This window comes from Tamandua tetradactyla, chromosome 3 (assembly GCF_023851605.1).
Source record: "Tamandua tetradactyla isolate mTamTet1 chromosome 3, mTamTet1.pri, whole genome shotgun sequence".
In the NCBI taxonomy this organism is placed as follows: Eukaryota; Metazoa; Chordata; class Mammalia; order Pilosa; family Myrmecophagidae; genus Tamandua; species Tamandua tetradactyla.
This window is the reverse complement of record NC_135329.1, coordinates 165,788,453-166,076,810: the sequence shown is the minus strand read 5'-3', so window position 1 is coordinate 166,076,810 and position 288,358 is coordinate 165,788,453. Positions and strand designations below refer to the sequence as shown.

The window sequence follows — 288,358 nt, the reverse complement described above, 5'->3', positions numbered from 1 at the left end:
AAGCCAATCAGGTCAGGATTAAGATAACTCAGAATACAGGGGTAAGGAAGACATTGTCTATATTTTAGAACCTCATCTACTCTGTGAGAGCAAAGGTTGAAAGGTTTATTTTGCCCATAACCTATATTTTCTGTAGCACATAATCTAACTCAATCTGGATAGATGATTTAAACAATCCAAACATCAGAAACCCAGAATAAGAATGAGGGCCTTTAATCCTGTAGCGTTTAATGTGATGCCTGGGTACATCCCAAGTATATTAAGCAGATAATCAAAGACTATTGGCAAAGTCCCTTGAGTGATGGGAGAAAAAAATATGGAACTATTAAATTTTCTACCGGGGAAACCCCTGACACTGTGTTGAACATTAGGGACACCCAAATCAATAGGCTAAATAGGATATTTGGCATTTTTGCTTTGACAGTGGGGAATGGACCCTGTCTCATAAATTGGGTGCTACTCTAAACACGTGAAGGGGTTTGGGTGCTGGGTGACCAAAAAGAATGACAAATGTCCATTACACTTATTGAAGTCAAAGTAAAATGCCATCCTTTGGCTTCACACAGGAGGAGCAACATATTCTGGATGGACTAACTTGAGGAAAACCTTGGTGTTTATTAAGATAGGAGTATAGACAAATTAATCCAGAAATATAGAAAGGAGAAAGGTGAAAAAAATAGTTCAAACCCTTGATCTTGAGGCTTGCTCTTGTGAAGTTTGTATATGTAGCAGAGAAGCTTAGTCTAGCTACAGGTATGCCAATGAGTTACTACCAGAAGACATCTTTTGTTGCTCAGATGTGGCCTCACTCTCTCTAAGCCCAACTCTGCAACTGAAATGATTGCTTCCCCCCTACATGGGACATGGCATCCAAGGGTGAAAGCTTCCCTGGAAGCGTGGGAGATGATGCCCAGGGATGAATCTGGCCCTGGCACCATGGGAGCAAGAATGCCACCCTGAGTAAATGGGGGAAAGAATTGTAACAAATAAGGTATCAGTGGCTGAAGGAGTTCAAGTAGAGTCAAGAGGCTACTCTGGAGGTCACTCTTATGCAAACTTCAGTTAGACATTGCTACTTATCATAATTTATCAAACCCCAACCAAAACCATTACTACCAATCCTAAAGAACACCTAGGGTGATATATAAGATTCCACAAAGATTCTGTGCACTAAGGTAATTTTCCAGAAACTTACAACCTCCAGATGGGTCCCTGGACCAGATAAGTCCTGAGAGGGGCCAGCCTCTCTATCATATCAACTAGTCCTATCCCCCTATCCTATATTATCGATAGCCCCTTTCAACAAGAAAAATTAAAATGGGCATAGCCCAAATACCCCTAAAGAGTAAGAGAAAGATCAAAGGTGCTGGTGGAGTTATGCAGAGAAGATAGGATTTAACAAATAAGTATGATTGCTTAATCATTATAGTGATATTTCTTTTAGTCTCCAGTATCTTACAGCAGCTAGAAATGAAAATCTAAAGTTGTGGAATTATAACCCATGCCAAACTCTGAAATCTGTTCTACAACTGATTGTTGTAACGTGCTTAGAAATGTATTGCTTTTTTGCATATATGCTATTTTTCACAAAAAAGAAAAAAAAAGTCAATTCTGATGACTTATAAATATATATATATTTCCTTCTAGTCTCCAGTGTCCTGGAGCAGCTAGAAAGAAAAATCTGAGATGATGGAATGGTAGCTCATGACAAACTCTGGGATCTGTTCCATAACTACATGTCGAAGAGTACTATGAAAATTATTTCTTTTCTCTTTCTTTGCTTTGTTTATATGTTATATTATACAATAAAAAAAGTTTTAAAAAAATTATCCAGGTGGGACTGCCCCTCATGTATGAGAACATTTCATTAGTCCATAGAAAAATGGAATTTATTGAACTACTGAATATACAGATATATCACTTTGGGGAAAACTGATATTTACAATTACAGAAACTTTCAGCCATGTTATATTAAATATAAAACTTGGATTAATTACTTTTAGACCATAAGTTCTGCAATTAATGTTTTGCTTATCATCTTATTATGATAGAAAATTTTCGAGTGCTTACGTAAGATCCTGTTATTCTTTTACTGTATCAAGACAAAGACCCAGCTTCTACAATTTCCAGTAACCCTACAGGAATGGAGATATAAAGATGGCACAATAAATTTGGGGGTGAATGTAGTAGAAATTTTAATTGACAAGAGTATTGTAAACAAGAGTTTAATTGATGGACAAGAAGTTTCCCTTTTTTCCAGCAACTCTGTTTCCAATGTTGATATCAATGCCTGGTTGATGGCTCAGAATGTTTTTGTTGAATGCATGTTGAACAGTGAATTTATAATTGATGTGTAGATCTTCCTGTCTTTATGCCTCAGTCTATGTTCACCTTAGTAATAACACATATGCCAACATTTGAAAAGACTAACATTGCTAATTGGCAAAGCCTTATTCCCTTTACACCCTCTCTTCTTCCTGTATGTGGGCATTGTCTTTGGCTGCATAGCTTCCTAGTCTTGTTCTCCAGACCTCCTAGGGTTTCTCAAAGCTGCCCAATAATCTTTCTGCAAATGCCTTTTCTGCTTAAATTTGTCAGAGATTATTTCTGTTGTTTAAAAATAAGTATCATGTCAGGTAGAGGATTTCTGTGCTCCTTGGAGCCCAGAGAAAGGAAGTTTTATAGCAAGAATACACTCTGGACTTAACAGTTGGACTCTACTTCTTCTTTATTGGAACTTTCTTCCCTCAAGGCAGAGGAAAGAATTCTGGGAGAGAATTGGGATGAATTGTGAATCTGATGCTAATAATACTTTGTACTTTCCTTGCAACTTTTGTCCCCCACCGAGCTCAAAACATTTTTACAAACTTAGCATTCTGTTCTTTGGCTATTATTCCCAAGGATATTGCACTTGAGAAGAATATGTATTTCTAGAAAAATTGCCAATGCATTGTTACATGTGAATAGAAATCGAAGAAAACCTTGCTTCTGATCCACAGCTAAAAAAAATTCTTATGCTAGCATATTAATAATCATGAGAGTGAGAATTTTTATACTGCATGCATGTATTGCAGGGAAAAATTTCTAGAATGAGTCCTTTGATTATTTCAAGTTCTCCATCAAGGAGTTTACATTCTGGTGATTTCTACAAAGTATTCAGGACAGATGGGAAATGAAGTCCTTAGCTAGTAACAAGATCATTACCTCAGTGGCAACATATTACTTCATAAGACAAAAGCATGTATTTATATTTTATTGAAGTCTGCTTCTTATGAATGGAGCTCATTATTTCTAGCTCTTCCCACTAAGAGACACACTATGCATCTGCACTGTCTATTATATGACAGCCCTTCAAATATCTGAAGTTTCACTACTATAGTTCCTTGTGGTCTCTTCCTTTTTTTTAACCAGAAGACTTCAGTAATTTCGTATGTGTTTTTTAAAATCCAAATTTATGAAATTTAAAGAACAGTAGTTGCACTAGGCTTAGCAAGATTTCTGCATTTGCACATTTGTGCTCTATAATAAAGTCTAACACATCATAACATATTACATTATTAAGTTGCTCCCCTAGTACACATTAATATGGCATGAGCTATACATATAGTATCTGCTTTTAAATGTTTCATTGGTGGGAAATGGAATTTTCAGATGATCTGCATTTTAATGTAGTGCATGCCTCCAAAGATGCTTTGTCTTGGCTTTGTTTTAATGGACATAAGGTTAAAGTGGATTTCTTGCAACGCTGCCTTGTGATGATGCTGTTTGAAATCTAGAACAGATGACCCAATAGAGTGAGAAGAACTCATTTCATGCACCATGACAACCAAGTTGTAAGTATATAGGATCAGTAAAAAGCTGCTCATGCATATGCTTTGTCAAATGTAATGTTTTGTACCCTGAGGATAGAAAAACATATTCGGTATATACAGTGGAAAATGATGGGTAACAGAAGAGGTCGAGAGGATGCCAGGAATAAAAAAGGATACTTGTATTTTAAAACATATTTTTCATTTTGAATAGGATCCCTGTTTTGATGGCTGGATTCTTTGATAAGGAAGTAAAACCTTGAATATTTGGAAGACATTGTCAGAAAAAAAAGTGATCAGTTTTCTTCAAAATGCAAAGCATCTCCAACTGCATCATCTTGGAGCTTTCCATTGTCTGTCAGTGACTCACTATATCCAACTGTAGCTTTGCATTTTCTCCAAATTTAAGACAGTATGTGACTCATTGACAGACAATAGCAAACGCTCCTCCAGATAGCAGGGGAAGAAGAAACAAACATCTGGGAACTAAGTTGTAAAGAACTAATTTAAGAGTTATATGCCACTGCCCACCTACATCTGTCTCTTGTTTTCCTGCCGAAAGATCTTTATTTACTCTTCCTAAGACAGAGGGAAAAAATATATTGTGCCACAATAGAAATGACAGGCTGGACTTTGGAGCAGCTTTCTCAACCATATATCTCCCAGTTAATATAGTTCCTTGTAACAGGCAACTTTCATTTTTTGCACTTAAAAATAAAAAAGCTGATTTAGCACCAGCTATGTTATAGACACTTATTGCTGCAGTTATTGACATGAATATTGTGTGGGGTTGGTCCTCAGAGAGCTCTCCTTTTCCCTGGAGAGAAGGGAGATCTCCTCAAACTACAGATTTATATTTTGGAAGAATTATCTTCTAAATCTACATTTCCAAACCAGGATATATTCATTTCCTTTGATTATTTATCATGCAAATGGTTTTCACCTTATCGTCTTTATGTTCTTCCTCCAGATTTGCTCCATTTACTCAAGGTTTTCCTTAAAATCCTACACTCAGGTTTTATGGTTTGATTGATTCATACTTCCCATTTATGGCTATTCTGTGAATCATATATTTCTATTTCTCGCTTGTAAGAAGAAATCTCCTTCCTCTATTTCAAGTATATTCACAATAGTAATATGTCTATTTTCTTTCTTCATCTTTCCCAGGTTGTCGAGGCATAAATCAGACAATATCTGCAAAATATAAAGGGATAGCTGCAGCATATAGAATAGTCTATCTAAATGAAAGTTAACTTACACCTCAATATTGACAAAATAGAGTTAGACTTAAAATTAACTCATCAGCTCATTTTAGGTACTTTGAGGATATTCTGCATCAATACTATTTCTCTAATTCTAAATAGCTTGGAGCTTTTCAATTAAACTTTTCAGTTATACAAAGGCAGAAAATAGCTTGATACCTAAAGGTTCATTGCTTCCAGGTAAAACTTTTAAAAGTAAAAATGTTATTAAAATATTAAATGCCCATAAGAGCTTTGTAGACAGTGGCTATGTAGGGCATTGACTGTGTATTTTAAAATTAATTTTAATTCAATTTTCTTCGAGGTATACATCAATGTCTTCATTTTAACATTCTCCTTTCCAGGCCAAGACGACTCAGTGTGGCACACTTTTTTTCTGGTCAATGGCTGGAGCTATACTTATTATATCTCCTTCTGGATTTTTAAAATCAATTTCTTAGTAAGGAATATTGGAGTGACTACTGACTAGATAATTAGCCAAGATAATGGCTTTCTCTAGATATATCTGCACTCCTTAGGCTAGTGAAAAAATGTAACTGTTATGTTTCAACATCTCACTTCCCATGAGCAGCTGATACTTTCAGGGACAAAATAAAATTGCTATGCTCATACATAATCATCACTGAACTAATAATACGATTATCTCTAAGTCTTTGTTGATAAAGATGCCTGCAGTAATATAGCAATGTAGTTTTTGTCTTTGATTTTGGCTGCAATAAAGGCACAGAGGTTTTCATTTCAAAGGAACAATTAGAGAAATGCATGGAATCTTAATTTCTCAATGTCTGAATAGCAAAGGATGACATCTGGCTGTAAGCAGACCAACACGCAATCAAATTAACATTATGAGAATACCACTGGTGATTCCATTTTCTTCCTGACATGAACTATTTTTGAATTCTTTGTCGTTTAAAATATGATCATTTTATTTGGATTCTCTGCCAATGAATTTCATTTCCAAAGGGCATTAAAGCCATAATTGTTTTGAAAAGTGACTCTTTTTATTTCTCTCAACAAGTCTCAGTAGGAATGGCCTAGTGATATTGAGAGTTTCCTATGCTGAGGCTTGTACAACGTTGCCTTCGTCTCCAATTCCCCAGAGGGACTACAGCTTGCCCATCTTTAAGAAGGTAAGAGGCAAGACTATCCTTTCAAAAGGCATAGTGATACTTCCTGCCCCCTGTTAGTCTTTGTGGTATCCTACTATGGTCCTGACATGGACTGCCTCAGCACAGGTCTTGACAGCTGCTTTGACAATAATAGCTAATCAGGAGTATAATCAATTTTAGAAACAGATCTATACAGTCTCACTGCAAAAAGATTGGTATAATTTTCTAATTTATAAGAATTTATGTCCCTGATCAGACTTTTGAGTAACTCTGATATATATGAAATCATGTTACTTTATAAACAACAATCAATATGTTAGCCAATATTTGAATTATAATACAAATATATATGTCAAGAAATTCCAGAAAACCAGTAGACCCTTCAGCAAACAAATAGGTTTGATGGCTATCTTGGCAGTTTTGCCATTTCTCAATACATAAATCTGCATTTCATTCAACATGCTGTTAAGTAATTTTCGTCATTCATTCCTCAAAAGCAAAAGCAAATTGCCTGCCTATCATAATTGCCAAACTACTTCATTGATGTGATGAAAAGTATGCACTGATAAATCTCTTCCCAGCCTAAACTCTAAGTTCCCTGCTCAGAAGAGTAAAACTCTTAATAGCTTCTTAAATTATTCTGTTTTTCTTCTACAAGTTGTCTCTGCAGTTTTAATGTATAGTATGATTGCTTTATGTTTTCTAATTTTAATTATTCATAATATATTTAACATTTTTAAAATGTTTTACTTTTATTGTTAATATGATGGAAAAAACTAGATCGATACAATGGAAATTAATAAAATTAGCTTAGGAAAGTTTTGTTTTCCTAAAACATTGTTGGATGCAGCTCCGATGTGTAAAATAAACATTATGATCAGATATAAGAGAAAGGGAGAACAAAAGAACATGAATTTCATTTTGATAGATATTGTTCTTAATGATATAAGAAACGGAAGAGACCAACTTCAGAAAACAATATTTTCATGAAATGCCCCATGTTTATCTGACACATAGAAAAAATAAAGATTTGAATACTTCAAACCTAAATCTGAATGCTAGAATATTAACTTTCCTTTTAAATATAAGCCTTTTTGTGTGTTACTCTAAATTATATATAGATATTGAGAAGAAACACTGTTCAGTATTTTCATGAAATTCTATGCTTTGTTATGTATGTACGCAATATATAAATAGCCAACATAAAAATGACAATCCTTAGTTTAGAAAATTGAGTATTAGGACACTCAAACTCAAAATGAATAGTCCATCTTGAGGGCATTTGTTCTACAAGTAAACAGGAATAGCAAAAACCACTCTCCATAGAACTCTACCATTTCTCAGGAAAAAAAATGAGTAGTTCTGAAAATGTATTTGGAATTCATATTATTACAAAGAATGAGTTTTATGTATAGATGTGACTATATGTAGAAATAGTCTTCTATTTTTTCATTTCACTTGTTAGAGAGAAAATCCCTAATAACAATCACAGGAAAAGAAGCATAACAAGGAAACTCAGTGAACATAGGTATGTCTAGAACTGAAGATCAGAGAGATTCAAAGTGGAAAAGAGAGGTAAGAGAGAAAGGTAACTGAAATAAAATGCCTTTCTTCCTTGGCAACGCTCAAGCAATATTAGAAAATAAGCAGTGACTGTACAGTGTTAACCTAATGTCTAAATGATGACAACCTAGTCTTCCAATGTCCTCTTCCAACTGCTCCTTAATCCCCCTACTACCCGAAAGAGCAACTGGTTTTCTCTGATGTAGTATCTTCTTTGCCTCTAAACAATTTAAAAATAATAAACTGCCTCAGAAAAATATAAATTATTTTGACTCTAGCCCTTAAAGCCTCTGTTTTAGACTGAAACTATTCTTAAAAGAACTAATCGAAAATTTGATAACAATATCATATTAATATGGTTATATAATTCATTAGTAGTAAAAATTTCAGGCACTGAGACAACCACTGGAAGAGAAAGCGACACTATAATTTTTCTCTAATAATACCTATGGCATGAACCCCATTTATTTTTAGTCTATTAAGCATGTCACAGGAAGGAGGAATGTTAAAAATGTCAATCAGCTTTCATTCATATTCAAAAGGGTGAATAAGCATCAGAAAAATTAAATAATTAAAGAATTGTTAATACTAGCAATGGAAAAATTCAAGTTTAAATGTGTAAATATTCAGGGAATTGAAGCAGAATGAAAATATGAAGTAATAAGTTGAAGATTGTGATACCAGTAAAGGAGAAAATTAATTATGTCAGTGGTTATAAGTAAGAAAAGGTGGGTATTATATTACATTTAACATTATCTTTTCTCTTCTTCATTGTATTAGAAATAAACTTTTCAGGTAATAGAAATAAATTTTTATGAAGTTGTATATCAAATGAAACTGAGAGCTGTTGTGAATAGTGGAACTATGGAATAAAATGAAGAGGAAAGTTCTTTGCTAGGTTGGGGACATTTTTGAAGTACTAAAAAATTGAGAGCCAGATTGGTAAAAAGAGAGAGCCAAGTAAAATGAAATAACAGGATATTATGAGATAAGAAAGTGTTATAAGGAAGAGAAAGCATGACATTCTACAAAATAAAAAGGGCGATTTAACAAAACTTCACATGAATTTGCAGTTCTGCTCCTTGAAAATCTGATATAACTGCATAGAATAGGCAATCAGTGTGTATCAATAATATCCAAATTTCAAAATACCGATGGAAATAATGACTTCTCATATTTTCCCATTCTTCGCTAATGAGATAATTACTTACATTTGGAATATGCATACATAAAACTTTTATTTGGAATGAACTGCATACATGAAAATGCATTTCACTTAGATTGTACTTCAACTTGTCCTGATAGTACTGATTTAAAAAGGCAATTTTAGTACATCTGTTTGTCACCCGTTTCCCTGTTCATTTAAATGAAGATCGACTTGATAGATATTAGTCTGAATATATTTGCTGTTTAGCAATAAATCTTTTAAACTAAACAATCAAGAAAGTTCTCTTGATGTTTAGTGCCCTCATAAAACATGCAGAATATGTAATAACTATTTTCAATATACCAAAGAAGTAGAAAAACTAAAAACAACTTAGCTTTTGATGGTTATAATACATTGCTAATTTTCTTTTAAAGACCATATTTAAGATATTTTGTGAAAGGCGAGTCATAGTAGAAAAAGGTTAATTTAGAAGTGACCACTTAGGGTGCACATTCAATATATGACAAGTGCTGTAAACATTTATTGAGCTTTTTGTGTAAAGGTGGATGGCTGTTAAATTGCTGATGATAGTTGTAATTCTTAGTTGAAATAAATGAAAAAATCCACACCTGCAAGCTTAAATGAAGAATATGAGGGCATTGTTTGGTTACAGGGCCTCTAGAAAATAGCTCAGCAATCTTCTGTCTTTTTCTGAAACAAAATATTAAGGAAAATAGCCTATTAGCTAAAGAACTTGGTAAATTTAAATTAGGAATTCTTCATGGGATTAAAAAGGAGAAAGCAAAATACATAGGTTTAATAAATAACTTATTTAAAACATTTTCAACTGGACAGGCCTCTGTCGATTTGGTAGAGTGGTCAAGAAAAATTAAACAAATGCATATTTTCATTGCAATTAACTATAAATAATAATCGCAATTTGTAATTTGTTCATGGTCATACAGCTAAGAGGCAGAGCCTGTATTTTCGTCCAAAATCCATCCCTCTTTCACCATATATGTTGACTAAAGTACTATTAATTTGATAATTATATAATAACTGCACATATGAGAAACATTCCCCAATCCGGGTCCATCATTTTTTATAAATTTCAGTGTATTTTCTTTCTGAATAATATGAATTGTGCTAAATATAGATCCTTACTCTTTTAGAAATGTAATAATACCTCTTTTATAGGAATCTGTTTTAATGTCTGGTTGAATAATGCATTTAATCCAGTAGAAAAACTACAATAGAAGTTTCATCTGTCTGAACTCCATATAAAATATGTCAAATAGATTCATTCTTGTCAAAATAATATATGTTGCTATTCATAATAATCTAATATTGACTGTTAATGAGTGCTATTACCGAAGAGAATAGTTCATAAGGAGAACACTAAATGGAAAGAAAATGGTTACCCATCTCAATTTTGTATGGTAAAGTACTTGTTTCACTACAAAATTTATGGATTCAGTGTTTACATTTACAATTCCAGGTTCCTTTGGAGAAAATGATGACCATCTCAAAAATGTGAAAACTTATTCATTAAAAGACAATAATGCTAAGAAAACTAGTAAGTCTAAATGTAACTATAAATATAATGGATCTTGAAACAAAAACAATTATAACAATTGTACTCAAATACATGAAAATTATCAGCATTTCTGAGCTTGAAGTGAAAATTACTTGAGAAATTGTGAAATTAAAACACTTTGAACTGATATTATAGAAGACATGCCTTGACAACACACAACATGTTGAAAAGATAAACTCATTTTTAAGCACTATTTGTTAGTGTGAGCCAGTGGTCGTCAAGTGTAAGCCAATGAACATGTCACAATTAAGAGTTTAATTTACAAATATAAAGAAAAGCTCAACAATAACATCAGTTGTTCCATAGAGAACTACAAATTACGTGAGAATTTGTTAGTTATTTAACCGCATCCTTATAGAAGGAGGAAAAAAACAAAACTACAAAGCAGTATTTAGGGAGATTATTTTGTACTCACATGCAAAGCTCCCTTCCTATGCTTGTACCCAGTTCTCCAAATTCTGTAATCTTTCCCAGCCGACATGAAAAAGTTATTTGAGTCTAGCTAATGACCATTCTATTTAAAAGCTTCAGACTATTAATGATTTTACTACCTTTCTTATGACTGTAAAAAAATACAAGTGATATCTGCTTGTGAAACAGTAGGAAAGCTTGAAGATAACTGATGAAACAATAATTTGATGCATATAAATAGAACCATAAAGTCAGAGCAGCATATAGGAAAGGCACACATTTATATACCATGTCAAATCATTTTTCAAAGCTTGACTTGAAAGGGACAACAGCAATAAGCAAGGGAAATGCAGCAAATCTGGTGTTGTAATCTATTTGCTAGAGCTTTCAAAGGAACAAAACAGGGAAACGTTACAGCATGGCAACCGAACCATATGCAGCTAATCTCAGTCATTTACCTTTTAAAAGGGCAAAAAAATAAGGAGAAAAAAAATATCAAGTGAAAAGTAAATACTTGAAAGACTGCTTTACCTCCCCATCTACAAATATCACTGAAGTGGAGTCTAAATGCCTGGCGTTTCTGTTCATACTTGACTCCACTCCAATGTAGCGCATTAAGGGAACGCAGAACAGGCACAGTTCAGATTATGTAAAACAACAGGGCATGCGTGGCAGCCAAGCCTAGTTGTTGAGCACTGTGTGCCGTTCACTTGGCTTATAAAGAGGCAGTCTATGAAAATGACTGTGAGGCTCATCAACTTAAAAGGAATGCAGAGAATATAGCCAGAGTTCAGGAGAGAATGACAACAGTAATGGAGACCGCGGAGGAAACATTAAATAGAGTCATTAGCCTGGAGAAATTTGAGACGCTGCATATTTATCGATCTTTAAACAAATTATGGCTTATCCCTCAAAGGAAAGTAGTCTGTACTATTTACTCTATTGGGCAGCACATAAAGGAAATGAATTTAAATTGCACCATGAGATATTTAAGTTAGACATAAAGAGATATTTCCAGGTAGAGAGAGTGGTTTAAAGATTAACTTTCTCCGGAGGTCATTAAATGTATGCCTTCTTAATTGGGTTATGCATAATATTGTCTCTGATTTTCTATCACATGCTTCCTTCAATGCTGTTACGTTACAGTCCCTGTTATGTTGGTATCATGACAAATTATATTTGTATTATGAGGGAATCTATTTCTTTGACCAAATGCTTTTCATTCTCGCCTTCTAAAATGTGTAAAATATACAAGAAATGAAATCGAAATTCATTGTGCCAGAACAGTGCCTTTTTCTTTGTTCTTTTCTGTAAAGATATTTAGGAAATATTAATATCTCCACATTGATTTTTCACTTTTAGAAATGCTTAAGACAACTTAACTGCTTCTGGGAAGACTGTAATATGGAAGAGCATGCAACAATATTCCAAGCCCTCATTAAACCAGTTTTACAAAGAGTTTAAATCCATTTCACTAGCACCCCACTTCTCCCCATGAATGGTATTGAAAGTGAGTTTGGAGAAGGCTCACTCCACTATGCTTTCCTCCAAGAGAGGTCTGACTGTGGTTTTTCTGCTCATTCTACTCAGGAGGAACATTTATAGCAAGCCAAGATGCCTGGACAGAGTCAAAGCTGGAATCCTTTAACTTGAAGAATACTTTGGGGTGGGGGGTGAGGGTATAGGAAAAAAAACTTAAGTTTAAGAGCTTAATTTTTATGTGCAGGAAACTTTATCCTAGCCATACCATTACTGGGTCCAATCAGATTCCTCAAGGAGAAATTAGAAGACCTTAAACTTTTCAAAGAATCTAGTGAGATCTGTTCCCTAAACACTTCTAGTTCCTATGTTCTAGCTCAAGCTCTCCCCTTCATTTAATTACTCCTCATATAAGAGTCAAGAGGGAAATTTTTTAAATGCAAAAAAACAAATAATTGATTGCACTTGACTTAGATCTTTAAAACCGAATCATTTGTCAAAATGACAATTACTAAAAAGACTAGTTTATCAAATTATAAATATCTAGATCTTCATTGTCCAATATGATAGCCACTAGCTTCATGTGACTAAAGAAAACTAAAATTAAATAAAGTTTAAAAGATACTCTTTTAGTCACACTGGCCATACTTCAAGTGTTACATAGTAACATGTGCTCAGTGGCTACCAGTAGGACAGAACATATATGGAATATTTTCACCATCACAGAAAGTTCCACAGGACAGTGTTGACCTAGACTATAGACAGAAAAGTGTTTCATTGGAGTAGTTCTGACCGGATAAAATATTACCGCTTTGTCTTTGTTTTATTCCTTATAGTATCACCTAATTCTCTGTAATTTGGGTCACAGTTTGTTATTAAAATATGATCCTCAGCACAGTGCTAAATAATTTGTATCCATGTTAATTGAATTCTGCTCTGGTCACTGTCATTGACAAGCAATCTTGGGCAAGCCGTCACTTAATTAGTTCGTTCATTCAGATATTAAACAAGTATTTCTTGGTCATCTGCTATATTGAAGACGCTGTACTGAGCACTGGATAGAAGAGAACCTAAACAAGCCCCTAAACTTGTGGAATTTAAATACCAATAAGCAAAGAAAATAGCATGAGAAAACAATATGTACTATAATAGCACAAAGTATTAACTGCATAATAAAAATAATACAGGGTAAGGGGTAAATAATGAAGTTCTCATTTGAGAAAGCCCTTAATAAAGTAAGGAGTGGGCGGATCATGGTGGCTCAGCAGGCAAGAATGCTCACCTGCCATGCCAGAGGACCCAGGTTCGATTCCTGGTGTCTGCCCATGTAAAAAAATAAATAAATAAAGTAAGGAGTAAGTCATATTCATAACTATATCATGCCCTCTCATGTAACCCTTTAGAAACCTTTAGCCTCTTCTGTCCCTGGGGCTTTTGGACACTTATTCCTCTGAACTACTCTTATTTCAACCAATCCTGGCATGGACTCCATCTACCTTCCCATAGACACAACACTGCCCTAGCACCACTCAAACACCTCTTGCATCCTGCTTTGGAAAGCATCTTCCCTGCTGCACAAGACACTGCCTGAACTCATGGGTACCAAGGGATGGACAACTCCATAGCAGTCTTACTGCACCTCCCTCAATTTCCCATCCTGTTCAGAGTCTTTTCCCTCTCTCTTGCACTGGTACTGCACTCCTTAATTACAGCGTAACACCTAAGGCTTGCCAGAGACATTGCTTTGTGGGGAACCCAGGAAAAGTTACTGGGAAAAGAGCCCTCTCAGCAGAGGGAATAAGGAATTCAAAGTCCTTGAGTTAGGAGCACACTCAGATTGTTGAGAAACAGCTAAATTCTTGGGTACTGGTTTTCATATCTATAAAACATGTGATTGAGCAAATTATTACTTATAAAAATCTGAGGCTGTCATATGTATTTACACATATGTATCCTATATGTATTTACAAGCTTCCATCCAATGTTTCCTCATTTTCTTTATTTGCAATTTTGTAATTTTATATGAGCACATCTTAGGAGTCTTATGTTGTTCTTTGCACATAATGATTGCATTAAAAGCCTTGATGAACTGGCCTACTGCTCTTATAAAACTGCTTTTGAAATTTAAATGAGATTTGATTTCCTCTTTCAGTGATCCAATAACAGGTCAGCATTTTCCAAGCTTTTGTGAACATATGTATCTACTGGGAACCTTATCTAACCATTTTACCCCACAAGCAGTTTCACTTGGTCTGGGTGAAACCCCCATCATCTGTATTTTGAACCAGCACCCCAGACAATTGTGAAGAGTTGCTCCAGTGACCACAATTTGAGCAATGCTGTATTGTGTGCAGTACGAAGAGTAAATTCTATAAGCACACGTGGAATTGTGGCACTCTAGTGGTTTAGAAAGCATGGCTATAAACTATTCCTTTCCATAGGGGATTCCACTTCTGTGGCACAGGCAGGTATAACATAAATAGCTATATACTTTACACTTTAAATATTATTAGTTGATAAAACAATTCACAGAATTCATAAAAAACAACCTGCATTTGACATGTCAAGAGTGAAAATATTTTAGCAATTAATTGCATAGAGCTGTCTCTACTAAAGTTACCCTGGATATTACTATTTAACAATTTTTCACCATGGTAAATGGTAAATCCATTAAAATAATGATTTTTAAAGATGGATGAAGCAGACTGAAAACAGCGGAACTATTATTCTAGTGCAGTTGACATTCACTCTACTCAAGAGATGAACATTTCCTTGTACATTTATAGAAGCACTAAGTTTTAGCAGAGGTTGTGAGATCTGAAAATTATTGCTGAAATATCTAATTATTATTAAAGATATTCAAGATACATGGGGTATTTGGGATATTATATTACCACATCACTTTCTTGTTCAAAACTCTTCAAATAACCCTTCCAACTTGCCTGCAAATTAGGTCCAATTTTCTCAGTTGTCACTCTGTGATCTGATTGTGATTTACTCTTTCTGTTTTATCTCATAGCATCTCCTAACAATGGACACATGCATTCTATACTTGTTTCCAGTAGAGTAATATTTCCCACAGGATATCTCTAAGAACACTAATTTTAGAATATTAATAGGTGATATATTTTAATAAAAATATCTCCAAGGTCAAATGCATTTGGGAAATGCTATAAGCAGAGTTAATCAGGTTTCTTTCCACTTCTCAGAAACTTTAGTAGGCAGTGTGAATTAAGAATAGCTAGGGAGTGGAAGGTGTGTGAAATATTTCTCAAATGAATTTTTTCATGAAACATCTTTCTTTCATGGGGTATCTATTAAGAACAGTGTTCTGAAGGACTCATTTTGGGAAAAATCGAACCTTGGGGTCAAATCCTAATCTTAACATTTCCGACTGATGATTCACCCTGGACAGGTTCAGAATTTTTTTCTTACCTGCAAAATGTAGAGGATTATGTTTAACTTAGAAGACAAATATTAAACACCTAATAGTGATCTCTGTTATATATCAGATGCTCAGTAAATATTAGTTTTGTTACTTTTCCTAAACTTCTGCTAGCTTTTTACAGTTTCTTGGAATATATGTAGCTCTTTACTTTTGGAGGTCAGAAAACTTTGAGACTCTGTTATTTCTATATGCCCCATTCCTTAAAAAAGACTGTTAATACCCATGTACATGCTCTTTATAATTCACATAATTTTTGGCTTCTCTTTCTCTGCTGCAATCCTCAATTCTTCAAATTCCACCCTCCAAATGAAGCTTTCTTTTTATCTTCTCAATTCAAACTAATATCTCCCATTCTTATATTCCCATGGACATATTTCTTGCACCTCTATTTCATATCTTTTTTCCTCTACTAAGTCGCATGTTCTATATGTTCAGATATCAGTTATTATTTACCTAGTATAAACACTATGACTAAAATAAATGTGTAAATTTAAAAATAGAGAAATATTTTATTTTCTGGGAAACTACAAGCTCCAAGATATAGCAACAAAATACAAAAAAACTGATCATCAAGTTCAACAAACTCTCTATGACCTGCTTTTTAAATTAATGTTTTATTTTCTATTACTTTCAGTGTTTATGAGATGATGAAGAAACTTGGTTTATTTATGCCTACTTTTCATCTTTCCATCTCTGTAGGCCCAATATTCTCCTCTGAAATGTTTGTCAGCTTTTCTGGAAAAATTTTTTTCCTTCAGCTTTTCTGGAAAAATCTAAGCTGTATATTTCCCTGGATTCAATATAATATTCATATAGTTGCATTCAAAGCCTGAAAATTATCGTAAAATTAAAATTCCTCCTCTAGATTGCTGCTTAAATCTCAATGTCGAAAAGCAGTATGACAGATTGGAAGAAAGTGTGGATTTATTTGTAGTCAAACACTCTTGGATTAATACCTTTATTTCACCACTTATTTACATGTATGAGCTTGCAATTGAAAGTTTAACCATGTTTCCCAATTTTTTTATCCTGAGGTGAGAATAATATTATTTACTACTATTATTATAAATAGTTAATGAAATAGAACTTAAAGATATAAGTTCTTTATTGGGAGATGAAACTATTTTAAATATCTTATGCATAAATGTAGTTTTATTATTTTAAAAACTCACTTTGTTATTTTAGTACTATTCCGTGTTATTTTCAAATTCCCTATTTGTTTCAATATCATTCAAAGAACGAAAATGTTGATGGTTTCACATGTAGATTAAGTGTGCCTGGGGTTCCAAGGTATCCCTCAGGCTTCATCCCTAGATTTCAGCCCCAAACTCTTTGTAACAACCTCCTCCCTAGCAGCAATTATACATTAAAGTAATTTTTTTTTAAACTTATATTTTCTCTGGAAATAAATTATATCAGTTTGTTCCTATTTAGTTGTTTTAATATAAAGTCCAATTAATCAAAAGAGAAAGCAAGAAGAAATATATACTACTTTTACAAGAGAGAAAGTTATAAGGACATGAATAACTGTTAGGACTCAAAGTGAAAATTGCTTTAATAAATGGCGCATGTTGTACTGACACATCAATGCCCTTTGAGGCCATCACTGCAAATGCATGAATATTAGTGAAACACAGATTTAATACAAGGACAGAGGCAAACTCAAACTCTTACCTCATTGTTACACTAAGAGGCCGGTTTTGATGAACGCATTCTAAACCTAGGTTACCTCTTGTTCCATAAATCAAAAAAGGGCCCACATTTCCTGCTAACGGAAACCATCTTCCGGTTTTAATAAGTGCTTCAATTTGGCTTCAGTTAGAAGATATATGGTCAGAAGAGAGAGAAGCAGAACACTATTTCAGAGGAAGAATGAAGAGGGTGCCATTTAGCCAAAGGATTAGTCCTAAAAGACTAAAAGACAATTCATTTTGGATATAGAAAACAGGTTTTTCCCAGGAGACAGTTTGTAGTGAAGATAATTTGAGGCTATTTCCATTACTGTCCTACTCCTGTCTCAACGTAATATGTTTTTGTCGTATACATCAGAAGTCATAGTTCTTAGAAAATACTAAATGGGGTCAAAATTAAAGTGAAATAATAATAATGACAATTTATAAATGTATATTTTAAATTAATCTAAAGATACAAATTTGTACCTGATATTTTAAGTTCCTGTGGTATCTAGGGAAAGAAAAATATTGTTTCTGTGTAAATAATTTTCCCCCATGAAGAGTGAAGTATTCTGTTTATTTTATCAAGTCTATGTTCTTTCTGTCTCACTAGAATTACCAAAACGACCACTGCTTTCTGCCTGATGCCTGTAGTAATTTTAAGGCCTTTTCACTCTTGGCACAGGTCCCTAAATTGTATACTCTTTTCCTCTCCCTTGAACTGAGAAGGGCATATTTTTACAAGCACCCCAGCTCTTTCACTTTAGAGCAATTGTGTATTCCCAGGTTATACTAATCCTGGTCTCTTCAGAAAACAAGTGTACGTGTATTTTGCAGGTGTCATATCATTTATGACAAAGGAAAAGTGCAACTCCACAGAAACCTCTAAAGACAGAGAGAGATTGGAAATGTTCCCTGAAGTGGAAAAGTGCAGAGGGAATAAAAACAACAGCGTCTCCAGAGGAAATGACCTTGCTTGATTGGATTTGTATTCGTGTTCCCCTCCAAACTAACCCACTCACTTCTCCTAAGCGCTTTGCGCACCTGCACTCCCCATGCTTGTGCTCTTGTTGTTTCCCAAAGTTTCTGTTATTGCCCAGCTGGATTACAGCCAGCTCCGGCTCTCTGAAAATGTTTTACTTGTTCAGAAACTGGGCTTGAACTTTTCTTTTCTTTTTTCTTCTTTCCTCTGAATAAGCATATTATCTATCTTGATTGGTAGTTATTTTCCTTTCTCCCTAGGAAAGTATGCCTTCCCTGCTAGTGAAATCTTCCTTGCTTTCTATTCAGTCCTGTAGTTCAAGTTGGACCTGGCTGCTTCTTACACATCCCATAGCCAACATGGAGTGGCCAGCTGGCATCTGAACAGCACAAGCCGACCCTGTTATCAAGCTTCAGTGGTTAGCCAATTTGAGAACTTCTTGCTGCTTGGTTTGTTTGTGTTTGTGTTTTGTTTTTAACTTGGTATAAAAAATAAAGTGATTCTTTGTCCACATCTTATAACAAATCTGAAAAATGTAACCTTAGGACCTCCCATGGCTAGTGGCCAATCTGAGAAAATAAAACTGGCATGCAGGGAGGAACATGAGAGAGAGAGAGAGTAAGAAAGGAGATTGAGAATCACGGAACGGAGAGTTTGTAATCTTGATTTTAATCATCTATGAGATCCAGCTTTACCCTTGCACCCTTGGGGTTTATGTTAGCTAAAGATGTGCTTATGGATCTAAATTAGTTCAAAATAGATATCTGTACTACAAATTAAGGCTTAGCAACCTAATATCCCAATATCACTCTTTAAAGATATTGCCCTTATATATACAAGAATATTCAAATTCCTTGAGAGCAATGACTATGTCTTATATTTCTTTGCATCCTCTGTGGCATGAGCACAGCAAATGGTTGAGCTAAGAAGATAGAATTCTAAGATTGTTTCCAGCTTTTTGAAGTTGTGTTTTGCTCTCTAATCAAATTCTGGCAAAGGATATAATAAGCAGCTATGGTAGAAAACACCATAGTTGACCTTGTTGGCATTAAAAGTAATGTAGTTGATATTGGGACAGAACATTACCTTTATGTACAGAAATTATTTAGCTCAATTCTCTCGTCTTCCAGATAAGGAAACTGAGGTCTAGAAAGATTAAGTAACTTGTTCAGATGCATGCATATGGAATCAGAATAATGATTAAACACCCAGTCATGTAAGCCTGTATTTGTGTGAAACTTCCCTTAATATTTAAAATGAACTATTAAAGTGAATAATTTGAGAGTAGTATCAACACTGATTTTTCAGATGTGTCTTCATTGGCAACATAAAATTAGATTGGTCAAATGCATTACAGTAAATCATATAAAAGAAGCTAGTGGGTTTTTGTAAGTTTTTTTCATTTCCTACACAAAAAATAAATTTGTTGACTATATATCAGAATGCCTTACTCAACTTTATTTTAAAAAGAGGCAAGAATTAAATGAAACAGGGAAATAGAAAGCTTACCTTTCCTCCCACAGAATAAAATAGGAAATGGGGTATCAAAAGGGATGGAGGGAACATCAAAGATGGTAATAGAGGCAGAAAAAAAAGTAAGAAAAGATCCAGATCCATTCTCTTAAGTCTTTACAACTGTGATTACTTTGGAATAAAGTCATATAGATAAGTTCATTTCCATCAAGTCAAAGTACTAAGTCACGTAGGTTACTCCTACTAGGATAAAAACCTATCTTTTGTTGCACACCTGGCCTTGACAGTTCAAATGATCTTTGTTACGGCAGCTCAGAATATATGAACTATACATAAAATTGGCTGCTTGATTTTTTCATTTGCATATCAAAACTAGGATACATTGTCATCTGCTTCCTTGATGGCAATTGTGTTATCTGAGATCAGGGATTAAACAGTAAGGTTTAGGAATGATTTTGATAGTCTCAATTCTTCTCCCTCATATGAGTAATAAAAAGTTGGAAAGAACTAGAAATATAAAACTTTTGTTTTCAAGTTTAAAATAGAGAAATCAACAAAGCACTCAAGTCACTCGGTAGATAAGTGTCTGTTCTATTATGTATTTCACCATCGGGAGGTCAATTGCTGTTGGCTGGGTTTCCTCACAGGTGAGTTTTCAATTTCTTTAGGAAATATTTCCCTATCTGAATTTTGCTTTTTCTTCCCAGTGTCCCATTTTGACATACTTAAGAGTATGGGTACTTAATAGTTTCTTCCTCATTATTTGAAATTGATATTGAAACCAGCATCGAGGCTGCATGTTGACTTATCCATCAATGTGGAGAGATACATAGATAGATAAGTATATGAATATTCATGATAATTACCATGCCTTTTCAAAGTGTACATGAAACTTCTTTAGATGTATTGTTATCTCAAGTTACAGAAGAACATAGGTGGGGTTTTCTGCCATTCTTATACATCTCACAATTGCATCAAACCTGTTTTCCAGTCATTCGTACTACAATTATCTAACAATCACCTCATTCCTGAGCAAACCTAATAGAAACAATGCATATAATGGATTCAGTAAATAAATAAATACATAAATAATAAAAATGAAACACCTAGTTGGGCCAGATTATGTAGGGTGGATTGTAAATAGAATTGGACTTAGCAGCTAAGTATATGCATATAAATCAAGGCTTTCTCCTGACTATTTGATATCCCTTATTAATTTTTTGGACAAAAGAACTGTGAAAAGATGTCAGTACATTCATTCATTCATACAGCAAATATTTATTGAGTAGCTTATTTATCACAGGCCCTATTACAGAGAGAGATATTTTTTTCCTAGAACTTATGTTAACAGAGAGAGGGCAACAAAAATGAAATTGATTTAAAAAATCAAGTGATATTAAGTATTAAATAGACAATCAAACTGGTGTTCAGTGTTAGGGACTTGGCAGTGGTTTGGATATTTCAGGCTTTTCTGAAGGTGGCTCTTCAGCCAAAGACTAGATAACAAAAGTAAAGTCATTCATGTGATGATCAAAGGAAAGAGCACTCCAGACAGAAAGAACAAGTAGTTAAAGGGCCTTAGGGTGAAAAAGGAAAAGAGCAGTGTGGCTAGGACATAGTGAACTAAATGAAGAATAGTTTGATTGAGATTGAAAAGGTAAGACCAGAAAAATTCTACATTTTGTGGAATATCATAGGTTTCGTAAACCAAGATAAGGTAAGTGGTTTGGGTTTATTTAAACTAAAATAGAAAATCATAAAAGCGTTTTCAATAAGGAATAACAACTTACGTTTTACATAGATGACTCTTGGATTTTTAATGGGTCGAGAGTAGAAGCAGGGATATCAATTGCAAGTATATTGCAAATATCAACACAGGAGAGACGATGGTAGCTTGTCTGAGGGAGTTATTAAAGGTACTCAAGGGTTTGTTTGGGAAATAGAATCAGCATGACATAGTGATAGATGGATGATTAAATCATGAGACAAACTCATAAATTAAGGAAATTTGGTACATTTTTGGCAAAAGCAACCAGATGTATCCGATGCTTTTTTACCAGGTGACAAAGAGTTGGGTAATAGTACGTTTGGAATAGAATTCTATTTTGACAATGTAAAATTTGAAAAGACTATTAGATTTCCATTTTGAATTGCAGATAGATTGTTAGGTATATAATTCGAGATTTGGGGGAAAATCAGGGATGAATGGAGACACATGGGACTTGAAAATGTTACATAACAATATTGTGGATAGAAAGGTTCCTATGGCTCCCAAACTTTTAAAATTTGAATAAAATAGATTGAGGCAGTAAATGAAACTGAGAAGAACCAACCAATGGTGTAGAAGAAAACTCAGACACATTATAGATAATCAGTATTCTCTTTCCTCCCTAAATAATTGCTTTAATTTTTTTTCCATCAGAGTACACTGTAAAAATTTCAAAGTAATACCATCAATCACTTGTTCTTATATTTTTCTAAAATTCCTTATTATAAAAAGCATCTAAGTAAATTTATCACATACTCTTGGACTTTATTGTAGGAAAGTATGACTATCAGTTAGTTATATGGGAGGAATGTGTAGAAGGCAAGCTATAAGCATCATTAACAATTAAGAATACTTATTTAAGGGCATATCATATAATTTTAATACTTATAAACCTACCCAAGATAACAGGACAGTAGATTTGGAGCCACTAGATTTAAACGCCAGCTCTAGCACTTCAAACACTGTGACTTTTCATAACATCGTTTACATAAAGTATGAATTTGGGGAAATAATATGGTGACCACACAGCTCTACCACAGGACCTAAAGCAGGTAAGCCTTTGCTCTAGGATGCCCAATCAATTATTTCTTATTCAACTTTCATTGTCCCATACTGCTTTTGAATGGAAGGGGAATTCTGGGTGGGAGGGTGAACCAAAGAGGAGTTTCCTAGGTCAGTCTTTCCCAGACAGAAGGAGGTCAGGGACCACAAAGGGTGTGCCAACAGAAACACACTGCCCTCAGATGGGGCGATATAAGGGCCAGCAACAGTGTCAAGAAATTTTCCTATGGCTCTTTGAGACTGAGTTTTCTTAATTTGGCAGTTGCCCCATAAACGCAGCACTTTCATTTCCTGAAGTTTTGAGGAAGGGTTCTCTCTAAGAGTCCTCTGTTGCTTTAACCTGAGTCAAGTTGGAAAAACGGCCACCCTCAGAACCTGGCCCCAAGTGATCTGTAGTAGCTGATCAAAAGCAGAGGTCAGAGATCAGACTGTACCCTCGCCCAACCCCCCAGATCTTGGGGAACTGGGTCTTTAGATACTGCCCTGGTAACAGCAAGCTGCACCAGGAACTCACAGCATTGAGGTTCTCACCACTGACTGCCACAAGGCTGGGGGATGGGGGATGTAGTTACTGCACAGAGAATGAAATTCACCGGTATCTTAGTTTCCTAGGCTACTCAAGTAAATGCCATGAAACAATTGGAATTAAACAATGAAAATTTATTCACTCAAACTTTTGAGGCTGGGAAAATGTTCAAATCAAGTCATCATCAAGATGATGCTTTCTTCACAAAAACTGGTGTTCTGGGGCTGACTGCCAGGGACCCTTAACTCCTTTGTCACACGGCAAGGCACATGGCATTATCTCCTGGTCTTTCCTTTCTCTTCCATGTTTCATTGATTTCAGTTTCTGGCTGATTCTTCTGCGGCTTTCTCCATTCTGTCTGAATTTCATTTCACTTATAAAAGGCTCCAGTAAGAGAATTAAGACCCATCCTGAATAAGACCCATCCTGGACACAACTTACGTAAAGAAACCTCAAGAAAAGGTCCTACTTACAATGGATTCATACCCACAGGAATGGATTAAATTTAAGAGCATGTTTTTCTGGGGTATATACAGCTTTAAACCACCACAACTGGTATTTCCTGCAATTTGCCAGCCTCTTTCTCCTGCTCTTCCCTGATGCCACTCAGTGTTCTCATAGACCCCAGTGTTTCCAAATAGTTGAATCAGACAGGACCGGACAGTTTAATAGGTGTTCTGCCAGAGGATCTGATCCCTGGAGCATTTCACCCCACCACCTTCCCACAGTCCTCTTTTCTGCTTCTTTGCTATGTAGTATTTTTTATTGGATGCCAAATATGTTTTATATAGTGCTAGATTTTTTGATATTCTTATAAGTATTGAACTTTTTTCTGGCAGATAGTCAAGTTTCTTGCAGGTTAGTGTGATTGTTCGATCCTTGCTTCTAAATTATTTAATGGCAAATGTAGAGTAGCCTTTATTCTCAGGCTCATTAAGCCCATGTCTAAGATGTGTCCCTTCTAGGATGTCCGCTGAATGTTCATGTATTTATCAAAGGGGGAAATAACAAAAAAGCACCCCTGGTGATTTTTATCTTTATAGCTCACAAGAATGTTTCTTACCTCAGAAGTTCTGCTTCTCTGTACTCATATAATTTTACCCTATGCATGTGCAGATTGGTATTCAGCAAAACACTCAGGGAAACCCTACTGCAGATATCTGCAGTGCTCTCTATTGTTCCCTCTCTTTCTCTGCATTTTCCTCTTCTCAGGTATTCTACTCTGGAAATTCTAGCTTCCATGCACTTCAATCTCCCCTCCTCAACTAGTTCAAGTGTTTAAGTACTGCCAAATTCTAGCATAGAATTTCTTTGTATGGATTAAAGAAGAGATTTCAATAGTAGATATTTGAACTATATACAGGTTGCCTTACTTTAATGCCAATATTTAAAATTGGATACAATTGAGTACATTAATTTTAAAATAATAGTTACATAAAAGCTATTAATGTTTGGAATAAATAATTTTTAAATGTCCTGGAGTAAAGTTAGGTCTGCTATTCCAAGAATAAGACAGAGTAGGAGAGAGTATTTTAAGAAAAACTGTGGGTCTGAGGACATTTAAGAAATAGTATTTTTCTTATCTATGAATATGATTTATACAGTAAATAAATATTTTAGTCAGATACCAATAGTAGAATAATATATTTCTAAATTGATGGTATACTTAAGTTTTTCCTACACTAAACTCCAAAATCATTTGGGAATTAAAATATAGCTTTAGAGATCTGATGGTCATTACAAACCCATAATTACCATATTCAGATTTCATGTCACTACATATCATCTACATGTACAGCTATTCTCTCCATCTAGTTGAGGTCCCTAAACTTTCTATTTAATATCTGTCTTAGTTTGTCAGGGCTGCTGTGACATAGGCTGGTTGGGCTTAAAAAGCAGGAAGTTGGCGGGCCGCGGTGGCTCAGCGGGCAAGAGTGCTTGCCTGCCGTGCCGGAGGACCCCGGTTCGATTCCCGGCCCCAGCCCATGTAAAAAACAAACAAACAAACAAAATATAATAAAACAAGAAAATGTTTAAAAATGTTTCCCTTTCTTCCTCACTTCCTTCCTTCCATCCTTCCTTCTTTCTCTGTCTTTCCTTCCCTTCCTCCCTCTTTCTTTAAAAAAAAAAAAAAAAAAAAAAAGCAGGAAGTTATTGTCGCACAGCTTTGGAAGCTAGAAGTCCAAAATCAAGGTACCAGTACAGCCATGCTTTCTCTAAGTCTGTACTGTTCTGGTTGGGCCTTGCAGATAGTCCATAACTCATTCTCCATCACATGGCCATCTCTCTCCTGTCTCCTCCTACTGTGTTCAGATTTTCTGTTTAAGGACTCCAATCATATTGAATCAGGTCCCACCCTGATTCAGTCTGACCTTACCTTAAGAACATCATCAAATATCCTATTTACAATTTGATTAACATCCACAGTTATAAAGAGTAGACATTATTCCAGACATTGTATTAAACAATAGGAATATGAAGGGGAATCCACAATTGAAGAGTTCACTGTTCTGATTAAGATAAAGTAAATAGGTATAGAATTGAGCATCTTGCTCTCAAGACACACTGAAGAGCGCAAACTAAGGTGGCTTTGCTGAGATGGTTAGAGGCCACGCTTCTTAGAATTCATATTCAGCCAGGTTTTGAAGACTGATTTGAAGTTTTGTGTGTGTGTGTGTGTGTGTGTGTGTGTGTGTGTGTGTGTGTGTGTGTGAAAATGCTTATTGGACACCTCTGGATAAAGTGACAGTAGAAATAAGTGAGAATCCTTTAGGATACAGGGCTTCACCACTATGCTCTGCTGACTTCAAACTCCATTTACTAACTAGGATGATTGTTCTGCCTATTGCAACATTTTCATAGTCCCAATAAAGAATCTACTGTTTTCATGAATATGAGAACTGAAATTAAAAATGTTTTTACCAAAATATTTGAGTCAGTGACAACTTTGAAACAGCTTTTAGACATGATATGCCTTATTAAGGGCAAGTCAAGTTTTATTTTCCTGACTGAATTATCAAAAAGGAAATGTAAAATTGTGTCAATAAATCTGGGTACGCAGTAAAGACTATAAAGTACTAAAGAACTCAAGGTGGTAAAATAAGAAGAATAACAAAACCAATTGACACAAGACATTTTCAAGTATTTCATATTTTTTTAGAAGCTTGCTTTCTGGAATTAAGAGGTACACATGACCTGTTAGCTCACAGGGTATGAAAGTTTTAATGTCTTTATTCAGAAAGCACAATAAAATTCATTGTCCAGTGTGCTTAAACCTTGGCATGTATGAATAGCTTTATTCTGTTTTCATGCAATGGATGAATTGTAGTTTATATAATTAACATAAGTAGAGTGTCAGATTCAATTAATTTAGCTGTGTATTGGGAAAAAATACAACAACAAAGGGTTCAAATCCACTGAGAACTTTTATTAGATATCAAAAAAACAAATCATCTTGGCATTCAGGAATCTCATTTTGGTTTTGTCACTCAACCTACCTGGAAATGTGCTGCCTCTTCTGAAAACCAAGAACTTAGGCTACATGAGCTCTATGTTTCCTTTGGGCTCTAAAATTCTATGAGGCTATAACTTTTATTGCTTGATGAGTGAATATATGATCATTGCTCATAAAACTGCTGTGCAAGATAACACTGAACATTTTTTCATGTCTAATTAATGCCCTAAATATCTTGAGATATACTGAGAAATACTCTCTGAGTATAAGGGTATAAAATTGTTTTTGGGCAAATGAGAACCCAAGAGATTCTAAGTTATATCACACCTAAGACATTCTGAGACTTAATTATAATGATTTACCCAGCAAGGAGGGGAATACAGAAATCTTTTACAATCCACAGGTCAATAGCAAGACAGAAATCTACAAATACTTATCAATAAATGTAATTGTATAGTTAACAACATATAATCTTTACTCTTTCTTAAGAAAGTAGGAGATAACTAATAATTAATTCAGGCTTAATTCCAAAATAGTTTTTTTCAGATACCCTTCTTGTTACTGATGCCAGCTTTCAGCAATTAAGAATTTCGTTGAAAAGACATATGCAAATAAAAGAGGGAAAGGCCTTAACTAAAAAAAGGATTTCTATTAACTGCTTCCTAAAAAAAAAAATACAACAAAGGCCTAGATACTGAATCTGCAGCTGCAGTTAACACTCCATCATTGAGCTATGATGGACAATACTGGTACTGTACAAATCCAGGCTAAATTAATGCTGTTGGTTTTGTTTCTAAAGACAAAAAAAGTGTGTGATACTACTTCAGTTCTCACTAAGTTGAATCGAGATTCCATCTGTTCAGATTTCATGCTTTAATAAAGAAAAAAAACTCAAAAATAAACCTCCTTCATTCTAATACTGTTACAGGGATTCAGCAGAAAAATCGGATAAAATCGTTCGACTTTTATCCATCTTGAGAAAGTGTAAATGAAGCCACCATTGTTTTGCAATATCTGGGGGAACCTGATCTTCTCTGGAAGCCTGTAATTGAAGCACTGAGCTAGACCTATACAGAGTGATGTCGCCTCTGTTTCATGGCAAGAACTGGGTGGTGAACTATACAATTAAAGGATTTGAACTGAGAATTCTGTTGAATTCTTCTATTTTCCTAAAGGCAAATAGGTGTCTTTCTGAAACCATAAGATAAAAACACCACTTTGAATGTTCTCTTTTTAGTTTTAAGTGACATTTAAAAGGGTAGCTAAATGGGTGCTTCGGTGGTTCAGAAGTAGAATGCTTGCCTTCCATGCAGGAGACCTGGGTTTGATTCCTGGACCATGCACCTCCACCCCCCCCACACACACACACAAAACAAAGGGCAAATAAATGTCCATCCCTTCCCTCCAAAAAAAAAAAAGAACAACAATTTTTAACTGTTTCTCCTGGCTGTGAGGAGAAAAACAAATTTTGATACAAACCCAAAAAAGCGCCTAATGAAATGCTTACTAAAGAATAACTAATTGGTTTTAAATAGTTTAATTATAGCCCTATTTAAATTTTCAGTCCTTGCTTGTATTGGCTTCCTGCATGCAATAAATACTGGATTCCTTTAGGTTTTTTGATGTTTGTGAATAATCTGGATACAATAAGTATTGGATTTTTTTAGGTTTTTTGATGTTTGTGAATAATCTGCTCCATAATTTAAAACACAGTCAAGGAAATATTGTTCAATCTTAGAAAAAACTTTATATTCTTACTCTTTCTCAGAACTAAGATGTATTTTATCATTATTGATTATGATAATTTTACATGTTCCAGTAAGGCTTCAAAATAAATGATATATTGTTGTTTTTAACCTTTATTAAATAAAATTAATTGTATGATAGACTCCTTGATTAATTTGGATGTAAGAACTTGTCATCTTAACGTCCAAATTATCTTGATTTAGATATTTTTTTCCACCACAAATGAAAATATAGAAAGGAGACTAAAGACCTAAAGTCCCATACTGGATACCAAAAATTGGGTAAAGGCAGAATCAGGAAATGTCTGTAACTGAGTAGCACAGCCTCTGCAAATTCACTTAAAAAATGTGCTGAATACAATTGATATTTCATTGTTCATGCCAGTAAATTGAACAGCCGTGACATTCAATAATATCAGTGAAGGAAGAATTTTTCTCTTTTATGATGGTTCAATGCCTTTATCATTTAATTTTCTGTTTAAGTAAGAAGAGCAAACATTTTAGTAAGTGCTTATTATGTCCCAAACAGCAGATGAAGTTTTTAACAGTTGTCGATTATATAATATAGAATGTAATTATCTTAACAACTCTCTTATTATACTCATTTCTACAGATGAGAAATCAAAGACACAGAGAGATTAAGTAACTTGTCCAAAATCACATAGCATCTAAGGGATAGAACAAGGAATCAAACCAATGCTATATTGAATTTGAGGATGTACAAGGATAATAGAGAAGCTAGAGTTTTTTGTTGTTGCTGTTTTCCTAAAGGTTTCTAATCAGACAAAGAAAACTTATCAAGAACACTTAAATACATTATATGTTATGTATTCCTTATTCACTGTCAACTGGTATTCAGACCACATAAAAATTGAAATAGATGATCTTGATAATTGTCCCAATTGAAAAAAAACGGAAAACTCTGTTTTTCTACAGTTGTACCTGGTAGGTTTCACCAACTATAAAGGATCAATGAGAAACTGAAAACTGGAGTGAGTTCTAAGATAGTTATTATAGCAGAACTCTGTTTGGGGAAAATGTACATAATTCTACCACTCATAAATTTGTTACTCATCAAATATTTATTTTTCTTGAAAACAATTTAATATGCAATAGATATAAGCAGGGAAAAAAGCTATGTACTCATGTTATACATTATAATCCTCAAATTAACACATAAGGTTGTTTGTAAAAGAGCAAAAATAAATAATTCAGAAAAAAAAACAAATAGAAGAAATTGAATTTACAATTGCCATAGATATTACCTATAGCAATGATTTAGGGGAGTAACTTGATCTTCAACTTGGGATATTTACAATTTTGCTGCTTCATATTTGCAGCATTGTGTGTGCGTTCAATAAGCTAAATGCAAATACATCAGGTCTGAACCTTTCTTCAGAATTTAGAGAGGGCTTTTGCATTTGTGATCTCATTTGATGCAGTATAACAATAACAATGCTTTTTTATTATCTGGTAAGTAGCTATCAGATGGAGTTTTTAAAAACAGACCTTGAGTAGATTCTTTATTATAAGGTCTTTTTCAGCAGCTAGGGTCTTTAGGAGCAATCTCCTCCTGATGTTGAGGACTCATTTGATAGAGGTTGTTTTTATGGAAAGTTAATAGGATATTAGCATATAGATGAAGTGTTGAGAATGTAGTTAAGAAAATATTTAGGAAAATGGGATGGGGGGACAGAAATGACAGGAAGAGCTTTAAACTTGTTGAGATTAATAATTTTTCATCCATATCAAAATTTACAAATTGGATAGATGTAAATACTAGTGGTCAGTGAGAGGGAAGGGTAAGGTGTATGTTATGTATGGTCTTTTTCTTTTTTCTTTTTCTGGAGTGATCAAATGTTCTAAAAGATGATCATGATTATAAATACCCAACTATGTGATGATATTATGAGCCATTGATTGTGCATAGAAAGTATAGAAAGTATGTGTGTGGAGATTTTTCTCAATAAAAAAAAATTCTTTTAATTACAAATGGTCAATAAAAATTCAAATTTTTATTTGAACAAATAAAGATGAAATCATAGATACAGACTTAAGAATCACTCATTCAGTGGGAATAATTTAATCACAAAGAGGAAGAGAACGGCAAAGGACACATGGAAGGTAGAAGAGACAGCATCAGGGTCTAAACCTTGGAGAATGCCCATACTTAGGGGATAGGAGAAGAACACTGGGCCAAGACATGAAAAGAAGGGGGAAAAAAAGAGAAAAAGAATAATATTGCCACAGATTTGGGGAAACATGGGAATTTCAGAAGGTTTGTCAACAATGTTAAATGCTTCAGAGTATTGAGGAAAAGTAAAGTTCCATGTTACTAGGACAAAGTGATCACATGGTATGGTTTTTCTTTATTTTCTCTACCACTTTTCCTTTGAATCATATTTTCCCTGGTCATGTAAAAGATCAAGAAGGAAGGATCCATGCCAAACACAATTATTTTATTATTTGTCCAGGTAAAACAATCTATAATAACTTTAATTATTGATTTGGTATGTGTCTGTTGATAAATACTTCAATAAATAAGCAATCTTCTCATTTTTGTTGTCTTTAAGAAAAGAAGATAACATTTTCCCATTATCACTTACATTCTATAGCCCATTTGTAACTGCTCACCTTATAATTTTGATAGTTTTTAAATAGAGTAGCTTACTTTATTTGTATATTTGTAATATTTGAACAGTACTCTTTACCAAACAGTAATATCCTGAAAAGCCATAACAGAGATGTAGTCTTTGCTCCTCTCTATTCTCACTCAACCCCATTAAGATTTGCCTCTTTGCAGATAAATTCTCATAACATCTCTGACCTAATTCAACTTCCTTGGTATCTCCAGCTAGGGTTCCCTATCCTGAGATCTACCTTTAAACTTCAGTTTTGTTATTTCTTTATTGAGTTAAAACCTCAAAATCCCACCTTGGTACATTGGAAAATGACAGCATTGTGGCAAATATATATAGGATGGTGGAAATTGGTGTGTGAAGGACTTGGTATGGAATTGCACCAAAGTTGGTTCAATAAAAATTATCCTTTATGCATTCCCTTACCAAAAAAATGGATGTTAAACTGTTTTGGCCATGGAAAGCAACTTGGAATAAAGGGCAAAGATACGTCCATGGAGAGGATACAGGAGCTTAGACGTGTTTTCCTGAGAGATAAAAGGACAAGAAGGGCCACCATACCAACAGAAAGAACTAGACATAACAACCTAAATGTTTGTCCCAGACTCTGCCACTAATAGGAAGGCAGGTAATGTGACCTCTTTGAGCTTAGATTTCACTTTTAGATAAAAATATTAGGTTAAATTATCTTTGTGAAGCTTTCTATTTGCCTCTAATGATCTATAATTTTTCTACACAGCAGTTAGAGTGTTTATCTTATGTCAGGTTGAAAAATACAGTCTATATAAACAGCTGTCACCGAAATTTATTTTCAGAAGGGAACTGTATGGCTTGTAAAAAATACATTGATAAATGTTTGATGGTAGAAGATAAAATTCTAAGAGTTATAAGTATGGGTAGAATGGTGGAATAATTCTAAATGAAACAAGGAGAATGCATTGCTGTATCTCCAGGAAAAAAGGAAGAAGAGAAAATAAGACAGAACAAGGGAAAGGGCAACCCAGCCACTCATGAGATGAGTCATTTCCTGTGACCTGCTAAAGCCATTTTAAAGGCTAAAGCAGCAAGAAATATTTAATGTATAGATTTCTTATGGAATGGATGGCATTCAGTTGTAACCCAATTCCATGAGGGAAAAGCAGAATCAGAGGAGCATAAGCTTGCAAGCTCTGGAGATTTTCAGAAACTGGGGTAAACTTTGAATTCTATCAAAGATGGCAGAGTTAAAACTCTAAAAAAGGCACACAATAGCTTCAAGGGCAAGGAATCTTTGGATGGCATCTGTCTTACAATTCCAAGATGGTGGTTTCATCATTCCCTTGCTTGAAACCTCTTCATTTCTCCACTGTCCTAGAAATTATTTTGAAAATCATTAACATAAATTACAGGACCATACTCCATTTTGTCCCTGTCTACCAAACAATATCATTACTTATCTTTTCCTGGCCATTAAATTTCTTCAGTGAGCCATACTTTGTGTAAATTCTGTCCCTGATATTTTACCTTTTCTCTACCATTTAAACATGTGATAATTAATTTTATGCATCAACTTGGCTGTTTATGGCATCCAAGTTGTTTGGTCAAGTACTGGCCTAGTCATTCCTGTGGAGGTATATTGTATACAGGATTAACATCTACATCAGTTGACCTAAAGTAAAGGAGATTACCCTCCATAACTTGGGTGGGCCTTATCCAATCAGTTGGAGATCTTTAACAACAAGAATTTAGATTCCAAGAAACAGAAGGAATTGTGCCTCAACACTGCATTCTCCCCTTCTTGCTTAAGGAATCTGAACTCAAGAATTCAACATCATTTTCACTGAAATTTCCAGCCTCCCACCTAACCTATGAATCTGGGCTTGCAGCTCCTACAATCACATGTACCAATTCCTTTATAAGTCTCTTATACATATATGTACACATTTTATACATAGATCCTGTTTGTCTTGTTCTGTTTTTTTGGAGAACCTAGACTGATACAAGCTGCTACCCATGCCCCCTCTCCCCACCCATCTCCATCTGACCTGTATAACAAGATCTAGGCTTCGATTTTCTTTCTCCAGATTTCCTAACCCCCTAGATTAGGTTTGATTTCCTTGTTTTACGCTGTCCCCAAGCACTGTCTAGTTCTTATCCTTTCAACCAACTCCATATGCTTTATTTTAGTTTCAGCTTTATCTTTTCCTCTCAACCTTGATGGCAGAAACCATGTCTGACTTGCTTTCCAGTCCATCCCCAAGACCATAGCATAGTTACTGAAATAAGGTAGAAGCTAAAAAAGTAAATGCAGAATTAATGGTTGATGGAAAGAATTAATAATCCTAAATTCTAGGGGAGCTTCAAAATTGTCCAACAGGTTCAGGATTATTATGTGGCAACTCTTCTTCAATCACAGGATAGTCATATTTTTTAAATGATAAAAGCAGTGGAAATTACACCACCAGTAAATATCAGTAATCTAGAAAGTACAGATGTCACTTTCTATCATTTATTATATGCACTGTAACATCCTTGATCTGGTCCTTACCAAAAATTAATTCAAACATCCAACTTCCTTAACACCCATTCTCTGGGTTTTGGGTCAAGATTGCTTGCACAATTACTTCAATTATTTTTCCATCAGGAAAACTGAAGATATCTCACACTGGCCTTCATGTTCTCTTATAATCTATTTTATACCCAGAAATCGCAGTGACCATTTTAAAGCAAAGCCAATCTGATCAGGCTCTCTTAAATCCTTGAGTGGCTTCCCATTACACTTAGAAAGCAGCAAGACAAAACCCTTAATGTGATTTACAAGACCTTGCATTATGTACACAATTAGCTCCACTTACCCTCTAGAACTCGTATCATTTATTTATTTAACAACTATTTATAAGTGCAATATGTGCTAGCAATTGCTCTAGTTGATAGGGATGCAGGATACCTTTCTTCATAGAGCTTGTCTTCTTTGTCAGATGAAGTTATGCCATATTTCTTCACACACATTCCCCATCCCATCTTCACTCTAGATCCCATCCCATTAGCACTACCATTGCTAAATCATCAGTGAACATTACATTGAACAAGCAAGTGGCTCATGTTCAACTCTTACTTGATCCATAAAAAGCCTATGACAAGTTGTCCACTCATTTCTTCTGTACAATCTTGTTTCATGATTTTCCATTGCATAAATAATGACTCCTCTTAATCTGCTAAACTTGTCTCTACCTAAGCAGATGAGAAAATGATGGCATTCAGATAGAAACCCTGAGAAATGCCAATATTTAAATGAATTGATGAAGAAAAGAATGAATAACCACTGAAGTCCCTAGTATAGGTTAATTCATTATATACCCTTATGAACACTGAATATAAATTTCCCTCTTCCATGGAAATTTTTGCAATCGTAAGTACTTATTTTTATAATCATTCAATGGTTGTATTTCCACTAAATCCATTTCTCTACAAAACCCTTAAGACTCATGTTTCCTCCTGCAACTTCAAAGAATACTTAAGTATCTAATACATAGTAGGCACTCAATATTGTGAATAAATGAACGTACAACTCCTCTACATGTTTGTGCATTCATCTGCAGATCTCTCAGTGTGTAGCTATATGCCTGTATGATACCCAGATAACGAGAACGGTAGATAAATTAATGCCCTTAAATTACTAATAAGAAATCAATACTGTGACAAAAAAGTATTCATAAATTATAGTTAATACCACAGCAACACTGCCTTCCCTATTTATATCAAAAACCATTGATATAAGAGAGTTCAGTATTACTGATTGTTCTAATAATGACTTCTTCCTAAATAAAGTCCAGGAAATAAAAGCACCAATACAGTGACTAAAATGCTGCAGCACAAGAATATACAGAAGAGAAGTGAAGTTGAAACTTGAGAAACTTAAATTAAGACTCAGATATAAAGATCAAAATTTTATTCTCATCTGCCTAATATTTTAAAAAGTATTTCTTTACTTGTTTTATTCTAACATAAATTCACTGGGTGATTTTGTAATGACTAATGTGCATCAAAAAGTTTTGCAGAGTGATATACTAAGCAACAACTGGGGTGGACTTTTGCACTGTCTGTATACTTGTCAGTAGTAATCATCTTATGCTAGACTCTTTACATTTAATTCAAGGATGTTCACAAAAAATATCTTCAATGTCACCATAATTTTAAAAATAGTCTATATGTTTCTTTTTGTAACATTGATTGTTTTTTCCTGCTAAAGAACATGGGCATTGATGCATATGACAACAATATTGTAACATAAGTTTATGAGCATCCTTCTGGGTAGAAGTGCCTTAGCTTTCATTTGAGAAGTACCTCAAAGTATTACGATCCCCTAAAAATTTAAGTACCAACAATACATAGAAAAGGGCTTAAAATCTACAATGAAATAGGTAATGAAATTAATGAGAATAGGAAATCAGCTTTGCATACAAGGCTGTCATGATAATGCTGAAATGGGGGGTGGGGCTCCATTTAAATTTATTTTATCCATTTTACACTATTTAGACTTTCACGTGCAAAGAACTCATGTGTACAATTTCAGAGACATTGCAATTACTAATCAACTGCCTTAAATTTGTGTTGGATCTTCTCTGAAAGAAAATGAAATAAATGAATAAGATTGATGTATGATCTTAAACGTCATATGGTGGAGATTTATGTCACCATGTAAATAGTTTAATATTTCTCAAATTTACAATTTTATGAACTCTAACTTTCTACAAAATACAAATGCTCTCAATGTGTTTTTATATAATACATGTATATATGTATATATATATATTTGTACAAGACAAGGGCATTTTGTTGCTATGTCAATAAAAGCAGCAGCATCTAACCCTTTACTTTTCAATCAGTTGACATTGAAAAGACAATATTTTATTAGAGAAGTAGAAATTGTTAGAGACAGCTTATTGTTATGGAATGTAAGCTATCAATGCTGCGAATTTATCTTCACATATGTCATGTAAGATGCATTATCATCCATTAGATGCAGGTATAAGCAAAACATTAATGGAGCTATTGTTGATATCTTTTTCACCACAATATCCTCCCAATCATGGGTGCAATGTCTCTGAACAAAGCTCTTTCTTCTAAACGGGAGACCACTCTAAATGTTACGCAATTAAGAAATGTGCTATTCTTTTGCATTAAAGCACAAGCCAAATGTAAGTTATTAACATCCATTTCCAGTAAACTTTGCAAGTGAGAAAATGTGTGCAACAAGGAAGTGATCAATTACCTTATAAGAATAACAGTTTAAGGAAATGATATTAGAGAAACTTGCTTTCAGCTCTTTGTCATCATATATTTAGTCAACTCAATATAGTGAATTCACTCTTATACAACACTGAGTATTTGGTTAATCAAGTCTTTGGGTAATCTTTTCATATTAATCTCCATAACCTTAAAATGGAAATAAAATTATATGTGTTTTAAGGATAATGGCAAACATATTAAATAGTTTTGTAAAATACAACAGCTATATAAATATTAGTAGTAGTAAAACTTAAAAATTAACCTACTAAAACTGTACTTTGTCATAACAATAATGTTGTATTTTTCCACATTCGCCAATGCCATTGTGCTTCTCTTTTCACCTATTCACTGCATCATATATCACAAATATCTTAAGGCAATTATAAAATCCTTACAAAAAAGCTAAAATAATTGTTTTATTTGCTTAAAGGGAAATACTTTTATGGTTACAAAATTGTGAAGAAAAGCCATGCTTTCTACTTTAGATGATGTCCCTTGGCTGTTTTGAAAGTATGCAAGTCTTATCTTCTGTTTTCTGGTTTTCTGGACTTTATTAGTCCACATATATAAAAATTTACAAAGTGACTTACAATATGCTTATAAGACTAACGTAGATCCACCTATTTTATTTTTTTATATCTACCTTTCTCTGCAATTAAAAGTAATTTCTTAATCCAGAGTGTTGGGGTGGGTTTGGAGGAAAAAGTGTCATCAGTAATTGTCATGGCTTCTGATTCAAACTTCAGCTACAAAGATCATATCACATATACAAACTTTCTTTGCTAGTACACACTTTAGGAAATAGCAAATAATATCTTTCCTGTACGAAGTCTTTGAGATGGCAAATCCTCATATTGAAACTTTTCTTCTCTCTTTCTGTCTGTATGTCTCTCTCTCTCTCTCTCTCTCTCTGCCCTCCCATCCCCGCTAGCTGTTTCTCTGTGTGTGTGTGTGTGTATACACATGCACACAACAATACATACATGCAAGCACATACCACCCTGAAGCTCAGTGAGACAAGGGCCACACAGTTCCTATAGTCAGAGCCAGAACATGAAACCATATTTTCCAATTCAAGTTTAGCGTTCTGACCATTATTACCCCAAAGCTGACCATGTGCTTGTTTATCCATAGCCAGTTGCACATGTGGAGATGAAATGGTCATTTTCAATAATACTTCAAAAGTTTTCTCTAATTCTGAAAAAGTAGAGAAAGTTCTAGTTTTACAAGAGACAAAGAGCTAATTCAACCTGTCTACGTGGTCTGTCATGTTAAATGCCATCCTTTGTATACCTAATAGACGCATTTATCTTTGTACTTTTAGCACATTATAATTAAACTCTCTTGGAAAGAGTTCAACACTAATCCACATTATATTGAATTCATACTATGGAAACTAATATTACATTAGACTTTAAGAATAGATACAAATATCATTATGTATAATGGTGGTAAATGGACAAAACATTAGAGCTAATAAGAAATGATGTTTCAACTGCAACATTTGTGTATAAGGACGTATGAATTAAATTTGAAAGATATTTCTAATATATCCAATATTGTACTCAGGTTAAAAACATTTCCCATTGATAATAATTAAGGGCCAAAATGTAAGGCTTTGTTTTGCTGATTACCCCAGCATTATCCCCTAAAAGCATAGTTATACTGTCATTGTGGCCTTTAGTATTTTGGGAAGGGTGAGTGAGGTGGACATCCTCATTACAAAGAAGGTGTATCATAGATCACTGCTGCATTATGTTTATTAGCAAATAAAATAAAATAGAATTAAAGTCCAGAAATGGGGGCTGAATAAAATATAGTGCATCTAATGAATTCTATCCAGCCAAATGAAGTAAAGCTGCTTGTGTTTATTATGTGAGAAAAGCAAGCAGAACAATGTACGTGGTAAGAACCCATTTGTATATCGAAAGTATACATATGCAATGAATATTCATAGACAAATCTGGAGGATTCTCAGATACTAGTGACAAGTTACTTCTATGTAGTGAGACCTGGAAGCTAGAATGGCAGGATGATTCTTTATATATTTTCTTTATATATATTCTTTATATATTTTCAAACCATATATGGTTTGAATTAGCAAGTGGATGTATATACATTCACACACATTATTATAATATATATATATTACAGAAGTGTGTCTGCACACATATGGGTATACATATATATGTATATTTATAAATATATTTATAGTGCATACATACACACATACACCACAGCTGTTGTTACAGTTGAAGACTTATTTGGGGAATGAGTCACTTTCTTTGACTTTTAATCACAAATGGAAACTGGGTTGTGGACTACAGAAAGAGTTCATCACTTTGATTCCTAAACATCTAGAACCACCATAAACTGTTCTCAGCATCTTCCATTTGCAAGTATAAAAAAAAAAGTCATTTTCCTTTGCTTGAATCAAAAGCATGCTCACTGGATTGTTCTAATCCTGATGCTAAATCCAAGAATTTGCAGTGGATTTGGTCAAGCCCCAAATATCACCTGCCTCCTACCTTCCTGTTTCTGTTCATATCTCTTGAAAACCTCAAACTTCACATCAAGATTATTTTATTTCTTTTATGGTCTGAGGAAGTGGGCAGTTGATCTCTGGACAGCAAGCAAAGCGAAATACAAAAATAACAAAGAGTAAATGCACAATTTACATTCTGAGAACATTAATAAAATACTCCCCACACAGGCTCATGAGGCCAGTGACCAGCCCTTAGGCATCACTTAGGCTTACGGAGTAAGGAGCTAAAACTCCAAGTTAAAAAGGGGCCCACAGCCCCTTGCTGAAATGCCCCCTTCATTGCCTTTGAACAAATGCCAGCCTTTTTTTTCTGAAATAGAGCTTGCCTAATAAAAGAAGGTCTAAATAGAACTTTCAAGTATTACAAAGGTGAGTCTACTATTATTCCCGGTGGTGAATAAGTACATTCTTCATGGATTGCATTGACTGATGCACACAACATTAACTTTTCAATTTAATTTAGCATCCTCTGTTAAGTGCCAATGATGCAATGATGTACAAAGTGTTTTGCTATGTATTGTGCGGTACACATAGACAGATGAATGGTATCCCTGCACCAAAATTAAAAATCTTTTAAATTAAGTATTATTTGACTACTTACGTAAATAAAAAGCAAATATTATATATGAATACTGGGATTTACAAAATGTAAATTGGAGAATTTACATAAACTAAAAAATAAATGAATTCTATAGTTTGTTAAGGAAATCACCATAGAAGCATCTCTGATGTGTTACTAGATGAATGAAAATTTTAACTTCTTGCACTTTTGCAATTATATACAATAGACATTTAAAGATACAAATGCCGCTAAATGAAATTTATAAATACTCACATCTGAGATGGAGATGTAAGCATTGCATAGAAAACTGGTCTAGAAGGAGAAAGAAGAATGGAAATAGTTTTTTTTTTTTTTTAAGTACAAGGAAGAGAAGATGTTACCCCAGAAAGATGAAAAGAGTGGCTGCCTTAACTGATGACTCTACTTTCAGTCCTTCCTGAAATCTGATTCCTTTTTACCCTAGAGCTCCACAATATATTCTCTGTCTTCTTACTCTACGCTCAGATTCTTTGTTAATCAAGTAATAAAAAGAACCGTGGCTAAGGCAAGAAACTAAAGCTCAGCAAGACCAAAAAACATGCTCGAAAGTATCAAGGGAAAGATTCCAACTCAGGTGTGCCCAGCTACCTGACCCCAGTCATGTGGCCCTGCGTTATCATCACAACAGAAGCTCAAATACTAGCCAGCAAGTGACCACGTGTCGAGAATTATGTTGTCAGGCAAAGAGAAATCAATTCAATTATTTTTAAAATCTTGTGGAATTTTCTATTTAAACATTTTTAGCATGTTCAATATGAGACAGCTTTTCAGAAAGTAGTGTTATCAGACACAAATCTATATCTGATCTTATGTTATAATCACTGCAAAGGAAATCATAGTATCTAATTTAGAGCTTATATAAAATAAAACTGAGAAAAACATGTAAAGTCTGAACGGTTGCAGGATAGAGGAAAAACTGATATTTTAATTTTATTCCCAAAATACTAATGATAGTAGGGAACATAGCAGTCCTAGAGTGAGTTGTGGAGTACTCACACTAGTAATGTAGAAAACTAAAATCTGATTGTGAGCTGCTTACTGCTGTTTCTGCAGAGAATAGTCAGAGGGAATGACCAGGGTTTTCAGCTAGAATCAGAAACAATTAAAAAAATGAAATAAGTGGCTCATTCCTTGAAACTATTTTTTCTCGGGGTATAATAAATAAAACTCCTTTTCCATCGTTTATTATGGTTGTTTCTTGTTAAGAAAAGGGAATATATGATCAAATAATAATGGAAAATCTGAGCTCAATAAAGTTAAACAGTTGTCTAGTTTTATTTGATTAGCTTTGGCTTAATTTTTATTTTACTGCAGGGCTCCTCAGAGCTTTAACATGCAAATGTGCATTATGAAGCTACAAATGAGCAGCATTTATATCTATTGTTTTCCAAATTTATTTTATGACACCAGTGCCCTCACCACTCAAACCCAGAGTCCCTCAACCCCATCTCTCTCTCTCAAACATTTTTTTTTTTTTAAGAGAAACTCTTAGGTTGAAAGAGCAGAAAAGTGGCTGAGAGCATTAGGGCTTGAGCAATCAAATCTGCTAGGAACAAATAACTTGGGAAGAGTGGAAAATCAACCTTACAGATAGTAGAGCATGAAATGATCAAGATTTGTCTTGAGAAATAAATAAATAAGTTGTTAGGACACAAAAGATTGGATGGTTCCCGGTGCCTGCCCATGTAAAAAAAAAAAAAAGATTGGATGGTACTACTAACAAATATTAGAAAGAACTACTTATACTATTTCTTTTTACAACACCAGTTTAGTCCAAAAGAACCAAGAGGAATAACCAAAGACAGAGATGAAAAACAGTTTGATCCCAAACTGAATCAAGCTCCTGATTCTCACTACAAAAATATGTTTCATAATGAATTTGGAGAAAAGCCTGAGATAAGGCTATGATTAAATTAAATAGCAATTGAAAACTGTTCGAATCTGTAAATAAAAAGAGGTCAAATTGTACTGAGGTGCCTACTGCTTTTTAATCTAAATCTCATTTAAATAATAGATCTTTTCAAATGTGACAAATATAACCTGTTTCATATTGCTTTGATTAGATATTTTAATCAGAGAGCACCTTTTATGAGATGTGTGCTTAAAAAGTTTTAAGTGCAAAATACTCTTTCCTCTTGAAACTTGGATATTTGAATAATGAGAAAATACCCCATAGCAACTCGTTTACTTTCCCTAGGACAGTGGCTCTTAACCAAGGCTATGCAATAGAATCACCAGGGAAGCTTAAAAAAAAAAAAAAAAAACAGAAACAAAGCCCCCAGTGCCTCTGCTTGACCCCCAAAGATTCCAAGCCACCAGGTATGGATTTTTTTAATTCTCTAAGTGAATGCCCCATGAAATCATGATTAATACCTACTTCCTAAGAGGAATTTATCCAGCTCTGAAATTGGGACCTAAGCATAAACTATCAAAAATAATTACAAGTAGAGAATTCAATAGACATAGGGAAACTTTATTTTATAAAATTATTTAAATCACAGCTCTGTATTTATACATCAGTAACTAATTGTAAGAGAAGGTAGAAAACAAATATACTTAATTTACTCTTAGCTTTAAAAACCAACCAGGAATGAAGATGATTTATCTGAAACATTGACAATAACATTGGATCTATAAATTAACAGTTAAACTTTTAGTGTTATTATATACTAATATAATAATACCTTATTGTATTAATAACGTACAAAGAAGAACTATGGAAATAAGGATTTGAGACATTTTATCTATGTATTCATCTGAGGTTGATTAAAGATTAAAGCATGAAATAAGGTATTAGTTTAGACATGAAAATGATACTATACTTCATTATCAACAATCCGCTTATTGTGTACTTCAATATCACACACATGCAATCTGTGTTTCCTTAATCATTTCGATTACATATAAATTAATAGCTAAATACATACACGCTCACACATACACATTTGCAGTTTCTTCCCCAAAGATCATTAAATCATTTATTATATCTCCCTCAGTATTCACTGAGAACTAGGTAATTCCTAGTTCTGAATATTAAAATATAGACTCCTAGGTCCAATTTAAAACTCTGAGTCAGCATCCTTTATAGTGGGACCTGTAACTTGCCCCCTCCACACCCCCCCTTCTTTGTTTCTTTAAATTTTTGAGTTAGGTTATAAGATCATTTAGGTATGAGAACTACTGATTCTCCATGCTCATGGTTAGGATTTAATGAGTTTGGGACTTACTAGTGTTCCATAAAAGGGTCAGACAAAGAGGCAGCACAGTCAGGGCTGACGTATTCACGTCACAGTTTTCCTTTATTTGGTGAATGAATAAAAAATTAAAAGGGGGGTGCAGGGACAAATTACAGGTCCCACTAGAAAGGATGCTGACTCAGAGTTTTCAGTTGGACCTAGGAGCCTATATTTTAATATCCAACCTTGTTTGAGAACTAAGGAATTACCTACACCTATTCTCAGAGGCTAAGGAACAAAACTAAGAGCTGAAAATGGTGACTTGGGTCTAGGATTCTGGAGTCCCAAATATGCTACCAACTGTTTAATGGTTGCAAAGTAGGGACAACGATATTTTCTGCACCATAAGGATTTTGTGGAGGTAAAATAAAGATTACATTTTTCCTCTCACCTGGTACTGTAACCGAGAAATCAGGACTTAACGATGATTTGACTACTGAATCATTATATAGATATTCCTTTTTTGCTTTCTGGTATATTGGAGTAGACAGAGAAGAAATTCCTGAAATCTCTACATTGTAATCCAGCTGCCTTGATCTCTGATAATGATTGTATAGCCCTTATCTTCTGCCCCTGTGATTGTAAAGAACTTGTGACTAACCTTCATTTGTATGAGTTATCCAGTTTCTCAAATTCAGAGCCTTGTACTGGCTAAATACAGCCTCTAATATTTCTTAATGAAGGGTTCTTGGGTCAGCTCAGATCTAACCCACCCCAAATCTAAAGTTATCTTGATGACCGAGATTTTATCTAACCAAAGGCCCGCCTGACATGAGCAGTAGCTTAGACTTTAACCTACAAGTCACCTACACCCCATTCTGCCATTTTCTTTCATGCATTTTGTGACTAAGTGTGTAATCAATCTGTACATGATCAATAATCAGATCATCTCTAACTATTTCATTTGGGTCCACTGTGCTCATTATCCTAAACTCTGCCTATTTTTTCTCTAATAACACGATCTGAATTTTTACAGTTAAGGGCGACAGATTTGGGGCTGCTAAGCCATCTGCTCTCCTACTGTGCACCTAGTAATAAACATTTTCTCTCTTTGAAACCGTGATATCTCAGGAATTGGTTACTGAATGGGACAGGCAAAAGAATCCATGGCCTTTGTCCAGTAACAGTACAATGTCTGACACCTTACCATTACTGAAATACCAGAAAGTATCTGAGATCAGGATGGAGACATAGTTCTGATTGGCAGTTTCTTCTTTTCTCAGGTTCATTTATTTATGTTGTTATTCTTGTTTCAGAATATTTTCTTCTTGTTTGCTTCCTCCTTCCCTCCCCTCACCTACCCCTTAAGCTCTGAGAAGATTGTCCCTTCTAAACAATGCCCTTTCCATATGGGAAAAAAAATTAAATTTTTATATCTGGAAAAAAATCTCTCTGCAATTTCTACTTAAAAAAAAAAATGACAACTTGGCTCTCCCAATCCGAGTCAATTCTAGAGTTGTTTGTCACAAATAACACTGTTTCAGCTCAGGAATATTGAAAACAAATACTGTGTAGTATTTCAAAATAAGAAAATGTGCAAAGACAACAAAATTGGGTCATATTACTATCAATCATATTTTATACAATGCAGAGTACAATTTGTAAACCTGGCTTTAAATTTAGTTCTAATAAGTAAACTGACTGGACTCTTTTGGGGAAAAGCTAAAGCACCAATCCAATCACTAATCCAGTCTTCACTGCCATAAAGTTTAATGCCTGTCTACTTCCTTGGTGCCTAATGATGAGGCTAAATAATGTACATATTTTTATTTATGTATCCAATAATACAATTCTCTGTTCAGTGAATGATGTTCTTCTGCCACTTGGTGGTGCTTGCCAGTTTCAGAATTTGTTTCTTGGTGGCAGTATAACACTAAGTACAAAGTAAGAACAAAATCACAGCATTCCTGTTGGAAAAGCTTTGCTTCAAACTGTTTAATAATTTAAAGAACCTCTGTGGAAACAAGTGCATTTGTTAACCAGTCACAACCAGTAATTAACTCCTTTGGAGTTTTAAGTTACTTAGGGCAAAATGTCTTAGGAAGAGTACATATTATTAGAAAGCACGCCAAAAATTTATTTAGTAGAGCATTCAGTAGCAGTTTTACTCTGCTAAGAAGCTCTGTAAAATTCTACTTATATAGTCAAGGTACATAAGTTCTAGTGAGTTGGTTACATTATCATAATTACTGCATATACACTTTGAAGACTTTGTCTTTTAGTTTCAAGCATGACTTATTTTCACAAGCCTGATTAGTTACCACACGAGGCTTGCTACGGAAAATAGCATGGTCTCAGTAGTGAGGAATTAAATCTTGATCTACTCTAAGCTTATATTTATGTTGCCATCTCCTCTGTAAGGCTGCAGTACAAGACATCTCTGATTCTTTGTTTTTGCAGTATCGGTTGGCAGCTCTACCTAACGCACATTCCTGAAGAATTTAACTGCTCTGCCTAGAAGCCGATTTTCTGATACCTTTAATGTCTGGTCGAATTGATCTATTTTAATGGAGTCTTCTTCGGTGAGGAGCGAGATACCACGGACCAGAATGCTGAGATCTGCTGCTTAATTAATTGCCAGAGTGAGAGACGCTGAGATTCAGAAATCTTTGGGGGTGGGGTGGAGGTGGGTGTGGAGAAGTGTAGTTTTGGGGCGGAGGCGGCGATGTAAGATAAAGGGATGGGTATCACACAGGGAAAAAAAAATGGGATTTCTTTGAGGCGCTGAGGTGCTGCATAATCGCCTCTCAGGAGAGAAGTTAAAAAGCAAAGAAGTGGGAGGAGGTTGGAGGTTAAGGTACTTAAAAACATAGCTCAGGCACAATTTGTTTTTCTGGTGGTGCTTGCAAAGGCTACAGTCCCTGCTTGCAAAGTATACTGCTGCTTCTTTTAAGCGATTAAGAATGGATGCTGGCTGCTTGTGAGATAGTGTCAAACACCGTTCCTCTAAATTCAGGGGCAGAGGAAAAGGGAAAGGGAGAGATTTGAGGAAAGCGAAAAAGGGAGGAGACGAAGACTCTTCGAAAGAAAGAGGAAGGGAGACTGCAAGAAGGAGGGGGTTAGGAAAGAGTTGAGGGGAGAGGAAGAAGACGGGGAGGGGTAGGAGAGAAAGCAGTAACGAGTGTACGAAGGAGATGGTGAGCGAATAAAAACGAAAACACCGAGCCATTAAAGCACACAAAAGGAAAACTCTTCTTTGTAAGGCACCCAAAATACTGTGAGGGAAATATCGACCCGGGTCACGAGAGAAAGATGACTCTCTCCATCCGTGTTTCGGAAAGCTCTCGGCCCTGTTACTGACGACCAAAGTGCCATTAGGCTAAAGAGCGTGTCTGCGTGAAGAATGCAGCAGGAGAAAGCAGGGTCCGGCTGCGCAGTTTGCCGAGCGCCTGCTGGAGCGAAAGGGAAAACCGTGCAGGGCGTGAGACTACTGCGGAGTTAAACCTCCTCGCCCCGCCGGGTCACTGACGATCTAGCACAGACGTGCGTACAGCGCCCAGGGCTGCCACCCGCGCTGCGGGACAGGGTGAGACTGCACTTTCCCGACGCCGCTTCACCGCGAATGCGCCCGCCAACCCACCCGTTGCTTACGCAGAGGGGCCCTTCCTCTCCTTTCACAAACCACTTGTCCCAACCAAATCTGACCTTCGAAACATGTTTGCCGGCACCCTCCAGGCGGCCGCACAAATGGGCTCCGGGTTGGACAGGAGCTTGTGAAGGGGAGAGAGGGCTCCGGATGCTCAGGGCGGGCGAGGGCTCAGGGGTGCCGGAAGGGGAGACTGGAAGAGAGGGAGAGAAGGAAGAGAGTCTGAAAGACTGGCTGAGCCGGCCTGGGGACAGCCGCAGGCATGTAGGCTTCTGAGGGAAACGCTGCTGCCTCCAGGCCGGTCAGAGCTCTTCTCATACCACGGGCTCTCATTCTCTCCGTTTCCCTTGCTGTTCCCGAGGAGTCTCACAGCTCTCCTCGCTGCGACATCACCAGCGGGTATCCCCTTACCAGCCCAGGCAGCGCGCTCCCTCACGCTAGAGCGCCGGGCGCCAGCAGGACGGCCCTCGCCTCTCTGCCCGGCTGCTGCGCTCCTCCGCCACCGCCCCCACCTTCTCCAGCTCGGATACGCCACCCCGCAGCGACAGGCGCTCACACGCGGAGGTCGCGCACCAAAGAGGGGCGCTAGCCGTAGAACAGCGCTCGGTAGGGGGCGTCCTGGGACTGAAAGTGAAAAAGCTGGTGGTGGAGAAGGGCGCGGGGGTCGCCCACCCAGAAGCTACTCACTTGAGCCAAACCCCCTAGCCCCAGTCGGGCCACCGCCTGGCGAGCAAGTCCATCTGTGGCATCCGCCGCCGCCTCCTCCTTGCACCTCCTCGCCGACCCCTCCCTCCGGGGACCTGCATCCCGCTCCGCCAATCAGCGTCCGACTGTCTCTTCCCACGTGACCCCGGGCGGGCTAAGGACCTGCTGCTTCCCAAACGCCAGAGGGATGCGGGCGGTAGAGCGCAAGAGGCGGCTGCTGGGCAGAGGGGCGCCTTGACTCCCTCATCGGCTCCTCTCCTTAGCCCCCGGACTCTCCGTCTCATCTTGCTTTCCCCGGGTTCCCGGAACCCCTTCTCTATGGCAGCAACCTCTCACGTCTCCGGTACTGCTTCTCAGCGGACGACCCTCTTGCTCCCGGTGCTGTGCGGGGTCACTGGATGTTGCTGAAACTCTCAAGATCATGCGCGGGTTTGGCTGCTTCTTCCCCGCCAGGTGCCACTGCCACCGCCGTCGCCACTGCTGCCGCCGTCCGCGGGATGCTCAGTAGCCAGCTGCCTGGCCCCCGAGATCGTGTGTTCTTCGGAAGCCGTTTACTGCTGCAGAGTTGCGCGAACTAGTCATGGTGCTGTGGGATTCCCCGCGGCAGTGCAGCAGCTGGACACTTTGCGAGGGTTTTTGCTGGCTGCTGCTGCTGCCGGTGATGCTGCTTATCGTAGCCCGACCAGTGAAACTCGCGGCTTTCCCTACCTCCTTAAGTGACTGCCAAACGCCCACCGGCTGGAACTGCTCTGGTAAGCCCAGGACCCCAGCCCCCGACCCCTTAACAACTCAAAGGAAAGCGCGTCTCCAGCGCCAACGAGTCTATATTGGTGGGTCTCCCCAGTCCTTCGCCTCCCATCTCCCCAAATTGTGAGACCGTTCCCCCTCCCCCCTACTCTCTTCCCTGAAGAGCACTGCTCAGGAAGGGATTAAGGGACAGAAAGTGTAGGTGTCAGAATCTCTGCAGCTTTGCACTTAAATTGGAGCTGGGAGGATTTTGAGAAATATTAAATGGGATGGTTTCGTGACTTCGCTGGCAACAGAGCACCAATCCGTAGGGAAACAGTAAAACAGAACCTTTCTCATCATTAAGGGAAAAAAAGTCTGGCTAGAATGAGAGAGAAATAACTATGCGAAAGAATGAAAGAGAAAGAAAACCTTTAAATCAAACGGTGATTGCTGAGGAAATGCTGATTTCTGGCTAAAGTGCTGTGAGGATGCACTGATCTCCGTTCAAGACCAGGTCACACAGACTCAGAAAAGAGCTTGGGTTTTGAGAGAATCAATGTGTGTGTGTGTGTGTGTTTCTCTCTCTCTCTCTCTCTCTCTCTCTCACACACACACACACACTCACACACGCGTGCGCCTTCCTCACTTTGACTGAGAAAGATGTGTTTGCAGCCCAGACATGTCGCTCTCTTTCGTCCCCGAGCTCCTAACGTAGGTGTTGCAGGGAAGTTGAGAAAAGAACCCTTCGCCGGTATTCTGGCGGCTGGGCTCACGCGCAGTCTGGCGGAGGGAGGAACCCACCCGTTGGGCGCTGACTCCTGCATTTATGGGCGGGTTTCGATGGAGTGGGTCAGGCTCTCTTCTTGCTCGCTCGCGGCCCTTCCGTGTCTCAAAAGGAGTGGCATGCTTCGGTCTGCTAATTAAATAGGGCCCAAGGATGGGAGTTGCTGCACTCTGAGCTATTTCGCATATCAGTACCGCAGCCTGTGGTATATACCAGGCTGGATTGTGGTGTGATTTCATTGCATTTGAAACTCCATAAACATAGCTGGGTATTGCTGCCTAGGTCTGATCTCTTCTAGTTTTAGTAACTGTGTATGCAGTTTTTCATCTCTGTAAGTATAACTCTGCTGTATTTAAATATGAGCCTGAATAAAGTGGTTTTCAGAGATATATGTGAGCTGAAGTGTCTGTAACTTTAGAGAGGAGGGGTTGACCAACTGGAATTAGCAGAATGAAAAATTATATAGCTCCAGGAAGTCACTGATGTAACTTCCAAGAGGAAAATTATTATGCATCATGGTAGTGTATCCTTTAAAAAAAAACAAGTTGAGATTTACAACCCTGTTAGATTTCAGTCAATAGATTACCTCTCTCCTGTTTTTGGCAATTTCTAAATTGAGCATTTTTATAACATTCAACATTTTCTTAACTTAATTTTTGTTCATGCATGCATGTATGTGATTCTGGAAATAATAATTTCCACTTTGCAAATGTCTTATCACTTTTTAGGTGCCTTATTACTGAAACACTGAATGACCTACAAAATCAGTTGTTTGAAATATTGATGGCTCTAGAGTCCAACATAATTGGTTTGCTTCATTCCTAACTATAGCACTGTTTTAAGAAAACAACCAACTTAAATGTGTCATTGGGATTGGCAGTTGAGAAATTCATCATTAGCCAGATATCTTAAGGGGATCTGCAGAAACTAAAGAGAAGGGACTGGTTTTCCAGGCACATTGTCAAGTCCCTGGCACACACACCCCCTTAACTTAGAGGTGATCAATCTTCATTTGAGCCAGACAGGCCATCACACAAAACACTGTGCCTGTTTATCTTTATTATTGGGGCTTTGTTTCCTCTTTGTCTGGAGACATTCCAAATAAAGGGTTGTTTTAGACCTTAAAGCAAAAGAACAATTAAAGGTGGAGAAGTGGTAAAAATGACATTCACAGACCATCATCTGCTGTATTCTAAGATACGGAGTTTGGGTAATAAAATATAGTCCCAAAATGAGAAAAAAAAAATCAGGAAGCAAGAGTAAAGCTTCTTTCATCACTGTCCATATTAGTCCATACTAAAATAAAATAATACTATCAAAAGGGATATTAAAAGGGAACTGGTTAGAAAAGAATTGTGAAATATAAAATGAATATTGATCACTAGATTTTGAGGTTATCAGTAGAGAATGACCTTGCACTACAGCTGTGGTTATAAGAATTGAAATATAGGACAATTCTTCTAAAGCTTTAAGTTGTTTTTGTTTTTGTTGTTGTTGCTGAAATCTATAGCATTTTATGACTGGAGTGCTGTTCTCTTTAAATTTGAGGTTATGATGACAGAGAAAATGATCTCTTCCTCTGTGACACCAACACCTGTAAATTTGATGGGGAATGTTTAAGAATTGGAGACACTGTGACTTGCGTCTGTCAGTTCAAGGTAAGAAGTCTGAGATTTGCATCTTCTAATTTATTAACAAGACTACAAAGGAGGAATCTCCCTTTACAACCCATCACTTGGCAATTTATAGCTGTGCAAGCTAAGAGGAGAGCTGGCACCAAGCAAAAGTACTGGCAAGAGAGCCAACTGGTGTCAAGAAGACATATGCCTCTTGGAGAAATGTATATGCCAGAGTTATAAATGCCACTAGAGGTAGAATATTCAGGTTGTGCTTTGGGGTTGTCAAAGGAAAATTATGTTTCTGTATACCTTCTAGCATGCATTTTATAAGTCAGCTGACTGGAACAAAAAGTCAAAATAGTAAGAGGGGAAAAAGTATGAATTTCTACTTTTGTTCTTTCTGTTTGGAACTATCGTCTTTTGAACTTATTGCTCTCTGTTTTAATGACCTTGAGTTTAATTATCCTGGCAATCTGGTTAACTTTAAAATTAATTCCTCATTAATATGCTTTTCTAACTACTGGGCTAGTAAAGAAATCTTGGAACTTAAATATGTCAACTTTTTCATGGGTACCACACTCAATACAACTGAATCTCCCAGGAATCCAAAAGAGTATGCATAACCATAAGTCATTTTATGAACATGAGAACGACTTTGTCTAGAGTTAAAAAAAAAAAAAAAAGAAAGAAAGTAAAACAAAGAGGTTGCAGCATGGGTATTATCAAAACTAGGTTATTGATATTTACTAAAGATAGGACTTTTAATATCATTATTAGTCCTGCTCTGACAAATGCTTTTTGCCATGCAAATTATAAAACGTTTCCTCTCAAGATGTTCATATAATCAGTTTTAAGTTCAAATAACATAGACACTGGACCAATCTTCTGTATTCAACTTTCAGGGTTTTCAAATGACTTTTTTTTTTCAAATGACTTTTTTAAAATAGTCTTGAAATATAACGTAAGATTCAACTTTAAAATGTACATATAAACAAATCGATGCATGTGAGAATCAGGGAAGGATTTCCAAAACTGCAAACCAAACCAAAAAAAAAAGATATTGAACAAAAGAAAACATTAAACTCCAATTCATTGGCCTAAATATTTGGTTTAGTATGTAATACTTAAAAGTATTGATAGAATTTAAATATGTTAAATTTAATTTAACCTACAGGTGAGGGAGTTCACATTTAAATATAGTTTTAGTGGTTTTAGAAAACAAAAAGCTTCTGAGACATTATTTTCTTTCTAAGGATGTATAATAGACCATTGTTATTTGCGAAGTACACCACCTCCTGGCAGGTCAGTACTGCTGTGGCCATCCTACAAGTCTTTTAAAACATACTAGAGTTTGAGAAACATATACAAGAATATTTAATACGCATGTGGCACCAATTTCTAAAGTCTCCACCCGCACTAAACAATGTAATTATGTTCTTTCAATGAACTACATGAGAGAGATGCTGCACGAGAACTCTGCAATTCATAGTTCCCCCAAAAGTTATAAACTAAAGTGGAGGGATAAAACAGTTGAATAATCAGTAAGAGTCCACAGGATTTTGTGGATTATTTTTTTCTCTTTTAATTTGTGTGATTTTGGATACTAAGGAAGGCTTACAAAGTGAACTCATAAGTAGTAAAAATGAAGTAGGAAGAGCATTTCTCAAACAGAAAGCTGGCATTCTAAGAAAATTTCACCAGAAGAAGAAAGGAGTTGGTAGAACTCTAAGTGGGTGAATGTGACCAAAATGAAATGTATACTATTTCTCTACTAAAGGAAGTTTATTGGGTTTTCACTTGATACAAAGGATTTTAGTAAAACTTGACAGAGATATTTGTGGTTTTCAAATATTGGTCAACCAAATACAGTTGTCATTGCCTTAAATTATTTCTGAGTAAAACAATTTTTTTTTTCAGGGCAGATGCATGCATGCAAATTTGAATAAGGAATTAAACTATAAATTTGCTCTTCCTAATGCTTATAGCATTTTAAATTTATTGCTAGATGACTACTGCTGTTAGTTTGTGCGTTGCAGTAGTTGTCAGTCTGACAGGAGAAAATAAATATTTCCCTAGTGAGAAATTTAGATTCTCAACATACCGATGATGTACAGTGGGTTATTTAAGTGGAAGAGCAAATAAGAAATACGTGTTGTATAGAGAATAATAGGGTATTTTAGGTTAAGAGTGTCTTGAGTCAGTTCTTTTACTAACACTGTACTACCACAAGACTCCTTATGAATTTAAGGGACTTTTTGTTGTCGTTGCTGTTGTTATTGTTTCTGATAAAAAGAAGAGCTCCTGAAAATGTTTTTTTTTCCTATTATTCTAAACTTCTAGCTACGTTCATCTACTCTATTTCTTCTGCATCAAGATACAAGTACAAATTCTTCCATTCAAAACAGGATGTTAAACTACAGTCTAGAGAAATAGGTATATGTAATCTCTAATGCTGTCCAACTAGGGGTATTATTGGATCAATAAAGTTAGCACTTATTGACCTTCATCTCTCTTAACAATTTAAAATAAATTAATGCCTACTCATTAAATATATCAACTTGTTTATTTCTTATAACTGAGTGATACAATTATGTTATCCTCCTTTTAAAGATGAAGAAATTAGGGCCCAAAAAGATAAAGCAACTTACTTATCCTATAGATAAAATCTAGATCCTTTGACAAAATCCAATGTGCTTTTTTAGAAGGTGTTATATATGCAATTGATATATCATTAAGAACAACTAATGTATTGTAGACAGCTCTTAATATCAAATGTGATACAACTAATTCTTATGTGATGACATGAATTTGGGAAATGACCGCAACCCCATTCATTCTGTGAGTGCTGGTCAACCTGGCAAGAGAAATCAAGGGTGGAGCTGAAAATTTAGAAACAGTAGATGGATGGATGGAAAAAAGGAATACAGACACAACTGTAGTTATTCATAGATCGTTTTGGTCATACAATAAACAATGATCCGTTTATAATTAAAAATATGTTTTATAGGTTTCATTTAATCCAGCTATTAAATATTTTTATTTAATAAGCCATGTTTTAGCTCTACAATTATTCCCCATCCTAGGGCTACATTTCAAATTAACCAGAACTCAGTGGCTTAAAATAATGAACATTTATTTTGTTCATGAGCCTGCAATTTGGACAGGGCTTAATGGAAATAACTCATCTCTAATCCACAGCACTGGGTAAGGGGCAGGGATTGGGAGGGGTAAGTCTTAAAGGCTTGGTGCTTAACTCATCTGAAGGCGGTCCCTCACACGTCTAACTGCCAGCTGGCAAGATCAGTTCTTCTCCATGTGCCTCTCCATGTGGGCTAATGTGGGCTACTTTGTAGTACAGTGACTGGGTTCAAGGGTGAGTGGCCATACAGAGCAAGCTAGTCAGAAGCTGTATGTTTTAATGATGTAGTCTCAGAAATCATAGACTTTTCAACTTTCCATCACAGGTTCACTCAATCTATAAAAATCAAAACATTTTGATGTTTAAGAAAATGTAAAATCTAATCACAGAAGAGTAAAAGTTACTAGTGGAATGGTCATAGAATTGGGACATATGCAAGTTTTTATCCATTTTTTAAAGAGAAATGTACCATATTCCAAGGCATTCTTCCTAAACCTTTGACAACTGGGAGCACAACAGAATTCACTTAACATCTGTTGAACACCTTCTATATGCCAGATTCTGTGCAAGGTGCTGACAATATAGAAAACATAAGTTTTGCATCATTCCTAGATGCCAAAATCTCAACTAAAAAATCTTTATTAACCAAACAAGCAATAAATCATGTGGAAAACCTCTTTTCCTCAGGTAAAGTTTTTGTTCATTTGTAGCCAACTGAATTCTATATATTTTAGGGTGTCAATTTGTTGAATACACTAGTATGGTATGTAACTGGCTGCTTGAGCATTGCAGAAATCTTAAAACAAAATCCTTCTACTTCAAAACACATATTGGGAGAATAAACTTAAGACTTTAAAACCATCTTAAGAAAAATAGAATTGTTTTTTACCCTGGAAGGAAGTTTATACAACACATGGACCTAACCTTCTGAGCTTCAGATTTGATATTTCTTTTACCAGCCAGCTGTAGAGGCTTTAACAAGTTACTCAACATCTGATTCTGGCCCTTCATATGAAATTGAGCAGTATCATAATAACCATTAAAAATATTTCTAATAATTTGGCATCTCTTAATGCAGTAGTTAGCCTAGTTTCACGTTTAGAGTTATCCTATTTATTTTTCTAATTTTAGAAATGTCATGTTTTGGTGTTAATGTTAGCTGTGACTCTGTTAGTTTTATATAGTGTCATGAAAGGCAAATAATTTACATTTCTTTTTATAAGTGAGTATTCCAAACTATTTTAAAAGCATGAGTCTGTTAATTCCCCAAATACCCAGTTAACCATTTCAAATGGGGAAACTGAGCTATAAACTTGTTAAGTATTTAATTGCTGAGTAATATACACAAGGTTCTACACCAAGACAGTGAGAGAAATGAGAGACCCAAGGGCCAAACTCCCACTCCTGAGCTTTCCTGATTTAGAGAGTGCTTCTTCTTTGTGTTATTCGTATTGATGAGTGCAAGTCATGGTACTAAGGGCCAAAAATATGGTGCTGATAATCTACAGTTAAGCTCTTTTCAGCTCCATACAAATCTCCCTTTTGGCTTGAGCAGAACTTGGCAGCTCTGTTTTTAGCACTGCTCACATTTGGCTTACTGCATCCGTCAGAAGTGGCATATGAACACTTTATCGGTTTATTCGGTATTTTAAGATGTGTATCAGCATTGTGTACTAGCACTTGGACAGAGATAATAAATACTTCCCACCCCCACTCCCCATCACTGACTTTACATCTGAGTAGTCTGCAGAAGTGAATGAAAAAGATAGAGAGATTCTAGAGATTGGAAAAGAGAAAATGTAAAGTATTGGAACCAGGATTGTATATGGAGATTAAAAGGTAACTAGAGGCAGGAATTCTAGGAGCCCACCATGTGTCGCTAACTAGTCCAGTAGTCCATACTAATCATGACTCTCTTCTGCCTACTGGAAAGGTCAACGAGTCTATTGACTATAATGTTACCAGCTGCTCCCCTCTTTCTGGTCTCACCTCCATAGCTCAGATATTATTGTAATGGGTCCCCATAAATCCTACCTACATTCTCTTGTTGCCAGTCCTGAACAATGCACATTTATCAAGCACCTCGCCATCCACTTACCCCTCCCTGGTCATGGCCAGCCCTTCTCACCCCAACTCCCCAGTCACAATGCTCTGCCTTGGCACCAGCCCCATTTATTTGGTGTCTCCCCAGTAGAAGTCTTTGGAAATTCCAGCTTCCCTGATCTTTTCTATTGCCTTCCTAACTGAGTAGTGGCTGAAATGCTCAGTCTTATGATATGTCAGCTTCCAAATGTAAGTTAAGAAAAATGTTTGGAAAGCTTATGGAAGGCAGCCTACGTGTAGATATCGCCTGACTAAAAGTGAATTGCCTATTGATTTTAAAATCCCTTATTAGTGAAAAGCTATAATCAAATTAGTTTTATTATAAATGCATAAGTGTTATATATTTATATAAATATTTTTATATATTATATATTTATAAATATTATAAAAATATATAATCAAGAAATAGATGAATCTGTGAGCCAATAGTACACTCTTTGAAATGAATTATTTTAGAGGCTTTCGGTATGTCTATATTGTAAATTGTAGAATAACGATGAAGATTCTAAAATCTGTTTTGAATCATCTTGTTAGCAAGTTTAGTCTTCAGCATATGATTGTGGTACAATTTGAATTTACTGTTTGGAGAAAAGTGGATCACTATTAGTAAAATCATTTATAAAAGTTTTTCAGTAGTAGATAAAAAATAAGACAAAACAAGATTTTCATTTAAGAGAATGTTGGCTTACTACCATTTATAATTTGTAAGGATGCTTAAACCATTAATATGTAAAGGCTAAGAGTAAGAGTTAAATCATTGACTGGGAAAGTACAGAAATTATTTACATTTGTAATAAATGTAAAAACAAATAAACCTTAGGTTGTTATCACTCAGATTATCAACTTATCAGGAATTTAACTTCTTTTTTTGTAAACCCTTGCATTGAAGTTTACTTATGAGAGAGTTTCAGATTTATTTTCATACACATTAAAACTTTCCTACCCATTTCCCTAGATCATTGGCTTATTTGTATGTATTATGAATTTACAGGACATCAAAAATCCAAATATTTTAATAAAAAAGGAAAACAGAAACATTTCCTCATAGGCATGTATATGTATGATTTATCTTACTTAGTTTCTGGCAGAGGTGAACATTTATAATCATCTTGATCATTACATGTGTTGTAATTAAACAATGAAGCGCATCAGTAGTAGTGATCACGAGATAATCACATCCCTGGCGTAATTAGCAGGTATAGGACACAGCCAAGTATCTCTAATGCCTTAGAGTGTGATTGTATTACAATGACTATACCCTGTAGCTTGCCTGATTTCCCCTGTAAAAATCTGTACTTTTTTGTTATGCGGTTGATTTAGAAATGAACTTTTCCCTTCATTCTTTGGAATAGACAATAAAGTTTACATAGAGTTCAATGGTTGTTGAGCTTTTTCCTATCCTGTAGACATTGTTTCTCCCTAGCCTGTGTCTGTATCAGTGTCCAATGCCATCAAAATACATACGAAAACTTATTTAATAAACCAAATGTCCTGTCTGAATATGTAGAAATTTGTTGAGAATTTAAATTAAAAATGGAAGCTTTCAACTGTATTCTTCTCCAAGCGTAGACAGATGTTATATGTTTTTTAATAGCTTGAATATTTAGCATGTTATTAGGTCCTCCTCCCAAATGGAAAATACATCAGTAAAGGATAGTATTAAATAATATGGATGCATTTGTTGTTGTAGTCTTTTGTTCCTTGTCCAATCTCTTCATTGAAAATATCTGTCAATTTAGATGGTATCTAAATCAAATGACTGGTTGGCTGACTTGACATTGCCTTTTTGTATATTTGAATGATGTCCTACAAGGTAAAAAAAAAAACTTATTGGATACGATGGGGTCAGTGAAAATGAAAAATCATGGTTTCTTTTGTAAATGATAATTTCTGTGAAGGATGACAGAGGGAGACAGACCCTAATATTAACCAAAGGCTTATGTCTGTGTGTTCCCCAGTGCAACAGTGACTACGTGCCTGTGTGTGGCTCCAATGGAGAGAGTTATCAGAATGAATGTTACTTAAGGCAGGCTGCGTGCAAACAGCAGAGTGAAATACTTGCGGTGTCAGAGGGATCATGTGCCACAGGTATGTATGTGATCCTGCAGACTGCCTGAAACCTTCTGAATAGATCCTTAGTCATAACATCATGTCTTGTTTTTCTTATTATGTTAAAACCAAATAAATAATTATGCCTATATATTGGCTAAACAAGCCTCGTATCCTTTTGTAAAAAACATGCATTATTCCAATTCTTTGTCTTTTTTACATTTCAAATCACTTCTGGATGAAAAATGAAATCTACCATAGAGTGGTTGGGAATTTTGATACACACGTCATTTAATCTCATGCAGACAGTTGAATAGTAGTCAAATATAGTTTGAAATCTGGGACTGACCACCCAGGTGCCAGATATATTGATAAAACTGTTATTTACCTATTTGAATAATGGCAGTTTCTTATGGAAGGAAGATTTTGCAAGTTTAGATTCTGAAGTTAAGTTTCAGCTAGACTAAGCAGGTCTACAAAATGCTAGTCTTCCCATTTGGCACGTTATATTTAAAGGGAGTATTGGTGATGTACATGATTTCTAATGATGTCTGTCAGTTCTGATAGTTTCCTGATTCATTGTTGTATTGTACCAAAACACGATAAAGAAGTGTGGCTGGATATGCTCATCAGCTTTTCAGTTTTTTGCTTTGTGTACAGTGGATGTTAGAGTTCGACAACATTATAAGTGGAAAAGGTGAGCTGATTAAAGCCCAGCTTGATAAAATACTTTAAAATGAAGCTGTTTCTAAGTTAGTCTTCGGACAATAAAATCACATACATTAAAGAAACTTTAGTGTCCCTTGAAAGTTATTACCAATAAAAAATTAACACCTTTTTGGAAAGTCATGGTTTCTGAGAAATTGAATGATATAAGCATGTCCAGAAAAAAAAAAAGCAGTAATGATGTAAAATATACTCTTCCTCCAAAAACGGAAATAGAAAAGCATACTGCCAGCGAAAGTCTATTAAAGAAAAGAGCCCCTCTTAGATAACAAGTATTTCTGCATTCTGTATTATGTTAAAGTTATGTGTATGATGGCTGAAGCAGGCAGGGAAGTAAGCAAGGAGAAAAGTCTCATAGGTTTTAAAGGATTGTCTTAAGCCTAGTGATTGTCAGTAATCAGTAATATTCTAACTTGTATTAACAGCCACCAAAGTTTCTAGAGTTAGCAGAAGAGAATAGTATCATTCATCATGGACAATGGTCTAGGTTGGTTTGTATATATTTTAAGGAGTTTTTTTCTCCTGAATGATTCTTTGCTGAAGGAGGTGAATGTCTCACGTGGAAAAATGGTTGGGAGGCAAGCTGGACCATGCTCCACTTGCTTTTCATTTGCTAGAGCAAACTGGCCATTGTTGCTCAGCATGCAGAGTGAGCAATAATGAATAAAAGTGACAGCAAAATGTGAGTCACTGGACTGGTTTCCCCAGTAGGAAATAGGAAGACCAACATGCTACTCTCATAGCAAGGATGTGGAAAATACAAAGATGAAGAGGAAACTAATTATGGAAAGCTAATCTACTTTCCATAAGGAATAAAAATGAAATAAAATGAAACTTTAGGACAGATGGAATAGAAAGCATGGAACACCCAACTCCCAGAGCCAGGAAGGATGTAGGCAAATATTAAGGAGTTTGTTGAGGAAAGGATTTGCTTACTTGAGATCATGTAGGACAGTAGCAAAATGAAAATCAGTAGACAATGATCATGATAAACAGGCCTGAAGTTAGCTAATCACTGATGATGTTTGGTAGCAAAAGCTCTTTCTTATTTATCAACCTCCAAATTCTTGTCAGCACATACAATCACATTTTCCTGATTCATTCAAGTCTTTCCATTCTAGCTGCTAATGTGCTAGTTACAGTATGAAAATAAATTCTTAGCCAAGTAGAAAATTTAATCACAATTGAGTAATCCGTTCTTAGCTCATTCACATACTTAGATTTCTACAGGATTTAATTAGTAAGCCAGTCTTGCTGAATGTATCTTCTATTGACTTGTAAATCTAAAAGGTTTTAGATCTGAATAATGATAGAGGGACCAAAGCAATTTTGATTAACCAGGTCTGACTGTAACTAAATTGAAGTTCTGAGTTTTGATCTATAAAAGGGGTTATAATTCTTTTCCTCATAGGTTTTCCATTTATGTTTTAATGTTGTTTGACACTGAGTAGAGGTTACAAGTTATGATCTCTAGGAATAAAAGGCAGTAGAAGGTATAACTTTATATTTATTATATTTCATTGAACTTAAAAATTGCTTTATCCATAAAAGGGCTTCCTATTAGGCAGTTTGTTCAATGATCTCACTGCCAGTTTCATTGTTTGCTTTGTAAGAAAGGCATTAACTAGAAGCCCAGATTCAGGTCCAGTGGCATGACTTCTTTTCTTTTGTGCTTCTATCTGACTCAGAAATCTTTCCTAGGCTACTTATCTCTAGTTTGCCAAGATGATTCATCTTTTAATAGGGAAGCCATTTAAGTTTCCCATCACATTTCATGATGCCATGGTCCTAAGTGACCATTTCTCCAATCTATTTCTCCTTTTTTCTCTAGTTTCTTAACTTGGGTCAAATCAAACAAAAAATTGCCATAAGGACCATAGCCCATAATTTTTAGAAACATCCATAGAAAATACAAGCAAAATACTACTGCCATTTTATGTTGATTTTCCCCAACCATATGTGCTTATTATGAAACATAAACATAAATAAGCAATATATTTTCCCAACATTTTAATTGTTATATTCGAGACACAGAGCTATGTATTCAAAATATGCTATTGTGTGGTAAATCTCAAAATAGTCCAGTGAGGTAGGCATTACTATACCCATTTTGTAGAAGAGAGATAAAGCTTAGGAAGTTGAATCATGTTCCCTGTATCATCCAATGAGTAAGACTTTGGAAATGGAAATTCATAGCATTTGTGGATTTCCTCTTATGTGTGATATAAGAATAGAAAAATGAACAACATATGGTCCTTGACTTAAAGAAGTTTATTGTCTTAGTGGCAAAGGAAAAAAGATAACTATGTACATCCAACTATAATATAGGAAGAGAGAATTATATTATAATAATAAACTTATTATTAGCCCCTGATGACTATAAAAAGTAACCTGAATTAGCCTTGTAAAGTAACGTGTCAATTAAAATTTTTGCAGGGGAAGTATACAAAAAAAGGGGAATTGAAAAACATTGTCCTTTCAAGCACCTATGATTATCAGTTCATTTAACAGGAATATTCTCCTTTTCAGGAGATGAATGTGTTAGCCTTTTTTGATCTGTTATCATGAAACAATCAAGGCATATAATAAAAATACTTACTTGATTCTACATTCACGACAAAAGGTTTACATTGTAAGTTGTTTTAACAATCAATCAGTTTTCCAATTAAGGAAAGGATATGCTGGCCCAAAGACATATGCCCCAGTTATAATTAATTAATGAGTTGACATTATTATTTACTACAGTGTCAGAGTCTGTAAATTTAGTTAATGTGAGTCTCTATGAAGTCTGACAATGAAAACTATTGTTCCCTCATGGTAGAGATAATACCATAACATGATAACATGGGGAACTATTTGGGAGGCATCTCTTCTTTACTACGTTAGCTTTCTGTAAATTTTCATCCGCCATGTCTCTTTCCAGGCATACCTCTGAAAAACAGGCCAAATGGTATTTGATCTAGATATTGAATTCTGGTTGAGATTTCAATGTGAAATAGTGATGTATCAGCCAGAATACCAAAATTAGTCTAATTTCACAGTATTAACTTTGAAATTACATGATCAAAATGAAATTTGAATAGAAAGAAGTGGGGAGACAGAGGAAGATGATTTTCTCCTCTTAACAGGTAGAATCAGTCTTGACTCTAGTTGAAATAAGATAGAATTTGAGTTAAAGACCAAGTTAGAGAAAATTATGGCCACTCTCCCAACCTACTACAATATCTTGACCAGGTGAGGGGAGAAAGATGATGTTTCTGAACCGAGTTATCAGAAATAGACAGCGTTGACCAGTTATTATGTGGGAGTGAGGGAGAGACCTGTAGAAAGAGAAAACAGAAAGGGAGATTTATTTTTTCTCCCAGCCTCACTCCAAGAATATCCAACTTTAAGTACAAAAACAAAAGCTAAGCTTACTCTTCCACTGATTTCAAAAACGAAGGATGATTTTAGTCTCTTTAGCAGATCAAATCATCCATAATTCTGGTATTTGGAAACGTATTAGCAATTTTATAAAAAGACTAATTTTTAAGCTGTGCTTCTCTTTGTGCATGTGCAATTTACAAGAATATAAGCCTCGATTATGAATTTATTTGCCATGTCTTAACTTTAATTTGTAAAACTCACTGATTGTTATGTGTCCCTATTTCGATTTTTTTTAATGATATAAAATTTAGGCTGATTAAAATAAAATATGAAGAGGGTGCATGGGTGGGTCAGTGGTAGAATGCTTGCCTTCCATGCAAGAGACCCAAGTTTGATTCCTGGTCCATGCAGGAGACTCAGGTTTGATTCCTAGTCCATGCACCCTATTTTTAAGTTATACTAATAGAAACCAAATTAAATGGATGTCAATATACATTATTGGATTAAATGTTGATAATTTTATCAAATAATGATATTATGGTCTTAATTTAATAAAGTCAGCTTAACCTAAAAAAAAGAATCATAGATATTCTTTTGATTGTGTTGTTTCAAGTAGGTACAAATTGTTTCTTTCCTATTTTATTTCTAGATGCAGGATCAGGATCTGGAGATGGAGGTAGGAGTTACTTTTTATATATGAGGAGACTTGCAATGAATATTATTTATGGATATTTACTTATATGATTTCCATTATAGATATCTTAGACAACTTAACATTTTGTATTTAAGAAAAAGGGAAAACATAAAAATGGCATTCTCTATTAAGTAAAGGTATGTACCAAAAATTCTTTGGTATGTTTGTGAATAGTTCTAGAGCTCTTTCTCCTTCTACCATTTCCATTCATTCACTTGTATTCGAGTTATTTTGGGAAAGATTGCAAAATATAAAAACTTCCTAAAAAGGCTTCCAAATATATATGGCAAAAACAGAAAGAATTTGTGAGGAAATCATTTGAATATTGGATTTAAAATATATGTAATACTACCCTCAATTATCAAGTACTAATGTTAACACACATACATTACCATTTTAGCCAGGTCCTAATTACCAAATTTATCATTTGAAATTGAAGGATATTTAGTTTGTAGAAGAAAAGTGAGAAGGAAACAAAATTTAAACCAGTGAAACTAAGATGTCTTTACCTCTCTGATTACCTTAACCTATAGTTAATTTCACTAAAATAAGATAAAAATGTTTTCATTATTAAAGTATGTATTTAAAGATATATACGAGATGAGAGATGAAAAAACTTTAAATTTTGATCAGACGTACTTAAAAAGATTTTATTTATAGTTTGATTCTTCATTGTAAATGTCCAAGATAATTTTTCAAATGAAATCCAAACAAGATTTGTATACACAAATGAAATCCAGACAAGATTCAACCTTTATATGCACAAAGAAATTTATGTATAATTTCAACAAGAATCATCAAAAGAGATAAGGAAAACCCATGCATAAAAACTCTCTCAAGGTCTTGCTTGAGTTCTGAAAAATAAGTAAAGATGTGATTCCAAGTTAATTTTAGTTTTTAATGCAGTATTTGATAGAAGGTTAGTAAAAGAAGACCTTGAGTTCAGGAAAGTCAGATCTGTAATTCAGACATTACCAAGTTGAGGCAATACTTGAAACATTTATCAAGTTGCCTTATGTAGTGAAGGGCTTAACCGGCAAAAAAGCAGTAGTCAGTGAGCACAGTTAGAGCGGCATATTGGAATACTGCTGTTTTCCATAAAGACTAAAACCCAACAGGAGTCAAGATTGAGTCCCACGAGAGCATGAAATGAATCTTAACATCAAATGACTTTGGACAGACATTTGACATTAGGACAGTTTCACTACTTCTAAGTAATTAATTTTTATTGTTGTTGTTGTTGTTTTTTATCCTTACCTGATTTATGTAGTTCTCCTAAGAAAGCTTCCCTAGAGGTTTTGAAAAGAAGAGCTTAGAAGAACAAATTAAATCTTAAAGAAAGAGAAAAAGAAAGAAAAACAAATTTCCTTAAGTAGATATTTCACCATTGAAATATTCAGAAATTAATCAATTTAAAAGTGTTCCTTTCGGGAAGAAGTAGCTGATTTACAAAATTCTGCTTATTTCCCAGCTGTTTACTTTTATGTATAGATTACCTAATTTGACAAATAGGGTATTGAATTCAAACTGTTCCAGCTCGTATTCACACGAGTCTTTTTAATTTTCTAACATCTCCAAAAACAAAACAAAGTACTCTAGAGAACACAGAGTATCTTCATTGCTCTTTCTGTTACAATATAGATTTTTTTATTGAGTCCTCTACTATATCATACTTCATTTCTTCCTTTTTTTAATAAAGGAGGTGCTTTACATTTCAGACATTTTTTTCTGGTTTTCATTGGTTCTGATTAAGACATGCAGGTGAAAGTGAAGTCAAGCTCACTCTTCTTTGTTGTCCTTTATTTTGAAATATTTGATTCATTAATGTTTTCTTGTGATGCAAATAATTTTTTTTTCTCAGAAATAATTTCAGTCTCATGAATATGAAGTTTATAACTTAAGTTTCATAGAATTGTGTTGAATATATCGGTTAGATACCACTTCTTTTCCCTATTCTTTTTTTCTTTTTATACTTCCTTTTAATTATATGTGCTATATAATAACTTGAAGAAAAAGCAAAGCAACTTATTAAGAGATACTTGTATTTGAAAAAAAAGATCATATAATCCATTAAATTCTCAATTGTATTTTTTGTTTTTAAATAATTATTTTGAAAGTTATGGTAATGAGGATTTACCGTTAGCTGAGTAAATTTTTGTGTGTCCAGGAATAAAATGAAAAAGTTTTTTTGTGTGGTTAGCTTGGTTCAGTTTTTTGTTCATTCGTTTGTTCTGTTGGTAGTTTTTTTACTGAATTACTTCTTCCCTGATGTATGTTACTTTGTTGTAAAATACTATTGTTTTTCATTTCTTTAAATTTTTTGTTCTATTGCAAGATGCCAAAAAAGCTTAATAACCGGAATGTGAGTTAAAAGCCTAACTCACATGTCCATTGGATTGCACAAAAAATATTTGACCTGCCACCTCTACTGTACTAAATTCAGACTTGCCTCTGTATTCTGATAGAGTTCTTATTACCAAAGTATCCCACCGGCAAGAATCACTGTCTTTGAATTAACCAGAAGTGACTGAATTAAACATAACTAGTGATTGCTCTCACTTATCTCTATGGCATGTATTCCCAACAATGTGTATTTAGTTAATAACTGAGGCATCTTCGCTAGCACTTTTTATGGTTAATGGTTAATTTCTTATTTTTAATAAAAGTTAATATATTCCCAAATAGAAAGCATTGATCTGAAGAGTGAAGTGAAGAAATTTACTTGCAAAACATTTATGTGTGATTGTCATAAATGATAACCCTAACCCTCCAATTCTAAAATCATTTTAAAAATACATCAATTTTCCTTTTTTCGGATTGTCCTAGATTGTTAAAATGGATGAACATTACATTAGTAATGAAGATTAGACATGATTAGTTTTTAAAATAATTTAAGTTTAACCCATTTGCACAAGGGTGTATCATCATTTACTTCATTTGAAGTGACATTTTTACTATTATATAAAAGGGATATAACGATTTCATTAAATTTATATTAATTTGTTAGTATGCATTTCAGAGGAAGCTTTAAAGTCTTTAACTATTGATCTGTTTATGTGAGTAAAACAATTCAAATAGCTACCTTTATTTAGGTAAAGCATGTTTACATTATCTCTGACATGATTCACAAATGGGCATTTGTACTTAATGGTATTTTGTAGCCTAATAGCAAACGAACACTATACAAATTTTACACATTGGCTTTTCCCATTTCTGTGACAGTATCCTCTTCTTTCCGGGTTTTAGAGAACTGATTAAGATGAAGACTATCTTGGTATTATTAGTTTTCAGCATAAAATTTGCTCCTTACTGAACTGTGTTTTCAAACAAAAATGATTGTTGGAAAGCTTATCTACGTCAAATAGCCTGCTTTGGAGAGACTCACACTTGAAAAAAAATTCACAGTAAACTATAATTAACTGTACAATGTGTTATAGGAAAGTCATGAGTGGATGAAATTCTGAAGAATCTCAGAAACTGGTTGAAAGAAAAGGGTTGGTGTTTCAAATACTTATATATATGGAGATTTAATGTCGTAAATAAGAAAACGGGTATGCGTAGGAGGGATAATAACGTCTTATCCACCCACAGACTTCCTTAAGCTACCAATACTGCAGTAAGAGAAAGTATTAAGGAGACTCCTTTCAAAATCCAGGGATGTGTGGGTGGTTGACAGATCATTTTTAACCCCTACTTTTCTCCCTAAGTTTCTCAGTCATATTAAAACAAGGCTATAAATGTTTTCCATTACACTCTTTTTAAAAACATTTATGGACTGCTCAGATTTTTGCTAGATTCCTAAAAATAAAATTCGTCCAGTAAAATGAAAAACCATGCTTTAACTTAAAATTATTGTTAAATCTTAGTTAATGTTTATCCTGCCATATGTCTGGCAAAATCTGCAATTAAATTTTCATTAGCATCTTATGGGAACGTCTAAAGAAATAAAATGTATCTGAGATGTAGGGCATAGTTACAGTCAGTACGTTTTCATTTTATGAAATAAAACAGAGCTCTGAGCCTATTTCCACAATATATATAATTGTTTATATAGTTTTAAGATAATTTTAAGTATATTAATGTCGATATGTACAGCAACTAATCAAATAAAACAAGTCTGTTATTTGAATAAAGAAAACCTCTTTTTATCTGAATTATCTGGATAATTGTGATTATAATAACTTTAGAATAGAAAACCAGTTTGCAATATGCTATTAATTAATGCAAATTGTGCCATGAAAATTACCTTTATGTAAAATTATTAAAGATGCCCATAACTTATACTACCATTTCATATATTATTATTAGAAGAGGGTCCACATTGCAATAAATTGTAAATTGTAAGCCACTGTTTCTGATTATGTGGATTTCTAATATTGAGAAAGAGTGTTGTAAGAAGTTTGAGAACTTGAAAATCTCTTTTTTTAATCCTTATCTTTCTAATGTAGATTTAATAATATTCAGGAATTCAGTTGAATTGAACAAGCCCAATATAATCTAGGTAGTTGTAGTAAAATTTCTGAGGTTATAACAATGAATATGACACTTGACACTTTCTTTACACTCAAGTAGATTACATGAAAATTCTCTTCTCAGCACACAATAGGAAAAAATATAATTCTAATTATGAAAAGGAAAATAATCCTCTGCGGAAATAAAATGTTAAATATACTGTGAATAGCAAGGAACTGAATATTGTTCCATAAAATATGCTTACAAGAGACTAAGTATGTTTTCTTCCAAGTTGCTATACTCATTCCCTGTACTGACCCACATTTACGTCCCCTTCTTTCTGACTCGGTAGGCTCTGACAAACACAATATGCCTCCCTACCATGTTTCTTTTCCTTTTCTTTTCTATTGGATCCACATTACAGACAGTCTGACAGGAATCAATTGTAAGCAGCCTCAGCTGAAATACTGATTCAATAAGAAAATTCTACCAAGCATGCAATGTCTGCAATTCTTCTAGGGCAAAACATCTGAATAGAAAGCAGAAGTTACCCCGTTTTTGCTTCTTGCACCTGGGAACTGCTGTTCTGCCTGGACAGGAGCTTATGACCATCTGAACCCCAATTGAAATCTCATCTCAGTTTTTCATACGCAGCATCCATCTTACTTTCTCTCCATCGCAAAGAGAAACAGTATTACAATGGAGTAATGAAATAAAGGTAGAATGAATGAGGCACAACAAGAGAAAATGAAATAGGAAAATACACACACACACACACACACACACACACACACACACAAAAGGAGAGAAACAGGATGTGACTGATGGAAAATAGAGAAGAGAGAAGACCTTGTTATCAACATGGCGAATGGCTAATAGTTTGTTTTCACACATAATACCTTCTTGAAAAAAAACACCATTTTGTTTTTTCCTTACAGTAGAGCAGTAATAGTTGCATGAATTTCTAGAAAAGATTTACTGGGAGTGTGAAATAAATGCTAGAAACTTTTGTCTGAGTCATTCGTATGAGTTTGTGTAAAAACACAATCTAGAAAAAGAAAAGTAATCCTTGTGTTTTGTGTGATAGAAATGCCTTTGGATTACAAATGAGAAGATTTGTATTCTAAATTCTTAATTGACTCTAAGGGTATCTACTTGATTTGCACTCTCAGACTCCTTGGAGCATCATTTATTTTATCAGTAAAACAGAATAACATCTACTTATAAGAAGGATAATCATAACAAATTAATGCAAAGAACTTTGAGCATTGAGTAATTGAAAAATATTTATATTTATATATATAAATGAATAATAAAATAATTTTAATTTAAATTCCTACTACCTTTACTCTTTATTCCAATTTACTCTAAGAAGATAATTGCTCTGGAATGTTTACTATGAATTTGAGTCTTATAATTAGTGATTTTAAGTCCATGGTTTAAAATACTGATGCTAGTTTGATGACAAAGACTCTACAACTCCAATCATAGTTTTCATTATTTAGAGGTGATAGCTGCAACTTGAAGGGAACTGAGATCACAACTTTGGAAGAGAAATTCATCTAGAGGAACTGTGGTTATACCAAGATAGATTAGAAATAAGGAACGATGTTAAAATTTCAAAACGAAATGATTATCCTTAAAACTATAGCTACAGGCATATCTCCTCCATAGAAAACCAAAAGAAAAGAAATGGGAGAAATTCACGATATGGGGCATTCATTATACTTATAAGGAAAAATTTCCATCAGGTCTGTAAGCATTGCAAAGATATTCTAAGAATGTTTGTAAAGCTTTTTAGAAAGAGATTCCTTTAAAATAGATACTAGAGATGAATTAGATAAATCTTTAAGGATGTCTATACTTATGCATAATTATTTGTAAAAAAAATCATTGATTTATGACAATATTCACATAACTTTAATTTATTTCATCACAACAGACTTTATTGTGTAGATGATCAGAAGGGTTTAACATTTACCTGCGATCACAATAACAATGTGTGATAACTCAGTCCTTGAACTTCAAGAGGGAAACTGTAGTCCACAAAGTTACCCGGCCTCTAGTAGAAGCTGTTTGCAGCAATTACATCATACTCTGTCATTTTGTAAATCATAAATCCCTTTTCCATGAACCCATGAGATTTTATTATCCCTTTTTCTTGTAACTTTTCCGCCTTTGCTTTTCCTTTTGAAATCATTGCTCTATCCAATGTAGTGTTCAACCTCCTATGAGATTTTGTTGTTGTCTGTTACCCACATGTTAATTATGCTACTTGGGTCATAGCATATAATGGTTTTCATATATTCTGTTCCATTACTTTTACCCTCTATCCTCCACCCCAATCTGTTCATTTTCTTCTATGAGTATACACTCCAAGGTATTTGATACACTTTAAAATGTTGAAGATATATATGTAGTATGTTTGTATGAGTGGTAGTAAACTATGGTTAAAGGCATAAACTCTAGAGCTAGACTTAAGGTTTGACCTTGGCACCACCACTTACAAACACTGTGACCATAGACAAGTTACTTAATCTCTCTGTTTTGACTTTCTTCATCTGTGACCCTGGTAGAGTCTCTTGAAAGTAGACTTTGAGATTGAGACTTGTTCACAGGGAGTTTACTGAGTAGTGTTCTCAACATTAGCATTCGTGGAAGGTAAGAAAGTAGTATTGGGCAAAGGAAGAAATTGAGCTGAATCAATTTAAAGCAAAGCTGCATCAGAGCTCATGGGGAGCTTTCAAGATGGGATGGACCTTATGAACTGCCATGAATTGGGTCTAAGGGGCTGGGCCCTTACACCCCCATTATTGGTCAGTCATTCAACATGGGTGACACCAAGCAAGATATTTTACCCTGGACAAGTTGAAGTAGGCTCTCTTTAGCTAAAGAGTAGACTTGCAGAGAAACTCAGCTAGGCGTTGTCTGCTTACAACACGCCCAACAGCTGAGGAGTGAGTTTTTGGTCCTGGATAGAAAAAATGTGAACTTGGCCCATGGCATCCACTACAACCTGTAAAATATATCACAAAGAACAAAGCAGGCAAAATTCCTGTCATTCCAGAGCTTATTTCTTATGAAGAGACCCAAACAGTGAACAAACTGTAGATGGTTATGTATGTAGGGGATTAAAGTGCTATAAGGGAATTTGGGGAGGTTGCTCACTTGTTTGGGGTGGTCAAGGAGGGCCTGAACAAAGACAAGAGAAAGTGAAGGAACAGGACTTCACTGGGAAGGACACTGCAGGCCGAGTGAAATGCAACTGAAGAAGGTACGTAACTGGGTCATTCAAAGAAGGTCAGGGACATTACTTGGGAATGAAAAACGAGAGAAAGTTTTGCAGGAAATGCTAGAAGAGTGGTGGGAGTGTCTCTATAGGCAATCATACAAGGTTTGGCTATTCCTTTGAGTGAGCGGGAGACATCAGAAGGTCTGGAACAGATCATGTGATCTGACTATTTTAAAAGATCCTTTTGGCTGCTGTGCTGAGAATAGACTGTTGAAGTATGGGAGGAAGCAGGGACAACACTTCTGTAATGAAAAGGAAAAAGGTAAGATTTCTTCTCTTAGGTGGTTGGTTTTCAGGAGTCTGTGTTATATTCTCTAGAGTGCTTTTTTTCTTGTCTGTCCTAGACATACCAGTCTGCAACCCATTTGAGAGAAATTGTCATGGTCCTTTATTGAATAGATGTACCCTCAGTTTCGCTACAGTAGAATCTATTCTCTTTCTCTCTTTCTCTTCCTGGATTTTTTTTTCATATTGGGACTTTTATTTAAGATATCCTTCTCTTGCTTTGATATTTTTAAGCAAGCAGAAAATTCCATTTGATACCAAGACAGTATTTAATGCATAGGAATCTCTCTGCATGCTGCAGTGCATGCGAAATTGCACTGAATTGTTTCAAAGTTGGATTTGAAAATATAGCTTTTTTACTGTACTAAATGTACAATACATTTTGTAGCATATGATTTTCCATGTGTTTACAAAGAACAGTTTAATTTTCTCTGGTAAATTACACCCTGGTTAGAACTTTGGGATTAAAAAAAATCAGGAATAAATAGAAAACAATGTGTTTAAATAATGTTAGCATCCTGGCTCAATGAGTTAAACCGAAAGAATTATTCCAGTGCCTGTCACTTAGTAAACGGGTTCTGAAAAATTTCTTAGTTTCTTATTCTTTACTTAGATTTCCCTCTCTCTCTCTCTCTCTCTCTCTCTCTCTCTCTCTCTCTCTCTCTCTCTCTCTCTCTCTCTATCTATCTCTCTATCTCTTCCTCTCAGAACAAAAGGGGAGTTGGCTGGATTTTAAATAAGATTGTCTTGGTATTTCTAAGAATCTACTGTGCAAACGGATCATTCAAATTGGATCCATCTCTCATTAAATAATTATTCTCATGCTCTTACTCTTTTCACCGCCTCTCACTTTCCAGCTAGGTTTGCATTCCTTATCCTCTAGTTTAGCTGATTGGGTAGCTTTTCTGACATTTTTTTCATTTGGTGAAGAATCTTATGAATGACATCAGTTAGAATGGGAACCCATATTCTATTATAAAGAGAAGATGGTATACTCTTCTCATAGTCAGTCCTGGCTAAATTGGGAAATTATGCATGATCTTGTAAGATAGGGTGACAGCAATTCCACATACACTGACAATCCTCCCCAGAGACCTTAGCACTAACAGAAAAATATGACCTTTGCCAAGTAGAATTTCTGACACATTGATTTCAGTGGTAGAGATAGAAACTTGATGAAAAGATGTGTTGAGTTACAGTGCCAACTTTTCTCTCCCTTTTGAGCTGTGTGATGTAGCTTGAGAGCTATTCCTCAAGGGCTGGAGAGCTTTACAATGTTGAGGATTTTATTCAGTTACTCAAAAGACAACCATAATAGCAGCCTGAATGTGGTTATCTTTGAAAATAGGTGTTATTTTTAAATATAATTAAAGAGAAACACAGCTGGCAGTTTAAAGGAAAAAAGGGGATGAGTGGTAGAATTATTATACTGCATCTTAAATAGCAGCATGCTATTCGACAGTTATATTCTGGAACCTTTTGCTCTCACTGTCTTTGAGGTCCAACACTGTCCAACCACGTTCAGCAGTGATTGAACCGCCTTGGCCTTTCCCTATAATGGAGCTCCCATATGCCAGACTCTTGCTTTGAAATAGAATATGGCAGAGTTAGAAAGCAAGTCTACTCCAGTAAATCAACACATTCTGAGGATTTTCTATCATGAATAGTTTTCAGATCTACTTCTTTATCTTCAGACCCTCCACTAATCCCCTGTATCGGTCCCTAGTCATCTCTTGTCTGTAATACTCAAAAAAGACTCCTAACAGGTTTTCCTGATTTCAGTCTGGTCATCCTAATTTTTTCTTACTTTCCCAATCAGAATGATCTCTATAAAATACTCACCATATCATTCCACTCTCCTCCTTACAACCTGACATTAACTATACATTGTCCTTAGATCAAAGGCTGGTTTTCCCAGTAGTGAATACAAGACCTTCAGAACTGGTTCGATATTTACCTATCCAGCTGCATCATTTAGCATCACCTCCAGGCTTGGCATTCTAGTATACCCTTTCATTGAGAGTAGTCAATTGGAATGCACAGTTGATTGATTTCATGCTTCTCTAATATTCTTTCCTCTTCCTGATACTCTCCGTACTTTTTCCCAAGTATCCTAAGACTAAATTGGGCATTGTCTTCTATAAGAAGGTTTCCCTCAACCCCCTAATTGGATTCAATGTTCCTTATATATGCCACAGCAATTTTACTTTGTGTCACTAATCTGGTTCATTATAATTATCTGTATATATATATCTTGGTTAATTATTATTGATAGCCCATGTGCAAAACATAGGGCCTTGTGCTTAGTAGGATTTCAGTAAATATTTGCTCAGCTGAACTAAAGTTCTATCACTCCCTAACAAAAAAGAAAATTCATTTAAATTTCTTAATGTTTCTGTTTATATGTGCATGGTACAGTTTAAATTATTTGAAATTTTGAAGGAAAAAAGTTGAGCTTGAAGTGTTTAGTTTACTAAAATAACTGTAGAATTATTTAACTTCATAGAAGAGGACCAGAAAAAATAGCATTATCATCCCACCAATAATAAGACAAGATGATATTTACAAATTTAAACCAGCCTCAAAATTAAGTACTGGCTTATACATCCAGGGCCTAGAGAAAATCAAAGGACTCTGAGGGTAGCCTAGTAAAAATAAGCCTTGTAAGCTTAACCCCGAAAACTTTCCCTTTGTTTTGCCTTAATTTTTGAAGTGCATGGCATCTGATACTGATTATCAACTTTTTCACTTGTAATTTACCTTATTCTCCTAAAAATGCTATGCAGAAAGAGAAAAAAAAAGTTATTTTAAGATTGTACTTAGTTTCTAGGTAATTGAGGTAATTTTACCCTATGTGAATACTTTATTCCACATCTAAATTACTTATTAAAATACCAAATGGCTTTGGCCACAGAATAGAATCATTTGGAAATCCATTTGATGACTTCTTTTCATCTAACAATGAACCAGTGAAAAGAAGCATGTCTTTTCTGAGTTTTCAAGGAATTAGAATCATTACACTCCATAATAGGTGCTTTACCTGTCAAAGAATATTACTTGGAAAATAAAATACTGAATATTAGTCCCTCCCACCTAGAAAGTCTGTTAGTTTAATGAAAAGGAGAGTAGAATTGTGTGAGTTCGAGTTTTTAAGTGATAAAATATGCAAAGGTATATGGGGTAGGAAAATGGAGCCAGCCTCCAAATGATGTGGTGGATATTCCAGAGCAAGTGATCTTAGAGTAACATATTGCTATCAACATACAAAAAGTAAAGAAGCAGCCAGCAGCATTCCCTAGAACTGTGCCTAACATGTAGTCAATAAATATTTGTTAAATGAACAGGTAGATGAATGAACTGACAGAGCCATGATATCAACTGCTCTTATGGAAATTAACTGATACGCGATGTGTGAACATGGAGGCCACTCATCTACTTTCCAATAACCGCTAATTATGGTCCTTGACTTACTTAGAGTTGGCTTTGGAAATGTCATAATAGGCGTCCTTTAAGAAATCTGCAAAATAATTCTAGTTTCTCCACCAAGTTCGGGTCAGAACTTTTACCCCAACCCCCATGCCCTTCTGTTCCATCTGTTTTACCTCACATATGAAACTGGAGCCATGGTAAAGTCAGATGTAGAAGAAGATGTTTGTGGGGGGATAAAAAAAAAGAGAATATCTAAAAACAAAAAATGAGAACAATCTGGTGAAAGAGTAAAAGACTTTTCAATGCAATGTGTCAAAATAAGAAAGGAGAAGGTAGTGAGATTCAACATTTTGTAGAAGAGTTTTGGAATTTAAATAAGGGACAATAAAGGTGAAATTTTTAAATGCTTTAAACTCACATAGGCTGTATTGTTTTCTATAAATTACAATCTATAATATTTCTTTACATATTAATACACACAACATTTACTCATTTAGTGCATTTTCCCACTCAATTATTTCTCTACCTCTAGCACGTATGTTTTAAGTGGAAGATGAAAATGTGTTCCTTTCGTAGACCTTCTTTCTAACTCCACCAGCACATACATTTTTTTCACCAATCTAAATTACCATTAATGCTGCCAGAGGAGATTTTATTGGGAAAAATAGGTTTCATTCTTCCCAGACAAGACCGTGGTTGAATCAATATTTCAGATCGCTGAGTAAGTAATCTAGACAACATCTCTTTAGGCCAGCACTTCTGAAAATATGTTTTCTGAAACTTAAATGACTCCAGGTGCTAGTCTACTAAAGGATTTTCTATTTAAGTGAAGTTGAGAAATGCAGCATGTTTTGACTGACTCTTTGGTAGAGTCACATATGGGGTTATTAGCTTGTCCCAGTTTGCACTGAAATTCCTAAATCCCTGGAAACCCTCAATCCTGCATAAATTGCAGGTTCATCGCCCTAGTCACACGTAAAAGACTCTGAGAAGTCTTGAAGCAAATAAGCTTGCTAAATTCTGCCTAAAACACCCTTTTCCAAACCTACCTTACCATGAAACATTTTTTAGACAAAGATATTAAAAATCAAATTATTTGTTGGTTCTATGGTATATGCATTGGGGAACTGCTCCATTTTTGTTCTGGTCCATGCAGTCTAACAGTTTTTCTCTTTCCCTGCATTGCATTGGAAAAGAAGGTTTATGGGGACTTAGATGGAGTAGCCATTGTAATTGCTTTGGTCTCCTCTTCAACCTTGGACTGAAGGGATTTAAGCCCCAGGCTTAAAACTTTAAAAGAATTTTTACTGACATATATGCTCATCACTTCCAATTTATCATTCTTTCTCAGTCCCTTTCGCAAATATTTATCTGTCTTATGGGACTTGCACATTTTGGAATTTTTGCCCATCTTTTGGGATTTTCTTGGGGAAGGAATTATAAGGAAAATCTTTAAAACGTCTGGATTTCAAGTTCTTTTGTTAGTACTTATCAGATAATTCTGGGTGATTCTTGAATACATGTTGCTGTAATATGCATTTTTTTTAAGTATCGAATGTTTTGGTCTGCCATTACATCGCATTGGCACTCACAAACTTTCCTCTGATTCCTCTCTCTGGAGGAACAAAAGCGCAAAGGGGAGAGAAAGAACAATGTAAGGCATAAGCCAGACAAAATGGAATACAAACATTTTCAGTGTTTGGAATGGGAAGAAGCCTTCAGATTCGAGCTGCTGGGCTCCACTCCCCCATTTTTTTTCTAAACCAACAGAGGCTCGACCTGGCTGAGGGCATCCTATAACTTCCGGCTGCAGCACAGCCCAGAGACAGGTGCCTCTTCTTCCTTCATCTGCAAAATGATGGTAGGAGGCAAAGCCTCAGTGAACTTCAAAAGGCTGGCCAAATGACTTTATGAAATGGGATTTTGTAACATTGAATTAATGTTAAAAAAAATCTATTTGTTTCAACCATGACTTTTTCTTAAGTTCAGAGATTTTTAAATAACTAGTATTCAGCTCCAAATATCTGAGAACTAAAAAAGATTATTTCTGACATTTCTAGCACGAAGTATTTAGTGACAATGCTGAGGGATAATTCCTTTAAACAAAGTTTCTAATTTGTGAACCTTGCTCTAATCTTTTATCTCTGTTTTCTAAGGAAGGAAAAAAGAGACACAAAGATTAAGTTACTTGTCCAAGATCATGTATTATTAGTGGCATCACCAAAACTTGAACACTGGGGCTCGAAAGATTCCCTTTAGACCGCTGTTTCATGTGTAGTCTACCATATATCTTAAAATCAGGAATTTAAAATTTTAGAAATTATGATCTTCTGTATTAAAAATGATTTTGATTAAAACAAGATGTTACTATTAAGTAGAAATGCACTAATTACTGAAATATCTATGTATTTTTGTTTTGTGTGATATAACTTTGGCTAACTAGTTACCCCTTGCATGTACACATATGCACATGAACATTAACACACACACATCCTATTTTTAAACTTTTAAAAATTTAGAACATTCATTCCACTAGTATGTATTAATCTTCATCATTATTTCTCTGTTATACTATACTATATACTAATATGCTATACTGTGCACTTAATATTTAAAATATAGTATAATAAAACTATACTATTTGCCAGCCATATTTTAGATGCTAGGGCAACTGAATAGGTAGGTGTCTGCAAGGGGCTTAATTCTATAGGGATGAATCATATGCAAGCAAGCAAATAAACAACATTTCAGAGTGCTATAATTGTTCATCAGAAAATAAAACACAAAATGAGTGAGGACTTTTTATGGGCTGCATGGAGAGGCTTCTTAGACTAGAGTGAGATTTGAACTGAACTTGTGAATGATATGCTGGAAAGAGGCAGACCGTGATCCAGAGGAAGGACATTGGAGCAAAGGGAGCAGCAAGTTCTAAAGTCTCGAGGCTGGGAAGACCATAGTAAAATCTAGAAACAGAAAGAAGTTACCGTAGTGTTTGAATGCAAAAAAAAAAATGGTAGAAAAGGAGGGTGGAGAAGTGGTATTTGGATTTTATATTGTAAGGGCAAACCTTTGAAAGAAATTAATACGATCTGATTTATATTTTTTAAATGTTGCTCCAGTTGCTATGTGGAAAACAAATTGTAGGGAGCCAAGAATAGAGGCAAGAGGACAGTGAAAAGGGGGTTACTGTAGTTGAACAGGTAAAGGTGATTGTGGCCCAGTTAAAAGGGTCATTACCAAGATGGCAAGAAGGCAGCAAACACACTATTGGCCCATGTCTGTGCAAATAAGTTTATGTTCCTTACTGTTTTGATTATTGGTGTGCATAAAACTGCCACATGTCAGTGTAACGAAGGGTATAGAAATTGGGAGGTAAAAAGTTCACAGCCTTTCACCTCATTCTGCATTTCCTGAATTCTCCATACACATGCGGAATGAATGGATGCATGGGTTAACTTTTAAGACACGAAAATCTTTCATAAAGAGCATCATTTAAAAAAACAACAACTATGTAATGAGTCTGTTATATTCATCTAAGGTAATTTTCTCGTTCTTTCGCGAGGGAAGCAGATTGATGTACTTTTGGGATTTTCAGTTACTGGCTTTTCAGCGAAGTCTGCATATATTTGTTTTTATTTTTCTTTAACGTTTTAAATTTGTACAATTTAAGCATCATCACGGTATGGCAGTAAAAGGTAAAATATAAAAATAGACAGCTTTATAATTTGGCCTTTAAATGGCTTTATATATTTATATTTTATGTAGGATATGTAACAGATTGTGATAACAGAATAAGATGTAATCAAATTGCAGTCTTCAAATGTAGCAAATATCATAAAATAGCTTCCTTCTGCTGACTCAAAGAGTGGGAGTTCCATTTCTTTCATTATATCGTTTGTCTGTGACAGCTTATCACGAGCCACACCTTTATAGTAGCTCTCCTGCTTTGTCTGTGTGAATGTCCCTATGCTCTTTACCTGTATTTGCCATTGATCCTGTCACACTGGATCTTCTCGTCTGGAGACAACTAGGTTGAGTGGCTTGAAACATAGAACCTATTCCCTTCACCTTCAGTTTCTCAGTTCATCTAACAGTGCAGGGGAAATCACTTTCAAATGCAGAAAAACTAAGTGTCCTCAAGTAGACTTTGGCCAGCCTCCATGATCCTACTTTATTTCTGCAAAGCCCACAGCTCTTCAGATGGTGGTGTTGGCAAGAGAGGAAGACCAACTATCAAAATATGAGCATGGGTACAATCAAGCTCTGCTTGTTGCTACATCTGAGCCTAAGTGAGGATACCAGAACATCTTTGAGTGACAGCCATTTAGTTTACTTTGCCTCTCCAGTCTTGGGCAGGGACATAAGAGATGTCAAATGTTTGTAAATGTGAGATTCGCATTTTTCTTTAAGAGTGATTATTTTAGAGTGAGCACAATTGTTTTGTTTATTTTTTTTAACTTGTTTAGTTTTTTTCCTCCTCTTTAACACTAAATTGCAATTCTGTTTTACCCTATGACACAAAAAAAATAGGCTTTACTGGGTTCATGAAGTGGGAATAGTATTGGACCAGTAGGGGGAGCTCATATCATGCCTATCTTGTGGTTATAGAAAAGCTTATCTCTTTAGGTTTGTTTCATTTGAGAGGCACTATTTCAATTTTAAAGCCAACAAAGATTGTGGGTTGGAATAAGAATTATTTCCTTCTATTTAAAAGTTAAAATGTGTTAACGATGTAAATCTTACTATACAAAGAGTTTAGGGGGCTTTAGTTAATGCATCTGTACACTGTGGTAATTTTCACAATGTGGATACTTTAAATATGTTAAGGGGCTTCTTTCCTGGTCCGTGTTATCAGAATACTTTCATTTGTAAATAATGGGCACAGCACCTGATTTAAAGTAATGTTATTTCTGTTAGTTTTTTTTAATTCTCCGGTCTCCGGCATGTTAGGGGAGAAGTCTGCCGCTGAGCCACCACTGCACTGCCCTAATGTAATGTTTTTCTATGATGTACATTGATATAAACATGGCTAGTGTGGCTGTGAGTGGCAGTGGACACAGGGTTGGATGAATAGCGTTTGTAGTCTTAAAACTTGCTTTTCTCAAAAATGTCTTTTAAGTCAGTTTGCTGTTGGGCCCATTGCCTCGTTCTCATTATATTGGTATCCCATGCGGTCTACAGGAAGAGCACCATGATTTGTTTTCTCCAGAAGCAGTAATGAATCAGACCCTGAATCATCTTTCTTCCATTCCTGTTTTTTTTTTTTATTTCTTTTTTCTAAGTGCCGTTTCAGTTGATTTATTGACACCATTCAAAATGCTGTGTATAATTTGGGAATCTCTTACATGGTGGACTACAAACAACTCATATTGCTGAATGCAGTTTCCCCCCAACAGTCAGTGTGCACACAAGAAGAAACAGGACTTCCTTTTTTCGCTCATTTCCTTCACTTTGTTGAGCACCTGTCTAATATCAAGCATTGAGTGCAAGACCAGAGATTTAAAAATAAAGGTTAAGTGGTAGAATGATTGCCTTCCATGCAGGAGACCCAGGTTCGATTCCCTGACCATGCACCATAAATAAAAAAATAAATGAATAAATGATAAATAAAAGGTGAATAAGGTTGGTCGCTGTCCATTACAAACTCATGGTCTAGTCAATTCACTATTTAGTGTGTTTGGAAAAGAATGGTTCCAAAGCCTATGCTTTCTCCAAAGAACAAAAGGACATAGTTGTCTCCGAACTGGACTGGGGAGGTTTGACCTTTCAAATCATTCTTGACTCAAGCCAGTTGATAGAATGCTTCCGTCACGTAAATGTCTTTGAATTTGAGATTTCACAATGCCTGTATTTTGGATGAACTTTTCCTACGGAATCACTTCAATCATGTCATTTTTATACAAATGAATGCACTATTTCATAAGTTGAATCTGTGTGGATACCCTGGTGTGGAAATGGGGAGAGTGTGGGGAGACAAATGTCAGGTAAAGTGGGAAGACAAGACGGGAGGATGGTAAAATGTTCCCATGCATTTGCTCCTTTTCCTCAGCGTGAGCTCCATAATTGTCTAGCAATAAAATAGCTGTCCTGAGGTTGATAAACCTTTATCATGACAGAATGATGACCCTAGACTGGATTCTCAAGTTTAAATAGCTCTTCAGTTCTCACAAGGCAAAGCTCTTTTCCCCTCTCTTCCTTCAGTTCAGACTTTCTTCTCTGCTGCCAACATTTCTGGGGCTCACTCCTCCCACTTCGGTGTTTAAATACCCTACACCACTGCTGCTGCAATGGCCTCTTTCCCTTATGCTTCCCAAATGTCTTTTTCTGTCTGACTTCTTCTTTCTTGGATTTAAATGAATAGCTGTTTTGTAAACATCCTTGGTCTTACATGAGCATACTGACCATAGCACTGTGCCGTCTGGCTTATGGTGGACTGGCTATAGCTTCAACTTCAAGAACTCTCATTTGGCACATAGTCTTTCCAAACCTCTAAATGTTTCTGTACATTCAGAATGTATTAATTTTGCTAAATAAAATCCCTTACATTGTATAAGCCTCAGGCTTCACCGATGAGATTGAATATTCAGATCCTTGGCCTACTTTTCAATTGTTTTATTGTGGTGATGATGGTGTTTTGCTGCTCTAAGGTAGGTGGTTACAGTGCTGTTTCTTTACTTAATAAGGATTTTTAATTTCCTTTTTTTTCTCTCAAGCAGCTTCTTAGGCCAGCATTGTGCCAGAACCAGGTCTTCCAATTCAGCTTAAAGGGTTTCTCAGAATGTCCTATATAGTACATATATCTAAACTTTTATCATCAGAGTGGATATTATAAAATAGACATTACAAAAGTGTGTTTAACAAAGTGCACAGCATTTAAGCCAAACCAAATGGTGATATACACCATTAATGTGATTCACCCAGTGAATTGTATTTTAGGTTTGACAGTCAGTGACTTTGAAGCAAGATTGTGAAATCCATGTGGTACTCACTCAATCCTGCCAGCTTGACCTCCTCTTGCCCTCTACACACAGAAGTTTTTGCTCCACCTCAGAGGCCTAAGGTTCTCAAAATTTTAGAAAGCAGTTCAAACAAGATGCCTTTTTCTTAGCAGTAGTATCATAATGGAAAATATTCCTGAAATGCTAAGCCTCTGGCAAACATAAAGTCTGTCTAAGCTCTTGCTATGGGAGATGGTGACCCAGTAATTCTCACTGGACCTATCTCTGGCCCCATCTACCTTCATTAGAAAATTTCCCCAAATCCTACACACCTTCTTAACATTTTCTCCTTAGCCCCAGTCTCAGAGAAAGCTGGAGTTTAAGTCCTTCTTGGTTCAGATTTCCAGGTTTCCAAAGAACTGATGTGGCAATTGACTCATTCATCCATTCAAAACATTTCTTGTCAATATATCAGGCACTTGTTCACTTTCTAGGGACATATACATTAACAAAGCAGAAAACATTGACTCCAAATGGCAGCGCGGGTTGCTGAAGCAGGCAATGGAGTGGGAGATGTGGAGGGGTAGAGAAAGTCTGTACTTATCTAGAGCATTTCCTTGAAATAGATACATGAGCTTTCAATACCAGCAGTTAGAGTTAGTTATTGCTCAAAGGGTTTGTTCTGACAGTTCTTTGTATTACCAAGTATTATTAGATTTTGGGTCCATACAAAGGTTGAGCTATACAATGGCAGTGAACTGACTATGAAGTCATTAAAAATTGTTTTATGTTATTCTTTTGGGTGTCATGAGAGTAGCAAACCCAGCACATTCAGTTCCCAGAATCACAGCTTCTTCATAAGGATGAGTCATGGTGAGCTAAAAGGACGATGTTTTAATGAACCAATCTGGTTACGGTAACTCATGTAAGCTCAACAGCAGACCGTCTGGGGAACAGAAAACAATCTACTTTTCAAATGAAGAATTAGTCCCCAGTGCTATCCTTCTGTCTTACTTCCCCTTCACCACTATCTGCTCTGTTCCTTATAGTATGCAGTCTTGCCCAGGGATTTCCCTTAACTCCAAATAATAGTAACATAAAACAATCTTGATTATTGAAATTGCAATTCCCCACTTAGCATTTGTTAAAAAATGAGAACCACAAAATAATAAATACATCTACTACGTTTACAGCACAATGGGGTTAGAAAGAATGTTTATAAACATCATCTTTTGCCCTTAAGGAGGAGCTAATAATCCTTTAGGAGAATGAAAACATACACACAAAATAATTCAGACCAAAGACAGTGTGTAGTCATTCACGAAAGAATGATCTGTCATATGATAGATGGTCAATGAGGAAAACCTTGGAAAGAAGCTGGAACATGAATTAAACCTTGAAGGGTAGTTTAGATTTGGAATAATGCGGATTGTTTTATCATTTGCCGATTTACTTTCTCTTCTTTTTTAAAATTTTTGCAAAACAGTCCATTCTAATAGAAAGAGTTGTTATTGATTAGTGTTATTATTCTAAAAATATTTTTTAAAGCACCAAGTAATGTACTTCACCAATGGCTAAAATGCTTGCGTAGTATTTAAAAACTAGATCTGTCTAGTTTTCACATTAAAAATAAACTTCTTGACACGCAATCTCTTAAGTGGTGCAGTCTCCGAAACAAATATTGTCCTTCGAATTTGACAATCTTCTGTGAGGCTAAAATCACAGTTGAACAAGAATGCCATCATTCAATACATTTTTTTAAGTCTGTATTTCAGTCTTTCTTACAGAGTCTGTGAACAACAAGACAAATAAATTTCATTACAGTATAGTGAAATTCATATCTAAACAAAAATGGTATTGTTCAGCTTGGTCATTCGCCTCAGTCGTTCTTGTAACAAATGCTCACCTGGTACTCAAACTCCACACTGTGCCTGCTATAGAGGCTGAGGTCAATTGCACATAGACCCTGCCTCTGAGTAATTCACCACTAGAAAAAAGAACAGGTAAAAGCTTGGCAAATGAACAAGAAGAAAAGGGCATTTGAAACAGAGGAAATGGCATGTAAAAGCATGGAAGATTGGAACAGCATGGCATTTTGGGGGACAGCAGATGGTTTAGCATGACTAGAATGTAGAATGTAAGGAGAGGAAGGGTACAGATGATGCTAAAAAGGTTATGTTAAGTCAGACAATGAAAGGTTTTTCTTAATTTTCAAAAAGATTTTCTACACATAGAAAATTTCATCTGTTCTTTCTATGTTATAGTATGAGAGAAAGTTCTAATAGGCTGTTTGGTGGCACTTTCAATAAAATTTGAGAGAGTAGTAAAAGGAAGAATGAGCGGTATAGATAGTTCTAGAAGTGAAATCCAGTGTTGAGCTAATTATTTACCTTTGTTGTGTGTGTTTTTTATTGTTTCAATATTTCAATACACTAAGTACTTAAAGACATTATACAACAACTTAAGGAGGAGGTATTATCTCCCTATTTTATAGATAGGGAAAATGAGGCTCAAAAGAAAAAAAAAAAGTTGCCAAAGATCTCTGGGCTAATAAGAGACAGAGTCAAGATTCAAAGGTAGATCTGCTTGAGATTAGGTTAATGATTTATACTGAGCTGCATCTTTCCGTTAGTCAAGCTTGGTCTGTACCATAGTTTGATGTGAATACCCTCTGCTATGAAGAAAAATTAAATCCTTTATTAAACTACCTCTAGGGTCAGGTAGGAATAGTTCATGTTGATTTCCCTAAATCACATATCATATTGAACATTCTAGAGATTACCAGGGAAATAATTTCATAGCAATATTATCTACAGCTATATACAAACTGCATCTTGGTCCATTAATTCTCAAATTAGTGGAATGGGACTACTACAAAGTCTTTGGGTGAGACAAGGTCCTCCAGCGTGACCTTAGGTAGATATGTTAACCTTTCTGGACCTCAGTTCATCTCTTAAATGAAGGGTCCCTCTACTTGGTTTCAGAATACAGTATACTTCAAAATAAAAGGCATTTAATTCTATGGAAATGGTATATATTGACTTAGAGGTGAGAGAACACTTTAAGTGTGATTATCTTATAACTGTCAAATTCAGAATAAAATTTGAGAACTGTGATTTTGTGTTTATTTTTAAGAACTCTCATGCCCTGCATATTTCTGGCATATGTAAAATTTTGTTACTGGTGATATACCTGGTTTATAAACAGCAAATTGTTCTCTAAAAACAAGGTGCCAAATATATTTAATTTTTAAACCAATAGAAACAAAATAATCAGTAATATCTACAATAAAAGTTACATAATGCAGCCCCCCCAAAAAGATTCATGTCTACCCAGAATCCTAGAATGTAACCTTATTTGGAAATAGGGTTCTTTGTAGGTCTACTTAAGGTAAGGATGGAGATAAGATCATATGAGATTACAGTTGGCCCTGAATCCAAAAAGTGTCCTTATAAGAGACAGAAAAAGACACAAAGAGACACAGAGAAGGAGGTCATATGAAGACAGAGGCAAAGATTGGAGTGATGTGTCTACAAGCCAAGGAACTCCAAGCATTGCCAGCAGTCACCAGAAGCTAGAGGAGAGACATGGGACAATTTCTCCCTCAGAAACTAGAGAAGGAACCAACCCTTGATTTCAGACTTCTGGCCTCCTGAACTATGAGACTAACTATTGTTTTAAACCACCCAGTTTGCAGCAATTTGTCATGACAACCCTAGAAAACTAGTACACTTACTCATTGCTCCATGGAGAGAGGTAGTAGGGTGTTGGGGTTAAGGATTGGACTCTGGGACCAGGCTGCCAGGGTTTGCATCTTGTTACTGCTACTTCGTAACTGTGGGACTTTAGGCAGGCAAGTTCCATTATTAATGCTTTAATCTCATTTATAAAATAGTTCCTACCTCACAGGATTGTTGTGAGGATTGAATATGTAATATATGCAAAGTACCTAGAACAGTGTCTGGTACAAATGAACATTCACCAACTGTTGCCTGCTATTAAAGCATTTGGATGATAGATCTTTATATGAATTAAAGAAACTACAAAATTAATGACTGAAATAAAATAATTAAACTAACATAAGCTCAATGAGGGCAGGAGTTTTGCCTCTTTTTGTCAAATCTGTACCCCCTGCACCAGACTAAGTGTCTGGCTCAGATTAGGTGTTCAATAAATATGAGCTGAATAAAAGATTGGTCAAGAGGAAATAGTATTATAGGGTCTATTATTTGGCTTATTCTCAACCTACCCATGAATTTTAATGTTCCTTACGTTAAAGAGCATTAAGCAAAATGCTCTAAATCATACGGTGATTACTAACGGCTTTGGTCTCTTGCCTCCTGTTCCACTTCCTCTGTGGTATTTCAAGCACAAATATCAGAAAACCTTAGATAATTTCTTATAGAAATACTTGGGTTTTTATAACAAGTAAAAAAAAAGCCTGAGACCTGTACTCATTTAGACATTTCCTGGCCTTGGCAGCTCTCTTTGTTGTAGCAGTAGTTGTATTTATCCAGCTGTTGCAGTTGCTACTTGGGCAGCTGCTGGGCGGCGTTGCCAGCTACCTCAGATGGTTTTTCACTGATTTCAGAGAGAAAAGCAATCCAGTAAATCCAGAAATACTGTTATGCCTCATTCTCCCTTTCCTAATTAGGAGTGATGCTCCAGAATCATTGATTCCAAATTCAGAAATCCCACCATTCTGGAATCCAAAAAATGCCTATCTCGGTAGCCTACATTTGATAAAAGCTCATACTCAGTCTTAGTTTATTAATAATGCTTCTGAGTTATAGTTATGTAAGCAGAGTGTTTTATGAGGGTTTTCACAATCTTTATCTTATTTTATTAAAAAAAAAAAACTATACTTTCTCCTCCACTCTCTCCCACAAATACTATTGCCATGTCACTGGTGATTTGCTAGAGTGACAAGAACAGCCACTTTGGTCAATGGAGTTAAATTATCCCTCCCTATAAGCTGTAAATAAGAGATAATAATTGTAAGTGCCTCCTAGCTTTACACTATTTTGAATTTCTTATTCATAATGATGATTGTCTATAATGATGGTTTTGGAAACAGAGGCTCTGTAAACAAACAAAACATATAGTACAACCCCACAGCCTAATGACTGTCGCTCACTGGATGACAATGAGGGATGAAGTCACTTCGTGTTTCAGGAAGAAAAATTGACATCCCACTAAAAGTTCCTGGGAAGAGTATGAAGTTTATTCGTAAAAATCTCAGGGGCTTTCTGGGAGGAAAAACAGTTCCATCCAGATGCTTTCTCCCCAAGATTCAATGTTACAGCAACATGTAAGATGGAGGAAGAAGATGTTTTCCCAAAGACCAGTGATAAGGAAGGGGAAGGAGACCTTCAAAAGTAGCTGCTTTCAGATGGTGGCTGTAATGGGCTCAGCATCAGGAAGGTTCACCTGTGTTTCACATCCACCATGGCGGCGGAATCCAAGCAGAATTAATCCCCTGGAGACTGCCTGAAAAAGAGGGATTTCTAGGAAGGAGGAAAGTACATAATAGCTGTACGCAATCGGATGGTCCAATGATTTATCTGGATTACTAAAAAGAGATGCTACTTTATTTTGTTCTTCAAATACATGAAAAAAATCATAAAATGATATAATTCATTAAGGTTTTTACAGAGTTGTTTGTGGGGCCCTCATGGGGGACACAGGCATCAATGTAGTTTCTAAACAGAAACTTTCCAATATTCTTGGTCTTTAGAATTTGAGGAATGAATACCATTCATATTTGTCATAAATTTAAAGCATGCTTGTTGCACTAATGTACAGAGTAAGAGTACATGTTATCATCTTGTCTTCACTTAAGACATACCTTTAATCAGAAATGATTTCCCTTACAAAAAGCCCCTAACTAACCCTTCACTATCCTTTGTTGATCATTTTCCTTTGTGTTACATACTGTTTCATCCCCCCCTACCATTTCTGAGTGAAGAGGAAATTCATAAGCCTTTGTTTTAAATACAAATTAGGTTCTTTTCCCTTAAACTCTTTGATTCTTCTTATCAAAGAAACCAAAGAAATCCATCGGGAACACAAAGATAATTTCTTCCATTTTCAAAAGCAACCAAGTTCCTCATCAAAAATTAGTTAATAGAGGGCGGGCCACAGTGGCTTAGCAGGTAAGAGTGCTTACCTGCCATGCCCGAGGACCTGGGTTCGATTCCCAGTGCCTGCCCATGTAAAACAAAAATTAGTTAATAGAATTAGCACTGTATTTCATTTCCTCTGCCTTCAAATATATGATGCAAGTACTCCTCTGACCATGTAAAAATATAAACTGGTTTTGATAAACTTGTTTCTATTTTATATGTATTTACTGATTGAAACTGTGCCAACATTTCTGGTTCATTCCCGAGTAGGCACCAGCTATCTCATGCATATTTGTGTAGCATCAGCACTTTCGCCCCATTTGAGTCTATAGTATTCAAGCATTAGAATGTATGTAGGCATCCGTGGCAAATCAGCGTCTTTCAGAACAGAAAACAAACATTGCAGACAGTCTACAGTATGCATTTTTTTCATACCACAGGTGTTGATTTCTTCCCCAGGAAATACACAAGTGGTAAATAAATAGATATTAGCCATCATGAGTTATGGTCCCTCTTCTGTGTGTTGATTTAAAATTGCCTAATTAGATTATCACATGGTTGACAAAATACATGATGGTCAGCCTGCTCAATGGTTGCTGGTCTTGTATAGACAGGGTTAAGTTGACACTGGCACTTGATCACTGGCCCGCATTAGTGAGTATGCACAGAAATGATGATGCATCAGCAAATATGTATGGGAGAATTGACTTTGCATCAATAAATTGACAGGTAAAAAAATGGATATATACCAGGCAAAAAATGCAGTAGGAAACTGGATGCTTCTGTGGAAATAGTATTAATTTCATATTATTTTTTTAAAAAAATAATACTATTATTCAGAAATATCATGCCATATAAAATGTATTCAAATTATTTTAAATTTACAAATGCTATCATTAACAATTGTATGAATAGCTATAATTTGCTTTAGACCCAATCCTTTTCTCGTACCTGAAATACGTTATTTATAAAGTCTTAACATATACCTAGAAAAAAATAAACTAATTCTTAGACTTATATTTTCTTGAGTAATAATTCAAATATTTAATGTAAGCTCTTTACTATTAAAAGAATTTCTTAAAATTAACACTGTCAATAAACTTAAGTGAGACACCGAATTAAATAATATCTTCATGCTTAAGATTCTAAATTTTAGGGTTCAAATGGAGACTAATATATGACTAGTTTATTCTTATGATGCATGATAACTGCACTCTGAATATAGTTATTTTTGCTTTTAATAATAGTGAATAAACAGTTTTTGACTTTTTTCAATTTTTTTAAATTAATGACCAGCAGATTATTCCAGTGTAGTTCTTTGCACATAGTAGACAATTACAATTGCTAGTTGAAACAAACTGGATATCAATACCAGATCAAATGACTCTGTGTTAATTAAATAATTTTCTTTTGTTAAAGCAAAATTTTATTTTAGCATTATAAATATATATATTTATGTACTCTGTATTTTCTGCATGATTTTTTGTAAACCTACAACTTCTCTAATAAAAAAATAAGTTTAATATATGAATAAATATATAATGACTATCTACCATGTATAGATACCATAGTAGTTATCTTCCTAGGCATCATCTTTTGCCGTGCTCACACACCCCTGTATAACAAGTTTTGCAATTGATGAATGTGCCTCTGCTTCCTTTCGGCTCTTCATTACTGTTACAGCAGCATAAATGTATTTTTTGTAGTGTATGCTGATTTAGTCTCTTGCTTAACTACCTTCCATGTGGCTAGAGATAATTTCAACAACAATGATACTGATAACATGGTATATATAAAACAAGATGGAGGGAAATCACTGATTCTAGTGCCTAGTTTAATCCTTTGCAAATGGCATAAAGTTGGGAATAAGAACCTGTGACTGATTTTCCTATTTCAAGTATTACTTGCATTTAGTATGTAACAATAGAAAAGACAACTTTCATAGTCACTCCAGTGTCATCCTGAGCCGGAAAGTGTAGATTACTGAGTACTGCGTGAAATAAAAATTGGTAGCCATCCCATGCATTCAGTTTTTGATTATGCATAAATGCATTATTCTTTTGTGGGCAACACATGTTTCTCTGGACTACCACCTCCTAATTGCCATTGTGGGACATCCAGCCTGCTTCATCCCCGAGCAAATCTTTCCTAACTAATCTGTAAGACTCTAAGAACATGACTCACAAGGTCTGTGACCAATCATCCTACCATTTTTCTTCTTCTCTTGCCCTACTCTGTTTGTTCACATTGCTAAGGAAGCCAGGTGCATGCTTGCTAGTTATGCGGCTTCAACCACCAGAGCTGCCTCCTCTTAATGCTCTTTTTAAGGTCAGACTCTGTCAGACTCATCACTAAAACCCTTTGGCAGAAATGAAAAGAATCCCTTCTTTCCCTCAGTGTCAGACCTTCTCATGATGGTCCCTGTTTTTGTTTCCTAGGCTACTCAAAGCAAATATCATGAAATGAATTGGCTTTAAACAGTGGGAATTTATTAGCTTACAGTTTGAGACTATAAGAATGTCCAAATCAAGCCATCACCAAGACAGTTCTTTCTTCTTGAAGACTATCTGCCCATGATCCTTAGCTCTTCTGCTACATGGCAAAGACACAGAGATATCTGCTGATCGCTCCCTTCCAGGTTTCTCTCTCTCTCTCTCTCTCTCTCGCTCTCTCTCTCTCTCTCTCTCACCATTCTGTTTATAAAGGACTCCAGTTAAAAGATTAAGGCCTATCCTGAATGAGGTGGATCTCATCTTAACCGAAGCAGCCTGTTCCAGTTTGCTAGCTGCTGGAATGCAATATACGGGAAACGGAATGGCTTTTAAAAAGGGGAATTTAATAAGATGCTAGTTTACAATTCTAAGGCTGAGAAAATGTCCCGATTACAACAAGTCCATAGAAATGTCCAATCTAAGGCATCTAGGGAAAGATACCTTGGTTCAAGAAGGCCACTGATGTTCAGGATTTCTCTCTCAAGTGATGGCAAACACAGTCACAGTTTCTCTCTCATCTGGAAAGGCACATGATAAACACAATTAGGGTTCCTCTCTCACCTGGAAGGGCACATGGCGAACACAGTGTCATCTGCTAGCTTCTTCTCCTGGCTTCCTGTTTCATGAAGCTCCCTGGGAGGCAATTTCCTTCTTTGTCTCTAAAGGTCGCTGGCTGATGGGCTCCACTTCTCATGGCTGCGTCATTCTTTGCTCTCTCAGAATCTCTCTTTCTCCAAAACGTTTTGTCTTTTATAGGACTTCAGAAACTAATCAAGACTCACCCAAATGGGTAGAGACATGCCTCCAGCTAATGCAGTTTAACAACCACTCTTGATTAAATCACATCTCCGGGGAGATGATTGAATTACAGTTTCAAACATTCAATACTGAATAGGGATTAGAAGAAATGCCTACTTTTACAAAATGGGATTAGGATTAAAACATGGCTTTCCTAGGGTACATATATTATTTCAAACCAACATACAGCCTCATCAAAAGACCCTACTTACAAGGAGTTCATGCTGACAGGAATAGTTTAGCTTTAAGAACATGATTTTCTGGGGTACATACAGTTCCAAATTTAGGAACCACAGTCCCTAAGGATGACACTTTCAAGATGTCAGAGAAGTTTGTGTGAGAAAAATGTATTCTTTCAGTTTCTGGTTACATCCCTTTTTCCTTACAATTCAAGTGTAGAAAAATGCTTCCTGAAGTCTTAGATACCATTGATTGTAAGATGTCCAACATCAAAGTTGTTATAATATGAAAAAATGAGTTAAAATTGATGGAATATAATCTTGGAAATTAACCAGAAAACTCTATCTTTTCTTTGATTTTCACTAGTTAAATTAAAAAATATCTCATTTCTCCCAATTTTCCCCTAGAGTTCTTCAATCAGCCTATTTTTTCACCCTCAGACATCTTAAAATGAAGATGGTGCAGATAGAACTCTTCATTTTTATAAACAATTCTGCATACAGTGGAACCATGACAATCATCTTAAAATGCCAATTTGAACTGTGGTCCTCAAATGTTCCTGGCCAACACAATCACCTGGAGAGCTTTCAAAAAATACCAGATGCCCAAATTTCACTCTAGAACAATTAAATCAGAATCTCTGGGGAAGGTTGGGGTATTAATATATTAAAACAACAACAACAACAAAAACTGGTTATTCCAATCCAACTTTCAGAACAAGTTATTTAGATCATTTATTCCTTGTTTTAGATCCACTGAACTTCAGATAAAGCTATAGGCTTTCTGTGGTCTATAGGCTCAGCTAACATGGCTCCCGTCCACTGCTCCTACCTCATTCTCCATGTCCTAGCCACACTGGCCCCCTTCACACCAGGAGCTTTCTTGCCTTTGAGCAAAACTTTCTGTTAATTATCACACCTATTCATAAGGACTAACAATTGACCGGAACAAAAGAAGTAAAAATTAAATCATTAATTTAATGATTTAGGAGGCATGGCTAAGAGAGAAATCCTGTCCACATTTAGGAGGTATCGCTAAGAGGGAAAGTGTAAGTCAACAGCTAACTCAGTTGTACCTTGTGGAGAGTTGGAGATTCTCTTTTATGCCTAAGTTTCCTTACCTGCATAATGAGTCATCTCTAGGGGAGAAAGTCTCAAACGAAATAAAATTGTGTAATCCATCTCATCCTCATTTTCTGAAGAAAATGAAAATGTAAACTCAACAGGCTAAATTCAGCATTTTCTCCAATGCTATGGAATAGTGTGCAGGGCTTGTGACTGTAGACAAAGAAAGGCTAGGTAAGAGAAGCGTGCTAAGTAGAAGAGTCTACTCCCACCCCCCATACTTGATCCCTAGGAAATAATAATAAATAAATAATAATAAATAATATTTTAAATGAAAAAGCAAAATGTCTTCTGTTTGAACCATGGAGTATGTGTTCAGCGAGCACTTTTGATGCCTGTGAAAGAGACACTGGGAAAAAGACCCAAATCGGGAAGAAAGAACTTGGGATACACTGAAAGGACCTGAAGATGCCTATTTTGAGTATTATTCTGGAAGAAGTATGTGGGATAAACCAAATGCACCTTGTGGGTGATAATGTTAGTTTCTGTTACTTCCTAACTTTCTGTTACTTTGATTAAATGTTGTAAAGAGACGTCAAGTGGACAACATCAGATTGAGCAAGTGAATGTTTTTCCATGAGGCTGGATCAGGCTTAAGTTTGAATGAACTGTGAAAGTCCCACACTGGTTAGTATTGGGAGGTGCGTGACTCACATGGCAGGGGGTAAGGAGTTTCCATTTATCCTTCTGTCAACATAGTCCCAAGTTTTATTGTCAATAATAACAACTCCTCTGCATCACTATCCTTATTTGAATATTTTTAAAGATAAAATTTGATAACTGAGTTTCTATTGAGAGAAAAAAATGCAGATTTTAAAAAATCAAAATGGTAGTATGGGGCAGTACGAAGGTGGCTCAGTGGCGGAATTCTTTCCTGCCATGCAGAAGACCCAGTTTTGACTCCTGGTCTCTGCCCGTACCAAAAAATAAAGAAGAAGAATGATACTGTGTTTATTATTATTATTAGCTCATTAAATAATTCATCTAACCATTCATACATAAATAAGGTTTGTCTCAAAAGTCGGAAGGTGAATGTATTAATATAAACTAGAAATAGCATTTATCAACAAAACATTGGTTAACAGGGTTTGCATGGAATTAGTTTATTATCATAAGTCAATATGAACTTTCTCAACCAGTGAACACCAGGTAGAAGTTGTACTTAATAAAGATACTAAAATATTAACTTACTGAGGTTGAAATTAGCCTTTAAGGTGTATAATATTTTGCTCTCATTGGATAATGTGTTTAATAATCTTGAGTTCAACCACTTCACCAAGAATTTTATGAAAGCATGTAAATGACAACTTTAAGATATACTTATTATGGGGAGGGCAAGGTGGCTCAATGGCAGAATTCTTGCCTGCCATGCCAGAGACCTGAGTTCGATTCCTGGTGCCTACTTATGCCAAAAAAAAAGATATACTTATTATGACATCCTTCTCTCTGAAATGTGTGATTAGTACAGATTTCACCACAGGTTATTTACTGTTCTTAATGGGGTATTGGTGTAACCATTGCTTTCATTACCATTAGCAACAATTTTGAGTCCAATTGCATGGTGCAAATGTAGAAAGAAAACTTCACAAACTAGGCTCTTACCCTGAACTTCCCATCCAAGGCAGTTTTTAGATTATATGTGCATCAATATTTCTTCCTCATCTTCTTACTTCAAAGCTTCATTTCTTCAATCATTAAAAATCTCCCAGAAGAGCCTAATGAGCACTGCTCTCTAATACAGAGAGGATGCATTCGGAGCTTGAAAGAACAAGCATGATTTGCTCTTTTTCTTCAACTCCTCCTTCCTCTCCCCTCACTATGCTTGTCTCTCTCACTCTCGTATGCACACCCACTCATACATATTTTTGGAGGCAGAAGAGCACTGCTTGCTTTTTGTGCAAATTAAATTGCAAAACAAAAAATATGTATGTTGGTACAAAGCGAAACCTACTTAGACATCAGACTAACAGGTGCTTCTGGAGGAGGCCTTCACTAAACGTCAGCGAGGGTGGCACAGCACCCTTTTTCTCCAGGCTCTACACATACACCTTGGGACCTCCCAATCCATCCAAATCTAGCTAACAATGAACAGGATTTGAAGGCAAAATTAAAGTCCTGAGAACTGTAGTCACAAACTCATTGGTGGGTTGTAGTCTCAGGAAATGGGGAAAAAAGAAATCCATTCTTCTTTTCTTTCTCTCCTCTCTTTGTGGTTTTCTTTGTCATTATAAAACAAATCTGGAGATGCTCCGGGCCTTAGGGACCTCCTGGACAAAAAAGATAGTCTAAAGCTACATTTGCTCACAATTTTTGAAACACTACCTATTCTAGAATTTGTCTTCTTTTGAAGTAATCTGTTATATGAGGTGTTCTAGTTTGCTAGCTGCCGGAATGCAACACACCAGAGACGGATTGGCTTTTAATAAAAGGGGATTTATTTTGTTGGTTCTTCAGAGGAAAGGCAGCTAACTTTCCACTGAGGTTCTTTCTTACGTGGAAGGCACAGGATGGTCTCTGCTGGTCTTCTCTCCAGGCCCCTGGGTTCCAACAACTTTCCCCTGGGTGACTTCTTTCTGCATCTCCAAGGGCCTGGGCTGAGCTGCGAGTGCTGAGATGAGGAATGCCGAGCTGCTTAAACTGTGCTACATTGCCTTCTCTCATTTAAGCACAAGCCAATTAAGTCAAATGTCATTCATTGCAGCAGACACGCCTCCTAGCCGACTGCAGATGTAATTAGCAACAGATGAGATTCACCTACCATTGGCTCCTGTCCACAGCAACAGAACTAGGTGCCTTCACCTGGCCAAGTTGACAACTGAATCTAACTACCACATGAGGCTACTATATTTTGACTTTCAGCAGTAACGACTAGTTATGCCAAAATGGATTGTAAGGAAAAAGCCTAAACAAATGCAGAGTTTTATTCCAGAGGCTGCCAACAGATGTTTTGTGTAATCTGCATACTATTGCTGGCCAGATTAATTTTGCACCATGTTTTTGCTTTGTAATGACTTGGAATGAAAATTTCAAAATGTGTCCTGCGGCCCCTTGAAATTATTCAGATCATTCACCATGGCATTCGTCAATATGAACAAAGAATAAACTGTCTTTTTAAAGGCCTTCTGATAGTCCATGACTTACCACACAGCCAAGGAGATCATAAGCAGAGTAATAAGTACTCAGGAGATGTTCTCCAATTGTCAGAATTCAGTAACATGTCAAGTGTGGCAGAAGGACAAGGAAAAGAAATGAAAAACTAAGGGAACAGAAATCTCAAGCTTCTCCATGGACCGTCAATCAAACATATGATTATAATTTCTGATAACCTTGTCTTCCCCATTTGTGGCTTTCATATCATAATGAAAATATGAAACTTTTCAGTTCTAGCAATTTCTCAGAAACATGGTGTATTTGAATAGACAACCACTTGCTATTTTTACAAAATGGAATAGTTATTGGATCTTAAAAAATCAGACCTTTTTTTTCATTTTGTATGCACCTACATATCGCTGCTGAAGAAAAGCAGGAAGGTCGGTGGAGCTTCTCCCTGAAATGTAGCCCAAATTGATACTCCATGCAACCTAAATGAAAGCATTAGCTTCAGTGATTGCAGGAAAATAGCCGCAATGATTGTGGGAAACATGCCTGAGTTTTCCACTCATTACAAGCAATTTTAAGTTCGATAGACAGACTTTCCTTAATTGAGGAACAGGCATTACCAATGCATTTTTATGAGTTTATTCATTCTAGAGTTTTTCATAATAAGGCAGTCAGTTTATTATATTAAAAATGTATATCACAACTGCAGCAGATTTGTAAAACAGGCATTAATACAGTACTGTATATATTTATTTGTACCTTGGGGAAGTAAGACAAAAAAAAAAAGAAAAACTGTTTACTGCTTGAAAAATCGTAGTTGTCTACTAGCTAATAGCTGTGGTGTTGGAAATTAGGGAAATGTTTCCATGGACCACAGTCAAGTGTTTGGGTTGTTTATAATGAGATGGAAGGCTTCCTTGAAAGTGAATCCAGATGTAACATACTGGGTACTAATTCCCCTATAGTTGGTTGAAAAGAAAACATGCAGGAAGATTGCTGAAATTTGTCATAATAAGCCTGGTAAACTACTGTGTGCTACTTCTAGCCCACAGTGCCCACCTAAATATATGCATACCCACTCTAATTTAGTCTTTACCTTAAACATTGGATTTCAGTACATATTTTTAATACATCTGCAAGTTTTCTTGCTTTTTTCTATGATTGCTGACACCAATAATGCTGAAAAATATTAAAAGCTGTTTGAAAGATGAAGGATACTCTCAAAAAGCAGCAGTCTAAAGCAGAGTCCAATTGCTATCTCTATATATAGTCAGAATACCCTTGGAGTATTTTAATGATGCTTCTTAATGTCTTACTCTTGCTAATAATAAAAATTGCATGTAAGGTCTTGAAAATTAAAAATGAAAATGCTAATGATTTCCTTATTGTAATTACAGTTATTCCTTTGAACTTTCCAAGCAAAAAATTCCCATGCACCTCATAGGGTTAGTTTTCACTCCCACATGAATGGTAAAAGTAGCTTAAGGGTAGTCATCGAGCCATTAAAATGGCCATGGGTGCTCTTATGCAAGTTTCCCTAGCTAGTACTTTTAAATACAGTTCGTTGGAAGGTTTCTATATTTTGTTAAATTTAAAAGAATTGTTAGAAAATGTGCAATTGAAAAACAATTTACATACACACAGGCACACATACGCACACAAATTACAGGCTGTCTCTGTGGGCCTCTACAAAGCTTACAAATTCAGAAAATAGGATATTCGCATTCTCTCAATGAATCAGAAATGTAGCAGTCCACATGACTAAGCTGATGACTAAGCAGACACTTGGGAAAAGAGCTTGCAAATCAGGCTTTAGGGAAAATGCTATCATTAGACTACAAAAAAATATAAAATAATTATCACTTCAAGAAAGTCAGTGTGGAAAATTAATTAAACTGTTTTTCAGACCATTAATTTTTCTAGTTCTCAGATAACCTCCTCCCTTCCATACCCATCTTCTGTCATATATAATCTCGACAGATGCCAAAAGTATATCAAATGTCAGAGGAACTCTTCAGAAACCAGATCTAACGTTCCTGACTGTTTATTTTTTACAATATTTTTATTGTCCAGTCGCCTATCTTCTTTTGAGCATTATCTATTTTCCTAACTAGAAAGATGTAAAAAAGATTATTATAGTTGCCATAGGGATGGTGCATTGCATGATGGCAGGATTACAGTTATTTTGCCTTGTGTGATTTTTACGTTTATGTGAAACTTCTTTATGGTCTTATTTTAATATCCTGTCTTTATGAGCACATTCTCCTGGGTGCTTTATCGTGATGGTAAATACAGAAATCAACACACTATATTTCATTGATCTGCTGTCATTTGTTTGTGGGGCCCATGATTGCTTTTTAGGTTTTTCTTCTCTTTTCAAAAGGACTCCATCTTCTATATATGCCCTAATTGACAATTAAGGCATATAAACCAATTTATATGGAGTTTACCATAAACTGTTCACTATTCTAAGTCCCATAAGTAAAATAAAACATTTAATCACTGTGACAACCCTAAAACATATAGGTGAACACTAAGAAACAAAGAGGTTAGAAAATTTTTCCAAGGTTGCACATCTGGTAAGTGGCCAAGTCAGATTTGAAATCAAACGATCTGTTTCTAGAATCTATAACCTTAGCCACTACTCTGTTCTCCAAAAATAGAAACTTACTAAAGTTTTATCAATTATACAAAAGAGACATCTCAAAAAGGTTATATAAATTGAGTGTTTTGTCCTTTTTTACTACTTGATAGACATACTACTTTAAAAATGTTGCATTCATATTAATTGAAATAACTCTGATTGCTAGCATAATACAAATTTTTAAAAATGATACCTCAAAGTCATATAAAAAAGAATATCTTATTTGAAATGAAAATCAACTTAAAACTTGGCACTGTTTGTTACCATATTCTTCTTTGTTGCTTTTTCTTTTCAGTTTAGCATTTTACAGCAAAAGAAATGCATATATATTTAAATGTTCATATATACAATGATCATAGATGCCATTTATGAGATAATTTATAGAATATATATTCCAAAGCATAGATTCATAAATATGTATTTTATAGTGGAAAGTATTCGTTCAGATTAAAATACATTGTTGACTTTCAAAAAAATCTAAATCAAATTCCTTAATTATATAATCTGCAGTTTATAGTCAATGTTCCCTGTGTTGTGACTAGCACTTCATAAAAGACACTTTTACATTCTTAGAAATATGGATTTTATTTCAAAAAAAGTTTTCCAATTTTTCCAAATAAGGGAGACTGTTTCAGAAAATAATTATCCATTTATTTCAAGTATTTTCAAGCATAATGATTACTCAAATATTTTGTTGCATAATTTATTAAAACCTCCCAAATTGGTAGTTTTTTAAATTTTTAGGAAACTCCCAAATCTTAAATTAAGTTTCCTTAGTATTTGGCCCTTAATTACTTTAATCATGCCATCAGAAGAGTAATGTCTACAAAGTCAAATGAGGAGTGATCCCCGAAATGAATATGATATTTAATTGAGAAATTACAGATGTTAAGCCACTTATTCTAAGCATGTGCAGGAGCAATATTTTCAGTTTGAGCAAAGTAAAATGAAAACATGAATAAAACAAAACAATTCTGCTTTTGTCCTTATTACACTGAAATAAGTTATTTAACCTTTTGCCATTGGTTTCCTTTCACTCTGGAATAAGATTCAGAGTGCTTACTGTCTAATCAACCAGGAAACACATGCACACAATCTAAACACGCATACACACGTATTTGCTTTAACCAATCCTATGGTTGTCCACACAAAAAAAGATAAGACTCAGTTAAAAGAAGTTTGTGAATTAATTCAGTTAAAATATTGTTGGAGGAATGGGTAAACTAAAAAAACTAAAAGAGGCTTCCACCTCAGTTTGACCTTTTTTTAAACAAAGGGGGTGTGAGACTTTCAGAGAAGACAGAAGATAGGATGGGAATAGAAGGGTGGAAAGGTGTAGAATCAAAATTTTTAATGCCTCAGAGAAATCCACTTACTTCTCCAATTTCAGTCCCCTAATATTTAGAAAACATAATTTTTTCATACTGATCTTTCTTAAAAATGGAAAAAGGAAGAAAACTTTCCCCAGTGACGTGTAGTTCATGTAATCGGAAAATGAGATGAATGATGATGGTGGTGACAATTTGAGGAAGAGAGTTCTCCTTACTGTACTTGAACACTAATTGGCACAATGTTTTTGTCATTAAAATTCTCAGAAAACAAGAATTGTATTTTTTTTTACCGAATAACTCAGATTTATGATTTTGTAAGTGCTTTGATATCAACCAAGACTTAAAAATACTTATGATTTCTTAATGTAACCCCTTTTGTAAACATATAATCAATAATTATTTAAATGGAATACAGACTGGTCTCACAAAGAATAAGGCATTAGAAAGTAAAAAGTCATGGGAGAAAAGCAGTTGAGATGTGCACAAGATGTTTCATTCGGAATGAAAGGTAACTATTGAGGAATGCCACCAAGAAGAGACTTTAGGTCTTGCATTTTTCATAGAAATGACTTGATAAATGCAGCTAATGCTTCAGGAAGGTGCCTCTGCTACACAGGAATTAACAGAAATATACAATCATCCAAATAATACTTAAATTACAAAAGTAAATGAGGAAATGATAAATGTAATTACTTTTTTTGAAGTTAAACTGATGCAAGGTAAAAGCATATCTATTATGTAATTGTCTAGCCATCCTTGCTATTTTAAAAATGATTAAATACAAAATTTGCAATATATGTAAATTAGACAAATTTTGCTATTGAATTCCAAAGAAAATACAATAAAAATATAGTGACCGATGAATTAAATTTTCTCATATGGTCTTGCACAAATACATACACAGATTTGAAAATAGAAGGCTGACTTCCATTACTTTTGCGCTTTTGAATAGGAACAAAATAAATCAAAGTATATGTTATAGCGCTGGAAGTAATCTGGTGTGTGAAAATTGCTGTACACCTTCAGGGTGGAATTTGGATGACTTTCAAATGCCCACCTTTGCTGCTGACTCTAGATTATAGACACTTTTGCCTACAGAATCAAGGCAGATCATACAAGTAACCATATGGGTGTTAAAAAATGAGTGAACAACATAATAGGGGCTGGTAGAGTTAATGGTAAACTGAAGAGCTCATGCCTTGTTTAAATGAGAAGGAGCAAGGCAATTTCTCTAATTGTTGTCCTGAGGGAATTCGCACTCATGTGCTAGATCTGATTTTTCAAGATAAGTTGGACGTCTACATTTTCATACAAAACCACCTAATTTTTAAACATAGGCAAGTAATAGAGAACATTCAAAGCATCTAGTGGGCCAGAAAACAAACAAACCAAAAAAACAGAAAAACTGCTGGTACCTAATTAGTGATCTTCTTATAGATACTCAGGAAAGATTGCTCTTCAAAACTAGTCTAAAAGTTGATCAGTTGATTAGCATCTAGGAATCTAGTTGGAATCTTGTTACATTCCTTCATCATGATTTTATGAATATGAAACAGTCTACTGTGTGATCAAGTGGTGGCTTTTAATAAATGATAATCCCTTCAATCTCAAAGTCTAAATCTAGCTTTCTTAAAGCTGCAGATTAATAAATACTTTCTATCAATTCTCTCATTCCAGACCTTGGGAGTTATTTTACTAAACAGTTTGTTCATGGTTAATGGAAGTAAAATAGTTTTCAAACAGAGAATTTACTAACTGCTATTCCCATCATTTGCCAATTTTTAGGCAAAACTTTACTCCTAGTAGTTTATGTAACACAAATTTTTATATACCCATTTCTTCATAACTTTAGAATAATGGGAAAAAAGGTGGAATACTAAGTGTAGTAAAATATATACGATCTTCTAAATAAAAGACAACATCCACATGTAGTCTACAGAGAAGAAAAGTAGTTTAGTCAACAGGGTTATCTCTGTATATCAGATTGAGTTTATAGCTTCTAAAAGAGTCTGTCTTTCCAATCTATGTGCAACAATCACACAATGCCTAACATTTATATAATACTTAAAATTTACAAATTACACTCTCATATAAGATCTCATTTTAGTTCCATGAAATAATGAAAGCAAAAGTGAGGCTATTCCATTTGCCATATGACTCCCCAAAGAAGGTCTCTGAAAATTGTCCTAATGGACAACTTTATCTTTCCTGTAAAGACTCCATTGCCTGACATTTACAGATATGCATGTTCTATTATCATAGTATGAATACCATATATTTGATGATTCTCTACCATATTTTTTCGGTTGTATTTGATCGCATAAATCTGTGAGGATTAAGGGGGATGTTATATGTGAAGGACCTCACCTGGTGCTCGAAAATACAGATGATATTCAATAAATACAAATATCCCTAGTTACCTATTCTGGTCATCTTCTTTTCAATTGCCCCTGCTTTATCTAATGCATCTGCTTAAGCCAGAGTACTCTTCTTATACGTAATTCTAGTTATGTCAGCTCCACACTCAGATATGTGCTGTGGACCATTCCTGCCCGTAGAAGCTAACACATAACTTTCAAAGCTCTCTCTGATCATGTTTTCAAGATCTTTCTCTTTTCTATTATATATTAGCCAAACCGAACAATTTTCTGTTGAGTTTCTCTCCAGCTTAATACGATTTGCTATGATTTTCACATCTGTTTGGGATTATTTTACTACCTCTTTCCCTCACCAATTATATTCTATTAAAAATCTCACATATCCTTGGAGGCCCAGTTCAGTGAAATATTTTTACACCTTCAAGTCGTTTCTCTTCTGGGCTGTCAGAGTCCTGTGTGCTTCTTCCAGCACTTATAGATAAGAATTACGGTCTTAAAATTACTGGAATACAAACTCAGCTCCATTACAAGGTAACAGGTGTGTTTAGGATACAGACTTTATCCCATTAATTTTTGTAACCCTGTAAAAGGGGGAGGCTGCCGTCCACATAGTAAATGTTCAATATGTATTTATTGAGTTGAATTAACAGAAACCCTAGCAGCCTAATTAGGACCAGGTTCTGACCAAAACCAGACATCCTCTCCGTATCTTCTCTGTTACCCTCCCTCTGCTTGGAGCATAAAGAATATCATTACTTTGTGACACAATGTTTTCCTTTGTTGGAAAATTTAAATTATTCAAAAGCTTTTCTTGTTTGAGCTGAAATGTTCTTTTCACATTCCTCCTAGCTCTGTACCATGAAATTTAAATATTAATCCTCTTCTACTTGACAACCCTTCAGATACCAAGATAATGCTTGCCATAGGCATTCTCTTCTCAGGTAACCCCACCTCCATCCTCATATTCCTTCTGTTTTCCTAATGTGATACCACTTGGGTTGCCCTCCCTTTAAATGTTGCTTATTTTGTAAGTTTACTTCTTTCAGTGTAGAACCTGCAACTGGGTAAAAATGCTCAGTGGATGATCTGAGCAGTCCAGGATGCAGTGGAAATATTACCTCCTTCCCTGTGGACACCACACTCCTACAACTGAGCCTACAACTTTAGCAGTCACATCATGTGGTTTACTCATAGTGAATGTTAACAAATCACTGCTCAGCGAGTACCTACTACATGCCAGACACTATAAGGCCCTTCCTCCATTGTTGTCTCAGTAAATTTCACAATTAAGTCACCCAAATCTTTATCATTTGAGCTGCTATTAAAAAGATCATCTGTACTTTTATAATTGCTATCTCAACACAAATATAGGGTTTTCATTTATCCTGGTTAATTTTCATTGTCTGGGCTTTGTCTGATGTGTTTAGTCGAAAATCATTTTAATCCTGTTTCTCTCATAAAAGGTGGTATTTTTCCTAGTTTTTGAGTCAAGTTTATATTCAGTAAGGACACCATCTAGTTTTTCTGCTAGGATATTGATTAAAACATTGAAATGAAGGGAAGCCACCACTCTAGAGGCTTTCCTACTGATTCATAGCTTGAATTCCTAGGGTATGCCTTCTATAGCCAAAGATTCACCTATCTATCCGGCAGTTATTCCATATTCTTTATCATAGCTACAGAAGAATCTTGAAATTTCTTTAAGTATCTTAATTAGATCATGGTAGAAATCCCATAAAATATGAAATTGGCTTGACTCGGTAGGCCACCTCCTTAGTGCAGCACTTGCTTTTGTTGTTTTATTTACTTATTTGACATGCCAACACTTAGTAGAGGTTCTAAACCAGTAGTTTGGTGAGCTTTTTTGAAATTTTGCTGGGGTTAATAAAGGTCTCAAGTTTGTGAATTCCGTAATTTGGCTTTTATACATTTTTTAAAAGTGGGTCATTTGTTTATTTCTAATTTTATCTAATTCCGTATTTTCACTGTGATTTCCCAGTGATTACGAAGAATGATATCTTTCACAACCATTCAGATGTACTTAGTGTGTGTATTGACTTGTACATCCATTTAAAGATACTAAATGTTCTCGTAATCTTTGCTTTCATTTTGTATTTCAGTTCCATCTTGACAGTGTTTATCTATCCTTTCAGTGGGAAGATAATTCCCCCAGTGGAGAGAAATGGAAGCAAGCCACCATTTTGTCATATTTAATAGTTTATCATTTCTCCCAAATAGTGATCAAATCCATCACTCCTTTCCTTTTAACTCTGAATGTCATACCTGTGTCATATATACACATTTTATGCATGCTATAAATGGATTTTTACTGTTCCTAATATAGGTAAGAAATATCAGGTATTTCAACTTTCTTGGTCCTACTCTTAAAGATTGCTGCTTCCCTTTTGTATCCACCTTTGGTTATTGTTCTTTCCTTCATATTTTGTATACACTTCATATAAATTGGAACTCATCAGAGAGCCTTAAGCAACCACACTTGTTTCCTTGGATGCCAATTTTTTATTTTCCTCATCAGTATCATTTGTGGTTGTATTGTCAGATTTGCAATTTTTATTTTCCCACTTCCTTTAAATTTGGGGGAGCCCCATGAAACCCCCAGGGGATTGAGATAGATGCCACCTCTAACATTTTTGTTTCAATATAATTTCCTGAAACCTAAGATATACTTTAGTATCCTTTTTGCTACTAAACTGTCATAGATGCTTTCACTGAAAGTGTTTATTATTTCAGATTCTAGAATAAACTTCCATTTCTTCATCAGAATTAAATCAGGAATGGAAGTCTCCTTCATTATTTTCATGTTACACATGAGGAATGCTGTTTCAGCAAGACAGCGTATTTTTTCAGGCACACACTATTAAGAGAAAGGACTTTCTAGTAAATGCCCAGGTCATAAAAAATTCCCATAAGTTGCCTCTGTATGTGATGCAGCATCAACATTACATGGGAACATTTTCGAAATGAAAATTCAGGGACCCAGCCCAGACCTACAGGCGGGATCAGAACCTCAGATGACAGGTCCCAGAAATCTGTTCTAGCAAACCAAGTAATTCTCATGCCCACTAAGGTTTGAGAATCACTATTGTAAACCATCACTCATCCTTCTGACAGGGTAGCAATGAAGAGTGCTGTCCCTTAGGCTTTTCAGCTCAGATACTTTCTGTTACCATCACAGTTTTGTAAAGCAATTGTACATCTTCTTTCTAAGGAGTAGAATGTTTCTGTCTTTTCTATTGGATTCTTTCTTTGAATAGAGTCTTCTACATCCAAGACATAGTTGCATTGAAACAAACATTGTGTTACCTATGAAGATAATTCAACATCTGGTGTTAAATTCCCAATGTCTAAAATATGTATTACCCATCATGCTTGGTATAGTTCAATGTAAATTTGTTTCCTAAGGTTGCCTTAACAAATTACTACTTGGTGGCTTAAAACAACAGAAATTTATTCTTTCCCAGCTCTGGAAGCTAACGTCCAAATTCAAGATGTTGTCAGGGTTAGTTCCTTCTGAAGTTTCTAACAAAGAATCTGTTCCATGCCTCTCTTCTAGTTTCTGATGGTGGCCAGCAATCCTTGACTCATGGCTCCTTGATTTGTTTCCATTTACTTTTGGTATCCTCCTTTCGTATTGTGTTTGCCTCTGTGTGCAAATTTTCCTCTTCTTATAAGAAACAAGTAAAAATGGATTCATGGCCCACTTTAATCCAGTTGACTTCATCTTAAATGGACTCTGTCTGCAAAGACATAGGTGGAAGTAGGTTGTTATGGGGAATGGGGGCACCCCAGTATAGTGTATAAATATCTGAGGGTTTGCATGTAGTCTGACTCATTCATGATTATTTCCTTCTTTCAATTATTGGTCTTGCCAAGACCATAACAACTACTTCATACCTCTCTCCTTGCTCCCAGATTCTTCTCACTCTGATTCATTCTACACACCATTACTAGATGAATCCATTTAAAACACAGCCATAGCTATGTAGTTTCCCTGTTGAAAACCCTTCATTAATTTTGAACTCTTCATCTGGCATTTTAGGCCCTCCATAATATTGCTTTGACCTTTCTCTTCAGACTTTCATTTTATGACCCACTTCTTCGTACTCCCTACTCAAATTTAGTAAGTCTTCCCTGGAATTAGTAATTCCTTCCCTGGAATTCCCTGCCCCCAGACCTTTGTTCATACTCCTCCATTGGCCAAGTATGCAATTTACCTTCACTCTCCCTGTTGAAAATCTTCACATCACATCTCTGAGACATTTGGCCTCATGAATCCTTTTTATATTACCTGGTTAGATGCCACCTGTACTCCTCTCCCACTAGTGAGTGCCAATAAAACATATAATGCTATAACTGATATCCCTGATCCCACACTACTTTGTATGATATATGATTGTGGATTTATACTTTCATTAAGAAGGGACTTCTGATGCCTGCTACATCTTTAACATTATATTTGAATTTAAGTAAATATTATGCTGTAACAATTAATTTTATCATTTTTTCAAGATATTCTTTCTAATTCCCTCATGAAATTTTCTCAAATTATATAATCAATTTCAACATGCCTAAACAGAGAATCAAGGACTTTGCTTCCAAATGATTGGAATTTAGTAAAGTAACATAAATGATATATTAACCTTTTTGATGAAAGACCACTTGAGTCTAATGTTCTTTTGATAATTTTAAATTTAAATGCTCACCGTTGGATGATTTCTTCTTAAATAAAAACAAGTGAGAAATACTAAATTTAAAATTTGGATGTTAAAAATGACATAATAAATGTGTGTCTATATATGCAAGTATGTGTGTGTGTGTGTGTGAGAGAGAGAGAGAGAAAGACAAGAGACAGAATGAGAAAAGAAAGAATGATAAAACTACTTATGTTTTGGCCATAAAGGGTTTCAATTCTTTCTTTCCTTATACATGACACCATCACACACTCAAATTAAGTGAAAACATCACAAAATTAATATAGGGATAGCATTATTTTATTCAACACTTGCATACGGAAGTGTCAGCTTAACATAAATTATTTTTAAAATGATACTATACATTGCAGAGTATGTTGGTAGAATTGAGTGGTTTTATGAATCATAGAAAAGCAAAAGAAAAGGAGATGGATTTTCTGAAAATAGGACAAAATCTACAATTAACCTCGGGATGAAGTATTTTTCTTTTCTTACCATGATCAGCTCATATTTAAGCTTTAAATGAAAAGTGACTTGTATTTAACCTTTATAATTCAGAGAGCTATTTAATTGTAATTATAGCTAATCCAATTAAAGATGGGTTATAATAACTGCTGAATTAATAGGTCATGAAATACTGACTTTAATTAAGAGTCTTGCTTATTTGGGAAAAAAAGAAGAAACATGCTACTCTTGAACTAATTGAAAACTCTTTAAAGTTTAATCTGAACTTAAAATTTTAGAGATTTTATTATTAAAAAAATGAAGCCAAAGAAGGAAGGCATAGTGTGAAATTAGGGAGAAAAATATGAGTTCCCAAATTATTTTTATTGAATTTAAATTATTTTATATGATCAATCTTGAAAGAAAAATAGCAATTTTTTACTTCCCTCTTTCCCTGAACTTTTGAAGATTTTAAAATAACAAGGCAATCTAAATTGCCTATAAACATTTTCTTTCTCTGTTGTATTTTTAAGAAAAATAACTCAGTTGCAGATAAATTGGTGTCAGATATAGTATTTTAATATTAGTGATTTTTTGTGAAAACAATTATGAATAAAGGAGTTTTTTTAATTAATGACTTTTTGACATAGCAAATATTTACAGAACAAAAAGTGAAGAACTGTTTTATTATGTGCATAACGTAGGTGATACAGCGTGGTGTGCCTCAACCTTTATAGCTGTTTCTACACGTATATATAATGGGCTATATTCCAGTAGATGTATACGCTTAGGTTAAGTCCTCAGATTGCTAATTCTGGAACTCTACAAGCAATCCCCTAACCTTAAGTACAATATTTCCTTAATTCTATGATGCACTATTTTCATATTTTACTATTTCTGAAATCATGATACATTTTAAAATTGAAATGTAAGAATAATTATGAGATCTTCAAACTCTTGTCCCACTGCATGGGGTATTGTTAGGGTAATATAAATTAAAGTGCTACATTGCTTTCCTCTAGAAGTGTCCTTTTTCCTTGGATGTCCTTTATACTGTCATAGCCAAAAGACATTACTCCATAGATACTACCATTTCTTTATTTTTTATAGCATGCTTACAAAAAAAATCATGAAATTGCCCTTTCTTATAACTTACCCACTGGGTGATAGGTTCATGATGACTAAAATCAGCATAATGAGAAAATTGTTAGACATCCAAAAAAAACAGTAAGTGAAATTTGCTCAAGAATCAATTTAGTAAATTCTTAGGGAACCAGTTCTAAGGACTGCATGAGGTTCCCAGGATTCTAAGCAGTTTTTTCAGCCTTGGGCCCATCTAAATACACAGAAATATAAACTGGCACCAGAGCTAAAACACCAAGTTTAGGAGCCCATGGGCCAGGACAGGTTAAGATTACTCAATGCTCACACAAGGGGCACCTGGGGATATCCCAAAGGAAATATGTGTCTGTTGAAGAATACACTATGGCGATACGTACCAAGCACGCAAATCACCAAAAATGCCCCATCCAGGCCACCCACTGTGGAGTTCCACTGCCTCCTGGGGGTTCCTGAGACATGCTGCTGAGCACTCAGAATGAAAATGTGTTTTCTCTGAGCTGCAACTCCTCTGGAGAAATTGCTTTCTTCTTTAGCAATCGGAAGCTGCTGAGCAACCCATAATCAAAGTTTTCTTAATGTTGTTTTAAACAGGCCCATTATCTGAGTCGCATCTCTCTGAAAGCTTCAGACTTCATTACACTATTAGAAAAAATTAACATATTGTACCTGATAAGCTGCTGGCATATTCAAAATCCTGCAGCTTTACTAATGCTGACTACACTAGCATTTTCTCCCTTATTAAAAATGAGTTGCACATGAATTAAAATATGTGCTGTTTGTCTACTTTTTCCCTTAAGATAAGAAGGCAGCAGTTAACTTGTTCTTAAGTTAATTTCCATCTGTAAATTCAATAATTTATTTTTAGCATATACCTTCTTTTCTCAGAAAGCATATCTGATTGTGTAAGAATTTATAAAGGAAAACCAATATGGGCATGTTTAGAATGCACATCATTGCAAGTAAATTTGAAGGTTAGAAAAATGTATTAGAATATTTTATGTATCACTAATCTAAAAACTAAAAATAATATTATATTATGCTAATACTGAGTTGGTAGTTCATCTGTCAGTTCTTAAGTACTTTTAAAGTTAGAGATTTGGAATAAAGTGAAAACAAATGTATGTATAGACATTGAATAATAATAAAACTTTTAGCTTTTATAAAAATGGGCTCTATCTGTAAGGCTTTATCTGTATGACATTTTAAAGAACAGCTGTGACAGAGGCAATTTATTTGGACTTGAGTTTAATTGGTAAAATGCTAAAGTTATTAAAAAACTGAAAATTATAAAGATCTGTAATCTAAGGTTGCAGCGGTAAATCAGGAAATATGAATCGCATTACTGTTTAGCACAGTGGACTTGTGTAACTTAGTGTTAAGACATGCTGTAAAACAGCCCAGTCCTATCTATCCCCAAACTTTAAATTAAATGAGTTGCCAAATAGCACCACCAAAATTAAAATTAAGATTAGAAAAATGTAAAAGTATAAGTTCTATTAAGTAGAAAACTTTTAGGAATCCTAAGGAATTCTGCTAAGTTTAGTTAGACCATTCATAGAAAGAATAAGAGCAAACATATTAAAAAAGATTTTACTTGAAATACCCGAGAATTATTGAACTAGTATAATTAAGACTTGAGTTTAAAAGATTGTGCTTTTCTATTAATATGAAAGAAACGTGAAACTACAAATTGTGTTATGGCCTGATTTTTACTTTAGACACAGTCAACTCTGTTCTTAACGTGCCTTAACACAATGCTTCAACGTTTGCCCCAGATAATTGCTCCAAACAAGCCACTGATTTCTCCAAAATAAATCAACAGACTTCTAATCCAGTTTAAACAAAAAATAACTGCACTGTCTATTTCTTGAGGTTCCCCTCTTGCAATAATTTTGTTTTGTTTATTAAAGAAGCTTTGTTGAAAACAGCCATGTACCAAGAATTCAACTAGGCACCTTGAAACATAGTAAGGAAGAAACTTATTGTGTGTCCCCTTATTTATGTATGTATCCAGCCATTAAACTGTACTCTCAGGCCCTTGTTTGACATCATTTTTCCCTCTGGTGCAATTTCCAAGGGGCACACAATTCCTCTGGGTGCCTTCCACAGGGCATGGCAACCTGTCACAGACCTTTCACTTTTTTTTAATTGTGAAAAATAACACATATACAAAAAAGCAATAAATGTCAAAGCACACCGCAACAGTTGGTTATAGAACAGATTTCAGAGTTTGGAATGGGCCCTCTTGCAATAATTTTTGTATTTTGTATTTAGGAGGGAGGTAGGACAGAAGGCAGAAAGAGCTGTACTTAAAGACAGTAGGGAAAATATTCTGACACCATTCAAGAATTCGCACACATGACAGCGGTGAATTACGTGGCCTATGTTATTTAATGAATCCTGTGTAATTTGCCCTATTGTTAGTCAACCTGTGGCCCTCTTAAAGAATTTACAAATGTATAACTTGATGAACAGTAAGATCTGATAAAATTTTCTTCTTCTTGACTGATAAAGAATTATTTGGAAATGGTCAGAGGCAGTTGGGATGACATTAATGCATTGATTCCCCTGTGGCTGCTGAAATTGCACCAGATCTTCGTTTGTCAGAAAGCCTGGTGGAGCGAAGGGTTGCCTGATGCTAATGATTTCATTCTTACCATTATATCTGTCAGAGTAAGAATGCCCATTTGACCCAAGACATAATTAAAATTAGTAGTTTAAAATTATTTAATAAAAACCACAAAATTCTAAATTCAAAAGCAATAACTGATTCCAATATTTATACATAAAAATAACTAAGTACTAAAAATGGAAAGGAAGGAGGAAGAAAAGAAGAAAGAAAGGAAGGGAAAGAGGGGAGAGAACCTAAAGTAGGAAGAGGGAACATTCTTTCAAAGCAACCAAAGCACCTTCTCCATGCGGTTGTAAGGCTCCATGCAGTAAAAACAGACACTTTTGGAGACTAACCAAAGTATGTTCTAATTTCAGCTCCCATCACTTACTACTTCAGCATAGTTTCCTGGCCTTTTTGAGCCTCAGTTTCCATAAAATGACTGCAAAGAGAAGGCACTGAAATCATGCATGAAACACTCAAATAATTTAATGTTAGTCCTTTTCCCTTCACTGAAGTTGCAAACATTTCTTCCTTCATTCCAGGTGTAATTAACATGCTAGTATCTACAGTACATCAAGTTATGACATAAAACCTGGAAAATATTGTTTATATCTTCAGTTTTGAGCCTGGCAGTTTTAGTTGCCACCTTCCATTTTTCTTCACACAAATCCTGATAACTTTTATTTCTGAAATATATAATGCAATCTCTTTATACAAATATGCTAATGTATTTGAGATACCTAAATAATTTGTAGAATTTTCTCTATTACTCAGCCTGTCATCATATAGACTTCACAAATGTATTCACAATTGGAAGCATTTCCATAGAGAAGAAATGGATAGGTTATTCATATTATACTTTCCTCCATCATCACTTTAATTAGCACAGCATATTAACAACCTCTATTGTATATAAGGTAATATTCAACTAAATATAATGAGCACAGATAAAGTATTTCAAACCATGCAAATACACAATATATATAATTTTAACCACTGAGATTACAAATGCCTTACCCCCCTTTTTTTTGGAGGGAGAGTATTGCTTCTTTCTCAAATATCTGAAAACGTGACTGAATTTTTAAATTTATGTTTGGATTCTGTGATAGACATGCCCATGTTTATTGGCATTTTTTAAAAGCAAATTTTTATTAAACTTACTCTCTCTAAAATATACCACTGCTGCCTTAAGTGACATTAATAAAGCTTAGCAAACTTTAAATTTAAGGATATTCTTGATGAGTTTAAAAATTCATCCCTTAAAATGATGTCTAAATTGAAACACCTAGTACAAAATATCATTGATTTTAATAAGATCTTTATATTTCTGTATCTGCTCTAAAAAGTTATGAAGCAGTGTACTTTAATAAAGTTATGCTGAATGATATTTTAACTCTTAGACTTTCATTATATGATAGCTTGAGAATAATTTTAGCAGTTTTACTTGTTTGACTACCTCCTCTCTGCAAGAAGTGTTTTAAAACCTGACTTCTAGCTTACAGAAATATTCAATTAGACCTAAGAAAAAGAGGGAAATTTCACAAACCATTGAGACACACTGGCTTCCACATACTCTCCTTTAAATGAGAATCTTTTATAAAATTAGTCTGTGCTATGAGATTTCATACGTGCGGTGATGTTTGTGATCAGGAATGGTAATGGATATTTTGTGGCATGCTTTCTCAAATAATGAATGCCTCTTTTATGAGAAGTTTGACAATAACAGTTGAGGCAGTTAAACATGAGAGAGCTCTTCAAAGAATGTAAGTCTCTACTAGCCAATAGAGAAGAGTTAATTCTGAGTATACACTAGATAGGAAATTAAAAGACACAAATGAAAGAGACAGAATACTTTCTTCAAAAGGAATACACATGGGGAGCAATGAGGACAGATGATGGGAAATGAGGTACCCATGACAGAATATCTGTCTTTCCTCTGGGTTTTATGATCAATATGAATTATTCATCTGTCCTTACATATTTAAACTCCATTTGCCAGGTGTCAGCCAAAAACCCATTCTCTTGCTGCTTGTTTGTGTTTTGTGTCATCTGTAAAGTTTTACAAGTGTGCAGTTTCTTTCACTGAAGCTGGCCACATAAATTTAAAATGCTTGCAGATCTTATCAGTCCAGAAGGTACTGGCAGATTCACAACTGTATAGGGAATCCAGATAATATTCTCAGAAGTCCTAATTTGACCCAGAGACTGGGCAAAGCATCCAGATCCACAGAAGAAAGAGTGAAGCATCCATCATTTCTGCCAGCTCTTTGTCAGGTGACCCTTAGAGCCCCGTTAGCATGTCTTCAACAAGGAAAAGCTTGACTGCATTCTCAGGTTAAGGAAAGGTGATGAAGTTTGTTCTGCTGAGACAGGGGAGATGAGGAAGAGAGGGATAACTCAGTTCAAATGAAGCCATAAATAGAAAAGAGCATGCATGTTCACCCCTGTGGTCTATATGGTGCCTCCCACACCCTCCCGTTTGCAGACTAGACATTCATTTTCATAATGATTGCATTCATGTATGTTTATCCTAAAGTGGTGGAAGTCAGGTAATTAAATTCAAATGCTGGATGAGATTTATTACCAAGCAGCATTGCAGGCTCAGACGGCTTTAGTTAGGAAAGAGTGAAAGGTGCATTTAGAGGAACAGCTGATAGGTTCTTGGCAGGCAGAGTACTGCTGAAGTAACAATTTGCAGTAGTTTTAGACTCCTGTCAGTGCCAGTTGGCAAACTAATGGATATGACGGAATGAAAGAAGAAAATGTCACAACAGAAAGGAGTGAATTGAAAATTCAAAGATTTTCTTTTTTCTCATAATCTTACTGAATCAAAATTAAATCAGTCTACAAATGAACTAACTTGATATTGAATAAAAGGCAGCTATCTACACAATTTTTTTCCAAGTAGGGAAACCAGTGAAAATTCTTGTGGCCGTTAGCTTATTCAAAACATCCTCATGATTTGTAATAACTCAGAGAACTAGTTATAAATAACAATATTTATTTAAAGAGGATAAGTTTTAGTTGAGAATAGCAATTGATACGGACATTGAAACCTTACATTAAAGATTCCCTTGTTATGGTGCAGGAGAAAACCAGTGCTAAGGTAGCAGGACCAATTTTAATTTCTTATTTTGTTAATAGAAGAAATAATGCATTGCCTAGATTTCCTCCTAATACCTACTATATGATCTTAGCCTTTCATTTTAGACTACAAAATGAAAAACAATTCCATGTACACATTACAAGTCATGTTATTTACTTCAAAAATTTAATGTATTGTTGACTTCCATGATTAACTTAACTTTAAGTGTCTGAGTAACTTAAAGAAATTTCCTCAAGTTTTGATTCTAGAAAAAAGTTAATTTATTTAGCAAAACAAATAAAAGAAAATCTAATTAGTATACCACACGATAAGTGCAGCACACAGTAACTCTTTGTGAAGTGCAGATACTGCCAAATATCACCTCACCAAATACTCTAGAGAAAAACTCTTCCCTTTAGGGAAACTACAAATCAGCAGCCGTTAGCACATCAAGAATGGACTACATAGGGAATTTCTGCAGAAGACGGGAACTACTCACTCCTCCTCTAAAAGCAGGCAGTGGACAAGCAGGAACTGTCTAAAACAGTGTTTGGGGCTCCAGATGCCAGGGAACACTGTACAGCATCCAGGGAAGAGCAGGACAAATAGACTGAGAAATTGAGGGTAAAGAAGAGTGAGTAACTCTCAAAGTAGGCTTCGTGGAGTTTGGCCCCTAGCAGGCTGCTGAGGATGAAAAGGGATATGGAAGCCCTCTTCCTCAAAAGAGGGAGATGCATGCATAAGTACTGATCATGACTTGATCTGTGAATTTGGATCACTGGGACCCATCTCCAACCTTCTATTTTAGCCTGCCCCAGAAAGAGGCAGTAATGGATATTGTTTCAATTTTGTCCCCAAAAGGGCCAGGGTAAGTGAAGGTTTAAGGAAACAGTATCTCCTTGGGGCTATGGAAAACAGTTTGCTGAAGGGCGCTGTCTGCTGGAAAGGTCAGGAAAGCCATGGAGCCATCCAAAAGGCATTTTCACATCTTTCTTGACCCTTTCCCAAAGGTTCTTTGGAGCTGGTTTGCATCTCCTTTATGGGTCCCTGGCCCTGTGGTAGTTGGGAAATACTGACTAGGGAAAGTCCTTTCCAGCATGACCCTTCCCCAGAATTTGCCCTCCAGGCAAAAGCAGCTAGAGGCAGTAAAAGGAGTGTAGAAGATCTATAGAGGCCAAATCACAAACAAAACAGATCAAAATTCCAAGAGAAAGAATATAGGCAAGGAAACTTTCTCATGATGGGGAAACAACTGCAAATTGGGCAATCTTAAAAATTGTACCACATGTCCAGGGTGATAATCAAATGAATACTAGCAGAAAGAATCTGCCCATCTGAACATGGGCAATTCTAAATGTCTAGAATAAGATGAACCAAGTGTCAAAGAAGAGACTTAACACAAAGCCAATCAACAATAAAACCCTAGGCAAAAGAAAGAAACTGACCTTTAGAGTAAACACATCAAAATAACCAGATACCTAGACATCAGCAAAAAGTTACAAGCCATACTAAAAAACAAGAAGATAAATCCCAGTCAAAGAAACAAATTAAAACTTTGGAGGAGACACAGAATTTGGGTCAATTAATCAACGATGCTCAAACTAATCTAAATCACTTCAAGGAAATAAAGGAAAATATGGCTAAAGGGATAAAAGATATTAAAAAGACACTGAGTAAGCATGAAGAGAAATTTGAATTTGAAAGCATGAAAAGAAGCATAACAAATTATAGGAATGAAAGGCATAATAGAACAGATTTAAAATAACCTGGAGACACACACCAGCATATTTTAACAGACAGAAGAAAGACTCAGTGAACTGGAAGACAGGAAAATAAAAATCTTACAGACAGAAGAACAGATAAAGGAAAAAAAATGGAAAAAAAATGAGCAATGTCCCTGGAATTTTAATGACAGCACAAAGCACACAAACATATACATCATGGTCTCAGGAGAAGAGAAGGGGAAAAGGACAGAAAGAATATTTGAGGAAATAATGGATAAAAATTTCTCAACTTCTATGAGAGTTTCATATATTATATATATACCCATGAAGCACAATGCACTTCAAGAGAGTAAATCCTAATAGACTCACTATTGAGTCTATTACATGCTAATAGAGTTTGTATTGAGGTTGACTGCATGCTAATCAAAATGTCAACTGCCAAGATAAAGCGGGAATCCTGAAAGCAGTAAGAGAAAAGCAACTTGTCACATACAAAGGATCTTCAATAAGACTGAGTGCATATCTCTTATCAGAAAACATGGAGGTGAGAAGGCAGTGGTATGATATATTTAAGTTGCTGAAAAAGAAAAACTGCCAGCCAAGAATTCTTTATAAGGAAAAACTGTCTTTCAAAATGAGAGTTGTAAATATTCACATATAAACAGAAACTGAGAGAGTTCATCAACAAGAGATCTACCCTACAAGAAATACTAAAGGGAGTTTTGCAGACTTAAAGGAAAAGATATGAGAGAGAGACTCAAAGTAGAGTGTAGAAATGAATGTTATTATATGAGATTAACTAAAGGATAAAAGGAAAACAACTGGAATGATATATAAAAACCAAAGGATAAAGTGGTTGAAGTACTGCTTTTACAGTAATAACACTGACTGTTAATGGATTAAACTCCCCAGTTATAAGAGGTAGATTGGGAGAATGGATAAGTATGATCCATCTATATGATTTCTGCAAGAAGCTAACCTCAGACTCAAAGACACAAATAGATTGAAAGTAAAAGGTTAAGAAAAGAAGTACTATGCAAACAGTAACTAAAATACACCAGGGATAGCTATACTATTATCAGACAAAATAGATTTTAAAAGCAAAACTGTTATAAGAAACAAAGAAGACACTATATATTAGTGAAAGAGGAAATCCACTAAGAAGAAATATTTTTAAAATATTTATACACCTAGTTATGGAGCCCCAATATGCGTGAGGCAAACACTGGCAATACTGAAAAAATGGACATCTCTATAATATTAGTTGGAAACTTCAATATATCACTCTCACTAATAGATAGAACATCCAGACATAGAATCAATGAAGAAACAGTGAATTTGAATAATATGGTAAAGGAACTAGGCCTAACAAACATATACAGATAACTGAGTCAGATAAACATTCTTCTCAAGTGCTCATGGGTCATTCTCCAGTGTACAACACATATTAAGTCACAAAACAAATCTCAATAAATTTAAAAATAATAAAATTACACAAAATACTTTCTCTGACCACAATGGAATGAGCTGGTAATAACAAGCAGAGAACTGGAAAATGCATAAATATATGGAAGTTAACACATTCCTAAAAAATCAATGGGTAAAGGAAGAAATTGCAAGAAAAATCAGTAAATATCTCAAGATGAATTAAAATAAGAATGCAACATATAAAAAACTGGATTTTGCAGTGAAGGCAGTGTAGAGAGGAAAATTCATAACACTAAATGCTTACATTAAAAAAGAAGAAAGCTAAAATAAAAGATTTATCTACATACCTGGAGGAACTAGAAAACAGCAAACTAATCCCAAAACAAGAAGAAGGAAAGAAATGCCAAAGATTAGAGGAGAAATAAATGAAATTGAGAGTAAAAAGCAATAGAGGATTAACAAGGTAAACATTGGCTTTTTGAGACGATCAATAAAATTGATATACTCTTAGCTAGATTTTAAAAGGACAAAAAGAGAGACGATGCAAATAAATAAAAATTCAAAATGAGAGGGGGAACATTAATACTGACTCCACAGAATCAAAAAGGCTCATAAAGGATACTGTGAGCAGCTGATTTCCAACAAATTAAATGAAATGAATAAATTCCTAAAAATACATGAACAACCTACACTGATTCTAGAAGAAATAGGAAACCCCAACAGACCAATTATGAGATTTAATCAATCATCAAAAACCTCCCAATAAAGAAAAGCCCAGGATCAGATCGCTTCACAGGTGAATTCTACCAATCATTCCAAGAAGAATTACTAGCAATCCTGCTCAAACTCTTCCAAAACATTTAAGAACGAACACTGCCTAACTAATTCTATGAAGCCAACATTACCCTAATACGAAAGCCAGATAAAAATACTACAAGAAGAGGAAATTGCAAACTAATTTCTGTAATGAATATAGGTATAAAAATCCTCAACAGAATATTTCCAAATAGAATCCAACAGCGCATTTAAAAATAGTACACCATAATTAAGTGAATTTATCCCAGGTAGGCAAGGGTGGTTTAACCAAGAAAATTAATCAATGTAATACCACATCAACAAATTAAGGGGGGAAAATATATCATCTCGATTGATACAGAAAAAGCATTTGCCAAAGGCAGAGGCTCAGCAGGCAGTATTCTTGGCTCAGCAGGCAGTATTCTTGCCTGCCATCCCAGAGAGCTGGGTTCAATTCCCAGTGCCTGTCCATGAAAAAAAAAAAAAAAATTAGAAGGCATTTGCCAAAATCCAGAATCCTTTCTTGATAAAACACTTCAAAAGATAGAAATAGAAAGAAACTTCCTCTATGTAAAGGGCATATTTGAAAAACCAGTTGCTAACATTATTCTCAATGGAAAAAAACTGAAGTCTTCCCTCTAAGATCTGGAACAAGACTAGGAAGTCCACTGTCACCACTATTATTCGGCACTGTGGTAGAGCAATAGCTACAGCAATTAGGCAAGAAAAGGATTTAAAAGTTATCTAAATTGAAAAGGAAGAAGTAAAACTTTCACTACTTGTAGATGATATGATCCTGTAAAGGCAATGACTAAGCTACTAGAATTATTGAAGGATTTCAACAAAATGGGGTAATACAAGATCAACACACAAAAGACAGTAGTGTTTCTATACACTAGTAATGAACAATCTAAGCTGAAAATCAGGGAAAAGATCCATTTACCATAGGCACCAATAGAATCAAATGTCTAGGAGTAAATTTAGCCAAGGAAGTCAAGGGCATGTTCACAAAAAAAACTTAAAAAAAACATTGCTAAAAGAAATCAAAGAACTAAATAAATGGTAGGACATTCAGTTTTTAAGGATTGTGGTAGTTAGATTTAGTTGTCAACTTGGCCAGGTGAATGTGCCTAGTCCTCTTGCTGTGGACATGAGCCAATGGTATGTGAACCTCATCTGTTGCTGATTTTATCTGCAGTCATCTAGGAGGCATGCCTGCTGCAATGAATGACGTTTGACTTAATTGGCTGGTGCTTAAATGAGAGAGTGCAACGATGTAGCACAGCCGAAGCAGCTTGGCATACCTCACCTCAGCACTTGCAGCTCAGCCCAGGCCTTTGGAAATGCAGAAAGGAATCACCCCAGGGAAAGTTGCTGGAACCCAGAGGCGTGGAGAGAAGAGCAGCAGAGATTAGCCTGAGCCTTCCCACTTAAGAAAGAACCTCAGTTGAAAGTTAGCTGCCTTTCCTCTGAAGAACTAACAAAATAAATCCCCTTTTATTAAAAGGCAATCCATCTCTGGTGTGTTGCATTCTGACAGCTAGCAAACTAGAACAAGGATCAAGAAACCAAATATTGCTAAGATGCCAGTTCTACACAAAATGACTAACAGACTCAATGCAACCTCAATATGGAAAAGCTAATTATCAAATTTATTTGGTAAAGTAAGGGGCCTCAAATAGCCAAGAACATTTTGAAAAAAGAAAGAAGTTGGAACATTCACAATTCCTGACTTTAACCATATTACAAAGTGACAGTAGTCAAGGCAGCGTTGTACTGGCATGAAAATAGGTATATTGACCAATGGAATCAAATTGAGATTTCAAAAACAGAATTTCACAATTATGGGCAATTAATATTTGACAAGGCTACAAATTGACACAAATGCAGAATAGTCTCTTCAACACATGGTGCTGGGAGGAATGGATATCCACGTGCAAAAGAATGAAAGATGATCTATTTTTTACACCTTATGCAAAAATTAACTCAAAAATTAGATCAAAGACCTAAATTTAAGAGCCAAGACCATAAAACTCCCAAAAGGAAATGTACAGAATACTCTTCGAGATCTTGTGTTAGGCAATGGTTTCTTAGATTTTATACCCAAAGTACAACAATGAAGGAAAAAATCAATAAAATCAAACCTCTTTGAGATTAAATACTTTTATGAATCAAAGGACTTCATCAAAAAAGTAAAAAGTCATCCTACTCAATGGGTGACAATATTTGGAAACCAGATATCCAATAAGGGTTTAATATCCAGAACAGAAAAAGAAACCCTACAACTCAACAATAAAAGGGCAAACAACCCAATTAAAAATGGGCAGAAGATTGGATTAGACATTTTTACAAAGAGGAAATTCAAGTGGCTAAAAAGCACATGAAAAGATGCTCACATCACTAGCTGTTAGGAAAACATAAATCAAAACCACAGTGAGGTATCATTTCTCACCTACCAGAATGATTACTACTAAACAAAGAAAACTACAAGTGTTGGAGAGGATGTGGGGAAATGGGAACACTCATTCACTGATTGGAATGTCAAATGGTGCAGCTGCTGTGGAAGACAGTTTGGCAGTCCTCAGGAAGCTAAATATAGAATTGCCATATGATCCAGCAATCCCACTCCTAGTTATAGACCCAAAGGAACTGAAAGCAGGAACTTGAACAGATATTTTCACACTGATATTCACAGCGGCATATTCACAATTGCCAAAAGATGGGAGCAACCCAAGTGTACATTAACTGATGAATGGATAAGCAAAATGTGGTACATAACATTGGAGTATTATTCCTTTGTAAGAAGGAATGAAGTCCTAATGCTTGTGACAACATGCATGAACCTTGAGGACATCATGTTGAGTGAAATAAGATGGATACAAAAGTATGGATGTTGTATGATTTCACTGATATGAACTAATTATAATAAGCAAATTCATAGAATTAAAATCCAGAATATAGGCTACCAGGAAATAGAATGGGAGTAGGGAATGAGTCAGGAGTTGGTGCTGACTTTGTGCATAATTTCTATTTAGGTTGATTGTATATATTTGGAAATGAATAATGGTTATGGCAGCACATTATTGTGAGTTTAATTAACAACACTGACTTATTTTTGTGAATGTGGTTGAAAGTGGAAGTTTTGGGTCATGTATGTTACAAGAAGGAAGGTTAGAAGATATGAGATTGTATAACACACTGTGCCAGTTTGAAGCTATTATGTACCCCAGAAAAACCATGTCCTTCAATCCTCATTCCATATTGCTGGGTGGGAACTTTTTTATTGTTTCCGTGGAGATGTGATTAACCCAATTGTGGGTGGTAACTATTGATTCAGTGGTTTCCATGGAGATGTGTCCCCACCCATTCAAGGTGGAGTTTGTTACTGGAGCCCTTTAAGAAGGAATAATTTTGGAAAAAGTTTTTAGAGCCAGGAGAGCCCTCACAGCCAACGAAGTGTCCTTTGGAGATGAAAGAAAATGCCCCCTCCCCCCCCCCCCCCAGGAAACCATTGAAGAAGCCAGGAGAGAAAGCTAGCACACTTCTCCACATGCCTTTCCGACTGACAGAGGTGCTCTGGACCCATCAGCCTTTATTGAGTCAAGATATCTTTTCCTGGATACCTTAGCTTGGACATTTTCATGGTCTTAGAACTGTAAACTTGCCATTTAATAAATTCTCCTTTTAAAAGCCATTCCATTTCTGGTATATTGCATTCCAGCAGTTTTTAAAAATGAAAACACACAGTGAACCCTGTTGTGGACAACAATTATGGTTAATAATAATTCTCAAATATGAGAATGCTCCTTCATAAATTTTGACAAATGTTCATCACTATTGCAAGATGTTAATAATAGGGTGGTATATGGGAAAAATACACTAAATGTAAACTAGGAATTACAGTTAATAGCAATATTTTAATATTTGTCCTCAATTAAAACAAAGGTGTGACACCAATGTAGTGTTAACAATAGATGAGGATATAGAAATGTTCTATTTTTATGACTTTTCTATAAATTTACAACTTTTTTAATTAAAAAAAATATAATTTTAAAAATTAAGTGAAAGAAACCAGACACAAAATCAGCGTATTGTATGATTCTATTTGTTCAAAATGTGAATATAAATGAATCCATAAAGACAGAATTTGATAAGTGGTTATGTAGGGCTGGGGAAAGATAGAGTGATTGAGAGGTGACTGTTGAAGGGATTTTTCTTTTTGGAGTAATGATAATGTTCTGGAATTGATTGTGGTGATGAATGCACATCTCTGTGATTATACTAAAAGCCACTGATTGTATACTTTGGATGGACAGTATTGTATTGAATAAATCTCAATAAGACTCCTTTTAAAAAGAAAAAGAATGAGCTACAAGTTATTTTCCCAAAGTTGAAAGGTAATTCTCCTACATATGACTTTAGAGTGTAGAGATGCAGTGGTTTATTAATTTTTCTACCATTGGATATATTGGAGGATTAATTTTAATATTCACACAGAAAACTGATAAATCACTATTATTGCATGGCTGCCCTAAAGCTCAGAGCCCGAGTAGTGTTCCCTGTTTCTATACATACTTCTTAAAATAGTATATATTCCTTGATTTCATTTCTGGCTCCACTCTGATTCTTATACCCCCATGGCCCTGTAGGAAACTGTGTGGACCCCAGAAAAGCCTTGTTCTTTCATCCTCATTCAGAATTGTTGGGTGAGATATTTTTAATTAAGTTGTTTCCATGGAGATGTGACCCACCCAGTTGTGGGTGGGACTTCTTGATTAGGTGGTTTCCATGGAGATGAGTAGGTTGCTTAGCGGAGTTCTTGAAAAGGGAACCATTTTGAAAATAGCCTACATGAGACCCAGACTTTTGAAGATGAAGGAAGAAAAGGCCCCCAGGGAAGCTGTTTGAAACGAGAAATGAAAGACCCCAGCAGATACCAGCCACGTGCCTTCCCAGCTGATAGCACTTAAAATATATTTATATACTTATAAAATATATAAAAATATAAAATTAAGTGTATTCTTAATTCTATGAAGTGTTTATATGCATATTCACACTGTAAAAGTAATTATCTGATCTTACTATTCTATGCTAAATTAATCTCTAGATCAAGTTGATGTAAACAGTTAATTTCATAAACAAACTTAATATAACATGGTCTATTTCACTGCTTGTTGATGACCATTGAAGTCATATAATGCAGGACCATGCACTAGAATTTAAAAGGCCCTTAAAATTCATGCAATTCTTTGTCAAAACTAAGCCTATCTAAAAGGAGAAATGCCTACACCCTTCTTAAGGAATGAAATTCTGCATAACTTATCATCTGAATATTTTCTGGAACCTTAAAATAAAGCTTCAGTGTTGGCAGAATCTAAATTCCTCTGACATCAGTTTTAGCAGAGTGGAGGTTAGCTATTATGCAACAAAATATTTCTCTTGTCAATTTCCTGTTGGAATAAGTCTTATTAGTAAGTACTTCTCTTGTGCTAAGGAAATCGAATTCTGATTTTGCTTTTTTTCACTGGAAAGTAGAGGGGTTGTGGTGGCTGGTGCATGGCTGTTTGGTGACTGTTTTTCAGAGAACATAGGTATTCGCTCTCTCTATCCAGTGAATTGGCATTATTTCATATTCACATGTTGAATGTCTTTTTTAAAAAAATCTTGTCATCACTATCACTGCTTACTTTAGTCCCTCCTGAACAAATTTCTCTCAACAACTCTCCTCTAGCCTCCTATTTTGCTACATGCTTTATCACTGTAATTCCAAAATTTTTTGGTACGTCTTTGCTTAAAAATGCCAACAGCATCTAATTCCCTACCAGACAAGACTAAAATCCTTAGAGTAAGAGTAAACTTTTGCTGCTCCGGCGTGTTCCTCTGCTCAGCAGCATCAGCATCGTGTGAGACCTTCTTAGAAATGCATAATGGTAGACCCCACCCCAGGCCAACAGAATCAGAATCTGCATTTTTAATAAGATACTCCAGATGATTAGATTTAGTTTATCCGTTAAGTTTGAGTAGTCCTTGTTCAGAAGGTCAAGCAGTCAGTTTATTTCTATCTTCCTCTACAGCTACATGCTTCCATCATTTCTTATCCCACCTTCCACTTTGCTTCCCAATGGCTCTCCTTTCTCCAGGCTCTCATTTCTGCACACATGGGATGATCTTCTCTTGCCTCCATATCTCTATATGCAGAGTAGTCTCTTTGGAATTGCCTTTCCTGACGTCTCCACCTAAGGAATTCCTACGTACACTAATGAACCAGACCAAATATCTACTCAAATGACAGCATCTAACAAATTAAAATTACTTGGTTTCTTCTCTTTGTTTCCATAGTATGTTCTACATATTTCTCTTTAGCAACTTACTATAATATAAAAGAATTAGATATTTGACATGTCACTTTCCCCACTAGACTGTGTTTTCTTCTTCCCTGATTCCTAGTAGAGTTCAGATAACATCCCTTGACTAATGTTTCTTCAATAAAAATAATGGATACTATAATGGTTTACGACATATTTCTCACAACAAATTAAACAAGAGATATTTACTACAAGACAATTTAAATGATTGCCTTTGGCATCCTCTAGAATAGGAGTCCACAAACTACAGCCCCAAAGCCAAACCCAGCCCTTAACCATTATGATCTAACATGGAATGGGTTTAGAAATTAGCTTTGGTTATGGACTTGACAATGTTTCTTAAGAAATGAATTCAACCTAAAATAACAGAGCAAACATCACTTATATGCAAAACTTACATTGCTATAAAATAATTGAGGACAACTAATGTTGGTTGAATCACAAGTAATGTCAAGTTATTTTATGCACTCCTGGTGCTGTCAACATTTAAAACAAGTAAATGTTGTTCTCCGCCAGTGTGCAACTGATATATTATCTGAACTGAAACTACAATTCGGGCAGCATTTTTCAGGCCCCAGTGCAAGTATGAAGGAAATCTCCATATTTCAAAATGCATTTAAGTGTGCAATTGAGGAGCTTCCACCTAACTTTCAATTGGAAGTCATTAATCTACAACGTAATGACATGCTAAAAGGCAGATATCAAGAGATGAATCTAATAGAGTTCTATAAATTACTTCTGTCATAGTTAGATTCATGTGTTAACTTGACACAACACTAGGCTATCTGTTGCTCTGAGGACATTTTGTGTACTTAAAGCGTGAACACTTTAGTTATATCCATGGCTGATTACATTGGCAGTAGGCTAAGGAAAGCATCTTCTGCGATGAGTAATGCTTAATCTAATCACATGAAGGCTTTTTTAAGGAGGATTCAGAAGAGAGAATCTCTCTCTTTCTCTCTCTACTTCAACCATACAGTGTCTCCTGGGCCATTCCTTGAGGGCTTTTATAGAAGCTGCCAGCCCTACAGATTTCAACTCTTCATCCCCACGGTTGTGTGAGACCCCTTTATAAATCTCATATTTGCAGATATTCCTTTTGGTTCTCTTTTTCTTGAGGACCCTAATTAATACACCTTCCAAGCAGTGTATATGCTCAATTAAAAATTATATCGGTATTTGACACTACCTTTCTGAGTGCAGGGACATTTTCAAAGCCGTCATTCCAGATCGGCATCAACAGAAGAATGTTTGTAATTGACATTGATGACAGGAAATACTAACTTTGACCTTCAAATAAGCAAAGTGTTATTCCCCCAAAGAATTCCATTGTTCTCACTAGCAGACCTGTATTGCATAAAACTATACTCAATTTTTGCTGTTACATTATGAATTTTACAATAAAAACTTTGTGGATATTTGTTTTCTCTTTGTCATATAAGTACCTACATAAAGTCTTCAATTTTGCCTCTGGGCCCACAAAGTCTAAAATATTTGCTATTGGCCTCCTTGCAGAAAGCATTTGCTAAACCCTTCTCTAGAACCAAAGGCAGAGAGAGAAACATTCCAAAGGGGTAACGTGTCAGTTCAGCGTGAGAGCTAATTTTCACCAATTTAGGAGTTATCACTGAATATGCTTACATACTTCTTAAGTAATCTTGATAAAATATGTAACTATAAAAATTGATATATTTTAAAAGATATGTTTGAATTAATTTTGGATAACTGGTCATGAAAGATGTATAGGAACCCAAAATGAAAATCTATGTAAAGAATTTTCATATTTGAACAGCTCAGGTCTAGATCAGATTTACTTCATAAACATTTTTAACCTACTAGATAAAGAAATCTTGTCTCCAGGGAAATTTATCTTTTTCAGGCGGTAAATTGCTATAATTTTTTAAAAGCTGTAAACAGCCTTCTTGTTTAGGTGTGCTGAATAAGCTCTCAGTCCCTGAAACATCTTATATAATTAAACTCAGCAAGTATCTCTTCACTGTTTACCATGTGCCTTGTCATACAGAGTCATTTCTGAACACACACCAAAGACTCTTCAAAGTTAGAGAAAGAGGAAAGGTGTTTTGTTTCTCTGTGCCTTGTACAGATCCTTTAAAGACAAACCAATTTTCTGTGTTGAAATTTTGATTCTCTTAGAGCTATTATGGTGGAGTAGTTATATCATTCCTGAAATGTTCACTGCAGAGTGGTTTCCTGTTAAAACAAAAGAGTTTGTTCAAAAACTGGCAGTAGCCCTAGGTAGCCAAATGAAGATCAAATGCATCTGTTGTCACATACATCTTGTATGAAATGGTCTCTAGTCTAAAATTCTTGGTACAGAACCCTTTTTTATTTAGAACGTCATTGGGAAGCTTACATGGTTGAAACAATGTTTATAAGCTCTAAAGAATAAATCATTAAGGAATAATACAAACTTATTCTCTAGTGGATTTATTCCAATTCTATGCTTTATCATAGAAACCAATAACTTACCTACATTTCACTCTTGACTATACTTTTTGTTCTTTCTCCTAATATTCTATTTGGATACCTGGCTTTCTTTAAATAAATTGCCATTTTCCCCTACTTCAAAAAACATTCACTTCTACTAAGTACCATTATCAGCATTTTTTATTTTCTGATAACAAGTTTACATGAATACATATATAGTATACATCAGTTGATGTCAAATAATTTTTAGGTGTACTTGTTCTTGAGATGATTATAGATCTCTGAAATAAATTGTATTATCATATATAGTTTTTGGAAATTCTCTAAATGTAACTTAACTATTCATGGCTTTGAGAGAGCACTGGACTTTTTTAAGATTTCCAAAAGCAAATAATCTTTTTACCACCTCTGATTACAGTTATTTGCTGATATACTCCCCCTATTGTTAACACACAAATTCTCATTTACCAAAAAGTAGTTTGTTAATATCTTTACAAATATCAGGTTAAGAAAAAGAATGACTTTTTTTTGACAAAATGTCTATTGGGAAAATATATGGCACTTATTGAAATGATGCTGCTAGATGATAATGAAAGTTAGAAAAAATTGCTTGTCTTTCAATGAAGATAATGATAGAAATACAATACTATTGCTTGGAATTACTAATTCTTAAAGGTTTGCACACCTTTTTACATGTAAAAAAATGGTTTACATGTAAACCTTTTTAGCAGTCATAATTTACTACACTGAGATTTAACATTTTTAAGAATCCTCCTCTCCAAGTGAAAACTGACTCCTTCATTTTGTACAACATGGTGCTGGTGGTAGCCTGAATTAATATCAGCTGATTCCTAAAATCTTACAAATTCAGACCAACTCAGAAAATATTTTCATAAATATGAATAGTTCTATTTTGAATAAAATCACCTTTAACTGCTTTGTCAATCTGTTCAGATTTGTGAACATCAAGAACAAAAACCACAAAACTATTTCCTTTATAATTATACCCAATAACTAATATCAACATATAATATTTGTGCTGGTTTGAATCTGTTATGTGTCCCAGAAAAGACTATCTTCTTTAATCCAGTCTTGTGGGGGCAGACTTATTGTTGGGTGGGACCTTTTGATTAGGTTATTTCCATGGAGATGTGACTCAGTTTATTCAAGGTGGGTCACAATTGCTTGCTGGGTCCTCTATGAGAGGATAAAATAACACCGGGAGATAGAGTTTAGATGAAGAAAATGTCCCAGTAGAAGCTAAGAGAGAAATGAAACACCCCAGGAAAAGCAAGAAGGACCCACAAAAACTGAAAGAGCCATTTTGAAACCAGAGCCCAGGAGAGAAGGACCCGCAGACATTGCCGTATGCCTTCCCTTGTGACAGAGGAAGCCTGGATGCCAGCAGCCTTTCCTCAAGGAAGGTATCTCCCTCTTGATGCCTTAATTCAGACATGTTCATGACCTTAGAACTATAAATTTGTAACCTGATAAATCTCCTTTGAAAAAGCCAACCTATTTCTGGTATATTGTATACCAACAGCTTGAGCAAACTGAAACAATATTCTTTTAATAAAATGTAATAGCTTAATTGTATAGTTATTGAATTGGTTTGTTCATGTATCTTTCTGTGCTTATTGAATATCATTCAGAAATCTATCAGGCAAGCCTTATGATTTTTTATCTTACTGAGCATATTAATTTAAGATAATACATACCATTGCATTTTCATTCTATATACTCCAAATACATTTTCAGAATTCAAGATTAAATATTATACTAATAAAGAACAAAAATGACATGATCTTCTACAAGAACAGGTAATATCTGAATTGTACCATTATATAATTTATTATAATTCCTTTGGGTCAAGGCCTGTCCTCCACATTCTGAGCTTTTATTTGATATTTGATTTGGGTTTTTTTGTTTTTTAGCAAAATATACTCCAAACAATATTAGTTAAGGACTATAACACATAGACACAAACACATACACACAACAATTTCCATGTTTGTTGCAATATTGTTCTCAGGGAAAGGAGTAAATCTAAATGGAAGTCCCATCTCAGTTTTGGTTGTGAATGTCAATGTATAAGAGTTAAAAGTCACCCTTTAAATTAAGGCAGATCTAGGTTTGAATATCTGCTTTACCGCCTAAAAGTTTTGCATCTTCTGAGTTTCAGTTGCCATCAGTACAATGAGGATAATAGTAGCACTGACTGCATAAGGAGGTTGTAAATAGGCACAAAATGAAGTGCCCAGTAAATACTAAATAATCAGCAACTGTTAACCTCTATTAACGTCACCAGCTTTTGAGAACTGCCCATGTTAAAATCACTAATTGAGAATTTGGTTTTATGTTCTTTTTATAAGATTTGGTATTTATTGAAAAATTTCTTCAATTTTTCCTACTGTTTTTAGGAGTGATAATTATATTTACCAGAATATATAAGCAAAACAATATAGAAAGCTTATTAAAATTGATTTATTATGATTAATGCCATATTTATTTCATATATTATATCTATTAATAGAAATAATATTTCTTAGTGAAGAAATATCCAAAACAAAAGTCTCTTCTATAATCTATGCAATCATTTACTTTTCATAATCATATGATAGTATTAATTCATGTAAATTAGTTTTCTTGTTTTGTGTTAGTGTGACATGTGACAACTGACTCAAAAATATATGAAAAAGATTCATCTTTTCTATAAATCATTGTATTTTACATGGAAAAAATTACAAGATGCATACTGCTTTGTCTGATCAACCACCCCCAATTACTCACCTTTTAATTATTAGCGGTTACTGATAGAAATAAAAGATAAGAGACCTGAAAAAATATATTTTCTAATATTTGTTATAGTGCCAATAGTTTTCAATAGTGCACAAGACTAAACATTTTTAAAGCAATAAATATCTTTAATATTTAATAGCTATCATTGGTACCCTATAAAGAATGGTATGAACTTAGATGTTCCACAATTTAGGATTGCCATAAGGAAATTGTTGCAATGTATTCACACTAAAAAATAATTTTAAAAAAGAGTTTATAAAACATAGTACAATGAAACAGAAAATGTTTTTGTCTATAGAAGGATGTGAAATGACACCACTCATTTTTATTATAAAAGGATGTATGTATAAATGAAATTCTGCCTTTCATATAAGATTATACTAACAATCTATATTAGTATGGCATGCAATTCAAATTGTTGTTATGATAACAAAAACTGCACTAATTTAGTCACTTATTTGTTGTTGTTGTCCAAGTCTCGGTGTAACCAAAAGTACTAATTTTGAACTTGCTGTTTAGATTAGTAATGTGTCTGTGAAATTGAGCAGACATAATTGCCTGCTAGAGAAGGCAGTTTATGGGGTTGGCTTATTTGAACTTAGCTAAGGTAATTGATCACATGTAATGGATGGCTGGATAACAAGCTTCTTCCTTTCTTCATTCAATGCCAGAACAATATAACAGATAGTCACTGTGCCATTATTAAACAGAAATCATCTATTTTAATTATTTCCATATGTTTCTATCTTTTGCGGGCAATTAGAAAGAGATTTAAAGTCAGAAAGAGGATGAACAAGATGACCTCTTAATTTCCCTTTTTGCCTTGTGATTCATTGACAACCCAACACTACTAATATATTGAGGTAATTTTATTGGGATATAGAAATGTTAAATTTTACTGTGGCTTATTTACTCACACTGACATATGTAAAGAAGTCACTCACTTGAATTATTATATTGGGGAAATTAGAAGAGACCTCACCGTTTTATAAACACTGTATGAATATCTTTTGAATATATGCTCATTTTTCAAGTCCACAAAAATCCTTTCTCCTTAATTTGATAGACATTTCTGAGCATAAGATGTGTGTACATTCAGCAGTTTGTATTAGAAAAGCTATGTTTTCTGAATTATAGCTTTTTAACTTCCCACAGATGATTTTATCTAGAATAAATATGTGCACTGATATTCATGGTAAGATTTAAATAAGTATAAAACATCCTATTAAGTAGGTTTAAAAATGTTTAGGAAAAAAAATCTCAAGTAAAAGAGAACAGAAAATGTCCTAGATATTATATATGGAGGAAAGATTATTCTCATGTGTACTAAAGCCTTCAATACACAGTTTTGTTGATCTGTATATGAATTAACAGTACCTTAATCCTAATTCGTTTACCTTTTATATTTTTCATTCTTTAACTTAGATGATGGCATCCCCATACTTAAAAGCTTTGAATGGCTTCCTACTAAATAGAGATTAAAGTCCAAACACCTCAGCCTTTTATTCAAAACATTTGGAACTTGTTTCAACTCCCTTTCCAGTCTTATTTTTCATTATTTACTTATCACATACTCAAAGTATGAATCAATTCACTCTACTTTACTGCCTGCCAGTGTTCCGCATGTAATTCCCATCCATCAGAAAGGCTTAGCTCCTTGGTATACCTATTAAATCTTACTCATTCTTTAAGTCCAGTTTCAAGGTCAAATATTGTCATTTCCTTTAAGCTTTTACTGGTCTCCTGAATGGAAAATAGTATCCATTTCCTACCTACCATAAGACTTTTACCACTATTGGCATACTTCTTACATTTTGTCTGGAATTGTAGTTAAATTTTACATGCCTTATTTCTTCTTATGTCTGTGAGCGCCTTTGGGGTCCAATATTCTTCATCTTGGAGTTTCTCAAAGCATCAAGAAAAGTGCCATGCAGGAAGGGAATACTCTGGGGAAAAAAAAGCTTTATTTTGAATTGAATAGAATTCACATTCTCAAGTGTAGATTACAAGGGCTTCTTTTAGGAAGCATAATATTCATTCTCCACTAGGAAAAACAATTTACAAGGAAATGAGTTAAGTCATGGACCTCATGGAAATGATGTAAACTAAGTTGGGTCAGAGTTTCAGGGTAGGTAGAACATGGGACGGTGACTTTCTTAAAATAGTTTTTGGTTTTATTATCAAGGTATGTTTATTATAGAAAGCAATGAGAAATATAAGTATCCACAAAAATAAAAAATACTTCTATTTCCACTACCTAAAGATAATATCCATGTATGCCAAGATATATTTTTAGCCCTCCAAAGGGTTTATATATTTTTCTGCAATTTGTCTTTTCCTAATAACAAATATGTCACGACCTTATTTCTATGTCAATAAGTATAGTCTTTGAACATTATTGTTTATGGATACCTAGTATTCCTTTCTTTTCTGTATGACTTTGATTCTTGGTCATTTAGAATATCCTAATTTTTCATTATATGTAAAGTATCTGACTTTTATACATGTGCTTAAATCTTCGTACTCATCGTTGGGGTAAATTCCTAGAAGTAGAATTGTTCTGTTCCAGACACATGTACATTGTTAAATCTGTTGCTGTACATTAATGACTTGCTTTTCAATTTCTTTTTTGCCTGTTTCTATTGGTGGCAGCATTGTTTTAGAGTCCCTAATTTTGACTTTCTTAACTATCCAATTTTTGACTCAAACTGTAATCTATAAAGTTTTCCTCAAAATTCGGATATGTCACAATTTTATCTGCTTGAAATACATTAGGTAAAGTTTTTGCTAAAGAAAAAATAATCAGATTAAAGATGTAGTAAAAGGTTCTTTTTTATATACTTTGTGAATATCTGAAAATACATATTTTGAACTTAGTTATATTGTGACACATTAGTGTCATATTGTATATGATGACTCAATGTTGCAAATTCAGAAATGCCAACGGAATTAAAGAAGCATGCCATTATCTTTTTGCATTCCAATTCTGGAGTTATACTGTCTAGGCTCAAACTGTTCCCTGCCAGATGCCTTTGCATGACCTCATATCCATCACCTAACAGCTCTTAGCTACTGTTTCTTTATACACAAAGTTGAAATAATAGCTGTAACTTCTTTTAAGAGTTTGCATAGATATGATACTATGCTAGATATGATAGTACATATACCACGTGCTGTCCAGTGTCTGCAAAATAGTAGCTGTTACTCTTTCTACCTACAAGATTTGGAAAATAGCTGCCTAAAATTCAGGTTCTTACTTGATAGAAATGATCGAAGTTTTATTTATTGCAGAATTAGTATACTAGTTAAGGAAGAAAACAGGCAAAGCAATAAGCTTTATGCTAACTTTAGTAATACTCTATGAAACACATATCTACAGCCAACCTCTGTATCTCAAGAACTTTGGAATAATTTAGAAATAAATTGTGTCATTTTGAGTAGGTCAAATGAAAAGACTGTTGCTCCACATTACTACATCAATTAGACTTTATATGAATATTTAAAGGATTCTGGTAATAATTCATGTGGTAAAATCCAAAAGCAGCCTTTCAACAAATGAAAAGTTTCCAGGTCAAATCTCTTCACAATATTCATACATATTTCCTTGTCCTGAATTAAAATGAGATAACAGTCAGGGTTGCAAATAAGACAGGTAGAAAGAAAGAACTGCCTTTCATAACACAAATACAGAATTAAATTGTCAAGAGTTGAAATGTTCAGTAAACTATACATACAGTAAGATTTTTAAAATTCAAATAATTGTCTTTGAATATGGTAGGACATGAATGTATTAGCCAGAAAATAGTGACAATTAATTGCAGAATGGCTGAGTTTTAATGAAAGGCTTTAAGAAAAAAATGATTAAATGAATGTGCTATTTGCTTTTAAATCATTTACTATTGAATAATTTATGTTATCTTTCCTTCATCCAGTTAAATTATCTAAGGTGAATACAATATTAATAGACAAGGTTTAAAATTGTCAGATTTTTGCATTAAAATGTTTGCCAATAACAAGTTTCCGTTTTTATTCCTATATTAACAGTTCCATATATTGCCATACAAGTTAGAAGACTAATCTAAAGTACACAATTTAATGAGTTTGCAGGGTTATTAATATTTGAGCTTCATCTTCAGACATTAAAAGAAAAATCTCATATATGTAGGTAATATGCTCACTCAAAGAAAACTAATCTAAGTGAAAATTATCCTGAATTCTCCCCCTAAACTTTGATCCACTTCATTTCTCCCATTTTCGTGAGTATCTAAAACCATCATACAGTTGTTCATGCCAAAAACTCTGGAGTCACCCTCAACTTCTTTTATGTCAAACTCCCCATCTGACCTATCAGAAGCTACTTTACTTGTAGCTTTTTTTGTCAGAAGCTGCTTATTTATGTCCAGTGTCTGATACTTCTCACAAACGTCCACTGCCAACACCCTTACCCACGTCACAATCTCTCTCTCCATTTGGATTACTGAAATAATTTCTTAGCAATTTGCCCTGTTTTGATGGTTGTTCTCTTAAAGTCTCTTTCCAATACAGCCACCAGTTTGTTTCTTTATAAATGAGAGTCAGAATGTGTCTCCCCTCTACTCAAAACTGCCAATGACTTTCCATTTCACTCAAAGTAGAAGACAAAAGTTCTATGACAAACTACACAGGAATACAGTGATCAAGACCCCTGCTACTTCTCTGATTTCATCTCTTGCCACTCTCTTTTCCCCTTTGTTCCTTTCTGAAACACAACTGTGCTCGTTTAAAAGTGTTGTGTGCCCCAGAAAAGCTATGTATTTTAATCTTGATTCAATATTGTAGGGTTGAATCTTTGATTGGATTGTTTCCATGGAGACTGACATGCTCAACTGTGGATGTAACCTTTTAATTAGATTACCTCCATTAAGATGTGATGTACCCAATTACAGGTGAGACCTTTTGATTACATGGAGATGTGACTCCACCCATTTGAGGTGGGTCTTAATTAGTTTACTGAGTCCTTTAAAAGAGGAAACATTATGGAGGAAGCCCAGACACTTGAAGAACAGTTGCTTCAGAGCCCACAGAGACATAGACATTTGGAGACTTGGAGTGCCAACAGAGACCAGAGGCCTAGACACAGATGTTTGGAGATGCAGAGCCTAGCACACATTGCCATGTGGTTTCCCATGAGATGCTAAGCAAGCCGGAACCCAGATCTGTATTCCAGAGGAGCTAAGTGAAGGCCCACAGATGCTTGGAAAGCAAACCACTGGCATTAGAAGCTGGAAGCAAAGGAATCGTAAACAAAGGCCAACAGATGCCAGCCATGTGCCTTCCCCTGTGATAGACACTGGCCTTTCTTAAGTCAAGGCGTCTTTCTCTGGATGCCTTAGTTTGGACATTTTTACTAGCCTTGCAACTGGAAACTTGAAGCTTAATAAATTCCCTTTTTAAAAGCCGTTCCATTTGTGGTATGTTGCATTCCAGCAGCATTTAACAAACCAAAGCAACACCTCATGACTACAGCAGCTCTGCGTATAATAAAAGCATACAGTTTATCCTTTTCCTATTCCTTCTACTATTAGCACCACTATTATTTTTGATTCTTGCTAAGAGAACCCTGGAACCTTACTCTAATTGCTAAGATGGGCTGACTGACTCAAAACATACAATAATTTACTAATTGATTTGTGATCTATAAATCTAGTTATAAATCTAGTCTGCTATGTGTTTTACCTGCAGAGATGAAAATAAAACTAGCTCCTTAAAAACTTTGATACCATTGAGAATTCAGTACTGAATCATAACTAGGGTTTAGTTAATACATGATTGGCAGAAGAAGCAGACAACCAGGAAGGTTAGCTCCAAGTCCTCCTGAAACTACAAGGTAGATGGTTGCTGCAGTTCTGAAATACAAAGCAAAAACCAAGTATTCTAACAAATATATGAGGAGACGTGTATGAAGATAAATTCAAAATTGGAAGGGCTATATCAAAGCCGAACCAAGCAGGGTCGGTAAGGCTATGGGAGGAAATCTAATAATCATATAACTGATGAAGATACTTATCAGTAATCAGTTAGTGCTGGGAGAGGTGCATAGGGAAAGGAAATACACCATAGCAATTGTACTGGTTTTAGATTATTAATATTCAGACAAAAGACAACACTTGGAATCAAGAGTATCCATGAGGAAACATGGTTCGGGGAAGAAACAGGAGATAAAGGAAAAATATATACCCTTAGAAATTGAATTATAGGGCATGGACATGGTTACAAGGAGAGGAAAAATTTAAATACTGAGTCTGGGCAACCAGAGCCACCCAATTTTGAGTCATTGAGAAGTCACTGTATTCTCACTGCTGAAGTCCAAAAGTCATCCTGAGATTTGAGAAAAAATCATGTAGATCTATCTGTAAGATTCCACAGACTGGTCCTAGAGAAACAAACCAGCTTCAGTTTAGGAATAATCAGAGGGAGAATTTTCCAGAGTGGTCAAGAAAGGCCTTATTGGAAGGATGCATTAAAATAAAGACAAAGGAAGTGAGGGAGAGAAAGTCACGAAGGAATCTAGGGGAAGAGACGCAGGTGTACAGAACAAACAAAAGGCCCTGATTGAAGAATCACAAGAAGGAATGGTGTAGCTGGAACAGAGTGAGGAGAGAAAGAAACATAGGAAACAAATTTGCAGTGGGGTCACATTGTATGGGACCTTATATGTCATCACGGTGAGGAATTTTCCTTTTACTCTGAGATGGGGAAAAGTGGATGTTTTTAACAGAATATTGCATTATCTATATACTGCTGATAAGCTTGTAAGCATGACCTTCATTCCTGGACTATTGCATGTAATTATCCAATTAAGAACTTGAAAGAGAAGTGAATGGAGATTCTGATTGTGTTTGCTTGTTTCAGGCTTTATATGTGATAATAGTCTCTTGCTATATGTGCTTTAATAATTTGTGCATGCTGTGTTTTATATACCTTTCCCAGATATACTGCTATTTAATATTCCAATCCCTTCCACATTTTTAGCCTAGTTGCCCTGTAATTAAATTAAATGACATTTATTGAGCCTATGAACCAAGCACTATTATGCAATCTGAATTATATGCAGAATCTCATTTTTTTCCTCAGCAAATCATAGCATCGTCTCCATTTTGCAGCTGAGGAACCTGAACACAGAACTTGGGGATTCTAGAATTTGTGACTTGGTGTGGGTCAACATCATACTTGTTTTTGTAGGCCTGAGTTCCCTCTTTAGAAACTCTTTTTAGGCTGGCTAATATTTAGTTAGGAGACAGTACATTCTATGGTTTGGACTAGACTTCTAAGTAAGAAGATACAGTCCACATCATCGACCTTCCTTACGGTCTTGAGTACTGCGTGGGAGATGGTATAGTTGAGTGATTCAGCATGTGTGAGCGTACATCAGAGCACAGGGGTTCTTCTCCCAGCTCATCCGTTTACCGGCTGTGCAGCTTGAGGCAACAATTCCCAGTGTCTCATTTTTGTTTTTCTGTAAGGTAATGGTGCCCAGGGTCAGATCCAGGGCTATAAAACTTTGAAGTCTTGTTTTAAAAGAAAGCATATAAAATTAGGCACAAAAGTGGATATCTACTTAGATGGAGAATCGAAAACTTAGAAAATATAAATTAAAGCAGCGTATGAGTACCACAAACATGCAAACTTCAGAAACAATAAAAATATTATTCTTTCAGGGCCATGGTGGCTCAGCAGGCAGAGTTCTCACCTGCCATGCCAGAGACCTGGGCTCATTTCCCTGTGCCTGCCCATGTAAAAAATAAATAGATAAATAAATAATGGGAGGGATGCATGTTTAAAAATAAATAAATAAAATTAAAATTAAAAGCTCTTGTTTCATTCCTAAAATAATTCCATGATATTTTTCCACTCATTTTTAGGTATATATGCTTTAATCTCCTCTTGACATGACTTCAATTTCGTAATTTTCATATTCTAAAGAGATCGTGGGAAGTTATCTCCAGCAGAGTGAATCAAAATTGGTGTTTAATTATTGAAAGTAAAGATGTATAAACATGCAACTCTAAGAAAGATGCACTGATTTTATAGTAGCTACAGGTCAATGCCTTGTAATCATAAGCATTCTGACAAATTCTATCTTGTGACATTTTCAAAAGGAAGCAAGGGAGGAAAGGAGGGACTGCCATGGAAATCCCATTTATATAGCCCTAACCTTCATGTAATACAGAGTGGTCTTGCTCTGAACTATGGTCTACAGTGAGTAAGGTGGGTTGTTTATAGAGTTGGTGCAATTTTTTTCTATCCACAGAAAGCTAAGAGGTTTCATAAGTTTTCATAAAGAAGTGGTAGAAGTTTGTAGAAGTAAGTTTCAAATTCAAAAGGAACCCATATAAAGAAACTTATTAGTGATGGTATCGGTTCCTGAATATTTAATATTTTAATCACTTTGAACTCTAAATTGTCACCTGCATTCTACGTTTCTCTGGACATTTCAAAAGAATTCCATTTAGAAAAGATTATCAACATGGTATAGAATGTCAGATTATTTTACATTTATAAATGTTACCATCTTGATTTGGAGGAAATCCAAAAAGTTTTACACAGCTTTGTTTTCCTGGCTATCTCTGTAAGTGACTGGTTTCTTTTTTTACCCTTTAGGATATTATTGCGCTTAGCTAAAACTAGCTATTTTTACCTTACGTATCGCAAGAGGTCATCCTTTACAAAGCATCACAATAATAGTCAGCAGTGAAAGTCATCCTACCCAAATAGCTTTTGTCTAGTAAGGTTAAGTGCAGCTGCCAGAATAAGGTATAGAAGAAATGCTTTGAGAATTCATGTTAGAGCAGCATCTGTCAAAATGACATGGTTGCAGATTGTTGGAAAATAATATCTGGAGTCACACTTTCTTGGCAGCCCTCTATCAGGGGTTAGGCAGTTTTTTCTGGCCAAAAGTTTCCAGCAGGCCACCATTCTGACAAAACAACATGCACAAAATCAGTTTTTAATCATCCAATCCAGACAAAGAATTACCTTGAAATGTAAAATCTATCATCTGTAGACACTCGTTGTTTGTTTAATTGAATTAAATTTAAATTAAACTGGGTAAGGCTCATTCCTTGGTATAAAATATGGAAAGGCTTACTGAATTTCAAAAATATTCTTATGGCTATTTTAAGGCAATTACTAACTTTGACAATAAAAGTTTGAACAGCACAATAATTCATGATTAAGATAACATGTCTTACTTACTGTGGGCATTTGTCAATAACTTTTCAAGCTATGACATAGAGTTGTGAATGTATTTGTAATACACTTGAGTAATACATTTATAAGTAGTCAAAAAAACTGAAGACTGTCTCCTTTTTTTACCATTGATCAATTTGTCAGAACATATGTTCATTCGGAACCATAATTGAACCAAAATATAGTATCACTCTTAAGGTAGAATAAAGTAATCTAATTGTTATCCAGCAGTGTGGAAATGTAAAACCCTGGAAGCAAGATCCTTGCTTCTTATCCAAGCTTGATTTATATTTGGCAATGTGATTGTGAGCAATTCATTAAAAAATTGTGTGACTCATATTCCTTGATAAGGAATCCCAATGGGATTAAGTTTTCCTAAAGAACTTGAGAAAAATAAATCTCAAAAAAAATTTCATGTCTGTGTGCTTTAGCATACAAATCTGCATTGTATGAGGAATATGATGCAATTCTACATGCCGAACAAAAATTGGATAAAAAGCCCTCTCAAACAGCCTTTGATGCTGTCAATAATTAATTTGATATAGTTGTTAAATGATTGTAGCCAACATCTCTGAGTTATGGAGCTCTGTACATAGACCATCTGAGAATACTGAGCAATTCAAATATGTATATAATTGTGAATAAGGAAACTCATTTTTGGTCTAAGTTCAAGGGCTTAGAGCAATTAAGCTTTGCTAGCCTAATTTGCATGTTTGAAATGCAATAGTAAGAAATCTACATGCAAAACTTTGCAGTTTGAATAAAAAACATAGATCTGAAAGCATCCAAGATTTCTTAACATCCCAAAACCTCTCAAAGAATTAAGAATCAGATCATGGACTTACCAGGAGGGAGCGAAACCTAACCGGTTATTACTCAGGTGCTCAACATAAGTTAATTTTACAAATTAAATAACAACAGGCTTGTTGACTACTAAAGAATGAAATTTAGATATAAAGGCTGATAGTTCCTGTTTCTAGTGAGAAGAAAAAAAACAGGGCGGGCCACAATGGCTCAGCAGGTAAGAATGCTTGCCTGCCATGCCCGAGGACCTGGGTTCAATTCCCGGTGCCTGCCCATGTGAAAAAAAAAGAAAAAAAATAGCCTTTGGTTTTTATTAATAATGATAACTGGAAAAATGGAAGAAGGTGAGGAGAAATAGAAAATATCCATATCAATTCTCCCCAACTTCTCTTCCCCATACTCTGTGGCTGGTACCTATCTGTCTTTGGAGAGTATTAGCCAAGTGCTACCATAGTTTTGGGAAATGCATCTTGTTGGGAATTGCAAAACTATAATACCTCTGGCTAAAAAAAGTAAAAACGAAACATAACTTTATGCTTGCTTTTCATGAATGAAATATTTTGAAACAATAAATTCCTTTTGTAATAACTGAAGAATATTTACTACAGTCTTTCTCAATACTTATCCTGAACACATTTGTAATGTTCATTCAGATACAATAATTAATTATGATGATCAGCTGGTGGAAGACATGCTTTTAGAGATTCTGCTGCCCCTTCATAGAATTGCCATTTACCCTGAAGAAAAAATCTTCAAGACTTGAAGCTTAATTGAACTACCAATTTAGCTAATTTGTATTTATTTTTCAAACTTGACTTTTATCATCTAATTGAGAGAAGAGCAGCAGATTGTTTCTGCTTTTAGCTCAGCTGCCCTGCCTGTTAAAAACTAAATTGGAAAATGTGGCTGTGCCTTGGTTTTCACTTGTTCATAAAACTCTCCTGTTCTACAGAGAAATCTACAGGGAAACCCAAAGTGTTTCCTTCAAAGATTTGATTGCTTAACACTTTGCCTAGTCTAACTTTAGCAGCTTGCCTTGTCAGATAACTGGAAGAACTTTTTGATTCAAATTATCGTAATTCTGAATGACAGACAAATCAATTACTTTGAAAACGCTGATTTTATATTGAACAGTAAGTTAAAATATTACACATCAATAAATTTAAAAAGTCAATTTTTTGTAAAGGGAGGCCAAAGTTCCATTCAAATAAGATTTGAACTGAGAATGTTTTGCTTGGTAGAATGTGACCTTGTGTTAGATACTACTCAGTTGGTGGAAAGTCTCTTCTAACAGATAAATAAATTGTGTTTTATTTCTCCCTGATATTGTAATAAAATACAAATTTGAGATTATGAATTTTTAGATTGCTTCCTAGGCTCAAGCATTATCCACTGATAATATACATATACATACTTGTAACTGGCAAACACAAAATTTATACATTTCATCCCAGTATTTGGTTAATTGTGGTAAATTTAATTGTCATTAGACAAATGCTTATGAACTTTCTTCTCTTCATCTTTCCTTTTCTCTAATTTGCTGTTCAATCAGAGAGATGATCATTTCTACTGAACGATGTTGTGGTGTAATGTAAATGACAAAGAATATACAATGTACTTAGAATCCTAACCCTGCACCTTCTTCACTTCATTTAGAAGATTTTTAAGCCAACGTGATCTTTGAATATGAACATATTTCTTCAGTGATGGATTTGCATAATCCATCAAGGATCTTAAGAGATACTAATAATAAAGGTTAAAGAGCCCATAGTGAAGTACAATTGAGACATGGTAACCTGTAATTGCCTTATTCTTTCTGCTGTACAACAAGGACAAGAGATAGTACTTAAAATTATAATGAGGATGTATTCCATTTTGGACAGATTAAAAATGAGCAGACCAATGCTTATTTCTCTGAGAAAACGAATCTATGTAGGTAAATTGAATGTATCTATTGTATCTTAAAATCTATTTCAAACGTTTGAATGAATTACTGTCTACAATGACAGGTGATTGCTTTCCAAACTAACAATATAATTCTGTTAGCCTAGCTCAGAAGGGACTATGTTAAAGAATCTATGCTCTTTGTAAGCTTTGGCTGAGTAAATAAGATGATATGAAACTTGAATTAGGAAACAGATAAACTGGAATTACAACTAAATTCATATAATTCTATTGTGAAATCTCCTTACTTGCAATGCTTTGACAAGCATGATGTGCACAGTGTGTTAAGGGTACCTGCAATAAACTATTAAGGCAGCTCTGACATGAAGAAATCACAGACAATTTTTTTAAATCATCTCGATTAATACCTATAGGTAATCTAGCATGATTTCCCTAAACTGTGTGTACTTAAAATGATTTCCTTAAAATATGCATGTATATACTATTACATCTGCAAAATTTGCAGTATAAACAGAAATGCAATAATTCCACTGTTTATCAAACATTTTATATACGTATATATGTATATATATGTGATTATTAGAAAATAGTGCTAAAATACTTACAAATGTATTTGCAGTTTAGATCACATTTAAAAACTCAAATTTAATTATACATTCAAATTTAAAGATAATTTCATTTATAAAATAACTTTTGAGGCGTGGAAGGTTAATTTGTAAGAAACCAGTCATGCAAGAAATATTCTCTTATATGCAGAATTATTTATATATTTGTTTGTTTGTTTATTTATTTATTTGGGGGGATGTATGGTCTGGGAATCGAACCCAGGTTTCCCACATGGAAGGCAAGCATTCTACACTGAACCTCCCATGCACCCTCTTATATGTAGAATTAGTATTTAATTTCTAAATAACTTTAAGAAAAACTTTTATGACAATATTCCTAATACTATTAACAATTAATTTATCTTATAAGTAGTCACATCTGTTATTCTATATTGATTCCTTGTCCACATTTGTGTGTATAAACTTCTTAACTTTGATTGAAAATTTCTTCATGTAAAAAGTCCCAGCTGTCCTATGGAATAAATAAGCCCTAATGAATAGCCCATTGATTTCATTCTGTTGTTAATGGATGACCAAGTCACATCTTAAGCAGAAGAAAAAGGTTAATATCAACTGCTTCATCTTTTTCAAAGGAATAAAACCCCCTTCCACATTCTATATTCCTACTAGTAAATGTTCTGTGGAGTGATATCACCAAATCCCACAGCACCACTTCTCATTGTGAAAACCTCTTCTCATTCTACAGGATGATAACAGAAGACTAAGCCACACAAATGTCCAAAGCAGCCCTTTAATTACTCATATGATCACTGAACAGAACTTGACTTCAAATTACAGATTATATCAAAAGCTATGCAGCGTATTTGTCTTATATGCATTTTATTTGCTATTTGAAGTTTCTAAATATTTTGATAGTTGATTATTCTGTATGTATTTTATGTTTAAAGAAAATTACAAAAGAGTACAAAAACCACTAGACTTGAATTAGAGGTCCTAAATTGAATATCTCTAATAATCTCTAGCTTTGCCATAGTTTACTCAGTATCATTTTTGGAAGGTCCTTTGGTCCTTGAGATTCATTTGCCTGTAAAATAAATTAGGCACAAGATTTTCCATATCACAAGAATTTGTGTTGTGGTTCCTTGTCTTTGTTTTTGTTTTAAAGAATTGTTTGCTTTATTTCTTTTGCTGCAAGAAAAATGTGGAGCTTATTGTGTCTCACCGTAATTTTATAACTTTAATATTGTGAGTAATACTCTTGAAATTAAAATTAGAATGTTATTTTATTTATCATTAAAAAGCTCACATTTAGAATTCATTTTCAGTGTGAGACGACAACCATAGATTTCCCCTATTGAATTCTCTGATGCTGCTATTTCAAAACTTCCTTCAGGACTCAGTGCCATATCATACATAAGATAATACACCAATAAGTATGCAGAGTAAAGCATCTGACTATAGGATAGATTTGCATTCATATCTCTCCTTCATCAAGATCAATTTTTACTTCTATTTTATGTGCAATAATCTTTGCTGTTCTCCATTAAATATGGTAATGAATTAAAATAAATAATATCTTTCCTTAACCAATAAATATGATACTAAAATAAATTTAATTTGATTCTCCCTCAAATTATTATTTAACAGTTTTAGCAGATCATTGAGAATTTCGATTCACTAGCAAAACATATTTTCTGGACCTAAATAGTAAACTATACACTATTAATTAATAGTAAACTATTCTAGTGTCCTCTAGAATTTTAGTTGCCAACGTATTTTCAGGTCAGAAATCAAGCCTCAAAGGATGGACCTCATTTATGGCATTGACAGAGTCCCTTCCTTCAAGTTGCCTTCCAAGTTCCTGCCTTTGGAAAGTCTGAAGGTACAAGCCTAAAAGAATTCTCTGTCAACATGGGGTAAAAAAACTAGCAGTGAACAACTCAGAACTTTCTGGCAAAGAATGTTAGATGGAGGGAGAGTTAAAAAAAATTACAAACTACTCAGGACATAATAGAGGGAGGAAAGGAATAATTGAGGAAGATAACTGAATGTGGAAGATTATCGGTGGTTGTAGAGAACTATGCGTATTTGAGGAAAGTTCAACACTGATGTCTGACATTAGCTCCTTGTGATCATATGTTGTGCTTGCATAAATGTGAAAACTCTACCTTACTTAAATGAATTTACCAGTTGAGCTCTTAGGATTTGAAGAGCAGTGTAGAAGCAATTTTGAAATAGACATAAGCAGTTAATCTGGTAAAACTCAAATATGCTGACACATTTTTTTAAGAGGGTCATTATGTTTGGACAGTTATTGAGTTCTAGACGAAATTCATCTATGCCTGCTGCTGGTAGGATATTAAAATATACATTTTCAAAAAATCTTTATTCAAGGTAAAAAGATACTACTAGTGGCAGTATGAAACTTAGTTGATAGCAGCTCAATTTCCCCCTGTCCGATATACGTGTTAACTAATGCCAACCTGATGTCAACAAATTATGAACAGGCAAGAAAAAACTAATTTTTCCGCATTTTACAGTTATTATAGAAAAATCATGTCTTTTGAAAACCAGTTTAGAAATAGAAAGTGTAGTAATTCTTAAGGGTGAATTTAACAGTTTCTAGTGGGAGGAAGGAAGTTTCCAAATACTTCCTTTATCAAATATTAAAATCACAGGGTATCTTCAAAGGGCTTCATTTTCTACATTATCTCTATTCTAATATACACTCTGATTTAAGAAAAGATTTCTCTTTCTAAGTATGGAAATTGTTTCTTCTTTCTATCAGAGCAGCATCCTCGTTAGCCACAAATAACTCAAAGGCCAAGTGAAAACTGAGATGGTTGTATTGACCACACACTAAAAGATTACTAAGAACATTTTGCCCCTTGGCAATGTAGTTGGATTTTATTTCAAATATATGTTCATATAACACCTGGAATACATTTGGGTCAATGTCTTTGAAATTTAACCCTAGGTTACCTTAAGTGAAACACTGATAGATTGAGAGAATGCATTACACATCAAAATAAGACCCAAAAATAAATACAAAAAGTAATATAATGAAAGTTCCTTATTATACACTTTTATCTGTATCCTGAGTTCCCCTTCTACCCTGATCCTCTCACTCTTTGCAGACAGCCTCATGAACCTCAACCAGTATAAAATCTGTCAGCTTCCCTTACCTTCAAACGTTTATTTATATAAAATGAGTAAGCCACATTCAAGGAAAATTAATATGTACCTTCAAAAGTAACTGCTTAGAATATTAAACATCAAGACTTTTAAATGTGGCCATATAGAGAATTAACTTGACCTACTGCTCATATCATGAATCCAAAGAAAATTCAAAGGCTTGGGAAACAAATGAACAAGTAAAAAACTAGCCCTGGACATAGCAGGATGTATCTTTTTGTCTGTGAAACCAGCCACAACATATACAAAAACTCAGCAATTTTCTTTCATTTTTACCTGATTATCCCCTCTAATTTAGAGTTCTCTAGGTTCAAATGTATTCTCAAAGGTTTGCACCTTGATTTCATTTCTAGAATCACTGTAGTTGATCTAGAAGTGGTAGGAAGATCTAACTGGGCCTGGTACAATTCGGGGGTGGGTGGGGTGGGGGGCGTCTGGATCAGGTTCTCTTGTCTGGTTCCCAGACAGCCAATGTTGAGGAAGAGGTTATAATTACTTTATAGAACTATTTTGTGCTGTAGGGATTGAGATATTGAATTCATATTTGGCACATGCCTCCAAATGTATTCTTGCCTATATCCAAATATGGCTAGTCCTTAGAGGTGAACACCTAACCTTCTAGTATTTGAGGAGCAGTAAGATGTTATTTAGGAACAAGAAAGATAATTTGGGGGGTACCAAATGAACCCCTCTTTATGGACAGAGAATTGATAATACCATAGGCACAGAATTTGAGATGTATTCCAAAAAATGAGTAATAAACCAGTTTAAGTACTCCCTCCAAAATTAATAAATAGTACCAAATCATCACTCCTCATCTCCTTGTCCTGATTTATTTTTCTAACCATATACTGTATGGTATACTTGTTAGTCCATTTATATAGCGTCTATCTTTTTCCAGTAAAATGTGAGCTCCATGAGAGCAGGGTTAAACAGTGCAGGAAGAGCACTGGCTTAAACATGATCTCTCATCTATGAGCATAGCTGCAGAAGAACAGCTAACCAAACACCAGTGATGTGCATCTGTCCAACAATAGGTAGCTGGAGAAAATTTCAAGAGATGCTTTCCCAAGTAATCCCTTCATATTTGGGTTCGTGATCATTTCATATTGTCACTGTAACCAATTTCCACAAGTTTACTGGTTTGAAAGCCTCGCAAATTTATTGTCTTGTAGTTCTGCAGGTTGGAAATCCAAAATGAATCTTGGGGGACTGATATTAAGGTGTCAGAAAGATTTATTTATGGAGATTCTAGTGGACAAACCATTTCCTTGTGTTTTTCCAGGTTCTGGAGGCCACCTTATACCTTGGCTTATGGTCTTGCATTTCATTGCCTTTGCCATTTCTTTCTCTGTTTCTGTTTTTGTCACATCACATTCTACTCAGTTGACCTCCTGCCTCCCTCTTATAATGACTCTTGTGATTACATTGGATCTATTTGAATAATACAGGATAACCTTCCCATTTCAAATTCTTTAACCTGCTTTCCAGCCAATCCCCAATTAATGACAAAAATGGTGGCCTTAGGAAATTCTGAAGACTTTTCTTGAAGATGGAGCATTCTGTCCATGCCAATTTACATAATCTAAAAATTTAGTTTTAAAACTTTCAGTAACTCATCAAGTATCTTCAAATATCACAAATTTGGTAAATGTAAATTACTACATGGTAATAGAAAAGAATCCTACATATTTGAAAATAAATATACAGGGCCCTGCATATTTGAACATGAATGGAAGAAAGTAGTGAAAAAGTTACTGAATAACAAAGTAAAACATGATGCTTGTTATTCCATTTTGTTTATACTAACTCAATCAGAAAAAGGAGAAAGCATCACTTAGAATACAACAGGAATTATCATTTGCAGTCAGCCAGTCTTCCATGAATATTATTTCTTGTAGTTGAGCTTTAATAAGAAATAATAACTTGAGAGTTGAAATTTCAAACTCTAGACAGGTACCTGAACTGCAGATCTATGTTTCTGATGAAGAAAGTAAGCCATGTATTTTCAAACTTTGTAAGACAGAGCAGTAGCATTATCTCATTAAAAATAAATCATCTTGAAGAGATAGAAATACACGTCTGCTAGAAGAAGACAGGGTTTCAGGATCAGGAGGTGACTGATTTGACTTTAGGAATTTTATTCCCATCTTATTTTTGGATGCCTTGGCATGACGTGCACACAGTCAGTTATGGTTTTTAATGGCTTGGAGAATTACATTGAAATTCAGTACTGTGATAATATTCTCCAAATTAATTTTGCATTAGATAAATTGCATTTGATGAAAAATCTAATCTTATTTCCCATAAAGTGGCATAATAAAAACAGAATGCCAAATCTAACATTTAAAACTCACCAAGCAAATGTTACAGACAGTCCACTTTCCAATTGTTTGCTCTTTTGTGTATTGTTACTAAACTAAGGGTTTGATTTAAAATGCATGAATAAGCTTCTTACTTGATTGCCACCAAGAAAAGAGTGATTTTTTTTTCTCTTTTGGAGAGCTAGTGTGTTATTATTATTATTTTTTTTCATGTAATTAAAATGAAGTAAGTGAACTGGGGAGATGAAGGACTGGGGTCGAGAAAGAGGGTATTGGGCATAACTGTTCCACTGTCTTCATGCTCCCTGATGTTTCCCTGATGTTTCTTCTGCTGTGTGACTCTTGCTTAGGTTGGGATTTATAACCGTCATTCAGGCATAGGTGTTTGCGAGGAACCATTAAACAGCCATCAAAGCAATAAACAGCTGCACACACGGGAATTTACCACAAGTACCTCCATCAGTTGGCTGCAGAGAATCTCTAAACCTTGCAGCAGGTGTAATACTACTTAGAGTAAGAGTCTTGGGAGCAGAGACTTGACAATAGTGTCCAAAGAACTTAAGGCAAAAGTGCACACATCTTGGAGTATGTGAGACAGATGCTGTTTCCCTACTGCCTTCAACATCTCCCAGGTGCAATATTTCCAACACATTAATGGAGCCTTAGAGTCCATGGCATGCTTAGTGACAGGAATAGAATCATGAAATTGGTAATGTCTTGCCATTTTAAAAATGTAGATGAATAACTTCTTGTCAGAGCAATGAAGTCTTTCTTAGCTTATAAAAAAATTAATGTATAACTAATGAGACACTTGGGCCATCATATCTGCTCTACTCAATTCCTTACACTAGTTTGTCTGTTCAACTACTATGGCACTTAGAGCTAGGTATTTTCAGAATTGAGTAACACTGTAATAGATGAATATACAAATTCCCACACCTAAATACATCCTGAATAATGGGCAAATTTGATATGTTGCCATGTTTAAACTAGTTCTAGTGTTCCTACATCAATTATCAGCCTTTCTTGATTCTTCTTTATATAGAAAACATGTAAATTAGCTTATGTCAGTCATTGTGGAAGGAGAGCCTAGGGATGGCAAGGCATCAGAGAACTGCCATTTTGAATGATGGTATTCCTGGCAACTTATTATGATAATAAATTGCTTTTTATTTCATCACTGCATTTGACTGTGATGATATTTAACTACAGAAGATTAAAGACATGTCATGATGCTGAGGAACTTTATGAATGGGCTAGTGTGTTTTTGCCATACTAAAAACTAACAAGCAGAACAGTAACATGCAATTCTGGGAAAACAGAGTTACTTCATTAAAGAATGTGCGGTTTTTGTCTTTTTTAGCATTTCCTATCATTTTTGTGTCAATAAATGTTTATTGTTTACTTTTTATGTGATACATTAAGCTTGGCACCATGTAGAGCACTTGACCATTTTCTTTGGCCTGTCCTCAAAGATATGACAGTTAAGTTTATCACACATAAGACAACTTGAAAGAATACGAGCTAATACATGTAGGTATTAATTTAAATGCTACAAAAATAAAAATAAGTGATATTTAAAGAAAGGAGAGACATATTCATTAGGGATAGGATTATCTAGAATAATTTCACAGAAAACTGGTGGATGACCAGAATTTTGTTAAGAAAAAAGGGAAAGAAAGGCATCTTTGATAAGGAGATCTAATGCATGGAAGAAGGTATGAATATGATCATGCAGGAATTATTGAGACCATTTCTTAAGCCTAGCAGAGGCCATGTACATGGCATTGTGTCAACAGATTTACATGCCTTTTCTTATCTAGTCCTCTTAGCAATTCTATAAAATAGACATCATCATCCCCATTTTACAGATGATGAAGCAAGGACAGAAAGAGGTTGCATAATTCATACCACTTGGAAGATGGATGCTAACTGCATGACTTAAGCAGAAACTGAGAGGATAGTCTGTTCTCTTAGATCCCCCAGTCTGTAGAGTTACCAAGGAATTTAAAGAGCAGGATTCTTTTCTACCCAGAGAACAATATTCAGCCATCCTCCTGATGGGAGGACTAAATATTCAGACTGTTGGTCCCTAGACTGTTTACAAATTCTTCTATCAAAGTAACTAGCTCAAGCAGAAGGAAGAAATGATGGGTGGGGGTGGAGAGAGGGCCTGACCTGAGCCTAGAGGTATTTAAAAAGAAAAGGAAAGGAGGTTAGGAAAGACTGTGCTGAGATTCAAGTTGTAGGGACTTTGTCTAGATACCCCAAATTCAGTGACAAATTAGAACAGTTAGCTGATTCAATTCCCAAATGTCACTTTTGCTTTAATTTTTAATAAGCTTGTTCCTTAACACAAATCTACTAACTGCTTGCTATGGATAGAACTATACCTTAGACACAGATCTTATCCTTAAAAAGTTCATTGAGAATTATGAACCTACATACCCTAAACAAAGGCAGTTGTGATTCACAATCCAAGTGAAGGACAGATAGTGTGCTCACAAGTTTAGGGAAGAAAGTTTTACTCCAGGAAGTAAGGGTAAAGGTAATGGAAGATTAAGAAATAAAGATATTTTAAATGTGTATTACAGTTTTGGCTTGGGCATCCATAGATGGCAGAAGAGAGGCAACCAATTTTAGCAAAAGAAATAGCATGAGTTAAAAGACCAAAAAGTGGGAAAGTATGAAGGATGGTGAAGGAACGAAGTACTTGGGTTTGCCTAGAGAGTAAATGAATATTTCAAAAAAATATCAGGATAATTCATTCAAGTCTGTACATTATTCTGCACGTCTGTCATTCCATTTGAAGCATTCTATGCTGACTCCACAAATTGTAGTGGCATCAGTAATATTATCAGGTTCAATTTACCCTGACCCAGTTGTCACTCACTGGTCTGCCAATTGGTGGGGTGAGACCCCTCTCTCAATATAGATTTTGCAGCCAGTGATGGTTTGGAGAAATGCAGGGGCTTTATCAGTTAAAAATACGTTTACCACATATGAAAGGCTATCGGACCAAGAGGCTCTGTAAACTGTCAGTGTTAGCCGTGGTATGAGCCTCCCTTCCCACTTCCCCTTAGACTTCCAGGTCCCTTCACGGACTCAGTCCCTTCTTATCTATGGGCACAATTTGGCCTCTTCAGATTCATTGGAAACAAAATCTTACATGCTTTATGCTGAGGAAAAGATTCTGGACTTGATGAAATTGAAGTTCCAACACCCATATCACCTCCCAGAACTCCCACAAGAGAAGCCAGATGTTTTCTCATCGTTGAGCCACAGACAAATAAAAACCAACATGGAAACACTGCAGTTCCTTAGCAAATCAAGTAACCAGAAATGAACCTCACTGGAAGTAGTTTTATTTTCCTAAATGAGTGTTTCGCTCAAGGTAAGGAAAAAGGGTTAATTGTAGTGAACATTGCCTCCCCAGCATTTGCTTCATTGTATATAAGTTCTGTTTTGTTTTGATAAGTATGCTTTCTCCTCTTTTGTATTTAAATTTACAGCTCAAATGCAAGGTCTAGACAAATGATGAATATTTTAAAATACAGTAGTATTAATAAGGATATTAACTGAGAAGGTCAACAGACATAACACAAGAGATCTGAATCAGTCAGATATGGTATAAGGTTTACTCAAAAGTGTTATTTGCCAATATCAGACAAACTACATTAACATAGAAAAGCTTCTAATATAATCTTTAGTCGCCTTCATTGCATCTAGTTATAATGGATCCACTCCCTTTTTTGTTTCTTCTTTAATTTCATTGTGGTAGCATGCTTGAATGAACACAGACATGGCACTTTTAACCAATTTGGCACTATGCCTCAGGTATATTAAACAAACAAAGGTTTGACGGGCTATCTCTAAACTCTAGCCCCACAGGTAATTCCTGCCCCAAAGGTGACTTTTGGAATTTGACTACTGCCTCTGGAATTCAGGACACTGTATAAAAATGGAATACAGACCCATTAGGACCCATGTTTATTCCTATTTCTCTTTTCTTTTTAACTTGGATATTATTTTCTCCCCACCTTACAATTTCCCAAACCCTCACACTTTATTAAACCAAATGATGGGATATTTTCTTTCTAGGTATCACATACATTTCCTTTGAGCCATCAGAGCTGGTGATTAATTATTTAATACAGTTAGGAAATGAATGAATTACTATATAGTCTTTTTCCAGTGAACGGGCAAAATCCTTCTTAGTGATTATCAATCAGCTAATATTTTCTCCCTGGAGTTGCTGCCCAAAGTAGACTATAAGTATCCATCTTTCAGCTTCCAGATTGAGAAGTTAGTTTATGTCTAACATGAATTTTTCTTCAATATTAAAAAGTCCAATCTATCAAATTATACCTAATTTTTGTCATACCTGCATCATCTTAAAAGAGAAATGGGTTTTTAATATGTATTTTATGCCATGTATGACAGGTAGACAACAAATTGCATTTCTATATCCTGTCAAATATATTTCAAGGCAGTGTCTTCAGAGGTTGCATTTAGGCTAAAAGCAATGGAAAGCATAATCTAAAAGGAATAAAAGGCATGTGAGTTTAGGATTGTCCCTTGGGTAAGAGATTTGTCTCATCCTCTACTAGTTTGGCACCTACCACAATACAATCACATGTTAAATTTGATCATTACTATGAACACGTTTTTATAACTCAAATATATAACCCATGAACACCACCTCATCTTTCAGCTAACAGTCATTTTCCCTTTCTGGAGTGTTATCAGGGTGATGCATACAGCAGAGCAGGTACAATTGAAGAGATGAGAATTGCAGTAAGAATTTTTCATGGACATTCAGATTATAAACAATTTCCATAATTTATTATTTGAAATAAGTCTATATAAACCTTGACTTAATGTGAAACCTTATCAGAAAACTTTTTCCAAAAGAAACCAGAATAAATTATAGGGTAAATGGAGTGGTTTTTTTTCCTTATGTGATTTTTGAAGGGAAAAAAAAAATAATGTACTTTTCATATAGCTTTCATGGTGGGTCACTGATATTACATATTAATTATGGAAACAAAAACAAATGACTGAGTGTACCAAAAGCTTGAGTGCACTTACTCGTGGATAGATGTCAATGAATTCTATAGCCAACTGTTCATTAAGTAGTCCCATTTGTTCCTGATATCATTGATGATTTAAATTGGCCCACTGCATGGATTTAATCAAAATAAGAAATTTCATTTGTCCTCGGTTAATTCCTTTGATCTTTACAATGGTTCATGGAATTCAATAGGGTCTGTTTTCCTAACGAGAGAACTGACACACAGCAAGATGGAACAACCTAACCAAAGATCACAGCAGCCATTTTTAAGTAGCTCTGCATTGCATTTGGGAAATGGATGCTGTCCAAATGAATGAATCTATGAAATGCGGAGCTCCCTGGAGGACTCGTTGCATGATAAGTGAATGCTGTGGGATGATGATAAAAGTCATCTCTTAAGAGCTTTCTGATCAGATTTGTACATTAGACTGCTCTGATCCAAATTTTTTACTGATTTCTGAAGCTACCTTTACTGCTTTCCTCCCTGCTGCTATGAATTTACCTTCTCTCTATCTCCATAGATATGGATTTCCCTTCATATTACTCTTGATATGGGTATTACATATAAATTGTTCCAGATTCTGCCGTTCAGAGAGATGGAACTAAGAACACAGTCTCTGGGGTGGCCTCTTCTACTTTACCTCCGCATATGACTGGCTGAGATGGGATTACACCTCATCATCTTTAGGAGCAAAGCTTTTTAACTGCTGTCAGTTTCGTTTAAAGAATCTGCAATGAGTGATGCCTGACTATGAGGTGATGTTTATGCGTGGAAAATCCTGGGGTGTGTAAAGAAAGTAAAGCCCTGCTGCCTTGTTTATCTCATTTTGGCCTCATTGAGTTGGTTTTCAGTGAAGCACTGCCTTTCCCTAGTATTCCATCTCAATTTACTGAGCAACTGTGGGCTCAAGTAACTATCCAAAGTCACACATGACTGGCTTACCAGAATTCATAGCCCAGAACTGTCATGGTTCCTAAATCCTTTATTATGAGCATTATACCATACTATCTTCCAGGTCTCAGTATTAACATCATGTAAATTTATTCTCCAGCATGATTCATTAAAATAAAAATGGGCCATTTTCTCTGATTCTCCAAGCACTTCAGAAGAAGCGTTACATCCTGAATACAGATTTATTTCTGAGAGGGAGACAAGAAAAGAAGTTAAACCTTTACTCATATTGGAAGCTGGTTCAACTTAAAAGGACTTTTATTCTAGTTTTTGGTTTTTTGGTTTAAAATATTTAAAAGGAAACCAAGGAGTATTAAAGTTAGAAAGAGCTGCAACTGCATTTTTTTAACAGAAGTTAAAGCAAGGAAACCTAAAAGTACCTGCAATTCCGTGACAGAAACCTTATGAATACCCTCCAGATAAAAAGTTAATTTAAAACTGATAAAAAAGAAAACGCTTAACCTGTGGTCACCACCCACTCACACATTTTTAAATCCTTTCTGTTATCATAAAATACATAAGCATCAATTCCCTTTTTGGTTGCATTTCATTCTCTGTTTAAATAGAAAATCAAAATAATAGGGTGACAATTTATATATACCCCCAGTACAAAATAATTTAACAGGAAATGCAATCTTAATATATAAGTGTTTCTAAAATTGTGGTCAAGAGGAAGAAAGTTGAATATAAAGATAGAGAAATTATAAAATGCATTTTTCTTTTTTCTTCTCTTTCAATGAAGGTCTTGCTTTGAATCCATTCATTTTCTTTACAATATGAAGAACATTAAATTATGTTTCACATGAAAGCTAATCTTCCTCAGCAGAAATCATTTAATTAACACCCACTATGTACAAAGCACCAGAACTGGCACTATTAGCATCATAAGAAATATAATATAATGCAAAATAGCATAAAAGAAATGCCAAGTAAGTTACACAGAAGGTACATAATACAAGTGTTTAGGTGAGAAATCCACAAGGTAGAGCCACAGAGAACCTGCCTAATCAGAGCAGAGTCACAACAGAGAGTGAGAGATCCTGGAAAGAGCTTGACTTTAAGAATCAAATCACCTGTGTCCAAACCTCATCTCTACCACTATTAGCTGCATGATGTTAAATGAGAATTTTAACTTGTCTGATTCTGCATGCATAAAGGGGAACTATAATAACTCCTCCATATGGCTATTTTGAGTATTAAATTAGTAAAAGTCCATAACTACCTTCTCCAGGGTTTGGCTCATAGGAGGCACAGTTCAGTGGTACGAATGGTTCTAGTGGTGGCAGTAATAAAAAGTTTTGAAACTCCTAGTGCCAAAATATGGCACAGAAAAAGCACTTCATGAATTGCAATTCCCTTTCCTAAACCCTCCCTTTACCTTCACAACATCTAACTCTTTAATTGCTTGAGTTAAACCTTAGGTCAAAATATATGTTAGTAGTTTAGTAAAGGAGACAGATACTTCAGCTGTGAAATAAGGAATGAAACCATATGTGACAAGAAGATTTGTCCCTATAGGGTGCTGAATTTAGATGATTGTCCCAACCTTCAAATTAGGGAGTAGGCAGACTGAAGACAGACCAGGACTGGGAAAGTGATTTTAACAACAAGATATAAAAAAAAAAAAACTGAAAATGTCACATTGGTCAGTAATCCTTTTATGCCTTTCTCAACGTTACCACCAAATTTATCCTCCTTCACTCATACCTCTCAGCTGGACTTTTACAACCTTTTTTGTTTCCCCTTATGAGGGGCTGTACATCATCATTTTAATTACTTGTATGTATAAATATGGGGATTCAGCATGTAATATATTTACTAGAGCATTGTATGTCGCTGAAGAAAATGCCCAAGGTGGAAAGAGCTTCAACAATATTGTAGAAGCATGAAAAGAAAGTGGTTAATGGACTGTATTAAAAAAAAAAATCAATTTTCTAAGAATCTTGCTAGTATAGACACCTTCCAAAATGCAAAAACATAACTGATCAAATAAGTAGAGGAAGGTCATTCCTCTACTGATAACCTAGTAAATAGATTGATAAAGCAGTTTTAATAAGAATTCATTCCAGAATAAATGTCATTAGTAGACATACATATAGGAGAATGTTTATCCTCACATGTAGTCCACGGAAGACAAGAATGCTAAACTTACGATAAAAGTGTTAAGAAGTGGAAAAAAAAAAAAGATGAAAATCTGGAAAACGTTGACAACATTGTGATGAGGTTACTGTATTCATGGTTTTGGTACTATTGAAAATTGGGTGATTTTGTTTTAGAAAATCATCCTTCTCCTAACTCTGATTTTTTGATTAGTAGTGCTGTTTGTAACATTATGCTCCTAAGAATTCCAAGGCCACATGTGGTCTCAATAAAGAAGCACACTAGACATGAATAATTCTGCCAGGTAAGGGAACAGCAGTAAGGGAAAAGAAATTCTCTAATTATTTGACCACGTAGCTTAACTCGCATGGACAAAGTTCAAATAAAAGAAAAAATATATGTATTTATGAAGCTATCTGTTATGGGATTAACCATGTTGGCAAAAAACTCGGCAATGTCAAAAACGAGTGAAATAGGGTAATAAATTGTGGGCCTTCAGCACCATAGAATTTTAACCATTAAAATTATACTTTTATGGTAGGTGAAAGGGTAGTTCAGTGGTAGAATTCTTGCCTGCCATACAGGAGACCCAGGCTTGATTCCTGGTCCATGCACTTCCCCAAAAAGCAAACAAGCAAAATAAACAAACAAACAAAATTCAACAAATTGTGCTGCAATAATGGGATAATGAAATGTGACCCCAAAAAATAGCTGAATTGATTAAAAAGAACTGGAAGTTTTCTGTCACTGAGATCATGTTTGCATCATTCCCTGTTCCTTCTGTCTTTTGTGGTAATAATCATGGTTCCCTGATTTTTTGGAAAGAAAAGCCTGATATTTTAGCATAGTTAATTCAGAATAAATAAAATTGCAGGTATATGATTTGAGTAAATTGGCCTGTAATCAGGCAGATTGTTTTATCTTTCTTGAATTAGAATTAATATGCCTAGAAAAAAATGACTTACTCTTCCACCTTGCTTCTTTTTAAAATGAAGTTTGCTAATTTAAAAAAAACTCAGACTACCTAAAAGTGAAACATATTTTCATGCCCTGAATTTCCATGCTTAATTTTAAATCTTTGCAAAGAAATTTTTCAGAGATAGCTTTTAGACTAAATTAGAAAGCACACTGTGTTTTCTGAAGATTTTGTGGTAACACAATAAGCCATGCACCAAGATGCTGCTAGAAAAACACAAAGTATCACTTTACTCTTATAGCTATTCATTTATGCTTTGGATAAGCCCTGGTACTGCACCTGAAAATTCCTATCAGAAAATATTCTTTCTTTCATTCTTCAATCTCCCATAGCAAAATCAATTCTGTTCTTATAACATTACATACCATCTTCCCAAATACCATTGCAATAAATACCAATTTAAAAAAATGTTTTATTCATCTATCAAAAAATAAAATTGCAAAGGTAGTTTTCTTTCTAAAATTAGCATTTAAATTTCAACCCTAATTGATTAAGTATTTCACAAAAAAATGTGTTTAGCTGGACGCAGGATGAGATTTTGTCAAACAAGTAAGGTTTGGGGTATAAAAAATCAGTAGCCTAAATGAGCTCATTTTCTGAGTTTCGCAGAGATTATATCATTCAAGCCTATGGTAGCCAAACAAGAAATTCATAGTACATCAGAGTTGGACATTTAAATTGATATGTACAAATTCAGTGTCATTCCAGTGTATCTGAATATAACAAACTGACTACGTTTTGCATCTCAATACAAGGTTCAAAAAGATGTCCAAGAACATATGCTGCGTCAGTGTCCAAATGGTGGACTGTAGTCAGGCTATGTGATACTGAAGGATTTTGTCATAATTGAAGCGAGTTACGCTCTAGAATACAATCAGTGTTTTAACCATTTGTAAAATGTTCTTGGTTTCCCCACCCTCAAATCCATCCCACACACACTGTCACCACCATCACCATCACTACAACTTTATTTAAAGTAAGGGCTAATTTTTAAAAATACTAAGTTGTTTTGGATTAAGAAAATAGTCTTTATACTTATCATGGTATCTCAGGTTTTTATACTTTTTTATCTTCCTAGGCAGTCTTTGTGCAACATGATATACAAGTACAAGTACAAACTTGCAGTACAAATACTTCAGATCTTTAAAAAGCTAATAAAGAAGTGAGGAATAACCTATACCTTTAAAAAGCTAATAATCAAATGAAGATCATTTTTAGAAAGCTGCCCAAAGCTCATATGAAAAAATGACTGTAAGGGAAAACCATTCTAATCTTTAATCTTATTTATTCATGCCTATATTAGTTAGGATCCATCACTGTAATAACACGGCACAATAATATAAGGACTCAAAAGATAAAGAAATTTCTCTTTCACATGACAGTTCAGAGCACAGGAAGAATAAGCTATTTTGTCCCACATGGTCCTTCAGAGATCCAGGGTTTTTTCCAACTTGTTGGTCTGTGATTCTCTAAGGAGGGGTCAGATAACATTTTCAGTGAAGGACCAGATAATAAATATTTTAGACTCAGTGGGCCATTATATTTTTCTTTTATTTTTTTATCAACCTGTTAAAAATGTAAAAAACAGCCTTAGTTTTCAATCATATGAAAATACGCCACAGGCCTGATTTGGCCTGTGCACCACAGTCTGCAGATCCTTGCAATACCTTCATCTGCATGTTAGAAGCTGGATCAAACTTACATCAGTGTGCCAACTTTTAGGAAGGAGAACACATAGGAAGTGCAAGGCAGCAATTTCCCTCTAAAAACGATGCAGAAGTCATACATATATTACCTCCAGTCACATTTCATTGCTAAGAATTTGGTAATATGGTGTATCTAGTTGCAAGATCAGCTGATAAACATAGCTTCTAACTGGCTTGTCCCATATCCAGCTAAAACTCTATTACTATATTTGTCAGCTGAATTGTCTGGGAAGTAGACACTGAGATAAATTTAGAAATGCCAAAAGTGTAATGCAGAAGTAAAAGATAAAATGGAGAGAAGAAAGAATTGGTCAGGGAATAATAATGTATTTATTGAATGTCCTGAATGCCAAGATCTCTGCCTGTTTTGTGTCTACTCTTGGGACAACCCAGATATAGATACTATTATCCCCTTTTGCAGATGACAAAGCTAAGGCTGAGACAGTTTAAGTGATTGCAGAGGCATATCACTAGCAATGATTTAATCTGGTATTAAACTCAGATCCCTGTGATTCCAGCACTCATTCATTTTCCATAATGTCATTATTCTTCTAAAAGTGAATGATCTTTTGGTATAATTCTTTCTACTTCTTAAGACTATTTTCATTTAGTCATTTTTGGGGGAATTATTGCTTTTCCTAAAGGCCTTTAATCCAGGGCAAGCTAAAGTGGGGCAACTTAACTTGAGATTTTTCCTTCTTGCCACTGTTAGTTTTCTGGATCTTGCACGCAGGGGACCAGAATTCAGTTTAAGAATTAAAAAGAAAAATCCTTAAATCACATTATAAAAGAAACAAGTTTTGCTGTGTCTTCTTCTGATAAGAAATCAGAAAGCTGTATTTAAAATGTATACATGGTTGTAGTCAAACTTGAAAACATAAGGCTAAGCATCCATGATACCTATGAATCCTCTCAGACGTCATCATAAAATTAATGTTCCTCAATCCTGACCTAATTTGTACCTGATCTAATGATCAGAAAGTTGAAGAAAGACATTTTTGGAAGAGTAATAAGCCATCCAGAAAATTAGATTAGCATGATCAAACATTAATGATTATTGTTTCTTATTATAGTAGATCACCTGAAAAGTTTGAATAAGAAAAAACAAATTGGCATCATAGAGCAATTATCCTTGTAGTTTTCCACAGTAGATTTAAAAATGATCACCAGTTATGAACTAAAACCAGGGATTTTAAAAAATAAATTATTCTACCATTATTATAGTAATCAAAGCCCGTTTATTTGATCATCACCATAATGGAGTACTTGAGGCATTCTGTCCATTACTAATTGACAGTTGGTCAGTTAAGAGGTGCTTTTCACAAAATCTTACATAACCCTAAGGATTTGAATTAACTTGTAATAAATGCCTGAGCAGCTACTCCAGGTTCTTAAGTGCATTTGCTAAAACTCCCAACTGCTATTTTCCACCTTTTGGTCAGGAAATGCCTTTGATCTGCTATCCAGCTGCCTTGCTCAAATATATCTATCCATCTTAAGCATTGTAACCATACCCATCAGCGCAATGACACGTTGTCATTTTGATATCATTTTTTGAAGCCTGGTTTTTGTGAAAAAAAGAAATGAAATGCATAGATTGGAGAAAGGGTCAAACCAAAGCTCTCATTGCATTATTTGGAGAATTTAAGGAGATGGCATGTGGTCCCAAGCCGGAATCTCGGACTTGATTCTCACTCTCATCTTAATTACACACCACGTACTTCCTAGTGGACTTTTGGCTGACTGTCTATTCCCTACTTGTCCTCATGCCACTTCACCATCTGTGGGGGGACTTCTAAAACCCAGTCTCCACAATATCAACATCCAGTTAAGTCACATTTCTTTCCTCAATTTCACTTTCCCCTCACTTCATACTATGGTGGTAGTGGAGGGAGGGAGTGAATTGGACTAAATGAATAAATGAACTTGTTGATTTTTAAAAAAGAAAGTGTGCAGATTATTAAAACACAAAGTATTAAGACAGATTAAAAATACTTCCTCACAATAATATAATCTCCATAAGGATAAGACCTATATTTAGTGCACAGCTATATCCCCCTTGCTAGCAGAAAGAATGTTGGTAAAATGAATGAATATTCTAGAGAGATCTGCTATCCAGCTGCCTTGCTCAAATATATCTGTCCATCTTAAGCATTGTAACCATACCCATCAGCGCAATGACATGCTGTCATTTTGATATCATTTTTTGAAGCCTGATTTTTGTGAAAAAAAGAAATGAAATGCATAGATTGGAGAAAGGGTCAAACCAAAGCATTAATCCATATCATTGAATTAAAAATTCAAAATCTAGTTTTATCTTGATGCCTTAATTGCATTATATTTTTAAGTAAAGAAACATTTAGAAAAAATATTTTTGAACCACAAACTCCCATATATTAGAAATGTGATTGATGATTCTAAAACCTTTGCTGATATTTAAAAAAAAGCATAGAATTGAAGGAGAGATGGAAGGAAAGGAGGGACAGAGGCACAGTGAAGCATACTGGCTTTTCAAAAATCATAATGCAATATTTGAGTAAAGAATGTCCATAACTATAAATATACATCTCAAAATGTAGGTTCAAAAATCTAAAAATTGACTCTTTTTTTAACTCTGCCAAAATTTAGTCATCTGATTCTTTCTTTTATTCAATAAATATCTCCTAAATGCTCACGGTGTGCCAAGTTCTATGTGGACACTTCAGCACAGAGCAAAGTAAGATAATTCTTCCCCACAGAGATATCATAGAGGTACTTCCTTCCTATGTTCCTTCTCTCTCTCTCTCCTTCTGTCCCCATATACAGAACACAAAGTCAAAAATATACAGAATAATTGACAACTTTGGTGTCTCCACGCTACTTGAAGTAATCTGGAAAAGTGAGCAATTGAAAATATCCTTTCATCACCTGAGGTTAGTTTTCTCAGTGTATGTTCTAGTATTCAAACTAAATATTTTCCAATTAAGGTGAAATATATTAGTGGCAGCTGCAGAAGCTGAAGGCATCTATTTATTCAGGCACCCCTTTATCTCCAAAATATCAAGGTAAATGCAGATCCCCAGCATACCTCTGCTTCTAGATGTGGATACAAAATTAAATCTTTATATACCTTTATATGCCTTTAATCTCCCTCCTGGAACTGCTAATAATGAGAGATCTGCTGATGTCTGTAGGAAAGTTCACCCACCAAAAATGAAATTGTGCTTGTTACGAGTAATGTATCACTCAAGGCTCCCATATGATCTTAGTTTAAACTCACATGACTAGGTTTATGCATGGAAGAATTAGGACCCCATGAAAAGGAAATACTTTTGCAACAATGTACACAGTGTATACATAATGGTGCTGTATTCTAGGCGCGATAATTAATCTCAATGTATGAGATAAGCATATTAAGCCAAACTAGAAGTATAATTACAAGTGTTAGTGTCCAGAACTTTGGAACAATATATTTATTATAGCACAGCCATTCGTCTGTGCCAAGTTCTTTTCATCTAATCTGTCAAGCCACAATGACACTGGTGCTCCTTATCAAGGTGTTTGGAAGATAGCTATGTTTTGAGCATCTGAGATAAAACCAGAATATAAATTTTATTAATGAGATGTTAACAAAATATCCACTTTGTTTCTTCATTAGTCAAGCAACAATATACATAAATGTAATACATATAATCATACCCACACACATATGTATCATAGTAAGTTATGGCAATTATGCCATCCCTTATTTTATACAGATCAAAAAACCCGAAAATAAAAATATGGAATTGGAAGGATTAGATTCATGAATGCTGTTATTTGTTGTATTTCAAATAAACACTTTCTAGAGCTGTGTTGTCTAACAGAACTTTATATCTGCCCTATTTAATACTATGCAGCCACTAGCAACATATGACTATCAAGCACTTGAAATGTAACTAGGGCAATTGAGAAACTGTATTTCTAAATGTATTTGATTTTAATTAATGGAAATTGAAACAGCTACTGGTGGGCACTGGCTACCACACTGACAGCACATCCAATCATTCCATTTCTAGTCCATAGAAATATGGTAGTAATTTTTAAGAAAATTAAAATTTTTAATTTCAAGAAAAAAAATAACCAAAAAGATGCCTGAAATACATATAGTTTAATCAACATTAAGTAAATATTTATAGAATGTTTTAAGATCACAGCACCAAAGTGAATTTTCTACATTGCAGTAAAATTCCTCCGAGAAATTTAGAGACAAAACTCTGTATATTTCCAGCTATGCCAATACCCACCTTTCTGTTTAACATATCAAGCTTTGGGGATATATGGTTTCAAAGGTTAAAACAAAATATAGTCATTAAGGTAAATTAAAAGTTCTCAGAACTAACGGTAACATCATATGGTAGGTTGATACACAATATTTGGTACACAACATTTCAAATGATGTATTAACTTCTCTACTGACTTAGAAGGAAGATTTGATTTCTGAAAGCAAAGACTTGAGATTACAATAGGCTCCCCCTCTTTTAGCCAGCCAACCGTTTGATTTATTTGATGAGTGATTTCAGATGACCCTCTCAGGCACTGAACCATCAGAGAGTTATGTTGCTGAGTGATAAGAAACCATCAGAGATACCTAAATCTTCTTTTACCATTGGAAGTTTCATCTGTTCTGGAATAAACAACATTTTTATGTATGATGTAGATAGCTATAAGAATGTTCACAAAAAATTCAGACCCTAAATCAAATCTATATTGGCAAGAACCTTAAAACCTTACATTATTTTGCAAGAATATGTTAGAAAACACATTATGTTTTTATTTAATTTTTATTTTTTATGGTTTCCCAAAGGTTGATGAGATGGTTAATGTATTATACATTAAGAAGTCGATTATTCTTTTGATTAGCATTTGATTTCCTGTATTTTCCCTAGAGACAAACCAACACATGAGAAATGTTCTTAATTTCAACTCTGGACTAATCATTGAAATGAATACCATATCATTCAACAGATATGCTAAACAGACTACTAGATTTTTAAAATGTACATTTCTACCCACCAAAAAAGCATCTGGCTTCTTAATTTCACTGAACTTCTTGGATCAAATTTTATTCCTAGTAGATCAGTCTGTAGATCATATATAGTCTTGGTTTTTTTAATAAGAGTTCATCCAAGTAATTTGTCTGCCAGATGTAGCTGATATAAAATAGAAACTGTCTTTAAAACACATCTTCCACATTCAGAAATTCTTCACCTGAATATTTTTCCATTCCTTTGAATTAAAACAGCTGTACACAAACAAATCACTAACTCAACATCTGACCCTCTAAATGTAAAACTAAGGTACTTACTGTTTGGGTATCCCTTTTTAAGCATTAGGAATACAGTTAACAGCCTTTCATTGTGACCTCCTTGTCAGGAAGTATGGAAGTTGTTCTAGTTTGCTAGCTACCAGATGCAATATACCAGAAACGGAATGGCTTTTAAAAGGGGTAATTTAATGAGTTGCTATTTTACAGTTCTAAGGCCGAGAAAATGTCCCAATTAAAACAAGTCTATAGAAATGTCTAATCAAAGGCATCCAAGGAAAGACACCTTGGTTCAAGAAGGCCAATGAAGTTCATGGTTCCTCTTTCATCTGGAAGGGCACATGGTGAACACAGTCAGAATTTACCTCTCATCTGGAAAGGCATATGGTGAACATGATTAGTTTTACATTTAGAAGGTTAGATGGTTCCAGTTCTCTCTCATCTGGAAGGGCACATGGTGAACACAGCGTCATCTGCTAGCTTCTTCTCCTTGTTTCCTGTTTCATGAAGCTCCTCGGGAGGCATTTTTTCTCTTCATCTCCAATAGTCACTGTCTGGTGAACTCTGCTTCTCGTGGCCATGTCATTCTGTTCTGCTCTCTCTGAATCTCCTCTTCATTCTCCAAAATGTTTCCTCTTTTATAGGACTCCAGGAACTTATCAAGACCCACCCAAATGGGTGGAGACATGTTGTCACTTAATTCAACTTAACAACCACTCTTGATTAAATCAAATCTTCAGGGAAATGCTCTGATTACAGTTTCAAGCATACAGTGTTGAATAGGGATTATTCTGCCTTTACAAATGGGATTTTGATTAAAACATGGCTTTTCTAGGGGACACACATCTTTTCAAACTAGCACAGAAACTGAGAGTTATTAAAAGTATTGTAAATGAAAGACAGCCCATATTTCTGCTGCAGAATTTAACAATCCATGCAGGAGCCTCTTCATTTTTAATACCTGTATTGAGTTGGTGAAAAGTGTTTCTATATGGAAGTGATTTTCCTGAAAAATGGTTATAATGCTGTAAAGATATGTTATTCCTTATGTACTAGCTCATAATTTGGCATATTTTTGAAAGAGATAGTGCTTAGTACATTAAATTGATACTTCTCTCCCTTCTTCTCCATTTGTAAATGCTGTCGATCCCAATGCTTGTACATCTACATAACTTCATAAGGATGGTACTTCAGATATACAAAGAAAAGCAATTGAGTATAGAAACCAAATTAGTCGCTGCATATCTAGATCCCACAAGGCTTTAAGCATCTCATTTCATTAACATTTTCTTTGAACCACACTATATATTTTATCATGAAAAGCATCTTCTACTCATTTTATCTGATATAAAAATACAATTATGCATGAAGTCTAAACAGCATTGGGAAAAAAATGAAAACCACAGTACATAATGTGTAGGTTTGAATTTGGAGAGGAAACAGAAGGTGGTTTGAGATAGGAAAAAAATGTCTTTTCATTTGAGGATACCCCTAATCAGCCACAAGCTGACCTTTATGTCAAAGGCTTTAAGAGGTTAGAAGCATGGAAGTGAGCATAGTTCTTAAAATACTTATAATCGTTAGGAAATATTTCCTGTATGCTCAGGGAAAGGAAAATTAGGTCTTGTTAAGGATACAAAAACAGTATATTCTTACACCTTTTTGGTAGTAATTATCTATTTTATCTCTATTATGGAATAAGGTTAAACTGTCACAAATGTTCCAACAGTTACCCAAATCTTCTTCCTGATGAAAGTACAACATCCTTACAAACGTTATCTACTTCTATTCCCCTTTTTCACAAGGAGAAAGTCATGTATTTCTTGCTTCTTACTGCCATTTCCAGACTGCTATCAATGCAATCTGGCACCATCACTCAATAAAATGCTACTAATTTAAAGTTCACGTTATTTGCTTATATCATTCATTCTTTTCCCTTACTTTGTTATAAGCTGCTGAATTCCACATTACTGTCGTTTTTCTCCATCAATCAGTACTTGACTCACTTTCATATAATCTATTCCAGGTTAACCACTAGGAACTAGGTTATGGAGAGTTGCTGGTGAAAATGATGAGACCAAAGACATTCCATCCACAACTCTCAGGCTTGTCCCCTGACATTTTCAGGTTATGCCAGCATATACAGTGGTAACAAATATCCCCCACCCCACCCCACCACCCAGAGTTAGTAGCTTAAAAGGACAAAGGTTCATTTCTAAATCTCACTACATGTTGACTGCAGGTTAGCTAGCAAGGTGTTAGGTAATGGAGGCTGGGTCTGCCCATGCCAGTCAGTCAGGGATTCAGACAGACAGAATAACATCTTGAACATTGGCTTCATACTTGGTCCAATCCATCAGTAAATCCTCTCTGTTCTTGCTCCAGCTGATACGCCAGACCTGACTATTTTTACAATCTCTTTGCCACAGCCTCTTAACTTGGCTTCCTCTCTTGCCCTTCTCATGTACCCTACACATAATAAACAAAGAGTGCTCTGGAGGGTTTCTAGCTAACAATTGGATGTTCTAGCCTGAAGTGACCTGTGCCATTTCCACTCAACAATTCATTAGTCAGAACCAGCTGCATGGCCCATCCAGCCGCACGGGACCAGGAGATGCAATCCTACTCCATGCCTGCACATTTTTAATATGTGATATCGATAACTACTGGAGGGTCTATCTGACCTTTCTTCTGGCCAGGTAATTTCTCAGACACCTTAACTTTTGTTAGTCACCTGGCACTGTGATCACATCTTTTTCCGTGTGTTTTGTACATAGACTGTTATAATCCAAAGATCTCAAACTCTTAAATCCCTCTCTCTGATCACTCTTTCCTATCATTTCCCAAGCCCTATGCTTAAACTGTATACAATTACGAATGTGATATACTGCTTGGCCCAGAATAATTCCCAGGGTATTGGGAGAATCAGACTAGTAATCCAACCTCCACAGTGTGATAAGAACCAATGAAGTGTCGGGCACAGGGTAGAGGCTCTACAAAGCCCTGGAATGAAGGAGAAGAGAAGAAGGTGAGGGTGTCTTTCTTTTTTAACATGGGCAGGCACCAGGAATCGAACCCAGGTCCTCTGGCATGGCAGGCAAGTGTTCTTGCCTGCTGAGCCACCATGGCCCGCCCAAGGGGGTCTTTCTTAAATGCTCAAGTTAGAATTAGCCATGGAGCTGGAGAGGCGACACACTGTTATATACTGTGAAAATGGCATGCGTAAAACTACAAGTACAGCTTTGGCATATGGAACATGTCAGTGGGTCCAGCGATGAAGGTTGAGTAGTAGGTCAAGGATAAATCATGAAAGACTTTGAATACAATGATAAGGACTGTGTATTTTAATCCTGAAGGCAATAGGAGGCCTCTGAACTAAAGAGGGTTTATCATAATCAGATTTAAATTTGTTTATTGCCCAATATTTCACAGTCATTAGAAATACCTCATTGACTGTTAAACCGAGTCCCCAATCTTAAATTAACGGAGCACCAGTAAGGCTCTACAAAAATACAAGATTTTAAAAATTTGTGTTACTAATTACATCGATGTAACCCACGATTTTATAATAAATAAATGCTTTGAAGTCTTAAAATGTTTCCTTCTTGGGTTTATTATATTTACTAATCTGTTTTTATTTGTTCACAAAGCTAAATGATATTTTATAGCTGAAAATTTCATCACATATGTACAGCAATATTATCATTTGTCAAACAACCACTGAACAGAAGTAATAAGCTACAGTCCTTGCTAAACTTTAGTCCTCATGGTTTAGGCCAACAGAAGTTTTCACAAAAACTTGAAGATAAATACTTTTTTCCAAATCCAGAAAATAAAAAAAAAAAAGGAAATTGGTTCAGTACCAATTAACTTGCATGTGAGGTGTAAGAGGTTTAATAATAAAAGGTTCATGAATCTTCATGAAGCTATGAATGAGAGTTGTTAGAGTTTGTTTAAAAACCTAAAGTTTTGAAAATTGATCTCATTATGAAACTCCAAGTAGAAATGGTTAACTTTTAACAAATGTTATCCCTTTCCTTTATCTCTGGATAGCCTTGGCATTCTAATAGACATAAAACTTTTCTCTAAAACCCATTCATTTTTGCTTGAGATCTAAATGTCTTCTTCCACAATTATTCATTCTTTCCATTTTACAGTTGTCAGCTGAACTAATGGTTCTGTAAGTAGACATATTGATTAGTGTAAAGTCAATTTCTAACCTATCCTAGCATCTCAACTTTCTTAGATGGTTTTATGCTGTTTTCTTTTTTCCATTTTGTGGAAGATGTTCATAATGTCTTCTTTCACACCTTGCATCAAATAACTCTGACCTTTCTATCCAAAAACTTTTAAGAAGACAGTTTTTCTTCTTGTTTTTTTTTTGTTTGTGTGTTGATTTGTGATCATTTATGTGAAAGCACTTAGTCTGAGAGGAAGTGAAACTTAGGATAGTGGGGTCTGCCTTTCTTGACTGCTAGTGGGGGCAGATTCCAAGATGAGGTATCAAAAAAGGGAACTTCAGGCATCCTAAGGCTTAGACAATAAATGAAAGATTTGACACAGAGTTTGAGGGACAGTTGTAAATTGGGGAAGAGAATAAAATCACAACCACATTCCGCCAAGTAGAGCCAAATGACAAAAGTTGTTGAGATGAAACAAGGCCTTTCAAAATGGACCAAGCAGGTTTGGAGAAAGGTTATAGTTAGTTTTAGCACAAGACAAACTAATGTCACTTAATTCTAACCTGACATGCTTCCTATTGTTTTGGCTATTGTGATTACAAAAAAACCAGGGGCAAAATAAGACTGGAACATATTTCAGGCAATTCAGGAAAATTATTGCTGTAATCCACCAATTTTATGAAATTTTATGAAAAGCTGTGACCTCTTAAAATTCATAGCAAGATTGTTATTGCTGTTCTCTTATTTCATTAGTCCATTATATCAATAAGTTATGTATTTAAACAGGACTTGCTGTTTATAAATTTCATTTTTTTTAATCTAACTTGGACTGGAAGACAGACTTAAATGAAGTATGTTTTTCAAGCTTGTATTGAAAAACCAACACTCTACCTTGTCCGTAGCAGGAAGTTAAATAAATAAATAAATAAATAAACCTTTATTTTATTCTCATCCTTATCAAGAAGAGAAGAGAAAAATATCTCCTTAGTGTTGTTCTCTGTTCCAAGGTCCGGTGTACTACAACAAAGTATAAAGGTATGAACAATTTCTGAGGATATCTGAGACTTCTTACCTATTCGTTTCCTCAATCCTTCCATTCCTTAATATAAGAAACCAATTAGGATATTTTGAGGGAAATGTTTCCTCTATAAGCTCCTCAATATTCTTAGTTCTCTATTTCAAATTTTAATTTTAAAAAAGTAAAAAAAAATTAAATAGAAAAAAATTGTGATTTTTTATTTCCCTGCTCCCACAAAAACTTCTACTTCAGTATCATTAGGCCACTTGTAAGGACCAAAAATTCATGTTTGTGATGTTCAGCCTTGGCTCCCCCTAAGAAACTTCTTACTTCAAATGAGAGAATGACTTTACTTCACCTTCAACACTTTCTTAATTATTGCACCTTTGGTTGGCATAACAAATTAGAGTACGCAAAGAGCTTTCACATATCATCCTGTTGAATCTTCACCACTGCCTGTGAGTCAAGCAGGGCAGGCATGTTGTTTTACAAATAAGAAATTCAGGGATTAAGAAAGAATCCGGACAACCTGAATCCAGCTCTGCCTGTCATTTCCAACCAAGAGATATGCATTTCGGTAAAATATATGGGAGGTGTACTTAAGAGCCATGTTTGCAAGTATGGAGATGTGCTAGTTAGAAGGTAACTATAAAGTTTAGATAAGGTATGATGAAGATCTGAACAACGCAGTGGTGATAACAATGGAATGGAAGAATGTTTAAGAAACAAACGACAGGTAAATTCTTTCCAGATTGTGAACCTCCTCCATCAAAACAAACACTGAGGAAGTTAAAGTTAACTTTGCTGGAAATTAGTCTTTATTCAGTGATTCAAAGGAAACTTTCTACATCACAAAATGCCTTTATGTCATTGTGCTGGTTTGAAAGGATATATGCCCCCTAAGAAAAGCCATGTTTTGATATAAATCCCATTTCATAAAGGTAAAATAATCTCTATTCAATACTGTATGTTTGAAACTGTAATGAGATTATCTCCCTGATTGATGAGATTTAGTTAAGAATGATTGTTAAACTGGATTAGGGGATGACATGTCTCCACCCATTTGAGTGGGTCTTGATTAGTTTCTGAAGTCCTATAAAAGAGGAAACATTTTGGAGAATGAGAGATTCAGAGAGAGCAACACTACAAAGCAGAGAGTCCACCAGTCAGTGACCTTTGGAGGTGAAGAAGGAAAACACCTCCCGGGGAGCTTCACGAAACAGGAAGCCAGGAGACAAAGCTAGCAGATGACACCGTATTCGCCATGTGCCCCTCCAGCCAAGAGAGAAGCCCTGACTGTGTTCGTCATGTGCCATCTCACTTGAGAGAGAGACCCTGAACTTCATCAGCCTTCTTGAACCAAGGTATCTTTCCCTGGATGACATTTCTATAGACTTGTTTTGATTGGGACATTTTATCGACCTTAGAACTGTAAACTTGCAACTCATTAAAATACCCCTTTTAAAAGCCATTCCGTTTTGGTATATTGCATTCCAGCAGCTAGCAAACCAGAACAGTCATCAACACCAAATGTCATTGTATTAAAGACATACAAAAGGGCATGTTAATAAAGATATATCCTTATTACATCAATGAGTTAGAAAAACTAAGTACAAAGGTGGCAAGCAGCAAATAGTATAAGAAAGACCTTGAAATACTTCGCTACACTATTTTCTCTTCTCCCTTTCTCACATTCTTTCTCACGTATAAATCCAATAGATACAGCAAATACAATCAGAGAAGATCTCCATCTTTACCCCCCAGTATCACCACCTCACTACATCTGTACCCACGCACACTGCCATCTCTCCTGGTAGACCAGAAAGCCTGTTCCCACTTCTACGACCAACCACTATGCCCATGTCTAAACCCCAACCTTTCTCAAGGACTTTGATTCTATAATTATCCACTTTCTCTCCTACGTCATTGTTTGTTCCTTTTGCTTGATCATTCCCTTCAGTGGACATGATACCTCAACACTACCTATGCATAAAAATTCGTCTCCTAACCCTACATTCTTCTTAAACTAATGCCTCATTCTCTTTACCTTCACTAGCAAATTGTGCAGAAGTGTTTTCTACAGTCACTGTTTCAAAATTTACTAATCTTTCAATCTCCTTATTCTGTTCCAATTGGGCTTTGGTACCCACTGTACCCTACAGTAACATGTTTAGCTCAGGCCAATATTCAGAACTTAACCAATAAAAAATAAATTTCCCATCTTTCAGGCATTCAATATGGAAAAATATTTTCAAATAGGAATATACATAAATAACATTATTTAAATTGATTATCCTGGGGGTAATAGAGCTATTTTTGCTTATGATTATAACTGATATGACAAAGTTTCAAAAAGTCCTGTATAGTGACATGTTCAAAGTGAATTTTACCAGGCATTATATTAAATGAATGAGGTTTTTTTTCCCTTTCCTTCTTTCACTTTTTTTCTTATCTTCCTCCTTCTTTTCTCTCTTCTTCCTTCTTTCTTTCCATTTCCCTTGCTCTCTCCCTGCCTTGCTTTCTTTATTTCTTCTTTCCTTCCTTTCTCTCTTCTTCTTATTATTTTTACTCAACTGAGTATCTTTAGTTTTAATCAAACAGAACTGAGTGAAAACAGTCAGGCTGAAATTTTCACAATAGAATTGTGTCTCAACATATTGCCTTTGTATTTATCATTTAAGTTATTCTTAGTTGTTCGAGAGATAAATTATATGTGATTTCTAGAGAAGCATTGTCAAACTCTATCAAAGTATCTTCATTAGAAGAATTAAATTTCGGTAATGATCTCTTCTTTTGAAGTGTTTAAATGAAATGATATTGCTCAGTTATAAATTTGGTCGTTAGGTTTTCAAGTGTTTTTTATAATTTTAAACCATTGCGTATAAATATAATTTTAGTTCCTTTAGTTTTTTATAAAATCAATGAAAATTTTTAAATTATCAGTGGAGTTGTACTTCTTTAAGTTAAGAGAAAGTAAAGATAATGAATTTCCTTTCTAAAATCTGGACACATCTTACTACATCATGACATTGACACATGTACAGCATTAATCTGTATTAGTTTTGTAAATTACAGACCAAAATGTCACTTCTTCTGTTTTAAACATTTCAATAATTTGATGTAACCATATAATTATAATTCAAATGCCAAATATCCTCACATTACAATATGAAAAAAAGGAAAGTATCGTCTTGCTCATATTTCTCTTAAAAGTCATATTAGAGTTTCTTAAGAAAAGTTGGGAAAAGCTAAAGAGAACATGAATATGACTCATAAACAATAGCTTAGAACTATCTGGGCTTCTAAGGACTTTCAACAGCTTTCATCATTTAAATTAAACTTATTTGCTTGAGAGAGTGAAGTACAAGGGGTAAAATGGCACAAAGTGGGGAAATAGATATGTACAAATTAAAGAGTGGAGTAAATAGTTCTGATTTTAAAAATTGTATTTTTTAAGTGGACTTCGCCCTTCATTGAAAGTTAATCTCATAGTTCAGCTTCTGGTGATAATAAGATAGTAAGTTATGCATGATAATCATTTTTTTTTGTAATTGGATAAACAAAGTGATGTTTATTACAACAGATACACTAAATGTTGTCATTGACCAGTCTTTTTTCTAAGTAACTAAAGTAACTAAAGGGAATAAAATTAAAACTCTACCAATAATTACTTTCTCCTCCTCCCTATTTAAGGAAAAAAAAAAGTGACCAGTAAATTGGTATTGACCCTAAAAGAGAAGAAAAAAAATGCATTCTAAACTTTGAAAAAAGAGTCAGATTAAGATCTGCATCGTTTGGGCAAAATGTTTTATAAGTCTATCTTCTCAGCTTCATAATAACTGAATGCAATCATTGAATGTATTGACTAATACATTTGGTAATGGTGTCAGTAGTTTAACTGAATGTAGAAATAGTAAGTATCGGTCATATTTTAAAATTGGAAATCTCTTTCTTTTGGTTGATACAATCTGATTGCTTCAGGGACCACTTATTTTATTTCAGACTTGATACACATGTAGTTTTCTATTTTTACATATTTATAGTATGTTTTTACAAATGGGATTTCTTGTATGTCTAAGAGAGAGAGGTATTCTAGAACTACGTGGAGAGGAAAATGTAGCCATGAGTAGAATTGGAAAAGGGGTGCTATACTGGGAGAAAAGAAAAAATATAAGGAAAGAAACATGCCTTAACTATTATAGAATATATGCTAGATTACAAAGGAAATAATACAGTTTGGAGACAAAATTGGAGAGAATTAAAAGCATATCCAGGGTTGGGCATGTAAGTAATGCCACCAAAATCCAAGGTGTGAAAAACAATGAAAAAATATTTGTTCCCTCAGAATTTATTAATAACATTAATAAATTTTGAGTTAGTCAGCTTTCACAAGCTACGTTACAGTTAAAAATGACCTTAAAATCTCAGAGGCCTGAAGCATCAATGGTGTATTTTTTGCTCTGATGACTGCAGTCAGCTCTGGCTCTACTCTGTATGTCTTCTTTGGGGACTGGTTGAAAGAACATCCCCTATTCTAGAATATGCCTTTTTTTTTTTTTTGATGCAGAGGGAATGAGCAAAAAAGCACAAATCCACATGGTCACTTTAATAAACCTTTTATTCAGAGCTCTCAATTCCACTGACATTTCAATGGCAAAAGCAAGTCACAAGGCCCAACCCTGATATCAATGGAGCTGCAAGTCAAAAGGCTATTGAGAGGAACATGTAGTTCTCTTATGGGAAAGAAAGGATGAAATAATTAAGGAAAATAATGCAATCCATCATATATGTATAATCCATTATACAATAGAGTGTCTTCTCTTGGGGAGTGTGGGATTATGGGTAGGTATTGAAAAGTTAAAGCTAATATGGGTCAGAGGACATATATTCATTTGACATTGACAGAGAGGGGTGTCCCATTAGTACTGAACCTCTGGCTTTTTACCTTTTTGAAGTTAAAGAATAGGATGACTGTTTAAGGTAAAAATAATTTTTAAAAAGAACATGAATTTTATAACACAGGTAGAATTAAAATTTCTGACAATAAGAATATAGAGTTTGGACTTTAGAAATTAGAAATGTATTATAAGCATAAAGTTCTTAAATCATTTCTGAAGTAATAGATTATATTTTCAACATAAATTAGGATAATCTAAAGATGTATATTATAATCTTTAAAGCAACCACCAAAATAGAAACACAAAGAGGCACAACCAAAAAGTCATTAGAAGAGATAAGATAATATGAATGTCATAGAATTTTACATTTATCTTTCAAATACAGAAAAGGAAAACACAAGAACACAGATTGAACACATAGAAATCAACACCAAGTTAGTAGACTTACAACCATATCAATTTCCTCTAAAAGAAATGGGGGGAGGGGGCAGTGCAAGGGTTGTTCAGTGGTAGAATTCTCACCTGCCATGCCGGAGACCTGAGTTTGATTCCTGGTCCATGCACTTCCTGAAAAACAAACAAGCAAAACAAACGAAAACCAAAACCAAAAAAAAAATCAACAAAGGGTGCTGCAATAACAGGATACTCACATGGAAAAATAATGAAATGTGACCCCACCATAAGGCATACAAAAAAAAAAAAAAAGTAACAGACTGTTCTGTATCTGTTGAAGTATACTTTGAAAATCATTGCTTTTTTTCTTTTCTTTGTATATATGCTATATTTACCAGTAAAAAAAAAAGTTTAAAAAAAGAAATAATGGACTGTGTATTCCTACTAAATAAGAAAGCATGATCCAACTAATGTGTTGTTTACAACAAACATAAAGAAACGAGGAGTTTGAAAGTAAAATAATGGAACCAAAGAACAAAAGAAAACTGGTGTGGCTATATGAATATCTGAACACGATGGAGTTCAGGATGAGTATTCTCACCAGAGATTCAAGCAGGTCATTTTACAATGGTAGGAAGGCATAAGTCTACTCACCAGCTATACATCTGATAGCAAGGCCCCAAATACCTGAAGCAAAACTTGACAGAACAGAACTAGAAACAACCAACTACCACAGGCAGAGACTTTAACACTTCTTTCTCAGTAACAGAAAGAAGTAAGCAAAAAATCAGTACAGATGTGGATGATTCTAACGACCTTAACAATCAATTCTATAAATCAAGATTTATAGAAAAAATCATGCCCAACAAGAACAGGTTGCATCTTCTGAAGTGCACATGGAATATTCAACAAGCTGAACACAATTTCTGGTCATAAAACATGTCTCGATAAATTCGAAAGGATTTAAATAAGCAATTTGCTCTGAAACTATGGAGTATAAATTAAAGATCAATAAATATAAAAAAAATTTAGCATAAAGGGGAAATAATATAAATAAGAGCAGAAATCAGTAAAAGACAAAATCTAAATAGCCTTGTATATGATGAGAAAATTGAATTTGTAATTAAACAATTTCCAAAAAAATAAGACTCAAGAACCAGATAGTTTTCCTGGTGAATTTTAACAAACATATGAGAAAAAAATAATTTTAATCCTATACAAACCATTTCATAAAATAGAGGCAGCTGGACTACTTCTCAACTCATTTTGTAAGTCCATTTTACCCTTATACCAAAAAACAGACCATGATAATGTGAGAAAATTACAGACAATATCTCTCATGAGCTAGATACAAAATTTCTGAATAAAATTTTAGCAAATTAAATCCAGTAATATGTCAAGCGAGTTATATGCCATGATCAAGTTTAGTTTATCCCAGGAATGCAAGGTTAGCTTAACATATGAAAATCAATCAATATAATTTATCACATTTACAGATTAATGTAGAAAAATCATATCCATATGGTAGAAAACAAATAGAAGAACCTCCATTGCTACTTCACCGTACTTCACACAATACATTTCACACCATATACTTCACAGCAAAACCCAATTTGAAATGTCTCTTAAACCCAAACTTAAAATTTTAAAAATTAAAATAAAATAGAGACTTGAAGAAAGCATATGAGAATATTTTCACTGGCCTTGGAGCAGGAGATTTCTTAGAAATGACTCAGAAAGCATAAATCATAAAATAATAAAGTGGATAAACTAAAGATTCATCAAAATAAAAACTTTTCACCAATAAAAACACCATCAAAGCAATAAACAGAGAGAAAATATTTGTAACACATATGCTTAACAAAAGACCTTGTATTCAAAATATATTAAAAGTAGCTGCAGGGCGGTGCGCCAGTGGCTCAGTGACAGAATTCTCACCTGCTATGCTGGAAATCTGCTTTGATTCCGGGAGCCTACCCATGCCAAAAAAATTTTTTTAATTAAAAAAAAAAGTAAAATGACTGCCACTCAAGAATAAGCAATTAAACAACAGTAACAAAAATTTTTACCCTAAAACCCAATAATCACACTTTCAGATACTTGTCCCAGAGAAATAAAAACATATGTCCAGAAAAAGTTTTTCATAGAATATTTATAGCAGTTTTATTAATATATATCTATTAATAGCAGTTTTATTAATAAATATCTAGTTATTATTTTAATTGATAATAGGTAACAACCCAGATGTCCTTAAACTAGAGGAGTGGTGAACAAACGATCTATTCATCTTGTGGAATACTACTTAGCAACACAAAGAATAAAATACTGATACACACAACAACTTGGAGTATTCTCAGAAGCTATTGCGCTGAGTGAAAGAAACCTGCATACAAAAATTACGTATTTATGATATCATTTATATGGTATACTACAAGAGGTGAAACCAACCTGAGGCAATAGGGTTCAGATCAGCAGTTGCTACTGTAGACAGTGTGGTGGGAAAATAATGGGAAGGGACACAAGGAAACTTTCTGGAATGTTGGAAATGCTCTGCATCTTGATGTGCATACCTCTAACTTATTGAAAAGTACAATTAAAATGTGAGTTTTTCTTTGAATGTGAATTCTAACTCAATTTTTTTTAATGAATGACTTTGGAAAGCTATCTTTGACTGTTATATTGTACCAAATTTTCAAAAATAGTATGAAACAGATTAGGAATATTATAAAAGGCACAGGAATATAGTGCAGTGAATTAGGGAGAGGACAAATTTGATCAGTGCATCACTGTACAGGAAAGCCAGTGAGGCGACCTGAACTGAGTGACAACAGGGTGGTGAGGAAGGAGCTTCGCTAATCTCCCGATGAAACCACCAGGGCAGCGAGATTTGAGAGAGAGGTTATTGGGTCATTTTTCACAATCCCTTAGTCCCTATTCTCCTTAAAAAGGTTAAATCAGTTTTAACTGATTAGCAGCATGTTAGGTATGATGTGCTTCAGTAGCATGATTTCCCTCTTCGCTCACATTTCCTCAATCACTTGCTAAAAGCTAAGTTTCTTTGGACTAAAGGAAAATAATTATTTTACCTCACAACTAAAAATAAAAGCCTTAAAATATAAGTAACTACTTACAATAGAGTGGTGCAATGGTGGCTCAGTGGCAGAATTCTTGCCTGCCATGCCACAGACTTGGGTTCAATTCCTGGTGCCTGCTCATGCAAAAAAAAAAAATATATATATATATATATATATATATTTATTTATTTATTTATTTACAATAATACTTTAGGACAAATGAATTTTATTTTTATCTAATCATTATATGAAGGCAAGTAAGTGCTGACCCTTCCTTTTTCTAATAAGGTAGAAAGAGAAGAAGAAAGGAATAGTCCAATGAAACACACATTTACTGAGCACCTATGATGTGCTAATCCAGTGCCTTTCAAGATTTTGTGACTGTGACTTTTAGTAAAAGCTACGATTTATATTGCAACCCAGTGTACAATGTGTGTTTGTATTTTTTTACATATCATATATCATTTCCATGTATATTTTATGACATTTATATACTTATATGCTAACTATGAGGCACTCTAATGCTCTAATGTTTTCTATTCTAATATTTTCTGCTGTGTGTTTACAAAAATACTGCAACAGTTGGCTTAAACAATGGAAGTTTGTTGGCTCCCAATTTTGAATCTAGAAGTTCAAATCAAGGTATCATCAAGGCAATGCTTTCTTCCCAAAGACCCGCGGTCTGAGGCTGGCTGCCAGTCATTCTTGGTCCTGGGCTCCTCTGTCACACAGCAGCACACAGGCAGCCTCTCCTGGCTTCTCCCTGCTCTTCTGGCTTCTGTTGACTTTCAGCCCCCAGTTCCTCCCTCCGTGGCTTTTTTGCATTCTGACGTTCCCCATAGGGCCTGTGAGAAGGCCTGTGCTAAAGAATGCATGATGGGAAGCTCACAATAGAGAAGTAGTCTTAGTGCTGTTTAGGGCAGAGATTCCTAGGCAACTATGTTCTTTTTAAAATGTTTATGTCTGTGTACAGAAAATTCATATCCATGCCCCAAGCAGATTACTAATTCAGTGACTCCAAGGATATCCCAGGGCATTTATGTTAAAAAACAAAGAAACAAACAAAATCTTCCAGAGCCCAATCCTACCTAAGAACCACTGGTCTTCAAAGTTAAATAAAGCTGTACACTGATTACACATATGTGCCTGTGTATGTGTGTATATACATATAGACATACGTGTATACATCTGTATGTATATGTCCATTCACAGTGGGCCAAACCTGTGCTTCAGGTGAAGTAGAAAGATTCTATTTTATTTTTCATGGTGGATGACTTCATATAAAGTCATCTATTCTCAAAGAATTTACAGATGATTGCTATTGCTACTATTCAATTTGCTTCTCCTTGGGGAAGAATTTCCAAACATCCAGATTCTACCAACAACCATCTTTTTATTAAAATGTAATGCAACTTATAGTAGAAATATTATTATTAGTTCTGCTGAGTTAGCAAGTTCATCCTCTGGATTACTTCCAGCAGATCCCTAACCAAGGATCTCTACTGCTGAAGAAAATGGGGCTGCCCCTAAGTGGCTCTCGCTGTTCATTAAGGACCTTCCAATGCGTTAGTATGTTTCCTGAGTGATGGGAAGTTTTAGTCTGGCAGTTGCTAATCTTGCTAACACTAAAAGGTTCCCTCCCATTAGCAGCTTCTGTGTTGCATTAATAATAAGAAAGTAATAAAGAGACTGACCTCAGATGTTCAGTCTCCCCAGAGGTGAAGCCCCAGTTTCCCTCTTATCCTCTCTGGTCCACTCTAATGGTCTTGCCTATATTCTACTAATAGAGTGGATAATAAGATAAGTGCTGCCTCTTTTATCAGAATCTGACATTCCTTCTTTTCAGGAAAAACAACTATTTTTTAGACTTCCAAATTTAGAAGTATACTATCAAAATTTTGCAATTGAAGTGGATCTGTTTAATCTGTATTTTTTTCTTTATGTATGTACAAATCATCAAGGCCAGAGGAAAAAAAACTTGCTTTAGAAAAAATAAATCTGTCTTTCCTGAAAGAACGATGAAACAGAGAACTCTTATAGGGATGATTTTTTTGTCTTTTTTTTTTCAGTCAAATCACTCCCAGCAATATAAATAAAAGAAAGTCAAGGTACAAAGACCTTTGTTTTTATAAATCTTAAAAACTATTAGCAAACAAAGATGAGATGAGGAGAAAATGCCATATAAAAACAAAATAAGTAAGGTTGGATTTGATGGTTCAGGATGAAATGTTAATAAGCTGTGCCTTGTTAAAATTGTGGCCTTAGGGTTCATAAAAACTGGAGCCAGTACTACACTTACGTTCTTTTTCTACCAAAGACACTTAACTTTTTAAAGAATCTTTAAATTTTTAAACATCTGTTGTTAAGTATATGGTCCGTCCATGGAATACAATTATCTGTGCAGTAGTTAGGTTGTTGCAATTTTTCATTCCTAAACAGTACTATTTTTGCTTTCAGCTATCTATTTTTTAATTAAGCAAATAGTAATCCATCACTGCAAAGTATGGCTCAGATTTTCATTCCTTGCATTCAAAATAGTACAAATTTTTATTGGATTTACACTATTACACCTTGATTTTGAAAGGCTATGTTGTAATTAGGTTATTTGTATTGCCACTTTTTTGTGCCTGTAATTTAGGAACAAAGAAGTACCAATATGTTTTTAATAATCGCCACCAGTGATTTAACATATTATATTCATAATATGTTTCCCTCACAGGAAATCACCAGGATTGGTTTTGTGCAATATTCACATGCATCCTATTTATATGACAATGAAATACAAGAAATTGCAATACCAACCAAGTAAAAGCTGTCCTCTAACAACATATAATCAGCATATTTTTCTTCATAGCTATTTAACATCTTGAAAGAGAAGAGATAAATTGTATCTAATAATTCAGGGCTGCCCATGTAAATTTTTTAAATTATATCTGAAAACCCTTTTTTACTATAGAAAGAGTCTATAATTTAGGAATGAGAAAATGCCAAGTATGTTTTTACAAAGTAAAGGTTAGATTTTTCCTCTAGGCAGTTAACAATCTAAACCCCTTTTAATTACATAACACTTTCATATGGTTCACTTATTAGCAAAGCAATTTTAATAAATCCTGTAAAAATTTTATTGTATTATTTTGTAAAGTGCAGAATTGTTCACTGCATACCAGTGGATGACGTATTATTGTTAGAGCTGTGCTTAAATTTAGGGGAGAGTTAAACGTGACTTCCTTATGAAGACCTGATAGCAAACAAGTCCATTGGGACGTAGCACTTCCGTACTGAATAGCCTTCGCGTTGCCGGTGTTATGCGCGCTGAGTTCCTCATATTTACTTTTCTTCTGCACTACAGTCCATGAGGGCTCAGGAGAAACCAGTCAAAAGGAGACATCCACTTGCGACATTTGCCAGTTCGGCGCAGAATGTGACGAAGATGCCGAGGATGTCTGGTAACATTCTATTTTTATTATTTTAAACAAAATAATAGTAGTGATAATTTCTGTTTATTTCATCAACCATTCTGCAAAATAAGGCATTGTCAGCATTTTTTTTTTCTTATCCAGTTCTCGGAGGGGTGGGGGGCGGGGGGCGGGGGGAGAACGGCTATAGTAACAGTGAAGAATTTCTGGACTTGGCTTAAGGGGTGAGTCAGCCAGGCAGTTGCCCAGGGCAGCACTTGATAAGATACACTAAGATATCACTGAGACCCCCAAATCATGTCAGTGTTAAGAGATAGAGAGAAAAAATCATTTTAACCAGAACGTCTCTCAAAAAGTATAGTGGAGAAACAAGAAATGGTTGCTAATCTGTTTGCTAAAATGGTGGCTCTGAGTAGCTGCTGAGATTTTATTTAGGGATATGCATGTGTAGTACCATGAGTGACTTGGGGAAGAGAGTAAACCAAAGAATGATTTCTGGGTCAATCTGATGTCCACTTCTAAGCATTTCTCAGCTTCTCCTCTAAAGCTATGTTGAACAAATTATGAGTGATATTCATTATTTTGAATGAGTGTAGAGATCTTAGTAAACTAGGGGTATCCACGCATATTGGCCCAGCCCTGATCATATCCCAAAATGAGCAACCCAATGTCTGGAGCAAGGTATTTGTGATACGGTAATACAAAGAGATAGTCTCTTGGTCTTTTTCTGTCTCTCTGTATCTCTCCCTCTGTTTCTCTCTCCTCTATCTCTCTATCTCTCACACACATACAGACTCATACACACACACACACACTCACACACACACGTATTTCTTTCAGAAAAGGAACCTAGTACCCTTTTTCTTCAATTTGCGAACTGTTTGCTTTGTGCAGATAGCAATCAGTTTAATCAAACTTTTGTGGGCAGAAAGGGGTATTCATTGAAGGGACAAGAAACAAAAAGAAGACAAGATAATTTGGAGCAAAGTGAAACAATCTGCATTTAAAATAGTTTTGGATACAGATTAAGTTGAGGATTCCAATGGAGCAAACAGTGTTTATTAGGGCCATTAAATAGATACTTACAGGTTAATGCTGCCATTGGGTAGTTAGAAGAAATAACTGCCTATTAGTAAAAGCATATATCAGTAGACTTCCCATTTTTATCGAACACTTCTAGACCTTGAAAAACTGAGAACCAAGTCAGGGAGTCATTTTGAGATAAACAAATGTGTTTTCTTAAGAACATCCTGGACAGCATCTTAATGACTGTCAAATGTATGATTCCTAAACCTGGCTGATTGTCAGATTTACTTTGGGAGTTTTTCACATATACCGGTTCTATAGTTCCATGCCCAAATCACTGAATCAGAATTTCAAGGGTGTCAGCATAACAATTTAACTAAAGGTGAAAGTGAACAATATTTTTCTGTCATATCTGGAATAATGAGCTGGACCAGATTGCAGGCAGCTTAAGTCCAGTGACTCTCAAGACCTGCAGGGCTAGACCTGGTGACTAGGGAGCTGCCTGCAGCTGGCAATGGGAAAACAGTCAGGCAAGCAGAGTGTCCGTCCTGGCAGTTAAGCAAAAGGTAAGGTCCAATATGCAAAGGCAGACAGTACAAGGAAATATGGGCAAGGCTGATGGCATCAGATTCATCAGTAGGCCGTAGGGTCCAGCCAGGACAACTGGTATTCAGAAGAAACAGTTTATGTACAAGGACACATAAGGAGAAGAACAAGGAAAGACCTCATTCATGGAGGAATTGGGTGTCAATCTGGAGAAAAGAAACAGAAACTGACATGGGAATAGATATCCACTTAATGGAACTAGTGTACAAAGTCAAGTCTTGGTTACAATGGACTGGCCAAGCCCCTAGGTCTTGAAAATAAATTGCAAAGCCAAAATGAAATCAGCAGCAAGATTGACCGATGTTGAATCAGTTAACTTTTGGCCAAGACTTCTTGTACACCCCCAGCCTAAAGACAAGATTAGTTCCAAAAGGCGGAATAAAGCTGAATCTCCAGATGGGGGCTAAGTGGCCATAGCTGTGAAGATTAGAGGGATGCAGGGCAGGAAGCCAAGAAGATCATTATACTTCCCAGGCAAGAATGAAAAGTTGTTAGCATTTAAAAAATGCACTTAAAATGTCCAATGGAAGCAATAAGGACTGGTACTGAAATGATGAACAAATTGATTTTTATTTACATAAATACCTTTGTATGTTAACATAATATATTTAGTTATGGCCATGAAGGACAGATTAGAAACTGTCAAAGGATACAAGAATAAAGTAATAAATAAATTAAATAGACATGGAATCAAAGAGGCCATAAAGTGAGACAGAAAGCGATAAGGGAGTGATCGGCCTCCAGTACTTGTCAACAGAACTTGGACTGATCCAGAGGAGTTTTGATGCACTACTGATTTTGGATGAGACCATGGCCAGGTCCTCTTGCAAACGTAGAACACCGCATATGCTATGTGACTACAAAAAAGGGTAACTGGATGTTTTGTTTTGTTCTTTGACTCTAATTAAGCTACAAGTTTATTCATAACTACTTCCTCAAACTTGCACTATGAAGTAACAACAAGATGTGACTAAATACTACCAAAAAAAAATATTATTGTATCTGCAACATTGAAACAAAGATGAAAAATTAATTCCTCAACTTTCTTTAATCCTGGTCTAAGAAATGAATATTTTACATTTTGTCGTGAGGGCAAAGTCTAGTTATTCATAAATGCTTAGGTACTTCTAAGATGAAGATACATCTTTCTTAGATTTAAGAAGCCAGTAACAGACAATTGATCCTGTTTACTTAATTAGATGAGTTTTGAAGTAAGTCAGTCACTGTGTAAATGAGGACAAAGAGATATGTAAAATGGAAAGGAAGGAAGAACGTAAAATAAGATGAGAAAAAGATAAATTATGGCATTGATAAATCTTGATACTCATCACACAGCATTCGAATGCTTTTATTGTGTTAACACCAATGGCTTATAAGCTAATATAAGACCCATGTTTATTTTCTTTGATTTCATTTAGAGGTTTCTATCTTGCATTTTTTTCTTGCTATAGAGAACACCAAGATTGCAGAGATCAGAATATGGTCAGGCTTTCTCAATAGGAAAGAAAGACCATTACTACGAAAGACTCTTCAATTATTTACCTAAAAGTTGGAAAGGATTACACTTTCTAAGGAGAGAAAAATCAACATGATAGGCGGTCCACAACAATTACGGCCACTCTCATCTTGGAAGCAGGTTTTATCTAGATTGGCCCTCAGTGATAGTTCCAACACCTTTGCAAAGGGATTTGCATGTCTGTTTATGCGGAAGAGGTTAAGAGAGAGAGAAAAGAAGGGTTTAAAAGATTGTTTCTCTTTATGTCTAGACTGAAAGAAAGTCAAAACTAATGCATTTATACATCGAAGAGACTCAACAGATACATCTTTCTAAATATATTTTATAAAGAAAGAGAATGGCTTATAAGTAAGTCAAACATAATGAAATTGACTCATCGCAAAGGAGTAAAGCCTCATCTGATAGCACTGGGAATATGACTTATGATTTGAACAAATATTTCTGATACTTGGTTGGTTCTAAAACAGTTTTATATTCCTTTAATTATCTTGCTTGATAAATTATCTCACTGAGTCCAAAGTAGGTCAGTAGTAACTGCTCTGGGAGCTATTCCTATGAAGTCTTCAGCCTAGCACTTTCTGTTGGTCCTGTCAATCAGAATTTCAGAGCCCTGAGGTTGATACTTGATTTAGTATAAGAAAAAGTAAGTTGGAAGGGCTGTGTATGGAATTGGCTATATGCCTAACATTCCCAGGGTGTCAGAATAGATCAAGGAAGGGAGCACAGGTGTAAGAGCAGATGCAGCCGGGTGACAAATGATTAAAAGGTACAACTTGTTTGCTTCATATATATGCTTTATAACTCCTTATTTCCATTTTAACTTTGCTTTTGCATTATTCTCTACATGCCACTCAGAATCCATAAGCAAAATCATACTGGCTTCAATGCTATTAATTTCTTGATTTGTTTTGTTTCTGAAAGCATTAATAATGTTTTCCAGTTTTAGTATATAACATCCTTGTGTTTGACTGCAATAGTAAGAAAGGATATAAAGCAAAGTAGTTGCAGTGAAATGAGTTCCAAAGAAAGAGTGGATGAGGATTTATTTTGTCTGTCTTTCATTGATGTTCCATAACAGAAACAAGGTGTGGGATTTGAAACTCCTTTTGTGAGCATCTCTTACAAAGATGGTTTAGTTTGAAGTCTTTAACATCTTACTCCTTTGATCTGAGAAGGCTCCTTGTCACCAGGAACACTGTGTGTTGTTGGCATCATTTCCACCTTTAATGCATTTTGGACTGCAGAGACTCATGAATATTTGAAGCAGGGCAATAGCCGTGGATGCTCCTTGGCATTGGATTACACCACACATATAAGTAAATTAGACATTAGTTCCTGCTGATTTTAGTACATTTGGGTTCTGAGTTTGATAAGGAAATTTCAGACTCCTCTGAGGAAGACACAAAATTTCTTTTAAAACTATTACTGGTCAACAGTTGAACAAAAGATTGTGCTGCAAGTGGAAAGTTTCCAACTGTTTTCTACGAAGGCAAAAGATGATTGGTTAGGGTTGTGTCCAGTATATGCAAGGAAGAGGATATTGATTAGTCACAAAATTTTAGGAGTTCATACAGCCTTCCCCCTTCTCTTTTATTGATTTCCTTTGCTCTCTGGCCTCAGAATGGTAAATATGATAACCAAAATGAAAACTGGCTTCTAACATGAATTTATTCATTAAAACAATGAGGGGGAAAAGGCAATAACAGAAATCAGGTCTGGTCTAGGGATGTAAGATTTTTATTAGATGGATTTATGAGGAGTCCTTGTCAGTTCCAAGATTCCTATTCTTAGCATACTGATGTCCTCCAATTGCCTTTTACCCAACACCATGAGGACAATGGCTGTCACCTCTGAAAATTACCATAGCATTGTTTTCTGTCATGCAGATGGGTGGGACTGAAGAGTGAAGACACCACTTTGTTTTCTTCAATGCTTCCATTTACCCAGAAAATTCTTCTAAGAGGAGAGTGAGGTAGTCTGCTTCTGATTTGGGGAAAGTTACACTTCTCCATTCCCATATTTTCAGAGGGAAACGCTGACACTTTTTAGCAAATGTATGCCAAGCATAAATTTTGAGTTTGATTTTATTTCCTCCTTTTGGGTATTTCCCTATCTGTCCTAAGGAAAAAAAAATTTATATTTTTAAAAATTTTACCCATTAAAATTTAGAAGTGCAATTATAGTTAGATAGAACTAGTGCTTGTAATATGTCTGTGCAATGGTGTGTGCAGGGTATTGAACAAGGCTGTGTGCTAACAGATGCCTGATCTCTGACCTAAAATTCCCTCTGCAGTAGCTGTCTGTCAATAGACAAATCTGAAAATTGAAGTGCAAAGCTTTGAGTGTTACTTAGAAAGATAAGTTAAAATGTTGATAGTCCAAGAAAGCAGCAGGCAGTTCCAAAAGAAAATCTAACACACTTTCCAAAATAGAAGACTTACACTTTATGAAAAATAAAAAATAAAATAAAATTGAAATATGGAAATAAACCATGCTCTTGATAAGAGAGGGTTGTCTCAGATCTTCTGTGATACTTCTTCTACTTCAAAAGGAATTGGATTTTCAGCTAAGTTCTTCAGAGCCTTTTGAATTTTTCTCAGGGACTATGCCTCAATTCTACTAGCTATCATATAATAATTAATGAAATTTAATGAGAATACAGTAGATATAAACCTAGATCTGGCATAGAGTACCAGTATTCTAAATTTAACATATGTTTCATGTGCTTTTAAACTTTTTATTTAGATCATGCAGTATAAATCATGTTAACATCTCTTTTATTAAAAAAAAAAAAACAGTGAAACCCTACATGAAGGCAGAACAAAAGAGAAAAAACTCCTAAGTGAGGATTATGTTTTTACTACAAACTTAAACTGTTTTTATCACTTATTTCCTTTTTTACTTTCCTTTTTAAAATCTTATGGTAGACTATACATTGCTAATGGGGTATTGCCTCACCTTTTGATGCTAGCACAGTTTGTCTCAACTTCCTCCTGAATTTTCTGGGTTTCAGTCTCTAGCATATTCTAAGTAAGGGATTCCTGTCCCTTAGTACCAGGGAATGCTTAATCCATGTTCAAGAGTCTGTAACATCCTGGTCTCAGAGATGAAAATATGAATTCCACTGTGCTGTCAAAATAGGATAGCACTTTTAAAGGCACATGTTTTCTGTGTGTCAGGTATCATCCCAAACAAATGTTTACATTTATAGGGCTGTTTAAGCATCCACCACAGTCTTACAAAGTTAGATATATTAATAATCCCCACCTTACAAAAAAAAAGTCAAAGCACAGAAGGGTTAAGCAGATTGTGCAAAGCCGAACAGCAAGTGGTAGAACCAGGATTCAGACCCAACCAGACTGACTCCAGAGTCCATGCTCCTAACCACTGCTCATTGTCGTCTCATGTGTTTTAATGACATGAATTGTTTGGGGCCTGAAGGCCGGTGGGGATGGTGTATCTAGTACATTTTGTATGAGGGGGACATGTATATATATGCCATACACACACACACACACACACATATACACACACATATACACTGAATATATATATATGTGTGTGTGTGTGTGTTTCATATATTCAGTATAGAATTTCATTTTTTTCTTAACATAGAATGTAAAAACAAAGACTCTAAGTAGCGTTTTCTGATGAAGTTCACCACCGCTAGGTCCGAATTGTCTGTGATGCCCTTGAAATATTTTCTTTCCCAGTAGGCATATATGCTTTCTTTCTATGCAGTTCCCCTCATGCTTGTGAAGTGTTAATTTGTTTATTCTTCATAATGGTACTGGATTATGAAAAATATTCTTATTATGCTTATATGTGTGACTGGCCTTGAGATTGCAGAGAAGAGACATATCTTCATCAAAATCTGAATAATTTGAAGTGGCAATGGCCACAATGAAGTATGGATCGAGGTGAAGATATATTGATGAGTTATAGCTGGTGATAGCTTTCAGATCATTTTGCTTGTAAAGAGAACTATAACACAGCCTATAGAGACTGGCCATTATAATTTGTCCCCTTCTTTTAAGGCTGTAGTGCCTTCATTAACAGTATTTTAAAGGCTATGCAAAAGGCAGAGCAGAGAATCTCCTGTAAGAGTGTGGCAAAGGCACTGCTCAGTCAGCCATTTACTGAGCAAAATGGAACCTGGTCTCATTCCCTAGTAACCTTGGGAATAGCTGATGGGCTACTTGGCTCCTTCCAAGTAGCAAAAGCAGGTTTGTTAAAAGTGCCTATTCTCTTTGGATGAATAGAAATTGTTGGAGATGAAAAATAGAGAAAAGAGAGGAATCATCAAAGTAAATGGCAAGTAAATATAAATATGCCAGGAGGGTTTAATACCTATCCTGGCGGCAGTGCCATGTCACATCTTTTTTTGGCACTTAAAATTATGTCAAGCCTCATTTTCCAATCTAACATATCTTTTGGATGGTTTCATTAAAACAGGATTTGCTGGTTTCATTTTTCTAGCTGTAAAAGTAATATATGTTTATCATAGAAAAAACTATAGAAAAATATAATGCCACTATTATTATTTATAGAGGTTGTATATAGATAACCACTATAAATTTGGGGAGATATATTTTCCTCCTAAGTGTGTGTGTGTATTGTGTATTTTTAATAACAGTCTAATCATACTTTGTGGATCAACAAAACCATCTCTTGAAAGTTTTTGCTTGACTTTGAGGCTGAGTATGGGCATTGTTAGGAATAATGGGCAAATTTAAGACTAATGTATTTAAATTTGAACATAATTTCCATTGCCCAAGTTCTAATTATTATTTCAAAAATTTCAGCATTTTTCAAGAAGCACTTCCTATTATTTCTGATCTAAAAAGAAGATTTTCCAAAGCTTAAAGCCCCTCTAAATCTGTGTAGGACATTTTTCTTGGTTAGCTTCAATACACTAGACAGAAAGTATACTGAAAACGTTTCCATTGTCTGTAAGCAGAGTGTTCATAATAAATAGCTTTCTGAGGTATGGGCATTATTTACTGAGAAACTGTCCTCCCAAAGGTGTTTTAAATTGGGTAGAAACTGTTGCCGGTCTTCAGTGGTTTACTTCCAAAGAGTAATATATTATATGTGCTGGTTCATTTAAGCAACAAATCAGCAAGCTGTCTTCAGAAGTTCACATCGGTCTGCTCCAGACACATCTCCCTGCAAAGATGTGCAATACCTAGTAAGTGATTGAGCAAATTGTAGAATTATATGCAATTCCCAATCAAAAGATGGAGACTGCTGAAGCTCTCAGTGTTTATAATAGTAAAAACTAGAAAATAAGTAATGGAAATGAATATCTGATTTTTCTAGTCCTCCAATGCAAAGTAAAATAAGTCAGGAGTAGGTCCGTTCATCCTTTCATCATTGAGCTATGAATGAAACTAAAGAAATCAGGGTGATGGCCTTGGGGTAGATGATCTTCTAAAGATTGTTTACTAGAGCTTTTTTTATTCCTATAAACCTTGCAGACTCTGACGTGGTAATTCAGTCTGAGATGAATGATTTTCTGAGATCATCCTAAAATGAACTTTCTTAAATCAAAATTTGCATTGTCTAGGGAAATAAAAGAAATGTTAGTTGCCAACTAGACATGCATGCTTATTATCAGCAGTTATTAAGAGATGTATATCAGGAAGAAATGCACAATTGGGAAAAAATAATAATTGGAATAAAATGTGGGCTTCATATTAGCAGAAACTAGCGATTATTTCTATAACATCAATATCTGTATAAATGTGATAGTTTAAGTCATTCAAATATAACATCAAATTGTCAATTATAGCAAAAAATGAAAATTATATTTTTGATTGTAGTATGCAGTTTATTTTTAATTGGCAATGTTTTTTCTTCTCTATAAAACTTGTTTCTTCAGGGAAAAAGAAAATGCAGCAGATCTGTTCACATTATAGCAATGCTGGATAGTCATACTTGAAAGAAACCCTGCATTAATCTACCTGCATCTACCATTGTTGTATAAAGTTACTACATGCTTAGGGGAGATGTTACAGCATGTTTTATACCTGAATTCATGAGTCTTGTAGCAATTGTCTTTTTGAAGTTGTGTTGGAGAAAGTGTCTTCCTTTGAGGTATGCATAGCATAAAGGGGCAGCCAGAGGAAGAGAAAAATCTTCTAACATTTTCAAAACCTTAAAACACAACATTTTCAGAATATTTTCCCCAATCTCATGTTTCTTTGACCAATATGAAGTAGATAGGGCAAGTAATGTTATCTTTATTTGACAGTTAAACATATTAACTCCCCAGAAGTTTAAAGATCACCAATAATGTGGTAAAGAGGAGGGATCCGAAACAGTTCTGCTGAGCCATTACCTCACCAAAGTTATTACCAAAGCGAGATTACAAAAAGAGTTTAAAAGGAGATGGTGTGATACAGTGGAAAGAGCAGTGAAACAAATCTTGCCTTGGGTAAAATGAAATCTCATATCCATTAGGCAGTCCTTTTCCGTTTCCTCTGAAATCCCTGCCCCACCTCATCTCATCCCTAAACAGTTAATAATCTACTACTAATCTGTGTCTGTAGATTTTTCTGACCTGGGACTTTCCTGTAAGTGGAATCACATAATATATGGTCCTGGATGGCTGACTCCTTTCACTTAGCTTAACTTTTCAAGGTTCATTCATGTGGTAGAATGTATCAGTGCTTCCTTCCTTTTGATTGATGAATAATACCCCATTGTGTAGATATAAGACATTTTGCTTATCCATCAATTGAGGGACAATATTTTATTTGTTTCCAATTTTGACATATACAAGTTTTTGTGTGGACTTACATTTTTATTTCTCTTGGGTATATACCTAGGAGTAGAACTGCTGGGTCATATGGTACTCCATGTATAGCTTCTCCAGAATGGCCAAACTGCTTTGCAAAGTGACTATACAATTTTACATTCCCCCCAGTAATTTAGAGAGTTTCAGTTTTTTCACATCCTTACCCATACTTGTTATTATATATCTTTTTGATTAAAATAGTTCTAGTGGGTATGAAGGGCTATCTGCTTGTGGTTTTGATTTGCTTTTCCTTGATGGCTGTGAAACTGTTGTGTACCCCAGAAATGCTTTCTTTTAATCCTGATCCAATATTGTGGGGTGGGATCTTTGGATAGGTGTTCCCATGGAGATGCAACACACCCAATTGTGGGTGTGACCCTTTTGATTAGATTAAGTTCTGCAAGGATGCGGGCCCACACATTCAAAGTGGATCTTATTAGTTTACTGGAGTCCTTTAAAAGGGGAAACATTTCAGAGAAAGCTCAGAAGCAGACATTTAAAGAGATGCTCGGAGAGCAGATACAGACAACCAACACAGACACAGACATTTGGAGATGCAGGTGAAAATGCCAGAAGAATCCACAAGACCTGCAAGAGCTGTTTGAGGCCAGAAACTGGGAGAGAATTGCCATGTGCCTTCTGAGCAAGCCAGAACCCAAACTTTTACTCAGGAGCAGCTATGTGAGAGCCCACAGATGCTCAGAGAGGAAGCCACTGGAATCAGAAGCACAAAGGAACAAAACCTTAGCAAGGACCTCAGGTGTCAGCTACGTGCCTTCCCAGCCAACAGAGAAAGCCCAGACACTATTCAGCCTTTCTTCGACATCAAGGTATCTTTTACTAAATGCCTCAGTTTGAACATTTTTAATTCCTAGAACTGCAAGCTTGTAACTTAATAAATCTCCTTTATAAAAGCCATTCCATTTCTAGCATGTTGCATTCTGGCAGCATTAGCAAACTAAATAATGGCCAATGATGTTTAGCCTCTTTTCATATGCTTATTGGCCATGTGTGTATCTTCTACAAAGTAGTCTAGCCAGATTCTTTGGCCGTTTTTAATTGGATTATTGGTCTGTTTATTATTTTTATTATTATTGCTTAACCCTTTTTTATTAGAGGAATTATGGGCATATGGAACAATCATGTGTAAAATACAGGATACTCACATACTACCCTCTTATTAACATCATGCATTGTTTTGGTACATTTGTCACAATTGATGAAAGCACATTTTTATAATTGTACTATTTAGCATAATCCATGGTTTAACTTAGGGTTCGATGTTTGTGTAAAGCAGTTTCATAGATTTTTAAAAATGGTATTCTATTGCCATATATACTATGGTTAAAAGGGAAATTTGTATCTTTGTATTTTGAGTTATAAGAACTTTTTATATATTCAAAATATAAATCCCTTACCAGATAGATGATTTGTAAATATTTTCTCCAATCTATGGATCATCTTTTCACTCTTGGTGGTATCCTTCAAAACATAAAAGTGTTCATTTTAATGATATCCAAATTATCTTTTTTTTTTGAGGCTTGTGGTGCCATAGCCACTGCAGATTTATTCCTAAATTTTCTTCTAAGAATTTCATTGCTTTTAGGCCTCTGATCTATTTCATAGCAATTTTTGTGAACGGAATGAAGAAGGGGTCTGACTTAATTGTTTTGTCTGTGGATATCCAGCTGTTCTGGCACCATTCATTGGAAAGCCTTTTCTTATCCCACACTCAAATGTCTTGGCACCCTTGTTGAAAACAGTTGAATATAAATATGAGCATTTTTTTCTGGACTCTCCTTCTATTTCCTTAGTCCATGTGTCTCTTGTTATGGCTATTCAGACCTCCATTTTCTTATATGTAAAATGAGAACATTGACTTAACTGATTCCACGGATCCTTTGAGCTCAAGCACCATCTGAAATAGGAGTAGACCTACTATGAACTGTAAAGACATACTCTCAAGCATTCCCAGTGGTTCTCGTGGTATTGTTTCTATTTTCTTTTGGCCTAAAATTTGCAAGTCCTTGATAAATTAAAAAGAAGGTAGCACTTTTCACTGTGTTTTTTGTTGTTGTTTTTTTATTGGTATGCTGTATGGCAGAGGTCACATTTCATTCTTTTTCCATGTGAGCCACCCTTTATTGCTGCACCATTGAATTTTTATTTGTTTTTTTATTTCTTTGCTTGCTTATTTGTTTTTGGGAAGTACACGGGCCTGGATTCAAATCTGAGTCTCCCACATAGCTGGCGAGAATTCTGCCACTGAACTACTCTTGCACCCCCCCCCCCTTCACTGTGTATTTTAACCCTTATACATTAGAAGGAATAAGTTTTTCATATTAGCTAGTCATCTCTTTAGAAAGTCCAGAAAACTGTAGACTCTCCAAAGGATTTGAAGCATTATGGTAAAGGTAAGCATACAAGGAAGCTATTTAAATAAGAGGAAAAATTGAAAGTTGGATAATAAAACAGTATTTGGGAGAAAGAAGAATGCAAACAGTAGGCTGAAAAGAATAATTTTAAAGAAAAAGCAAGGCTAAGAGAAGTTGCTAAAATGGATCAAAACCTTACCTCTGAGTATTAGCATTCAAAGTAATGAAGAAAAGGAACAACTCTTAGCATGTAATCAAGGGATACTTTTACCAGTTCTGAACACCACAACAATTTTTGCTTGTGTGCCTTTAATGAGAGATTTTGAATGAAATAAAGGACATCGTCTTTGATAATTAGTTTATCAATCATATACAGTTATTAAATTGGATATCAATATAATGTATTAATGATAAAGTCCTAAAGTTATAATATTGACTTGACTCTGTAGAGGTGATTTTCTGGAAGACCTGAGAAATGAGGTCAAGATATGTCACTTTTATAGTACTGGCTTGGAACAGGGTTAAAACAAGAGGAATAAATGACTAATGGAATCCTTAGTATCCTTCTTTGAATTGTCAGTTATTTCAGCCAAAGATTAGACAGAATCCCTATATATATTAGTCTTTTGGCTTATAATTCTTTTAATTTCCATTGTACATATCTCAAGACTGAGCAGTTAGTGAGGGAAAAATAATTTGCTCATGTAAGGAATAGTGGCAAGGGTCCTGAGGTGGGCCTAGGACAGTATTTCAATTAAGAATGACTTAGAAATTAGATGATTTGTTTGTGACCAAATATCCTATATAGAATTTTCTGCAAATATTTTGTTTTACCGTTAATTAAGAATAAAAGACCTGGATATTATACAAGTTTCTGTGAAATGGAAAAAATATTGATTAGATTTTGTGACAAATATCCTGGCCTTAATTATAATTAGTTAATTGATTAAGAAATAGAAATGAGAAGCAAAGATAAAAATATGCAAGCAATAGCAATATGTCCTAATACAGGCCTAACAATGATGATTATGGATTTAGAACACAAAAAGTGACTTTGAGATATATTTACTTATAAGAACTTCCTGCTAATAATTTGACATTCTTTTCATATTCATATACTTGATTTTCTATCATACTCATATACTTGTAGTTTGTTAAATATTTTTTACTACGCTTTTCCTAAAAATCCACAGAATCTGATTTGTAGTGATTTACTTATGTAATCAAGCTGCTAAGAACTTTAACCCAGTTATTCACCTATTATGTCTATATCCCCCAATTTTTGTTTGTCCCAAACCAAGATACATTGTCAAATTAAAATCCACTATAGTGCTAAGCTATAGATGGAAAATCTTTGCATTAGAGACCAAACACATACATAAAGTAGAATTCATGAAAGCAGTTTGCCTGCATTTTAAAATATAATTTAGTGTCATTCTAGTTTTGCTTTGGAGGGAAGGGTTGGTACAGAGCCCTATGAATATGGAAAACTATAACCTGCAAAGTTACTAGTCAGGAAGACTTTCTTCTTAACAAGAAAAAGACACTATAACACCAAAAATATCTTTAGGTATAGAGAAAAGCATTTTCAGCATGTACTGGGTTAGTTAGAGAAATTTTTAAAGTATAATTTAAAATAACAATTTACTGTTATTATAGAGTGCTTACTTTGTGCCAGGAACTTCGCCAAAGACTTTGCATTTATTAACTCATTTAGTCCACACAAAAACCCTACAAATTAGATATTTTTACGACCCAGTTTTAAGAATGAAAAAAAAATGAGACAAAAAGATGTTAAGTAACTTACCTAATTTTACTTAGAGATTACGAGCCAAAGTCAAGTCTTGAAGCCAGAGATTACACTCTTGCCTATTTTATTTTTTGATTGTTTTGTTTTGTTCTTTTCTTATCATATTGTAAACCACTTTTCCAATAATGTTCCAGAAAACCTGTGGCACAGGGTAGAACTTGCAAGACTCAATGGGGATTTTCAGGAGGCAAGAAGTTTCTATGGGGAGACAAAGAGAGAAAATTATGCTTAATAAGTACACATGTACTCATGTGTACCATCTCATTTAATCCCTTACAACAACGTGGTGAGTTAAGTATTATTTTCTTACAATTGTACGAAGGGGGAAACTAAGGTTCCCGAAGATAAATAGCATCGAAATGTACACTTCTAGGTAAGGGCATATTTCTAATTCAAACCCCAAGGACCATGCCCTTTTCACTGCATAATGCTGGAGGGACCCTGAGGACCATGCCCTTTTCCAAGGAAAGAGAATGTGAGAATGTGGGTATTGCCTACAGAGTAGGAAACATAGGTGCATCCAAATGATGGAAACCTTCGATTGTCAAGAATATATGTTAGGCTAAGTAACACTAAATGCTATAAGAGATAAGCCCCAGAACTCAGTGTTATGACACAAACCTACAGGCACACGCAGTTGTCTGTTTGCTTGTTTTTTCTCTTGTTCCCAGGATATTTCAAGACAAGTGTTCCTAATTAGGCAAACTTGCACATGGTTTTTCAGGGGCCCCAAATCTTTCTGTATCATGAGCCTGCTCTTCTCTAAACCGTTAAAGTCTTCTTTATTCATGTAATAGAAAGCAAAAGAGAAGAAAGGAACTCTCAGGGAATATTTTTATGAGCCAGTCCTGGAAGTGGCATTCCTTGTTTCCACCTACGTTTTGGTACATAATGAAGTTGTATGGAGGAGAAAGAACCAGTTAATGAGGTTTGGTGATAGTCTCTGAAAGGGAAAGGAACCAGAGATAGGGAAGCTAGTACAGTGCCATTTCCCAGCCAAATAGCAAGGAACAGCTGGTTGTGCAAAGACGTGTGGAAACAGTGTTCTGGTCCAAAGGTACAAGAGTAGGGACAGGCTTGGTGTGCTGAAGTAACTGACCCAAGGTCAGTGGGACTAGAGGCCAGAAAATAAGGGAGAGTGTCTCAGATGCGGTTGGGACATGATCATGAAAGTCCTAGCAGGCCTCAGTGAACAGTGTTGGTTTTATTCTAAGTATGCTATACAACCTTCAGATGTTTTATTCTGAAAGTAAACTGATTGATCATCTCCACTCTCACTTCCTCCTGAAGCCTTACCAGACCAGTCTAGAACATCATCATTTCCTTCATATCCCATAGCATTTCCCTTGTTTCAGTCCAATCAGCACTTAGTTATTTGGATGTCTAGATATGTGATCTCAATTGGAATATAACCTTCTGGGGAGCAAAGGGTTATATTTAATTTGTACCTCCTTCAGTGACAAGCACAGTTCTGAGAAAACACTTTCAGTCTTGAGTCAGTCCATGAATACATGAATGATGTATAAATAAATGAATTAGTAAAGATTGTTGAAGGAATAGAGAAGAATATGCCCAAATATATTTAGCATTTGCAACATGCTTTCACTTTTATTGTGTCATTTGACACACACTAGCACAATAGGTTCATGGGGAGTCCAGTTTTGCTTACTGTACAAATATGAGAAGCAAGAGATTAGAAACAGAGTCAAACACAAGTGAAGATTTTGAGGTTGAGTGCTGGGGAGAATAGTGGAACAACTCTTAGAAATAGAGGATGAGAAGGTAGAGTTAATTTTGTGTAAGGGAAAGAGGTGGTGAAGAAAAGTTTTCCTCTGATTCAGCTGATAAAAGGCAGAACCAAGTGGAATGCCCAGTAGGCAAATAATTAAAGGTTAAGTTGCATGGTGCAGACACTAAGAGGAGCTGCAGGAGTTCGAAGAAATCTAATAAAGAAAATGGATTTGAGGCTGAGGAATGAGAATAGACACTGGGGTTGCAAAAAGTTAGACTGTTGTGTAAAACAACACAAAGTATTTATTGAAAATAATGTAAAGAAAGAAAGGAAAAATTAATTAACAGGAAATAAAAAGATTATCAGGATACTTCAATTAAGAAGCAAAAAATTAAAAGTAGACCAAAAAAGGAAAAAGAAAATCTAAGAAACTCCTCTCTTCCAAGATTTTTAAAGGAAAGATAAAATGAAAGTGAGCTTTGTTGCTCGTTGTTTCTACTCCCACCTCCAGAATAGAAGAAGGACTTCATTGCAGGAATGTATTTCCTGACTCCCTGGAGGTTGCAGAAAGTTGTGTGTCTAGCTAAGGATAGCGACCTGTGGTTGAGCAGTAGATTTCCAATGAGGGACTCTGCAAAATTATACTTCACCTCTCTCTGATATAATATACAACGGTGTTCCAATTGGTGATTCATCATTCTTGGGGCCTTGCATGACATATAGTATGAAACTTGTATGACGTGGAATGAATAAGAAATAGATCTTTGTTGTTCTAAACCACTGAGACCTATTTGTTGCTGCAACATAACATATCTTAATCTGACTGACAAATGTGATGGTGACATCAGTAACAAGGGAGAAAGGATAGATGTGGAGTGAAATTGACTACTGAGATAAGTAAGTGGAGATTTAAGAATCATTAAGGCTTAGTCGGTATCACGATACGATCATGATACTAACTAAGAATCTAGCATGTTTGTATCCAAAAGCCTTGGCGTGGGGTGACCTGGAAACTTAACTGCACTCGTAGTCACCTATCCAGCCATGTGAAATCTAGGGTAGGCTGTCTACCTTCTTCAGGAAAACTGGTGAACCCTTCAGATTGTCTGACTGGGCTATAATCCCTGTCTCCTCTTCAACTGCAAATATAAATTAGATTGACTTGTTTCAGGATCAGAAAGTTGAAATAAGTACAGTTAGTTATGCTTTCAGATCTCCAGAGCAACAACCTTATGACAGAGGAGAAAACAAAAACAAAAACACAAAAAAATGAGAATAATTGTTATCAAAAGCATAAAGTAGGACAACAGTTATTAAACAGGGACTAGCAAAATGCTCGATTGGGTTTTGACAAGAAAATAAAACAAAGTTTATAAGAATAAAGCAGAAATTGATTTTTTGTATGGGAGCTACAAACATAGAGATTAATAAAAAAGAAAAAAGAGCATAAAGAGAGGTAAATTCATTTTTGTTCCTACAATATGCAACATATTAGTGACTTTTTCTCCCATTAATGGGTGATGAGGGGAGTGAAAGAGAAAGCAAATGATTTTCTTCTTTAGCTCAATCTTTTGACAACATGTGGTAACCTAATTTTAAATTTGAAGACTTAAAACTATATTTGAAAGAGAGTATTTAATTTTTAAAAAATGGGATTCTAAGATTGTGTGAATTTAAGTAGAAAACATTCCTCAGTTTATATCGATGTATTTATTTGTAAAACAAAATCCAGTTTTTATAAAAGAATTTTTTTTTCTTTTAAAAAAAAATGTGGAACAAACTAATGAAACTTATTCTGTTAGGAAATTTCCCTCACAGGAAAAGAATACTCATTAACTAATAAAAGGGTCCCACCAGCATAGATACTCACTCAGTCATCGTTAGTGTAGGTAGTTTACTGTGGGATTTAATAAGCCTTGTAAATTTAAAGGTAACATTATATGTTCAATTGAAGATTGTGTTGTACCAACGTCACAGGTGGGTGGTGTTGACATTATGCCAAAGTCTAAGTCTAAGAAATCTGCCTCACTTGACTTTGAACCAAGAGTTCGAGTCCTTCTGGTTCTATTCTAATAGAGAAAGAATATTTGGATGGATGAATGGATGGGTGGATGGACGGATGAATGGATAGATAGATGGAAGGAAGGATGGTTGGATGGATGGATTTATATCATGAGGCAATGTGGTATCATGAAAGAGCACAGACGTTGTGCAAAAAAAACCTGCACAAAGGAAGCATTCTAATTAAGAACTCAGATGCTAAAAATCACGCTCTCTGAGTCAAAGTCTTTGTGCTGCGCTTACGGCTGTGTGGCGTTAGGCATGCCCTTAACCTTCCTGAGTCTGACTGTTCACATATATATTAAAAGAATATGAACACCTACGGCATGAAACTGTAAGTTTAGATAAAAGCTATTATCATTAACCTCAGTTTTATTTGAGGTCTTATTTATTTTAAAAATTATGTCTCAAAAGTGTTTTTCTTTGTCTATATCATAATTTATTGTTGAGGTTGTGATTTGGAGGGATGTCATTCATTCTTTCAGTGTTGGTGACTTATATGATGGTATCCTAGCTTATCATAGATAGTCTTCATTAGTCTCCAATGCAGGCAGTTAAATAGCCTTTGAATATTAGAATTTCTTCTACTTGGGGATGGAAAGTGTGTGTGAAAGCAATCAAACCAATTGTTTGGAATTGTATACATAAAATTAATGCTATGACACTTTTTTACACTCTGAATAATAGTATAGTTGCTAAACAGGTTAAAACTTGGAATTGAACGTAATAAAAAGTATACTCTTGAACTAAAGTTATTTTTTGTTAAAGAAAAATATTTACATTTACCATATAATTCCAGATAGCACTAAATGAGCCCTTACTATGTGCTAAAGCCAATCCTATATATTTTCAAAAGATGATTGTGTTTAGTCCTCAAAGAAAATATGAAGGTTTACTACCCTCACTCTGCAGATGAGGAAAGAGTTAAGTACCTTACTGCATATCATATAGCTAATAAATGGAGAGGGCCAGGATCTGAAGGTAGCCAGGCTAATTCCAGGCTCCTTACTACTGCATTAAATTGCCTCTCAGATAATCATAGTGTGTGAAATCTGGCTGGATGGGACCTTGGAGATCATATAATCCTGTCTCTTTGTATTACCGCTTGTAAATGTAAAACAGAGAGATGTTAAACGACCTGCCCAAGGTTATACACTTCCGTCTTTTCCTCACCGTAATAACCCTCTCATTGAAACTGTGTCTAGGATTTATGCAAATTAATGGACAAGTCATGACATTTTTAATTGAATGCCCAATAAAAGAATCATGTTCATCTTGTTTTTCCATCTTATGTCCATAAATGAAATGTAAAAACATGTTGCAAAACCAAAAAGAATCCTTACCTTCACTAATTGCCTTTTTTTCATAGAGGAAAACCATCCTTAGGCTCAGTCTATTTCAGATGAAATAAGTGTGTGGTGATTTTTTGTGTGTGTGAAGAGCATCTCAGGCGTTACAGAAAAGATGTCATGACTGACCTTCTAGGTCCTGTAAGTTTAACTTACAGCAAATGTATTACTGGAAGTGAAATAGAATCTTTCCTTCTCTGCCAGCATTATATATTTTATAAGCTCCTCCAGGTCACTTTACTATAGTCCCAGGTAGAAAATCAATGGGGCTAAAGGTGCTTTACCTTTTCAATAGACCAATTAATTTTATTTTTAAATGTTAAAGATTTTATTTTTTACTCTTGCTTGTGTTCAGACCTTAGAGGAGATGCTTACAAGCGCCTACAGTTAGCTGAATGATCTGATTTCAAAGTCAGAAAGTGTGGTTTTTCTCTTTTTAAGTTAAGAGTCAACCTCCTAAGGTTGGTGGGCATTAGTATACTTTATGTATTTTGTGTGGCTGATTAGGGAAAAAAATTTTAGGTGGTCACTTTTTACCACTTATAAACCCTAAAATCAAGAAAAATTCTGAATCATTATTTCCTGAAAACTACATATCATGAATGCAATGTAAAGTCACATCCATTAGGGAAAATCTTTGTCTAATGATTTTCTTTTTTTGTTTGTTTTTCACTTTTAACTACCTTATAGATATTTCTCTCGTTAATCCTTACAATAACTATATGAATAAAGAACTGTCTGTAACCCTATTAATGACTTTTTAATTAGAGAAAGTCTTTAATGTAAAAGCCCAGCTCTCTCATTCACTAGCTTTGTGATATTAGTCAAGTTACATAACCTCTCTGAGCCTCCTTATATCCCTGTAAAATAAAAGAAGCAGTACCTATCCATGGGATTTTTTATGAGTTAAATGCTAAAATGTATATAAAATGTTTAGGTCGGTCCCGGCACTCAGTAAGTATCTGGCACTACTTTTGTGAGTCCAGCATCAATTATGTAGCCTGAATCCAGACCTGAGGCTTCGGTTTTTACTTTCAGGCATATAATAGCAAATACTTTGCAACACTGATTCTTATGCTTTAAGCATCCCATTTATGCGAATTTAACACATATTTATTGAGTATCTACCAAGTGCCAGGCATTGTTCTGGGCACCTTAGTTGCAGAGGGGAACAAAATAGATGAAAGATTCCCTTATTAAGCTTATTTCTTATCGAAAAAACATAAGAAATAAGTAAATGTAAATGTAAGTGATAAGGGATAGTTTTAGGGAGAAAAGTAGAGCTTAGGCATGGCTAGGAAGTCCAATAGAAATTATTGGACAAGGGTATTGAGAGAGTGTCAAAGGGGGGTGAATATTGCAATTTAGATAGGGTGACCAGGGAAGGCTTTCCTAAGGAGGCAATATTTTAGAAAAAAAATTGAACTGAGATGAGGAAGCAAACTCTATAGATACCAGTTCAATTCTGTTCTATACCCAACAAACATTTATTGAGCACCAACAAAGTGCCATGTATTTGTGATATCTTCTTCACTCCATGTGTCCAAAATTAATCCATCATTTTCCTTTCCAAACCTCTTATACCCGCATATCTCTGGCACCCCTTTCTAATCACTTAGACAGCCAATTAACTGGGTCATCGCTGATGTTTCCTTTCCATTCCCCAGACCACACATGCCAGTGTCCATTTACTCAGCTGCTAAGTTGTACAAATTTTACCCCTACAATTCTATCACATCTAGTCTAATATTTTGCTTTGTTTTTTTTTTGCTGATGCCAATGTAGTTCAAGCCCACATTACCTTTACCTGGCCTGGTTTAATAACAGCCTCCTGGTGCCTGAATGTCCAGTCCAGGCAGTCTGCTCAATCTTCACAGATATTAATGGGCCTGTCAGTTCACAGTTCAAAAATCTTCAGTGATTCTCTGAGTCAAAATAACTTAAACACTAAAAAAGGTCAGGCTTGTTCTAGGTTTGTTGATTTAATGGCTTAACAATATCCAGGCTTTTGGTCAGCTCACTCACATTCCCTTGACCTTCTAATCATTGAAACAGCACAGTGACAGCAAGCTCAAGCTTCATGTTGATAAAGCAACATCCAAAGGCAGAAAGGAGCAAGCCTATGTCTCAGTGCTTCACACACTACCATCACCACCTGCAATACTAGACTTCTTTTCATCACCATGGTTGTGTCAAATATCTTTTAAGGTTAGGCTAATCAAATTCACCCCCCTTTAACACATAAGCTTCTTTCCGATACCTAGACAGAACCAAGGATTCTTTAGCAAGGAAGAAGATAAGCAGGAATCACTTTTGGGTAGACAGCTAATAATGTCAGCAACTCCTTCACACACAGAAAAAGATTGGGTATGGGGCAGGTGATGGTGGCACAGTGGCAGAGTTCTCACCTGCTGTGCCAGAGACTCGGGTTCAATTCCCGATGCCTGCCCAAGCAAAACAACAAAAAAAAGACTAGGTATGATATGTGAGCCTGAGATCTACATTCTCCCTTCCTCATGATTTAGATTAGTTGCTCTCAATGTGTGGTCCAAGGACCAAGCTATTATTTGCTTTCTTCATTCTTATTCTCTCACAAATGTGCAGTGAAGTTTTCCCAAGGTTACATGATATGTGTTATTCAACAGGTTCAGTACAGAAGCAGATATTAGACCCAGCTCTCTTCTATTAAGCCAGACATTAAAGAAAGCTTCAAAATATATGGAATGCCATTCTCTTCACTAAATATACTTTTGTAAAATATATTTACTTATATAAAAATTATTTTTACATATAATAGATTCATTGTTTTTAAATGTAATAAATACAAATTCTTGAATGTCTCAATTTTAGTTTCAACTATAATAAATATCAGAAGATATAATGTGCATAAATAAAAGCCTTTCGGGTTCTCAATAATTTTTAAATACTGTAAAGGTGTCCTGAGATCAAAAGGTTTGAGAACTATTGCCCTAGCCTAGATCACACTGTCTGTCCTACCTGCAATACCATTTCCTCCATCACTAAATGCTTGTCCTAAAGACTTAAGTCCTTGGAAGTAAGCTTTTATTCTCTTGAACCCCAGTGCATTAGTTTTCTATAGGTGCGTAACATTACTCCAAAACTCAGCAGTTTAAACAACGATATTTCTTCTCTCACAGCTTCTGTGGGTCAGGAACCTGGGTGGGCTTAGCTGTATGCTTTGGACTCAGGGTCCCTGGTAAGTCTCATCAAGATCTCAGCCAGGGCTGCCGGAATCTCCATCTCAACTGGGGGGAAGAGCTCCTTCCAAGATCACCCACTGGTTGCTGGTAGGTCTCAGGTCCTTCTTGGCTGTTGGCTAGAGAAAAGTTTCTTGCCACATGGCCTCCCCAGAGATTTTTTCACAAAATAGAAGCTTGCTTCCCCACCACAAAGAAAGAGGTCAGAGAAGGAAGAAGGGAGGAAAGAAGAGAGAGAGGAGCCAAATATTTTTATAATTTATTTTTGAAACTGACATACTATCATCATGCCTTGCTACATAATTTGTAGGGCCCAGTACAAAATGAAAATGTGAAGTCCTTAGTTAAAAAGGCAGGGAAAAAAAGTGCCTTTGAAAACTAAAACAGGGTGGTGTGACAGTGGCTCAGTAGCAGAGTTCTTGCCTGCCATGCTGAAGACCCGGGTTCGATTCCCGGTGCCTGTCCATGCAAAAAAAAAAAAAGCTAACACAAACTTCTATTTTCTTCTCTTCGTCTCTCCTTCTCATCATGGTGCTTTTATTTACTATGTCATTCCAAGTAGAGAAAGTTAAAATTTCAAATTATTAGCCTGAATTTTACCTTTGTCTTTATATTATACAATGCCAAGCTTAAATGCAAACATAAGGCATTTAATTTGTACACAGAATCACCAAACTTACACAATTTCTTATTTTGTAGCTCATACACACCTGTGCATTTTTTTTCTTACCAGAACAGTGGATACTTCCACACAAAATTGTATGAAGTGTTTTTGTTTTAATTCTTGATACTCGCACATTCTACCAATGCCCCCATCTTCAGCTTCATGAACAGAAAGGACTGAAAGGAAAAGGAACTACATGTGGCCTTTCCTTTCTTTTTCTTTCCTTGTCATAATTTAAGTGATCGCCTAAGACAGGGAAGTACCATTAAAAAAAAAATTTGTGATAAGGTTCTGTGGTCGTTTATGTTTCTTCGAATGTCAAGGCCTTCTTTCTTTGTAAGCAAGTTCTGGTTTGAATGGAACGTGCATATTCCCAGGACTCTCAGCACCCACTCAAACTCTCTTCAGTCCCACTGAGCTCCCGAATACAGCCCTGGAATTCTGTACATGAGTGCACTCTGCTTGGATGGCATGGTAAGGAAAGGGAGCAGACATGTTTATTGAACTTATCTCTTCTTTTTCCTGTGCATGCTCCATTGTCCCAGCAGACTTCACTTATGAAACACAAGTTCAGAGATAAAACTGTCAAGAATTTCAAGTCCATTTCAGCATAACATTAAGCCAAGCTCAAGGCCCTTCTAAACGCAGCCGGCCCTGCCTGCCACTTCTACTATATTAAAAGAGAGTTACTAGGTCCAGGCTACACTCAAAGGGAAAGGATTGTGCAAGGGTGAATACCAGGAGACAGAGGTCATTGAGGGCCCTTTTAGATGCTACCTACCACACCCAAAATCGTTTTTCCCTTTTGACTTGCTCCTTTCTCCTTTGTGTTCTTTAGTTACTCGTGTGCATATTCTCTTGTACATGTACTATATGGCAACATCCTCAAGGAAAAGATGACTTCAGGCACTTCTTTGTTCAATGTAAAACACAACACATATCAGTCACTGAATGCATGCTTATGAAATGAGTGAATGAATGAATGAATGGACAAGTGATACAGTGAAAGTTTGATTTAAATTCTGGTGAGCAGTCCTTGTGACAGACAATCAAAATAAGATATTGGCATTAATAATTTCCTCAAATGTTACTACAAGACCTTAAGACTGACTGCCTTTATCGTTTGGATATTTACGTAATCACAAGCCACATGTCCCCATCATGAAGAACTGTCCTCCCTCTAAGTATAGGTTCTTTCTGACCACTAAAATATCATGTTTAGATTATTGTCATGGGTGAATTATTGTACTTGAGAAGAGAATTGATGCTACACGGGACAGCTGGGGTGTATCTGAATAAACTGTTCTGTTGGCATTTATGTTTTTATTTTGGACTACATCAAAATGGAAAGGGAGCTATGCCTTTTTAATGGTTTGCACATGTGGTCAGGCATTGTGTGAGCAAATAATGCTTCTCGGTGCTTGAATTCAGTTTCAGAAAAAGAAAATAAAAATGAGCACAAGCCTTTGTAGATCTAAGCATTTTCTTCACTTTTCTTCCTTGGTCTGTACCACAGTGCATGAGCTTTCACTTCCAGATCTGTTTCAGGGGTCTTTTATAATGATGGAAGCTAAGTCTTTGTTTCTAAGGAGCAGAATGCAGAGTGCACCCTTGTGCCATTTAAGAAAAACCTGTTTTGTCAGTCTTGTTTATGCACTCAAGATAATACAGGGTTTTCCAAAAAAAAAAAAAAAGGCTGGGCCCAGCCTCTGCCTGTTTATTCAATATAAACAAAAGCATCCCTTTTGACATTGTAAGGACAGGATGTGTGCTAATTTCACCAAGTAAAAGCCACTGCATTTGGTCACATAAATCCTTGTCTAGAGCAACCTTGCTGTTTCACAGTATTGTGAAAGTGCGTATAAAGGATAATACGATGATGCACATCAAATATTAATGTGCATTGACAAATAGTCATCTATTACAGCAGGGAAGTGCCCATACTGAGCCGTTGTAGGATTACGCCTTCCTTCACCTTTGTCTTTACACTTCAGCTTTCCCTCCTCCTCCCAGACACAAATAAAACAAAGCACTCTTTACCCTAACTGGCTACTGGGGGGAAACTCTGACAGCAAAGTGACTAGTGCCCTCATGGTGGCCTATTTAGCTGCAATAAAAAGCCTATTGGGCTAATGTGTGATCAAGAGAGGAATGACATTTATTGTTTCAGGTTTATGATACTCTGAACTGAGCAAAATTGAGAGCCACGCAGGGGCTTTGTGGAGAGGCAGGGGCAGAAGTTCGGGAGAAATGAATTGTATTTATATCTTTAGCGGTTTCTTAACAACATTTTAGCAATAAATGCATTATTGTTTTTTTATCATGTATTATGTAAGAAAGCAAGAATTCAACTCTGCAATTTAGAAATACATGGGTTGGTTAAATAGCTCAGGCGAGTAAGTATTTTTTCACTTTGTACAACACTGCAAAAACAGTTGTGCTGCATTGGTAGACTGCGTTTAGACATTCCATTACCCCACCTGCATCACATCCCCCAAGTCAGCACCCATCCCATATCCTGCTTTCTTTGAGACTAGTGCCACACCTAGGTAGGAAGGAAACACTAGGAGTCTGTTTATGAAGTTCTAAAACTTGCCAATTTACAAAAACATATGCCAAATATCAGTGTATTGCTTCCAGGTTTTTCTACCACTGTCGCACATCTGCATATCTCTTCCCATAGAACGCATAAGTACTGAAGTTTACACCCCATAATAGTATGCTGAAGTAGAAATTTTCTCTTGATTACACAGGAAAAACATTTCTCTACTTTCTAACAGATACCTGAGTGAGACTTTCACTAACCTCTTGGATTTTCAGCTATGTCTCCCCACCCAGCGTTTTCTTTTTCAATAACAACCCTTGACCACAGTGAAATCCTGTGAGCTGAGTTTCTTCCACAAAAAAGACCTTACCCAACACTAACTTAACCAGTAACTTCACACTTGATTGTAGGCCCATCCCTCACCATGCCCTGATCAATAGTTAAAAGCTCGATAGAAATGTTTTAAATTGAAATTGAACACACCATTACCAGTCCCAGAAAAGGGGAGAGCATGCAAGCCGAGCAGCCATAAGCACTTCTTCAGCCACCAACGCAATGCCCAATACAGCGTGAGGTCTGCATTTCTCAGCGACTGCTGAAGCATTTCCTTCAGATCAATTATTTAGTCCTAAGTGAGTAAACTTCTGATCACCAGCCTTCATCTGGGCATTAGTCTATTTCCTTTACATTAGGCACTAGTATACCTCATCCATTTCCTCTTTGTTTAGGCCTCTCTGCTTCTCATTACTTTTCTCCCAGCAACCAGCCAGCTCTGCACACACACCCCCACTGTGGTTATAGGAAATTATCCATGCAAGGAACTTAATTTAAAAAACTCTCCAGTATAAAAAGATGGAAACATTATTCTTCTAAGAGTCCAGTCTGTGTTTACTTTCATGTTACAGTTTCTCAGTGGTCACTGACATAGAAGTAGACACTGAATTTAAAATAGTTTTGTGGAAACCGTTGGACAAACTAATAAATAGAGCTGAGGTTAGAATCCAAATAAAGTGCTTAAAACTGTAAAATGTATTTATCCTTTAACATGGGAAAACCCACATAAAACACTGACCATATGCTCTGAGGGTAATTTTTTTAAGTTGTTTGTATATTAGAAAATGTATCTGCTATGCCTATTTACAATAAATAAATTCTAACATAAATTTTGAAAATGCACTGTTGAATAACTGTTTAAAAATTCCATTTAAAAGAGTTACCAATTCCATGTTCTCCATGTTCTCCACGTCTGCCGTTGCTCTGTGGTGTGTGACACAACATAAGGAAACATTCCACTTAATTTGATAAATTTCACAGCTTCTCTTTGATTTCACTCATGAAAAGACAAGAACCCACCATACTTTAAAAACAGGTACTGAAGGGAGCTCCTGAATTTTTCACAGATGACAATCCTGTGCTATACTTAAATTGAAATAACATGTTGGCTTAATACAGCTTGTGTTTATATAATGCAGCTTATAGTAAAATAAACAACAGAACATATACAAAAAGTATAATTCCATTTCTATATTTAGAATGAATCAATTATAGAACACCTTCATGCATGGGAAATACATTTAAAAATAACACATGAATAAATAAATAAGGGAATATTATGCTTTGGCATTAGTAAATACATGTATAAAAAATTTTTGAGTGTTGTAAAGAACATCTGTGAGTGGCCATGCTTTCTTCCGGAGTTCTCTCCTAAGCAGTCTTCTTTCACAACATTTCAGAAGGAAGACTCTATGCAGTGTTAATCTTTCTTTTATATGCCTTTTAATCACTTTGAAATTTGTGATAATCTTTAATCAATAAGAATTGCTAAACCTTCTTCCAACAAATATGGTCTACCCCAAATTCAGGTCATCTAAGGCTAATAGAAATATCTACTAAAAGGATGAGATAAAAAGATTCTGTGGTGACTTGGAGCTATGCACCATGAATGAAACACGTTCTTAATCTTAGTGCATTCCTATGGGTGTGAACCCACTGGAAATTGGACCTTTTGATGAGGTTACTTCACTTAAGGTATGGCCCAACTGAGTCAGGATAGGTCTTAACCCTAGTACTGGAGTCTTTTATAAACCAAATAAAATGCAGACACATGGAGAGACAGCCACAGGTAGCAGTCAGAAACTGAAAGTCAATGGAACCTGGAAGTAAAGAGAGAAGCCATGAGAGATCAGTATGCGTAGTCCATGTGACAGAAAAGCCAGGACCAAGGATCTCTGGCAGTCAGCCCCGGAACCCAGAGTCTTAGGGGAGAAAGCATTACCATGATGATGCCTTATTTGGGTTTCTCTTAGCCTCAAAACTGTGAGCCAATAGACTCCCATGGTTTAAGTCAACCCAATGCATGGCATCTGCTTTAGCAGTCAGGAGCCTAAGACAGGTGGTGAGGGGAAAGGACTGTCAGTTTAATACTGGGTTTGGCCATCAGACTTAATGAAACTTCTCACAACTAATAAAGTAACTAGAAAGATAGATAGACAGACCGACAAATAGTCAGACATAGATGAGAGAGTAGATAGATTAGATAAAAAAAAAAAATACCGCCACAACCAAAATTAAAGGCATTATAACCAACGCAATAGCAATACCTGGAAATGTTTTACTAATGATAAAGCCAATAGAACTGGATTTTAAAATGCAATTAGAATCCACCAATTCTTTGTCTACAGAAACACTGCTCACTGCATCAAACCGACAAACCAATCAGAAAGCTGGGCAGCCTTTCTTATATAAATTAGCATTGCTTTTGGAGAACCCCATTCTCCCTATCCTCTTATCAAATATCACCTCTCTCTCAAGTGAAGGCAAAAACTACCATACTAGAATATAATTAGGCAGGAAGTGGGAAGTGCCTGGTGTTGGCTTAGCCACCACAAGAACAAATGCTACAGGCAAAAGCTGTAGCTGGTATAGAGAGAGTTATGAATGCTGGGTATATAGATGATTGTAGATGGTTGGATACATCTACAATTCACAGTGTCAGAGAAGAAAAGCGGAAGGGACAGTCATTTTAGATAAAAACCTAGACATTGTGCTAGGAGCTATGCTCATCAAAATGCCATCAGTGTAGGTGTGAAAAAGTATTATGCTCATTACCATGGGGACAAGAAATAGAAGAAATTACAATCCATATATCTTGCCTATTGGCAAACTAGGTTTTTAAATATGGACTGATTCAAGGCAATGAACCAACTCAAAATTTGAACTTATTCAAGGTCACAAACCAACCAAAAATTCCCAATATCTTAATGTTTAGGAACAAGACTAGCAGCTTCATTCCCTGTTAATTAAAATCAGTATCATATAGGGGCAAGATATATCTACCACTAATTAAATCTTCCCTTTCTAAAAATAAACAACAAAAAAAGAAATGGAGAATAAATCAGTTTTTGCACTATCTTTGTTTATAATATTATCTTTTATTTGATTATTTCTAACACTTAGCTTCTTTAGATGTCACTTGGAAATTGTATAGAAGGTCTTCACTAAGATCCGAATATTTGAGTCTTTCCGTTGGTAAAAGGCAAACTAAGAATTCAGTTTTATTTTCTATATCATAAACTCAACTAACCAAAAATACTTCTAAAATATTTCTAGCCCACCAGGCAAACTATTCTACCTACTCAGCCTGGAGTTCCCACATCCTACATTAACATTCCCCCTGGGGCTAACCTTTCTGTGACCTTGGTCATTTGGGCTGATTCCCAATAGACCTTCATTTAACCTTCTTTGCAAACCAGACTTTGAGGAACACTGTGTGAAAAAGAGTTATGGTATATTTGTTGACTGATCAACTGTAGAATCGAGGGTAGGGAGAGATCTAAAAACTGTTGAGTCTGCTTTGGAATATGATAGCTTTCTGGAGTCCAAAAATATTTGCATGTCTCTTTATCATTTCAGTTTTCCTATATCCTCTTTTTTTTTCTCTCTCTCTCTCTCTCTTGCCATTTTTCCCTCTCTTTTCAAAATTCTATACTTTAAAATTTTTTAAAGTATGGAGAAGTCTTGAATCTTCAAAAATCAAAATTGCTTTTTCTTCCTTTTACATCCAGCTCTTAGCTTATGTATTCTAAAAGTCCTATTATCCGTCCTCCTAGGAAAAAGTGACTAGTGAAATAAAAGGAAGTTGAATAAGTAAGTATTCCAACCTCAGAAAAGTATTAGCATGATAATTTTAAAAGGAAAGACAATTCTTGTGTCTGGAGAGGTATTTCTTTCAGATGCGAAAGATGAATGTCTATTCTTAAATTTTAAAAATTTTTTTTAACTGCTCAAAATGATCAGAAAATGAGAAGGTAAATGCTTAGGGAAAAAATATTTAATAGATAAAGTACAGTGTCACATTTGAGAGGTCACTTTAAAATGTAACAAAAGTTAAAAAGTAAAACAGGACATTTGTTTTGCCCTTAAAGTTTTAGCATACAATTTAATATGTTGTTGAGAGCACTGAATGGTAGCAAGTCAAGTGAAGGTTATATTATAATTGATTCTTTGAATTGTTAAGGAGAAGCAAAGGTGAAATGGAATGCTTTTATTATTATTTTTGTTGAACTCTCATTAAAAACTTTTAATGGAATACAAACTACAGACTATTTTCAAGGTCTCAAGGTAGATTACACTTGAAGCCATTAATAATATCACTTACCATAAAGCTTTTCGGAAATAACTTTCCCAACACAGACATAGACTAATGCATTCTCTTACTTCTTTGCATTTTCTTTGGTATTTCAGAGAACTCTATGAAGCCAAACAATATGAGGTATAATAATCATACTTGATCCTGATTCTGAAAAGTAACTGAAATTCTCTGGATTACAAATTTACACTAAGAAAAATGAAAACTAGTAAACAAATTTAGCCTTTAAATTCAGTTTACATGCTTGAACACCTGAAAATTATAATGTTTTTTACAGATTCCCATGAAATGATATTTTAATGTAGTTGAAAGAACTAAGAAGTTTACTTGTAGTAATGTGATTATTTTATATGTATGCACGTCTCCATGGGTAAAAAGTAATGATTACTAGCACTTATTTGAGAATCAGCAGTTGGAAGTTTTGTCTCTTTGCTTGTGTGTTCTTTGTTCATTCACTTTTTCATTTTGTAGCACTTGCCAGCAGGCAAATTGATGAAGAACCAATGATACCAGAGGGAAAAGAAGAGGCGAGGAAAACTTACAATTCAGAAAAGTCTCTCCTATACCTTGTTTTTCTCCAGGAATTAGAAAAACGCTAATATATTATTTTAGTGACAGAACATTTTAGTGGAGCCTCTGACAAAACAGTTTCTTAGAAGCGAATGATGAAACCTACTATTTTAGTGTGTCTAAAGACACTCACACATTTCCAAACTGAACACTTTCTCTGTATGAGGTAACAAAAATGGTACAATTACACCAAGTTTCTTCACAACGTAAAATCCAGAAGTCTTTAAAACAGTTCTGATCATGCAAAACAAACTCTCCGTGTAATGTTCTAATCATTTTGAGCATAGCTCATGCGTCATTCTAATTTTTTGACTAACCTTGCCTGTTCTATTGAATCGCCATCCAGCAATTACTTAATATCCATTATTCTTAGTAAAGAAAACATATTCAAACATTAAGATAGATACACCATTATGAAAAGCCAATGCAAAATACCAAAAGACCTTAAAGAGAAAAAAAACAGATAACATTTAAAAATGCAGTATCTTGTTCATGTTATAATCATCATTTCACAGGAAGGAAACAATTTTGAAAACAAATTTCAAAGCTATTTTTATAATAACGTTATTTTTTCTAAATGTTCACCCATTATGGTAGAGTTATTTTTTCCTTCCTTAAGCTCAGAATTAAGTCAAAGTTAATTTCCTGGTATGCATTGTGCTTTCATTTTTTTGCTATTTAAATTGTTTAGCTGAAGTCAGGTCAGAATGTCCATTTATTTATACATTTGGGAGTACGGTTAGCTAATAGGCAAATTCTCTTTACCTTATCTGTGTGAACATATTCCTAATTTTTCTCAACAATGATTCTGGTAAAGATGTGTTCAGTAATTTATTAACATCTTTTATGCTTTAAGAGTTTTGATAATAAAATTAAAAACAACATGGTATCCGCTTTCAGTTGACTCTTACTAAAATCAAATAGTTGGGAGGTGAAAATTAGCGTAAAAAAAGGACTCATTCAACATAATATGTGAGGATAATATGAGTAACTATCTGTGTAATGACAAATAGTAGTATCGATCTTGGTTTTATTTATAACGTAAGTGTAAATCAATTTTAGAATAACAATGTCATTGGTTTTTCTTTCCAGAAAAATTATTTTCAAGAATAACTTGCTTTACATTAGCTGTTCTGTGTGTGTAAAGAGCAGTGATATTACTAATATTGAAGTTAGAAGAAAAAGATCTTAGTAAATCCTGACTACATCATAAACACATCAAAGTTAATATTGCTACTTTGAAAAATACTGAAAATAGGAGAAAAACGTGATTAGTCTAAACCTTTGAAAAAACAGTAATTTGTTCATGAGTTTTTTAAATTCATTACTTTGGAATATTTAAATACTTAATTATACTTTTGTTACCTGCAAATGTATTGAACCAAAGTTTCAGACAAATAATGTCAGGGGATTGGGGTGGGGAAGGACTGAAACAGGATAAAGGAGGGAGGGAAGGTCTAGCACCGTTCCGCACCACTTCCCATGTGGCAATGCCAAGCTGCAGGATGACAATTTAATAGAATAAAGTCAATCAAATCCCCTTTTGAGTGATTATTGAGGAAACTAAGATGAGGGGAAGAAAGACAAGTACACTAGATTAAATGCTTAAAGATGAATATGAATAAATGAAACATGTTTGCAAAACTGAGAAGGAAGGAGAATCAGAAAGTGGTTATTTGTGGAATTTTAATGTGTAAGGGTAAAAAGAAATCCGGTATAATAAGGATAAGCTAAAAGCAAAGGGGAAATGTTTAACGACTATAACTTTCAGCTGAGTAAAATTTCTAACACAATTATTTAGAATTTTCTTTTTTCTGGCTATCTCAAATGGCCCTACCAGTTGCAAAGAATATTTTGCTTGTTGACGAATAGAACTAAAACTACTTCTACAAGGCTGGCATTTTTACGAGTTGAATAGAACTTATCTTCTCAGAATCAAATGGTATGAACACCAGCATCATGCCCCATAGCCCCTGTTCTGACCAAGCCACCTGCCGTTTCCTAAACAAAAGTTTCATGCCTCTGTTCTTGAGCACATGCTCTTCCCTCTAGCTTGAGGATTTATCTTCCACATCTGCACATGGCCAAATCGTACTCCACTTGCACTCCTCCTCTAGAAAAGAAGTCTTTGCCTCTTAGCCTTGTGCTTGCTAAGAGTGCTAGAACAGCACTCTATAATTAACTTTGTGACACTTCCACCTAACTGTGGGATAGTGCCTTGTCCATCTGGAAACTTTAAACAGAGCTACCACATGTTAGAAGTTCAACACAGGTCTTGGAAATGAACGAATAAATGAAAAACACCGATATCCTGACTTTATAGTTTTTCTTCTACAGGTACCCACCAAGCTTTTCATTACCCACTTGGAACCTATAAATACTTGGGTTCCAAGTTGGTTCTTAGTGTCCTAAGTAACACTAAGGAAACTAACTTAGATTCTGTTTTGCTTCCAACAGTTAAGGAAATCACCTTGTGGGCTCTGAGTCTTATTCATTGACTAGAACAGAGAAATGTCAAATTTCACTGAACTTCTGATAACTAGTTATGAAAAGAACAAGGGTGAAAGTGTGAAAGGCTGTCTAAGGCATATTTCACCAATTGAGAGCAGAATCTCCCTAGGCCAGGAGTATTAATGTTTCACAGTTCATTTTTCAGTTCATGAGGCATGGGATTAAAATGATATCGGTCTTTTGATTGATGCTTTTTACAGATAGCAACACAAGAGCCTTCAGTTACCATGGACAAAGTAAAGTGTTAAAAAAAAGATTCTAAGAGTAAATGGCCCTTGACCAATCTAATCTAATTATGAATTGTTAATAAACAAAGATAGACATGTATTCACCAGCTAATTAGACTATGTTGAATGGAAATGAGAACCATCCTATTCAGCGCCCCATAGTCTGATACGTCTCTATATTTCTAATGAGCTTTTCTAGCAGAGTTAAGTTAATCATATCTCTCAATTCATGCACAAGCTCCCTTTCATGGTATGAAAAATTGGTATCATCATCATTCTGCATTTAAAGTGCCTTTAGACTTTATAGACTAAAAAGTAAGTACCTTGTTATGTGACTCAAGGCATGGTATAGATATATCTGTTCGTCTCTGTACAGACCTTATAGTCAGCCAATATACATTTTAAATGACTTCTTTCTTTGTATATGACTGCAAGCCCACAGCTCCGTTAGCTTAGGCTGACACAATGATTGCTTGAACTATGACATTGTGTTATCATATAGTGATACAATACCAACATTTTGTGACACTGGCATTATGCTTCAAGGAAAAAAGGATGGAACCTAGTCTTTCAAGCAACCTGACAGCCCTGATCCCACTTCCCTAAATGTGCTACCAAAAAAAAATGTTGTATACTTTCTCATAGAACAGAGCCATCCTCCAAATATCACACTTATTATTCAAATGGTTGTGAGTTACTCATTAAGTATTCACCATTGCTTCTTACATGTAGGTTATTCTTTTAAAAATATAGTAGCCTTTTTGCTTAGTGTGGATTGACTAAATAAAATGCCTTCAAAGAATATTATATTTAAGAGGCATGTGCTTTCTGCTATTTAAAAACGTTATCAAAAGGATTATCAGTGTTCAGCTTTAAAAGAAATAGACTATAAATTGTGAGAGAGACTCTCAGTTTTGGTCTTTAATCATAAATGCTTCCTAGGGTCACATGTACTGCAGAAAATGAAGCCAAATGGACCAAGTTCAGAATTAGCATCTAAAAGCCTTGTAACCGTTTTAGTCCTTAACAGCCTAGCAGATAAAAAAAGCAAAAAAAAAAAAAAAAAAAACCTCCAATGTTCAATGTCACTCTGTAGCATACCATGGAACCATTTTATAGTCCCTTTGTCAACAAAAACATTCCAACGAAAATTCGCAGCTATCATTTTCAGATTTACTTTTTATGAAACCATTTTTGCAAATAAAATATTGTGTAGCAATAGAGAGTCCAATCCCTAATATTGACTAACCACAACCTTAACAGCTTGGGCTGTCTGCCCAGACATAGCATATGTATCTAGAAGGCAGAAGAGCATTACTGCCTAAGGAACCTTCCTAAGCAAAGGAAAGATATTGTCTGCTTAGCATTTATTTGCCTTGTTAACTACATTTACTGCAGAGCAGAGCATATCCTCTGATAGTAGCCTCTAGAAACCATAAACAAAATAAAAATGATACCTGTGACTAATGAAAATCTTTCACTTCAAAGTATTTATGCAATATTTAACCTGTCTTCTGATTCCAATTCATGATTTATAATAGTTGCATATAAGTATAAGCAATAAATTGATAAAAGTTTTTCTCCTTCCTCTACCTAAAAATAGTCACAGATTTTGAACCTGCAGAAAGCACTTTTAAATAGTACAGGCCAAGTTTATTCCTTTTTTCCTTTTTTAGTAGCTGTTCCTACATCATTGAAATGAAATAAATCTGTTGGTACAAGTATAATTGGAAGTCAGATCGGAATGATCAAATGATAAAATTCTTAAATTAGACACAGACCAAATTGCCTAAGATGAAGAAACTGCCCAATAGGCAGGAGCTTCAAGCTGATAGTTACCTTCAATCATTTTCTACCTCTGCAGTAAACAATTGTTCATACTTTTCAGGATAAGTGATCTTAAAAGATACTAGTAACAAAGATAGGTACAGTTAAATAATCATTAAAGGAAACGAGTAATTAAGTGTTTGTTCAGAACAAGAGATTCTGACAGATGAGGAATCTAGACCATTTTAAGCATCAGAATGAAAAAAAGCATGCACACAAGGAAATTACATAATCCATAATACAGATTTCAGTGCCAAAAATATACAAACATAATGAAAAGCCTAATTGTATGTGTTATATTTAGTAAAAGGCTCTCAAACTGTGGGGACCTCTAACTTTCAAACCTATTTCAGAAGACTGATTCTCAGTCCTTGAAACCCATCATCATATTTTAAATAACCTAGTTTAAAATAACCTAGTCCTCCTAACAGGGTTATGTAAATCACTTTTTGATAATATCATATCCAAAAGTCTAATCATTTTTATATGGTGGGCATTCTATTTATTCAACAAATATTTATTGCACTTGCACCATGAGCTAAGCATTTAACATATTAATGGATATTTATTGTATATATGAATGAAGAAATAGTTCTCTTGATAATTGAAGCAAAACAGTACACATTGATCCCATTAACCAAATAATTCAACCCAAGATTTTATGTTTAGAACACTAAAATACAAGCATATTTTTAAGTCAGAAAGCATTCAGTGACTATATATTGAGCACTTATTATGTGCCAGGCATTGTTTGGGGCATAAAAAATATAACTGTGAACAAAAAACAAAGTCACTTTCGACATGAAACATATTGTATGTTAGTTGAGAAAACAGACAATAAAAAATTCAAGTATGTAATGTAATATCACTATTCATAGATGGATGTGGATATGATTTTAACAGGATACTCATGGAAGGCTTTTCTGAAAAGGTAATATTTGAATTGTGCAAATGTCTGAGGTAAGAGATTTTAAGGCAGAAGGAACAGCAAGTAAAAATTCTGGAAGCTGAAGCACATATGTCATGTTCGGGGAGCAGCATCCACTGTGGTTGCAGCATGGAAAGGGTGGAGAAGGCTGGTAAGAAATGAAGTTGGAAAGGTAGCCAAGAACCAAATCAGGTAGGGCCTCTAGACCATGGTAAGAAGCATGGTTTTTATTTTGAGGCAGACGGGAAGCTCTGCCGGGCTTCGAGCAGGGGAAGGATTTGATATCACTCACATTTTTTAAAGTATCCCCCTATCTCAGCTCTGAATTTGCTATAGGGAGCCAGAGTAGAAATAGAGAGAGCAATTCATTCTCTACCATTCCCCTGGTACGTGATAGATATAGACTCACCTTTTTCTGTTTGGGGATCCTGAGCATCTTAATCTCCTAAATTCTGTATAAGCCTCTAAATTTTCTATGATGTGGAAGATAATTTTTAATTCATATACATATTTAATAAATGTTCTTGGTGTCCCAGTTTATAATCTGATCATTTTCTCAGTACAATAGTCTGAATCTCTTACGGTCCAAGATGCTCTATGATTTATACAAATATGAATACAAAGCTAAAAATCATTGCATTTCTTTCTAAATGTATATATATATACATATTTTTTAATTATATGATGTTGTGTTAGATTAGCACTTTACATTTAGAAAGTGCCTTTTCATATTGAAAAAAAAATCCCAGGTTAGACAACAGACCAGTTTCTTTCACTTAGGTTAGAACTTTATCAAGAAAAACCTAAGTTTAAACCTCAATTCATATTAAAAGAGCCTGACAATTACAACATCTGGATGAGTAATTAAAACCTCCTGTCTGGTTTATAGACATAGGTCCCGATGGTGCCTTAATATGTGTCTGATAATGATCTAAGCAAGCCCCAACACTGTCTGCCTGACAATTGTTAAATCTGAGCAAAACATATGTAAGTGTGAAAGGTTATAGAACACAGAGTTCTCAGAAGCACAAACAAAATTTATCACCCAAAAGTTTTAAATTGTAATCAATTATAGGCTGAACAATCCATTTATGCTATATGACATGACAATATATAGCATGAGTGTAAAGTTACTTACTATGAAGAAGATAAAGGCTATGTGTTAAGAAATATTGTCTGATATTCAGAGATTATTATTTAGTTTGCTTAAGAGAGAAAATTGGGATTATATAAAAGGGACAAAATAACTGCGTGCAGATTAATCGAATTCCTAACATGTACAATCACAATAAAAAGTTAAAATGAAAATATTTCCAACTTTCAGATAGTAACTGATAACGCTAGTGTTTCTAGTATTCTAGTCAATAACTTATTGCTTTCATTAAAATGATTTTTCCTCTTAGAAATAATTCAAACTACCTTTTTAAAAAACATATTGTGTTTCTGTAATAGTCACTTACCATTATCAAAAGAAAAGTCCACTGCTGATTATGCAGCTTAAAAGTATTCCAAGAGGAAACCAAGAGCAAGACCATCTTGCCCAGCCATGCTTAAGGATAGAAATGCAGACATTTTAATTAAAAGAAAAATATATAGCACTGTTAGCAAACAACCCTAGCATAAAAAAATAAATGAGGACAAAGAATTCAATGTTACTTTAAGCATGTTGCCAAGTATATTTATCTATTTTCTATAAATTGAGTTTGTTTATACCATGTTCGGAAATAAAAATAGATTCAGCTCTCTTTTATTTCATTTATATGTACATTCAATACATTTATATTTGATTTTTTTCCTAAGTATTTAGACTGTCTGGATAGTTGATTTAAAAATCTGAAGAAGGAGAAAACAGTAAAGAGAGAAAAGAAAGTAAAAAGATAAGGACAGACATAACAGGGCTAGGGGGAAAAGGAGTGAAAGTGATTTTAAGCATTACTCAGTACAAGGATATGCTAAGATTTTACAAGAAGTTTTAGTATTTCTGTAAAAGCAGATAAATCAGCTAATAGTTCCTATATTTCTAGAATTATATACAATAAAAAATATTAAAATCTAGAAGACAAGACCAAATTTCCCATCTTTGAACTAGAATACAACAGAGATGTTATATATTAACAGTTACTTTTAATTTTACAAAAATGTAAGGAAGATTAACTGTGCATTTCCCAACATGGAAGAAACAAACTCAAATTGTATTTTTCAGTTAAATATACATGGAAGACATTTTTTTTTCAGCTGAGTTGAGTCAACATTTATTTGCAGTCAACCAATTACGTATAGATGGAAAGGTTGTTAACCAACCTGACATGAGCCAGACCAGTTTGCTAGAGGATGCAGAACAGAGATCTCCATGAGCAAGGGAAGCCACAGCACCTGCTATACACCAAATATCATAGAAAAGAGTTTCCATTTGTTCTTTCTTTTTATTCTCAGAACTACCTATTAAGACAGGTGTTACCCTGAGCTAAATGTTACCTCCGTTTTAGAGCAACTTGCAGACTTATGATTCTAACTCAGGTCTGCCATTCAGTCATAAAAAATTTAACAGGCTATGGTCTGATTACAAATCCATGCGCCCATGGATTTCCCATTAAACCTGAAGATGGGTGAGAACAGGTTGGTTAGTAACTGGGTTAGGTTAGAGATGAAGGTGCAGGCAACATAGCAGAGGGAGCATCAGCCGTTGGAAAAAAGCATTCCCACGTAAAATGCTTGGCGCCTTGTAATGTTAGGAACCACTGAGTAAATCACTGATTATAAGGATATTAAATATTTGCTGAAAATTCCAACAGGAAAATTCATTCATCCATCCATTTATTCAACCATCGTATGTAGAATATTTACTATATTCAAGGTACTGTGCTGGGGTTGACAAAAAAAATATGCTTAACTCATTTACAAGAAGATTTAACTTAAGAAAAGAAAATGGCAGAGCAGAGAACTAAGGATGGTAGGAAGTAGAGAGTATTCTGGATAAAGAGAGATAACTGATAATATAAGGATTATAATTAAACAATTGCAGAAATTTCGAACTGAAAACCCTAGAGATCATCTCAGTCAGCAAGCTTCTCCTTTAGTGTCCTGTGGCCAAGTTCCATCAGCTAGAGAGAGAGAGAAGAGGGACTTCCTGGCACAGGTCCTTTTAATGGCCTGGGGTGACTTTTAAAGTACTTCTATGCCTCTGAGCACCCATATGTACCAACAGGGTACATATGCTGTCATTTCTAACACGAAACACAAAGCAAGAGTTAGAAAAGGAGAAAACTGTTTTGATTGATCATGTACGGTATCAATGAGAGATTGTATGGCATGCAAAGAGAGAGGTAGGCAGAGGGGGGAGAATGAGAAATGATATCGATAGGGGGAGACCTTTGGTGGAGAAAAGGATTTAGAAATTCTTTTGCTATAAGTCATTCCTAAAACAACCTGTTGAAGTTTTACTTCTCCTTAAAATTCTAGCTTAAGCATCACATCCTCTGTGAAACCTTTCTAGACCCTCCAGGTAGAAGTAATAATTCCTCTTCAGTGCTCTCAAAACATCTTTGCTCATGCAAAGCCCAGCTGTGATGGCCATTTTATAGCTATGTGTTTCCCCCTGTTAAATTGTGGTCTCTGTTGCCAGCAGGGATCACAGGGGGCACTTTCATATCGCTGACATTTAGTCCAGTGCCGGCTACCAAGGAGGCGCTTGCTACACTGCTGTGATTGAAGTGAATTAAATAGATCCATGATAAATGAAAATGCATGTGCCTAGGAGGGAAAAAAAAGAAAGAATGAAAAGGTGGCAGTAAAAGTTGAAGCCCTCTCAAAACCTTTGACGTGAAGAGCTTACCCTAGGTTCACAGTGGGGCCATTTTCACATATCCTTTTCCCTTCTTACCTTTTAATGTTTCATATTTTTATGAAAGTCAGAAACATTCTTATTACAAGGGAAAATGTTCAAACATTCTTACTTAACAGTCCTTCATCCCAAGGGTTTCAGAATAGCTCACAACTATTTCTGGCCAATGGGACTTCCATACAGCCCTATTTCAGAGCAATCAAAACTCAACAGCAATTCTGCAGGAAGTCAATGTTGAATGGCTGGTTGGGGCCTTTAAGCTAAATGCCACCATGTGTTTGCAAGTATAACATTTCAGTGAGCGAGCAAAGTAAGATGAAGGAGAGAGAGAGAGAGAGAAATGATTCGTTTCATATAATAAACTCTGCTTGAAAGCCATTTTTATACAGATGTAAATTCAAACTTAAGTAGTTATTTATAAAGAAATATTATTTTATTCCATTAGAATTTCTCCATGCACATATTGTTTTTGCAAATCTTATTTAAACAATTAGAAAGAAATTATCCAGATCAAAGTCAGTGCAAAAGCATTTAAGAAGATTTATAAATTAATCCTTTTTAAGCAAAATGTTAAAACTATTACTTTTATTTTTACATGTAAAGTGTTTTAGAAACATTAAAAATAATGTACCACTTGTGTATCCATCACCTAGTTGAAAAATCGCGAACATTTTGCTTTTGATCTTTTCTTAAGAAACCTAACATTTCAGATTAAGTTACAGGAGTTCTCCTGCTCCAATCATATTTATTACTCTCCTCTTTCTAGGTTTGGGTCATAACATCCTTATGAATACTTTATTACATTTTTCAGTATTCAAATAAAATTTAAGATAGCATATTATAATTTGCATTAAATATTATTTTAAAAAAAAATTTTAATTAATTTGACTCTAAAACCAAATGTGAGAGGTAAAAGATGGTATAAGAATGAATGGTCATTTGATATAAGCTCTAATTATGAATGGGATTAGTTACTGCTAACATAATTTAATCCATGCTTTTTTTTTTTTTCCTGCATGGGCAGGCACCGGAAATCGAACCTGGGTCTCCAGCATGGCCAGCGAGAATTCTGTCTGCTGAGCCACCACAGCCCCATGCTTTATTTTTATACTCACTTATAACAACATAAACTTTGGCAGGCATCAGTAAGGATATAACTTTACAAAAACACTAGCAATTAATTCCATCAAGAAATAATTACAGATACATAAACGTTATCATCTTGGCCCATTTTAATATCAATAGATCAATAAAATATGTTTAAACCTCTTGGACAGAGTTCATAAATGAATCATTTATTTATACACACACACACTTATTGCATATCTCTGAGCTTCCCAAGAGGCAAGGAATAAAGGAAAGCACAATAGGTAGTATAGTGAACATTATGTAATCAAGGAAGAATGCCAAATCATCAGATGAAATTACCTTTCCTTTCTTTAATGTCCTAATTGTCTCAGAATTATTTTTATTGTCCTAAAAGAAAATACCAAGAAGCAAGCAAATGAAAAGCACCTGAACAAAGCTATGGGCAATATTTTTGACATAGCAATTTTATGAAGATGCAGAGGTATCATTCATCTGGTTCTTTCTTATATTTCATGGATGAAATCAAAGGACATAATATTAAGTTGTAGTTTCATGGAACTTCTATGACTGTAGAGATGTTCATACATTTTTAGTCTTGAAAGACTATTGTCAAATGAAAGCGTACTGGAGGGCCTGTTTGTAAAATAAAAACATGAACCTGCTCACGCTAAAGTGGGTGTGAGAATCCTGAGCTGGGTCCCAAAGAGAGTGCCAAAATTGTCAACACGATTGTGCCAGAATGAGCGTGCGGGAATTCAGTCTATCACATCATTCCATGATTTTTCTTGTATTGTTTCTCCTTCCAACTTTTTACTCTGGGGTTCTTGTGGTTGATAAGGAACGCCAGACATAGGCTTCAGTGTTTCTTAAAACTCATCCAGTGGGAACGACTGTGCTTTTCAGTAATCACAGTCATCCTTGGTTATTGAATGTGTGTTCCAGTTTACTGAGTAAGAGCATATGCATAATAATAATGAAGGGGTTTTGCTATAAGATACTTTTTAAAAATGTATATGAATAAGAAGAATTTTTACTTTGATTAATTTGAAATATAAATGCAACTGCTTCAGAAATGAAAACAATTGATCCTGAGAAAAATGTGACTGTTTGTTGAAAATGGATCTGGTGTTCAATTGCTGCTCTGACTCTATTATGTGTAGTAGACAGCGGCGTGGGAACCCTCACTGCCTTTGAGGAGCACCGTCTGCTCACTAAGGCAGTGGGCATTTATAAGTATCTGCTGCCACTACCGTTTCGTTTCAGTCATCTTAAATTAATCCTGGAATAAGGCAGAGTATACATTAATGCAATGAATAATTCTCCTTAAACTGCGATTAATGCTGCTTGCATGATATCCCTGCTTTCTCCTGTCCCAATAGCAAAGGTAAAAAGACTTTCCTTGTGAGGAAAGAATGCCCACCTGAGTCATCCACGCAGCTGTATCCCTGAGCTTGACGGCGCCTTTAATAAGTTTCCGATTTGGAACGCAAGGCAGGTCAAGAAAAAAGCAGGAAAGGGTAGAGCAGGAAGGGCATTGCGGTGACATTTGGCCCTGGTACTTCACTGTAATAATATCCCTTAAGTATCCAGCCCCTAAACCTTATTGATTCTTCCTTGGAGTTAATGCCTCACTCCTGGGCTTTCCTTTCTATTCCCTCTAGCTTACAGCAGTAGGGTGGTAACTAGTCCCTCTGCCTGCTCACCGCCACAGCATCATCTTCCTAAAGCACTGCTTTCATCACGTTGACCTTCTCATCACCCTGTGCTCAAAAAGCTTTCAAGAGTCCACATTGCCTAGAAAATAAAGGCCAAACTCTTCCGTCTGGAATTGAGGCCCCTCACAATCTGTTTAGAGTGTTGTGTTCCATCGCCTTCCATGGGACGACTTCATTACAATCAGCCTGATCTCGCCATCATCCCCCATGGTACCCTGTCTGCCTGCAAATAATTCCCCATGCCATTTGCTCCACGATTTTTCTCTGTCTGAAACCTATCATTTGAGATGGTTCACACTCTACCTCTTCCTTCCTTTCTTGTGAGTGTTAAAGGAGACTCCTGTGAAAGTTGTAGCAAGGCCTCTGGCGCAGGGGAATTCCTCTGTAGTTTCCTATCTGTCTTCATTATAGTAGGTATTGTTTCAAGGCAAGATGGTCAGTCTCTTTCCCAGCAATAGCTCCCATATTCATTATAAGGAAGAGTTTATCAGCCCATTATTTTTCTTTCTCCAGACTCCCATCTACTGTTTGGTTGTTATCCAAGGCTTTAGGTATCAATATTCCCAAGACCATCCCTATCTAATAGGCCAAACGTCTATGCATAGCTTCCCTGTTTAAAGGGAAATACTAACAGCAGCTAAACTTATTCCATGTACAGGATAAACCTGGCCACAGGTTGTCCTGGGTGATGGGTCTGGAGGGGAACATTGTTCCTTCCTCCCAGGTTTCAAAACCAAAGCAATTGTCCTGCCCCCTACCAAAAATGATTGACCCAAGCTCACAAATATCAACTGAGTAAGAATTATCTCTTACCTTGTTTTACCCTCGCAACTCACTGCCATTCCTGTACTGTAATTTCTTTAATCAAAGGTAGTGATGTAAGAGTTAATAAGTAAATGTGCTTAAAGCATCATAAGAGTCTTAATGAAAGGTACACACCATTTTACTGTTTTTAATATCATGCAGCTCAGCTATTAACCATTCTTAAGGAGAGCACATAAAGTGGTTGTGACTACATCACCTGGCCAGGCCAGAGAGGGTCTGTGTAATAGCCCCAGAGACAGGCAGGCTCAGGGGAACCACAGTCAAATTCCAAAACTACCCAGAAACTCAGCCTCACTGCAGTGCAATTGTGTGCTTTTACAATGATTAGGACGGTTGTATGGTCAAAATATCTAGTGGAAACTATATCGAGAACTTTAGAAGAAAAGTAAGTGACAGGCATGTTTAATAGATGAAATGAAATCTAGTGAAATTAGAGGGCAGCCACAAACCAGACACCTGGATGAGTAATTTACTATCTATCAAGGTTTAAATACCCACACTTCGGGAGATGATGACGAGGCATTCCTAAATACACAAGAAATATTTATCTAACTTGTTATACATCCTCCTGGAAGAGCCATTCCAAGCGACGCAGGGAACTAAATGTCAAGCCCCCCCAAATATTCATGAGATAATTATAAACGTATGTGAGTTGTCTTACACATCACCCTTACCTTCTATAATGATAAAGTCCTAAATAATTTAGGTTCTTTGCTCCATCAGGTGGTCTTTTTAAATGATTGGATATTTGTCTTCTTTCTTATAATTCAGAGAACTAAGGTATTCAGTCCACGTTCATTTTCTCTGGAGGTTTTCAGAGGGTAGTATTTCTACATAGATCCCCTGAAATTATTATTTTCAAGTAGGGCTGATTCTTTTTCTTTGTAGCCTTGCAGAAAAGATATCTATGTAATCGTAGTGTCAAAATGTCAAAAGACTGAGATAGGCTGAAGGGGAAAAAAAGAAGAAAAGAAAAGAAAACACAAAAAACCTTAAAGGCATCCATACAATGTTCAGCCTTACAATCTTTGGCTCACATAAAATACTCATGGCATGCTGTAATTAACTAGTTACTCCTCTCAGAATGAAGAATAATGCAATTATTTGCCAAAAGCAGTGAAGAAGAGATCGTTTCTGTTTTTAAAAATGTCCGCCTCTCATTTCTGCAGAAAGAAAAATCCTGGTTTAATTTACATAAGCTGCTAAAACACAGAATGACCTGCAATTTCACCATTACACTAATATGATAATTCTGTCACCTTTTTATCAGAGTCTTATATTTTTCAGTGATTTGATGTGGTAATAAACTGACCAGTCATTATCATGTTCAAATTATATTAGTGCCTAAAACTGCACCCGAGTACCATAAAATATAAGGAGTAACCTGGCTGGGGAAAGCATCTTTTCACAGTTGGAGTTTGATACCTTTGAGGCTACTGGAGACTAGTTATCTTTTTCTCTTCTCTGTGTAGATACATATAAAGGAGAAAGGTGGGTCCTAGTCTTTTGGGAGGCTCCTTCTCCTTGCTTAGAAACCGCATGTGCCAATTAACACAAAATTAGGTAGTTTATGTTAATATCATTGATTATCTCTCCTAGATGTTAATAACTAGCACAATGACAGTTTCCTTTAATTCTTCCAGCTTCATCTTGCCACCCATTCAACAATTCATTCAATAAGCATTTATCGAAGACCTGCCATAACACACTATACTATACTAAGGCACAGATTTAAAGGTAAATAAGTCACCTTGTCCTTGAGAAAACTGCAGATGAGTAAAGATACGAACTTGTAAATAGACACATTAATAATACAGCAATTTGCTGCAGGTATGAGCCCACACCATTCACACACCCATACACATACATAAACAGGCACACACATATGCATATTCGTTCACTTACATAAATACACAAAAACTTCCTGGCCTATGTCTGAGCTTACTAAAATTCCAGACTTTTAAAACATTTTGAAGCAGATGATCAACAAAGATGCATTGCTAAAAATTCTCTAATTTCACAATGTTAGTAGAGTCAGTTGGTGTATATTTGTGTGTAGATAAATGTTTTTGTTTCTAAATGTGTGTTTTTATGCGGGGTCAATTTTATAGAGTTTTATTTAAGGAGAAAACATGTTGAACAATTGATTCTTTAAGTAGTCAGATTAATTTAGTAAACAGATTAGTTACTAATTCTAATACCAGGTATTAGTTCAGAATTTAAGAATATCTTAAAACTAATACTCACTGATACATCCCAATGATTCTAAAAAGCTTGGGCCATTTGTTTGGGAAGACTGAGACCAAATAAAAGTCAATGTGATTTGAATTCATAAAATCATGATAAATATTTCAAAAGTAGATATAACCTTGCTTTTTCAAAGCTTATTCATCCAAAGTATTCCTTTAATGAGTTAATAATAGGAAAATAGGTCTGTCTTATTTATTAACATTCTTTCAGCACATAAAGAAGCACAGGATCTGAAGTCAAACAACTTAGATTTGAATTAGGCTCTCCTCTTAACGAATTGTTATTTGTCATGTTACTCCTTGTCAACTTCTCCAAGCCTCAATTTTCTTATCTGTAAGATGGAAACAATAGTAACTCCCACATAGTGATATTATAAGGATAAAAGGAATAATAATGTATAAAGCATACAGCACCAGTATAGGCACTGTCATTGACTAAGTCAGGATTATTATTATTATCATTACTCTCAAATTCAATTTAATTTTCATTTGATCTCAGTGATTACACTTAATATTTGCTAAGGAAATTATTTGCCAGCACAATGACCGTTTTTATAGTAGTTTAGTAAGGACAATTTACATTGTCATTTCTTTAGAAATGTAAAATCATTGTTAATATATTCATTCATCTAATTTATTTATTCATTTAACATGTAATCATTAAAAGTACAGCATGTGGGGCAGGCCATGGTGGCTTAGTGGGCAGAGTTCTCGCCTGCCATGCTGGAGACCCGGATTTGATTCCCAGTGCCTGCTCATGCCAAAAAAATTTAAAAATTATAGCATGTGCAAGGTGTTGGGCTGAGCGGGAAATGCAAAGAAAATTCAGCCACTACCAATAGAGGTCAAGATGGGTTTAGCCTTTCAGCCATGATCCTGGAATTCTACATGTTTTTCTTAGGTAATTCAGTTTAATAGACTTAGATGCACACACTGTGGTAATAATAATCACGTCATCAGAGCTCATTGGTCTCTGATAAACAGAAATGGTGGGTCCTTGGTAAACCAGTCACAACATTTCCCTCTCCCCAGGCTACATAATTTTTAAGCCATTTGAAACTTCCACTTATTAAGAAAAAAAAAAAAATTCGCCAAACACTTCCAGGTTGCAATTTCTGAGACTGATAAAAGTGTGTGTGTGTTTTTTAATTTACTCATGTTTGAGATTATGCAAGGCCACAGAAGAGGAAAGAAAGAGTCACAGAAGAGAGAAGATATAGTGATAAAACAGAGTTGAGAAAAAGACTAATCTAATCCATGCTTTCGTGAAGCTGGCATCCCAGCAAAAGCATGCCTTCTTTTCAACTGAGAGAATCCTCATTGTCTTGTCGAGAGGAGACTAAAATATCAAATGATCATACACTCACCTTAGCCATTCCCTGAAAGGCTTTGAGACAACAAGAGCCAGGAATCGCCAAAGGAGTAGAAAACCTCGAGAGGAAGCCCTGAGAAACCTTGAGAGAAATATTCGGAAGGGAAAAGGGGGAAAAAAATGTTGCAATAGAAAAGGTCTGGGACTTACATCAGTCAAACAGGAAAAAAAAAATCAGTCAGTTAGAAAAAGACATTCTTATAATATATCTTGAACCATTGTTTTAAGTGAATTTGTCACTGAAACGTTAATTCTAGCCAATTTGAGTCAACAAAATTTTCTCTTGCCATCTCTGTTCTCACTTCACTGTTTCGTTTTCCTGATTCCATATGGATTTCTGAACTGTTCGTTACTTTTTGCCAAAATATATGTGGTATACATTCTTGAATTTTTATGGGCTCGATTGGGAGCTACCTACAAAGCCCTTAGGATCTTACCTGGTTTACCATTTGGGTAGAAGACAGAGCATACTCTCCCTCTCTGTTCTTTTGTTGCTAGTAGTTAATTATTTAGGAAACCTTTAAGGAGGTAGTCCCTAAAGCTTTTCTAAACAATGGTCAAAACTAAAGCTGGCCTGAAAACAATAAGAACACTTTTTTTTTTTTCTGAATACAGTCATCCATCCTCACCCGCTTTATTTAATACAAGTGATTGAGGACAGCAAGCTTGTCTTACAAAGTCACTTTTTCTAGAACACAATGAAAAAGACCAAAATCTCTTTGGACAAGTAGGCAGCTTCTGATTTCAGAGTTTTCAGATGCTAGGAGTCAGCCCTGGTAGCCACACCGTGTTCCCAGGAGCTGTCATGGTAGGATCACCACTCCTCAGTGACGTAAACATTTAGAGATGTTTACCATCTGTCCTAGCTATTCGTTTCTAAATAGGTGAATATAAAAATAACCAAGTGTTCCTAAAGCAATTTTCTTACAAAATTCAAAAAATGTATTCACACATTTCTTGCCATCATTTTAAACAACATTCCAAGTAATTCTAATATAAATAATCTAAGGGCTATACTCTGAGAAGCACTGGTTTAGATAAATCTTCTCTTGCTCAGTCAGTCAACAAACCATGCTGATCAAGCATCGGTTCACAGGTAGTGAGTCTGGTGCCAGCCTGACCGGTTAAGAGTACAGATTCCTAAACTCTAACCCAGAGTTACTAGGGCCCAGGAACCTGTTTAGAATCTTAAAAGTTTTTCAGTAGCTTCTAATACACATTCCTTAAGGAATGTAGTGGAGAGGAGGTGGGTTTGGTTTAACACATTCACAGCTATATCCTTGTGCCATATTTTACCAGCTGTCTGACCTTAGGTAATATCTTTTGGTCTGTAAAATGGCTGCTGAGAAGATTAAATAAAACAATGCAGATTAAGAATCCAGTAGGGGATACTGGCATTTATTGTTACCATTATGTATTTTATTGTTACGTATCTAAATAAGGTAGGTAGAACTAAAATGTGTGGTGCAGGAATTCAAGAAGCATATCTCTATTTAGAAGTAGAACACAAAAATTAATAATTTAGACTATAAATATCTGTTCCTCTTTTCCCTGAATTTGAAGAGAGTTTATATTCTAAGGCAGTGGTTGCATGCAAAAACAAGCAATCAAAACAATATTTTGAGTAACAAAATATACACAAAGCATTGTAATATAAGAATGTACGAAAAAACAAAGTTTGTGTTAAAAATATTTAATTCTTCTGGTTAAGATGACCTAATTCTCATTAATTCACAGATTTATTTTTCTATTACATAAAATATATTGAAAATCATGAGTGGCAAATAAACTTGTATTTATTATTTAAAAGTAGAAGCAGAAAAAGAGCACTGTATATCTGGGGAAAAGGTTCATGGGATAAGCTTCAAGGCACCCATAAAATTCCTAAGATTTTATGCAAACAATTCTTTACATGAGCATAGTAGTTCTCTGGAGAGAGAGATATAGCTTTAATTTGATTCTCAAAGGGTTTTGTGGCCCCAAAAAGGTTAAGAACCTTAGTATATTTTGTGTGCATCCTTATTAATGATGAAGAAACGAAACTATTGATTTTATTCCAAATGATTTACTTGTTTGCTTTTTCTTAATTTTTCTCTGAGTCTTCTTACTCAAGCTTTAACCATTAGTATATCTCTGGAAAAGAAGTCACACGGTATGATTTCATTTAAAGAATTTCTGAAGCAGAGTATCATGGCAACCTCAGCTTATTCAAATTCCACAGGCATCAGCACGGAGTTTTTATGTACATGTTTTTAAAGTTCCTGTGGAAGAGATTAACTGACTTTCTGAGTTTTCCCTTTTCATTTTCTTTTTTTATCCATTGCTCAGTCATTTGAATTATTTTCTATTAGTTCTGTGTTACTTTTCATCTCACGTAGAAAAGTGAAGGAACTACCCTGGAACGATACAATTCAGTTTTGCCAACTTGCATTTTGCCGACCTAGCAAGTCTTTTACTTTGTGTTTTATTTATAATATGGTAACAACACTATTGATGCCACATATTTTCATTTCTCTTTCTTCCTTTAGGTGCGTGTGCAACATTGATTGTTCTCAAACCAACTTCAATCCCCTCTGCGCTTCTGATGGGAAATCTTATGATAATGCATGTCAAATCAAAGAAGCGTCATGTCAGAAACAGGAAAAAATTGAAGTCATGTCTTTGGGTCGATGTCAAGGTAATGCTCATACCAAAATTCATTTCAAAGAATGCTTTTAGTCTTTCTGTGAAATGAAAAGTGAAGATAACTCCTTATTAGGCAGCCGTTTCATTTCCTAAAGACATCTGTGATTTATAATGTATAGTACAGCTTGCTGTAGTATTTGTGTTGATTATAGGAGTTTGAAGGCCTATCAGCAACAGTCTATACTTTTTTCTGTAAAATGAGACCGTATCTTCACAATGTCATACATACAGAAGTAATATTCAGAAGATTGAAGACATTCTCCTTGCAGAAAAAGAAATGTCAAAATCATATTTTGGGAAATATTTTAATAATTTATTTGACAACATTGAAATTAAAAGCACATCACTCTATTTTTATGTTTTGATTCAGGAGAATTGTTTTAAGTGCATTTTAAGGCAGGATGTTGTTCAGAAACAAACATTTTCTTGGTTTCTGGCTTGTTATTCTTTTAAACACCTTAGCTCAGTTATAATTGTGAATCTTTTCCTTGTCCCGAATCTTAGAAAGCTGTCATTACTCTACTATTTGCTTTCAACAAAAATTGACATGCAGAACTACCTTTGTGTAAAGACTGCTTAGAACTATAATTGTAAAACTGTCAATCAACAAATTGCAATAAAGATGCTATTATAAGGATATTATAAGTTTGGGACTAGATATTTAGGAAACACTTAATCTTTACTGTTAAATTTTTAACACAGATAACACAACTACAACTACTAAATCTGAAGATGGGCATTATGCAAGAACAGATTATGCAGGTACATAATTTTCTACTACAAAATGTGAGTAATATGAGTACTTCTATACAGGAGTCCCGGAGAATCACTGTTTTAACATTCATCCTAAATTGAACTTTTGCAAGAACCGGATATGTGTTGGTCTTCCTTTGCTTAGCTCAAGCTTTCAGTGAGCAAGAATGTTTTTTGTGTTGTTTTTTTTTTTTTGCCAGAGTTAAAGCAATTGTCAAAAATGTCATAAGATACAATTAACTTGTTTTGACAGCGCAAATGGTACAAATGACAAAACATTTATCAAATTAATAGGCACCAATGGAAATTAATGCAATTTTTGGCAGTATATTGTAATAAATGCAAATGTTCTTGTTTGAATTTTCATAAAAGTCAACAATTTTAAAAAGTTTACTAGTCTCTGAAAAGCAAGAAAGGATAGCTATAAATGCTGCTATAAGCTAGTAATAAGCTGTATCTACTTAGAAACAAAGTTTAAAAGGTATGTATAATTTATTTTAAAAACTAATAAATTTGTTTAATTTATTTAAAAACTGAAAACAACTACTGATACATGAAGAACTTTAAAAACATATTACATAAAATGCAATCTTATTTAGCAACCATAGAATTTTAGTTTGAAGAACATCTCTAGCTAATACAATTTATCTAGTATGAGAAATAATTTATGGGTATGAAATGGAATCAGTTTACTATATCTTATACAAAATTAGGATAAAAACATGCAAAAATAAAATTATTGAGTTTGATAATGATGGTATGTAAGGGTCTTTGTTTTAAACACAGTAAACTACTAAACATTTGGGACAAGATCTATGGCTAACATCTGACAAAAAATAATTCCTTCTTATCTTTCAAAATATTTACTACTATTCATTCTTTCTTTCTGAAACTGTCTTATCTTTAACAATACTTCTGAGCTTAAATTACTATAGAAAATAATTTTAGGTGAAATTAAAAATAAATTTATAGTTAATCATATTTCACTTATAGTTGCCTCAAATCTGTAAGGATTTGCAAATGATAAAATGATTTCTCTTTTTACATTCAATTCTCTATCTTTATGTTTTCAATATGCTTCTCATCATGAAGATAAAACTTTTATGGTGCTAGAAGTCTGGTAATATTGTGGACGATACATGAAAAAAAAATAAGGAGATACATCAATAGGTGTTCCTTGAAAAGAATAGCCCACATTCTTTTCTTATGTCTATGAACCCATAAAGTTACCAGACAAGTTTAAGTTTGGGTAGAACAGAACTAAACTGGATCTTTTACCCAAGAACGCCTCACTCCTCACAACCCTTTGAACGCTATAAAATCTCTAAGAGGAAAGCAATAAACATGTTTTTTTTATATTGTGGAAAATTTCTGATATACCAAAATGAAAGCTGGGGTATACTGAACCCACATGTACCCATCACTCAAATCCAGAAGGTCAGCCCACAGACAACCCTGCCCTAATCCCATTCTTTTTCACAACTTCCGTATTATGTTGAAGTAAATTCCAGACAAAGCATCATTTCACTCATAAATACTTTAGTATGCATCTCTAAAAGAGGAATCTTCTTTTAGCAAAATCACAATACCATTTCACACCTACAAATAATTATGAATACTTCCTTATATTACACAGCTTTCATCTAATTTATCTGATGAAAAACACAGTGTTCATGAGAGCTCTAATGTTTCCAAGAACACACTTTGGAATATGCTACCCATAAGATAAATATTAAAAGTAATAGGTGATAATCATGGAAAATCAAGGTCTGAGGCTTATAAAATATATTTAAAATTTTAAAATGCAGTTAAATTAAAATTTAAAATTTTATTATAAATAATATCTGTACCTTGATAGTATTTTATGTCACTGTCTGGCATATCCTATTTATTACTCTAATATTTTAAAACATTGGGTATTTCATAAAGGTCTCACTTCCATACAAGGAGTAGCTTCCTAAAAGAGTTTAAAATATCTTTGTCTGTTTTATAAAGTTTGGAAACATCTTCAAAAATATAACATTATCTGAATGTCTTCTCCATTGAACCTTCCATCATTGAGTTCATTGGAAAATCAAACCTATCCCTAAGAATCTGCACCTGAAGCAAAGAACTCTCAAGCTGATCGGCATCCATATGCAAATATATATGCATTTTATAAAAATGTACCCACAAATATAAGAGAGTCTAAAACTCTCTCAGTGTCATACTATATGGCATCTTGCCAGTTTATCCATTTTCAAAGAGATTAAGGGATTGAATCTGACTCTAAATTGATTGCAAATTTGGGTTTGGTTTCAAACAGATAATCCCTGATTTTCTGTGTCAATGCTTTTAATTGACTTATTGCTTCCCATCTTACCCTTTATTGCACCAGGAAAAGAGAGAGAATATGTTTTTTAAATACATGCCAATAAAAAAAATATTCAGTGTGGTCCAGGGCCTTTTCTAGTTTGATATCAGATTTTTTTTAGTAAATTCCAAGGGAAAAGCATTAAGATAAAAATAAAGTTAAAAACACATGTTGAAATCTGAAATAAAGACAGAAACAAGGATAATGTTCATTGAAGCCTGCAATTCCTTCTTAAACATTAATTACATACTTTTAAAATACCCCTGTCCTTCTTGGGAATGAAACTCTGTTGACATATTTAATGCAAGAGTTGTGAGAACTTGATCTTGAGTTACTTTGTGATCAACCAGCTCATTAGAGAGGGGGTGGTACTTCCCAATGATTTAACCAAAAGCTGGAGACAAAATGACTCTCAAAAACAGTTTTTAGTTTTATTTTTATTTCCCAGGTGCACAGTTATCTTTTAAACTGCTTCCATGCCAGCCCTTTTTTTACAGATCAGCTTCTTAATGGGGAGGATTATCATAACTGCAATGACATTTGTATAGGGGCTTATCATTTGCAAAGTATGCTTCCAATTTAAATACTTCGTGTCTCACTACCACCCTACAGTATACAACACAGATACTTCTGATTTACAAATAAGACAGCAGAGACAGAAAGAATAAATGAATTCACTGATGTTACACAATTTAAAATTCACAGTCAGAAATTCCCCTAGATCTGCTGAATCCAAATTCGATAACTCTTTCAATTTACCCCTGGAGGAAAATGCATAAGCCTCCATGTTGGCTTCCCCACTGCTGTACTGAGACCTTCACCAAGTCTCCTGCTCAAGAGTATACTTGGGGCAAAACACACAGCAGCAACCAGGCAAGAAATGCCATGGGTCTGGTCCTCTCCCTGGGGGCCTGCATTCTTCTCCCACCCTCTTGTCCTGCACCTCCTTGATTCTGCAAGGGAGACATTGGCCCTGCGCTCTATATGCAGAAATATGTACCAACTATGTGTGCACATGTACACACACACACACATACACAAGCACGGAAGTGCCGCTGAGGTATCTTCATGTGCCTTAAAACACTGACACTGTGATTTTTGGCCTTCTCCTCCATCCCACATGGTACACCTACGTGCACGCGTTCTTCCATCCACACCAAAGGAAAACAAGAATTGGAATTGAGTAGTTGCCTTTATCTTCTTTGGTGGTTTTTGTTTGTTTGTGTGTGTGTTTTGCATGGGCAGGCACCGGGAAACGAACCTGGGTCTCCGGCATGGCAGGCAAGAGCTCTGCCACTGAGCCACTGTGACCCGCCCACTTGGTATTCTTATTTTTTAAAAAAAGATTTTACAGAGTAGTCACATTCCTTAGCTTTTCCAAGATTCAGTAGTTATTTGCATTTTCCTGAATTTGGGGCGACAAGTTTTAGAAAAGTTAAAAGGAAGCAAATGGAGAGCCAGTATGTCATTGCCTTCTTAATTTCTGCTAAAATTCCCCAAGGAAGGAAAAAAAGAACTGTGTGACTCACATTCCTAGAAGTTTGCTGAGAGCTCACAGCTAATTTAATGACACATTCACTTCCCTTGATAGACAAACATTCAGGGATTCTCCCATCAGAAGGAAGTAATGATCTTAGAACTCTCATTTTTTCCTTATATATGGTTAATACTATAGATTAAAAACTCTCACCAATTCTTCTTTCTTTTTTCTTTGAGCCTACCTGCAAGCTATTAAAGCAAGAACAAGCATTTCTAATTATAGAAACAGAAACATCATTTAAGTCCTAAATTTTAAAATAAATGGCTCTCTTGTTTTTACTATCATTTCAAAGAAAGAGACTCCAATAAAGACAAGCCGAGGCTGAATTACATAAAATCAATGCAAACTAAGTGAACGGTGCTTCCAACAAAACAAATGCACGCAGTAGACCAGAGCCAAGGAGCGTGCCCAGAGCTGTGAATTCCGTGATCCTCACAGGCACATACTCTTGTGGGCACTAGGAGGCCTAAGAATTTGCCAAATCATTGCCTCCAAGTTGCTTTCTCAGGGTCTCTATTCTGCTTTCTCTCCTTTAGTGAGAAGCAGGGCTTTACTTAGTCTTGAATTAAGAGCTTTTGCTTTCTGGTTTTAATGCCAAGTAACAGGCTCCCTATCATGCATGTGAAAGAGCCCATTAGATGTTATTCTCCCATCCTCAATCTAGGATTGGGCTCAGAAGTAGGCCTGTCTCTTTACCTGAAAAAAGGCTCAAACACAAGTCTTAGAAGACCACAAAGCTAGGGCTTTCTGAGCTTTTGGTTATTTCAAAATGTTAATATTTTAACTTCTGGAAGTTTCTTTTAAAAGCAAATGCTACAGATGGGTCAGTACTTGCCCAATCAGAAAAAAAAAAAAAAAAGTAAATGCTTTACACCTCTTGAAATTTGTTGCAATTTCTTTAAAATAGATACCCTTCATACACCTTATCATGGAAAAAGGAAGCTGTTCAACTGTTTTGTTTTTCTTCCTCTGGTATATATATTTTCTGATTATGTTGTTTTTCTGACTAAAAGCCTGCTCATGCTTCAGAAAAAAAGTGACGATACAGTTTTGTTTTGTTTTGCTTTTTTTCAGCAAAAAATGTACTGGATTTTGTAAGTTGCTTGATGTAAAAACAAACAAAAAATAAAACAGCAATATAGATGATTGCAGCTACTACATTTAGCCCTAAGTTTCCTTGTAACCAAGGTAAAAAGAGAAATTATGATGAACAATTCATTCAATAAATATTCATAGAGTTCCTGCTATATGCAAGATCCTATTCTGGACTCCACAAAAGTGAACCAAAGTCTTTGCTAAAATAGAACTACAGTTTTCATTGTCTGTAAAAAAGAAAGAAAGAAATAATCAAAGACCAAAGACAATGTTTCTCTGATACTATAGTACAAATATATATATATATTTAGCATAGATATTTTTACAGGACATCACTGGAAAACATAGAATGAATAAAAGTTTCAGCAATGATTTTTACAGAATATCCTGGTGACTCCTTATATGACTGGGGCTTTTTAAATCATTTTTTGCTAACATTATAGAGGTATGCATAACTCATTGATAGTGCTTCAGTGCAATACTAAAGTACTGAGTTACATTGAAGTGTTTTTCCAAATTGGGGAAAAATAAATAACGTCAAGAATACTGGGGAAAATGGCTGTAGGGAAAAATATGCTCAGCTTCTCTTACTCAACATCTCTATAGGTTCAACAGCGAACACTGGGAGAGTCTGGAGTAAAGATAAAGAATATGTATAGTATATATTTATGTAAATATAACACTTATATAGGGAAAAGGAATTTCTCCTGATTTAAGTGGCTTTTAATGAGAAAGGTAAGCCCCAAGTCATCTTCAGCCTTGGGATGGAGCCAGGGTCTTCCTCCCTCTAGGTACAGGCATTCAAGGAGTCCAGGTGTCTGCTTATTGACCATTAAACTCTGCTACTTAACCATGTCTTGTAACATTTAGGAAGGAGTAATTTTCAGGAAATGTTTCCATTTGGAAATGCATTCCTTACCTTTAAGGGATAATAAGCTTAGGTCTGAATTATGGAAGAAAGATACCTGAAATATACATCTAAACCACATCTTATCCATTGTATTAGTGTTCTATCAGCCCATTATTCCACCCTAAAAGGAGACTGACATCTTGAAAGGGTAGCTAAGTAATCTACCTGAATACTAAGAGTAACTTGTTCTCTGTAAAAGCCATTGCAATTTGCAGGGCCTTTTCACACATATTCAGCCTTTACAACAGAAATGTGAGGTAGATAATATATGCATTTGACAAGTGAGAAAGTGAAGATTTAGAAAGATTAAATTTAAAAGAGTACATGATAGCGCTAAGGTTCAAACCATCCAGCAAAGTCTGAATGATGAGGGACCAGGAGAGAGGTGTCACTACCTCACATTCTTAGGGACTTTAGAAATGGCCCAGTGTCCTAAAGGTTAAATCCCTCAGGAGCGCCAGGCTCAAGTGTTTTCCCACAATATCTACGCTGCTGTAAAATGCTCTGAAGACCTCCCCTTCTGTTTGAACTAGTCTATATGTTATAAGCATCCCATAAGTGGTATATTGTTTGGTTTAAAATTTTTCCATTTCTATTTCCTGCTTCTCCATATAGAGAAACAAAATGGAACGGTGTTTGCTACTATGCAATCCTGTATTAACAGCAAGGAAAAATTACTAACCCATTTGCCATACTTTGTAGTTTTACAAAGACCCACTCACTCACATGATCTCATTTGTTCTAATGTCAATCCCACAAGGCAAATACTAGGGAAAATAAAATTGCCCCTCAAAAAGGCTAAGTGGTTGACCCAGAACTGGACACGATATTTTGACATAGAGACCACCCACCAATACAAACAGGAGTCTTGTTTGATTTATGTAATGGTTACCTCAATTGTTCTTCCATTGCGCAGATACAAATGTAAATATCAAGTGGTTTCATGTCGTACTTAAAACATAAATTAAATCATCATGTGGCAAAAATCTACATTTAAAATGGTTGCTTTTTCCATTTGCTCATGAACGCAAGGAGCACTTCATCGGAAAGCCCGTTATGTCTAGGCCAATAATTTGATCTGTAGGAAATAAATAAATAGCAGCAAATGCAGGCAGCAGCTTGTAGCACAAATATTGGTGTCAACAGTGAAATAAATAAAATGTTTGCCCAAGCTATTATAGTGCCACCAGACTAGTCTAGAATATTTAAGCCCTGGAAATGAATTAAGATGTCAAATTTTCTCAAGATTTCTGAGGAAAAGTGTCTCAATTCAAGTATTTTCCCCTCTGGGATTTGCATTAAAGTGCTGCAAAATTCATAAAGCTTTCTATGAAGTTGAACTTACACTTTTTCCTGCTCTCTTGAACTTCTGTGCTTTCATTGTTTTCCCATAAAATCATGTAGCCAGTCATCTGTAATATTATGTTATGTTCATGGTTATAGATAAACACAGAAATGGTATTTGCAATACAGATGAAGATTTTCTACTGAGGAATTGCCTTGGGCTCTGGTAGACACTCTGCAAAACTTTGTGTTTATATCCTAGTTCATAACTTCATCCTACATCATTTATGTGCACTTTTTCTATTTGAAATGTTCTTTTCTGAAACAAATTGTTCACCTTGAGGTATTACTATCAACCTTTCTCTTCCAAAACTGTATGGCAGCTGTTTAGTGGTTAAAGCCATGAAATCAGGCAGGATTGAGTTCAAACACTGGCTATGCTATCATTGGTTATTTGACCTTGAACTCATTAGTTAACCTTCTGAGCCTCAATTTCTCCATCTGTTCAATGGAAATCAGTTTTCTCCCATGAGGTTGAAGTTTGAATTAAAAGACATTATGTAAAACATTAGCAAGCACCCAGTAGCAAATAAACAGTAGCGATTGTTATTATTTTCCTTTTGGTCTGACAACTGAAGAGAATTTATTTTTGTAGGAAAAAGTACACATTGTATGTGATACAGTCTGTCCATATGATATGTGTCCAGAGTTTTTATACATATAATATCATTTATAGACTCACACAAGTTCTTTTTTTTTCCTTTCACATGTCACATAAATTATTGCAAGAAATCTTAGCTGGCTTTTTAATTCATCTATAAATAAATATTTATTGAGTACCTACAATTTACAAGGCTTCAGTACAATGATATACTAAATTATCACATAGCCAACTTTTCAATTTTCCTCCAATCAACATAATTTTATGTACGGCATATTTTGGTCACTTTAAAATAATCATATCACCACACTATTACAGCATGTACTGAAATAAAAGTTTAGTGACAGGACATAACTTCTGATAGAACTGCAAGATGTTGACATCACTTTTATTTATTTTGCATTTAACCTTTAAAATTAGTTATTTATACCCCAGGGTATGTTTGAAGGACCTACACTCATTATTTAAAAGAAGCCTGTGTAACGTGTTAACCATTGTTATGGGTAGGTATCCAGCAAAAGTCACATAAACGCATTATGCAAGAGTTTCTGTCTGTTTTTGTAAAACAGTATTTCTACTCAAAAATATAAATGTCCATAAGCCAATAATCAATGCTCACATACACGCATACCTTAAAGAGACAGAGCATCAAGGTCAAAACAAATGTTTTCAGCAAAAACTTATAATCAAGAAAAGACAAAGCTGTTTAGCAAAGGAAGCAAAGAGGGAATAGCTATTTGAGTTCAAACATCTGATAGATATCACTAATGAAAGCCTCTTAATTCTCCACCTCAACTTACCTTTTTTTTGTCAAGCATGTAAATTCTGTTCTTAAGAAGAGTAGAGTATGGGGTAAATAGTGGTAAAATGTATGAAACCGAAAGAAGAATAGGGTATGTCCAAATGCCCTGTAAAGTTTCAAGAAGCTTGAAGGTAGTAAATAGAATTCATACACCACATATATGAACCCACATTATTGAGAACATTATTCATTTCTCACATTTCAACTATTTGGATGTTGTACAAAATATAATCAACTAAATATCTGTGAAACTAAATCTCTCAGAGAAACTGCATTATAAAACACTGTTAATTATTTCATTGGCCATAGCCTGTCTCCTCTAGCTGTTCATGTAGAAAACTTTTATAGTTTTATTATGAATCCAAGTATAAACAAGAAAAATCTAATTCATGAACCAAACTTCAGTCATAACAGTGTCTGGGAATCATGGGAATCAGTGGTAAAGTTGGGGTAAAATGGTGGCCTAGAAATCTGGAGTTAGTGGGGAGCAAGGGGGACCCTGCTGCACCTCTGAATCCTGAAGTATGGGGGGGCTGGGTAGAGAATATGGCCACCTTCTAGAAGCCTGTGCTATTTGTTATCATCAGAGAAAGCTAGTACTTTAGCATGGAAGAAGAGAGATGAGAATTTCAGAAAAGCATCTGAGGATAGAGGGGAATTTGTCTATCATAGAGCATATTTCTTGATGAGCCTTGGGAAGGTTTGGAAGTTGGAGACAGAGAGATAGGCTCAGTTAAGTGTAGGGAACCAAAAAGGGCCATGAATCATGGATACGCTGGTTCAAAGAGGATGGATAACTAGGACAGGACATTACCTGTGCAAGCATTACCCTCTGGATATTGACTAAAGTCATAATAGTCCCAGGGATGACTCTCAGATTCCTACAGGCAGAAATCTCAATTTTACACCAAAAGTAGTCCACCCCTCTTTAGTGAGCTCAAATTAACCAAACTCAATGCCTGTGAATTGGTTTTAAGTTCTGTGAAAGAACTTAAGTCTACAGGTCAGTACATTTCCATATAAAGGAAGTGCCCAATTATAATCAGGAATTTAGCGAACTGAGGTGCCCAGTTATAATCAGGAATTTAGCAAACATGACTAGAACACATATTCTGTAGATCTTTAACATATCAAGTTAAGAAAACCTGATGCAAACCTCTGTTCAGCAGGGATACTCTTGTTCTCCAGTTGGAATAGATAAGAAGGGTCCTGGCCAAGGCCTCCTTTCTTATAGTCAGGACTTGCTCTAACACTATTAGCCTGTATAACTCATTGTGCTCTTCTTGCTTCCAAGCTTCTCTGGGATCTCTCACTTAATAGCCTCGGGGAAATGATGATAGTAGTACAATTCTCAAGTCACATTGTATTGGTAGGTTCTTCTGAATTGTGAAACCTGCAGAAGTTTCCACACAAAGTTAACTTTGAAAACCATCCTTCAATATAGAATCCAAAGAGGTTTGACCAAAAACAAAGTGAGCAATATTTAGAAAGCGAGTTTAATCTTTCCATTTTTTCTGAGTTAATTCTTAGCACCTAAGGCTGACAAATATTCTTTATGGTGACATAGTTAATGTTTAACTTCAAAAACCATAAATAGAATGTGTTCAATAGTTATCTCATACAGAAGGAGATAGAAGGTTCTGCTGAGAGTAATTAAAACATTATCAGTGTTCAATAGTGTTACTTGATGTTACTGTAGAACATATTTCAGGCCAATAAAAAAACCCAGTTTTAAATCTTTCACATTTTTTGAGATTCAAAACCGTGTGTGCCAGACATCAGAAAAACCCCTCCCCAGAGTAATTACATTAAAAATTTCATACAACAATGGAAACAAAGGTCTCTTCTTTTTAAGAAGATTAAATCAAGTTTAAAAATCTTTCAGAAAACACAATCTAAAAGCAAACTCCATTTCATCCTCCAGAAATTACTTATTCCAGAAAGATCGTGCTATTAATCTACAGAGCTAAACCAATAAGTGATTAGTATTTTGTCAGGCAGTACACATCCAAATTCACTTCTGAAGATTGATTGTCCATGTACTGTCACAATTATTCCACAAATCTTGCACCATTGGGTTTCTTCCTCTTAATTTTTCTGTTATTTGAAGAGCCCCAGAAAATTGAAGGTTTGCAGTTTGAAATAATCTCTGAACACATCTCCCTTCTTCCCTCAACTCCTGGCCATTCAGCCATTCCCTACAGTAGACACAAATGTCTTTGCTTCTGGTTTCTGATTTTTAATGAAATATTGCCATGGAATTATGAGAAAGACACAAAAGGCCAGGGAGTCTTATTTGTAAAATAGAAACTGAAGTACCCAGTTGTCTTCTATAGGTAGAACAATCAACTGCTAACCTAATCATGAGGCATAAAGCATCTCATCATCAATGACAGTCAACCATTGACTCTAGCTTATTTTAGTAGATTATCAGTACTATATTCTAATATTCAAACTGCTTTCTTTCTGCAACTTAGCACATTTCTGAACTGTTCACCTTTGCAAGAATTTGTATGTGCTCGGGAAACATAGCTCATTCTAATGTTATCGTAAGAAAAGCATTGTCATCTTCATTATCTTCGTGATTATCATCCTCATTAGAATCATTTAGTTCATTCCAAAACCAACTAGAAACTATAAGTGTGCTATCTATTGTTTTGGATTCTCCACAAGGCTATTTTTCAGTGAAATGGGTAATCATATTTATTTCTTAATTTCATTTGCATTTTAAGCAAATCACTTGTAATTAGCATTCTGTAGGGAAAAGATTCTTATTTTGCCTGGAATAGGAATGCAGAAAAGTTTGACTTCTTACCTCTGTCACAAGCTAACTTATTTAACCTGAAATAACTACTTAATTTCTCAGGGCTAAATTTTCCCTTCGGTAAAATTTAAAAATAAGATTAGATTACTAAGATGCCTTGCTGGGATTCTATTACTCAGTATATAGATGTAATTCAGAAATGATGATTGAATGGAATGTTGTTGACCACACAACCTTATGGCCACAGTTTTCAACTGAGCAATTTCGTCCCACCTCCCCAAGCTCTTCCCCACCCTGGGACATTTGGCCATGTGTGGAAACGTGTTTGATTACCACCAGTGTGATGGAAGGAGGAAGCTGCTACTGGCACAGAGTAGAGGAAGAGGCCAGCGGTGCTGCTAAATACCCTACAATCACCGGATAGCTCCCCACAGCATAGAATTATCTGGCTAAAATGTCGATAAATCCAAGGTTGAAAAACTCTGTGGTGTTAGAAATGATGGGAAACTGCACAGTAGCTCAAATTTAGAAGTTAGGTTGCTCTGTGAGGTTCAGGGCTTGCCCTCCCTAATGATTTCTTAATCCTTTGGCACCACAAACAGGCACAATCACAGGCCAAGGAGTATTGGCCCAGTCCAAGTTTCTTTTCATCTCGCTGTTTCACAATAAACACTCCATCTAAAAAAAAAAAATGGTGGTTGTCCCATAATAGGAGGAAATATCTATCTCTGAAAAGGATTTTCAGAATGTTAAGAATTCACAATAGCCAAAAGGTGGAAGCAACCCAAGTGTCCATTAGCAGACGAATGGATAAGTAAAACGTGCTATGTACATACAATGGAATATTATTTAGCCATAAAAAAGAATGAAGTTCTGATACATGCAACATGGATAAACCTTGAAGACATTAGGTAGAAATGTGAAATAAGGCAAATATTGTATGATCTTGCTTATGTAAGATGAAATAAACAAATCTCCAGAAACTGACAGTAGGTTACAAGCTACCAAGTGATGGGAGTGAGGGGGATGGGGAGTTATTGTTTAATGGGTAGAGAATTTCTGTTTGAGATGGTGAAAAAGTTTAGGTAATGGATGTCGGTTAAGGTAAAGTAATACTGTGAGTATAACTAATACCACTGAATTGAACAATGAAAAGTGGTTAAAATGGGAAATGTTGAGTTGTATATGTTATTATAGTAAAAAGTTTTTTTAAAAAGTCATCAAGCTGAAAAAAAAGCTACATTTATTATATTTTATTTGGATACTTTTAGGTATCATAAGTTCTTGGAGGAAGTCAGAGTCAAAATCAGATGTCTTATCCTATTCAAGATTCCTAATTGGGTGTTTTCAACCTGGTTCCTGCTTTGATATGGTTCAAAGCTGTGTCATCTTTTTATTCACTTCAGCTACTCATCACAAATTTTGTTTAAAGTGCAGAGCAAAACATGGCCTGTTTGAAAGATTTTTAATGATGCTCTCTGAAAAGGAAATAGCAAGCATTTCCAAGTTTTTTTTTTTATTATTATCTGGGCACTTCCACAGGATAAATCTGAGTATATCTTCGTTCATAAAAATATATTTAAAACCAAGTGGCTAAATTCTATTTAAGTATGGAACAGCAATAGTTAAGACCAACATTGTTGCATGGATCACAGAACAAAATGCTTGCTACATCATTAGAATGAAAACACTTTATGGAAACTTTCATAGCTGAAACATAAGGGGTACCTGAAGACTGTCTCTTAAATGGCAACTTAGTGCTCAACCAGGCTGTCCCCCATTCTTCAGGGAACGACATGAACGTGTGAGACTGTTAAGCAGCTCCGAGGCACAGATACTCCTTAGAACAGGGAATAAACCTTGCTGCATTGATTTGCTGTCTTACCTAGTGAAATAAAGTTATTGGTTTTGCAACAAGGACAATGAGGATATTTGTTTAAAAAGACAACTTGAAAAAATAGCAAAGACAACAGAAAATGATTAATGAGCAAGTCTTTGCTACAGTAATTACTTTAGTATTGAAACAAATGAGGAACTTTCGCAGCAATGTTATTTTCTGTTTTAGATTATACTACTATATTCATATAGTATGTGTGCCAGTGGCCTTTTACTGCAAAATGAAAAAATCTGAAAAGGAGAAATTGGTAAATTGTCTTTGAGAGATCTGTGTAAATGTTTTGAAAACCTAATGATATCCTTTGTAAAAACAAAGCCTCTGAAAGATGGGACCTTTTTTTTCATCCAAAATGGTTTTATGTCCAAAGTGTCATTAAAAGAAAATATCAAAGTGACTCTTTCTAGTATAGACTGTTGAAATACCATACAATTATGGTATCTATTTATAGAATGTCATTCTGTATATGATTTTTAAATTCTGTATTGAAATGTTTTGATTTTCTGGAAGGGACACTAGGCAAAAAAATCAAAAGACTTAAACTCTAAATCTTGCTGGTTAACTTACAAAAGTTATGTGGGGAAGTCTCCTAACCTCTCTGAGGCTCTTTGAAATGAAGATTGTATCTTTACTGCCTTTTTCACATGTTTTAGAAACAGAAACAAATTGTGAAATATTATTGGCACAAATAGGTATGAATACACTCATCATAAAATATTTTCCATATTGTCAAAGTTTTAGTTATTTTCCAGATTGAAGTAATTATTTCATTTGGATAGCATAATTTGATCTAATGTTAACAAAATTCAAACTGAAGACTTTTTAAATTCTAGACTGCCAATTTCCCATTTCTTTGTATGGCTGTATTAACTATTAATGAAATTAACATAAAAATTAATATATTAAATTTCATTAATGTATTAATAAAAAAATTAGAAGACAAGGCTAATGAGCTCTCTCTATATATAAAGAGAGAGCGAGAGCTTCTAATTTATGACTCAGGTTGTTCTGTTCCCCACTGATTGACTTAGGTCTTATTCAAACTCAAACTCCATTTCCCAAAATCACAAAAGTTGTTGAAGCAAGCATTCATATTATTATAATGATTTTTCCCATTAACATGTTCCTAATTAATAGAAGAGTTCATTAGATTTAACATGTATAAAATATTTCAGAATTTAAGTGAAAATTGTTAAAGTCTCTAAATTAATATTATTTGACCCTCTTAGAAATATGTTTGGGTATTTAAACTAAAATTCAAATGCAGCTGTGTGTCAATTAAAATTATGAGTTAATAATAAAAGCATACCCCAGATAAATCACATCCCATCATTCCCACTTTTGTATATGAGTTTTACCCATTGAGATAATTCATCAATCAATGCAGACATAAAACTTTGCTAGTACTAGGAAAGGAGGAGGGATTTCAAGTTTCATCTTGTCCTCTCACAAAAAAATAACTCTCTGGGTAACAGAAAATAAATAAGCAACAGAACCACTTGTATTTATAAAGACTGAATTCTAAAATTCCCCCAATATAAACAAGCCTTTTATTATATGTTGAGATTTCTCTGGAGATATAAATTCCCTAAGTTTTCTTGATCACCCCCAATATGAAAAAGGGAAGGTTTTCTTTTAATTAGCAAATGTTTCTTTTTAATTAGAACTTGATTTCCAAGATTGTCCTTTATTCCTTGAAAAAATAAAAAAGAGAAAATGTTTGGCGTTTACCTCTGCTCCAGTTTGAAAGTATTATGTACCCTAGAAAAGGCATGTATTAATCCTGATCCAATCTTGTCAGAACAGCCATTTCTTTTAATCCTTATTCTGCACCGTAGGCTGAAAACTTGAGTAGATTATCTCCATGGAGATGTGATACACCCAATCGTGGGTGTGACTTTCAATTAGTTGGAGATGTGATTCCACCCATCCAGGAGGGTCTTGATTAGTTTACTGGAATCCTTTAAAAGCAGAAACCTCAGAAACAACAGAGCTTAGAGAAACGACAGGTGCCTACAGAAATGACAGAAATGACAGAAGCCTCAGAGCCAACAGAAACTTCACAGCAGAGCTGACACAGATGCAAACACGTGGAGAACAAAGACACAGATGTTTGGAGATACTTGGAGCCCAGCAGATATTGCCACGATGTTGTGGGGCGCACCGAAAGAGAGACCACATAATTCAAAACTCCAAGCCAATTTGGAGTCTTTATTAGCCGGCTGGGACTGCCTCAGAAACTTCCGAGAAGGAAGATTCAGAGAGCAGCACCTAGAGGTTTCCAAGGTGTGCTTATAAAGGCTAAAGTCATGTTGTGGTTTTGCAGTGCTAGCAAGCAAGTGTATCATAGAAGCAGAAAAATGCCGTTAGCTGTTGCTAAAACATATCCCATTCTCTCAGTTCCCTAACATTTGTTATTGTTTAACTCTTGGGGACATTCAGCCCCAACGTTGTGGGGACTTTCCCTGCTTGGGCTTGATTGATTGCTCCTGGCCCTCCACGATGAGATGTTAAGCAAGCCAGAACCTGGAGAGGGCCAAGGGAAGCCAAGAGATGATAGCCAGACCCAGAGAAGCAAAGTGAGGGACCCACAGAGACAGAGCCTAAAAGCAACAGAGCCTAGGAGCAAGGGACCTGCAGATGACAGCCACATGACTACCCAGCTGACCCATCAACCTTTGTTGAGTGAAGATAACCTCTTGTTGGTACCTTAATCTGGACACTTTCACTCCCTTAGAACTGCAAACTTGTAATTTATTAAATTCCTCTTTTTTAAAAGCCATTTCAATTCTGATATAGTGCATTCCAGCACTTGCAAACTAGAACAAACTCCATAGGTGATATTTCCTTTACTTACCATAATATTTTTAGTAGATGGACTAGTCAGGATTTAGCAAACTGCATCTACACACTATTAGATTTTGCATTTAATTTTGAGCCTCAAAATAGCATAGTTCATTCACTGTCTCATGTGACATTTTAAAAACCTGACCAAACGTATTAATCTTGGCAAAGAAAAGCCCTTTCTCACTAGATTCAGCATTGAGAAACAATATTGTATTCATGTGAATCAGAAAATTGTCTCTAAAAATCTAAAATGAATGTAAACATTAGATGGGTGATCCCACCTCTTCTTTCCTGCCTTAGTCTTGAATGGTTCTTAATAGTCTCTCAGACATTGTTTGAATTCAGACACATCCCAAACCCACTCTCGCTTTTGTCAGAGTTCAGGCTTACTTCACCTTGAACTTCAGAGATGTGCAAGGCTCCTAAACCCTAGGATGGAATCCTCTTAATCAGAAGCATGGTATAATCATTCTTCCAGGCTCTGCCGTCTCCTGTGTCAAGATCACTTGCATATTCTACTACTATTTCTTTCCCCCAAAAAAGGAAACGAAGCTTTTAGGTGAATAAAGCTTTCCTGCCTTACCCTTTAGGCAAAATTCTTACATTCCTTGGGGTAACAAAGGTTCACATCCCTTTCTCCCCCTAGGAGAAAAAAAGACTAAGATGCATCATTAATCATTCAAACTGTCTACTGCAACAGTGCCAAGAAAATGATCATCCTCAAACCGCCCATCAATATTCCTGACACCTGCCTGAAAACTCAGGTCATGCATATCCATCTGCCTTTAGATAAGTGTCAATGTGCAAACATCCTTTCGCTATTTTTAGGGTCATGTTAAAATTATTCATCAACTACCTGTCAGTTCATTCAATTTGTCATATTATCCTGATCTACTGAGATCTATTACTGGTCATTCTCCTTTTACATTGTTTTCATAGAACATTAAAATGCAGGGTGTTTTTAGAACTGTCAGATATAAAAGAGGCAATAGAATCCCTCTCTAGGCTAGAGTTCCCACAAATAAATTACTATGTCCTATCTCCCCTCTCATGCTTAATAGAAAATGCAGACTTTTAAGGTTCCCTTGTCCACTGACAGTTCCACTTCAAGCTGGTTTCTATTAAATAAATTCGGATTTCTAATGACTTTCATTATAAAATCCAAAATAATTCTCTCTTGGGAAATGGTCCCAAGAGATTAAAAACACACCTTAAAAACGAAACAAACCTTTTAAAATTAAAGAGTTAAGGAAATAAAAAAGCATCTGATAAAGCTGACAGTACCTGAATACCTAGAAATATTGTGTTATATGCAAAATAAGCAATAAAATAGAAATTCTGATAGAAAAATATGGTTCAACATCAGAAAGTGAAACAAGAAGATCATGTGTCTTGCTTATTATTTTTAGCCTGGAAGTCATAATCCCTAAAACAAGCTAGTTGGTCAAAATTTTCATCAGTTTTGAATCGTCTTAATATTTTTATTTTGCCTCTAATGTTATTTTAACCTAGTATAAAACTTTCTCCACCCTTCTTGCCCTAATCTTTTCCTTTTGCCTGTTTACAATATTTTCTGTGATACCATATCATTAGAGAACAGAGGCATTGCCAAAGAAGTGAGAAAAATCTCAGAACTGGGGTTTAATGAGCCCTTGATTTTAACTGTTGTTTTGCACTAACCCTGGGGTCACCAGGGTTAGGTCCTGGGTTTGACAGTGACCTCCCTGAACCTGTTTTCTTATCTAAAATCATAAATATTAGATAAATGATATCCAACCTCCATTCCAGATTAACAGTCTACTGTTCTGTTATTCTATATGATAATGGCGCCTAAGGCCACAGGCTGAGTTGCTCAGGCCTTATTAAACAATAACCTGCCTTAGAATTTGCTTAACTATGTTAAAATCCTGAAAATGACTAGAAAATTAGTAGATTCTCTCTTCTGCATCATCGTTTCATTGTCAACACAGCTGGCCTGCGTTCATCCCAGTTGTGAGTTCTGAGCCTTGAAAAAGGCCAGCTACATTCACATACCATCAGGTAGCATAAGTTCAGCTGTGACACACATGAAGCAAAGAGCCCTGTTCGCACCCAGGGTGCGTTCTTGGTGTATCCAGGACCCAGGGTGGCAGATAGGACAAAGCAACATGAGACCCCCAAAATCTACTCATGTAGAAGATGGAGTGCCTTAGAAGGACTGAGATTTAGTTGTTTTTATTTTAGATTCAGAATTTTAATTAATGAATTTCTTCTTAGATTTGATGAAACTCTCATTGATGCTAGTAATATTTGCTTTGACTTTTTGGAAATAAAGACATTCAGGGACAAACTACACGCAAACCTTTCCCTAACTTTAAATTCAGAAAACCATGTTACTCTAACAAGCATTATATAGTATAAGGGGGTTATTCACATAACTTTTTAATAGCAAATGAAAGATAAAGCTCTAAAATGGGAATAGAAATAAAAGAAACTAACCTTCATTTTGCATCTACTTTGTGCCATGCATTATATGTACATCATATTCGTTCATTGCTTCGTGACATATTTGAGGAGTAGATATCTTGGGGCCTTTTTAGAAGTGAGGAAATTGTAGCTTCGACCTGCTGACATAATAGGACAAGGATTCAAACCGGGAGAGAAGCTATGACTTGCAACAAGAGAAGTCAGAAGTGTTACAAAGAAAGTGGTGTTTGCATTGAGTTTACCTGGCAGACAGAAAGCATTACAAGTACAGGCAACATTATAAGAATTTGCAAAGCAGAGGGGCTTTGATGAGCAGCATGTTTAGGAATGGCAAATAGCCTGGCATGGCTGAAGCATGGGAGAAGGGGGATAAATGGGGAATAGCGGTGTGGGGCTTCCATCAAAACTCAATCCTCATTTGCAAAGCAGTTGAAACTGCTCCTCAATAGGGGGTGGCGGAGGGCAGACATTGAGGTAGTTTGAATAATGTCTTCTGTTTCCTGATGCAAACATGTTTATGTGGGATTTTTTGATTTTTTTTATTTTCAAAAAGTAACTAACCACAAAGTGAAGAATGGGCTAAAGAGGGAAAAGAATAGAAGACAAGATAAATTAGAAAGCTGTGCTGATAACCAAACAAACAACAATGGAGTATAAATGTTTTTGATGGTGGTGGTACCAGAAGAAAGAAAGAGATGTTAGTTAGATTTACTAAATAAAAAGTGACTCAATGTAGTAACTGACTGGATATGAATGCTAAGAGAAAGGGGAGAATCAAGAAAAATGCTGAGGTCCCTTGCTTAGCTGCCTAGATGAATGATAGTTCCATTTCCTAAGATAGGGAAAGAGCAGGCTTGGGGACAAAATAATAAGTTGGTTTCTTGAGGACATCAATGTAGAAATGATCATATGGTGTTGGAGGTCTGGAGAGAACTGGAGATGAAGATAATGATGTAATAATTTTCAACTAAAGCAGCCTGGGGATGCCAGGGAACTCAGGTAGAGGAAAAAGTTGATTCGACCAAGGATAAATCTCTGGGAGCAGTGGACAGATAATAGGGAGCCTGGAAAGCAAATGGAAATTCACTCCTTTGCTTCCTTCCTTCTTCCTTCATTCTTCTTAAAACTCTAATATTAAATAAATGGTCAGTTCTCTTAGAGAATTGTCTTTAAGAATGCCCTTCCAGTTTAGAGCTTTCTTTTGTCTGTCTGTCTGCCTACTATTTGCTCCGCCCATTTTTTGTGCTCATAAAGATATGCTAGCAAAGCAGTCCACACCATTCAAGATAGATCTTTCTTAACCACTAAATTTCTTTGCCAGCGCTGCTAACAGGAATTTATCGGTTCACAGTTTGGAGGTTAGGAAGTCCAAAATCAAGGTGTTGGCACGGCCATTCTCCCTCTCAGAGCCGGTAGTGTTCAGGTGATGGCAGTCCTCTACCACGCAATGACGCGGGTCTCCTCCTGAGGCTTCCTCTGACTTTTGGCTTCTCTCTTTAAGATCCCCAGTAATATGGATCAAGGCCCACTCTGATTCAGTTAGGCCACACCCTAAATAGGACCTTAAAAGATCCTATTCACAAACGAGTCCATGCTTCAGCAGACAGTGTATCTTCACAGGGTTCTGTCTGCAAATGAGTTCACACCCGTAGGAATGGGGATTGAGGGTAAGAGCGTGTTTTTGTTGTGGTGTATGGTTCTGCTTAATGTCCCAACCACACCCGATGCGTTCTTTATGCCAGTAGTCTATTTTCTTAACAGTGTCTGATACAAATGGAATTTTATTTATGTATTTGTGTTTTTGTATACTTATTTTTGTCTTTGTTAGCTATAATATAAATTCCAAACTTGCCTTGTTTCGCATTGTAAACACAGTAGGCATTCAATAATTATTTCTGAATAAATGACTAAGAGGTACTGGTAGTCAGTCTCTCTAAAAACCAAACTATCTGAAGTTTTAAAGAAAGCTCCATACCACATTAATGTCACTGTTGCTTTCATCTTAAGAAATTTTAAAAATAATATTATTCCTATTATCTTATAGAACTTTCAGTTCAAACCCATAGAAAGTGCTATCAACAATAAGTTGTAGATTAATGTCCACTCTAATTTGAAAGAAAAGAAACCCATGGCTTCCAGATTGAGGGTTTCATTCTTTTTTTATCTCTACAGGACATTTTAAAAATATTTTAAGGAAAGACTTGTGTAGGAAACATAATCTTAAACATTGCTCTGGAAGTAATAGCAGAGACTGTTTACTGAAAGGGGAAGAAAGAGACCTTCATATGCAAATGTATGGCATTTGAAAATGTCATATGGCTATATCTACATATAAATAAGCTGCTCTCTGAATTCTAGGGAAGGGAGACTTTGTATGGCATTAGCCAATTTCTGTACCAAAATAAAGCAAATGGATAGCTTATCAGTGAGTCAAGATATGGAAGAGTGTATCTTCACTACCTGTTAATACAGCGGTGGTACTCCAGGTCAAAGACCACCAGTCCAAAAACCAAAGTGACACTGAACTCCCCAGTGCTTGGACAATGTATCAGTCAGGGTTCTCCAGTGAAAAAGAGCCAACAGAGATTTATTATAAAGAATCAGCTCATGCAGCCATGGGGGCAGACAAGTCTGAATTCCAAAGGGCAAGCTGGAGGTTGGAAATTCCCCTAAGAGTGATATTGAAGTCTTGAATCTGAATTCCTTAGGCTGGAAACTCAGAAAGCAGTGGGAAGTGTATATTGAGGCAGAATTCCTTCTGATCCCTGGAACTATAATTTCTTGCTCTGAAAACCTCCACCCTGATTGGATGAGACCCATCTATACTATCAAGGAGGATCTCCTATATTTAAAGTTAACTGATTATAGATGCTCATCCCATGTATGAAATTCCAGCACAGAAATGACTAGGCTAGTGTTTGACCGAGCAGTTGGACATTATAATCTAGCCAAGTTCACACACCAACATAACCATCACAGGGAGAAATAAAAATGAACGCGCCACGGTGGGCCATGGTGGCTCAGCAGGCAGAGTTCTTGCCTGCCATTCCAGAGACCCGGTTCAATTCCTGGTGCCTGTTCATGAAAAAAAAAAAAAAGTAAAAATGAACCAACCAGAAGAAAAGGGATTCACAAATCAAAACACAGATGTATCCCTATCAAATATTTGCTTCCCCTCAAAATATTAATACGGAAACCAAAGGCCTCGAGAGATCTCCTAACCCTAATCTCTATGCCAGTATTATTTCTTATGTGAAGTTCTAAAGTTGAAATGAAAAAGCAAAATTTTTAATTTTCATCTTTTTTCTGTTTCATGTTTGTTCCATTGCCTTGGTACAAGAAGGTCACTTTGGGAAAATTCCTCCAGGAAACTGTAGTATGTAAACTACTAGGTGGGGATAAATGACTTCTATATTATATGAATTATCCTTATAGGGCTCAAGTACACCGTTCTATAACTTACATTTTTCCTACACTACTATGGCACTCCCAGCTCCTTCAGCCTCATCTGAATAGGCAGCCCCATTCCTGGAGACAAGTCCCCCACGTATTATTTTTCCAATATCTCATTTGTTCCTTTCCAGGTTGAGACTATAGACTTCCCCACAGGGGTGAAAAAAAGTAAAAAAAATAAATTAGAAAACAAAGAAAAAAAGAATGAATTAGATAATGCAATTTTTACTGGTCATTCCAAATGGAATCCATTTGGGAGTGGTGCTTCCAGAAAACACATATTGCTTCAGCAGCTCTTGTGTCTAAGAGATGAGAATACATTTCAAATCATAAGATTTGTTTCCCTACAGAGGGAAGAGTCAGGGTGCTGCCTGTGATCTGTCAGGAAATCCCTGCACCGCAGTTTCTTTTTGGGTGTTAAAAAGCATAACAAAGCCTGCCCTCCTAGTTTTATAGCATATTTACTAGGGAGCTGGTACTGAGAGAAGTTTCTAGGATGATAATTGAAGGGAAATACTTGGATTTTAAATTGAAAAAAAAATTTAAACTTCAGCGTTCAGTGGGAAAGAAATGGGAAATCCTGTAGTCAAAGAAAACTTAAAAATCTGAATGGTCTTCAGACGGGTTATATAATTGTCACTTTTATTGGACACAGCCGTGTGCTTGGCATTTTATTAGTACTCCTCTTTGAAATACCCTTTAGTGAAAGAATTATTATGACCATTGTAAAGATAAAGAAATTTTTTTAAAACTCAGAAAGTTTAAGCAATTTCCCCAAGGTCACTCAGCTATTAAGAAGCTGAGAGTGTGCAAACTGAGGTCTGTTTGTTCACAAAGCTGACTGATCTCTTTCTTTCACACCAGCCTGCCTCTTAGTTTATAGAGTAATAGGAAAGAAGTAGCAAGATGCTGCTGGCTAAATCTGAAACTATGCAGTCTCATGCTGCAGATATTAAAGGAACCAAAAGCAAATCCCTAATGAGGATTAAAAATATCATCTCAAAGAACATGTTCAGAAAATTTAAAAAGGAAAAAGAAATGAAGAAAATTTTGTTGACTTGTAGCTAAAATGTGCTGATGTCTGTGGATATTTATGTTTTTTTTCTGAACATCTGGTGGATATTAGTATGTTTTTATTCATAATCTTCTGTTATTAATGATAAAGGAAGGCTGAGTAATTATGTAGACTGCCGCAATGAATGGGTATCGTGCAGGATGTTTTTCCCAGCGTGTTGCAGAATCTAATCACTGCATCAAACATAAAAAAAGTGAAGTTAATTTTTGAAAGAGGGAAATGGATGTTACCTTACTGTGAGAACCGTGTTTTCATCAGAATAGGCCATATTGTTTCAGCAACTCTTGCGTCTAAGAGATGAGAATACGTTTCAAATCGTAAGATTTGTTGTTATTAACAAGTGATTCAAATTACACTTTTAATATAACCTATCATTGAAAAATGGCCTAAAGCTGATATATATTTGTTTTGCCAAGACAAAATTCCATTTTTTAGAAGACTTCTTGGAAAAGAAATCATTTTATTAGAGCTAGAGACAGCATGGCTCTTGCCTCCTTTGTACGCTGTCAAAAGGAAGTGTGCCTTTACTGAAGACCGATCACCTTTCCCGCTGGCTTTTACCTAGGCTCCCTTCGGCTATCCGGTGTTCTTACAAGCACCCACTACTGCATATAACTGAATCCCTTCCACAAAACGCCAGCAATGGCCCATACTGGCATACTGGTGTACTGGCTAGAACAAGCATGGCTGTGGAGCTGCTGGTCTGGCAGGAGAGGCAGGCTTCTCACAAGAAAGAGTGCCATACGTATCCACATGTCCACACACGCTTGTTAGAAGGCGCCTACTTCATAGCTGGACAGCCGGAGAGCATTTGTAACATGTACCATACTCTTAAGTGCATGACCCCTGCTCTCATCTCCTTCACTCTCTATGCTCCAGACACTGACCATTCCCCTAACAAGCCATGCTTTCTCTACCACAAGGGTCTTTGTATATATGACTCCAATATGGAAGGCTTATGCTTCTTTTGCTGTCTAATTCCTGTTCATTCTCCCTGTCCCCCCTTAGATAGCATTCCTGGGGAATGACAACGATTATAACAGTCACTTGCATTTCTTAAACACTTACTATAAGTCAGGCCCTATGCTAAATAGCTTTTCATTTATAATCTCATTCACTCATCATACATATTAGTGTGAAATAACTATAACTTATTGTGCACTTACGTGTCCCAGATATTGTTAGAAATGTTTTACCGACATACATAAAGGTTAAATAACTTGCCTGGGGTCACAGAAGTAGGAAAAATCACGCAGGCTAGTTCCCAATCCTGTGATCTTAGGAGTGTTTACAGGTAGGTCCTATGATTTGCCTATTTTTAAAATGAGTTAACTGACCACTAGCTCTCCACACTCTCCCTGTAGCCTGGGGGTGAAGCCTTTCTGTGTGCTCCTTTGGCCTCTGGTATTTACCCAGTTATCACACTGCATTGTTACTGCCTGTTTGCTTTTCTGCTTCCTTCTTTTCAGATGAGGAAAAGGAAATCTTGAGGACCAAAGTAACTTGCCAAAAGACCATTAACAATAATAAGTGACTGAGCTGAGACCTGAGCTCTGCCTCTCTAGTCCAAAATCTGTATTTTTCCCCCTTTTGTAAATGCTAGCCAGGGCATTTCCCAGCAGATGTGCATCCCCATGAAAATGAAGACAAAGGGACCTGAAAGGACACAGAGACCATTTATGTCACTATCCATAACCTCATCCTCATTTGGTTTCTTTTGATTTGTTTTAAAACTTGACTATGAAGACATGTGATGGTAATAACTAATAATAACTAAAATATTTATTATGTGCTTATTATTTGCCAACAGCTCTTCTAAGGGGTTTGTTGTTGTTGTTTTTTGGCATGAGCAGGCACTGGGAATCAAACCTGGGTCTCCAGCATGGCAGGTGAGAACTCTGCCTGCTGAGCCACCGTGGCCTGCCCTCTTCTATGGGTTTTGAAGGCTGGTTTTATTTAAATCTTCTCTTTTATTCTTCACAAGAAATCTGTAAGTCAAATACTATAGCCATCCCCATTTTATAGATGAGGAAACTAATCCACAGAGGGGTATCTGACTTTCCCTGGCGTCTACAACTTATCTTTGAATTTGGGAAGTTTGACATAATAACCACCACCCAATACTGTCTTCTACATTAGTTGGAGAAATTAGATTATTTTCAATGTTACCAAGAAGTTGCTGTTGATTAGTCATATAACATGACAATTCTGTACTGCAAAACTAACAGCAACCCTGCCTTATGTACAGTATCCCTTACTCCAAGTTAGAGAATAAAGAGAGAAATGATTGTGCCCAAAGCTCTTCATGCTCACATTTTGCTCCTTATTTCTTTGGAATGCCTTAGTTTGGAAAGATGATAAAGACTTGTATGGGCACAACTTTGTTTAGCAAAAAGACAAATGGTTTCCTGAGACTGAAAATTTCCTCCTCTGCTGGGCATATTTCACCTTCTCTGTATCAACTCATCTTCTTTAAGTGGTGTGGAAGATTCATTGCTCCAAGTCTTCAACCAAGGTCCATATATTGCATGCTATTAAGCCTGGCAAGACTCTGAAAGGAGGGTTTTGTCACTTCTAGCCAGTCAATCTCATTTGAGAACTGGAGAAACTGTTTCTGAAAAAGAGTATGAGGGCAAGAAGGTGATTAGTGGATATTAGAGTTTTAAGAAGCTGAGGGAAGTAAGGTTCCACAGTTTTACTAGAAGAGGTTGTTCATAAGTGGTGGAAGGCTTTGAGTATACTCGATCTGAACTGATAAAGTAAGAGTGACATTTTAAATTCAAAGACTTCACCATTTTTAAGGAAAAAAAAAATCAGTTGATGACCTTATTTTTCAATTAGTCTATATTTTTCTGATGATTGAAAAAATGTATTTATTATAGGAAAGTATGTCTACTAAAAATAAGCACTAAAAATTTGATGAATTTCTTTCTAGCTTTTTTACATTTCCCACATATTAAATCTTTTAGTACCCTACTCATTTTTCTATGTCATCGAAATTCTTCATAACTATTTTTTCAGGTTGAATAATATTATATCATTCAGGTAAACTGTAATTTATTTCATTATTACACTAATGCTGAAAGATAGGTATTTTTCTGGCTATTATATAAGACATTTAAATTCCCTACTTTGTATTCTGAGTCTTTGCCTACTTTTGAGGCTCTTAATATATAATATCACATTAGTTTCTGAAAATTTGTGCCATCTTCTCTTCCACCAGCATGATCTTATATTCTTGTATTTGCACCATCAACCACTGACCCTTCTAACATAAGATTTGAGCTTACAATGATTACAATTCCTCTGTAGTGTAACTGATAGTCTAAATGACCTCCTGATGGTCAACCACATTGCACAATTTAACTATCCAGCTATTGAGAGCAACTTTTAGACACTGCCTGAAAATGAAGGTTAGAAAAAAAAAGAATGTCATGTGCATGGTCCAATCTAAGTTAACAGACTGAAAACAATGCATGTGGTTAAAAAAAAAAAACAGAGGTAAATATACAAAATGTTGATAGAGTTTCTCTTTAGGATGTACAGAGTATTACCTTCTGTATTTTCTACTTTTTCCAAATGAACATAAATTGCTTTTAGAATGAAAAATACCCAATATAGTTTACTTTTTATGAGAAAAAATAAAGAGCTAAGCACCTTAGTCCTCTCAGAAAAACCTACATTCTTCACATTGAATGATACACAATTTCCTGTTAGTAACTGAATCACCCATGGTTATGACTGTACCTACAGATCCGAGTGCAGGAAGAAGGCAATCATAGGCATCTCTCCAGGCAAAAACACTTTTCTGTCTCAATTATCTATAGCTTCCAGACAAAATTGTTTTCTTGCCTGGAATTATCCAGATGGCTGCTTCTTTCATTTTTCCCCTAACTCTACATGTATTGCTCTAAGACAATTTTTTACCATTGAAAAATTGTGAAGAAAACACCAGATTAAAAATGAGAATACACACACACACAAAAACTGGGTGAAAGTAAATGAGAATTCTCTGTACTATCTTTGTAAACTTCTGTCGATCCAAAATTATTCCAAAGTTAAAAAGTGTATTTGAAAAAAAAAAAAAGAACACATGGCTTCTGGACTAGCTTTCTGCCATTAATGTCAATGTATGGCTAAGAAATTATTGAGTATTCCTGGCCTCGACCTCCTAATTTATCCAGTGAAAAATACGCATCTTTATCTATCCATCTATCTATCTATCTATCTATCTATCTATCTATCTATCTATCTATCTATCATCTATCTATCTATCTATCTATCTATCTATCTATCTATCTATCATCTATCTATCATCTATCTATCTATCTATCTATCTATCTATCTATCTATCTTCATTTTCTTTAACTTACCCAAGTCCTATGGATGTTGCGGTCTCAAATAAAATAAAAATGGCAAATGAACTTTGAAAATTTTAAATCATTAAACAAATGTAATACAATAATATCTTTTAATAATATCTCAGCAAAGATGACCTATGATACATAATGGAAATTGAAAAGAGCAAATGTACAAACTTCATATTCTTAAAGAAGTGTTATTTTCTTGTAACAATTTTTTTTCAGAACAAGAGAAAGAGGCATTGCTTATAAGTATTCCTCATGGTTAACTTTTTGTAGTTTAATTTTTCCCTTTCATTTCATGATATTTCTTATCTTACCTTTGAATTTATATCTCCAAATCCCATGTGGACAATTATAAATGACCTTTTTCCTACTCTGGATATCATATAGCTGAAGGTTTCCATTTAATTACCATACTTTTTTTGATATTATTTAGCAGACTTTTCACCCCCTAATAACTTTCCTACTGTTAATGATTTCCTTCCAGTTAGCATTATCTCTACTGTAGACATACCAAACATAAACATAGAATTTCCAATGTAATATCAAAAATCATAAGAAGGCATTCATCATGCTTACGCATCACAGCTGAAATGTTTCTCCTCTGTGTTCCCCCCTTGTACAAAATAGCACTACCCAGATGTACAAACCAAAAATCCAGCCACCTTTGATTCATTCTTCCCATTTTGCAAAACAAAAACAAGTCATAATCAGTCCGTCTCTAAGATGTATGTGGAATACAACTATTTTTTCTACTTTCATTGTGTCTACCCAAGTCCAAGATTTCAGACATTGTCTTCCACCTACATCACTCTAATGGCCTTTTCCTACTTTTTATTCACTCTGCTTCCTCTGGGTCCCCTCAATAATCCATTGTCCACATCAGTCAGATCTGTGGAAAAATATATTGCACTTTAAATTAAACCAATACCCTTGAGCATGTCATACAGATTTTTGCATAGTAAGGATCTTGCTGCCCTCTCCAACTTCATTTAGCTCCTCTTTCCACCTGCCACTCTGCTCTCCAGCCACAAGGCTGGTTCCTGGAACAGTTCTTCCCACATTGAAACCTTCCTTCCTGTGTGCTGTTCACTCAGTCAAGGGCTCTTCCCAGACTCTTCACCTGGCCAGCAATCTCTCATTCTTTCTTCCTCACTACATCTTCCTTTGGCTCTCTTGAATAGGCCTCCCATCCTGCCATTCTATATGTGAATATTCTGTTTTATCATGTAACATTTGTCAAACAACTATTAAGTTTTGTTTGCTTTTGTTTTTGTATACTGTTTGTCTCATTCTCTAGTAAGCATGGCATTCAGGAAAGAAACCTTATCTTTTTGCCACACTATGGTACACATTGTACCTGTAATAATAATAGCACTTAGCTCTTGGCACAGAGTGAGAGATAAGTCAGGATTAATGAAAGATTAAATGCAAGAAGTAATTAAGTTCGGATAGGTAGGACCAAGGTCTAGTTAAATTAATGACTTCATAAGAGAAAACATATTTCTTACCTTCTCTTGATTCAAAGACCTACGTGGTGATACACCAACAGCCAAAAGTTATGGTTTGATATTGGCGACATTAATTGAAGGAAAAGTGAGGGTCTTTGTTTTAATGATCTGTTTTAGACTCCACTCCATCTTTGGATATATCCATTTTGTGCTTTTTCTATTTCAAAAGAAATGGCTCCCTACAAGTACCAATTCTAAATGTCAGTTGTCCTATTTCTAGGAGGACAATATAGGTGTTTGACTCTTTCCAAATTCAAATTTGTACATGTTTTATAACCCCTATTGATTTCTTGAGTGGTTAACCATGTACTTGGAGAGTGTAAATTATACACTGGGAGTGTGTTAGACCCGTTAAAAGGTAAACTAACACTATGAGACCATAAAGTACCATTTAGTTAATAACTAATTTCAGTCCTAAATGGTGTTAAAATGGAAAGAAACTGTTAAGATGTTTAGAACCACACCACATCCTTAACTATTTGTAGAGCTTTTTTTTTGCACTCAAGAGTTATCACTGACTAGTAATTAAGGAAGTCCCTGAAGCAAATCGATTGTTCAAAACTGAAAGAAAAAAAGAAAGAGAGTGAATCCACAGCTATTTAGAATACTTAGGGAGTGAGTTGTCCTAGATAAAAAAGATTTGCACTTCACTAGAGGAGAACACTTCAAATACAAGAACACATCTTTTTGAAATTTCTTAATAAAATAGTGTGAACTTCCATCCTTCTTAAACAAGAGACGCTAAATTAAAAATCAGCATTTTCTGAAACATCAGGTATTCAGGAATGCTAAAAATGCAGATAAAATTAGTGAGGGAAATGATACCCAGATATGACATAGAATCTTTTTTGTTGAAAAGGCCATTAATGTCAGTTTGCTTCTGGGCAACTTACTTCTTTCTAATAAAGATGGAATACAGCATCATTAGTTATATGACAAAATGAACAATGTAAGACAACTACTTTTCTTATAAGACGAATTAATAAGCTGAAAGGAACACAGATCCTTCCAAAAACTTTTCCCATCCTCTCAAAATTCTTCTTCCCTGAGGTTATTAGCATGACACATGAGCACCTTCAAAACATAATTTCTGTGCTGCGAAAAGGCAATGAACCACAGGTAGTTCAGTGTAAGGAGATCATATAATTTGCTATCCAAACTGGGGACAATTTTGAGAGTGAAAGGGGGGACTATTAGTAATTATGCATGAAAAATAGATATAAACTGGGACTGTCCAGGTTGCATACTAGCTGGAACCAATCTTTCAGCTCACTTACATTGCTTACACGTTCCAAGGGAACTTAGCTTACAAGCTTACAGTTCTGAAGCTGTGACAATGTCCACATCAAGGCATCATCAAGATGCTGCCTTCTTCTGGAATACTCGCTGCCAGCAATCCTGGTCTCTTCTGTCACATGGCTAGGCAACATGGTGGCATCTGTCGGTGTCTTTCTCTTCTGACTTTTGTTGCTTTCAGCTTCTTGCTTTCCTATCTTTCTCCCTTTCCCAGAATTTCATTCTCTTATAATGGACTCCAGTAAGAGGATTAAGACCCACCTTCGGCCACACCTTAACTGAAGTGGCCTAATCAAAATGTCCTGCTTACAATAGGTTTACACCCACAAAAATGGATTAGCATAAATTTCTAGAGCCCATATAGCTTCAAACCATTACATATGTGAACTAGAAAAAATATATATTTCATCAATTTATTTGTGTGGTAAATAGCAACCAAATAAACTATGTGGTTATTATACCAAACTGTGACTAGTTATAAAATCTTACCAGCAGCAGAATAAAACATTAAACTGTCATGAAAGGACTTATTCATTGATAATTACCTTGTCTCAGTAACAGGTTAAATAATGGATAATGTAGAACTCTAAGATGGAGTTTTATATGATTAGAAATTTTATTTTAGGGCAATGGTGTCTCAGTGACAGAGTTCTCGCCTGCTATGCCAGAGGCCCAGGTTCGATTCCTGGTATCTGCCTATGCCAAAAAAAAAATATATATATATATGTATATATATGCTCCATTTGCTACATAACCTGCCAACCCCCAACCAGGACCATTCCAGCCGATCTTAAAGAACACCTAGGACAATATATATGATTCCACAAGGGTTTCATGCACTAGAGTAACTTTCCAGAAACCTACAACTTCCAGATGGATCCCTGGTCCAGATAAATCCTGAAACCTAGCCCAGCCTCTCCAGAACATCAGATAGTTCCATCTCCCTACCCCATATTAGTGACAGACCCTTCCAATATGAAAAATTTAGAATTGCCATAGCCCAAACAACCCTAACGAGAAGGATGGAAAGATCAAAGGTGATGGTGGAATTATAAATAGAAGATAGGACTTAACAAATGAATGTGAATGCTGAATCATTAAATTGATATCTCTTTTAGTCTCCAGTATGTTACAGCAGCTAGAAGTAAAAACTAAAATTGTGAAATTGTAACCCATGTCAAAGTCTGAAATATGTTCTACAACTAATTGTGGTTCTGTGTTTTGAAATGTATAGCTTATATATATACATATATATACATATATATGTATATATATATAAAGTGTTATTTTTCACCAAAAAAAAGAAGGAAAAAAGTTGATTGTGATGACAAAAATAGAAGGAAAAATATGAGAGGATCATATGATAGCCCATGACAAACTCTGGGATCTGTCCTGTAACCCCTTGTTGAAGAGTGCTTTGAAAACTATTGCTTTTTTATTTCTTTGCTTTGTATATATGTTATACTTTACAACAAAAAAGTTTAAAAAAATTATTTTAGGAAGTAAGAATTCAATAGCAGCCTTACTATGCCTAAATACAGCGACACTTGATTTATTGATACGTGCCAGGATAAAATTGAGAAAAATCATCAAAACAAAACAACTTTTCAACACTATTTAGCTGTCCAGCAGTTACACTATGCTTAGAAATTACTTCTTAGTAAAAAACTACAAATTCTGCCTTGAGAATTTTTTAAACCAACTTTGTCAGAATTTTATTCAAAATATTCATAGAACAATCAGCTTCATTTGTCTTTTAAAATTTTGTCTTATTGAATATTAGAAAATGGATGGTCTCCTTCTAATCTATTCAGTGAGAATCACTTACATTGATCTGACCAGGTACCATCATATGGCAGTATTCCAGATTTGTAAATGAATCCAAATCTGCCCTGTAAATTTTCTCACTGTTCTTTCTGGACCATAACTTCATAAAGAGAAATATGTCTATGCATGTCTTTTTTCAAGTTATTTGCAGATGTCTTTCTTGTTGTTTATGATTAGCAACACATTTTTGCTCCACAGCTTTTTGCCTTTCGCTGACCATGACTGAAATGCATAGAAAATATGGATTTTACTTGTGCACCTAGTCCTGGCATACTGCATATATACATACTATTGAACAGGCTGGAGTTTTCTGCAATGTTGCATCTTACCTTGTCACTTAAGGTAGGGATTTGTTGTGCTTTAAAGCCATGTCACAAAAGTGCATCTGGCTCTGATGCATACAACAAAGAGCCACTAATCATTTCAAAACAACCACACCACACTGCAGGTAGCTGCCAATTATACCTCCCATACCCATAATATTCATTCATTCCTTTATTTATGTTACATAATGAACACCCACCTTGTGTTAATCCTTTCTAAACCCAGAACATATTATAGTAAAACAATGCAGTCTCTGCCATAATGGAGGGTGTAGTCTACTATGAAGCTTTCTGCTGTAACCCAAGTGTGTTAACATAGTCACCCATCTTGGCTCTTTGGGTGATTTGGATGGCTAGATAGAAAACTATCATTTTCTATAGATGCCACGATGTGAAAATTTGGGAGATGCCAGGTCCAGTGCAAGGTTGTCCAGAATGCAGTGAGGTGGAATAGTCCCACAAAATGTTCCTGAAAAGAAGGAGGTGCTCCCATGGTGAAATGAATCTAGGAGCACCACATAATACATGTCTGTCTCCTCTTGACATCTCAAATGCAACTTAGCCTTTTAAGAGCACTGAGAAAACCATCAGTAAAGAAACCTGTATAACTTTGTTTAACCCACACTTTCCAAACTTATTTGACTATAGAACCCATTTTTCCAAAGAGCCTGTTACAGAAGTAGCAGTCAATTGACAAAGCTCCTTTGGGGAACTGTAGTCTAGAAAGTATAACTTACATTTTTAAAAGGCTGCAATTTAGAAGCTCACGTGTTTGGTCATCTCCCTCATGTTACAGAAGAGATGTGCCTCCGGCCACCCTTGTCTTCTGCTGTCAACACCTACTACTTGTTGTGCCATCATCTCATCATCTCTCCCAGTTGTAGCATTGTCTGAAATAATGACTTTGCTTCCAATTGTTTCCCTGTCTCCATTTGCTGCCTTTCCTACATCCAGTGCTCATTTATAACTTTAGGTTTTTAGTTGAACTTGTACAGATATCACCAATGGACTAATGTCTTTTATTCCCATTTGGAAATTGTGCTGATAATAAATACCAGTATAAGCAGCAGCTTTTCTCAGCCATGTTATTTGTGCCCAGATCCAAGAAGATGCTGCTTTGCTTTCACACAGAGATTTCTTACTAATATTTTGACAATTATCTAACAAGACCACTAAAGAAGACTGAAGGTTTGACAAAATTGGTCTCAAGATACTGGAGAGCTGGCAAAATTTAGAAATCTCTCACAGAGATTAACACACGGTCTATTCATTGAGGGTTGTATTCTCAAAAGAGACAAAGATGTTCTAAAAAGAAATAGATAGTTAAGGTTTACTACCAAGATCAAGGAAGGCCTGTCAAGCAGAAGGCCCCTGATGACTTCCTGTCACGTCCAAGGGTGGCATGAGAAAAGCAGCAGAACACAAACCGTTGCTCACACACTCATGGCCCAGGGACCAGCTGGCTGAGATTGCAACCTTACAGAGGAGGAACTGAGATAGACCTGGGACCAGAAAGTTAAGCCAACTATAGTGCAGTTACCAAGAGAAGGAAGTGGGGTCCAGGAAGCAGGAAAATCTAGCTTCAGATGGTCAAAGACCAAGAAGATTTAGGAGTAATGGCTAGGTGATGTCAGGAGTATTGTGAACCAGAGTGGTGCTTTCCAAATTAGCTGATCCTCAGAATTGTCCAGAGCATTTTTTTAAAAGGCAGACTCCAGACCTCTCATCTGCTGATCTGACTCAGTTGATCAGGGCTAAGACCTGGAAATCTGTTTTTGACAAGTGGTTTGGTTGAGTATGCCCTGGAACATGTAGCATTTCTCTTAGAGGAGCAATTTTAGGAAACTAAATACATACTCTTATATCTCATTAAGTTTTGATTTTCACAAGAGGTCGTAATGGAATTGGATTTAATTTTCAGAAACATGCACATTATACACATATTTTGGGAGGTATCAACATCAAGGATGCCTTCTAAGATTCTGTAAATCCAATTACTTAGGTATCTAGCATTGCGTAATATTCTTGATTGTGGTTGTCTCCAATATCTGCACTAGGCTGCTAATATTTAGAACTCTTACCATTTATACATATCTCTTAAATATTATATAACAATTTTAGCTTTTACAAGTGCTTTTACCAGCTATTCTATGGAATTCATTTGTTTTTCCAAGAAGAGAAGCCTAGTTTTATGTCTGTTTCCATAGAGAACTTTGCATTCCTCCTAGTGTCTTTTCTTAAGCGATTTTGAGAGTCTACTCATGAAAACCTGTCGAAGAATAAAAGCTATACCTTTGTTCCTTAGTTTAAAATACTGCAAATGCTCTCCAATTCTTTTAGAGTGCTCCTGTAGAAAACCAAGCTGGTCACTAGCTTAACTCATTGCAATGTCATCAAGTATGCCTGCACTTAGAGTTTTGGTGTTTATCATCTATTACCATAAAATGCTTTGAAGTATGAGTATAAGTTCATAGCTATATTCAGAAATTGATGTCTGAAGGAAATGTTTATTAATTTATAATCCTAGTTTCTCTTTTAAATACATTTGCCTGGATTTTTGTTTTGTTTTGTTTTTTAATAAAAGTTTCCTTCTTTGTCCTAAAAAAAAAAGCTAAACCAATGTTTCTCACTTCTGAACAATGCTGTAAATTCAGTGTGAATGACCAAATTATATAATCTGTGGATGCAAAATTGGTCACACTTGGGTCCAGTGTGATTTTTTTACGTATGACGTGCATACAGATATCAGTCTATCCATCTAGAAGAACTAAATTCCCCCGATTTTTCAATCCTAAATGAAAACAATTCCTTTTAGAATCACACTTCCCTGGTTAACAGAGGGGACATTATTTTAGCAACTAGATGATCTTCTTATTTCTCCATTAGCCCCACCATTCCTGCAGTGTCTCCAACTGTATGCTTCTAACAGTACCATAAGGTACTTTTGTTCTCTCCTTGGTCATTTACTGTATCGACATCCTTATGTTGGAAAAAAGAAAAACATCCACCACACAATGTTAAGATCTTTTTTCTATCGGTATAACTTCTGGATAATTTTCCAGCAATTTCTCTATGCTGGGCATCCATGTAGTTGGGAAACTTAGAGAAGCATTCATCATCTTTCCTGTGCTATGTATAAAGACTGCAACGGTTTAAAAAAAAAAAGAAAAAGTCAGATGCAATACCTGCCCCTAAAGAGTAGTTTCTAGCCTAATCTTTCATACAGACAAATAAACAACAAAGCAGTTTTGTTTGATGAGTGCTAAAAGAGAGGGGTGGTGTTGAATGAGAGGCAATGAGCCCAGACTCAGGAACTGGGGGAGGATACTATGGAAGCCCCTCAGAGGAAGTAATGCCTGTGATGAGACCTGAGTGATAAGAAGAGTAAAGGGGGTAAAACAAACATTTCCGGAACACCATATGGAAATTCCCAGAGAAGAGGGAAATTTCAGATGATGGAGTGCAGGGGCAAGCAAGAGAATTAACAGAGGTGAGAATAGAGAAGTAATCAGAGCCAGCTTCTGAATGGTCTTCCACATTAAAATTTAAGTTCATTGGAGGATTAACGAGGAGCAACTTGAGAGCTGTTTCTTTGGGGGTTTTAAAGTGGAGGGGAGGTCATATTGCATGCTGATTTTTCTTCTAGAAAGTTCCATCTGGCTCTAGGGTGGAAAATTGTTTTAGAGTGGGGAAAGACTACAATCATGGGGACCTAGCAGAGAGAGAGTGATCGTCTGACCTAAGTGAATAGGAAGAGATGTAGAGAAACAGGAAATTGGGAGATCACTGAGAAATAGAAATCATTGGATTGGTGATTCACTTAATTAGAATTTGAAAGTGAAGCCAGATTGTGTGGTGGGTCAATAAGTGTAGAGTGTGTCCTGGATAAGAAGTTAAGGAGGAAAGGGAGAGAAGGGAATGAGGAATTTGAAATGCCTGAGAGACACATGATACATAAATATGAAGCTCATGAGATGATCTGGACTCACTAAACTGTATTTAGGAATCAGCAGCAGTTATGTGACAATGGAAGCCTTAGGTAAGGATGAGCAACCAGGGAGAATATTTAATATGTGAAAAAAGAAGAGCATGTTAAATGAAATGAGCCAGACACAAAAGAACAAACATTGTATGGTCTCACTGATATGAAATAAATAGAATAAGCAAACTCACAGAGTGAGAATCTAGAATATAAGTTACCAATGGGTGAGGTGGGGATAAGGAATGAGAAGTTGAGGCTTAAAATACACAGGGTCCCTATTTGGAATGATGTCAGTGTTTTGATAATGGATGTGGGAATGGTAGCACAATATTGACAATGTAACTAACAGCACTGAAATATATATCTGAATATGGTTAAAAGGGGAAATGTCAGGTTGTATATATATGGTAACAATAAAATTTAAAAATACATATGAATTTACACTAGGCAAATAGTGAACTCTAAGTCAAACCATGGACTATAGTTAGTAGTACAATTATAAAACTGTGCTTTCATCAGTTGTAACAAATATTCCTCACCAATGCAAGGTAGTAATAATAGGGTAATATATGAGAATCCTGCATTTTATGCATGATTTTTCTGCAAACCCACAACTTCTGCAATTAAAAAGAGAGAGAGAGAGAAAGAGAAGAGCCTCAGGGAAGCATCAACATTTAAGAAATCACTTACAAGAGAAGAGCCTACATAAAGTAATCATGTTAAAATACTGAATGAAGCTGCATCTGAGCTATAGGGTTTTTTTTGTTTTTGTTTGCTTGTTGGTTTGTTTGTTGTTGTTGTTTTTTACTATTACTACTACTTTTATTTCTTTTCTTTATATTAACATTTTATATCTTTTTCTGTTGTGTTGCTAGTTCCTCTAAACCGATGCAAATGTACTAAGAAACAATGATCATGCACCTATGTGATGATGTTAAGAATTACTGAGTGCATATGTAGAATGGTATGATTTCTAAATGTTGTGTTAATTTCTTTTTTTTTTCTTTCCGTTAATAAAAAAAATAAAAATAAAAAAAAAAAGAAGTAATAGTTAACATTAATATACTGTCTGGCAGTATACAAAGTACTTTCATATTTATTGCCTTACTTAATCCACCCTAAACCCTTATTTGTATAAGGTATTGTAATTTTCATTTTGAAAGTGAGAAAACTAATTAGAAAAGAAAGAAAAAAGAACAATAGAAAAGAGAATTTCTTTTCTTTAAACCCTGTGTTGCAGTTTGGGGAAGCAGGCAATTCAAGACATGAGTCACTGGCAAAGACAGGCTAATGGCATGGCGGGAGGTCCCTGGTAGGGTGTAGGGTTTCCATGTCAGAGAGGCTGGTTCTCAACTTTAGATCAAGACATTTGGTGTTTAAACAAATATAGGTACTTTGTTCTTTCCCTTCATGGACAGGCACTAGGAATCGAACTCAGGTCTCTGGCATGGCATGTGAGAATTCGGCCTGCTGTGCCACCATGGCCCACCCAAGTATAGGCAATATTAGTCCAAGTAACTCAATCATCTTCCCAAAAACTGATGTATAAAACTATAACTTCAATTTATTAATACAATGAAAAAGAGTTGTCAGTTTATACTATTATATACCATGTCAACAGAATGAGGATGTTCCCTGGTCTTTTTTGTTCATTTATTTTGTGGTGATGGCATGCTCAGAATGTACCGTGTTTCATAGAATATATAGTAAATTACCTTTAATTGTGAGACCAGATTTCCTCCTTAATCTTAATATATTAATAAAATTGTTGATGCAAAAAAAAAGAGAAGAGCCTACAAAATAGACTATGAAGGAGCAACTGAAATAAACAAGAATTAGGTGGTTTCTTGCAAACCAGGAAAGAGTGAGCTTCACAAAGGAGCACGTGGTTGGCAGGATCAAAGATTACTGAGAGGTTGGGACAATTGAAACTACTCTTTTTAGCAACAGATGGTAGTTAACCATGAATCATAGCACTTTCCTTGAAGGGGGTACCAGAGCTCAGTGAGTTAAAGAGTGAATGGGAGGTCATTCAGGAAGTGAGACTGACAGCAAAGACACCACTTCAAGAAGTTTAGCTGTCAAGGGGACAAAGGAGACCACAGGGCTATCAAGGGACATGGATAGAGGGAGTGTTCTAAATAGTGTTTTAAGAAAAGAGGCACTTGAAAATGATTAAACATTATTATCAAGGAGCAAAGAGAGAAGTAGAGGTTGCAAATACAGGAGGACAAGGGAGATCATTGATGGAGAGAACCCTTGAGGAGGACAGAGGGTTGAGATTCATGATAACTCGGCCTTAGACAGGATCTGTCTCTCTGGGTAAAAGAAGAAAGAAGAAAAAGAATTGGTTTTTAAGGCAGAAATAGGACCCAAATGGGATAAAGAGTTTCAGAAGTCATTAAGAAATAATAAACAACTAAGATATGTAGATCAAATGCTGTTTTGGTTTCTGATAAATTCTTAACTGGCTGACCTGCAGGTTACACTGGAGTGAGTCCTGGTTTTGACCCCCTCTCTGCATATTGATTATGTAAGTCACTAGGGCAAGTAATTTAACCTATCTGAGCTTCAGACTCCTTATCTATCCAAAAAAGGGAATTTTAAAATCTATCTTGAAGGGCTGTAATATGGAACGCATTGTATCACCTTAAACATAAGTACAGTATTGACACACTGTAGATTCTTGAGTAATTGCAGATATATTATTTATTGTTGTGTTCTAAGAATTTGTTTTCTCTACTGTATTAAGAAGACAATAAGAAAACCACGTAGAGGCAACCAATATACACAGTATATTATATACAGTTCATACAGCCACAGGCACTTAAGAAATAGTTGTATAATACACTACTGAAAGACAATTTTTGTCCATGTTATTAAAATCTTTGTGTCTGCCATGTTCCAGCAAGTGCTCCAGACTAAATTCTCCTCAGTCTCTGCAAGTCACCTGAAAAGGTTTATGTTAACGTCTTTACAAATCTACATTCACAGCATAAAACAAAGTGAAAAAAGTTTGACTCTCATAGCTCAGAAGGTTCAAGTGGATGGGACCTGAACCCATTGCTTCTTTCTTCGGTCACTCAGATTGTCATTTCAGCATCATCACTAAAGAAACCCATGAAGAAAAGGCACCTAGATGAGCCACTAAGCAAATAAATACAGTCAGAAAACCATAGATTCAGTTCAAGATAAAGAAAGAAGAAAAAAGGATTCTTGGCATAAAATGGCTGCCATGATTTTTTCCTTCTCTATAACAAATTTTGTCGGTGGGGATAGCTGTAGTAAATTGCTCCAGATAAGCTTGAGGCAAATCCTTCTCTGGGCTCCCAAGAGACTAATGAACCAAAGATCCCTGCCTTTTCCCAAAGCCTGATATTTACTGAGGTGTCAAAGACATTTTAAGTTCCAGAAAAGACTGTACTTTTAAAAGGTCATCAAGCTAAATCCTCTAAACTATAGAAATTACTTACTTGTTGAGAGTTAATAGGCTCTTGACAGAACGGGGGAGTTTGAAAAGGACCATTAGAAGCCCAGTACCGCTTCTCCCAGTGGCTGGCCCTTTTCATTCTCTTTTGAGAGCTGTGCCATCCAAAGCCAGAGCATTTCTAGTGCCAGGGTATAGAGCAAATGGTGAAGCATCACTTGTTTTACTCTTAATAAGAGACAAAAAAGGAATACTGAGGTTCTACACAGTCACATTGAGCTAGCACCCTGGCCTAGAACCAGGCCTCAGCTTTCTCGGCTGCACTCTTCACTTCCCACTGTCTCAGAGCCATGGATCCCTGCAAGGCAAGTGAGCTTCAGACCCGTGTGAAAATGTGTCAGCAGTATCCAAGCAATCTGTACACTAAGGAAATGTGCTTCCTGAGGGAGTGGGTGGAGAGCTTGGGTGATAAAATACCACCTGCTACTCATAAAACCAAAGCAGAAGAAAATATCATGGAAGAGAAAACAGATAGTAAGAAATTGTAGAAAAACATAAAGACAGACGAACCATCAAGTGAGAAAAGTGATTTCGAAATTGACGACGAAGATGTTATTGAACCAGACAATGATATGCCTCTAGTCATGAGAGATGAAGCTGTAGAGATATCTGAGGAGATGATGGATCAGGGAAATGATACAAAAGTGACTGCCGTTGATGCCCTAAAGGATGGTGAACTACAGAAAACCAGCAACTTGTTCACAGAAGCCATTAAGCTGAATCTTCACTTGGCCATTCTGTGTGCCAAAAGGGCCAGGGTCTTCATCAAATTATGGAAGCCAAATGATGCCATTGGAGACTGTGATGGAACCAATGAAATGAATCCTGAACGAGCTCAGCCTTACAGCTGCTGAGGGAGAGCGTACGGACTTCTGGGCCACTAGGAAGAAGCAGCTCGTGATTTTGTCTTTGCTTGTGAACTGGATTATGATGAAGATGCTGATGCAATGCTGAAAGACGTTCAACCTAGGGCCCAGAAAATTGCACAACATCCAAGAAAGTATGAGCAAAAATGTGAGGAGTTAGAGATTAGAGAAAGAATAGAAAGAGTTAAGAAGGCTAAGGAAGAACATGAGAGCCAAGAGGGAGGAAGAAGCAAGAACACAATCAAGAGCTCAGGATGGCTCTTTTCCAGGTGGCTTTCCTTGGGGAATGCCTGGAATGGCAGGAATGTCTGGGCTTATTGAAATTCTTAGTTATACAGAGGTTCTTGCAGCCAGGCAAGATCCAAAACTTACAGTGGCTTTTCAGGATGTGATCCAGAACCCAGCAATTATGTCAAAGTAGACCCAACTTACTTGCAATTAAATGCAATTAATTAATTGCAATTTAAAACTAACACTGCCGTGAAGGGGTGATTTTTGTAATTCTGCAGGTAGAGTTGGATTACTTAGCTCTGTTCTTGTCTGGTATATAAAATGAATGTTTTATATTATTTTCATATAGAAGAAATATGGGAGTTCTTTTCTTTTTTATATTATTGGGTTTAAAATTACCTTTAGAGGTTACAAGATGCCCAACTCTACGTCTATTTTCTGCTTGTTTTTCACATTTTTCCCCTATTTTCTCTGACTATGGGTAGTCTTTTTCACTAGTATCCTCATTGCTACCACCTTTCATAGCATAATTGCACAAAGCATATTTAATACTGGCTTTAATTTAATATGTAATACATATGATGATCATGTAGGGTAATACCCATAACAGCTGTGATTTCTTACTTGGCTGAGAGCATATTTAATGCATTAGATTTTGACATTTATGTAATCTTGTCATATCAAAAGATCTTGGAAGGAGGGATTCCCGTTAGTGTTTTGTCTTGTACTTATGAAATCCGCATTGCTGTTGTAGTTTAATTCATCTTGTAGTATTCATCTTTTTATTTTGGAGAGTTTGAGGTTTGAATCCATTGATAAACACAGAGAGGAACCCAACTTGATCCAGCGTGAGTTATAAAATGGATGAGATCCATGATTTTTCCTCCCTGTGGAATTGTTGACACTATAAAAGATTTGTTGTTCTCCTACTCAGCTTTTCCTCAAATACTACAACCATACCACCTCTTCTACTATTTTCTCCTCCTCCCTCCTATTTAAGGGGGAAAAGATAATAAATTATTTTCTATTGTGAATACAATTCTTATTTTGAAATAAGACTAAGTACTGTGTAGTGGGAATTGTAGGTCTTTACCTATCTTCCGTATAAAGTGCTGGTGTTTAAAAGCAATTTCAAGGAATGATTCTTTCTGCACTTTGCCTATTTGAACAATCAGAATAGTAGGAGCAGTGAAGTAAATTCAATGGAGTACGTATCTGAAATAGCGTATTTCTGAAACCTTAAGTTGATTGTAGTTCTAACTCTTTTTCTGTACCCAAGCAGTCTGAAATGCATCTGTTACATATAAGAGAAAGCTGTATGTTGATTGAGCATGCTTTTTAAGCCCTTGAAAAATACTTGGCATATAATCCTGCTTTTGAGCTGGCCAGTGTTCTTTTAATAATGTGTGCTCTCTTTTCTCAGAACTACCAATACAGCATGTAAATAACACAAGAAGACCATTTGCTTTTGGATTCTTTATTTGATTTACTTAATTATACATTATGTACTACATTGTAACATTGCAAATGTTATAACAAATAGGTAAAAGTAAAATCGATCTTCTGGGGGAAAAAAAGGTTTACTGAGTTATTTCTTCCCAGATCTAGAATTTTTAGCTAAATCTGTATGACCTTGTTAAATCCTTAAATTATAATAATTGATTGGATATTGTAAATTAACATGTTGCATACAAGTTTCTTTGTCAAAATTTCACAGCTCTTATCTATGTAAATATATTACCAGTAGAAACTGAGAATAAAAACCCAGGCAAATAATCATCCACTATAGTTGCATTTCAATTACTCCAGTCCTCAAATTACCATGTATATTTCACATGCTAGTACTTTTTCCAATTTAAATTCAAACAATTCTTGAATAATGTCATTAGGGCTTCACCTGAGAATATAGTAACATGAAAATTACTTTCCTTCTACTTTATTTTAATTTTATGCCCAATAAGAATTATTATATATGCAAGTGGTGATGTGGAGAATCACATTTCATATTTTATATTAATGCCTGATCAATGATGGGATAAGAATGTCCCTTCATCCCTATCCATCCTGTTTACACCCGTGCCACTGCCTCCCTAGCAAAGTTTTGCATCCAAATTGTTTCAATTATTCTTCTGAAAAAATTACGTTGAGCTTTTCTAAGAAATGTCAAATTGGTAGTACTTGAAGGACTTGATCTCTGTTTTGAGGACTTATTTTTCTAAATTTTCAGCAAAGATTAAACAACTAAGAATGGTATGACTAGGTCTCTGCTCTTTACAAAATTTGAAAATCAATTCTGTCCTTAAATGCCTCCATGCCTATTGCCCGAGGCTGTCACTGTTGGCTGGTATTCTCATTTGATTCTCTGTCCTGAAGGCTTAAAAAAGACTCTTCTCATCTACTCAGCTAAGCCTTGAAGAAATTATGACAGCAGGTGAGGCTATTAGGGAATTTGTTAAGTTGCAAGAACTCATACTGCATTACATTCAGAACCTATTCCATTGAAAATGCTTTTCTGGTCTTTAAAGAACTTCGATTGCAATTCAAACTAGATATGAGGTTTTACTGCCACCTCATATTTTTATACTAGATAAGATAAGGGGAGGAAACCATAAGAATTATGAAACCAACTTTGAAACCAACTCTAACCAACAACTGAGGCAATCATGACTTTATTTCTTCCTCAGACACAGTGTAAATATAATGGAGAATAAGATAGTTTTTTTTCCCTGATTGGTCTAATAAAGTTATTTTCAAATTGCTTTGGAGATATGGCAGTAAATAAAGAAAGGGTAAAATCAAGTAATCACAACAGGTTTGCAAGTATATGAATATTTGAGTGATGGAATTTCCCTGTACTGTCATTAAATATGACAAATTTCAGTATTCTATAAATATATGCAAAATTGAAAATTTGGGCTTTCTAGAAAAGTGTGGCACATTTTGGGGCCCATAGGAAGATATAGTTGAAAAGATAATAAGCCAGCCTGTGCTACTCACATGCATATGCTTGTCAAGATAAATTGTTATGTTAAAAAGCATGATATTAATAATTGAATTTAGACCCACAAAACATATTGTTCCCCACAAGGAAGACAATATATAATGCAGGTCACTTTATGCTAGAATGTCCAAATTATAGATGTAATCAAAATGTAAGATATTTTACACCCTTTGAAAAAATAAAATGTCAACAAAATAAGATGAGTAATTTCTTCTTGTTTAACACATATAATATCCCTATTTCTCCATTTCTTTCTCCCATCAAAAACTATTTTTCAATAAACATTAGTATTTATTAGTAACTTATTGTAACAAATATTAGCAATAGAAATAAATACTCCTCTTAGAGTTGGAAGAATCTAGAAATTGAAATAACCAATCCATCATACAGTAACTCTTTACATCATTTCTGAAAAATGGATACACAGCTCCTTTTTAACACCATCAGAAACTCACCATTTCACTACACAACCCATTCCCCGATTAAACAGCTCCAGTTGCTTAAAAATTTGCAGTAGAAATCTGCATCCCTAAAACATCCACTAAATCCTTGCTTTCTACCTGTAGTTTAGAATCTTTCCAACTTAGCCTTAAATCCTTACACAGAATCCCTCCTGGCAAAGCAAAAGCCTAAGAGATTTGTTTACATATGAAATAAAAGTTTGATCAAAATAAGGTAGGAGTATATCCAGAGAAATATCATCTCACCAGCCTCCAAAAGGCCTCTGAGACTATAAGGCATTAGGCATAGAGACTGGTCTTCTAGCCTATAGGTGCAGATATTTGATCTCACAGAACCGTAGAACTGAACAGACTGAAGAAGATGGACTCGTGTCATAAAGTAGCAAAGAAATTCAGTAGTGATGAATTCATTCAAATGAAACATGCAAGTGGCAGATAGATAAGATATTTATGTTGAACTATCAAAGCCATTCCTAATTGGTAGGCTACATAGAAGTCAAATTATTTTCAGACTGTTTAGATAATAAGACCTCAGTGAAGAGATATGGGTTGACTGAGCAAATGTTGAATACCTCAAGCACTACTAGTCTGGAGCGCTGTCTCTGCAGCTGGGTCTCTGGAAATGCTCGTTCAAGCTGGCATCTCTGGGTGCACCACCCTGGAGAGCATTTGAATAGATGACGAAATTTGACGTTCAGAAGGTTCTTTTGCAAATCTCTAACCCCTATCCAAAGGGAAATATTCTGCCTTTAGATATATTGATGATTTCAGTCAAATTTTATACTGGCATATTTTTCTTTCATCCATAATGTACTGCTTTGATAGATTGATTCTCTGATCAACATCTTATTTCCAGCTTTTTGAGAAGAGGGAGGCAGAGATACCTGTAAACACACACACACACACACACGCACACACACATACACACACCACTACCGGCTGCATTGTCTCTGAACTGCTGTGCTTGGCTCAGCCCCCTTCCCATCCACTTAACTTACTTGACTGTTAAGAGTTGTGAAAAGGTGGGACCTTCCATTCCCTCTGTCTCTTCACTTCTCCTGCCTCTTCCCCTGCAAGCGCCAGGATAGAAGCAATATGTACAGCTATGCTTTAGAATAGCCCACTTGCACAGCTCTTCACTGAAGTGTTGAATAGCAGTGGGCATGCAGCCCTATTAGCTCTGCCATAAATAATAGATTATACCAGAAAGAGTTTCTTTAAGGAGTCAGGATCTCTTCAGGACAAACCATTTGTAAACTTTTAAACTGGAAACTGAGGTTTTTAAACAGAGATATGAAGTTTCTGCCATAGTTACCATCTCTCTTAGAAGAAAAAGTGCAACCCTTATATTAAATGTCTTTTTAAATGAAGGACAGAGAACTCAATGTCTAAATCATCAGCCTCTGGAGGAAACAAGATTGCCAAAGTATCATTTTTATATCACTGCAAATTTTAAAAGTTTTATTATTACTTGAATATCTATGCATATACATTGGAATAATAAACACTCACTATGGTCCATACATTCATTTGGTAAGTATATTAGATTTCTGTGTTTCTGCTCTTCTTAATATACTTAAATCTTATTTTAAAATATGTCTATCGCATTACTAGAAGTGGTTATGTATTCTGGTTTTCAATCAACTAGCTTACTTGGCTGGATTGACTATAAATTTGTTGACATATATTGATGATTCCTCATTTTCTTGCACAGGGATCATTTCTCCTACTCATTTATTTTCAATCTCTGTACTTTGTTATTTGACAGTACCCCACCAGCAGCATAACAGAGCACTCCAAACTCATAAGGCATGGTATAAACTAATTAGCAGATTTTATGATAGAAACTTTCCCTCCCACGTGATCCACCTAGCAGGATAATGAATTTCATGAAAATATCCAGCTCTTATCATGCGAAGTCAAACAGCCTCACTCTAGCAAGCTATCATTTTTCCCTTGGACTTTCAGTTCATAAAGTAGGTATGGTTCAAATCCAGAAACATACTGTCACTATCCAGTTCAGTCTTGGTGTGTTTGCTCACCGCGGCTATCAATATAGGGTGAGGGACAGGGTTAAAAATAAAATAGCCTAAGAGCATGGATTTTGAGTTAAGAAAATTCATGAGTCTTCTCTGCACTGAGAAAACGAGCACTAATAAGATCAGTTTGAAAAATGCTATGACTGAAATTGCAGTGTATAACTGAAATGTATGAATATTATAGAAAATCCCCCCACATGCAGGTGTGCAGAAGCACTGAAGAGTTACTAACAAACACTAAATAGATAGAAGCATTGAATAGTTTGTTGCAGGGAGAAGATCCAGAAATAAGAGCGAAAATCAGTGCTGGTTCATTACTTCAGCAGCGGAACTGATAAACTCCACTGCTAAAGTCACCTTTAAACAGCAGGTGCACAGTTGGACCACTCTAGCTTGTAGCCCCCTGGCCCTGGCACAGAACAAGTCCAGTCTTCTTCATGGGCATTAATGAATGAGTGCAAGCCAGCCCAAGGGGCATCCGAATACCGTGGTTTCCCTGCTTCCATTTCAGTCACACGTTCCCTTGTTGGAAATTCCACCCGACACTATCCACTTCAGTTTAGGTGTGTTTGCTCACCCTGGCTGCAATCTGCTGCCCCACATACCATGCCATAAGCTCTGTGAAGTAGATTGAAGGAATGGGGCGGGGTGAGAAAGAATTTTATATATTCTTAGTCTTCTCCTTGAAAATGGTTCAGTCAGTTTAACGGTAATTAACAACGCTGATTATTATAGTGCAAAGAATTGCCTTTCAACAAAGCAATTGATGAAGGAGACATCAATAAAGAACAAATGAATGATTTAAATGGCAGCTCCAAGCTCTTTATTATATTTATAGGAAATCCCATGTAGCACTAATTTAAGTATGTGAATTCAAAAATTACCCATCATCCGAATGCATGTAAATATCCCTGCACAAGAAAGCACTATACTAATTTGACAATTTATTTCATACTTTAATGTTTTGCAGATGTTACATAGATCTTAAAGTGTTAGATATTTTATAGCTCTGTTAAAACCTAAATAATCCATTTATCTGATTTACTAATACTGAAGGTATGTATTTTTCTCCTTATGTATATGCTCGTCACCTATGACCGTCAGTAAAAATTAAAAGCATGGACTAAAATAAAAAGTATACCCCTATGTGAAAATAATAGGAAATAACATCATTCATAAAAATAGTAATGCATTCAAAGTCTTCCTTTCCTGCTGAACAATTACTGTGGTGTTGAAGAGTATCTCTAGCTTGAAGTAAAAATTATATTTCTCATGTGTTTGGGCAGGAATTTCCAAGAGTAGTAAGTTTCAGATCATACACAAGACTCAAAAAAAGGCAAATATTTTATTATAAAATGAGCACATAAAAATCATAAAGATCCATTTAATTTTAATAATTATGATATTACTACTTGTATAGTAATATCTCATATATACTTATATATATTATTTTAATAAGGGTGTTACAAACATGAAACAGACTATTTGGACCAATATAGGTCAGAAAAAAATGTTTAAATATCTTAATAGAAGCATGAGAAACCAAATAGCGCTGATAATGACGGTGTAAAGGGTTCACTTTAGAACACAGGCTTTTTTTCTTTCTCCTAAGTTTAAATCATGCATAACATTGTTAACATAGGCCAGATATTATGCATTAAAATACACTCCCAGCATTCACTATGTACTGTGCGAATATGTACATAAGTGATTCTGAAATAACTTTTGCTCTTTCAATAGCTTTATTTTGGCAATAAAAAATGCATGGGTGCTAGTAAAATTCATGTTCACAGTAGGTTTTTAAAAAGCCTGAAAGAATACATTTGTTGAAATTTGCATTTGGCTTTGGAAAATGTATGTTTAACAATTGAACGCAGCCATATTTTAACTTTTAAGCTCCCACATCAAGAAAGTATCAAGGTATTGCAGCAATTTACTCCTAGGGACCTTATGCTGGGCTTTGAAATTCAAAAAATAGGATATTTCTTCTTGAATTATTTTATGATCAATGTACAGTCTCTTTGCAAGGAAAATTAAAGCTGTCTGACAACTCATAGAAACATCACTGGCTGTTAAAAATGTACAAAATTGCATAAAAGCATGAAAAGCACTGGGTAATTTTGCAGTTTCATCTCTAAACACAATTGTGAAGACATTCTGTCTTTCAGTTCTTTCTCCCTCTTTCTTCTGAAGCTTGGCCTTTTAGCTCTTGCCCTTTTAAATACCTTTACCTACTGTAGCTTGGCTGCTTAATGTACTGCTTGAACTTACCAGACTAAGAAAGTATTTACAGGGGTGCTTGCTTTTATCTGTATTCACAGAAAATGCTAACAAATTAGAAGAAAGTGCCAGAGAACACCACATACCTTGTCCAGAACATTACAATGGCTTCTGCATGCATGGAAAGTGTGAACAGTCTGTCAATATGCAGGAGCCATCTTGCAGGTAATATTTTCACTCTTAAACTTTTACAGTTGAGAAAGCAAAAACTGTAGAAACTAAATTCCAGATGTTTACAGAGATTTCGTTGTCATTCTGCCTGAATGAGTGAGCAGCAGCAAGATTTTTCTCTGCCTCTCCTACACACACACACAAACACACTCACTCTAGAAGCCTTCAAAGTTTGTGTGCCTCATACCCTCAAGTACCATATAATACATCGTTGCATATACCTGACTAGCATAATTTGAAATAGCATTTTGTGCTTTACAAGCTCTTTAAAAAAACACACTCCTCTGTATTGTTCACCCCTCTTATTTTCCAGAATCTAGAACAGTGCTTAGCACAGATCAGGGGCTCCATAAATGTTTCTCAAACAAATATGTGGTCTTACAGTACAATAGAAAGCATAGTTGCTTTGAGGAAATCATCTTACAAGGTCCTTCTGGTCTTCTGATAGAATATCATCAATCTTGGTTTTGCTCACTATTTTCTCTGGATTTCCTTTCCATGAGCTCCATATCATGAGATTACTAGCCACACCTCCACAGTCTCCAACTCAGTTACGGATTTAGTTAATAAACAGAAATATCTGCTGAGTACTCATGATTAAAATATAACAAATGGTAACTCCAAGTGAAGAAACAAGCCTAGTTATATTTAAATTAATATATAAGTAGTGCATGGTGAAATAGGTTCTGGATTGTTACAATGAAGAGAATGTTCACTGTCTCTTTTCTCTCTCTTTCTCTCACTCTCCTCTCATCAAGAACTATCTTCATTTCAAGTTTCCTTTTATCAAATGCACTATAACACCTGCCTTCCAGGGCAGTCAGGCAAAGTAAACAAAAGAGAGGTTAGTCCAGCTGCCCTATCACTCAGCACAACCACCATTACCAAGCCCTCCCTGCTGCAGAGAGGGAAACTCTCAGTTTACAGCAGTGAGAAATTCAAAGTGAAGTACAAAATTCGTTTTTCAATGTCAGTGACAAATTGAGCCCCTTTGGCATTGTTTTGATCTGAGCTGTTTACTCATTTCTTTGTCAATTGCTAATTTTTAACATGCATATGTCTATTTATGCTTTCTGGTGACTTAGAGGCAGCATTCCTTCTCGGATGCTTACATTGCCTATATCATTACTATTTTTTTCTAATGGAATTTAACTCTGTGACATTAGCAGATGAGCTTATGACCCGGAAAGTAAGGAAATGTCTGTTGTTGTACCTCTGGTCATAATATTTCAACATTCATTCTGAGTATCATAGAGAGTGTATTATGCTAAAAATGAAAATAAATAGCACCATTGTTTATATCCATGTGTTCAGAGACAAACCTTTTCCCAGGTGATCATATTGACTTAGGTTGATTAAAGAACAAATTAAATAAAATGCAAAGTCCACCTAAAAACAACAATAGAAAGGACAACTCTCCCTGGGTATCAGTTATCTATCTGTATTGTCATCAAAAATAATTTATTTACCAATCTTCCCGTCTTTAAGATCCAGTATTAGAATATAAAGAGGAACCACATATCTTCCAAATGACAGACAGAGAGTCCTGGTTAACAATAAGCTGAGAACTATGTTCACAATGTAGAATTTATTTAGAAAGGGAGACAAAAAATCCTGACCATGATGAAGATAAATGTCTGTTGGCCAACAATGGGAATGAACCCAGCAGCTACAAGTAACTGGACTCTGTTTTCTTGCAGGTGTGATGCTGGTTATACTGGACAACACTGTGAGAAAAAGGACTACAGTGTTTTATATGTTGTTCCCGGTCCTGTGCGGTTTCAGTACGTCTTAATTGCTGCTGTGATTGGAACAATTCAGATTGCTGTCATTTGCGTGGTGGTTCTCTGCATCACGAGGTCAGTAACTGTCCTCGGTGACAACCCCAGTAAAGGGACATGCTGTTCCTCATTGTTTTAATCCCATAATGAGCCCCTTTGTAGATGCTGCAACCACCCATTTCCTCATCACAAGAGCATTTGAATAGCAAAATGGAAAGCTATTGATTTTCATATTGGAAGTGGCACAAATTATTTTCATTATTTTTGCATTGTGACAAGGACTATTTATTTTCTGAGCAAAGGTCATTTTCCCCCCTGGTGTCGACTGCCAACCTTTGTTTAAATATACTTTTCTCTTTGACTATAAAATGTCAACCTTCATTTAGAATATAAACAGACTTTTTAAAGACCAGAGTTTTCTTACCTATCCAGATCAGTATGCCAAATGAAGACAGAGTAGATTTTATTTAAGGTCTAGGAGAGTATGAAATTATAGCTCTCAGTGATGGCACTTATAATTCTAAGTATAATTTTGAGGTGTAATCATTTTAACATACCTGTATAAAGAACAAATATATTTTTATCCTAAGTGAAGATGACAAAATAGCTTTAAATCACAAAATGCAAAGAAAATAGTTGTAATCAGAAAGATTATGTTTTAGTAAATGAGAACCTGGATATATGAACACATGCAACACATATCACAACAAGCTTTAGAGCAAATTCCCTGACCAATCAATCAGAAATTGTTTAATAAAGAACCTGATTAAGAGAGATTCAGAGAGCTCATCTAGTTTCAACGGGAAAGAAGACCTTGATGGGTAATGTCTGTGTGTCTGACATTGTGATGCCTGACTTTGAGTTTGGAATAAAGGAGTGACACCAGGTATTTGCTAATCTTCATTAGCATGCAGACCCATAGTGACGAAGAATTAGTTTATAAACCCAAAACATATTATTTATGTCTTGTGCAACCAGAAAAGTGATTAAAGATACTTCTTTTTTGAACTGATTTCACTCTCCTGTAAAAATTTCTGAGACAGTTGTTCAAAGTTTTTGCCAAACCCATAAAGCAGAACTCATTTAGACTTTCATCTGTTATGCACCTCTATGGCAAATCAGAATGTTTCCCAAAAATTTATTTTCAAATCCAAAGAAAAGAAAAGAAAAGTATCATGTCTTTGGAAAATAAAGGCCATTATACATCTCAAAGTCTGTATTGCACCATCTTCTTTGAGGACAAATGTGGCATTTGCTCTTGAAAAAGACAAAATATGGTTCATAAATCCTCCCCTGGCCTAAAGGCTTAGGAGAAGATCATCGACTGGAGCTCTGTGCTGCTCTAAGCCAAGTTGAGTTCATCAACTTGACTCTCACGTTTAGATGCCAAGTGAGTCGATGGATTATATTAAAATAGATTCTGGGGAACATAAAAGATAAGTCAAGAAAATAAAACTATTGAGTATAAAAAGAAAAGAAAGAAAAGCATCTAAAACAGTGCCACATTACTCTATGAGTCTTGAGTTTTCTAATATCTAAGCCATATCAGTACATGAAAAATGGAATCCATATTTAACAGATCCCATCTCATAACAATGATTGCTATTTCATGTACTGACAAAAATGAAAAATACTCAGTACTTTAGCACATTTTTAAAGTCTGTTATTAATTACAGTTCCATCCTTATCATACTAGGAATCATATAACAATGTCTATGCATATTTAATACACACACCTTTAATAACACGATGAAGAAGGCACAATTATCTCCAGTTTGGAGATAAGGATCCTGAGGCATGAGCCAGGTTTACGCAGCTGATCAGTAAGGGCAGAGCTGGAATCCAGGCCATCTAATGCAGCAACCTGTGCACTTAATCCACTGCTCAAACAGCCCTTGACTGATCATGATTTCATACAATCTGATGCTCAAGGCTCCCTAAACTGAACAAGCTATTTCTTCAAGGCATATGGCCTTTCCAGTTTTCCATGTTAAATCATAAATGCCCTCTATTTACATTTGAGGAGGAAAAGTAGCACATGAATGAAAATTACATTATAATGCATTTTACAAATCTTCCCTAGCACGTCCAAGCCTTTCAAACCCTTTCCAAGAGTCATGTTGGTCATATATTAGTTGCATATAACAATCCTATAGACAATGTGGACTCATTCCATTCACTTGACACCATTCTGCTCAAAAAATGACTTTCTAACCAGGGCCTCTTCTCCCCCAGAGAACCTACTTTCCTGGTGACCAGGCCACACTTGTCTGTCAAGACCTGTTCCAAAGTATCCAATATTTACAAAATCAAACCAAGCGGAAGCCCCCTTCTTCTCTTTAATTTCCTTTAAATCTTTTCCTCACCCATTCTCTCCTTTTTCTACCTCTTTTTGAGAAACTGGATTCCTAGCCTTTTTATCTCATGGAGCTGGAAAGGTGATTTCCAGCTCCATGATCATTTCGGCAGGTCTATCTCACACACACATACGCACACAAATATTTATGTATTTTATATTCATTATATAAATGAATATTTATATACATATATTCTCCCCTAGCCCACAAAAATTGTTCTAACAGGAATCTATATGATCTTCATATTTTTTTGTCTGCAGAGTGAAAGCATTTTATTACAAGAGAATAAGTACTAGATCAGAATTTTTTATACAATTTGACTGAATTTTAACTCTTAGAGAAGCTAAACAATTAAGACCAATTTTGTCTAATTTATAGTATTAATGTACAAAACTGATACTAGGCCGAACTAAAAACAATATCCATTTTCATTACATCTCAAATATTAGCACTGGTTTATTCTCTGGTTTGACAGGGTTTAAACTTGTAGCATTAAAATGCCAATATAACATTCATCTGTAGGACATTTAAAATAGAAAACTGGTGAAGACCTTTAAAGTGAGATTAGATGAGCTCCCTACTTCCTTGATTGTGTTATGCTGAGTCATTCTTCGTAATTTAATGAGTAGGCAATCGAGAAAAGAGATAAACAATGTGCTCCTCTTCTACCCACTGCCTCAGTCCCTCAACTCTCCTCAACAGATGTTTAAAGAAAACTGCAAGAAGCGAAAAAAAAAAAAAACTTCCACAATAATCCCAGCTTCTACAAATAACAAATTCTTTCATCTGAATTATTTTAATAATTTGCCTAATCCACAGCTTCGCTCTATGATTGTAGGATCAAACTTTAGGTAAGAACATTCGACTAAGATATGTAAACTTTCCAACCTTCCAGGAAATGCCCCAGAAGCAACAGAATTCACAGACAGAAGCAAAATACAGGGCACTACAGTTCAGACAACACAACCAGAGCGTCCACGAGATTAATCTAAAGGGAGCATGTTTCCACAGTGGCCGGACTACCAAGAGCTTGGACTACACAATATAGTATCATAGACAAATGAATAAGACAAGAGATCTACACCTGTTGCCTTGCATTTGTGGTAATCTACACCAATGAAAACATGTACTACAGCTATATTTGATTATGTATGGATATATTTGAAATAGTATACATTGTCTTGATGTTTTTCTGTAATGTAAATAAACTATTTATATCACACAATATAGTTTTTTCTTTCCCATGTATTTGTTATATATAATAAATACTCAGTGATGAGAAAAAAAATGGCATTCTTAAATTTGCGGTATCTCATAACTGTATATATAATCAAGTTGGTACAATCTGTATAGGTACCAGCATTTTCTCTTTCCCCACATCTTGAGACAGAACATTCGTTTATACAGGACTCAGTGGCTAGGTTTTGAATGATTCCAAGATCAAGGGAATTGATGGTTATTGGAAAAGAGAAAAAATAATTTACTTTATATCGAGTGAGGATAAAATATTTCAGATCTTTGAATCATCTCTATTTCATCAACTTTCTTCCCTGGTCTTCCATTTTCATCCCCAGAGCAGAAAAAAATTGCTGGCATATAAATTAAATCAAAGAAGAAGGGGAGGGAAAGTGTTTTATAACTCATAAAAGAGAGGGGAAGAAGATATTGGTTTTTATTTGGGAAGCAGCTTAGAATCTTCCAGTTAAGTGCATATATCCAGAGGGTCCTGAGCAAGTTACATCTCAGATACACACAGAGCCACAAAATTCACTCCGTTTAGGTGAGGGGAATTAATAACTAGGGGGAATTTTTAATAACATCATTAAACTTGAAACATCAAAATAAAAAATTCTTAGAAGCACCTTGCTATATGTATATGGTTCTCTGAAAAGAGGTAGGCTCGCAACCAAATACCTCATGAATAGCTTTATGGCTAATGGAGCACTATTATTTGAAATGGAACTAAGACGATAATATTTCATGAAAATCATGAAACATGTTTTGAGTATATTTGTATGATGAGATAAGAAAAAATTAATCCCATAGCATCTGAAAGACCTTAGTGGGAAGTTGGTATAGATTTTTGTTTGAGTAGAGCATACAAACAGATTTAATTGCTTTATTTAGAAAAAAAAATCAACTAAAAATTCTCGAAGATTAAGATGAAAATAAAAGATCAAATAATTGCCTTACTACCATTTAGTTCTATTGTAGCATTTTGTGGCTAATTCAGTAAATCTAAATAAGGCTTTCTTTGTCTCCTTCAAATGACCTCTAAATGGACTAAGGAAATTATACTCCTTTGACCAAAAATAGGAAGATTCAAATATCAAACCGACAGCACACTGCATATTATATATTCAGTGAAAACTGTTTTCCGAAGTGATATTTAAGATATTAGTTAAAAATATAAATAAAGGTGACAATCTAAATAGGGCTTAGAACTCTGCTACAAACCTATTTTCTATGTTAGTCAGCACTCTGAAACGTGTATCTATTGGCATAGTCATCACTCACTGTTCCCATAAATTGGTCCTATGCTACATGAACAAGATTAATTCCTTTTAAACTTCTGCATGGAAGTTTAGTTAGGTTAATGGGTGAGGAGATGTAACTAGCCCTAGTCACCTTTCTAAGACAGTGGTTGTGGCAGCAAACACTTTTGCTCCTAAAGAGCAAAATCCAACATTACAGAGCATCTTAGAGTTTCAAAGAAACAATTCCACTGTCTTTTACTTGTAAGAGTATAAAATTACTTGCTTCATTAAATATTAATGCATTACTTTATTCAAAGAATCATATAACCTTAGTGTAGGAAAGGGCCCTGGAATTATACTCCACATTCCTGTCCCCTTCCACCCTCACACACCCTGTGAAGAAATCCCTTATAAAAGCCGCAAGAACAACTCAACAAGTCGGAAGTGGGCATAACCTGTGTGCCAGACACTATTCAAGGTTCCAAGGAAATACGAATACAACATGGTTCCTACTTTAAAGAACTGACAGCCTAGTCCTGGCAGATATCTTAATGTCTTCCAGCCATTACTTGCATATTTCTTATAATTTGGAATCAAACCCATTTCATTCTAAGACAACTCTAATTTTGAGACAATTCTTCCTTATATTGAGTTGAAATCTACTTCCTTGTGCTTTCTGCCTATTGCTCTTATTTCTCTCTGTGGAACAAATTAATAATAACATGTAATTAAATCTATGAAGACATATCAAGTCCCCCTACCCCTCATTCCACAGTCCCTTTGCAAGTATTTTTGTTTCCTGCTAGAGAAACATCCTTAACTTCCTTATCTGCTCTTCATGTGATACAGTTTCCATATTATCCCCCTAGCATCTATATCATCCTTACATGGACAAACTCTACTTTGTTAATATATTTCTTCAATCATGAATATCAGAACTGCTGGTCAGACCAGACTGTACTTGTGGTCTGACCAGCACAGAATATAGTCGAACTCGTAGAAAGCAAAATTAGCCAAGAGTTACAGCCCTAACTTCAGGTCCTATTTTGATACCCTGAGCAAGTCACTTCACATCTCAGGTCTGTTTCCTCACCCATAAGGTGACTTTTATCTTGGCAATCCCAAGATCCTCTATATTAAGAGACTAGGCAGTATTTATTTATTATTGCATTTTATTACTGCTACTCAAGACACATTAACACTGCTTTTGCAGCTTGTCCCCAATTTAAATTCAAAATTCTTTTTAAACCAACATTTATTAAGCCATGTTATTCACTCATTCATTCATGCATGCACCTATCACTCATTTATTGTGCATTTACTAAAGGCCATCAATTACCAGCATCACACTAGGCTATGAGGAGGCAAAGGTTGATAAGGCAGTGCTTTGCCTAAAAGGATCTCACTGTCAGATGAGCTGGTTCCTTGCACAAAAAGTCCTAAGGGGAGACAGAGAGGTAAATGAAAAATGATAAAGAAGGCAAGAAAAGATGATGATGATCAGTTCAAAGTGCATGAGGACTCGGACTGCACGGGTGCTCCTCTTCACAGTAAGATTCACTGAGTGATGGCTTCCCTTCCATGCACACTATGCATGAGTCTGAGATTTCCTTGATTCTGAGATTTCATACACACCCCTCCTGTCTCTTAGTGTCCTTTCTCTGTTGACAATACCCAGGGCAAATATGAGCTTATCAGTGAAGCCACCACCACTCGCCCTGGCAGTGTTCCTAATTCTGCTCCGTCATTTTCCATGTTGTCCCTTAATTGTCCTTGCATGACTGACTCTCTTTCCATTAATCAGCGAGCAAAAGGAAGGCAGAAAACCTGCCGAGTGTTCCATTTATTCAAGAAATTTCTACTGGATGCCTACAATGTGCCAAGAACTATTCTGTGTGTGCGTATGTATATATATATATATATATATATATATATAGAGAGAGAGAGAGAGAGAGAGAGAGAGAGAGAGAGAGAGAGAGAGGAGGTAGAGGTGGGTGAGGGAAGAGGGTTAATCAAACAACAAACAGAAAATAACTGGAAAGTTACAAGTTCTATTAAAAAACTACAAATAGAATGAGGTGATACAGAGTGACTGGGTGGTTAATTGGGACTGGATACATCCAAGGAGAATGCAGTGTGTAGCCTCTGAAGAAAGACAGATATGGGTCCCAGTCTAAATTTCACTTTACTAAGTAAACCTTGGCCAGTTGCCCAATTTCTTTTTACCTCATATTTAAAAAGGAGGGAAAATATCTTCTCACATGCATTTTGACATGTTTGAGGAAAAAAATAAGACAATCCATGTTGAGTGCCTAGGACAAA

The 288,358-nt window shown here is 35.3% G+C and overlaps 1 protein-coding gene, 2 long non-coding RNA genes and 1 pseudogene across 4 annotated transcripts; 3 read left to right on the top strand and 1 right to left on the bottom strand.

Annotated features, from left to right (window-relative positions):
• Window positions 1-3,794: 3,794 nt before the first annotated feature.
• LOC143676467 (uncharacterized) lies at window positions 3,795-18,677 on the top strand. 2 transcript variants are annotated; one of them, XR_013172103.1, is made up of 5 exons: window positions 3,795-3,833; window positions 6,090-6,201; window positions 7,646-7,755; window positions 10,389-10,466; window positions 18,336-18,677. It is a non-coding gene; the product is annotated as an uncharacterized LOC143676467 (long non-coding RNA). The 2 variants fall into 2 exon arrangements; XR_013172102.1 differs by lacking the exon at window positions 18,336-18,677 and adding an exon at window positions 12,261-13,224.
• A 27,298-nt stretch (window positions 18,678-45,975) lies between these two features.
• On the bottom strand, window positions 45,976-47,184 carry LOC143676466 (uncharacterized). Its single transcript, XR_013172101.1, has 3 exons — window positions 47,071-47,184; window positions 46,443-46,576; window positions 45,976-46,186 (listed from the first exon to the last, which is right to left on the bottom strand). It is a non-coding gene; the product is annotated as an uncharacterized LOC143676466 (long non-coding RNA).
• Window positions 47,185-47,247: 63 nt separating this feature from the next.
• On the top strand, window positions 47,248-284,820 carry TMEFF2 (transmembrane protein with EGF like and two follistatin like domains 2). Its single transcript, XM_077151984.1, has 10 exons — window positions 47,248-47,840; window positions 50,150-50,259; window positions 57,421-57,550; window positions 62,253-62,279; window positions 179,428-179,524; window positions 229,529-229,677; window positions 230,388-230,447; window positions 279,292-279,415; window positions 281,122-281,280; window positions 284,455-284,820. The coding sequence occupies exons 1-10, from the start codon at window positions 47,669-47,671 to the stop codon at window positions 284,549-284,551; spliced, it is 1,125 nt and encodes a 374-aa protein (XP_077008099.1). The 5' UTR covers window positions 47,248-47,668; the 3' UTR covers window positions 284,552-284,820.
• On the top strand, window positions 270,663-271,659 carry LOC143676829 (hsc70-interacting protein pseudogene; annotated as a pseudogene).
• Window positions 284,821-288,358: the final 3,538 nt, after the last annotated feature.

Excerpts from the sequence above, each read along its gene's own strand:
- TMEFF2 (XM_077151984.1), top strand. The coding sequence starts at position 47,669 with ATGGTGCTGTGGGATTCCCCGCGGCAGTGCAGCAGCTGGACACTTTGC. Across the intron at positions 229,678-230,387 it reads GTCTTTGGGTCGATGTCAAG|ATAACACAACTACAACTACT; the intron begins GTAATGCTCATA and ends TTTTTAACACAG. Across the intron at positions 279,416-281,121 it reads ATGCAGGAGCCATCTTGCAG|GTGTGATGCTGGTTATACTG; the intron begins GTAATATTTTCA and ends GTTTTCTTGCAG.